Source organism: Molossus molossus, unplaced genomic scaffold (genome assembly GCF_014108415.1).
Source record: "Molossus molossus isolate mMolMol1 unplaced genomic scaffold, mMolMol1.p scaffold_m16_p_21, whole genome shotgun sequence".
NCBI classification, from domain to species: domain Eukaryota; kingdom Metazoa; phylum Chordata; class Mammalia; order Chiroptera; family Molossidae; genus Molossus; species Molossus molossus.
Genome location: NW_023425357.1, coordinates 16,718,698 through 17,004,756, shown reverse-complemented (window position 1 = coordinate 17,004,756; position 286,059 = coordinate 16,718,698). Strand labels below are relative to the sequence as shown.

At 52.7% G+C, this 286,059-nt stretch overlaps 3 protein-coding genes across 4 annotated transcripts; 1 reads left to right on the top strand and 2 right to left on the bottom strand.

Annotated features, from left to right (window-relative positions):
* Nucleotides 1-35,296: 35,296 nt before the first annotated feature.
* CEBPA (CCAAT enhancer binding protein alpha) lies at nt 35,297-37,870 on the bottom strand. Its single transcript, XM_036275055.1, has one exon. It carries the CDS (start codon nt 37,758-37,760, stop codon nt 36,672-36,674), a length of 1,089 nt encoding a protein of 362 aa, XP_036130948.1. The 5' UTR covers nt 37,761-37,870; the 3' UTR covers nt 35,297-36,671.
* Nucleotides 37,871-94,190: 56,320 nt separating this feature from the next.
* On the top strand, nt 94,191-106,875 carry CEBPG (CCAAT enhancer binding protein gamma). Its single transcript, XM_036275823.1, has 2 exons — nt 94,191-94,327; nt 103,313-106,875. Exon 2 carries the CDS (start codon nt 103,409-103,411, stop codon nt 103,856-103,858), a length of 450 nt encoding a protein of 149 aa, XP_036131716.1. The 5' UTR covers nt 94,191-94,327; nt 103,313-103,408; the 3' UTR covers nt 103,859-106,875.
* Nucleotides 106,876-111,214: 4,339 nt separating this feature from the next.
* On the bottom strand, nt 111,215-220,901 carry PEPD (peptidase D). Of its 2 annotated transcripts, XM_036275460.1 has the most exons (15): nt 220,786-220,901; nt 210,976-211,159; nt 208,998-209,125; nt 202,708-202,771; nt 195,905-195,952; nt 193,938-193,999; nt 181,244-181,288; nt 172,418-172,493; nt 172,191-172,237; nt 133,903-133,971; nt 132,769-132,846; nt 123,582-123,730; nt 115,410-115,594; nt 112,108-112,299; nt 111,215-111,702 (listed from the first exon to the last, which is right to left on the bottom strand). In XM_036275460.1, the coding sequence occupies exons 1-15, from the start codon at nt 220,800-220,802 to the stop codon at nt 111,565-111,567; spliced, it is 1,482 nt and encodes a 493-aa protein (XP_036131353.1). In that variant the 5' UTR covers nt 220,803-220,901; the 3' UTR covers nt 111,215-111,564. The 2 variants fall into 2 exon arrangements, with proteins under 2 accessions (XP_036131353.1, XP_036131355.1); XM_036275462.1 differs by lacking the exons at nt 210,976-211,159; nt 220,786-220,901 and adding an exon at nt 172,692-172,833 and having other exon boundaries at nt 208,998-209,122.
* Nucleotides 220,902-286,059: the final 65,158 nt, after the last annotated feature.

Here is a 286,059-nt window from a genome sequence, read left to right as displayed (position 1 = left end):
GGTGTATTTTCCAGTTTTGTAATCCCCTTACACCACAACTAATTTGCTATACAATCCATTCAATAAACTTATTTTATACTGCAATGACTTTTTTATTTCCTTTGAAACCTGTCCTTTATTTTCAAGTAATACTTTTTATTATGCCTTCTACTCCTTCTTCTATGTCCTTCCTAATTTTATTATTTATTTATTTTTTATTTTTTTATTTTTTTTATCCACACCTGAGGACATTTTTCTATTTTTTGTTCAGGTAGAGTGGGAGGGAGAGAGAGGAACAGAGAGAGAAACATCGATGTGAAAGGGACACATTGAGTGGCTGCCACCCGCATGACCAACCAGGGCCGGGGACAAACTGCAACCGAGGTACATGCCCTTAGCGGGAACCGAACCCGGGTCTCTCGGGACCGCAGGCCAACGCTCTAACCACTGAGCCAAACTGGCCAGGGCATGTCCTTCCTAATTTTAAATACACGTATTATGTAGTCTTTTCCAAATTTTTCTAATATTTCTAGATCTAAGATCTCCTGCTGATGTAGTGGTTTGCTTTTTTAGGTCATTAATAATTTCTGTTTACCTTGTGTTCATTTGTATCAGGGATTTTTTTTTCTCTGTGGTAATTGTCTTGGGCTGTCGAAGTGTCCATACAAAGTGAGTAGGAGTAAGTTTCTTTCATAGTTCTGGAACAGTTTTTATGTTATTTTCTAGACTTGGGGACCTAGAACCCCTGCATTGCATTCATTTGAATCCCACACCGATTCATGGCTCCAGCTAGAGTTTTGCTTCTCAAAGGAGACTTGTCACTCCCACCACTAGAGGATGGGAAGCTTCATTGTATTTCTTGGGTCAGCTTTATAAGTTGCCTTTGTAAGGGGCCGTCCTTTCCAGCCCTGGGCTTTGCGTACCACGGTCAGTTCCAAATCACCACCTCAAGGAGTCCAGCACACATATCCTGCTCCTGTATTTTGTCCTAATTCCGAAGCCTGTCTCAGTCTCTCTGGCCTGTGACCCTGACTGAGTGCCTCCATGGCCCCAAGTGACTCGATTCGCAGAGTATCTCCTGGACTTTCCCTCAGTGGAAACCTCCCAGCTTCACCATATCCCTTCAATCCCAGCTTCCCTTTCTTGCCCCAGGTTCTGTGACACAGTTATACCCCCAACCCCAAAGGAGGCCTACAGCACAGACCCCTCAGACAGACAAGCATACCCTACAGCTCCCAAGAATCCCCGATTCTGACCAGTTATCGTCTCTTCAGTCCATGACCTTCTAGCCCCCAAACCATAAAACAGGTTGGTTGAACCCTGACACTTTCTAGCCATGGGAGCCAAGGCCTTCTGATCCACCTAGATCAGGGGTCTTTGACCTGGAACAATGGTGCCTTCCCAGGGGCTATTTGGCCATGTCTGGAGATATTTTTGGTTGTTGTGACGGGTGGTGGTGGTGATAAAATGCCACTGGCATTTAGTAGACGGAGGCCAGGGATACTGCTAACTGTTCTACAATGCACAGGACGGCCCCCAATCACAGATGAAATGTCTTTCTAGCTGCTGTTGAGAAAATCCGATGACTGCTTCTTCCTCGTCTCAAAGTGCGCCCCGACGCCTCAGGGGCTGAGCCCTGTTTCTGTGACGGGCTGGAGAAACAGAGGGGCCCTAGGACCTGCCGCAGGCTGAGGGTGGGTATATCTGGAGGAAGGGTGGATCTCACGGGACACAACGAGCACCAGATGCCCCACCGCGCCCAGCTTCCCCCGGAGCCCGGCTGCGTCCAGGGGCCGGGACGTGTTCTGTATCTGCCCTACCTGCCCGGGCCTCCTGCGCAGCTCCCTCCCCTGTGCAGGCCGCACGCACGCGCCGGCAGCACAGTCCTGTGTGATGTGGGGAGCAGGCGTGTGGTCGTTGGAGCAAGCCAGGCCCTCCTGGGGGTGGTGAGGACATATCTCTGGTGCCATCTTTCCTGTTCTGATAAATAACTGATCTGTGGTTGAGGCAAGAAGGTCACCTCTGCCCAGGGAAGCTCAGGAGCAAACCACTTGTGACCGGTGGGAAGAGCCCGGGTGGGGGCAGCGGGAAGTCTGCCTTCCCTGGCCACCGGGCTGCTGGCGACAGATTTCAGAAAAGGGAAGTGCTGCGCTGGGGCAGCGTTTCCTGTGGTCGAGGCAGTCAGGGCATCAGGACTGGCGGGGCAAATCAGAGGGCGGTTGCTCTAAGCCAGGAGGGGGCGAGGTGAGCCTCCCCTGGTCAGAAGGCCTGGGCCAGGGGGACCCTGGCCGGGCACAGTCTGCCGCGGTCCTTCATGGGTCAGGTCTGGGGGATGGAAGGGCTTAGTACAATGTCCATGGGACACTGAGTCCCCTGTCTGGGAGCCTCTGGGGCTCCACTCTGCCCTTGGCGTGCAATCCACCGGGCCTGGTGATTCGCTCCTGGCCTCTCCCTGTCCCCTGACGCTGCCTGTCCGGCGCCTGCACAGGCGGGCCCTTCTGCCAGAGCCCTGCTCCTCCCACCCTCCAGGTGCTGAGAGGAGGTCTGAGCCCCTTCCCCTTGGGAAGCCCTCAGCCCCTGGCCTGGGTGCTCGGGAGAACCCCCGTCCCCCCTGCAGGAAGGCCGGAGCCCCATCGCCTGTGTGAGCCTGCCCAGCTCCTGATGCGCCTCAAGTGGGCAGCTTCCTGCTCCCTTTTCTCTTGTGAGGGAGGATGCTGGAGCAGAGGCGTAGGACTTAGGGAGTGGTCGGGCCTGCGCAGCTCCTGGGGCCCAGCTTCCCTCCTGCAGCATCACAGAGCATGAGCCAGAGTCTAACCCCAGAGGAGAGCCCAGCCTGGGAGGAGAACGGAAGGAAGGGCTGGACTCCCTGCTCTCCTGGTTCCTGCCACCGCCCTCCGTGTGGAGTCCTGCCTGCATCCCCGACTGTCCAGCCTCACTCCAGCCCCACCAGACCCCATCTGGACACGAAGAAACCCAGGGGGACTACTCTGTCCCTTTTGCCTTGGCCGAGCCCCCCCTTCTGGTGAGGCCTGTGGACAGGGGGCTTGGCTCAGTCGCCCCCACTGTGCAGTCCACAGTCCCCGCGTGCTCCCCCGGAGGCTGAGGGCCAGGACTCCCTGGGTGGGTGTGTGGCGGTGGGGCTGGAACGGCTGCTTCTGCCTCTCTGGTCTCAGCTGGGCCTGGGCCTGGCAGAGGAATCAGCAAGACCAGCACCCTGCCCGGACACACTGTGTTCAGGCCACGTGAGCAGTGCCCAGAGAGGGCCAGGTCATCCCTCCTCTCCCCACCCCCGTGCTTTCCCCTCTCTCTTGACCCGGGGTCACCTCTTCTCTCTCTCTGTCTCTTACTCAGTCTCTTCTATTTCTGTTCCCTCCAGCCCCCTGGCCCCCAGTCCCGCTCTGTATATATTTGTACATCTGTCAGTCTGTCTCTCTGCTGCTCTCCGCTTTTCCCCTCTCCTTATCATTCCCATCACCCCACCCTGACCCTGGCTCCTCTCTGTCTGTCTCTGTTTCCCTGTCTCCATGCTCCATCCCTCCCTCCCTCCTTCCCCTCTCTTTCTCTCCCTCCACGCACACCCCCAACTCTGATCATCTTTATTTTTTCATTGATTTTTTTTTTAGATAGAGTGGAAGGGAGGGAGAGAGAGAGAGAAAATCAACGTGAGAGAGAGAGACGTCGATTGGTTGCCTCCCTCATGACCCCGACAGAGGCCGGGATTGAACCTGCAACCCTTTGGTTCACAGGCCGACACCCTAACCTCTGAGTCGAACTGGCCAGGGCCCCTGATCACCTTCAGCCCCCCTGTCCCTTGGCTGCGGCCTTGGCAGCACCTGCCGGGCATTTCTTAGTTGCCCACGGGTCCTCCTCCTGTTATCAGTTGGAAATGAATCAGATTAGGAAACGGGGGAGTGGGGTGTTATCGCCGGGTGCACACGGGGCTCTCAGCTAATCTCTGGTGGCCCTGGGTTCGAGAGGAAATGCAGTTGCGACACTGAGCCCTTCTTACCGTCATTGTCATGTCCCTGGCCAGGCGGTGGGGGACATGGGCGTGAGGTAGAACAGGGGAGAGGGCAAGGACGGAGGGCCAGGCCCCAGCCACTCCCAGGTGGGTGCATATCCCACCCACATGTGCACACTCACACTTGTGTACACACCCTGGAGCCTCCTGGACCCTTGCACACCTCCCCCATCACCAGGCCTGGCGCCTCGCCCTTGCATTGCCTTCACATGCCCACCCCCATGCCCCGGCCACGCTCTGGACGAGATGGCTTCTCAGGCCTTGTCCCAGGCACCCTGCCATCCGTTCTGCTTTCAGCAGACGCAGTAGCCCTGCGTCTAAACAGCTGACTGACCAGCCACGCTCCTGCCCAAGCCCTCCCGTAGCTTTCGGGATCCGCTGTCCAGTCCCCACCTTCACGGGACCCTTCAGCTCCTGCCCCACATCTGCCCTCGCCTCCCTTTGCCCTCCAGCTCCCTTCCCTCCTGCCACGCTGGCCCTGTCACCCCTCCTCCATGCCCCGCTGTGCAAATGCTGTTCCCTCCGCCCAGAGAACTCTCCTCCACCAACCCACCATCCGGCGACCCTCCTAGCGTTGCTCAGAGCATCGAGGGTCCCCTGCAGTCCCTGGTCGCAGCAGCTCCGGCCCCCTGTGCTGTGCCCTCACACAAGGGTTCTTCTGTCCCCACGGGGAGTGATTTCCTGTTTACTGCCCACCTCTACCAGCTGTGGGCGTGAGGAGGAGACCGAGTTCTCCATGGTTCAGTGCCTGGCCTGGGACCTGGTCACTGTAGACAGTGGTTGAGGTATAAACACACCCAGAGACACTGACACCTGAGTACACACTGAGAAACACACAAACACATCCACAGACACTGCATGGAAACCCCCACGGAGGTGGACACAGCCAGATTCACACACATGGCCCCGAAAACCTGCGTGTGCAGAGGGACAAAAGGCTGAGACACACATGTGCCTACTGTTTCCTATGGGCTCCCTGCATCTCATTAGCTGATGGGTGCCCCAGTGACACGGCTCCTGTGCACCCCCGACCTGGCTCCTCAGGTGGGGTCCTCTGTCTGTGTGGGCCTCCTGCATCCTGTTGTCATGGCCTTGGCTTCGAGACCCTCTTCCCGGGTCACAGGCTCCCCAGGCAGGATCCGTGGGGCCCTGGATGTGGTCTCGAAGGATTAGTACTTACAACAAGTAGCTTCGGGCCCGATGCGTAGGATTACAGCCAGGATCAGCTAGCCCCTCTGGTTAGCACAGGCATTTTAAAGAAAACTTACAGTTTAGGGAAAGGATTGGATGAGCACACGCAAAACTAAAGCGTGGTATTGTTCTCAGTAATGTTTTACTTTCGGAATCACTGCTAAAGCTAATCCAGGTCAGGGTTCCAGCTGGAAATAGGCAGGCGTGGAGGCGGACGGAGGTGAGGAGCCGGGCCGGGGAGAGGGACAGTGGGCCCTGGAGGGGGTGGAGCGGGTGGTTGGGCAGAAGGCAGGGGGACAGCAAGCACGGCCTGGACACGGAGAGGCCTTACCTGGCTTCATCTGGGGGCAGGAGTGGGTGGGGCGTCTGGCCAGAGGAAGCCAGAGAGCTGGGGTGCAGAGACAGGCCTGCATGCCCTGCACAGGAAATGGGGCTCTGAGGCGTCGGGCAGCTCGTTCAAAACACCTACAGGCAGCTTCTTTCTTTCTGAGATGGCTTTTCACCACCATCACTACCCAGCTGAGAAAGCGGTGGAGCCTCCTCTGGGGCTGCCTGTCTCCGCGGGTCCCTGTTCCGGTCCTTGCCTGGTGAGAGCCTGCTTTTCTGCTGTCACCAGCCCCTGGCGAGGGAGAACCAGAGCCACGCACACGATGCACCAGGCAGGGGGGATGACATGAGGGAACATCTCCCTGGCTACCCACAGTCTGACCCTCCACCAGCCAGACACACTCTCCCCCAAGAAGGGTGTTGTGGAATTCTCCTTCCGAGGCGGCCCTAGCAGCTTCTAGGTCCCTCGGTCCTGTTTTCCAGTTCCGTGATCAGACCTCGCCTTTCCCCAACTTTGCCACCGCACCGGCGGGACCCGTGTGCTTGGGGCAAAGGCCTCTGCAGCACCCAGGTCTCCGTGCACTGTGTCCTCGTCCCCCGGGGGCTGGTGGCTGGCCTGGCGTCTCTCGGATGGAAATACTGAAGACTCCTTGGCTGATCTGAGAAACGTGAGAACAGGGCTGGGAAAATCGGCCGTTTTTGTGGTTTGGGGGTTTGAGCAAGTTTCACAACTGATCTCCCAAGAACATGGTCCAGTCAGATGCGCTCCCGCCCGGGGGCCCAGCTCCCTGCTGGCAGTGGTGCTGACCCACCGCCTGACTGGGTCGCCGTGGGGGGGCGGCGAGGCCGGGGCGGGGGCTTCACGGCCTGCCCTCCTACGCTCCCCACGTTCCTCCTTTGGGACCTGAACACAAGGAGCTGAGAAGATGGAGCCTTTTGGGTATTCTTGTGGTTTCTACCTCATCCTTCAGGGTGGGGAGAAGCGTCCACTCGACACCCACACTCCCATCCTGCAAATCTTTCTCAGATGTCTCTGAGGCAGCTGTACCCTTAAGCGTGCATTTGCAGGGACATAAAGTCCAAGAACTTCCTTTGTTGCCATAATCTGGGGCTGGGGCTGGCCAACGGGAGGTTCTAGAGGGACCTGCTCTGGGGGCGCGGGGAGAGAGAGAGGACCCCGGGAAGCCACACCCAGCCTACCCCGGGTCCCCAGTCCTCCTCGACAGAGAGCATCCAGCTGGGGTGGGGAAGGGGTCCTCAAGGCCCAGCCCTGGCCCCAAGTGGCCTGGTTCCCCAGCCTGTCCTTCCACTCTGGGAAGTCCCAAGCTGCCTTTGGCCAACCAGGGGCAGAACTGAAATTGGTGACATCTGCCTCTCTGGCCCCTTGGCTCTCCCCTCCCGCCCACTCGCCCCAGACTCTTCCTGCGGGAGCCTGCAGGCCTCGCTGCCCGAGTGAGCGCGGCTCCCCTGTGCCCTTCACACCTCCCACCCAGCCCGGCCCTGCGTGAGCCACACTCTCCATTCCTGGTGGTTGTGTGTGACTCTGCACCCTACGTCCTGTGCTCCGGGCCACGAGGCCTAGGGCCCTGCACATCTCAGGCATCCGTCTCTCAAGGACCAGGCGGGGTCATTCCTGCCCACGGACGTGGTGTGAGGCCGTGATGGGCACCAGACGGAGCCCTGGCTTTCGAGACAAGTGGGGGCTGGGGAACTTCCACATCCCACAGGGCAGCTGGGAAAATAGAGCTGGGGCTGGGAGTCACCAGACTCACAGCCAGGGAGATGGCCAGTCAGGCACTCAGTCACGGGAGTGGTCGGGTGGTCACTCAGACATGGTGGGTCAAGGAGAGGCGGGCCAGCCCTGCAGAGTCCTGCGTAGCAACCGTCAAGGGCCAGACAGAGGCTCTGAGCAGAGCCACGGAACCCTGTCATGAGAACCAGATGAGCCTGGACAACTGAACACATCCAGGCGGACAGTTAGCCAGGATGTGAGAAACCCTCAGGCATCCACCCTTTGGGTCAGTGTGGCTGGGCAATGAGGCTGCCCATGTCGGGGTCAGGCAGAGATGCCCAGACAGGGCTGTTGGGCTGGGCCCAGGAAGCTGGGTGTTCTGGGTGCATGTGCTGGGTGCTCGTGTCCCCCTTCCCGTTCCCTATCCATATACCCCCCTCCCAGCTTCCTGTTTCTGTTTTGGGGCCACAGGAACTTCCTCTTCTCATCACAGTTCAAAATGGCTTGCTGGTCTCAGTAGGAGGCCCAGTATGGGGAGAGTCATCCCGGCCCAAGGGACACCCGCAGAGGGAAGAACAGGGGGCTCTGTGTCCCTGGGAGGTGGCAGGGCCCACCGAGGTGTGAACGTGGCACTTCCCACAGCGCTCCTGCTGGCGGTCCTGACGTGCCCCTCCGGTGCCCTGGGTGGAGCGTCCGGTGTGAGCACCGCTCAGGGCCAAGGGGGCTGGTCCTGCTGGAGTGATCTCGAGTTGTCACTCTGTCCTCTTCCTGCCTCAGACAGAGGGCACAGAGGACCTCTTGCCCTCCCTTTCTTCCTTGGTCCATGGTGCACGCACGCACACTTACACGCGGGCACACATTCACGGGCACACACACTGGCAGTGAAGGCCGGGCCTGGCCTGGGCATGCCCTTGTGTGTGCATACCTTGATGAGCGTGTGCGGGGTCACGTGGGATGTACACACGTATGTGTGAGTGTGCAGGTCTCTGGGTGAGCGTGCATCTGTGTGTGTTTGGGGGAACCATCTCTCTCCTCCCAAGCACATCCTGCGCCTGAGCAGGACTTCTCCCTCACATGAAGCTGAGCGGTGTCCTGTGAGTACCTGAGCTCATTCTCAGGGTGCGGCTGGGTGAGTGGGCTCCCCTTAGCCCAGTGACTCCTTGGGAAGCATGGTCATGCACAGGGCCCAGGGCATGGGAGGCAGCCATGAGGTGGGCTGCCAGGTAGGGTGCACTGGGCAGCTTGGTTGCCACCTTGATCCTCTGGGATGTAAGGCCCATAAGAGGGGCACCCTGAGAGCACCCTGGGCCTGGGGTGGGGCACAGAGGTGAGGCGAGTATGGGCAGAGCTGCTGAGAGGCCGAACTCATGCCCACCTCCCACCTTACCCAGCTGGCCCCAGATGGAGCTGAGGATCCAAATGCTTCCTCGCAGGGCCTGGGGCCGGGGACAAGGTCAGGATCCCGCCGAAGCTTCTGTCCAGCATTTCCCAAGCACTGCTCTGAGCAGGGTGTCTGCTTTGAGGTCGGAGGACCACCACGGTCACTTACGGGATGAGCAGCCGGAGGCCGTGTGGTCCGGAGGCTGTGGTGTCAGGACCCAGAGCTGGGGGGCCGCAGGGGCTCACACCAGACTCGGGGCCTGGCTGCCTCCCTCCCTGGAGATGGCCCCACAGAAGACAGCGTGGGGAACCCGGGAGCCGGGGTCACGCGGTCACACTCACCTGACTTGTGCTCCCCATTAGCTGGAGGGAGGTAGCAGAACAAACCCTCACAGACTGTTTACACTGAGGTCTGGGGGTATAATTAAGTCTTCACAAATCAGGCCTGTATCAGCCTCCAAAAGGGAAACATCCTGGAGCATCTAACGAAGGAAAGTTGGACGCGTTTTAAGACTTTTTAAACCCTAAAGAATAGGCCTTTGTTGCCAGCTCCCCTCCTGTGGCAGCCTGCCTGGTCCCTGGACTCCAGTGGCTGCCCCGGGCCAGGGGCAGGAATGGGCAGCTCCAGCCCCACTCGCCCCCACCCTGCTGGGCTGAGCCCCCAGTCCCGTCCACTACCCGGCTCGTCCAATCCCAACGACGCCACTGGCTGTGAGCAGAGCCCCAAGAATGGGTCCTTAGGATGCCCTCTCTTCTACCCTCAACGCCCCACCACACTCACATCTGCCCTTGGAGAGCCAAACCCAGGTGCAGTTGGGGTGGGGCTGGCAATGAGGGGCCATTTTTGATTGCCCAAGGCACCCCATTTTCTGTTCCACACCACCCCTCTTAGGTCTTAGGTCTGGGCCTGCCACCCTCTCTCAACCTCTGCACCTTCGCTATAAGGCTGTTCCTCCACCTATAATGCTTGTCCCTGCTCCCTTGCCCCTAGCAAAGGTCTACTTATATTTTCTGGACCGCAGGCTGATGCTCTAACCACTGAGCCAAACCGGCCAGGGCACTACTTATATTTTCAAACGCAGCCTGGGTATCACCCCGTGGAAGGCTGCAATGCACTCCAGGCTAGGTTCCCGCCCCTCCTCAGTACCCCCAGTTAAGTGGTCTTCGGGCTCCTGGGTGTGTGTCCCTTGAGGGCAGGTGTTCGGCGTCAGGCCAGCCTGAGCCTGGCCCAGAACGGGTACGTCAAGGAAGAGTGTCCGACTGTGAACCCTGGAATCCTCGCTGCTCGTCTCTGAGGGGGTGCTGTCCACCCACTTTACAGATGGGGAGATAGTGCTGGCAGCAGAGACGGCGTTCCCACCGCCAGGCCGGTGGCAGGTGGGGAGTCCAGGGCAGCACCCCTTTTCTGTAAAGAGCCAGATGGAGACGACTTTAGGCTCTGTGGGCCATTCCGTCACCACTGCAACTATTCAGCAGCCATTCGGGACAAAGGCAGCCGTAGACAATGCGTAAACCAGTGTGGTTGTGTTCCAATAAAACTTTATTTACAGATTTTGTGTCATTTTCGTGTGTCACTAGATAGGGTTCTTCTGATTTTTTCCCCCTAACCATTGAAAACTTAAACAGAATTCCCAGCTCACAGGCTGTACAAAACCCGTGAGAAGCCCGGCTTGGTACGGGGCCTGTGGGTGGCTGGTCCCTGGTCCAGGGTGAGAACCAAGTATGCTTTCCCTACCCTGGTCAGTCCTCCCTTGGGGCCCCCAGCTCAAACATGGGGTGTGCTCCACAAACGAATGAAGCAAATAAATGAAAGAGCTCACCAGTTCTTTAAGCCTTTATCTCTTGGGTTCAGAGTTGCCCCCTTCCCATCTCTGGGCTTCTTTAAACCTGACTGACCCCTTGCCCGCTGACCTATCTCATTGACCTCTTGCCCAACCCCCACTGTTCTGCCCCCTGGCCAGGCCTCTCGTCGCGTGGGCACTCATGACGCCAGGCGAAGGGTGCGGCCTGGTGGCAGGGCTCTGCTGTGGGGGGGGGGCTTAGGACCCAGGAGGGTGTCTGGCTGCACCCCAGGGCGGGGGGAGGATTGTCAGGGCAGACAAGGGACACGTTCCAAGCGTCAGAATGTCCTAGACAGAGGTGTGGAGGTAGGCAGAGTGCAGGACCACGTAAATCCAGGAGAGCAGATACATACGTTTCTCTCTGTATGGGGTCGGGGAGCGGTCAGGGCACAGCCTAATCCCATCAGGAGCAAAGGGTGTGGGGCCACATCTGGCCCTAGCTCTCACCCACTCAGCTGGGCCTCCCCGTATGACACGAGTGAGCCAGGAGGCCCCGGGAGACCCCAGCTTACCCCCTCTCGGCCCGCCCCACACCTGACACACCGCCACTCCTATCTCAGATGTGTGTTTGGGTTCAGCAATGCCCCGTCTCCATCATTCATTCACTCAACAGACATCGGTGAGCACCCCCTACCTGCCAGACAGGCCCCTTCAGGATGTGAAGGATAAAGAAATGGTCCTCCCTCTGTGGAACTGACCATCCTGCAGGGAAGACAGGCGATGGAGGAGCGAGCCAGGCCAGGAGCGGCCACATCTCAGAGCGCGGGGACAAGGAATGCTACCCCCCCCACCCCCGGCAATGGCATCGGGCAGCCCCTGGCAGCTGCTTCAGGCGGGTCTCCCTGGGGAGGGGGCTGTAGAGCCCAAACCTGGATGAGGAAAAGAGCCAGCCAAGCAAAGACCCAGAGGGAGCCACGGTGTACGTCCGGGAGCAGAAGCCAGCTGCCCGAGGGACAGCTCTAGGAGGGGCCGAGTGCTGAGCACAGAGGTGGGGGGGGGGGGCAAGGCCACACAGGCCCTTGCAGGACTGAGGGGCAGGCAGGCCACAGATACCAGGGCCTGGGATGTGGTCTGATGGATGTGTGTGAAGATCCCTGGCTGCTGCTGCCGTTGTGTGAGGAGCTGAGGGTGGGAACTGCAGGACAAGGTGCCTGTCCCCCAGTGTGCTGGGACGGGGACATGTGCACAGGAGTCGGTCCTGCCAGGGAGTCAAGGGCTGGGTCTCTAGCTGGAGCAGGCGCAGAAGGCTGGGCAGGATGTGGGCGGTGGGCAGGCCCCGAGACTGCTGCTCTTGGCCTGACTCTGGCATTGGCTTTGTGTGTGGCTGCTGGGGAGCCGTGTGTGGGCATGTCCCGGGGCAGCCCGCCTGCCTCCCCAGAAATAGGAGCCACAGGTAGGCTGGCTCGCGTGGGCCCAGCTGTCAGTGCTGTGGAGGTGAGGTGGGTTAAAGGGTGGCGGGACCTCCCTGGCCCTGAAGACAGCGCAGGGAACAGACAGCCCCTCCCCCCTTGCCAGGCTTTTCCTTGCTGCTCCAGCCTCTCCAGATGGCAGTCCCATGTATGCCAGCCCAGCCCCCGTCCCCGGGTCTGTCTACTGGGCATCTGCATCTGGGACCACTCCTGGGAGGTGCGCCCCCTCCCACAGCAGGGCCACGGGCACCCCCAGCCCCAGCCCAGTCCTGGCTAAGAAATGTCAGATGCTTCCTCTCCTCCTCTCAGTCCCCATTTCCCAGTGGTGCCAGGACATTGTGTCAGGTTCAAGTACTCAGTCCTGGTCTCAAACTCCCTGGGGTGCCCGGAGGAGACTCCTGGGTGCCACGTGGCTGGTGTCTGCAAGGGAGGGCACCAAACAACGTGAAGGCCACTGGGCAAGCAGAGCAAGGGTCTGTGGTGGGGTCTGTGTCTGGATGAATGTGTGGGCACGTGGCTCATGCAGGCTGCACTTTGTGGTGGTCCCAGGGGTAGGAAGGCCTGCGTGTGCCTGTGTGCCTGTGAGTATATGTGTGTGTACATGTGTGTGCACTGTGACAGTGCATGTGTGCTTAAGTGTGTGCATGTGTGTGTGTGCATATCAGTGTGTGACTATGAGTGGCGTGGGAGTCTGTGAGTGGGTGTGTGTGTGCATGGCATCTGTGTGAACGTGTGCCTGTAAGCGCGTGATGAGTGTCTGTGTGAGTGCACCTGTGTGCATATCTGTGTGTGTGGCCTGTGCTCCTGGGGATGGTGTGGCCCAGGCCAACCCCATGGCCTGTTTTCCTGCTGCCCCGCCCTGCCTCTCGGTGAGTGTTGACTCAGGGAGGGACGGGCAGCCTTCGTTCAGGATTTCCTGGTTGGGCAGAAGTGGCGCCTTGAAAAGGGAACAATTGTGTCCTGAAGTGGACACTGAAGGGTCTGGGTCGTGCAGTGCTCCATGGTGCCCGAGGCCATGAGACCACGTGCTGTCTGCCCAGGTGGGTTTGCCCCTGGGAGGACCCTAAGAAATGCCCTAAAGCCTTTCCCAAATGCTTGGAAGCACCACACAGGCTGGGGCTCTGAGCCTGGAAGCCCCTTTACAGCCACCGAGGGGAGACGGGAACAGTGTAAGGGAAGGGGGACTTTCAATGCCCCAGGCACTGGCTGTCCCCAAGTTCCCCACCAGGCTGGGCCAGAATATCTGGTCCCCCGACCCCACCACCAGGAAGCTTTACCTCTCCATGGGCCCAATCTCCGAAAGCCTGAACTGAGTCTAAGTAAGAGTGGGTGAGAAGTCCCAGGACAGCTCTGCCTCGTGGGGCCTGTCAGGAGAGCTGTGTCTCTCAGGGGGTCCAGGAACATTGGCCCTGCCGGACACTCCAGAGAAATGCAGAGTCCTGGGCTGTGCAGAACTGCTGAGTCAGCACCTGTGCTTCAGTAAGTTCCCCTCCTGGAGCTGCTGTCACTTTCCAAGAGACATTGGGTGACCAGAGCCCTGGGGAGGCCTGAGTCTTGCTGGGTCAGGCTGCGGGTGAGGCTGCCCCAGGACCAAGAGGCTGGGGGGTGGGGCTCGGGGGCTGACTCTGCAGAGTGGGGGCAGCCAGCCTTGCCAGTGAGGGCCTAATCTGCAGGACAAAGTGAGGATTTGCAGCCTAAAGGCTGCTAATACGGCTACAGCTCCTCTGTCAGCACCCACTCCCTGGAGAGGGAAGAAGCTGTCCCCAGGGCACAGGGAGCCGCCTGTCCTGGCTCACTCAGGGAAGTGGTGGGGACACAGCCAATGACGAGGAACTCAGCTGTTTCTGAGCAGGTTCAGCACAAGTAATGTCCCTCCTGGGGGTCTCCAGAGATCCTCCAGTCCAGACCCCATGAGCTCCGGCCTAAGGTGCCTGTCCCCCACAGACACTAGCCCTACCCCTGTGCCCTGCACCGAATCTGTCTCTTGCCAAAAACACAGGCAAGTCCCCTGCACCCACTATGACCCTTTTCCTTCTGGACAAGGGCTCCTCTGTCCTGTCTTCATCTCGCCCTGTGTGATGCCTCAAAGCTAGGCTGTGGGAGCCTTGGGCCCCACTTATGCCCACTTTGGTGCCCCCAGGCCCTGGCACGAGCCTGCCCTGAGTTGGGGAAGAGGGTGTCAGAGTCCTTGGCAGCTGCAGAGAGCCAGTGCCTTTTGAAGCGAAGGGGAGGGGAGCACTCCATGGCCCCCCTGTGCAGGGTGCCAGCAGGGGGTGGTGCCGGGCCCTGGTCTCCAGCCCACACCACACAGGGCAGCCACGAGCTAGGCAGCCGTTAATAATTAACCCAGGGACTGGGCCTTGACCTCGTGGGCCTCTGAGTAAACAGGCCTTTCTGGCCAAGCGTCCTCAGCCTGCTGGGGCCCACTGGGCCCCTCATGGCCTCTCTGTCCCTTGACCTCTACTGGCCTTGTGGTACGGGCCTCCCTCCCCCTTCTGAGTTGTTGAGCTGGAACCGTGGCCAGTGGTCTGGGCGCCTGGACGTCTCTGACCCCCACCCTGGATCGGCCCACCCCCTACTCCTGCCCTGGCATCGGTTCTCACCCCACTCCTCTCCTCAGCCCCCTGGCCTGGGGTGGGCATGACTTCTTTCTTTAAAAATTCTTTTTTTTCTTTATTGATTTTTAGAGAGAGAGGAAGGGAGAGGGAGAGAGCAATAGATACATTGATGAGAGAGAACATTGTTTGGCCGCCTCCTGCATGCCCCCACTGGGGATCGGGCCCACAACTTGGGCATGTGGCCTGACCGGGAATTGAACCGGCGACCTCTTGGTGCATGGGTCCATGCTTAACCACTGAGCCACACCAGCCAGGCGGGCATGGCTTTTTGAACTGGGGGTTGCTGACAGGGTGTCTCAGCCCTGGCCTCAGTCTTGCTGTGGGTTATTGACCCAGGAGTCCTCAGTGTAGCCTGAAGCCTCAACGCTAGACTTCTGTGGCCACAGCCGGGGTTCCGTGTGATTCCTCCGGACACGGCCTTTCGGGACCTGGATCCCAGGCCAGCCTCCCGGGGGCAGGCGCTGTGCGGCTTGGGCTGCACTGCATGTCCCAGTGCAGACGGTCGGCATTGGCTGTCCAAAGTCCCATGTCCCAGCTCTCGCTCGGTCCTGATGGCTGTGTGACTCTCTGGGCCTCAGTGTCCTCATCTTACAATGAGAAACGGCACAGAAGTCCCTGGGCTTGCCAGTTCCAGGGTTCTAGACCCCATTCCAGCTTGGAGCGAGACAAGGATGAGAACTGCGCATGTCCCGCCCTGGCCCTGGAATCGGCAAGGACAGAGTCCTTGGGCCCGTGTTCCCGGCTGCCCAGCATCCCCTCTCCCTTCCTTCAGGGCAGCCCCGTGGGGAAACAGCTCTTTCCCTTCTCAGACCACGTGGTGCGGCAGGGCCACGCTCGGAGCTCCAGGGTGGGTCCTGGGCCCTGGACCTGGCAACTGGGTGGCAACTCTGAGACTCGCTGGAAACCCTGGAAATTCTGTGTTCTTTCCCTGGGCGGCAAAGCAGGGCATGGGAGCCTGGGGCCGTCTTGCGGAGATACTGTGGAAAGCAGAGCTCGGGGATAGACGTGGATTCCCATGGTGGAGGTCCAGCTGCGCCCGAAGCCGGCTCCACCCCCGGCTTTTCCATGGCAAGAGTGGATACGTTCCTTTTTTTTGCTCCAATCAGTGTGAATTGAGTTTCTTCCTTGATTCCCAGTCTCACCCCTGACCCAGACCATGCTGCGAAGATGCCACAAAGGCACAATAGACACAGGTGTACACGCTGCTAAGCATCTGCACAGAGAATGTGAAGGAACAGGGCCCGGGAGGAAGTCTGGCTGCAGTGAGGGCCAAGGGGAGGCTGGGCCAGCCAGGTGGTGACAGGCAGAGAACTTGGTGCCTGGGCCCTTGAGGGCCCTTGAGGGTGCTGGCTGAGAGGGGAGGATGGGCAAATGGGTGAGGCTGACAGGCTGGAGTTCACCGACAGGTGATGGAGGTGAATGTTTGTGCCTGCATGCACACCGTGCACACCCCCACACACGCACTGCGCCTTGCAGGCAGCGAGCCCTCTGTGCTCCGCTCTGTGAGCTCCTTGAGTCCTTGTCCACTGCAGAGGCCTGGAGCTGGTTCTGCACGGGAGTGGGTCAGAGGCCGCCGGGCAGTCCGGCCCCCTCCCCTGGGAGCCCAACAACCACCAGGGTGAAGCTGCCTCCTCTGCTCCACTAGTGGGAGGGACACTCGGGCTTCTGGAGGAGCAGAGCCTCAGCCGCAGTAGGTCTCCCCAGGGCCCCCAAGCAGGATGGCCTCATGGACCTCACGGGGCTGGGCTCACTAACCCTGGTGCCCAGGCTGCCTCTGTGACTCTGAGAAGTCAAGAGTCCTGGAGCCAGAGGGCCTCAGACATGTGGTTCACACAACACACACACGCAGACACGCACGTACACGGTAGATACGGCGCACGGGTGACACACTCAGAGAGCCATCTCGTGCACCCTGGGGTGGAGAAGGTGGGGGCCTCTGTGTGGGCAGTGAGCAGGGGCAGTAAACAGGGCACCCCACCTCCCAGGCTCCTGCCTGACTCAGGATGAGGCCTAGGGACTGGCAGTGGGGCCAGCTGCATGGGGGTCCTCCCCAGGCCCCACTGCTGCGGTCTCCTCTGTCCCTTTTCCTTTACCTGCTTGGCTTTGGCCTGTTTCAGCCCCTTCCCAGTTTCTGACTCCTGGCTCCCTCCGCTCGCTATTATTCTCATTTTCTGTCTGCTGGAGGGGTCCTCCAGGAGAGAGGCCAAGCCAGGCGCTCAGGCTCAGGGCCCTTGGTCGCTCGGCACGACGGTCACTTTTACACTGCTCCCTGGCCTGCTTCCCCTCTCTGGCCAAAGACATCTTGCCCTTTGCCCTGGAACTGCCAGCACCCTAGAGGGCCCTCTGACCTCGCCTCCTCCCCCAACCTCTGCAGCCCCTGCTCCTCCCCCCGGGCCAGCCAGCTGAGCGGTAGGGAGGCCACAGAGCCAGGACACGTGTCCTGGCCCCAGGCAGAACCCTTGCCCTGGTCGCAGAGCCACACTGGCCAGGCCCAGCTCTGTCCCTTAAAGTCCCTGGAGACCTAGGCAAGGCTCCTCCACTGGACATCTTGACTCTTATCCACCTCCAGGTTGGGGATCTGACCCCAGTTAGGAGCAGGAGTTCGCTCTGAGGGGGCCCTACGGAGGTCCAACCAGCAATGAAGTGGGAAGAAGGACCCTGCACCTTGTCATCTCTCTCAATGGGGCCTCAGGGAAGAGCCTGCCCTGGAAGGGGGCGTAAGAAACAAGGGCTATTTCACAGCTGTGGGTCTTGCCAGGCTGGGAGCAGACACAGGGCCGTTCCCCGGGGGCACGGGGAGGAGTGCCTTCCAGTCTGGGCAGTCACTGTCCCAGGGGCTTTTATCCCGCTCACTGCTGCCATCCAGGCCAGACCCTGCTGGTGTCCACCTCCTGGAAGCCTGCCTGGGTTGGACTAGAAGTGGGAACAGCTCAAAGCAGTGGCCTTCATCCTCATCAAGCACCTAGACTAGGACTTGTCCCATCAAACTTGTTAGGCTGCAAGTTGCAGTGACAGGGCTGTGCCCTCCACTGTTGGAAGACAGCATCCGCCACCCAGCCTGCCTGGGCCTCGGGGCTGGGCTAGACCATGGGAGCCAGGGGTGCATTGGATATTCGCAGCATTATTTGTCGGAATTCAGGGCAAGGCCCCAACTTCTGATCACTGATGGGCTAGTATTCGAGCCTGGTCCCTGGAGAGAAGCTGCTAGCCCTCACTGGGCCCAGGGCTGCCAGCCGCTGTGGCAGGCGAGCCTGGGCAGTGTCAGGAGATGCCAGGAACTGGAGAAAGAGCAGGTGGGGGCAGCAATCAGCGTCCGCAGTGGTGTCCAGCTGCCTGGGTTCGCATCTGGCTGAGTGTCTGATGGGTGCTTTTTCCCTCTTAGAGTCTCAGCTGACATCTGGAGTGGGACCCACCTCCCAGGGTTGTGAGGTAATGTGAGGAAGTGCCCAGCCTGCTGCCTGGCACACACTTAGCCCTCAATCAGTGTAGCTATTAGCCCCGGTCAGGCCAACAGGCTCAGAGGGCTGGAGAATCCAGGTCATTTCTGCAGACCCGGGCAAGGCCTGCCACTGGGCAAAGGGAAACGTCCTGACTAAATCTCCCCTTCCTGGGCCCCAGCGTCCTCAAAGCACCAATGCACACTTGTGCATGGGCACATGGGTACACACACACACACACACACACACACGCACACACCTGGCTTCGCTCCCCAGGACCCAGCCACCTGCTGGAAAACCAAGAGCTGCCTTTTCAGAATAATGATTAAGAATCAGCATTGACTATTCAAATCGAAACTCCCCAAACCCTCTGTGGGGTACCCAGCTCCTCTGGAACCTGCCGGTAAAAATCTCTTACCATAGTGGAAAAAGTAGTCTGCTAGAACGGAAACCTTCCTCAATTTAGCTGAGTAATTTTCTTGTGGTTAAAAAGTCCAGGTCACCTCTGGCCTTTCCCCTGATGCCCATGGCCCAGCCAGCCTGGGGGACCCCCATCTATACCCCCTTCATGTCTGCCTCCAGCTCACCCCAGGGTTCTCCCAGCAGAGCCCTGACAGTGAGACTCCCTCCCACCCCCAGCTTCCAGAAGCAGGTAGGAGTCCAAACCCCTGGAGAACCAGGGCCAGGGGCACAGCGCAGATGAACTGTGGGTTATAGTGGAGAAGCAGACAGTCCCATGGCCTGGGCTGTTCCAGGGATGCTGTGCTTGGGGTGCCCACAGGCCCACCATCTTTGGGGTTCTTTGCAGCTGGGGATAGGGACTCGGACTCATCCTGGACCTGCGGAGCCCGATCCTGTCTGCTGAGACCCCTGGCCCGAGAGGGCAGGTTTCTGCTCAGCCTTGGCTCCCGCGAGATGGAAGATGTTAGTGTTCTCATCCGGCTGCAGGCCGCCGCCCCTCCCTTAGGAAGCTTCCGGGGGCCATCCTCTGGGAAGACGGAGGCATGGGGCGGGTCACCTGGGCGCTGTGTGGAGAGCCATGCCTGCACCAGGCTGCAGCGGTACCTGGCAGGGAGGGGAGGCGGCTCTAGGGGCTGTGCATACTTCAGGTGTGTCGGTGCTACGTGCCAGAAATCAGGGGTCTCCTGGGACGGGCCTCCAGCAGAACGCTGGCCTTCCGGCCTGGGGACTCTCCCCGGGCTGTCCGGAAGCAGCAGGAACCGTGAGGCTACCCAGCTGTCTGCACTCTGGCTTCCCTCGGCGGTCATGTGCTGTCCGGTGCTTCGTGTCCTGCTTGAGAAATGGGGATGCTGGTACCTGTGGCCCAGACAGTGGGGACATCAGAGGAGCAGCAGAGTCAGGGGGAGACAGGAGGCCACATCCCCAGGTGGGTGGGGAGTTATCAAAAGCCCTGATGTATTTGGGGGATAAGAGCTAATATTAGACCCTTATGCTTCAATAGTGGGGTACCACGGCTCCATGGGGAGCACCACTTCACAGACTGTGAGGATGCAGAGAGACCAGCCCGGCCTCACTTGTGTCCCAGAGCTGTGTGTGGAGAGGAACCTGGGCCTGGGGGCAAGTGGTGGAGCTGTTGGGGCCCACAGGGGACCCCAAATGAGAAGGATCAGGGTCACTGCAGCAGATGCCAGGGAGGCCCACCTTCCTGGAGGGCCCTTAGCCCTACTCAGTGCCCAGCAGGCGACCCCTGGCCTGGCCCAGCCCTGGGGGCTGTCCCCCAGAGTCATCCCACACCCACTTGGACTGGGTCCTCCCCAGGCTCCGGCAGCCAGTGTTTGGGAAATTAGGTGAGGGGGGCCTGGGACGAGGGTGAGGAAGGGAACTATTTATGTCTAAAAGTCATCTTGAAATTTTCAACATATTTTTTATTTTTCAAAACAAAAGCTCTACACGTTGGGGGGTAGAGGGTGGGTGAACCTAGCTTTGTGGGAAATGAGTCAGACAGCCATAAAATGTGTTTTTCTGAGCCGAGGGGATTATTTTACATCTTGTGGCATGAAGGCCCCGAGGAAGCCTCCTCCTGGTCCCTGGCGGGCCTCCCTGCTTGCCAGCCAGGGCCTCCGCATGTCCGGGTCCCTGAGCTGGGGCTCTCACCCTCCCAGGGGACAGCAGGGCCGCTGTGCTTCCCCGGGCCTTGCGTCTCACCTCCCCGGCCTCTCCCCTCTTCCTTCCTGACCTCACCTTCCACTCGTTTGGCAACAGCGAGGCTGTGAGGGGTGGGGGCCTCATGGTGGGTCCTGGCCTCACCATGTACAGTCTGCGAATCCGGGTCAAGTCCAGGGGGCTTCGGGGAGCTCCCTACCCCTAATGATGGACAGGTAGGTGGGGGGACCACCCCTCGAGCAGCTGACAGGCTGCGATGGGAGACTTGCCGGTGTGGCTCGGTGCTCAGAGCGTTGGCTTGCAAACCTAAGGGTCGTGGGTTTGATTCCCGGTCAAAGGCATGTGTCTGGCTTGCAGGTTTCATCCCTGGCCCTGGTCGGGGTGCGTGCAGGTGGCAATCAAGCGATGTGTCTCTCTCACATCGATGTCTTTCTCCTTCCCTCTCTCTTCCCTTCCACTCTCTCTAAAAATCAGTGGAAAAAATATCCTCAGGTGAGGATTAACAAAACAAAACAAAAAGAAAGAAAGCACCTGCAGGTCGGTGGTGCCCAGTTGAGGGTTTCCTTCCTCACTGTCACGCAGCGTCCGTGGGCGTAGATGAGTAAGGGGCACGAGGGGCATCCTTTCCTTTGCGGCCTCCCCAAGGCCAGGCGGCGGGCGTCCTCACCTCGCTTCCTGTAGCCAGCACCCCTCCCCTGAGCTGCTTGCTCCCAGCTCTGGTCCCAGGGAACAGGAAGCCAAATCCCCATCCCAGTGGCTGGGGGCCCTCAGAAGGGGTAGAGTTTCAGGGGCCCGCAGGGGGCAGGACCCGGTGGCTTTGCAGCCTCAGGAGATGAGAGGCCTCTACCCCTTCATCCCCCTCCATGCAAGGGCTCTGCCCAGAGCTTCTCGAAAATCTGTCCATTGCTCTGTGTCTCCCCTGCCACCCGCCTCCACGGGCTCGAGTCACAGACCCCCATGGAGAGGCTAGTGCCTGTGGGGAGAGATGGTGGTAGCCTGAGGTGGGGCAGAGGTCAGGAATGAATGCGGGGCCCAAATCACATGAGCTGACTCCAGAAACTCATCATCCTCCTCTGCTGTGATCATGGACTCACCTTGTCCTTGGAGGCAAGGGCAAAGGATTTAGCAAGTCCTCCCTCTCTGTGAGCTCCCAGTCTTCCTGGGACCAAGAGCAGGGACAGGGCTCCCAGCTGTTTTGCCTGCCTTAGCCTCATTTCTGTCCTTCTAACCACAACACCAGGACTTTCCTCGAAGAATCTCCCATCTCCCACTTTCATTCCACGCAGTGTGAATGGGGCTGACTCCCTCCCCATCCCCCAAAGTGTTTGTGCAGATGGGGGGGGATAGGGACATGGCTCAGGATTGGTCAGTTAGTACCCTCTACCCTCCTGGACACAGTGGCTGGCTCAGTGATGAGCTTATGGTCCAAAAGAATCCAACTCTGGGACTTTTGATGAAACTCTTCAAACACTGAAGTTTTATTCTGAGTTGCTGGGTGTCTGTCTGGAGGCCTTGGGTTACTGGGAACCCCTAACAGGAAACTGCAGCCAGCACAATGGGTGGCAAAACCAAGAGATGCAGTGAGAGAGGACTCTTGACAACATCGTCTGGCTGCTGGATCCAGCCATACCTGAAGACATGTCCCATTGTGTTTTGTTTTCCTCATTGCACTCGGCTCTCTGTGTGAGTCACCAACACAGAGGCAGGTACCAGTGTTATATGCTCTTTTGGGTCCAGGCCTTTCAAACGCGAGACTTTGTAAGTCAGTTCCCTAGAGCTAAGGACCATCCTGGAGTGAGGGCCCAGTGAGAGCAACCAGCATGCAGTTAGGGGCGCCAGCCACAGAAGCCTGGGCCTGTGGCTGAGAGGGGAGGCGGGGCGACCCATGTGGCCGTGACTCCCCACAGAGACCTCCCTCACGGGTGAATTTGGGAGCCGACTTCATGGGAAGTAGCAGGGTGTTCTTTTACCTTCGTCTTTCTTTTGGTCCAGCGGGCACTTCTGCTTGCTGAGGTCACTGAAAGCGGTGCAGAAAGAGTTAATGTTGTTAGATGCTTGTCAGCATCTCTACCGCTAGAATGTAAGCTCCCCGAGGGCTGGCTGGTCGCTGTGCCCTGGAGATGGGCAGCCTGGCACTGCGTCAACACTCGGAGAATGGAGGAAAAGACTTGGCGGTGTGACTTCCCGGCTCAAAATCCTCTGCTGGCTTCCCCTGGCAGTTAAAATATGTAAAATCTACATTTCTTCTGCTGCTTTACAAGTCGGGTGACTGGTGTTTATTGGACAAGCAGGGACGCAACAGACAATTACTCTGGAACAGTGGGAAGAAACCAGGACTCTCCCCAGCAAACCGGGATGCGCGGCTCGCGACCCCAGGGCCCCCGGGGAGCTGGTCTCTGCCCCCATCTCTGGCCTCCTTTTCTGAGCCTCCCCCTGCTCTGGCCACACGGGCCTTCCATTAGAACTTTGCTCCGTCCGTTTTTCTGCCTGGAGAAATCCTTTGAGCCTGGATCTTTCTGGTCACTTTGGTTTTCACGGGACACTCCCACCCCCACCCAAGCAACCTCTGCCATCGGTCCAGTTCCCTTTCCCTCCTTCCTTGCCCTCGGCTCTGAGCCCCCAGCACGGGCGCAGGTGGGGAGTGAGCCCACACGGTTTTGGAACACAATCCTCAAGTATCTGTCGCCTCTCAGTAGATGCTCGTTCCCAGCTCTCATCTCCAAAGTGAAAGTGAAGGGAGGTACCCGTCAGCTCCGGAGGGACATGGGACGTGGGGAAGAGACAGGCAGAGGAGATGGAGGACACAGGGTGGGCGGCGGGCAAGCCAAACTGGGATTCTTCCCAGCGATGCCCAGCCCTGGGCCCGCTGCACCCACCCCTGAGATCAGATGCACTTTGACCTCAGTCACCAGAAGCCCTCTTTTAGGGACCTGGATGTGCGGGCGGGTTGGGAAGCAGCTCCCTCAGGGCGGCGCCCCCAGCAGACACAGGCGCGGATTGCACGGCCAGACAGAAGACACCAGATATGTTCCTGGCTTTCCTAATTACCTCTGTCCTCTCTGATACTGGGGCTCTATAAAGCTGTCGCAGCCGTGGCTGTCATTTGGCTCTGTGGGGCTGAGCACGCACGCGGGTGTTTGTTTACAGAACGCAGCCGGCGTGTGGCTCCGACCCACCCCTTTGGCTGCCACGAAGGGCTGGCCCCCCTCCAGGATTCCCAGACAGATTTGCTTCTCCAGATTCTTTAAAGCAAAAAAACCTGAGTATTAGTGATCACTCAGGGTCCTGGCAGAAAACCAAACTCAGCCCTAATGGTTCCAGTAAAGGGATGTTAACAAAGGGACTATGTGTGGGGTGTGACCGGGGTTGAGGGAATCAAGAAGGGATGTTGAGGCCCTGGCAGCAGCCCCAGGGGCGAGGTGAGACATGAGCCCAGAGAGAACAGGCCCCCTGGAGGGCAGAGGACAGGCCACCTGACAGCAGCTATAGTCTTGGGGACATGCAGAGGGGGTGCTGAAGCAGGCGGAGAGCAGAGAAGAAACACCCCAACTTCCATCTTCTTCATTCCTCTGATCTCCTGCTGGTACCTACCATTATCCAAACCCCGCAGGAAGCCAGAGGCATGGGAGGCCCCCACAGGCCGGGCTCTTGGGCCGGAAGAGGAATGGACTGGATCTGAGTGCCAACAAAGGATGACCAGCGTGATCAGGTACGGCATTTGGGGACTATTCTGTGGCCAAGCTTGGTGGAAACCTTTCTCTTACCCACTAAACCTCCCTTGATCTGCCTACCTCAGCCACCAGGGTGGTGCCCACTATGATGCATGCTCCCCTCTCCCGTGCTCTCCACGACTCCTGTTGCTCTTGGCACATTGACCAGAGTCTGAGCCCCTGCTTGTGGGGGTGTGATAGTGTGACCCAGCTAACCCAGCCCCATCTCTGTCCTCCACCCCTGCCCTGCTCCACATTGGACACTTCAGCACCTGGACTGTCAGGCTCCTTCCCACTGCTGGGTTCTGTATACACTGTTCCTCTGCCTGAATTCTCTCGGTCCAACCCCCAGCTACTTATAAATCCCACCAACCCTTCAGATCTCAGCTTCATAAAGCACATCCTTGAGAACAACTTCCCCGAGTCCACAAAGCGGGCCAAGGTTCCTTATCATCCCTGAATTTCCTTACTTCACAATACACATCATGACTGTCATTAACTGATCAGGTGAGTCACTCTCTGTTTATTATCTGTCTCCAGGTGATCACCACACGAGCCTGCTCTGTCTGTCTGGTTGGCCCCTCTGCCCAGCACAGTGCCTGGTGCTTAGTAGGTAGTATGCAAATACTTGCGGAGTGACTGAAGGGAGAACTTCCAGCCCCAGTCATGGCAGGCTAATTATTTGGGCTCATCCTTGCACTGAAAATAACTAAACATGCTGAACGAATGGAAGAGTCGGCAGTGTAAATGGGACTTGCCAGGCCAAAACTGAGGAGAGAAAAATCCAGACAGGTAAGCAAGAAGAGAAGCCACTTTTTCACTGAGGTATTTTCTGACCCCCTAACATGTTAATTTTATTTTGACACCCTCATGGAATGAGAGAGACAGAATTCAAATCCCAGGGTTCACCCAGGTCAGGCCATATAATAAGACATCATCCCCCATTGATGTGGAACTCCAGAGAACTACACCCTCAGGATAAGGATGAGCCAGATGTAGACCAGCTCTCATATGCTCTTGCCATCTAAGTTCTCATCTCCTGGGTGGGCTAGGGGACCTCAAGTCTTATGGTTGATAAAGGTGATCCTAGACTAGCAGTCTTCCTCTATGTTTAGCAGGAGCAAATAAAAATGCTCCCTAGTGAAAGGTACCTTTGTCCTGAGTCTAAAATTTTTCTAAAACAATGACCAGTACAGAGTAAAAGATGATCAGACACACAAGAAAATAAAATGCTATGAGGGGAAACTAGGAGAATCAACAGAAAACAGAAATAGACCCTTCAGCTTGAAAATTGTTGACCATAAAAGAACGGTGCACATGATGTTTAAAGAAATAGGACATGCTTAAAGGTAACTGTAGGGAATGAGTATCTATAAAAAGTGACACTGTAGATCTAAGAAAAGGTTCAATTTGCATCTCTAGAAATAGAAACTACAATAACCCATATCAAGAACTCAATGCATAGGTTTAACTACTGTGTAACACAGCTGAGGAGAAAATTAGGAAATCGGAAAAGAAGTCAGAAGAAATTATCGCCACGTACAACACAGAGACAAAAAGAAAATATGGAAGAGATGGTATGAGATAGAGAGAAAAAGAAGGTCTAACATATGTTTATATTGTCCCTGAAGGAGAGGAGACAGGAAATGGAGCAGAGGCAATGTTTAATTCTTATTTTTATTTATTTAAATCCTCACCCAAGGATATTTTTTTTTTCCCATTTATCTTCAGACAAAGTGGGAGGGGGAGAGAGAGAAGCATCAGTGTGAGAGAGACACATTGACCAATTGCCTCCCACATGACCCCGACCAGGGCTGGGGACCAAACCACAACCGAGCTACAAGCCCTTGACCAGAATCAATCCTGTGACTCCTTGGTCTGCGGGCTGATGCTCTAACTGCTGAGCTAAACCGGCCAGGGTGCAGAGGCAATGTTTTAAGGATTAATATGTAAGAATTCTCTGGAACCAATCAAAGAATGAATGAAAGCATGCACTGAACCATTTAATGGTTAGTTTTCCTTTGGTGGTGTAGCTCCATGTTTCAGACAACCTGGAGCTCAAAAAATATGGACAGAAGACTCTGGACCCAATCTGCTATTGGCCAACAGCCATGATGTTGTACAATGTCAAGTTCAATGTAGCAAACAAAGGACACAAGCAAATGATGGAAAATCAACTCTTGCCTGTTTCCTGCCTCAGCAGAACCACTTGGGTAGTCCTGAGATGACCACAGCTGCCTCTTCCTGTTTCTTCTTCCTTCCCCGTGACCTGTCACCTAGAGGTAGCAGAATCCATTCTCCAGGGTCCCTCCGTAGTCACCTGGGGTGCAGTGGCATGGGTGGGTGGAGTGAGAAAGCCCTCTGTTCCATCCTGATGTAGTACTAACGGGATATTCTCCTTCTACATACTGTGTCCCTTCTCTCCTCTGACCTGAGTCTCCCTGTGACTAGACTCTAGTCTGGGCTCTCAGGGGTGCTTGGTGGAAACTTATTGACCAGCTGGCTATATGGTCTGGTTATGGCTGGGGTGGGGGATCTGAAAGAGGAGGCGATGTTAGAGTGTCCCTTTGCCATATATAACCAAAGCAGGTTTGATGACGCCAAAACCACCCTAGGGTCCTCCAATCCTAGGCCTCAATATGGGTCAAGAAGCTCTGATGTCTCTAATGGCAAGAATCTAGAAGCTGGACTCCAGAGACAGTAGGGGAATCATGCAACCCTTGTTTCTGCAGCCCTCTGGCTCGCGACCTTGAGTTCTCTTGGGCAGGAGAGTGCCCTGCTGGTAGACGGGCGGTTCGTTTCTGACTCACACTCCCCTCTTGGGTGCCAGGTGACCTAGTCCTGGTCCTCCTCAGTGTGACTCGTCCCGGGATCAGGTTCTTGTGGTTGTTCTGTTCTGGAGGGACACCCATTCATCATCTTGCCTCTGGGAATCCTGGCACACCTTTCAGACATGCTCAAACAGAGAGGCTGCCAAACCTGTGCCTGGTCACACAGCAGGTGTGTGGTGAGGTGAGGACATACATGGTCTCACACCCCCCGTGGGTGGAAATGCAGGCCCAGCCCTATGTAATCAATATTGCGCCTGGGTGCTGTGAGTAGCTCCACATTGGAGCCTCATGGAGGTCGGATCCCAACCCGGCCCTCCAGCCTGTGCCAGATTTCCCAGCCCCAGCAGCAGGCCCTCCACACCGCTGTGCTGTGTGGGTATCGGTCTCTGTGTCTCGTCTCGTGGGAAGAGCAGAAAGGGATGGCCGATGGCACTTGACCTCCCAGCCCGTGATGAGTAAAGATGGTGGGGTATGTGGGCTCCCCAGCTGGTCTCTGCAACGTCTCTGACATGCCATTCCAACTTCTAAGATTCTCAAAGATGTGCCAAATAGCATGCAGTTGACCTAATTTTGAACATTACAAACTAAAGTAAATTAAGTGGAGGAATCTTGGGTGGAAGTGGGGGAGAGGGAGGGTGTCATGGAATAGCGCCAATAATGAGAGTCTTAGCATTTCACTCTCCGGTGTGGATTTGGGGGCGGAGAGAGTTCAACTCCCGCACTGCACGCAGAGTGGTGGTCCATGCTGATCCTGTCCCCACCTGGTCTAATCACTGGCGAGCGGAGGGGCCTCTGGTGAGCCTGGGTGCCACGCAGTGGGTAGAGGACCCGGACGGGTTGCTCTTCTTTCTAGTGTGGCTCACACACACCCCGGGCAGCGCTGTCCCACATAATTATACGAAGGGCACATCACTCAAGATGCTCATCTCACCTCTGACACATTTTGGGCTGAGAGCCACCGTCCCCACCTCCCCGGGCTCAGGGGCCCGGCCCATGACTCACATGCCTCCACCTCTCCCCAACGAGACTGCTTCTCAAACAGAAGTTGATCGGGACTTGGTGAACTTGGGAATTGCTCGAGAGGACCCTTCGCCGCTCTTGGGCCTGGAAGCTCCTCCAGCCTCGGGCTCAGAATGAGCCCCAAGTGCGTACACTCACGGCACGCTCCTGCACCTGGCCTGGGCCCACACAGTGCCAGTCCCCCCTTGGGGTCGCCATGGCCCGGGCTGCTCTCTCTCCTTTCTGCTGCCCTGCACCAGCCCAGCTGGCTTGGCTGGGGAGGGGCCAGTGATTTAAGGCCTCCTGGCCCCTCTCCATACCTGCTGCCCTCCCTTGACAAGTGGCATCCAACCGTTTCCTGTGCTTGAGCAGCGAGGTGGGGGTGTCCACCAGCTGCCTTCCTTCCTTGCCTGAGGGGTTTGCTCATTAACTCGAGTAACTCTCGAGGTGGCACTCCTGGTAGCGAAGGGAAACGCAGGCTAGGTTTCTGGAGCAATTTCCTGCTGGTGACCCCAGCTCTGGGGAAGCTTGGCCAAGGCCTCTTCCCACCTGACTCTAAGGAGGGGCCCCTCCTTACCCCTCCAGAACCCCAGGAGCTGCCCTGGTTGTGGGAGTCCAGTCAGACCTCCCCACAGGGCAGAGGGCAGCCTCCCTCCTTACTTCCTGGGCTCGAGTAGGTCAGGCAAATGGAAACCAGCTGTTTGGCTACGTACTGAGATGACTGCGGGAAGGAAGGGGGCAGGAGGTGTCTCCGGACACACAAGGCGTATCCTTCTGCTCCCCTGTCACCAGCAAGGGGAGGGCAGGGCGGTCCTGTGCACTGAGGTCCCAGCTTCCCAAACAGAGAAGAGTTATTGGAGGGGCCCAGGAGTCGGGAAAGAGGGGTGCCAGAATCTGGGGAGGCTGATGCCCCAGTGAGAATACTTGTTCTCACTGAACAGGCGTCATCACCTAGAAGGCTGCGCTCGTGTGAAGAGTCTTTTCCTGCAGCAGGTACACGGGGCACCTTTGCTTGCTCGGCCCAGAGCCATGGAGGAGGGTTTGACCTCGGACTCAGCCTTCAAGGTCAATGGCAAGAGGACTCTGCACCCAGGAGGAGCTCATTAAATGCTTTTTAAGCCAATGAAAGGCATCCTGGAAAAAAAAAAATTCTAAGCAACGTTAAAATGAATTCAGCGACTTGATTATTCTGGGTACTGGATTTTGCCTTAAGTTATTCAGATGACCGATTCCTTCCAGGGGTGTTCGCAGGAACCGAGGGTGTGCAGAGGTCACTCTGCCTTCTGTTCTCACACACAGCTATGGCCATCTCATTAGCTCAAGTGTCTCACAAGCTTTGCCTGTTTACCTTTCACAACTCGATGACATGTACTCGTTTTGCATACATTTTGCATAAAAGGAAACGGAAGCTCGGAAGCAATGAAGAGACATGGTGAGAGCCACAGAGTTAGTAAGAGGCACAGCTACGAGTCAGCCGGTATCAGGGTTTCACGGGTCCCGGGGAGGTGGGCCCTCCTGATCCTAGCAGGGGAAACAGAGGAAACTTCCGTTTGTCACCTGTGAGCAAGTTGTCCCCTCTCAGAACCCAGCTCAGGGCACATCTCAAGCAGGTACCATGCCAAGGCATCTGAGCTCCACGCATCTGCTGAACTACCATGGCCAGCCTCCTGCTTGCGGGCCCTGCAGGAGAGCGGCCTTCAGCCGGGCTCCGTTACCGGCCCCAGGCAAGTGGCGCTCGCTCTGCTGAATTAGACATAGTCTCAAGCATTCCAGATACCAGTGCCTTCAAATTGTTCTGGAATAAGTCCTTCGTCCTGTGGACTCCTGGGTTAAGGCCAATTAAACTGCTGCCAGGTAGGGCTTATTCCCTATAAATCAGTGGGGATGTGGTCACATGAATTTTAAATATCAGATTAAAATCAAATTAGTGGGAAAATTTAGAACAAATTGCCTTCAAGTACAGTGAATGAGTCTATTTTTAAAATGTTACTGCACCAGGCAAAATAGTGAAGCAAACACATTTCCTAACAGCGCAGAGACACTGTGTTGGGAGCGATTTGTCATGCTTAGTCACTGTAATTGCTCCAGCAAAACTGAGGAATCAAATAAAACGTGTTTGCAAATTGTAAATCATCAAGCCCACTTCGACGGGTCCTAACCTGATGCTGAAGGTCACAGCGGCTCCCTCTGGGGCAGGTGCCCCATCCCTGGTATTCCTTTGCTCCCATTCATGGGCAGGGGCGATGCTGCCGTGTCCAACTGAGACCACTGCCCAAAGCATGAAGAAAAGGCCGTGCAATCAGCCAGGTTTCTTCGCCAGCTAGAGCAGCATGGATTCCTGGGGGACCACAGGGGGAGCGCTCTGGTGGTTTGAGGAGGAGGTAGGGGGCTCTGAGAGGCCTCCGTGGCTGGGCAGGAAGGGCCAGTGGTCCTAGGGAAGGAGAGGCTTTCTTTCTGGGGAAAGATCGGCTGCCACTTGCCAAGGAGCAGAAATGTGTTTGGCTCTAGAGGGCTCGGGACAGGCCATGATGGTTCCCTTTAAGACCTGTCTGAGCCTGGCTGGTGTGGCTCAGTGGTTGAGCATCGAGCCATGCACCAAGAGGTTGCTGGTTCAATTCCCGGTCAGGGCACATGCCCAGGTTGTGGGCCTGATCCCCAGTGGAGGGTGTGCAGGAGGCGGCCAATCGATGTTCTCGCTCATCAATGTTTCTACCTCTCTCTCCCTCTCCCTTCTTTTCTCTCTAAAATCAATAAAGGGGAAAAAAAGACCTGTCTGAGTCCCTGAGTGACAATGTCCTGGTGCCAGGCCACCACATTTGGCCACTGGTGTTCCCACCCATGGGCCATAGTCCCTCAATAAAGACCTGGTCAGTCATCCTGGAAAAACACAAATCCTGAGAGATCTTTACAGAAGAAATGCGTGATCCCAGCCACCCCGTGTCTCAGGGCAACCCCAGCAGCTTCAGGGTGCAGTGCACTGCCTCTCCCCACCCTCTCCCCTCTTCTCGAAATCCCACCTCCTTCTCATACACTCTCCCCCAGAGCACGACCATCTCACTGGGACCTGGCTGGACCCTGGATCTGGTGGCAAACAAATCATGCAGAGATGTTGAGGATTATATAAAACTATATTGGTTACCTTTCTTAGGATTCTTGCATTAAAAAATTAAATGCATAGCCCGGCTGGTGTGGCTCAGTGGTTGAGCGTCGACCCATGCACCAAGAGGTCACCGGTTCGATTCCTGGTCAGGGCACATGCCCAGGTTGTGGGCCTGATCCCCAGTAGGGGGCAGGCAGGAGGCAGTCAGTCGATGTTCTCTCTCATCGATGTTTCTATCTCTCTCTCTCCCCCTTCCTCTCTCTCTAAAATCAATAAAGAAAAAAATAATTAAATTCATAGAAGCCATGACTCATGTAGAATGAGCCTTATTTTGGGTGCCCTGGTGTTGCCTCCCACAGTGGTGACCCGGGTCCCTCAAGCCCCTGCTTGGTGCACCTCAGGCCAATCCAATGAGCCCTTGAATGGAAAGAAGAGGATGTGGGTGTTCTGGATTTTTTTTTGTTTGTTTTTGGTTGTCACCTGAGGATATTTTTTTCCATTGATTTTTTTTTTTTTTTTTTTTTTTAGAGAGAGTGGCAGGTAGGGAGGGAGAGGGAGGGAGAGAGAGGGGGGAAAAGAGAGAGAGAAACATCAATGTGAGAGAGACACACATCGATCGGTTGCCTCCTGCACACAAGCCCTAACCAGGGCTGGGGATCAAACCTGCAACTCAGGTATGTGCCCTTGACTGGGAATCACACCTGAGACCTTAAGGTGGGAGGGCCGGCGCTCTAACCACTGAGCCACACCAGCCCGGGCAAGGATGTTTTTTACAGGAGAGAGATGAGTTGCAGAGAGATCCACGCATTCACACACATGCTGAAGACCAGCTGTGGGCCAGACACTGAACACCCACTGGGGACAAATTCAGCAAGAGGCCAAGGCAAGCAGGATCCCAGGTGAGTTGATGTGATCCAGTTCCAGGAGCTCGTGGTGACCTTGGGGAAAACAGTTTCCAGGGAGGCCGAGGGTGAGTGTGAAAAGTGGGGACAAAGAGAGAGGAAGACTGAAGGTCAGAAAATGACTCTCTTGGTAGGGAAGGATCACAAAGGATGTTTTAACAGCAACCCAATTCCTGTCCCAACTTGTTGGGTATAAGAAAACGACATCTTTACGTCCATCTCAGGTGGGCCTTTAGACCACAGTCTGAAAAATGGGGCTATGGAGGAATCTGGCTTCTTGGCTCTGCTTCAAAAAAAGCTTCTGAACAGCAAGAGATTCTGCAGCCAGGCCGTGTGGACCCCTGTGCCTGCTCCGCTAGCAACCACGCCGGCTTCTGCGAGCTCGTCTGGTCTGGCCGCAAGTGCCCATCACTCTGAAATGTAATGGGAACCTCCGGGCGCAGGCCCCATGGGGTCCCCAGTACCATCTTCTGCTGTTCTCAGGTATGGCTTGGGCACAGTGATGTTAGCATCTGTGGAAGCTAACACCAGGGAGGTGGGGCTAGAAGGCTAGAAAAATAATAAATAAAAACAAAGTAAAGGAAAGCAGAGCTCTTGGGTGCCAGAACGGGGCTGGCCAAGGCTGCGGCTGCCTGAGTAATGGGTTCCACATTTGTTTGGCTCTGTCTGCAGCGACCAGGATCCAGGATGCACAGAGGGCCTTGCAGGGGCTGGAGGGGAAAGCCCAGATGAGGACAGACCGAGGCAAACCCTTGCGATGGCCTCGTGTCCCCAGGCTGACCACAGCACAGCCAGCTCCCGCTCCAGCACCTCTGCCTCCTCCCTGCCCCCGCCCGAGGCTCCTGGGTCCCTGCCGGCCTGCACAGATTGTTCGTGTTATTAATGCCGATTTCCCAGAGATTCCATCTGGCTTTTTAATTGCTCTGGGATGGGGCTAGGATGCTTTGATAGTGAATTGGTATCTTTCCTATGTCTCTGCTTACGTCAAATGCTCCATCCACGGAGAGGGGTATGGAGGAGGGGGAGAAGGTGGGGGCTGAGAGATGGGAGATAGCACAAGTCTTTTACAGAGACAAGAAAGAGCTGTCAAAGGTGCTGGTGGTTTAGTTTAATTTCCAGCATAGGAAAGAACCGGATGGGATTTCCCCTCTGTCCAGGCAAGGACCCTGCCCTCTGTCTGCGGAAGGCCTGTGGGTGCCTGGAAGGAGGCCTCTGGCTGAGCAAGGCAGGGTCCTGCCCCCTCTTGGCCTGCACCAGGAGTGGCTTCCCTCTTCCTCTCCCCACTGCGCCATCTCCTCCCATGAAATCAGCTGCTCACGGAGGAGGCCTGGCAGGTTTCTGCCTGGGAAGGAGGGGGCGGGAGCCCTGGGAGGGGCAGACACTCCCACCAGTCCCAATGGCTCATCACAGGTGTCAGGGCCCAATGCCATGTTCACAGATTCCCAGGAGATCCAAGAGATAAGGGCGACATTCGTGACAACTCTAAACCATCAGGAAGCATCTGGCGGCAAAGGAGTGCCTCCCTTTCTCCCTTCTGCCCTTGCTCCTTCCCTGGTGGCTGGCTCCCTTGAACAGGGCTCTCAGGGGACACTGGGCTCTGGTGGCCCACCCAGGGGGTGAGGTCCCTACTAACTCTCATGGGAGAGAGCAAGGCAGAGGCATCCAGACCTGTTGGACTGGGTCCATGCCTGCATCGGGTCAAAGCTGTTGCCTCCAGGAAGCCTTCCTTGGTGGCCTCTATTCACACTTTGAGCTCCCCCTTATTGCACTTGTCACTCTTAAAGCACATCTGCGTGTCACAAGACTATGAGATCTCCAAGAGTAGGAGCTGAGTCTTCTTGTTCCCAGCTGAGTGCCCACCCTAGGCACAGGCCCTGGCATACAGTAGGCATCCAATAAATACTTGGGGTGTGTTTGGTGCCCGGCTCTTGGAGTAGTTCTTCATGAAGGCTGAAGTCAGGGTGGGCACTGTGGGGGGCCCTGCAGGAAGCAGTGGGTGCTGGAGTGGCTCTCCCCAGGGGCCTCTCTGGCTGGGCACAGAGCATGAGCTGGGCAGGTTCACCCTGTGCTGCCCCTGCCCCTAGCAGGCTGCTCTATTGGGGGCCACACAGGGGGGCCCCAAGCCCACTCCTTTCCTGGGGTTGGCTGTGGTTGGATCCACCTTGTCCTCAACAAAGCCTGCTGTGGACCTAAGGATCTGCAGTAGGAGGGCTGCCCTTTCAAGAGCTGTCAGCTTTGAAAGAGGAGATCCCTGGAGATGGGACTGTGGGAGGGGTGGGGGAGGAGTGAGGGCAGGAGGGGTGCCCCTCCCCCACTCGTCCTGGGATCTGTTCTGGGGGCAAAGGGGGAAGCCAAGGCTTGGCCCCCTCAAACAAGAAAAACTGGAATCAGCACTGAACTCAGAGAGGGTTTGCTGGGGCCTAGCAAGCTGTGGCCTGCCCCAGGCCTCTAGGCAGGCGGTGGGGCTCTGCCTCCTTGGTTCCCAGGCAGCAGGGCAGGCTGCCGCCTCCTCAATGGGCTCATGGCCTTTCCTGTGCCAAGGGCGGCCATGGGTGAGGAGGCGGCAAGACACAAGACAGAAAGTGGGGAGCAGGAAGGGGGGCCGGTCACCTCCATTAACCACACAGTCAGGTGAAGTTAAAGCTTTCAGAGTTGAAGAAGAATGTGTAATTTCTTGAAACTGTCCCAGCCCACAATGCCATATACTATTAGCTGTTCAAGTGAACACTCTGGGAGGTAGTGGGGGGGGGGGGGGCAGGAAAGAGGAGATAAAAAGTGTTTTGACTTTTGCCCTCAGAAAGAGTAAACTCTGAAAGTCCCACTAGCCCCCTGGCTTACTCCCTCGGCCGCCCCGCTCTTTCGGGCATGAAGGTGCCCCCTCCCTTGATCAGCTATCACGGCTGCTAAGAGGGTGCCGGGTGCTCGCCCTCACAGGACAATAGTCCAAGTGGGGTGCTTGCTGCGGGGTGGACACAGTGGACAGCATGGAATTTGGGCCGGCTCCTTGACAGGTGGTGTGTGGGGAAAGGCCAGACACCCACTTCAGGCCTGCGGTGGCCCCCTTTCTGGGTGGGCTGGGCAGGGAAGGTGTGGAAGGTCCGTGGAGGGGCGCTCGATCTTCAGACTGCCTTCTAGGGCCCTGCTGGGGTAGGCTGCAGCCACAGGGCCCAGAGCAGGAGGGAAGGAGCTGGGGGTCCTACAGCTGGAGGCCTGTCCCTGTCCACCCAGAGCCCTGCCGAGGCAAAGCAGGTGTGAACGAGGCTGCTCCAGAGCTGAAGCTGTGAGTGTTTGAAGTGTGTGGCCGAAGGACAGGGCCTGCCTGAGTCCCAAAGAGGCCAAGACCTGCCTGAGTCCCAAAGAGGCCATGGCAACTTCAGGCAGGGGGCTCCCTCTCCGAATCCCTCTTCTCTCAAAGGGCCATGAGAGGCCACATCAAGGTCCCATGACCCTCTGTCTCCCAAAACAGTCTCCAGCCAGGAGACTCTCTTCAGGCTTTGGCATTCTTAGCTTGGAGCCTTGTCCTCCTTCTGCCATTTATTTGCCTTGGTTGGGAGAAGTCACCCCTTTAATGTTAAAGAGGGGCTCATGATGGGTGGAGAGTGAATGAAAGTCAGGATCTCAGCCAGAAAGTATGCTGTGATTATTTACAAATGTGACCTGGCCCACAGAAAACCATGGAAAATAGCTTTTCTGCTTTTAAAAAAACACCAACATTTACTTTGATATGTTTATATTATAGATATAATACATAAAACATCTAGCATGAAACTCGACGTTCTCCCCAAAAGAAGAGAACCAAGCCGTCCTTCCCTGCTCCCAAGCCCAGCGATCTGCGTGTGTTGATTGGAGGCTGCCTCCCTTCCAGACCGGGAGCCAGGACCTTGGTGGGGGACAAGCCTGTGGGCAGCTTGGGGCTGCAGGGGACCAAGGCCCCCAGTCACCCCCAGGGGAAGCCCATCTTGCCTCTTTGGTTCCCCTGGGAGCAAAAGCGATCCCAAAACCAAAGGAAAGAGAGCCGCAGACCCTCCCTGCAGCTGCTGACGAAGAGTCTCATTTTGGCAAGTATCTGAGCAAAACCAAAACAAAACAAAAACCAAAGAAAATGGTGGTTTAGCATAGACATGCACATTCACATTGCACAAGGCACCACTGGGACACAGAGAGGCCAGATACAAATGTTGATATAGGCTGATGAAGCAAAATATTTGGAAAGCTTCTCATAACTTGGGTCCCTTTGGGATGGACTGACTGTGCTTCATGTTTGTATGGCAATGTTGGCGACAAACAGTATAGACATGGCTGATGGTCCCAGTGTCCCGTCAACCCTTCCCCAACCCCCAGACCAGACCTCTAGGTTCCCCTCTTGCACCGGGCCACCATTCCCATATGTCCTTATAGCTAATCCACACCTAGCTTTCTGGTCTGACTGGGGGTGAGGTCTCCCACTGGTCACATGGTGACTCAGATCTCAGGGAGTTCTGCCCTGGAAGCCCAGTCCGTTGTAGGCTGGGAAGTTAGAGGCAAGGCACTAGGGACCCTCTACCTTCATGAAGAACTAGAACGATCTTAGGTTCAAAGCCCCAGATCCCTGTGTTTCCTCCCCTCCAAGGACAAGTAGCTGAGGAGCAGCTGGGGCTGGCTTGTAGGATCTCTGCTCCATCCGGAAGCCTGCACCCCTCCTTCTCTTACGGGGTCCTGCTGCAGGAACCCTCCAAATAAAATGACAAGGCACATATTTGCTCCCCCTACTTGGTAGGAATCAGAGCGGTGAGTTTGCATGTCCAAGGCACAAGGTTATTCCTTAATACTAGAGTTGCCAGGCTCCCGGCTTGGCCCCGCGGCGCTTCTCTCTTACAGGGATAAACTACTGCCTGACCCCTTATCTTAGACGCACCGTGTCGCACGCAGAAGAAGGCAAGGGGCACGCGCGACAGTCCAGGCTTTCAGTTGGCATCGGAAACTCCTAGTCCTGGCACGCGCGGCTCGGGCAGTCTTGAGATCCGGAGACCCAAAAGCACTCCCTGGGTCCCAGCCAGGGGCCGGCCCAGGGCGGTCCCGCCGCGGGGCGCCTCACGCGCAGTTGCCCATGGCCTTGACCAGGGAGCTCTCGGGCAGCTGGCGGAAGATGCCCCGCAGCGTGTCGAGTTCGCGGCTCAGCTGTTCCACCCGCTTGCGCAGGCGGTCATTGTCACTGGTCAGCTCCAGCACCTTCTGCTGCGTCTCCACGTTGCGCTGCTTGGCCTTGTCCCGGCTCTTGCGCACGGCGATGTTGTTGCGCTCGCGCCGCACCCGGTACTCGTTGCTGTTCTTGTCCACCGACTTCTTGGCTTTACCCGCGCCGCCGCCTCCGCCTGTGCGGAGGTCGGGGTGCGCAGCGGCCAGCCCCTTGAGCGCGCCGCCAGGGCCCGGCAAGCCAGCGGCGCCGAGCGCGGGTGCTGGGTGCGGGCTGGGCACGGGCGTGGGCGGCGGCGTGGGGTGGCCGGGCTGCAGGTGCATGGTGGTCTGGCCGCAATGCGCGATCTGGAACTGCAGGTGCGGGGCAGCCAGGGGCGCGGGCGGTGGGTGCGGATGCGGGTGCGGGTGCGGGTGCGGGTGCGGTGGCGGTGGCGGCGGCGGTTGGTAGGGGAAGAGGCCGGCCAACGCCAGCTGCTTCGCCTCGTCCTCCTCACGCGGCTCCTGCTTGATTACTAGCGGCCGCAGCGCTGGCGCCCCGACGCGCTCGTACAGGGGCTCCAGCCTGCCGTCCAGGTAGCCGGGCGCCGCGCAGCCATAGCTGGGAGGTGGGCCGTGCGCCCCCCCGGGCATAACAGCGCCTCCTGGGCCCACCGGGGCTCCCGGGTAGTCAAAGTCGCCGCTGCCGCCTCCCACGGGGGCCGCGGCCGCCTTGGCCTTCTCCTGCTGCCGACTGTGCTGGAACAGGTCGGCCAGGAACTCGTCGTTGAAGGCGGCCGGGTCGATGTAGGCGCTGATATCGATGGACGTCTCGTGTTCGCAGATGCCGCCCAGCGGTTCCGGGGCGGCAGGTGGGGCGAGGGGCTGCGCGGGGCCCGCGCCCCGGGGAAAGCCAAAGGCGGCGCTGCTGGGCGCGTGCTGGGGGCTTTGAAGGTGGCTGCTCATCGGGGTCCGCGGCTCCGCCTCGTAGAAGTCGGCCGACTCCATGGGGGAGCTAGAGTCCTCCCGGCATGGCGAGCCTCGGCGGCCTCCAGGCTGCGCGGGGCACCGATGCTGCCACCGCCCACCGGGAGCCCCTACTTGCTTGCGCCCGCGCAGCTCCGGGTCGCGAATGGCCAGGCCCGCGCGGGCCCCGCATTTATACCGGGACAGCTGTCGCCCTCTAGTGTCTTACCATCGGCGACGGCGTGTGGCGCCTCCTGGGTCTTAGGGCCCGCCTTCAGGAGAAAACGGTATGTGGGGCTGGAGAGGCCGCGACGCAACGCCCACTGGCCCCTGAGCCTCCAGCAGATCGGTGATCCGCGCGCGGTGCTCCACCCTCCGCCTAATTGTCGCCCCCACGCACACGTGGTTAGTGGCGGACCCCTCTTCTCTGGCCTCCCCGAGACACCCACTTCCAACCAAAGCCCAGGGAGCCCGGGAGCACCCAGGCGCCGCGCAGGGGGTTGGTGTAGTGCAAGTCTTGGTCTCCGAGCTACTGTGGCGCCGGCTCGCTTTAAAAGCTAGAACCAGTCTTGTCCGGGATCGGGGTTTCTGGAAGGTGGCGACGTGGAGAAGGAGTGGGGGTGGGGGCAGAGAACAGTTTTGGAAGTACAGCCCAGCGCACACAGGCCCGGAGCGCAGAGATTTTGCTTCTTTATCTCTGACGTCCGGACGACCCCACCGATATTCTGCAGAAGTACTTCTGCGCCGTTCGCAGTACTTCGGGGTTCCAGGGACTCCGCAGCGCCGGGCGCTAGGACCCCGCAGGGAGCAGAGGGAAGGGCAAGCGGCCGCGGCCAGGGAACCGGGTGGACTCGTCGGGTTTGACCGCCTGGGCTGGAAAACTTTTTCTTTCTAATTACTTCTCTTAGCCGGAGCTCCATGGTTGCTCAGTGCGCGTGGCTGGCGCGGCTACCCCGCGCGGGGCAGCCAGTTTTTTCCTGTGCGACGGGCCGAGCTGGATGCCGGGGCTGGGGTGCCGGGACGAAGGGGAGCGCACGGAAGGAGGAGGCGAACTTGCCTCCGGAACGGGGATCCTGAAGCGGGCTGGCTGTCAGCGGGGTTGGAAACTGCTGCCTTCTCCCCTACTCCCTATTCAGGTGGGCTCCGAGGTGGGAGCAGGGGGGTCGAGGAAGCCCGGGCCTCTGAGTCTCGGAGGCAGGGGGTCTGAGCACCTAATGGGGGAACCCTGCTGGGTGGTTTCCAGGGCGCTCAGTCACCCGAGATCCTGGGGGGCAAGGCGGCCAGGCCCAGTGCCCCCTGGGCGCCGCGCCGCGTCACACTCACTGCTGTCGGGGGAAGGGGTTTATGGCAGCACGTCTCGCAGCCACGTGGAGTCTCGCACATTCTATGTGGGGATCAGGGGGACAGCAGGTCTCACAGGGGGCCTCATGGGGCCGAAAGTCGCTCCTGCTACTATCCTCCGCCCCTACCGCCCTTTCGACTTCGTGCTCTGAAGTCGGGTGCTGCCTGGCTGTTGGTTGGAGGTGTGCCTGGCTGCGCTTTTAAGACCCTCTCGCAGAAAGCAGCCTTCCCAGCCTTGGCCAAGCTCCACAACCCGCCCAGGAGCCCTCCAGGCCAGAGCAAAACACACGGCCTGGTTGCCACTGTGGTCACAGTATAGAAGCAATTTGTGCTTTAATCAAGTTACTAGTCAACATATTTTCAGCGATTAATGACTCAACTGCTTCAGTTTTTAGTCCAGACCTCAGACAAAATATTTTTAGCTTGCTGTTTTTGAACTGAGAGTAAAAGTAGATATATTAAATAAATAACCTACGTGAGCCGAGGCGCAGCTCCTTCGGCCAGATGCAGGACCCGTTTCGACACCAGCACCTTTGGAGCCTCAAGGAAAACTCCGAGTGGGATTTGCAGTTTTTCTGCAGTGCTGGGAATAATGGCAGACCCAGTGTAGGAACAATCAAAAGGCTACTGGAAGTGTCCTGTTCGTAGGCTCTACCCCTGCCAGGGCTACAGCAGGAGTATCTCCTCTTAGGATGAGGGGAAATCTCAGAAGCTCCCAGGGCTGGGGGAGCTGTTGGAATCAGGCTTTGTCAATAGGGTGAGTGGGGGCGAGAGAGGCACCCAAGGGGGCACACACCCCGGGTCACAGGTCCTTCCACAGCAGAACCAGAATTCTCCCCACAAGGCCAGCTCTGTGCAAGGTGCTTAGTGCCCAGAGATAAGGCAGAAGTGGCCTCTGCCCTCTTGGAGCTCTGGGCACAGTTAGAAAGACAGATAGGTCACCACACAGTCTGCTGGGAGACAGAGGCCTCCTCACAGAGCAGGACCCCGAAAAAGCAGGGGTGGAGGGACGGCATCCATTCATTCATCAAAGATCTGTTAGGAGACACAAATGGGCATGAAGGATTGATGTGCTATGGGACACCCTGCCCTGGCGAATATGAGGCTCTGGGGGAGGTATCAACAAATTTTGTTTGGGGAGATGCTATGGACTAAATAGTGTACCCTCACCTCCCACCCACCATTAATATATTGAAGCCCTAACCCCCAATGCAACAGTATCTGGAGATGGTTATTTTTTAGGAGGTAATTAAGTTTAAAGGTCATAAGGGTGGTGTCCTAATCTGATAGGATTGGTGACTTTGTAAGGAGAAGAGAGGGAGAACTCTCCCCCACCCGCCACCCCCAGCACCATGTGAGGGCAGAGGGAGAAGGCTGTGTCCGAAAGTCAGAGACCAGAGCCCTCACCAAAACCTAACCACGCTGGCACTCTGATCTCACACTTCCAGCCTCCAGAGCTGTGAGAAAATCCATTTCTCTTATTTAAGCCACCCGATCTGTGATGTTTGGTTATGGCAGCCTGAGCTGACTAAGACAGGGGGTCAGAGGCGGCTTCATGTGGGAGTGGACCTTTGAGCTGCACTTTGAAGGATGAGCAGGAATGAACTAGAAGGATAGGGGGACAGAACGGCAGGTGCAAAGGTGGAGAGGCTGTGAGCGCATGGCGTGTTCTGGTAACAAAGGACAAGATGTTTGCCGGGCTGGAGTGCAGGGATTGCCAGGGAGGGGCCTAGATAAGGCTGATGGAGCTGGGTTTATAGCCAAGGCCACACCAGGTGAAGGAGAGAGCTTGTCTCACAGGCTTTTGCCAACCAACTTTTAGCAGGGGAGCACTGTGATCCACCCCTTGGGCTAGCCCTCACCAGAAGGTTCCTTAGTCAGGTGGGTGGAGATTCCCAGCACAGGGATCCAATACTAACCATACTGGAAATTGCCCCCCTCCCATCACCTCTTGGACTAGGAGTGTGCACACCGCCAAGTGCCTGGTAACACGGCCCATGTAGGCCTAGGCAGCTGCTTCTGAGTTGTTTGAGCAGGAAATTCCTTGGCCTGGTAAGCTCCTCACTCCGAGGGAAGAGAGGAACCAGAGGAGGACATGAGAGGGGCCCTCTAACGTGGGGGTCCTAATCAGGGGCCCTAGTACCTGAGTCTAAGGGTGGTATGGGGGTCTGCCGGGCAGGGTCTCAGCTGCCATTCAGTGCAAGCAGGAGAAGAGGAACACAATTGCTTCGGCCTTGTCTGGAGGCCCCTGTCCCTGCTCCTGTTGGAAGTGTCAGCAATACCCCCAAACCTGTATCCCCAATTCATCCCTTCTGTCCATCTCTCCACCGACACCTTGATTCCAGCCGCCATGCTCTCTCACCTGGACCATCGCAGTAGCCTCCAGTCTCCCTGCTGCCCTCCTGGCCTCATTGCCGCCCCCACCCCCCAGCAGTCTGCACAAAGCACCCCGAGTTACCCGTTAAACATGTGCTGGGATCATGCCTCTCACCCGCTTCCACTTCCCATGACCTCCCATTGCGTGTGGAAGAAGACAGGTGATGTCTCAGCCTGGTGCAAGGTCTGCATAATTTGGCCCTCACCTCTTCTCACTCCTCAGACTCTTCTTGGCGCCCAACTCTGCCACGCCGAGTGTCCCCCAGCCTCAGGGCGCTTCACTGTGCTCTGCTGGCTCCCTGGAATGCTCTGAAATGCTGGCATGACTCTCTCTTCCTGTCATTTGAGTCTCACCTTCTCAAAGCGGTTCCTCTCAGGTATGAATTGCACACTAGCCACCCCTCCCCCACCACTCCTTGGGCCATTGTGTGTTTTATTTTCCTCCTAGCGCTCTCTGGAAAATGGCCTTGTTTACTTATTTCACTTGTTCCCTGTCAAGAATGCCAACTCCACAAAGGCGGGATCTTGTCGGTCCTGTTCTGCCGATTTCCAGAGCTAGCATGGGCCCTGGCATATGGTAGAGGCTCAAATATTTGTTGACTGGACAAGCATGGATTCCATTGAAGACAACTGCTACCCAGCCATCCTCCCAGAACTCAGTGTGTTCCCAAGCCTAGGAGGGGTACTCAACGGTGGCCCAAAGGGTACTGGGGAAGACCCGGCCCCCTGGGTCACGGCTCCCCAGGGCAGACCCATCAGGAGCCTCCTGCAGCCGTGCCTGGCAACTGTGCCAGGCCCTGGAGTCTACACAGTGCCTTTGGACTAACTCAAAAGAAGCCCCCTCAGGCAGATGCAGACCCCTGGGTTTGGCTGAACAGAAAGCGCTTTTGCCAGGAGGAAAGGGGCCTCTTTCTCTGGAGAGGTGTAGCCCAGCCAGGACACAGGCTTGGTGAGTGGGGGCCTCCGGAACCGTGCTTGCTTGTGCAGTGACAATTTCTCAGCTGGACAGGACAGCCCTGAACCCTGCCCCCACCTTGGCTCCAGAGCATCCCCGTCTGTAGGGCACGGCTGGGAGGGTGCCCGGAAGAGCAAGGCTTAGTCCTTGGACGTGAGGACATCAATCCACCTGGGAGAACAGGCCTGCCTTCTGCAGGGCACGTGGGAGGCAGCCGCTGTCCAGCATGTAGGCCTGACAACCCCACTGCTCGAGAGATGGGGCCAGGCCTGGAGCCCCGTCCGGGCACCCACCGTTTTGGTCCCATTCCTTCTCTTTACGGATTCCAAGGATGTTTGCCTCAAGGTGCATCTCACAAAACAACAAATAAATACAACTTCAAAGTGACAAACCAAATCTTTGGAAAATCAAACCAGAGTCTTTAGGTGCTGGCTCATAAAGGCCTCAATTCTAAACCTCTTTCCTTGTGGTTTCCCGAGTCTTATGCCCACCACACTGTGCCAAACGTCCCCTGGGTGCTGACGTTGGAGCTAACGGAGAAATAAGCTGCCCACGGTGGGCTGCCTGATGTTTCCAGAGTCTCTATCAGTTCCGATCCTTAGATTCCTCCCATTACGAGGTCCGGGAATTGCTACTGTTTCCACTGACTTCCAGGGTGAAGCCTGAATGGGGGAAAAGCAACTTGCGGAATAGCATGTAGCTCCCGCTTTTTGAGGGAACAGTTCTTAAATATATAGTATGCTTATATAGAAAGAAGTTAGGAGGAATACACACCAAACTGCGAACAATGGTGCTGTCCTGGTAGGAAGGCAGAAAGTTTGTACTTTAAAATATATACAGTTATGTGTATTGACTTTAAATATATACAGTTATGTGTATTCTTTTTAACTTTTTTTTTCTTTATTGATTTTTAGAGAGAGAAAGGGAGAGGGAGAGAGAGGTACAAACATCGATGAGAGAGAACATTGATTGGCCGCCTCCTGCATGCCCCCACTGGGGATCGGGCCCACAACCTGGGCATGTGCCCTGATTGGGAATTGAACCAGCGACCTCTTGGTGCATGGGTCCATGCTCAACCACTGAGCCACACCGGCCAGACTGGACTTTTCTTTTTTTTTTATCCTTACTCGAGGATATTTTTCCATTTTTTTTTTTTTGTACAGATAGAGTGGGAGGGAGAGAGAGGAAGGGAGAGAGAGAGAGAGAAACATCGACGTGAAGGAACACATCGAGTGGCTGCCACCCGCACGACCAACCAGGGCCGGGGACAAACTGCAACCGAAGTACGTGCCCTTAGCGGGAACCGAACCCGGGTCTCTCCGGACCGCAGGCCGACGCTCTAACCGCTGAGCCAAACTGGCCAGGGCTGGACTTTTCTTTTTAATCCTCACCTGAGGATATGTTTTTATTGATTTGAGAGAGAGAGAGAGAGAGAGAGAGAAAGAGAGAGAGAGAGAGGCATCAATGTGAGAGAGAAACATCGATTGGTTGCCTCTCATATGTGTCCCAACCAGGAATCAAACCCGCAACCTAGGTATGTACCCTGGTGGGAAATTGAACCCACAACCTTTTGGTGTATAGGATGACACTCTAACTAACTAAGCCACCCAGCCAGGGTGTATATAGGACTTTTTAAACAGACAAGTATGTATTTATTACTTTTATAGCTTTATAAACTATAAAAATATTTTAAATCACCTTAAATTTATAGTTTTATAATTTTTATAGTTTTATAAACTATAAAATGTTTTAAAGTCACCTTAATGCAGTTAAAGCACTCTACAAATATGTAATGCCATAATGGAATCCATTGATTTGTAAATAACTTCAAAATGCTTTTTAATGACCATATTTTTTAAATTAAAAAAATCTGAAAACATGGTCTAAGAATGAATTGTTTTCTGATTTGTGAATTTGAATTTGCTCATATGGGAACCATACCTAGTTCTACATGTAACAAGTCATCTTTATTTTGAATGAGAAAAGCTCACTTATTTATACATAAAGAACTTCTACCAATCATTATGAAAAGGAATCACAGTCCAAAAGAAAATGGATATACAGAGAGTGTACTTTTTAACATAGTAAATGCAAGTGATTTTAAACATGTTTAAAAGTGCGAATACTCAGAATAAGAGATATACAAATTTAAACTGGTTCAAGCGGTCAAGATGCAAACTTTCGATAATGTGCTGTCCTGATAAATGGGTACAGCAAATAGGTAGGAATATATATATATTGATACAACCTCTTTGGAGGACATTTTAGCAATACCTGTCTAATTTGAAAGTATCATTTGCTTTTCCCCAGGAATTCCATTTATAGGAAGTTAATTTTTCATAAGCTCTTATATGTATACGAAGGGGTCCACATGTGGATATTGACCAATGTCATTCTGTGAACAGAAGACTGGTTCAATAACCATGAGATAGCTGGTTACTAATCCTCTGTGTCTCTGTTAAAAAGGAGAAGGAAAATCTCTATGAACCATATGAAAAGAGCTCTGAGATTACATATATATATGATACACACGCCTACATGTGTATATGAAGATACGCACACATATATACACAGTGCACAAATGTGTAGAGTACGCTTTCGTTTGTGTACAAAGAAGGGGGAGAGTCTCCATACATGCTTATCTCTGCCTAGGGCATCTCAGGAAGGACACACAAACAGGGAAACTAGAGGACTTGCAAATGGATCAGAATGCTTTATTATAGCCCTGGCCATGTGCCTTAGTTGATTGGAGTGTTGTCCTGATACACCAAGGTTCCAGGTTCGATCCCCGGTCACGGCACATGCAGGAACCAACCAATGGATACATGGATGAATGGGGCAACACATGATGTTTCTCTCTCTCTCACTCCCTTCCTCTCTAAAATCAATCAATAAATACCATTTTATTTTATTTTTTTATCCTCACCTGAGGACATTTTTGCATTTACCTTCAGATAGAGCGGGAGGGAGAGAGGGAGGAAGAGAGAGAGAGACACACTGAGTGGTTGCCACCCACACGACCGTAACCGGGGCCAGGGACAAACCACAACTGAGGTACATGCCCTTAGCAGCAACCGAACCCAGGACTCTCTGGTCCGCAGGCCAACACTCTAACCACTGTGCAAAACTGGCCAGGGCATTAAATACCATTTAAAAAAATAATTTGTTGCCCTGGCCGGTTTGGCTCAGCGGTTAGAGCGTAGGCCTGCGGTCCTGAGAGACCCGGGTTCGGTTCCCGCTAGGGGCGCGTGCCTCGGCTGCAGTTTGTCCCCGGCCCTGGTTGGTCGTGCGGGTGGCAGCCACTCGATGTGTTCCTTTCACATCGATGTTTCTCTCTCTCTCTCTGTTCCTCTCTCTCCCTCCCACTCTACCTGAACAAAAAATGGAAAAATGTCCTCTGGTGAGGATAAAAAAAAAAAAAAAGAATTTGTTATTATACATTAAGATATATTTAAAGAATTAAACAACAGTTAAATAAGAAATTGGAATTGCTCCAAAAATTCCATTACATATGTTTGCTCAACATACCCTGAAAACACTAGCCTCAGGATAGTGAGAAAGGAGTTTAGTTTTTATATAATGGAACAGCATTAAATAATTATGGAAGCCCAAACAGTACTTTCTTTTCATTGTTGTCCCCAAGGAAATCCATAAGCCAGTCAGTTACAGTGAAACTCTTATACAACATGAGCCCATTTCCCTCAAATACAGAATTGAGTTTCCTGTCCATATTGACTTAGCAGTTCAGGGACTTTGGGCAGGGCAGGGTTGTCCCCTTTCACATCCCTCCAGTTGGTTCCGTCTCTACCATTTTCAGTCAAAATTCCAAAGGTCACTTGGAAAGCACAGAACCCACTAAGCTGCCAGACACTCCCTTTTGGCTAGATAACCCCCCACGGCCCAGATCCCGAGGCCGAGTCCTGGGAACCGGGCTCCGGAGCGCTCTTATACACCCTCGTCTCCTGGGCCGGTAATTGGAGGTGACGCTGAACAAATGGAGAGTTTCAACAAGTATACCTTGAGAATCCAATTTTTATTGTAATTGATGAGAAAATCTTGCTGGCATTTCACACGCAGCCATTTAATCATCGCCAAGGTGCAATAACAGTTAAACGAAAACCAGCGTGAGTCACGCTCCTATAAAACTGTCTGCTGACAGAGTTTGGCTTTGCTCTGGACGAGGGAAACTTGAAGTCAGGCAGCATAGGAAGGGGTTGTTCTGGCCTCTTGCTGGGAGAAAAGCAGGTCACACGGGATCTGCCCAGTGGCTCACTGACATGGAATGTGCACATTGATTGGAGTCTTTGGTTGCCCGGCACCATCTGAACACCCTTCTAAGGTCCGGGGGTGTCCCACCAGAAACACTGTCTCGCAGCCTCCCTCCCAGCTGGGGTGAGGCATGGGCGAGGGACGTGACAACCCACTGGTGAGAGCAGTCAGAGCACGTGGATGAGAGAGATGAAGGAGCAGGTGCCGCTGGATTCCACTCTGGGGTGGGCAGACCCGTCTGCGGCGCTGTGGGCATTGCAGGTGGCCATGCAGCCTCCATGTCTGGCTCTTCTAGAAATGTTGCCAGCTTCCTAAGATCCTCGTGAACTCTTCCTTGACTTGATCCTCTTCAGTTAGAGTGGGTTTTGTCGGTTATGCCTAGCTGGGATAGGCCTCGGACTTGGATGACTCATGAGAACTGAGCCAAGATAAAAGTCACAGATGACTCCTTCCACCTTCTCCCTGCAGCTATGGCCTTGGTCCTGCTACCTTGCCCTCTTTGCAAGCCGGGGCTCACAGGCAGATTAAGAAAGAAAACAGGCTGAGGAGTGAGCTGCCCATTTGAATTCATGTAAAATGGGAATAATAAAGCTGTCTTCCCTAGGGAGGAGTTGTGAGAATTAAATAAAATAGCCCATTAACAGCATTTAGATAAATGTTGAGGATGAGCTCTCACAGAAAGGAAACAAAATAAGAGTAATGTGGGAAGTTAGAAAATTCCTTATTATATGGGATAAAAAATCCCTTTAACAACAAGATTAAAGATCCTAGCCATTTTTTTTTTCTTCTGGCCATAGACGTCTTTAGAATAAATCCACAAATATCTAATGAGATATCCAACCATAAACTCTAGACAAAAATCTTAAAATCCGCTGTAGAATGAAAAACAAGCAGGCAGATGCTGGAGGGAAGTTGACATTTGGAAGAAAAGGACATCACAGAGTGAATGTCTTTCTTCTTAAGTAGCATTTTGCCGGAAGGCAGGCCCCGGTCTGTGCATGTAAGGTAGCTAAAATTCTGGCAGAAAAATCTGCAATATTATTGGCTTGGTGAACCAGAGGGGACAGCTCAGGACAACTACAGTCTCTGGAAAGTAGGGAGGGGAATCCAAGAAAGGAGATGGAAAGTCCAAATGCTGGGCATAAACTCTGCCCAAATCTCTGGTTAACCTCTACAACTGCACATGCATGGGACAAACACCAAGCAGTCAACTGAGGCCGAAAGAACTGAACTTAAATTTCAGTTGTCACCCACCGCAGGGGGGACGAAGTTAACAGCAAACTAAAATCCAAATACGTTTTCTTCAGAGGAACCTAACAGAATTCAGAGACTCTACAATGTAGGGTTCATAACGTCCGGCATACATCAAAATTCCCTGACTTACAAAAACAAGAAAACATTGCCCATTCTAAGAAAAACGACAGCCCATGGAGACCAACCCCAACATGATTCAGATGTTAGTTAGAATCAAAGCTGACAAGGATTTTAAAGTCTTGTAACTATTCCCAAGGATGTAAAGGAAATACGTTTACCATAAATAAAATAATTAAAAAGTATCGACAGAACTGAAATTATGAAAAAGAATCAGACAGACATTCTAAAAATGGAAAAGTCAATGTTAAAAATGAAAAATTCAATAACAGAAAATTGGAAGATTCGCTGGCTGGACTTAATTGCAGGAGATGAGAGAAGAAAGATTTAAGGACATTAAAGACAGATAAATAGAAAGGACACACATTTTTTAAAAGACTGGGGAAAAAACAAAACAAAACAAAACCCAGAAGTGCCTCAAGGACCGGTTACACGCTAGCAAAAGGTTTAGCATGCATGTCATTGAAGTTCTAGAAGGAGAGGAGAAAGAGAGGACAGAAAATGTCTGAAGAAACAGTCCGAAGAAATGGTTAAATGTGATAAAGGCACATCACAAAAGCTCAGGAAGCTCTCCAGCAAGATTTTGAGAACAACAACATATCTCTGGACATTGCAGTCAAATAGCTGCAAAGTAGATAAAAATAAAATCTTGAAAAGAATCAGAACAAAGATTCAAATGACCTGGGATTTCTAAAGACTGGGAGAAAAACAAACAAACAAAAACAAAACAACGCTGTCAACCCAGAATTCTCTGTCGAATGAATATATCCTTCAAGGATAAAGGTAGGAAAAAAAAAGACACTTTTAGATTAAAGAAAAGCGAGGAGAATTTGTCAGCATTGAAACTCCACGGTGAGAAATGTTAGAGGAAGTTCTTTAGACAGAAGGAAAACGAAACCAGATGGAAACTCAGATCTACAGGATGGAATGAAGATCATCTGGGTTCCTATAAAAATTATTGTTGTCCTCTTGATTTCTTTAAAAGACCGATAATTGTTTAAAGCAGAAAATTACAGCATGGCGGTATGGGGTTTATAATGTGTGGCATAAGGACAGGCAATATAAATGAACCTATGTGGTTGAAAGCTTTCTATATTTTATCTGCGGCAGCACAACACAAGCTTAGAGGGATGAAAAATTGCAGATGCATATTGTAATCGTGGGGCAATAAAAAATAAGGCAAAGGGATAGAACTGCAAAACCGATAGAAAAGTTAACATTGAGTCATGAAACATTCAGCCAATTAAAAGAAAGGAGGAGAAACAGAAGAAAAAACTGAAGGCAAAAACAAATAGTAATACTATAGGCTTAAATCGAACTATATAAATAATTCTATTAAATAAAAAGGACCAACATTCTAATTAAAGGCAGAGATTGTCAGAATGGATAAAAATGCAAGGCCCAGCCCTGGCTGATGTGGTTCAGTTGGTTGGAGCATCATCCCAGACACAGGAAGGTTGTGGGTTCAATTTCCAGTCAGGGCACATACAGGAAGGCAACCAGTTGATGTTTCTCTCTCACATTGATGTTTCTCTCTCTCTCTTTCCCCTCGTCTCTCTCTTAAATCAATAAGCATGTCCTTGGGTGAGAATTAAGGGAAAAAAAGCAAAGCCCAATTATATGCTGTCTATAAGCAATGTTTTTTAAATATAAAGACTCAAGTAGGTTGAAATCAATGGATGATAAAAGATACATCATGTAGCCCTGGCCGGTTTGCTCAGTGGTTAGAGCGTCGGCCTGCGATCCAAGAGACCTGGGTTCGGTTCCCTTGGTTGCAGTTTGTCCCCAGCCCTGGTTGGTCCTGGGGGTGGCAGCCACTCGATGTGTCCCTTTCACGTTGATGTTTCTCTCTCTCTCTCTTCCTCTCTCTTCCTCCCACTCTATCTGAACAAAAAATGGAAAAATGTCCTTGGGTGAGGATAAAAAAAAAAAAAGATACATCATGTAAACCTTAAGCATAAGAAGGCTAGAGGGGTGATAAAGGTATCAATAAAATAGCCCTGGCTGGTTTGGCTCAGCGGTTAGAGCATCGGCTCAAAGACCAAAGAGTCCTAGGTTTGACTCCGGCCAAGGGTACTTACCTTGGTTGCGGTTTGTCCCGACCCTAGTTGGGGTCATGCGGGTGGCAACAAATTGATGTGTCTCTCTCACATCAGTGTTTTTCTCTCTCTCTCCCCCACTGTATCTGAAGATAAATGTAAAAATATCCTCGTGTGAGGATAAAAAAAAATCAATAAAATACTATTCAAGGCAAAGAATATAACCAGAAAAGAAGATGTTTCATGATAAAAAGGGACAATACATTATGAAGATAGACTAATCAAAATGTGCATGCACCTAATAATAGAGCCTCAAAATACATAAAATAAAAACTGTTAGAACAAAAAGGTGTGACTGGAGGTTGAGAGTGTGAGATTCCTTTTTATTTTAATTTTATATACTTCTGACAATTTAAATTTTAATCCAATGCCTGTTCTATCATCATCACATCAACAAAACAATGGAAATGATGTTTGAGCCAAGTCTTCAGAGATGAATCAGAGTTTCCAGAGAGATGAGAGAGGAAGACATTCCAGACAAAGGTCACACGTGTGCCAGTGCAGAGAGGCACGCAGGCGCTTGGTATGTGCTGGACTGTAGATTGTTGGTATGCCTGAAACATCGGGTTGGGTAGGCACCACTGAGGAGGGATAGGAGATAGCAGGTGAGCAGAAGCCAGACTTAACAGAGCCTTCTGAGTTTGCTAAGAAATTTTAACTTGATCATGATGGACATGAATAGTTACTGAAATGTTTTTCAAACGGAGGAGATAAGATCATGTTTGGGCTTTTGAGAGACGATCCTGACTTCAAGTTGGAGACGGTGTAGAAGAGACCAGAGTGACTTCTGGAAGATGCTTCTGGAATGCAGATTAGAAATGCTGGAGGTCTGAACTGGAAGAGGAGAACAGAGATGGAGAAAGACGCACGGTTTTAAAAGGTTCCATCGGAAGCAACGTAGTGAGAAATTGACAATTCTGGATCCAGATGATGATCCACCTATTAACTGACATCTATTAACTCCCAGAGTTGAGTGCTATGAAACCACTTGGTGAATGCTACTTTATTATCGTTTCCCACAAAATAATAATAGAGCATAATAATATCTACCATTTTAAGAGTTCATTTTATTCAATGCTATCCCTATCAGAAACTCAGCTGGCTTCTTTGTAGAAATCATCATGCTGATCCTAAAATTTATATGAAACTCAAGGAACCCAGAAGAGCCAAAATATGTTCTTGCAAAGAACAATACTTAGAGGACTTACACTTTCTGATTTCAAAACGTACTGTGAATCACCCAGCCGGTGTGGTTCAGTGGAGTGAGCATCGTCTCATGGACTGAGAAGTTCTGGTTTGATTCCCAGTCAGAACATATGCCCAGGCTGCGGGCTAGATCCCCTGTAAGGGGCGTGCAGAAGGCAGCCAATCAATGTATCTTTCTTACATGAATGTTTCTCTCTCTCTCTCCCTTAAAAAAATCAATAAACACATTTTAAAAAAAACTTACTATGAATGAACAGTGATGAGGACAGTGTGATACTGGTATAGGATAGACATATCGATCAATAGAGTCAAATTGAGAGCCCAGAAACAAACCCTTATATCTATGGCAAATTGATTTTTTGACAAAGGCACTAAGACTATTCAGTGGGTGAAAAAATAGTCTCTTCAACAAATGGTTCTGGGACAAGTGGCTATCTACATGCAAAAAAATGAAGTTGAGGTAGACCCAGAGAGGTGGAAGTAGGGTACAGTCTGACAATCTCAGAAGAGGGGGTGGGGAGAGGGAAGAGATAAACCACAGAACTTATATGCATGTACGCACACCCGATGGACATGGATGACAAAGCTGGAGATGGGACAGGGTGGGGGGTGGGGTGGGGAGGAGGGTGTCAATGGGGAAAAAAGGAGAAACATCTGTAATAAAAATAAATTAATAATAAAATAAGAAGTACATTTTTAAAGTTCAAATAAAGGGAAATGCTAAGTAAAAAAAAAAAAAAAGTGAAGTTGGACCTCTACTTCATACCATATACAAATATTAACTCAAAATGGACCAAAGACTTAAATGTAAAGCTTGAAACCACAAAACCCCTAGAAGAAAACACAAACAGTAAACTCTTTGACATCGCTCTTAGCAATGACTTTTTGGGATGTGTCCCCTCAGGCAAGAGCAACAAAAGCAAAAATAAACAAACGGGACTATATCAAACTAAAAAGCTTTAGAACAGTGAAGGAAACCACCAACAAAATGAAAAGGCAACCTACAGAATGAGATAATATATTTGGAAATGATATATCTGAGAGAGGGTAATATCCAAAATATACAAAGAACTCATACAATTCAATATCAAAAAACCAAACATTCCATTTTGTCTGTTTTAAACGCCATAGGTAAGTGAAATCAGATGGTATTTGTCTTTCTCTGTCTGACTTCTGTTACTTAGCATGTTATCCCTGGGATGTAAGCACAGGGAATATGGTCAACATCTTAATTACTTTGTATGGTGGCAGATGATTACAAGATTTATTGTAGTGATCACATTGTAAGGTGTGTAAGTGTTGAATCACTATGTTGTACACCTAAAACTAATATAAAATTGTATGTTGAATATACTTTAATAAAATAAATAAAAACAAAAAAATGGATTGAATACTTAAATGTTAGAGCAGAAACTATAAAAATCTTGGAAGACAACATATGGGTTAATCTTTGTGACCTTTAATTAGGCAATGGTTTCTTTCTTTTTTTTTAAAACCTCACCCGTGGACATTTTTGCATTTATCTTTAGATAGAGTGGGAGGGAGAGAGGGAATAAAAGAGAGAGAGAAACATTGATGTGAGCGAGACACATCGAGTGGTTGTCACCCACCTGACCCCAACCAGGGCCGGAGACAAACTGCAATGGAGGTACGTGCCCTTAGAGGGAACCAAGCCCAGGACTCTCTGGTCCACAGGCTGATGCTCTAACTGCTGAGCCAAAATGGCCAGAGGTAGGCAATGATTTCTTAAATAAGATACCAAAAGCACAAGCAACAAAAGAAAAAAGAAAAAAATGATAACTTTGATTTTATCAAAATTAAAAAGTTTTGTTCTTCAAGTGACACTATTAAGAAAGTGAAAATACAACCTACGAAATGGGAGAAAATATTTGCAAGTCATAAATCGTATCTAGAATATATTTAAAAAAATTCTTGCAACTCAATAATAAAACTAATCCTGTTAAAATGGGCTAAGGATCTGAATAAACATTTCTCCAAAGAGGATATACAAATGGCCAGTAAGTACATGAAAAGATGCTCAACATCATTAATTATCAGAGAAATACAGAACAAAACCACAGTGAGATACCACATCACACCCACGAAAATGGCTATAATAAAAAAGAGATATAACAAGTGTTGTGAGGATGTTGAGCAATTGGAACACTCATACACTGCTGGTGGGAATGTAATATGGTACAGCCACTTTGGAAAACAGTCTGGCAATTCCTCAAGAAATCAAACATAGGACTACCATTTAATTCAACAATTTCACACTTTGGTATATACGTAAGAGAAATGAAAACATACATCCACACAAAAACTTGTACACGAAGGTTTACAGTAGCATTATTTATGGTAACCAAAAGGGGGCACCAACCTAAATGCCTGCCACATGCAGAATGGATAAACAAAATGTGGTATGTCCATAAATGGAATATTATTTGGTCATAAAAAGGAACAAAGTACTGATGCATGTTACAATACTGATGAAGCTTGCAAACATGCCAAATGAAAGAAGCCAGTTACAAAAAAGATGACATATTATATGATTCCACTTATATGAAGTGTCTGAATAGGCAAATCTATGGAGACAGAAAGTGGATAAATGGTTGACTAAGACTGGAGGGATGGAGGATGAGGGGTAGTTAATGGGTACATGGTTTTTTTGAAAGTAAAGAAAATGTTCTAAAATTTATTGTGATGATGGCTGTACAACAGTGAATATATTAAAAATCAGCATATTGTACACTTTAAATGGGTAAATTGTATGATATGGAAATTATATCTCAATAAAGCAGTTACCAATAAAATTGCAAAACAAGAAAAAAAGTTCACTTTATTTTTAAAATTATACAGTTAATATATGCACATTTTGCTCTTAAGAAATCCAAACTATAGAGGGTGTAGAGGGAAAAAGTTTAAATTACCATCTTATCCCAAACTTCTAATTCTACTGCAGTCCTGAAGGGAAGTCACTATTATCAGTTCAATGCAACTGCACATTTTTCTTTGTATTTGCATATGTATGAACATAAACAAGATGTAGATATATAATTTAGTTCTGTAGTTTAAAAAATAAGAGGGTTGTCCAGCTGGTGTGGCTCACTGGTTGAGCATTGACCCATGCACCAAGAAGTCACCAGTTTGATTCCTGGTTATGACACATCAATGTTCTATCTCTCCCTCTCACTTATTCTCTCTCTCAAATCAATAAATGACAAGAAAAAATTTTTAAAAATAAGAGAGTTTCATGCTGTATGGATTGTTCTCCTGCTTCCTTTTTTCACTTAACATTGTGTTTTGAAAATCCTTCTATATCATTATATAGAAATCTTCCTATAAAAAATACTGCATAGTATTCACATAGTAATGTGTTAGTAAAGATGTATGCAGGTTGAATACTCCTAGTGGAACTGTTGGGCCAAAGGGTGTGGGTTTAACATTGGACAGATACTGCAAGTAGTTCTGTATAAGGCTGCACAGTTGCACATGCACACAAACAGGGAAAGCATATTTCCTTCTACACCCATGCAAATAACGGGCATCCTTAGCACTTTTAAATCTTGTTCGTGTGATATCTCATTTTTTTCACTTCTATTTCCCTGATTACCTATAAGGTTAGTGAATTTGAAATGCCCCAATTTTTGCTGCTACCGTTGTTAATCCTCACCCGAGGACATTTTTTCCAGTGATTTTTAGATAGAGTAGAGGGGAGGGGGCAGAGAGAGAGAGAAACATCGATGTGAGAGAGACACATCAATTGGTTGCCTCTGAATAACCCTGACCGGGGCTGGGGATTGAACCTGCAACCCAGATAAGTGCCCTTCAATATCTGGGCCGACATTCTAACAACTGAGCCAAACCATTCAGGGCTGCCCCAGTGTTTTTATCCTGAGTTATTTTTCTTAGGCTATCTGGTACATAGATACATGTTTTACATCCCTTTTGGCTCAGCAGTTCAGTGTCAGCCTGCAGAACCAGAGAGTCCTGGGTTCGGTTCCCGCTAAGGGCACATACCTCGGTTGCAGTTTGTCCCCGGCCTCGGTTGGGGCCATGTGGGTGTCAACCAGTTGATGTGTCTCTCTCACATCGATGTTTCTCTCTCTTCTTCCCTCTCTCCCTCCCACTCTATCTGAAGATAAATGCAAAAATGTCCTCTTGTGAGTATAAAAATAAATAAATAAATAAAACCTTTTTATCCTTTGGTTTGGTTTTGTTCATATCTTTTGTAAACAACAAATAGCTACTTTCTTGGTGTAGTACTGAGATCTACCTGATGTGAGAGCTAGAAAAAAGGAAACTTGCAAAATGTAACCAAGAGTCGATTTACAACAAATCGCAGAAGACTGATATCGTTACAAAGTCTCTCTGCCGATTATCTTTGTTTAGTATATCGTCATGTTTTGCTGTAGAATTCAAGTTTTAATTTTATTGTAAAGATTTCCACTCGGTTATGATGATGTCTTTAAAATACATCCACAAACTCTTTGACCCTTCTCTCCCAAAAGGTGGAGCTCAATTCTCTTCCCCTGGAATATGAGCTGGACTTCGTGACTCACCTCTAACAGAATAAAGTGATGCTGTGTTGACTTCCAGCTTCTACTTGGCTCTTTTTCTGTTGGGATGCTTCCCTTGGAACCCAGCCACCATGTTGTGAGGAAGCCCAGTCCACATGGAGAGAAAAGGAGGCCCCCAGTCAGCAGCCAGCTCCAACTGCCAGACATGTGAGGGAGCCAGCTTTTGAGTCTTCCAACCCAGGCCCCAAACATCAGGAGCAAAGACAGACCTTCTCCACTGTACTCTGTCCCAGTTCCTCCTCCACAGAATCCATGAGCAAAGTAAGCGGTTGTTTTATGCCACTGACTTTGTGGTAATTGATTATGCAATCATAGCAACTAGTCTGTTTATTAATGAAGATAGTTTTAGAGGTGTTTCTTAACACTTTCCTACTGGGGTGGAAAAGAGATGACAGCTTTACTCGGATATCTTATTATGTTTTTCTAGTAATTCATTCATCCACTTTCCTCAGTGAGATGTGTTTACAGCAATGTATCATCTCCTTTTGGGTTTCCTATTTCTTTTTTACTTTTTTATTTGTTTTTCTTCCAATTTTTATTAACTTATTTTTGTTACAGATGTTTCTCCTTTCCCCCCCGAGACACCCTCCTCCCCATCCTATCCCCTACCCCACCCCCCTAGCATTGTTGTCTATGTCCATTGGTTATGCACACATGTATATAAGTTCTTTGGCTCATTTCATCCATCCCCCCGCCCCCCGCCGCTGAGGTTTGTCAGTCTGAACCATACTCCTTTCTATGTCTCTGGGTCTATTTTGTTCATCAGCTCACCTTGTTCATCATGTTCCACACATAAGTGAGATCATGTGGTATTTGTCTTTCTCTGACTGGTTTATTTCACTTAGCATAATACTCTCGAGGTCCCTCCATGTTGTCTCAAAGGAGAAGAGATCTTTCTTTCCTACAGCTGCATAGTATTCTATTGTATATATGTACCACAACTTTTTATCTACTCATCTACTGATGGACACTTGGGCTGTTTCCAGATCTTAGCTATTGTAAATAGTGCTGCTATGAACATAGGGGTACATATATTCTTTCTGAATGGTGTTTCAGGCATCTTAGGATATATTCCTAGAAGTGGGATCACTGGATCAAATGGCAATTCAATTTGTAATTTTTTCAGGAAACACCATACTGTATTCCACAGTGGCGGCACCAGTCTGCATTCCCACCGGCAGTGTACTAGAGTCCCCTTTCCTCCACACCCTCGCCAGCACTTGTTTGGGTTTTCTATTTCTAAGTGGAGTTATTTCTTTTTTTCTCTCTTTTTTTAAAATATATTTTACTTTGAGTTAATAGGTTTTCATTTTCCCATTCTTATCCCTCTGGGAATTAAAATATATAGAATTTATACATCATCTATTCTTCTAGGATTATGCTTTTTTTTTTTTCTTTATTGATTTTAGAGAGAGAGGAAAGGAGAGAGAGAGATAGCAATATCAATAAGAGAGAACATCGATTGGCCGCCTCCTGCATGCCCCCACTAGGGATCGAGCCCACAACCCGGGCACGTGCCGTGACCGGGAATCGAACCAGCGACCTCTTGGTGCATGGGTTGAGGCTCAACCACTGAGCCACACTAGCCAGGCATAGGATTATGCTTATCTTTTTTAACACCCATTTTTCTGTTAATATCTACAGGTAATTGGTATCTATTTCAGTAGTCACTCCCCTGAACCAGAAGAACTTACTGGGCTTTCATTTCCCTCCTCTCTCTTTTCTCCTCCATCTCTCATGTTTACATCATTTGAACTTGAGTTTCAGAATACCTTAAAGAAACAGCCGGCAATTATTTACACTTAATTATAAGTGCACACTCTGACCCCTTTTCTTTGCTTGTCATTGTTTTTAGTATCACATATCTTTCTTATGGACTCATTTTTTGAATTGCTGGAATTCATGTTCTAGTAAATTTTTCAGGGATGTCTATAGTGTAAACTTTATAAGTCTTTGGATGACTGAAAAATGTCTTTATTTTATGCTTTCCATTTGAATGATACATATACACACACATATATATTAATATAAATATGTACATAAAATTTGTTTGTTAATTCTCACCTGAGGATATTTTTTCCACTGATTTTCAGAGAGAATAGGAAGGGGGGGGGATAGAGGGAGGGAGAGAGGGATGGAGGGAGGAGGAGAGAGAGAGAAACATCGATGTAAGAGAGCCACATCGATTGGTTGCCTCCCGTGTGCACCCCTACCAGGCTGGGATGGAACCTGCAACCTAGCTTCGTGCCCTTGATGGGGAATTGAACCAGCGACGTTCGGTGCAAGGGCCAACGCTCTAACCATTTAGCATACAAACCAAAGCTTGGATGCTAATTTGACTGGGTATATATTTCCAGGTTCAAAAATTACATTTCTTTCAGAATTATTTATATGGCATTCCATTGTCTTCTAGCACTCAGTGTGCCAACGAGGGAGATAAGATGTGATGTGACTGTCATTCCTTCATCGGGAATCTGTTTCTCTCTCTCTGAAGATTTTCTTTTTATATTTGGGATTCTGAAATTTCACGAGATGTGCGTTTTCATCACTCCTCTTAACCATCTAAGGGTCACTTTCTTCCACTTTGTGAATGTTTCTTTCTCAATCTTTTCCCCTCTGCTGCTTCCCATTCTGCCTCTTAACTTTCCCAGCACCCCTAATTCTACTGCTCCTGGACAGGACCCTTCTCACCGTCTACCACCTAACCTGCAGGTGTCCCACCTCCGCACCATCTTCTCCATGTCTCCCTCTATCGTGCAAGGAGGGTGATCCTTCTCCTGCCCCAGTCTAGCCCTGTTCTCGTGCTCTGAGCCCATTCTTGGCACCTCCTCAGGGCCCCGCCCCATCAGCATTCCACGTGGCTCTGGTATCTCCTACTTAATAAAACAAAGCACCTCTCCCGACCCCATACCCTTCCTACCCACCTCCCTATGTCTCAACGCTTTATTCTCAACTAAGTGAATCCGTTTTAAAAAATAGGTTTTTATTGATTTTAGAAGGAGAGGAAGGGAGTGGGAGAGAGAAACATTGATCAGCGATTGAGCCCACAACCAGTTAGGTACCCGGAATAGGAATCGAACCGGCGACCTCTCGGTGCATCGGACGACACTGAACCAACTGAGCCACGCTGCCCAGGGGCACAACTGTTTCTTGACAGTTGACGGTTGTGCCTCCATGTGCTGTCGCCACTTCCTCACCTTTCATTCATCTTCTAACTCAGTCCGATCTGCTCCCCACACCCGGGGCACCTGACTCAGCCGGCTCCTGGGGGGTGCCTTCCGGGCCCCCAGATTCAATAGCCGGCCGTCTGTCCTCGCCTCACTTTCCTCTGGGAGCCATTTCACGCTTTCTCCTTGTTCAAATACTTCATTCTCCGGGCCTCTGCCCGCGGTCTCCTTCATCAGTCCCTCCTCTCTCAGGCCTGGGCCTCAGACACCTTCTTTCCTCCTTACACTGTTCTCCTGGGGACCCTGTCTTCTCCCCGGGCTTTAAATACCACCCTTTTAATGTTATTTCCAAATCCGCGTCTCCAGCCCAGAGGCCAGGCCCGAGCTCCGTCCTCTACTGCCTCACGTCCGCTGCCTGTATCACAGGTAACCCAGAGCTGACCAGTCTAAGGCTGCGTCTCCTTTCCCCTCCGAAGCCTCCTCCCAGTGGGCTCTCCTCTCCAGCTGTTAAAGCAGAATCCCAGGGGTGCATCTCCACATGCAGTCTCTTACATAACCCACTGGCTGCATTAACCCTTCATTCTGACTGAAGAGTATCTAGCAACCCCTTCTTATGCCCATGCCAGTGCCTGGGTTCAAACCATCTCTGTTTCTCAGCTGGACCACAGTATCCATGATGTCGTGTGAAGAGGCAAAGACACATAAGCCTCGCTGCATTTTGGAGAGAAATAGCTGGTTGAGGAGCTGGACAATGGGGCCAGGGGTCCGATGAGACAGCAAATTGGAAGCACTCCCCTGTGACATGACTAAGGATTTTTAGTTTTCTGACTCAGGGCTCTGAGAGATCTATCTTGGGAAAGTGTAACACACGGCAGAGGATAGGCTAAACCCGCCATCCACAAAATTCTCATCGTGGGAAGAAAAACACAACCCATCTAATGGAAAATGGAAAAGGGATTTGATGGGCTTTTCACAGGAAGAGAAATTCAGAGAGCCAAGAAACATGAAGAAATGGAGGTATCTTTCTTCTTTTTAAAAAACTCATCAGATTGGCAAAAACGAGAGTGGCTGAGAATCCATGAAAGCAGACACTCTTGTACCTTGGTAGAAATATAAATTGCAACAAAGGTTTGGGGAAATAATTAGCAATAACCTATTAAAATTAAAGGGCATGTTCCCGTTGACCTAAAAACGAGACTATGGAGAATCTATCTTGTAGATATAAACTGACCAACCCATCAGTATATATATATATACACATATATATACATATATATATATATATATATATATATGCATAAGAAGGGGTTGCTAGATACTCTTCAGTCAGAATGAAGGGTTAATGCAGCCAGTGGGTTATGTAAGAGACTGCACGTGGAGATGGACTCCTGGGATTCTGCTTTAATCCTCACCAGAGGACATTTTTGTATCCATCCTCAGATAGAGTGGGAGGGAGAGAGAGAGAGAGAAACATTGATCTGAGAGAGACACATCGACTGATTGCCACCCACACAACCCCAATCCACTGGGCCAGGGACAAACTGCTATCTAGGTACGTGCCCTTAGCAGGAACCAAGCCCGGGTCTCTCTGGTCCATGGGCTGACACTCTAACCGCTGAGCCCAATCAGCCAGGGCCCTATCAGTATATTTTTTTTACCCCAGGATGGCATTTTTGCATTGTTTGCAATGGCAAAAGTCAGAGGGGAGATTAGAAAAAGATTGTGAGAGTATGGGGAATTGTTCACGATGTCACATTAAGACAGGAAGATTCCAAATTCTGCCAGTATTACTAGGGCAACTCTGTACACGTGAACTGAGCAGGTGGGTGAGGACCATGGATACACAATGACAGAAATAGCTGATGGAATTGTGGGGAACTGTTCCCGCTACTTTAACATTGGTTTACCAATAATGTAACTTTTAAAAAGCATAAATGGTCCAGCCAGTGTGGCTCAGTGTTTGAGCGTCGACCCATGCACCAAGAGGTCGCTGGTTCGATTCCCAGTCAGGACACATGCCCAGGTTGTGGGTCCGGTCCCCAGTGGGGGGCATGCAGAAGGTGGCCAGTCGGTGTTCTCTCTCATCGATGTTTCTCTCTCTCTCCCTCTCACTTCCTCTCTCTCTAAAACCAATAAAGGGGGAAAAAAAATTAAATGCATGAATGGTGAGTCCTGGAAGGGGTGGTCGTTTGTGGGGTGGAGGTTAATTCACCTTGAAGGCCACTTCAAGGTTTTCGGGCTACTCTTTGGGAAACCAGAAGTGGGTTTGGGGCTTGATTAGCTGTGGAGCAGTGAGTGGGGTGGTCTTGGGGCTCGGGAGTGCTGGAGATGGGAGCGGGGAGACTAGAGGGGAGTCTCCTGGGTGAGGAAGTTGCTGCCACACTGTAGACAAGGCTGGGCGAGGAGCAGGTCGGAGGCAGCTGAGAGCGAAGGGAAAAGCGGTTCCCAAGAAAGCACCCAATGGGTAAGTGAAGAGGAGGAGGAGGGAAGGTGACTGGGGAGGCCTGGGGGCAGCACGGCAGCCACCACCTGGACAGGGACAGCCACGGAGGTCAGGGCAGTTTTTTAAAGGGGTGGCACTGAAGAGTATGAGTGTGAGTTCAGACATGCTGGATTTGAAAGTCGGAAGTTTTCTGAATCCATTGGGAAATGTTCACGATGAATGACAGAGTTTAAAAAAATTTAAAGAAGCCAGCGACTGAACATTCTTCTCTTACTTGATTGATCTGCAGAAAGGCTGAGTTTTCCCTCCAATAAGACCAACTACTTTCAGCAGAGGGAATTCTAAAAATAGTACTTCCTCCCTTTCTGGTAAAACTATTCCTCATTTTGTATCGCTGTATCTTAATATTTGTGTCTAATGTTGAACCCAGATTCTCCTTTACCTCTTTGCACTATTGCTAGCCTGTCTTCCCTACTTAACACAGCTCCTTTGTTCAAAAAAGAATCCTCTGGCTGGTTTTGCTCATCATCTATTTGTAACCAGTGGATGCAGATGACCTGAACTACCCCTTGGGGCTTTCATCTTTGCGATGGACCAATTCCTCCATTCTTTTAATAACTTTGCTTCCTCTTTGCACTCTGCCAGCCTTTTCGCTACATACTTGTGGTAGAAAGTAGCCCTCGCTGAGCACAGTTGTCTGGGTGTGGCCCTCCTGTACTTCCCTCATCTGGGCAGCGTGGCTCTCACTGGCTTTTTCGGGTTCTCTGGCACCCCCCGGTCTGAGACCTTCTCCTGCAGGGACCTCTGCTATTCCACCAACGGCGGCGAGTTTCAGTACCCTCGGCCACAGGGCATAGCTTTACCTTTTCCAAATCAGCGCTCGGTGTTAGAGCACCCAGGCTTACCCTGAGAGGACGACTATAATCACTTTAGAAAAGGAAAATAACGGGTGCTGTCAAGGATGTGGAGAAATCGGCACACTCACACTTCGCAGATGGGAATGTGAAGTGGTGCAGCTGCTGTGAAAACTGTGGAGGTTCCTCAAAATCTTAAAAATAGAATAACCATGTGATCCAGCAATTCCACTGTAGTACACAGGACCGAGAGAATTGCAAGCAGGGTTTCAAAGAGATCATTTCTACACCACGTCCACAGCAGCATTACTCACAATAGCCAAAAGGTAGAAGCAACCCCAGTGTCCATTGATGGGTAATTGGATAAATAAGTGTGGTCTGTCTATGAATACTTCAGCCTTAAAAGGGAAGGAAATTCTGACACATGCTACAACCTGGATGAACCTGGAGGACACTGTACTAAGTGAAATGAGTCAGTCACAAAAAGACAAGTGATATATGACTACACTTATATGAGGCACCTAGAATCATCAAATTTATGGAGACAAAGTAGAACGGTGACTGCCAGGGGCTGGGAGGAGGAGGGAGTGAGGAGTTGTTTAATGGATACAGAGTTTCAGTTTTGCAAGATGAAAAGAATCCTGGAGATTGGTTGCACAACCATGTGAATGTACTAACACTACTGAACTGTATGAAAGTGGTAGGTTCCGTGTTATGTATAATTTACCACCATCAAAACTTTTTGGAAAACTTAGGAAAGATGGAATTGGGATTCAGATCTAGGTCATTCAATGACAGTGCCCGCCCTTAATGTAAGCTACACTAGAAGGCAGATTCGATGATCTGTCACCTACTCTTGCCAGAGCATGTCCCTTAAAGGTCTCATTCCCCAACCCAAGCAGCTTATCAATGGATTCCTTATATGTACACTCAGAGCATGTACCCCTGCGCCACCCTTTCCACCCTGCTCAGAGGTGTTCTGGTAAGCCCACTGATCTGTCTTCATTGTCCTCCTCTGATTGGTGTCCCAGCTGGCTGAGCCATACTCAATCAGATGAACAAAAGAACCATGTCCTCCGACATGTATTAAAGTAAGAGCCTTGTGAATGGTTGTGAATATGCAGCCCTGGTACCCACCCCACGGAATGCACTCCTCTTTATATGAGTGCTCGTTGGGCTCCCTCATGCCAGGTTAAGTTCCTTCGAAGTTTTCATCCCTATTTGAGGCACCCTTGTTCCACGCCTGTGTTCATAAAAGCTTTTCTGCGCAGACCGAGTCCTGGGTCTTCTTTTACCTTCTACCCTCCTTGAAGTAGGACCTTGTCTTATATACAATATTGCCACCATGTTCTACACATGACTGGCATTTAAAAAGAACAACCTACAGAAATGTTCCAACTTCCCAAAAGTAGAGAAGAGAGTACAATGAAGTCCCTGTATTCATCCCTCTGTGGCAGCATTTTGCCATTCTTGTTATCCGATAAGCATTTAATAAATCTGAAATGAGATAATAGCATTAAATGGATATAGTCCCCAAATTGAGAATTTTACATTAGAATTCTTGGGAGAAGTTCTTGGTAGGTACATTCAGTTTCTTAGTAGGTGACACTGTAACATACACTATTTTTGCATAGCTAGGCCAGTTTTGCCTTCCTGAACTCATTCATATCTAATTCTGCCTAATATAATCTAGAGATGGGCGAAAGGACCTCTTAATGTGTTTCCCCGTTGTGTAAATCCAGAATGCATTGAGGTCTTTGTTTACAAGTAACAGAAACTGAGTCTGGTTAACTTCAATCAAATAATCTATTGAAAAGATTTGGAGAAGTTCACAGAATCCAAGGATAAAATGAACAATCCAAGGATTAACAAAAAAGGACAATCCAAGGATAAAAAGGACAGCAATGTGGGCAACTCCAGGGCTCCAGAGAGCAGGAATTAGTTGACAATCTATTTAGGGGGCTGCTGCCTTAAGATGAATCAGCTCCAACTGTTCTCTGTCCTCCTGTTATCACTCCTATTCCCAAGAGAGCATGTCAGTTGCACTAGCCTGGGTCATGTGTCCATGAGCATGTTCAGCCAATCACGGTGACTCTGTTTGGCCAGGCTAGGCTGGTTCCCCAAAGAAGGATCTTGTGCTATTTTAGCAAAAGAACAAATGAGGATGACAAGGGCGAGCAGAGTCCACCCTAAAGACCCATTAGCATGTCACATTGGCAGTATCTCCCAGCTTAGCGGCTTGTGAACATAATTCATCTTATGTAGCTGAAGATACGGCTTTAATCTTTTAATTCCTAAAATACTATCAGCCTCATGTTCACCTGTGTCCTCTGTCCACCCAGACCTTTGGGAAAATGAACAGCAGCTAGAAGAGTAAGAATCCACCCATCCATTTCACCCCAATTTAGTTTACTTCACTTGATGTAATTGATCATTGTTTGGACTCCATACGCAAGTACCTTCCTTTTGGCAAATTAAGTTATAATTTCCTTTTAACGTACTTATATCAGAGTTTGTCATCTTCATGTTTAACTGTTCTTTAGTAAGTGGTGGTCATGACAATGGGTGTCTCTTATGAGTGATGAGAGGTTCTATTCAATGACCATTCTTTTTTTTTTTTTTTTCTTTATTCTCACCTGAGGACATTTTTCCATTTTTTGTTCAGACAGACTGGGAGGGAGAGAGAGGAAGAGAGGGAGAGAGAGAAACATCGACGTGAAAGGGACACATGGAGTGGCTGCCACCTGTACAACCCAACCAGGGCCGGGGACAAACTATAACTGAGGTCCGCGCCCTTAGTGGGAACTGAACCTGGGTCTCTCTGGACCTCAGGCTGATGCTCTAACCAGTGAGCAAAACCGGCCAGGGCATATTCAATGACCATTCTGTGTGAGCTCTTAACATGAATACTTAGTAAGGCCAAGTTCTACTGCAAAGTGAGGCATTCTTCTCACTCTTTTCCAAGAAAACTATCGGTTTGAGCTTTGTGCATTTTTTAAAAGAACACTTATAAATAAATATTTTAGGGGAAGACTGTAGAAGAAAGTGAATCAGTAGAAATAAATATAAAAATTTCCATTTTTTCCCAAGTCATTGCTACATTTGATTTGAGTTCTTCAGGTTTCAGAACGTAAACAGTCTTTAAGCCCTGGTAGGATTGGCTCAGCAGGACCAAAGGGTCTCAGGTTACATTCCCAGTAAAGGGCACGTACCTTGGTTGCAGGTTCGATTCCCAGCCCTGGTCAGGATTGTACGGGAGGCAACCAATTGATGTGTTTCTCTCTCTCTCCTACTCCCCTCCCTTCCACTCTTTCTAAAAATCAATGGAAAAAATATCCTCAGGTGAGGATTAACAAGATAAATAAATCATCTTTAAGTCAAGCTGTTATGAAGTGGATTAAACGCACACTTCCAATTATGTTAGGAATGCATTTACCCCATCAATTTGGGATTATCCCAAAGAAGAGTCTAAGTTGGTAGAATCTATTCTTCAGAACCTTACTCTGTTGTTTCTTTTCTTTTTTCCTCTTTTTCCCCTTTGCTTATAGGTATTCACTTTCAAAGTTTACTTACTATGCTTCACATGTCCAGGGTGGCCTAGAATTCACCCATCACACAAAGGGGAATACATAGCATTGTGGTGTTAGTTCCATGAACAATAAGAGTGCTATGCCACTGGAGAGAAAAATAGATTTGGAGGGGATGGGGTAAAGAGTTCCTTATTTGCCCTGGCCGGTTTGGCTCAGCGGTTAGAGTGTTGGCCTGTGGTCCAGAGAGACCCGGGTTCGGTTCCCGCTAAGGGCACGTACCTCGGTTGCAGTTTGTCCCCAGCCCTGGTTGGGTCGTGCGGGTGGCAGCCACTCGATGTGTCCCTTTCACGTCGATGTTTCTCTCTCTCTCTGTCCCTCCCACTCTATCTGAACAAAATATCCAAAAATGTCCTCGGGTGAGGATAAAAAAAAAAAAGAGTTTCTTATTCACCTGAGAATCTCTAGACAAGTAGATAAAGTTCATTAATCCATTATTTTATTCTTTACAACATTTTTCCTGAGCTACTTCACCTATTGTGCCACCCATACCATGCCTGATAGAACTCGATTTCTTTGGCAGCTGGATGCATTTAGGAACACAGGCCTGGGCCACTCTAGACCTGTTACATAAAAATAGAACATGAAGTACATATATAACCTAACATTTTTGGATAGCTACCTTTAAAATGTAAAAAGGAGCAATTAAAATTCATTTTAATTTAAACAAATATATAAAAATATTTCAACATGTAATCATATAAAAATTATTACTGAGCTATTTTACAGTCCTTCCCCCTCAGTTTTATTGAGCTAGAATCGACACATAACGTTGTATAAGTTTAAGGTGTACAATATGATGATTTGGTATGTGTATATTGCCAAATTTTACAGTTCTTTTTTGTGCCAAGTATTCAAAATCTGGTGTGTGTTTTACACTTAAAACACATCATAACTTGGACACTAAATTTTATTGGAAATAACTAATCTGTATTTAAATTTCAAAAAATTGACAGTTGAAAAGTAGATTCACATACTATTTAAAAGTTTTCCAATGGACCCTGGCTCTGCAGTTAGAGCATCAGCCCACGGACCAGAGAGTCACGGGTTTGATTCCAGTCAAGGGCACATACCTCAGTTGTGGCTTGGTCCCCGGCCCTGGTGTCTCTCACATCGATGTTTCTCTCTCTCCCACCCTATTTGAAGATAAATGAAAAAATATCCTGGGGTGAGGATTAAAAAAAAAAGAATGAAAATTTAGGAAGGGTTAAACAGCAGCAGAGAGAGGAATTGTGTTGTATACATCTAAGTGAATACTGGCTGCATAAAACAAAAGTAATAGTAACTTATGAGTTTTATATACACATAGAATCAAAATATATGACCATATCACAAAAGGTGGGAGGGAAGTTTACCAGAGAAGACCCTGAAGATCTGCGTTCAAACAACTTATCTGGGAAGTTAAGCCAGGTAACATAAGGACGGGACTGGGAAAGGGAGGTAGGGGAGAGAAGGGAAACAGTGAGGTGTACATAATTCAGCAAATTGTCACTATGGGTAATTGGAGCTTAATCCTGTTTATAAACTCTGGGATGAAAGAATATTCACAGCAGACTTAATCCCACCTCAGGCGCAAAGAAACTGAGAGATTTACCCACCAACTCTGGTCAGCAATTAATTGGTTGACGGCTACCCAAGGAGGTTTTGATTTCCCAGTACGTCTAGCCTGCTGGAGTCACAGGTGCTGGGAGTTGTCAACTGAGCCAAAGTGCATGGACAGGGTGGGTGTGCCAGGAGGGTATAGGTGGGGCATCAGACACATTTACATCAGAAAGAAAGGGGGTTAAAACCACTCAAAATTTATTTTTAATCATCCAAGAAGAAATCAATGCACTAATTTTTTAGACTCCAATGAATAGAAGACACATATTGTAATCTCCACATTTGAAAAGTTAAAATAATATGCACTTGACAACTTATGAGGGGGAAAATAGATGGATAAAAACAACATTACTAATCAAAAAGAAGGGAAAATATTTTTTCAATGAACATAGAAGAATGAAATGAATGGAAAACAAATACTAAGAGGGTAGATTTTAATCCTGATGTCTCACTAATTACATAAATGGAAAAGGATGTCATTAAAACACAAAGGTATCAGATTGAATAATAAAACACATTGCAACTAAATGCTGCTTGCAAGAGTCACGCTTTCAATATAAAGATATGGAAACAATGAAAATAAAAAGACGGGAAATTATAGATCATGCAAACATCAGCCAAAACGAAGTGGGTGCAGTTATATTAATACCAGAGAAAATCAAAGTTAAAATAGGAGTGTTACTAGGGCTAAAGAGGGATAATGATAAGATAGTCAATCACCAAGAACATATGACAATTTAAATTTGTGTGCATTTACTAACATAAGCTCAGTATGTATAAAGTAAATGGACAGAACTAAAGGAAAACAGACAAAATCACATTACAGTAAGAAAATTTTAGCATATCTCTCTCAGAATCTGATAGGACACACAGAACCAAGAAGGATATATAAGATATAAACAACAAGATTAACAACTTTAATCTGATTAAATATAAAATATTGCTTCTGACATCTGCAGAATACACATTCATTTCGAGAGTGTGCCATTTACCAAAATTGGCCATATCTTGGGCCATAATGCAAGACTAAATAAATTTTAAAGGACTAACATCATACAAAATATGTTTTCTTCTGAAATTAAGCTAGAAATCAGTAATAAAAAATAACCAAAAAGAAATCTCCAAATGTTGGAAATTAAGAAACACATTTTTAAAATCTAATGAGTCAAAAAAGTAATTGCAATAAAAATTGAAAAATATTTTGAACTGAATGATAAAACAAATATGACATAATGAAATTACTGACTGCAGATAAAGCTGCTTTTTTTTATTCCTCACCTGAGGATATTTTTCTACTTATTATCAGATAGAGTGGGAAGGAAGGAGAGAGAGAGATAGAGAGAAACATCTATGTGATAGAGCCACATCAACTGGTTGCCTCCCACATGACCCGACCAGGCCCGGGGATGAACTGCAATCGAGGTACGTGCCCTTGACCAGACTAGAACTCGCAACTCTTTGGTCCATGGACCCACGCTCTAACTGCTGAGCGCCAGTGGTTCTCCACCTTCCTAATGCCACGACCCTTTAATACAGTTCCTCATGTTGTAGTGACCCCCAAGTATAAACTTATTTGTGTTGCTACTTCATAACTGTAATTTTGCTACTGTCATGAATTGCCATTGGAAATGTGTGTTTTCTGATGGTCTGAGGCGGCCCCTGTGAAAGGGTCGCTCGGCCCCCAAAGGGGTCGCGACCCACAGGTCGAAAACCACTGGCCAAGCCAACCCGGCCAAGGCTAAAGCTGCTTTTTATGGCCTTCAATGTTGATGGTAGAAAAGAAGGCTGAGGACTTCCGGTCAGGATGGTGGGTAGGTAAACGCAGTATTGCCTCCTCCCACAACCACATCAAAGTTACAACTAAACTACAGAACAACCATCATTCAGAACTGCCTGACATCGAGCTGAATGGAAGTCCTACAACTACGGAATTAAAGCAGCAGCCACATGGAGACTGGTAGGATGGGTGGAGGCAGAGGGGCTGGTCCCACACCCACGGGTGGCTGATAAAAATCAGGAGGACACCTCGGCTGGGAAGGTCCTCCCTGAGGACTGAGGGGTCCCCGTCCCACACCAGGTGCCCAGCTCAGGGTTCCAGTGCCAGGAGAGAATCCCCATAACTTCTGGCTGGAAAAACCAGCGGGAACTGAGGCTGAGGGAGGCTGAGGCTTCTGGAGCCCCAGGCGGCTCCTCTTAAAGGGCCCGCGTATGAACTTACTTGGACTCACACTCTCCAGTCTCCAGCTCAGAGGAGGCATCTTGAAAGGCACTAGAGACATAGGAGGAACTGAGTTGTTTGGTATCAGGGTGAGAGCTGGAGAGGCAGCTTTCTCCCAGACATAGGTGCTGGTGGAGGCCATTGTTCCTTTGCTGAGCCCTTCTCCAACAGGGCAGTCAGACATGCACCATATGTGGGACTATAACAACCTGGCTCCCACTGTTTGCCCCACCTTGGTGATTCCCTGAGGCCCTGCCCCACCCAACTGTCAGGCCCACCCAACCTGTTTCCAGGGGCTTTACCATAGGAATGGCCTGTCTTGGCTCTTGCTCCAGATTTTCCTAAATTCTCTCAAACAAGCAGCATCTGGCCTCAGGGAGCCCTATCCTTCTCTCTAAGTAGCCCCAGGCCCAGCACGAGAAGCAACCAGCCTTGGTTCACAGCTTGGCTGTGCCTGGGCTCTTCCAAAACCAGCACAAGAAGCAGCCATCAGCAAATTGCTTTGTAGCTTATGCCTGGTGGTCCCAGAGAGATCACAGGCAGTAGCTGACCTTGCCCCAGAGCCAGCACACTTGGTGGACAGCTTCAGACCACGTTGAAGCACCACCACCCAACCTCCTCCACAAGTGACACACTCAAGGAGTGGACTCAGTGAGTATCAGAGCCCTGCTGAAGTGAGTCTTGCTCTGTGTGGTGGGTCCCTGCACAGCTGATCCTCCAAGGTAGTCAGAGGTCAATGGTCAGTGGGCACAACCAGTCCTTGCAGCTCATCACCCTGAGTAAATCCCTCCCATTGATGTGCCAACAGCAATCAAGACTCAATTACAACAGAAAAGTGGACAGTCTACACCAGAGGTGCACCTAGAGGGCCCAGCTGGAGTGATTAGGGAGGCTATGCCACTGAACCCTACAGGACACCTACAACAATAGGCCACCCTATGAAGCCTAGGAGACATAGCAACTCTACCTAATACATAGAAACAAATACTGGGAGGTAGCCAAAATGAGGAGACAAAGAAACATGTTCTAAATGACATAACAAAACAAAACTTCAGGAAAAGAACTAAAGGAAACAGAGATAAGCAGTCTAACAGATGCAGAGTTCAAAACACTGGTGATAAGGATGCTCAATGAACTTAGTGAGAATGTCAAGGAACTTAGTGAGAACTTCAAGTGCATAAAAAAGGACCAGTCAGAAATGAAGGATGCACTAACTGAAATAAAAAATAACGTACAGGGAATCAACAGTAGAGTGGGTGAAGCTAAGAAGGAAACCATCAATTTGGAATATAAGGAAGCAAAAAACACCCAATCAGAACAAATAAACCAAAAATGTGAGGATAGTGTAAGGAGCCTCTGGGACAACTTCAGGTGTATCAACACTCACATCATGGGGGTGCCAGAAGGAGAAGAGAGAGAGCAAGAAATTAAAAACCTACTTGAAAAAATAATGCCAGAATACTTCCCTAACTTGGTGAAGGAAACAGACATAACAAGTCTGGGAAGCACAGAGAGTTCCAAACATGATAAACTCAAAGAGGCCCACACCAAGACACATCGTCATCAAAATGCCAAAGGTTAAAGACAAAGAGAGAATCTTAAAAGTAGCAGAAAGAAAAAAAGCAGTCAGTTACCTACAAAAGAGCTCCCATAAGACTGTCAGCTGGTTTCTGAAAAGAACCTTTGCAGGCCAGAGGGAGTGGCAACAGATATTCAAAGTGATGAAAAGCAAGAACCTACAACCAAGATTACTCTATCCTGCAAAGCTGTCATTTAGAATCGATGGACCTATAATTTCCAGACAAGAAAAAGCTAAAGGAGTTCATCACCACCAAACCAGTATTATATGAAATGTTGACGTGTCTTCTTGAAGAAGAATGAAAATATGAACAATAAAATGGCAATAAATACATATCTATCAACAATTGAATCTACAAACAAAATGAGCAAGCAGAACAGAAACAGACTCATAAATACAGAGAACTTTTCGTTTGTTGCCAGATGGGAGCGGGTGGGGGGAGATGAGTGAAAAAGGTGAGGGATTAAGAAGTACAAATTGGTTGTTACACTGATGAACCTCAAAGGGAAGGAGGGAGGGAGAGCAGGAAGAGGGAAACAAAAGAACTTATATGCATATATGCATAACCAATGGACACAGACAACAGTGTGGGGAAGGTGGGGGAGAGGGTAGTGGGAGCAGGGAGGAGGGGATCAATGGGGGCAAAAAGGGGGACATCTCTAATATGTTCAGCAACAAAGATAAGTTTAAAAGGAAAAGAAGCCTGAAAATCAACGATATAAATATTTATTTCAAGTTGGGGAAAAAGAACAGCAAGTAAACAGCAAGTAAAAAAGAAAGAAAGTAGAGGAAGAAAATAATAAAGGTTAGAATAGAAAACAATGAAATTAAAAACAAATGCACACTTAAAAACAGAAACAAAAATTAGTTATTTGAAAAGAATATTTAAGTCTATAAACTCGTGTCAAGATGAACCAAGAAAGAGGAGAAAAATAACAAATTATCAGCATATGATTGAGAAGGCAGAGACCATGGCCAATCTCCGGACATTAGAAAGATAAGATCAACAATGAATTCTTTTTTTTTTTTTTTTATCCTCACCCGAGGACATTTTCCATTTTTTGTTCAGGTAGAGTGGGAGGGAGAGAGAGAGAAGAGAGAGAGAGAAACATCGACATGAAAGGGACACATCGAGTGGCTGCCACCCACATGACTAACCAGGGCCGGGGGACAAACTGCAACCGAGGTACGTGCCCCTAGCGGGAGCCAAACCCAGATCTCTCTGGACCGCAGGCTGACGCTCTAACCACTGAGCCAAACCAGCCAGGGCAACAATGAATTCTTGATGCCAATATATTTGGAAATATAAATGAAATTGAGAAAAATACCATAACCAACCAAAAATAACAAAGGAGAGAATTTTAAAAATCTATCTAATAAATTGAATCCATGATTAAACACCTTCCCACAAAGAAAAAACACTCCAAGCCCAGACAGCTTTACTAGTGAATTTGACTAAACATTCAAGGAGAATACGTGTTTATTTTCAGGACTACTTAAAGAGGGAGCACTTTCCCAACTTGTTTTATCAGGACCCAATAACCTGGATTTCAAAAATGACAAGGATATTATAAGAAAAGCATAAGCCAATCTTTTCCACAAATTTAGGTGTAAAAATCCTAAAACAAAATATTAATGAACTAAGCAATATAGAAAAAGGATAATCTATAGGGACCAAGGAATAAAAGGACGGTTTAACCTATTGATATAATTTCACACAGTCACAAAATATAGGATAAAATCAGGGGATCAAATAAAAAGATGCAGAAGAATCATAGAATAAGATTCAACACCTATTCATTATAAAAATTCTTAGCAAACTATAAATAAATGGAAACCTCCCTTTGCAGGGTATCTAAAAATACCTACAGAAAGTGGGCAAAATACTGAACCTCTATCAGAAACTGGTAATGAGACAAATATATAGGCTATCACCACTTCTAGTTGACATTGTACTTGAAGGTCTAGGCAATGTGACAAGGCAAGGGGAAAAAACTAAGGTATAAGGATTGAAAAGAAGAAATATTTATAAATATTTCAAATAACATGTTATTTTGTTGTTGTTGTTATATTTACAAATAACATGCTTGTATATGCAGGAAACCCAAATAATAACAGACCAACTGAACAATGAAACAAAGGATTTAGAATAGTTCATAAACTTGGTTTGTTAAAGCGGCAGCATGGTTTGGAAAGAAGTTCTACTGTGGGTAAAATGATGTAAAACTACAGAGAAATCACTGGTGAAAGGAAGTCAATTGATGGGGCAGAACTCCATTGCTGTCTTATTTTAAGACTTGCCACAGTCACCCCAAACTTCAGCAACCCTTACCCTGATCAGTCAGCAAACACCATCCTGGTCAGTCAGCAGCCAACAACATCGGGGCAAGACAGTCCACCGCAAAAATATTATGATGATCTGAAGGCTAGGATGATGGTTAGCATTTTTAGCAATACAGTATTTTAAAATTAAGGTATATACATTGTGCATTATTCCCAAGGTAAATCTGTACTTAATTGTTTAAAATATGTTTTTATTGATTTGTTATTATTATTATTTATTTACTTATTTTATCCTCACCCTAGGACATTTTTGCATTTATCTTCAGATAGAGCAGGAGGGAGAGAAGGGGGGAAGAGAGAGAGAGAAACATCGATGTGAGAGAGACACATCAACTGGTTGTCACCACATGACCCCAACCGGGGCTGGGGACAAACTGCAACCGAGGTACGTGCCCTTAGTGGGAACCGAACCCGGGACTTTCTGGTCCGCAGGCCGATGCTCTCACTGCTGAGCCAAACCAGCCAGGGCTTTATTGATTTTTTAGAGAGTAAGCAAGGGAGAGAGATAGAAACATCGATGTGAGAGAAACATCCATCAGCTGCCTCCTGCATTCCCCCCACCAGGGATCAAGTCCAAAACCCGGGCATGTGTCGTGACCGGGAATCGAACCGTGACCCCTCAGTCCACGGGACCATGCTCAATCCACTCAGCCACACTAGCTGGGCTGTACTTAATTTGATAATGCTGACAAATGCAGAGCAGTAAGGGAAGAATGGCTTTTTCCATAAACGGTGTTAGCTCAGTTAGATATCTTCATGGGGGGAACATGAATGGTGACCACTCCCTCAGCTCATACAGAAGAGTGGATTCTTGTCCTCACAGTGCTCACAGTTTTCTGTGGAAGTGAGCACAGCAATGCTTCTGGAGGAAGAGGTAGGAGAAGATCTACATCACCACGAGGCAAGCAAAGCTTTCTTACTAGCACACAAAACGTAAAAAAAAAGACTGAAAATCGGTATGAACTTCTCTGCCCATGAACAGACATGGTTAAAAGAGCAGGAAGTCAAGCCACAGAATGGGAGAAGGTACTTGCTGACATATGCCTGGAGAAGGACTTACAGACAGAATATATAGAGAACTCTTACGAATCAAGAAAGATATCCAATAGAAAAAAAATCGAATTGCTAGTTCACCAAAGAGGATCTTCAAATGGTCAATAAACATAAAAAAGTTGTTCTCTTTCACTGAGTATCAGGGAAATGCAAATTAATAGAACAATGAACTATCACTGCACCCCACCCCCACCAGAATGGCTAAAATTAGAACGAATGACAATCCCAGATGTTGGGAAAGATGTGGAGTGGCTGTGTATCAGTTTGCTGGGGCTGCCATAACAAAGTATCACCGGCTAGGTGGCTTAAACAACAGAAATGTATTTCCTCACATTCCGGAAGTTAGAAGTCCAACATCAAAGTGTCGCTGGGATGGCATCTTCTGAGAGCCCCCTGCATGGCTTGTAGAAGGCCTTCTCCCTGTGTCTTCACATGGTCTTCCCTCTGTTTGTGTTTGTGTCCTAATTTCCTCCTTTTTAAACAAATGTGTCTTTATTGATTTTTTTTTTCTTAGAGAGAGAGGAAGGGAGAGAGAGAGAGAGAGAGAGAGAGAGAGAAAAGCATCTATCGGCTGCCTCCTGCACGCCCCCTACTGGGAATCGAGCCTGCAACCTGGGCATGTGCCCTGACTGGGAATCGAACCCGGACCTCTCACTCTTCAGGAGGACACTCAATCCACTGAGCCTCACTGGCTGGGCCTAATTTCCTGTTCTTATGTTTTTTTTTTCTTTCGATATTTTGTTCAGATAGAGTGAGAGAGGGAGAGAGAGAGAGAAACATCGACGTGAAAGTGACACATCGAGTGGTTGCCACCCACACGACCCAACCAGGGCTGGGGACAAACTGCAACCGAGGTACGTGCCCTTAGCGGAACCGAACCCGGGTCTCTCCAGACCGCAGGCCGACGCTCTAACCACTGAGCCAAACCGGCCAGGGCATAATTTCCTGTTCTTATAAGGGCAGTCATATTGTATTACAGGCCACCCTAATGGCCTCATTTAATCGCCTCTTTAAAGATCATATTTACAAATATAGTCACATTCTGAAATACTGGGGGTTAGGACCTTAACATATGAATTTTAGGAGGATGGAGTTCAGCCCACAACCTGGAGCTACTGGACTTCTATGCAGGCATGTAAATTGATGTAACTGGTTTGGCAACGGCTACCAAAGCTGGAGAGACTCACATCCTGTGACTTACAGAGGGTTCCCATTTCTAGGTGTATGTGAAACAGAAATGCAGATGTGTGCGAATCCAAAGACATTTAAAGAATAGCCCAGTCGGTGTGGCTCAGTGGTTGAGCATCGACCCATGCACCAAGAGGTCACCGGTTGGCTTCCCAGTCAGGGCACATGCCCAGGTTGTGAGCCTGATCCCCAGTGGGGGGCATGCAGGAGGTGGCCAATCGATGTTCTCTCTCATCAATGTTTCTATCTCCCTTGCCCTTCCTCTCTCTCTAAAATCAATAAAGAAAAAAAATTTTAAAGAATACTCACAGAGGTATTCATAATAGCCCCAAACTGGAAGTGAACCAAATCCATAGTAGCTAAATGGATAGAAACATTTTGGTATCTTCATACAATAAAACTCTATAAAATAATAAAAATGAATGACCTGTGGTTACTCCCGACATAGGTGAGTCTCACGAACATAATGTCGAGTGAAGGGAGCCTGATATGAAAGCGAGCATGCTGTACATTCTACAGATTTGCGTTGACATCAAATTCAAAGCTAGGCAGAACACCAGGGTGTTGGAGGAGGAAGGACAAGATGGCTGGGAAACACGAGGTGCTTCTGGTCCTTCATCTGGGTGCTCACCTTGTGCAATTTCATTGAGTCCTGCTCTTAGACTTTGTGCTGTTTTTCTCAGTAGATCAGTCCATTAAAAAAGGTACAGCGCCTCAGCCCAGCCCACTAGTCTGCAGCTGCTTTTTAAAAACCACCTTTGTCAGGACGATCTCGCAAAGTCCCTGTTCTCAGCCCGTGCCAGGTAGGAGGCCCTGAAGTCAAATCTGGGTTACTCCCTCCGAGCTGCTGTCGGCGCTTGTCAATCATCTCCTTAGCAACGGTTTGAAAAATTTCCCCCCAAAGACTCTACTCCCTATGGTCAAAGGAACATTAAATGGACTATCCTTAGAAAGAGGGGCCCAAGGAGCTGCTTTTTTATTATGGGATCGAGAAAAAAGGAAGCAGGACAGAAAACAGCTTGAGTAAACAAGACAAAAAAAGAGCCCGACAGGTTTACCCAGACAGTGTCTTGATCCCAGAGGAATCTAAAACTCATTTTCCGCACAGATTCCTCTTAAGGACGGGGTTGCTTGATTCCCGACTGATTAGTTAGCTGAATCAGGGTGTTAGGTGTCCTGAAGCCAGCTGAGTTTGCAGGTACCATTCCCAAACCTCTCTCTTCCCGATACCTTGGAGGTGGGTAATCAGAGCGCAGGATCCCCGGGGACAGAGTTGAGCGCTCAGATCTGCGGCCTTGGGTTTCTCTAGTTTGATGTCACAGGAAAAAAAAAAAATGGAGCTAGCTAGAGAGTTACCCTTGGAACTCTTAAGATTTGGCATCTGTGTACCTCATGTGATTCTGGGGAAATCCTGTATCAAAACCAGGGTTTTTTCCATGACAAATCTCGGTTTCGTGAATATCCCAGTAATTGCAGGTGAGGATTTCCTCCTACGCTGGTCCCTTCTTGGCCCACTGCCATGACTCTTTTGCTCTCTCAGGCTAATGAGAGCAAAATGCTGGCAGGTCTCAAGGGAGCTTTTGGAGCTAGGTGTGGTGGTTACTAAACCTATATACAAGAGAACACATTCTAGTCCCAGGTTTATCCCACTCACTCTTGTTTGGACATGTTTTGAATCAATAAGCCCCTTTAAAAAAATAATTCACTAAGTATGCCATTTGGGTGGGTTTTGCTTAAATTTACAATTTCAAAAAAAAAAAAATCTTCCTGCAGGAACAAATTTCTTGTTCAGAGGAAGGAGCTTACCTTTTCCCTTCGTATGTCTGGCTGCTTCTCTGAGCACGGATCCTTGAAAAGAAGGGCAGGGAGGAAGGGAGGAGACCAGTCCCGAAAGAATGGCTGTAATGATGCCTACAATAACACATCCTAAGAGAAAAGGTGAGCCCGGCAGTTTTCTGAGTAATGAGACACCTGTAGAGAGCCATTCCAGACCATTTTTGTTCTCATGGAACATTTCGGGGCTTTGACTTTCTCCATTGGACCTATAAGTCTTTGCTCCCATGTGGCCTTCCCACGGAGGCCCAGCCTGAGCATCCTGTTTCAATGCACTCAGTCCCACACCCAGTCCGCCTTAGACTCCTCTGCTTCCCCCCACAATGTTTACCACTTTTTAACACAGTGTTCCGTTTGTCTTTGTTTTTCTGTTTCTTTTTGGTGATCTGTCTCCCCTGCTAAAACGTGACCCCAAGAAAGCGGGGACCTCCCTTTGGTTTGTTCCCTGGTGCATACTAAATGCCCAGGACCTTGCCTTGTACATAGTGAACACACAATAAATACTTGCTGACACTTGAAAATTCGGTACCGTAATTAACCAAGTGCCAAGCTTTTCAATCTCCTGGCTCAAATCAAACTAAAAACTTTGATTAAAAAGTCTTTGCTCTTACCTCGAAGGATGTTGTAACATATTTTCCAGGCACGGGGTCAGGTTACACTATTCCTTTTCATAATACTTTTTAAAACAAAGTATTAATAAATATTCATCTTTGAATATCAAGGTATCAAAGTCTGGAAATTTTAAACATTATGTACATAATACATACATATTCTATGATAGAAAGCAAATTGGGGTTATTCAAAGATTCTTTAAAGGCAAACAAACACACAACACATTTGTCTTTAATAACGGCATGAAGTGTCTGAGGAACTCCATATGAAAAAGTCTATGTCCAATTGTAATCGTTAAAACTGTGTTTTGGCTGCCTGGTGGGTGCCAGATACTTTGCCTGCATTACCTCCGATTCTCCCAACAACCTTTAAGGTAGGTATTGTTTTCCACATCTATAGATGAGGAAACTGAGGCCCAGAAAGGAGAAATAACTGGCCCAAGGTTATACAGATCTCAGATGAGAACAAGGGTTTGCTCAGCCCGGGGGTTTGTCCCCAGACACCGCGCTCATTCTCCAGAAAATAGTGCAATGCTATTTCACGTGATATTCACATATGTCATTGGTTTCATATTCTCAGTGAACACATATGTTTTGAGTAAGTGTTATGTTCATAGCACTGTGTTGGCTTCCTTGGAGATCACTTTAAGAAGCTTGCCATCTCTCTGGGAGGTACTCATGAACGCCAGGCGGACTATGTGACTTGACAAGTGAGTGGGACCCATGGAGGTGCTGTGAGAGTCCTGAAGAGGGTGCAGCCCCCAGGGGCCAGGCTCCTGGAGCCCAGCCACAGGTGTGCCGCTGCCGTCTCAGGCCGGCAGGGGCCACTGGCCGCGTTTGGCTGCCCAGCTTCTATCTCCCCTTACAGGGTGCCTCAATGCTCATGAGAACCGACCTTTCCCCCACTGCAGAGTCTCAGCACAGGGGTAACTCCAGGTCTTTGTCACCCACTGTCCCTCCCCCACCCTCTGAGGAAGCTAAGAAGGCAGCTCCTTCCTCTCTTGGATGCTGACAGGACTCAGTCAGTTGCAGGCCCACTGCCAGGACCTTGGATCTCGGGTGAATTGCACCAAGATGCTGGACCACCTGCTGGTGGCAATGACCCTGGTGAGAAGAGGTTGAACTGGAGCAGCCGCATCTTGATTGGGTGGCTCCTGGGATGAGGCAGGGACCCAGAGACCAGTGAGTCTGGGGGACCTTTCCAGAAACCTCTTGGCAGTTGATACAACCCTTAATTTATTGTCTAATCTTTACCGGAAAAGTATCACTTTTCCTTTACCCTTTATCCTGAAGTTAACAGCGATGGATCTGGTTCATGGAAAATCATCCTGGGGACGATCCTCACTGAGTCAGAAGGTGAAGTCTGCTTTCTGGAAATCGTTTGCCCGCTCTGATGCTCTCTCCACCGGCTGGACGAAGAGTGTCTGCTTCTTACTTAATAAAGTTGAGAAAGTTCAGTGTTTTCTTCATTCCTCTGAAGTTACCTGACGCTTGATAACCAGACAAGAAGCCAGCAGGAGTCATGGAGTCATGGGAAACCTCAGGCCCTCCGGGTTGAACAGGGTCTGGCTGAGGCCTCCAGGATGTGAGGCCAGGGCCTTGGGTGACCTACTGGTTTTGCTCTGTGGGATGATGCAGGGAGAGGCTTGCCTATATTTTGGCTCAGAGCATAAGATCTTATCTGCAAAATCACAGCACTGTGCCTGGTTGGAAAACCATGACAGAATTAAGCCTGGGATGATCCATTCACTGGGTGAGCCCTGTGGTATCTCCAGCTCCAGCCCTGGCAGTATCTTCCCCAGAGTGCTATGCTCATTCACAGAGTCTGTTTTCAGAGTGCATCTGCTCCTTTAAATTCTCTGCGCCCATAGTGAGTGTGCAACTGTAACTTGAATTAATCAGAGCTGATCATTCCAGTTGCTTTCCCCCCCACCCCCCCAACTCGGAGTTTTTTTAGTTTAAGTTGTCATGGGGAAAAAAACTTATTAACTCCCTTGACTCACAGGGAACTAGGGCAATTACTGACATTTTAAGAATTATTGAGATGTCTTAAAGTTTGTGATTTATGTGCTAAAGGACATCAGCCGTCCTGTTTTCTTTGTCTTATGTTTTTCTTTTTGGAAGGGCTTCAGTTAATCTCAAGGGCAGACGTTGAGCACCCAGACTGTTCAAGTCTAATTAATTGTCCGGCTTTGCCCACACAGTCACACCTTCAAAACACTGAGGTTGCAGCTAATCATCTGAAATTCTCCCACACTGGAATAATTGCACACGCCCTTTCGAGCCATGACAGATATACGCACAGGGTGAGTTACAAGAAGGGAAGGCGCACTCCCAGAGGGAAATCAAGTTTTGTTTGTTTGTTAGTGACTCATCAGTGTAGCCACGAGTTAAATATTCAATACCTGCTGTAAATCATTTAAAATCCTGAGGTCGTACCTTGAAGCAAAAATACGTGTGTTGGCTTAACCAATTTCATTAGTAATATTTTTGGTACCATAAATTAGATCAGAAATCCCACAGCTGGGAAAAGCAACGGTGGGAAGGTCCCAGGGACCTTGGCTGAGCAAACCTAGTGAGGCTAAGGTATGTGGTTTCTTTCAGTTTACGATCAACAGGAAGTTGAAGGCTAGTCAGCCTCTGGTGCTGGAGAGGTCCCCCCATGCCGAATGGCATTCACCTGAATTTACTGCATTAGAATGTACGTCCAAAACTGTGCACGGTTTATGAGTCATACTTGCATTTAATTTTTAAGAACACTTTATTTTTCCATGCATTGGAGAGAAAAATACTTTCCCTTGAAGCCTCTCATGGAAAAGCTACTTAGGTTACTCGTGACAAGGCAAGAGATAGCATGTGGCCGTCACCCGTCAATCATTGTTGGGAGCCAAACCCCTTCTATTTACCCCACACATGGACACATTACACCAGGTTTTTAAGCCTTATCAGAGTCACAGTTGAGTAGTGGTATGTAGGTCTGGAGAACAAATACAAAAATAAGTGTTAGAACAGGCTGTGACATGTCACACGCACCATCAGATGCGTCTTTTCTTTGGCACAGAAGTTTGGAATTCACTGCTCCAAGGGAAAAAACTGCTTGTTGATCCAAACCCTGGACACTGATACCAACAGCAAACTCAGGGATAATTTCATGCGTGTCTCAGGTGGCTTGCAAAAGGCAGAGAACCTTCCCTGGGAGGCTCGGGTACAGTGACCAATGGTGTACCTTCCAGCCCTGTTTCCTGTGGGTATCAGCTGTCATCAAGAGAAACTGGCTTCTTTGGAGGATGCCCTGTGTGAGGTAAGAGAGGGGAACAGCAGAAGTGAGGCCTCACTTTGCATAGAAGCTGGACAGTGCAGACCAGAAGCGTGACTTCCATTTGATGATCGTTGATGATCATTCAAGGAAAATCAAGTGTTTGGCTTTGCATGTGTGAGACTAACTACAGTATTGTCAATCTGTGACTGTCTAGGGCTGATCTTCCATTTTCCAGTGCACGGTGGGCCAGGCAAACTGCGTTGACAGTGTGCGCCCTACTCAGAGGACCCCACCAGCACCAAGCCCTTCAGATCAGGGGCCACGGCAGCAGCTAATTCCGTCTTTGAGTTTCCGCAAGTGCAAAAAAGTCTGCCTCCGGACTTCTGCCTTCACCTTTTCAGTGATCAGAAAAAGAAATTCACACTAAGGAACCAATTGCTGATGCAAGGTTAATGTGTGGGAGGTCCTCATTGTCCTAAGATAAACAGTAGCAAATAAATAAAGGAATTGGAGTGAATCTACTTAAAACAGGAACCCAGATTTTATAGTATAGTGAAATAAAGTGTGATGGGGACTTTGCCTTGAAAATTAAATAAACATTATAAAAAGTCAATTTTACACTTCAGACAACTTGGGTTATAAATGCAATTAAAATGAACAAAAAATTGAGTCAGATGCTGATGGAGAAGGTTCTGTTTACAGTGTGTGATGATATTCTATAGATTTCCCTCTGGACGGTCACAGTGTGATGACAAAGAGGGCCACTTTATTAATTTTCCCAAGGACCTCCCCTTGCTATTTAATTCCTCTTTCGTATCAGCTCCTTTATCCAGTGACTTCCTTTCTTCAGTTGTTAACTGTTTGAATCTTGCCCCGTCTGCCTCTGTCAATGGCTTTACTTGTGATACAAGAAATCAGTATGACTTTTACAGACTGTGAAATCTGGCCTTTTTTTGCAATTTCACTTCATGGTAGATCTATTGTAGGTGTATCTCACCCCATTCCAAAGAAAAGACTGACCCGCCCTGGCCGGTTTGGCTCAGCGGTTAGAGCATCGGCCTGCGGTCCTGAGAGACCCGGGTTCGGTTCCCGCTAAGGGCGCGTACCTCGGTTGCAGTTTGTCCCCGGCCCTGGTCGGATGTGTGGGTGGCAGCCACTCGATGTGTTCCTTTCACATCGATGTTTCTCTCTCTCTCTCTCTCTGTTCCTCTCTCTCCCTCCCACTCTACCTGAACAAAAAATGGAAAAATGTCCTCGGGTGAGGATAAAAAAAAAAAAAGAAAAGACTGACCCCTCAAAGTGGTCACATGAAAGGCAAGATGACTTCCCTATTGAGTCAGGAGATGTGTAAGTGGGGGTTAATTTTCATTAACCATAGCCATTCATATTTTCATATTAGATTACCTTGTATTAACTTTGTAATTAGCAGGCTTCAGAATATTTTCAAAATTTCCTTTTATTTCTAGGAATGGTTTGATTGCCCTTTTATTCTGTTCCTATAATACAAGCCTTTAAAAGTATACATTTTGGGGGTAACAAAAGCTTTGACTATAGCCTCAAAATTTAATATACACTGCTCTCATAATTATTTTTTAACATAACTGAAATTGCCATTATTATTATATTCAAAATTTAGTATACCCAAAAGATTTTTTATTGCAGTAATATTGGTTAATAACATTATATATTTCAAGTGTACAACATTACAGTTTGATATCTGTATACACTCTAGTGTGCTCACCATCAAAAACTTAATTTGCATTCCTCACCATATATTTGATTCCCTTTACCCATTTTTTCCTTCCACCACCTCCTTTCCCCTCTGGTAACCACCAATGTGTTGTCTGTATCTATGAGTTTGTTTGTTTTTATTTTGTTTGTGTGAGGTTTTTTGTTTGTTTGTTTGTTTTATACTCCACATGAGTGAAATCATACAGTGTTTTTTCTTTTCCATATGACTGATTTCACTTAGCATAATATCATCAAGATCCATCCATGTTGGCTCAAATGGCGATATTCCATCCTTTTTTATGGCTGAGTTGTGTTGTGTCTGTCTGTCTGTCTATCTATCTATCTATCTATCTATCTCACATCACCTTTTTTCATTCATCCATTGATGGATACTTAGGGTGTTTCCATATGTTGGCTATTGTAAATAATGTTGCAATGAACATAGGGGTACATATATTTTTTAAAATTATTGTTTTAATATTTTTTGGATAAATATCCAGAAGAAGAATTGCTATATCATATGATAGTTCTTTTCTAAATTCAAAAAGATTTTTACAAAACTTTTTCTTTTTATTTATAAGTTATTTTATTATTTAGTTGATCTTTATTATTTAATATCTAGTTTTATTGCGTTGTGGACAATAGAAGTTCTACTTTGGGGAATATATTCACATTTCCTTTATTGTCTAATGTAATTTTTTTGTGTGTGAATGTCCCATGGACATTTGAAAAGAATGAATGTTCTTTAATCAATACATGATTGATATATTTTATCTATTAAGTCACAGTTATGTGCTGCTATTCAGATCTTTCATATCTTTTAAAAATAATATATTGGTAAGATATAATTCATATACTATCAACTCACTGATTTAAGGTATATAATTCAATGTTTCAATTTTTGGTATATTTACATGGCTGTACAACAATCATCATATTCTAATTTTAGGTAAGTTTATCAAAATCTACTTCAGATTTATAATGACTTAGTTCCAATGAAACATAGAAATTTACTCCTAAATAGCTCCATTTGATCTCCTCTTTATGCTATCATTGTTATAAATATAATGTCTGTATATGCTTGAAAGCTAACAATACCTTGTTATAATTAACACATTATATAGTCTCATGTATAACAAAGAAGAAAGGAAATCAGCTATATATTTATATAGTTATTACATTACCTTCTTACTTACCCTTTCTGATTCTCTTCATTTATTACTGTAGATTTGGGTTATCATCTTGTATCCTTTTCTTATTACATTTAGCTTTTTTCTAACCTTCCTTTTACATAATACTATTGTCAAATACATTGTATCTCTATATATTACAATTATATACACATTGTTTTAAATTTAGTTTGGGGAATATAGAAGAAATATACAATTATGTACTGTCTTTGCAATTACTACATAATTACCATTACCAGTGGTGTGTGTGTGCGTGTGTGCACGCGTGCATGTATGCACACATTCAAATTACTGTTTGGGGTCACTTCCACTCTGCATGAATATTTCTCATCAGGCAGGTGTGTAATCAACAAATTCTCTCAGGTTCTGTTTATCTGGGAATGTCTTTAATTTGCCTTTATTTTTAAAAGCTAATTTTACTGGATGTAAGATTCTTGTTTGATAATATTCTACTTCGAATACTTTGAATATACCATCTTTGTGGCTTCTGACCTTTATTATTTCCGATGAAAAGTCTGCTGTTAATCTTACTGAGGATTTCTTGTATGTGATGAGTTGTTTTCTTTTGCTGCTTTCATGATTTTATCTTTGTCTTTAACCTGCAACATTTTTACTATGATATGTCTGGGTGTGGACCTATTTGTTTATCATTCTTAAAGTTAGTGGGCTTCTTTTGGTTATATAGATCAATGTTTTCTATTAACCTCAGAACATTTCAGCCATTTTTGCTCCAAATACTTTTTAGTGCTCCTTTCTCTCCTCTATTTCTGCTAATTCCATTTTGTATATTTTAGTGCATATAATGGTGTTTCACATTTTTCTGAGGCTCAGTTAATTTCTTTTCTTTTCTTTTTTTGATCCACTTTCAATTTCACTAAATTTACTTCTCCAATTCTAAAACTTGTTGAGCCTCTCTAGTAAAGATTTTATTTTAGTTTGTATTTTTCAACTCCAGAATTTCTATGTGTTGCTGTTTATATAATTTTACCTCTCTTTTAAAAACATGTTTTTATCGATTTTTTTAGAGAGAGAGGAAGGGAGAGAGAGAGAGATACATTGATGTGAGAGAAATATTAATCGGCTGCCTCCTGCACGCCCCCTACTAGGGATTGAGTCTGCAACCTGGGCATGTGCCCTGACCAGGAATGGAACTGGGACCTCTCAGTCCATGGAACGTTGCTCAATCCACTGAGCCACACCGGCTGGGCAGTACTTTTATCTCTTTATTCATGTTCTCTATTTGATGTAACATTGTTATCATACTTTAATTCTTTTTTAAAAAAATTTGTTTTCTTATTTATTTATTTATTTATTTTTATCCTCACCCGAGGACATTTTTCCATTTTTTTTGTTCAGATAGAGCGGGAGGGAGAGAGAGGAAGAGAGAGAGAGAGAGAAACATCGACGTAAAGGGGACACATCGAGTGGCTGCCACCCGCACGACCGACCAGGGCCGGGGACAAACTGCAACCAAGGTACATGCTCTTAGCGGGAACCAAACCCGGGTCTCTCTGGACCACAGGCCAACGCTCTAACCGCTGAGCCAAACCGGCCAGGGCAAAAATGTGTTTTCTTTATTGATTTTAGAGAGAGAGGAAAGGAGAGAGAGAGAGAAATATCAATAAGAGAGAACATTGATTGGCCACCTCCTGCATGCCCCCACTAGATCGAGCCCACAACCCGGGCATGTGCCTCGACTGGGAATCAAACCAGCGACCTCTTGGTGCATTGGTCTACGCTCAACCACTGAGTCATACCAGCCGGGTGTTTTCTTTAATTCTTTAAGCATAGTTTTCTTTAGTTCATTGAACACATTTATAATAGCTGTTTTGAAGTTTTTGTCTGCTCTTTCACCATATGGGCTCCTTCAATTCCATGTCTTATAAAATATTTATCTCTTTGACTTGTCAAAGAATAAGAAGTATATTAAAGTAGTTCATTAAAAATTTACCTTTATAAATTTTGATGCTGTTATTAGGCACATAAAGGTTTTTTACTATTATTATGTTGTTAAATATTGAGCAGCTATAAGTTAATATTTATAAAATATGAGTTATAAATAACAAATATTAGAGTATATACCTATCAAATTTAAGAAAAAGGACACTATCACTAATTTTTTTACTTTTCATTTAGAAAAATGAATTTGAAGAATTTATACTACCTGATATAAAGACATTCTTATGTTACCATATTATGTTACCATCAGTGTGGTATTAGCACAATGGTAGACAAACAGACAAATGGAACAGAACGCAGAGTCTAGGAATAAACTCACATGTATATAGACACTTAATTTATGATAAAAGTGACAAATACAGACCAGTAGATTTGATTTGTAGAAGCTCATATATTATAGTAAACCTGCGTGTTATATATGTTATAAATATTTTCTCCCAGTTTGTAGCTTATCCTTTAATCCTTTAGCTAAAACTCTTTCTTCTGGAAATTTTTTGTTTTGTTTGTTTTTAATTTGTAGGTAGCCAAGTCTGTTGGTATTTTCTTTTTGGAATTTTAGATTTCACGAGTTATGTAGGTAGGTCTTCCCCAATTCAAGTTTATAAAAAAAATTTTCCTCTAATGATTTAAAAAGTTTGTTTTATACTTAGATCCATCATTCATATAGAACTTATATTCATGAATAATGTGTGGTAGGCATCTAACAAACAGCAATTGTCACATTTATTAACTGATCCTTTCTTTTCCCATGTAATATAAAGGGCCACATTTTTTGTATTCAAAAGTCCCAAATATAACTATCTCTGCTTTGGGGGTTTCTATTCTGTTCTCTTAGTTTAATTATCTAAACTTGGGCTGATATCACATTGTTTTAATAACTATAACTTAATAGTATATTTTGATTTCAGGAAGGACAAGTGTCTCCACTATTTTTTCCCAAGCTTGTAGTAAATTCAGAGGGCGATCTTTAAGTATTCTGAGACTAGATGTAGTGGTCTAGGGATGCACAGGCTGAGGCCGAGGAAGAACATCTAGATCAGATTCTAAAGAAATGTCTTTTGAGCTAAGCTCCATAGAAACAACCACAAAAACACACTGGACAGAATTATTATTATTTTTATTCCTCACCTGAGGATATTTTTTTTACTTATTATCTGATAGAGTGGGAGGGGGAGAGAGAGAGAGACAGAAAGAAACATCGATGTGATAAAGCCACATCACCTGGTTGCCTCCCTCATGACCCGACAAGGGTCAAGGATGAACCGCAACCAAGGTACGTGCACTTGACAGGAATAGAACCTGTGATTCTTTAGTCCGTGGGCAGATGCTCTATCCACTGAGCCAAACCAGCCAGGACCACGCTGGACAGAATTATAATTTCCAGCTTCTACTGGGCCCCATGGTTCTCTGAAGTTTCACTTTCCCAGAGTCATTTCTCTTTTCTAATTGTCTTAGCTTCAATTTCACACTTAAACATCTCTGTAAACCACCATCTCCTCATTCAATTCTCTAGAATGAACTTCCTTTCTACTTTGCAGAGTAAAAACAAACCATAATATGGAAACTTCTCAAGTTTCTAGTGACTAAGCTACAAACTGACATCTAAATCCATCCTTTCCTTTACCCTCCTGTTAAAATGGAAGTAGAGTCCTCTTCTTGAGTTCTATTAAGTGGGATCTAGTCCTTTCCTCTTAGGGAATGGTTCCTTTTTTTTTTTTTTTACACTTATTTTTATTGTTGAAAGTATTACAGATGTCCTCTCTTTTTCCCCCCATTGACCTCCTCCTCCCTGCTCCCGTCCCCCTCCTGCCTTCCTCACACTATTGTCTGTGTCCATTGGTTATGCATATATGCAGAGAAGTTCTTTGGTTTATCTCTTTCTGTCCCCCTCCCCACTTCCCTCTGAGGTTCATCAGTCTAACAACAGATTTGTACTTCTTAATCCCTCAACTTTTTACCTGTATCTCCAACCTCCCTCCCATCTGGCAACCAACAAAAAGTTCTCTGTATCTATGAGTTTGTTTCTGTTCTGCTTGTATGTTTTGTTTGTAGATTCAATTGTTATATATATATTTATTGCCATTTTCTCCTCTTCCCCCTCCCTTCCCCTCCCATCCCCCTCTTCTTTCCTCCTCCTCCTCCTCCTCCTCCTCCTCCTCCTCCTCCTCCTCCTCCTTTTTCTTCTCCTTCAAGAAGACCTTTCAACATTGCAAATAATACTGGTTTGGTGGTGATGAACTCCTTTAGCTTCTTCTTGTCTGGGAAACTCTTGATGTGTCCATCAATTCTAAATGATAGCTTTGCAGGATAGAGTAATCTTGGTTGTAGGTCCATGCTTTTCATCACTTTTAATATTTCTTGCCATTTCCTTCTGGCCTACAAAGTTTCTTTGGAGAAATCAGCTGACAGTCTTATGAGAGCTCCATTGTAGGTAACTAACTGCTTTTATCTTGCTGCTCTTAAGATTCTCTCTTTGTCTTTAACCTTTTGCATTTTGATTATTATGTGTCTTGGTGTGGACCTCTTTAGGTTTCTCTTCTTTGGGACTCTCTGTGCTTCCCAGACTTGTATGTCTGTTTCCTTCACCAAATAAGGAAAGTTTCTGTCATTATTTTTTCAAATAGGTTTTCAATTTCTTGCTCTCTCTCTCTCTTCCTTCTGGCACCCCCATGATGCGAATGTTGGTATGCTTGAAATTGTCCCAGAGGCTCCTTACACTATCCTCATTTTTTATTTTTTTATTTTTCTGATTGGGTTATTCTGATTGAGTGGTTTTTGTTTTTGCTTCCTTCTGTTCCAAATTGTTTGCTTCTTGGCTTCAGTACTCTACTATTTATTCCCTGTAAATTATTCTTTATTTCAGTTAGTGTATCTTTAATTTCTGACTGGTCTTTTTTTATGCTCTTGAGGTTCTTACTAAGTTCCTTGAAGTTCTTTGAAGTTCTCATTAAGTTCTTTGAGCATCCTTACAACCAGTGTTTTGAACTCTGCATCTATTAGATGGCTTATCTCCATTTCATTTAGTTCTTTTTCTGGAATTTTGTTGTTCTTTCATTTGGGACATGTTTTTTTGTCTCCTCATTTTGGCTGCTTCTCTGTGTTTGTTTCTATGTATTGGGTAGAGTTGCTATGTCTCCTAGGCTTCCTAGGGTGGCCTATTGTAGTAGGTGTCCTGTAGGTCCAGGGGCACAGCCTCCCTGATCACTCCAGCTGGGCCCTCAAGGTGCACCCCTCATATGGACTGTCCATCTTTCTGTTGTAATTGAGTCTTGATTGCTGTTGGCACACCAGTGGGATGGATTTACTCAGGCTGATCAGCTGCAAGGACTGGCTGTGTCCACTGACCATTGACTTCTGACTACCTTGGAGAATCAGCTGTGCAGGGGCCCAACTCATAGAGCAAGACTCACTTCAGCAGGACTCTGGTACCCACTGAGTCCATTCCTTGAGTGTGTCACTTGTGGAGGTGGTTGAGTGGTGATACTTCAACATGGTCTGAAGCTGTTCACTGGGTGTGCTGGCTCTGGGGCAAGGTCGGCTACTGCCTGTGTTCGATCCAGGGCCACCAGGCATAAGCTACAGTGTGATCTACAGATGGCTGCTTCTTGTGCTGGGCTTGGAGTTGCCCAGGCAAAGCCAAGCTGTGAACCAAGGTTGGCTGCTTCTAGTGCCAGGCTTGGTGCCATTTAGAGAGAGGGATAGGGCTCCCTGAAGCCAGATGCTGCCTGTTTGAGAGAACTTAGGAAAATATGAAGCAGGAGCCAAGACAGGCCATTCCTATGGTAAAGCCGCGGGAAACAGCCTGGGTGGGGCTGAAAGATGGGTGGAGCAGGGCTTCAGGGAATCACCAGGGTAAGGCAAAGAGTGTGAGCCAGGTTTCTGGAGCCCAAGATATGGTGCCCCTCTGCCTGCCCCATGGGGGAAGGGCTCACTAAAGGAATGATGGTCTCTACCAGCACGTCTGTCCAGGATAAAGCTGCCTCTCCAGCTCTCTCCCCGATGCCAAATGATTCTTCCCCGTATGTCTCTGGTGCCTTTCAAGCTGTCTCTCCCACACTGAAGCCTGGAGGGAGCGAGTCTGAGTAAGTCTGTGCATGGGCCCTTTAAGAAGAACTGCCTGGAACTCCTGCAGCCTCAGAGTCCCTCAGGCTCAATTCCTGCTGGTTTTTACAGCCAGAAGTTATGAGGACTTTTGTTCTTGGCACTGGAACCCTGAGCTGGTGGACCTGGCATGGGACCCCTTGCTCCTTTGGGAGGACCTTCACAGCTGAGATATCCCTGCTGATTCTTATCCACCACATATGGTTGTGGGACCAGCTCATCTGTGCCTCCTCCCCTCCTACCAGTCTCCGGACCGCAGGCCGACGCTCTAACCGCTGAGCCAAACCGGCCAGGGCCTACTAGTCTCAATGTAGCTGCTTCTTTAATTTTGTAGTTGTAGGACTTTCATTCAACTCAATTTCAGGTAGTTCTGAATAATGGTTGTTCTGTAGTTTACTTGTCATTTTGATGTGGTTGTGGGAGGAGGCGAGCACTGCATTTACCTACACTGCCATCTTGACCAAAGTCCCTTCGGGAATAGTTCCTTTTGTCCTGTGTTTGAACATGCCTATCCCTCTAACCTTAACACACACACACACACACACACACACACACACACACGGACATGAAGACACTTGAGCATTTGAGTTCTTGGTTCTGATACATCTGGGTATTTCATGAAGAGTGTCCTAAAATCTTTGACCAAGTCCTTCTTTATGCTAAGTGCAGTCAGGGATGGTTTTCAGTTACTCCAATCGAAAGTGCTCTAATCAACGACTGACAATCACTGTCATATTATTGCTAATATACCATAATAAATACCTACTGAGATTCAAACCTGATAGATATCTCAATTCTCAAAATAGTGTAGATATGTTTCCGATCTCCTGCAAAAAGTGGTTAATTTGGTATATTATTTTTCTGAAATTTTCCAAATACATATTTATGCTAAATACTTAAGACACACTGAAGATAAATAGATTTGTATAATAAATTTCTATTGATCTGGCTTTGAAACAAGAGATTTTAAATTACAAAATTTTTCCTCCACTCCATATGGAAATAAATGAAATAAGATGTGGCAACTAAGGGAACTATTCTAACTCCTTTGGGATATACTGCAGGGTCCATATCAACACCTTCAATATTATGTATATTTCAGTGCCTGACTCATCAAAGCAGTATTAAGAATAGCTTGACCTTGTTTTGCAGTGTATTTCAGTCTACTATAATTCTATGGGTATAACTTATTTATAATTCATGTACGAGCATCATGGTAATAATAGCTAATACTTTTAAGCCCCTACCATGTAGTAGGCAGACACTCTTGTATAGTCTGACATTAACTCCTTCAACCCTCACAACAATTTTATCCGGTAGATCCTGTTGTTATCCCCATTTACAGATATCAGAGAGGTCAAGTAATTTGTCTCAGGTCACACAACCAGTAAGAGGTGAAGCTATGGACAGAATAGGGCAGAGTCCATATCTTTTAGGTAACTAAGGTAATTTATCATAGTAGCTCTCAGGTAACTAGCATATTCAATTAACAGGACATTCCACTTCTCAAGTCCTTTGGAGGGGATTTTATTGAACTACTTATTTACAAATTGTTTGGATTTGTAAAATATGTACAGTATTGGGTATCAGTGAGACAGAGATCTATGCCGGAAAATTTCCTTTTATTATGATAGCTTGGGTCCCCAAGCAAGCAACATGGTGTATCTCCTCATTCCGGAGACAGAGCCTCTACCAGGCTGTGCTCATTTCCTTATAGTGAGAGCAAGTCTTTCAGAGGCCTTCCATCTCTCATAGGGAAAAATCAGAAACCTTCTTGGGTCACAGGCCCCGCCCATCTCACCACTCTCCACTGGGGCCTTAAATTTGCTTCAGCCACTCTGGCCTTACATTTCTCTCATTGCAAAGACCTTTAGATAACACACTCTCTCTGGCTGGTACATCCACTTACTTCATCTGTGTCACCTAGCCAAACATCTCTCCCTGACACACAGACCAGGTTTGATTCCCTTCTTAAAATTTCTCATAGCATCTTGTACTTCTTTCTTATAGTATGGTAACAGAAAAATTGTGTAATGTCTGTCTTGCTGGCTCTAAGTGTAAACTCCATGTGGGCAGCGACTGTGTTTATCTTGTTTGTTGCTAAATCCCCACAGCTTAGCACATACTTGGCACCAAAAAAATATTTGTAAACTGAGAGGAAGAAAGAATGACCAGCTAAAGAGGACATAAATACTCCAGTCTCCGTGGCATTGACTAGACCTGCTGAGTGGGGAAGAAGGCCCGCCCAGGCAGAGAGAGAATGCTGGGCCTGCTTGACAGAGTGATTAGCAACCAAAGGATAAATGAATATATCCATGTAATTTTTTTCCTTTACAATCTTTAAGTGATTAGGAAATGGTTGGGGTAAAATTATGATTCTGTGAGTAACAAAATATAGTCCAACTTTAATAGTGCTAAACTCTTGGTCAAAGAAATGTCAACTCAGAACACTGAGAGCCAAAGCGAAAGAAGCATATTGGTGTTGACGATGAGTCATTCTACCAAGTGTGCTTCTATGATTATCGTTGTTCACCTTTAGTTGCAACCCTTTTATTTTTATTTTTTTATCTTTATTTTTGCAACTGTTTTATCATCTCTTTCCTGATTCCTCGAAACAATCTTATGCAGAGATCTGGTCCCCACGGCCTGGGCAATGAAGAAATGTTTCCTCTTTCAAAGACTCTATTTTTTTTGGACGATAAGAATTGCTAAAGAGGAAGCAATCAAACCTATCGGGAGGGCACTGTCCTCCACCCAGAACGCTGCTTCCTGGTTTTAAGACGCTTTCAGATCCTCCGGTGAATTGACTTCAATAACACTGGACTGTCATTCATTTTTTGAGATCACGTCTCTCCATCTGTTCACTTTAAGACACCACACTAAAATCGATCGTGGGAAGTCAGTTCGTTCCTCCCAACAAGGAACCACAGTCTGCAGTGTTCACCAAGGTGACATCAACACTAATCCCACGTTGGGACAATTTCGCTTCATTCATTTTCCAACAAATCCGCAGTGGCCTTTACTGCCGGGGTCCAGGACTTCTCTCCAGGCTCCCTCCGAGGGGCGCGGGTCAGGCGTTGGCAGGGCGCCCCACGTCCCGGGATAGGAGTCTGGTGGGTCGTCTGGGAAAACTGTCGGGGTGAGGGACTCCTAGAGGGGGCTGCGGAGGACGTGGTGAAACCAAAACAGAACTCTGTGTTCCAGTCACCTCAGGACACTGCGCTTTCCAGAGACAATGCTGCCTTCACAAAGCTACGCTTCTCCAACTTCCACGGAACCTTTCTCACGGCGACGGACCTACAGCTCCTGGCCGCCGCCCCGCGGGAGCTCCCGAGGGGCGGCGCCCTCGGCGACCGTCTGCTCCCACCACGCCCGCCAGGCCCTCCGCGCCGGGGCCAACTCCTCCGCCACGTGCCCGCCTCCCGCAGCCAGGCCGCTCGCGATTGGCTGGTAGTGCTGCCCGTTGCGAGGGGAGGGCGCGTCACCCGCAGGTCGGCGCTCCCATTGGTCGTGCGGCGGCGGTAGCGCGCGTGGCCGGGCGAGGACGGGAAGCCGGTGGCTGCGGAACGGGCGGAGGCTGCGGGTTTCGTAACCGTCGCTCCTCCTCGCTGCGAGGCCTGGGCTGAGTCGGGCCGCGCCGCGCGGGGCCGCTCGGAGTGGAGGCCGCCTGGGGGCAGGCGGGCTGGAGGCGCAGGTAAGGAGGCCGCGGACGGGCTGGAGGAGAAGGAGGAGGCCGCAGAGGAGCCGGCCGCTCGCGTGGGCGCGGGCCCAGCCGGAGGAGACCAGGCGCGGCCCGCGGCGGCGGGCTGGCCGGGAAGGCCCCGCGCAGCCGGCGTCGCGGGCGGCGGCCCCGCGCGGCGTCTGATGCAACCTGTCGGCAACACCCGGCGGGGCCGCTGAGCTCATCCTGGCCGCCGCCCAGCCGCCCGGCGCCACCCGCCGACCCCCGCGCTCTCCCGGGCGTCCCTCGCCGCCGGCCCGGGACGGAGGACCAGATGCGCCCCCTCCAGAACCCAGCTCTCTGCGAAATGTGCGATGGTGACAAGCCTGGCTCGTATTGGCCCCTGGGGATAAAGGGTGTTCCCAGGATAGCAGGCGGCGGACTGTGTGTTATTTTAGTGCCACATAGGATATTTCCTGCTCCTCCAACACTGCTCCGTGGGGGCTCGTCGAGAATTCTGTTCGGAAGTCAATAGAGTGGTCAAGTAGCCTGGGAAAGCGGTCGATCTGTACGTCGTGACTTTACAGAAACATGATTGTGGAGCTATAGCCTGAATACCTTGCAGTTGGCTGTGGAACGAAAGTGCAGCCACCACGAGTTGAATAGAAAAGGGCAAGAAATGAAGCGCTTCGTTGGCACCGGGGAGGGAGCACAGTGGGAAGCCGGCTGGCAGGGGGGGTCTCAGATGGAGAGGATGGGATTGCAGACTTGAGGGGAAGGATGATCCGCTCCTCTGAGTAAGCTTGTGTGTGTTTCTTCAGAAGGTTGAAGTGTTTGGTTTTCCTCTTGTCTGAGGTTTACCTTGAATCTGGCATCTTAAAATGTGTCCATTTCAGAAAGGTTTTAACATTAGGGGCAGCTGCTAAAATGGGTCGTTTTGTCTCTGAGCCTACACTCAGTTGAATCCTCACACGAAGAGCTTGTCCCTTAATTCAGATAGGATATGCGGCTCCCCAACAAGGTTTTGGAATAAGATACTCTAAGGGCTTGCTTTCCTAAGAAAGTCTGCATCCAAGTTTTTTGGTAGTTAAAAGTTAAAATCTGGTCAGCTATTACCACTTGAGTGGTATTTGGGATAAGCTATTTCTTAAAGTTGATTTCCTTGTTTCTGGAAGAACTTAACTGTAAATGAGGTTAAATAATTACAGGATGCTAATGAGATGGAGAATTTTTCAATTTCTTGATTTTCGGCTTCTGGTGGGCATACTTGGCTGATGCAGCCATTTGTAATACCTGCCTTAAAAAAAAGCATGGAAACAAAACTTCACCTCTCCTCCCCCCTAATATCTTTTAAATTCACAAGAGCACATTAGCAAGGTTATCTGATCCTGGAGAGGTGGTTCCTCCCTGGGGATTTAAACAGCATAGGGTGCTTGGTAAAGACAAGTAGGACCTCATGGGGGCTGGATTTGGATTTATGGTCTAAGATTGCCTCATCTGGTCACAGTGATGATAAATGCAGGTAGCCACAATTCCAGATTTGTTGCATATTCTTGAGAGAGGATGCCTTCATGGGTTCTTGTACTGATATCTTGTACTAGTAGGTAATATACATTGATAATATACAAGATAATATACATTTTTCAGGCTTTCCAGCCCTATCAATAAAAAAAAAACAAAAACATTGCGCATGATCTCCTAATAGATGTGTATTTATCAACAATGTGTGTATACCGTTTTTTGTGTGTCAGACCAAAAGTGGATTTTAAAATTACATTTAAAAAAGACTAATGAACATAAATTTTCTTCTCATATTTATGTACTCCCTGAAGGGACGTGCCCTCCTCATGGACCCCTGTTTTGGGTCATGAAGCAAGCAGTACAACTAAATAGAAATAACTGCTTATTTGGGTGTCTGTTGACTTTGACTGCTTACTGTCACTTCATCTGAAGTACAGAGTTGTCACACTCTGGCAACACTTGCCTAAAAACTTGAGGTTATTAATTGGAAAACAGTGAGACTAAGTAGAAAATAAAAGTACTTAAATGAAGCGAAGACCAGACAAGAGGTCACTGTATAGACTGGGGATTTGAATAGACTGGGCATTTGAGGTAGCAAACAAGATCAAATCCAAGGTATTAACCTTACACTTTTATTTATTTATTTTATTTTTAAATCCTCACCCAAGGATATTTTTCTTTTTATCTTCAGATAGAGCGGGAAAGGGAGGGAGAGAGAGAGAGGAAGAAAGAGAAACATTGATGTGAGAGACACATTGATTGGCTGCCTCCTGCACAGTCCTAACCAGGGCTGAGGATCAAACCACAACCGAGGTACGTGCCCTTGACCAGAATTGAACCTACAACTCTGGTCCGCAGGTTGACGCTCTAATCACTGAACCAAACTGGCCAGGGCATTAATCCTACACTTTTTGTTGTTGTTGTTGTTGTTAATCCTCGTCTGAGGACATTTTTGCGTTTATCTTCAGATAGAGCGGGAGGGAGGGAGAGAGAGAGAGAGAGAGAGAGAGAGAAACATGGACGTGAGAGAGACACATCAACTGGTTGCTACCCACACGACCCCAACCGGGGCTGAGGACAAACTGCATCCGAAGTACATGCCCTTAGCACGAACCAAACCCAGGACTCTCTGGTCCTTGTGTCGATACTCTAACCACTGAGCCAAACTGGCCAGGGCAACCCTACACTTTTAAGAAAGGTCCTGAACTTTTGGTAGTAAGACCATGGTATCTTAGTAATATTCCTGATTTAATCGCGGTTGTTTTAAGAGATTTTAATGCTAGAGTGTCTCATTTTTATATGTTTATAAAAATGTTTTCCCTTAGTCTTTTGAGCCTGTATTCAACAAGTATTTCTTGAGCACCACCACTATCTATGCTGGACTATATGCTGGACATGGGGAGGTGAAGACAGAGTCCTGCCTCTAGGTCTCTGAGTTAGTCTATAGCAGTGGTTCTCAACCTTCCTAATGCCACGACCCTTTAATACAGTTCCTCATGTTGTGGTGACCCCCAACCATAAAATTATTTTTGTTGCCACTTCATAACTGTAATTTTGCTACTGTTATGAATCACCATTGGAAATATGTGTTTTCCGATGGTTTTAGGCGACCCCTGTGAAAGGGTAGTTCGACCCCCAAAGGGGTCGTGACCCACAGGCTGAGAACCGCTGGTCTATAGGGAGACACACTGTAGAGCTGGGTGGGGAACAAATTGGACAGAAGCACGAGGAAAAGGGAAGGCACCAACTGATTAGAAGGCTGATGGTGGTTTGGTATTGCTGAGGTGGGAAGTGTAAGGGAGCAGGAGCTAGCGGGAGGGTTTATACCTTGGATTTGATCCTGTTTGGGGAGCCACAGAAGAATTTTCAACAAGAGGGTGTGACACGCGCACACTCATGTTTGAGTGTCAGATTGCTCTGGAGACAGTGGTTGGAGGGAACACTGCTAAACCAGAGGAGACTAGTACCCCTGAGAGATGATGTCAGCCTGAGATGATGTCAGCCCGAGGTAATTCTGTGGCATTGGGATGGAGAGAGATGGTGGATATAAAGTTTTTTCCAGGTTGAGTGTAGGATTGTCACATATCCGTGATCGAACAGATTTGGAGCAAGGGAGAAACATCTGTAAATATTTTGGAGTGTAGACCTTCACTGAGGAAATTTGAGTGAAAAATTTATTTTGGGGGCCCTGGCTGGTTTGGCTCAGTGGTTAGAGCGTCGGCCTGCGGTCCAGAGAGACCCTGGTTTGGTTCCCGCCGAGGGCATGTACCTCGGTTGCAGTTTGTCCCCGGCCCTGGTTGGGTCATGTGGGTGGCAACCACACTATGTGTCCCTTTCACGTCGATGTTTCTCTCTCTCTCTTCCTCTATCTGAACAAAAAAAAAGAAAAAATGTCCTCAGGTGAGGATTAAAAAAAGAAGTTATTTTGGGGACCAGGGAGGAAAATCTTGTTGTACATTTGTGGGGGGAAAATGACAGAGTTAGGAAAATTCTTTATTTCCCCAAATGAAAAAATTGGGTTTTTGTTCTACTCATTCTAACATTCTGAGTTTTTAGTGTGTTACTGATTTGAATGACCATTATTTGAATTAAGAAATTTGAATTTAAAAGTTGCCCACTGAGCCCGGCCAGTATGGCTCAGTGGTTGAGCGTTGACCCATGCACCAGGAGGTTGCTGGTTCGATCCGCGGTCAGGGCACATGCCTAGGTTATTTGCCTGATCCCCAGTGGGGGGTGTGCAGGAGGCGTCTAATTGATGTTCTTTCTCATCGATATTTCTATCTCTCCCTCTTCCTCTCTCTAAAAATCAATAAAGAAAAAAAAGTTACCCACTCAGTCTGTTTTTTTAAAGATTGTTTTTTGCAGTAGTGGCTTTCACACTTCAGTGTCATCAGAATCGCTTGACGGTCTATTAAAACAAGACTGCTCAGCCTTATTTCTAGAGCTCCCGATTCCTAGATCTGGGGCAGCCTGAGAATTTGTAATTATAACATGTTCCCAGATGATGATGTCGCTGGTCCAAGGACCACACTTTGAGTGCTACTGCTCTTCAGTTTTTCTACTGCTTCTTGCTTGAATGATTCACATCAAGGAAACAAGGCGCCACCCTGCTTCCTGGAGACTGAACTTTGGAATAGTGTTTGTCCACAGAGGAGCCAGGATTTCATTTAGGGTTGAATATCCAGATTTGAAATAAACTTATTTTTTCGGCCATTATAGGTGCTCAAATATTTGTGGAACAAAAGCACAGATGACAGTGTAAACTGTAAAATGTGTAAATTTCAGAGTGAGCTATTTGCTCAGTATAAAAATAAAATCGACAATCTGCTGAGAGTTAAGTCTTTAAGACCATTTGGCTCTTTGACTTCCTTTACTTGGTTAATTTTCCTTAACAGATATCTCTTCACTTTATTTATTTATTTACTTGATTGGTTGATTATTTATTTATTTATTTATTTTGTGGTACGTGCCCCTAGCGGGAACCAAACCCAGGGCTCTCTGGTCCGCAGGCTGATGCTCAACCGCTAAGCCAAACTGGCCAGGGCAATATCTCTTTACTTTAAGAGTTTCTTCTTTTTTGTTGTTGTTTTTTTTTGTTGTTGTTGTTAATTCTCACCATAGGATATTTTTTCCACTGATTTTTAGAGAGAGTGGAGGGGGGGGTGAGGGAGGGAGAGGGAGAGAAACATTGATGTGAGAGACACAGTAATTGGTTGCCTCCCACACGACCCTGACTGGGGCGAAGGATCAAACCTGCAACCCAGGTATGTGCCCTTGACTGGGGATAGAACCCAGTGCTTTAACCACTGAGCTACACTGGTCAGGGCTAAGAACTACTTTCTTGGCTTGTCTTTGGCTGAAGGACTTAAAAAAATTTTTTTTTTGGAGTTCTTTTTATTATCTCCAAGTTTCCCTTTCTTACAGTTTCACCAGTTTGTTTTTCAAGCCAAAGGACTCATTTTCAAAACCTCACCTACTAGGTTCAGCCTAGTACTATGCTTGGCAAGATAAGTCAGACTCAGGTCAAAGAGCCCTTCGCTATCTTTGGGTACAGAGATGGGCATGAATATCATTGAGTTTGGAGCCTTTAAATAGAGTTTTTAGTAACTGCAGTTCATAGTGTATTGACAGTTGGAAGCCATTCTGCATCCTCCATTGTTATTGCTGAGTTGACTGTAGAGATTAGCCTTAAATACTAAAAATATAAGTGGTATATGAAAAATAAAAAAGAAGATAAGATGAACATGATTGTAATTGTTGAGAGAATCCCCGGAGAGGTGTTAAATGAGTTCTTAAAAATTGAGTAAAACACTTATGTTCACTTTCTACCAAATAGATAATTATCTGGGGAAATTGTGAAGTGTCCATTACAGAAGGTAGACTTGTAGTAGATATCCATCATGGTTTGGAAGGGAGCTTTCTATCTTGCTGTAGTACTGGAGCGAAATAGATGACCCACTAGCTCAAGGCTGCCTGTGTGGCTTTAAAAACAGTCAAAAGTGATGATCTATGGACTTTAAAAATGTTTTGGTTATAAAATGATCTTTTTTTTTTTTATCCTCACCCGAGGACATTTTTCCATTTTTTGTTCAGATAGAGTGGGAGGGTGGGAGGGAGGGAGGGAGGGTAGAAGGGAGGGAGGGAGGGAGGGAGGGAGAGAGAGAGAGAGAGAGAGAGAGAGAGAGAGAAAGAAACATCGACGTGAAAGGGACACATCGAGTGGCTGCACCCACACAATCCAACCAGGGCTGGGGACAAACTGCAACCGAGGTATGTGCCCTTAGCGGGAACTGAACCCGGGTCTCTCTGGACTGCAGGCCGATGCTCTAACCACTGAGCAAAACTGGCCAGGGCATAAAATGATCTTTAATTGAAATGTTTTCCTTTGTAGTTCTTTATTTTATTAATTTGAGAGAGAGAGAGGGAGGAGGAGGCAACAGAGAGAAACGTTGATTCATTGTTCCACTTATTTATGCATTCATTGGTTGATTCTTGTATGTGCCTGGACTGGGGTTGGAACCCGCAACCTTGATGTATCAGGATGACGCTCATCCTGGCCAGGGCCTTCCTTTGTGGTTCTTAACTAGCTGGGCATTCCACTGCACCACTGTCGATGTCACCTGTGATGTCATGAGGGTGTCAGCCATCAACTTTGCAGCCTACAGACTGGGCAGTCCCCAGGATCTCTAATGGTTCTGCAGAGTTCTCTATCTACAGACTGGTGCTGTATCTGTCAGGCAGTGTTGACAGTCTCATCAAAAGTGGTATTTCCACTGTGTTTAATGTTTATTTGGTTCTTTTTGTCTCTTGGTGGTTCTCTGAGGGCTCTGATGATCAGGGCAGATGCAGAAGGTACTACTCTGGGCCTCTGTTCTGAATGGTCTGTTTCATTGTAATCCTCAGACCCTTCCAATCACTGTTTGCTTTGACATGCTATCACCAACCTATTTTGTAGATAGACACAGGAAGTCGATTTTGGGGGCCAGGGCAGACATGGCACTGACTTCTCCACCTGTGCAACTCAAGTATAGGACTGATCTTGGGGTAGAACTTCAGCGGCATAGGGGAGGTGGCTGGTGTTGGATGAATCCCTGTTTGGAATGACTAAAGAAAGTTGTGCTTAGGCCTCCTCCGAGCCGAAAATTGAAAGGGTATATGGACTTTCTAAAAGCAAAATTTTAGCCCTGGCTGGTTTGACTCAGCGGTTAGAGCGTTGACCCGCGGATCAATGAGTTGCGGGTTCAATTCTGGCCAAGGGCACGTACCTTGGTTACAGTTTGTCCCCCCTCCCCCCCTTCTTTCCCTCCCATCTGTCTGACGATAAATGGAAAAATATCCTCAGGTGAGAATAAATAAAATAAAAGCAAAATTGTAAAAAGCAGACATGTAAACAATGTTTTTATACAGAAATGCTTGGCTAAAGATTTGGGTGAAGCTACTGGTGTTTACTAACTCAGCTTTTCTGAAGAACTGTGAGATATACTCATTTGAAACATTTCTTAATTCTGGCTCCAGATTTTTTCGACGATACAGTTTTAGCAGTTTTGTGAAGAGAACAGCATAGTTTTATGGTTCATAACACTAAATTTTTAAGAATGCCCTGACTTGGTGGACATGGCTCACTCAGCTTAGCCAGTTTGTGTTGGAGTGGCTTTATGGTGATGGATAGGTATGTGTTTGACACATCTTGAGGCAGTTACAGCGACCTAGTTTAGTTTATAGTAATCCAAATATGACTGGTTTTGAAGCCATGACTTTGTTTGTGCAGGCAGCACTGCAGTTGTCTCGGAACCGGGGTGTCCTCTGAGCCCCTGCCCTGCGGCCGTGCAGGGGCTGCAGGCCCTGCAGCTGCTCCGGCTCCATCTCCCCGAGTCCCAGTACTTGCACTTCCTGGATGCATCATTAGGGCTTTTGTTTCTTTTCTTGCGGTTTTAGTTTGACTATGTTTAGATGTGTTTTTTAATTATGTCAAGAAGAAAATAAAACTGTTAGAAGCATGGTGGAATGAGGAAACGTATTGGGAGTCTCAGCCCTCCTAAATCTGATTCAAGAAACTAATTTAGAAAGTCTCTGCAAACTATTTTTTTTTGTTAATCCTCACCAGAGGATATTTTTTTCCATTGATTTTTTTTTTTTTAGAAAGAGTAGAAGGGAGGGAGTGGGTAGAGAGAAAGAGAAAGAGAAAGAAAAGAAACATCGATGAGAGACAGAGAGAGACACATCGATTGGTTGCCTCCTGCACTCGAACCTGACTAGGGCTGGGGATGGAACCTGCAACCCAAGTAAGTGCCCTTGACCAGAAATCAAACCCGAGACCTATTGGTGCTCAGGCTGACGCTTTAATCACTAAGCAACACTGGCCAGGGCTGTAAACTACTAATATTTGAGGTCATTCAAAAAATAAAAACAAGCCAAAAAAACACCCTTTCAAAATAGCCCATAAAACATCCTCTGGGAGAAAAGTCAAGTCCTTGATGACTCACTCTGCATGTTGGAATGAGAAACGTAGCGACCATAGGACAGTGTCCCTGATGAGTACTGGAGGGGCATTCTGCTGCAGCGTTCTGCTCTGGCTTCAGCCAACAGTTGATGACCCCCCCCCCCCCAGTACAGGTGTCTTTTCTATCATAATTAAACTCAGCTCTTCCTTGTTTAAACCAAACAGCTCAAATTTCTCTGGCAGATTGCCAAGTACTGTTAGTTCATATGTACTGCTTAATTAATGGTATTCTTGTGTTTTTCCTCTCATTTTTGAAAACAATCACAGATGGGCAGTGCCCTCAGGGATTCAGGTGCCTGAAGTTGGCCTCACGGTGCTCTGTACTGACTTCCTTTCTCAAGTAAAGGGGTTAGACTTCTGAAGCACTGGAACAGTTGGCAGTTGCTGTGGACTTTCCTCAGCATAATCAATGTTGGCCTGCTGGTTAGGTACATGCAAGTTAATCTCATTTGATCTTGTCATTTCAAATATTTTAATGCAATTTATTCTTTAACTAGGTACATGTGAAGATTTCTTGGCAGTGTAGAGTGGAAACCACTGATCACCGTGCCCTCAGTTCTGTCTTTTCGGTGTTGGCAAGGGAGAGTGCCCAAATGAGCAAGATATCGCAGCAGAATAGTACTCCAGCAGTGAACGGAATAAGTGTTATCCATACTCCGGCTCATGCCAGCGGCTTACAGCAGGTTCCTCAGCTGGTGCCCGCTGGCCCTGGAGGAGGAGGTAAGGCTGTGCCTCCAAGCAAGCAAAGCAAAAAGAGTTCACCCATGGATCGGAACAGTGATGAGTATCGTCAGCGCAGAGAGAGGAACAACATGGCAGTGAAAAAGAGCCGGTTGAAAAGCAAGCAGAAAGCACAGGATACCCTGCAGAGAGTGAATCAGCTCAAAGAAGAGAATGAACGCTTGGAAGCAAAAATTAAATTGCTGACTAAGGAATTGAGTGTACTGAAGGATTTGTTTCTTGAGCATGCACACAACCTTGCAGACAACGTGCAACCCAGTAGCACTGAAAATATGACAAATTCTGATAATGCAGGACAGTAGACCGCACCCCTTCCAGACTTCACAGCTTGAGGCTTGAACATTAAAGGTGTGACGACCTACACCACTCATCAATGGCTGAACATTGTCTTGTTCCATTATTCAAAGATTCATTGAAGGTTCTCTAGGATCAGCACTGAAGAGTTGATTAACTAAAAATGTTAGCCATGTAATTTGAATTTCTGGTTTTAAATGATACTGGGATAAAGAAACAAGTTCTTAAGGTATATGGTAAAACAAAAAAGGTCCCAGATCTGGATGTTAATAAATCCTGATTTCTCAAGAAATGTTTAGTTTTTGGTTGACAAGAGGAATGAGGAACTGGCAGGTCATACAGAGGTTCTGGATTTTAATGGGAATTGTTGATTGGATTAAGAAAAGTTGAATGCTGTTTGTGTTCATCTTTGTGATTTTATTCTAAATTATGTATTAAAAACCCTTAGGGCTATAGAAACCAATCACTTTGTAATTTGGAGTGATGTTATGTATGGCATAAACCTTGGTTTAGCATAATTAGTACTGTTTCCCCAACATGTACTAGTTTTGAGTAGTGGTGTCAGGTTAAGGAAAGAAACCCCATTGTATTTTAAAGGCAGTATGCAGCCATTGGTTTAAAAACATAAACAACACTTAGAAAGCAAATGGATTTTTAAAAAATGAAAGTAAAGCATATTAGAATTATGCTTTTGGGATACCTTTGGGTTATTGGATTGGCATTTTTTAATCTTTAAAAACAAATAAACAAACAACTGAGTAGTTTAGAGCAACTTTTGTACCAAAATTTTAGTTTCTGCAGATACTAGCAAAGTAAGCATTAAAAAACAACAACAAAAAAAAACCCCACCAACTTGACAGCCAAATTAGTAAACAAAATGTCATAAGCTACTGATTAGGATTTGGAATATCAATTCAGCAGGTAGTTTCACCTGTGTTGAAATATCTGCCATGGGGCCATGAGTTTTAAAGGCAAAAACTTCTTATGAAGGATTATGTGGATTAATTACTTTAACCAAGTAATTATTAGAAAAATTCATCATCAGCTCCCAAAATAATAGTCTTAAGAAAACTTGAAAGTGTAAGACTTAACCTTTAATTTATTTCACTTATACATCTTTTTATATTTTTGTGATATTTCTTTTTCCTAGTTAGCTGTTCTTCCAGCCTTTTTGTACCACTGCTTCTGTTTAGTTATTTGTATGCTTTTATAGCCCATAAATTATTTTAGAAAATACTGATAAAACTCAGGATATCAACATTTTTATTGAGACTAAAAAAATGGCAATCATTAAAGTCAGGAATCTCTAGTCTGGTTTATATTAATGTTGGTAGTTTTGATTGTCCTTGTTGACTTTTTCTTTTTTTTAAGGCAGCACCATTCTAGCTAAAATTTGTTGGCTTTGTGGTTTTTTTCTTCTCTCTCTCTGTCTCTCTCTCTCTCTCTCTCTCTCTCTGTCTCTGTCTCTGTCTCTGTCTTGTGTGTGTGTGTGTGTGTGTGTGTGTGTATCCCTGGGCTGGTGATGAGACTGAGTCATGTCTGATTAAAATGTTTGTGTTACCAAGTATCTCATTTGAGCTTGGTTATTTTTGGCCACATTGCTGTTTCATACTAGGACCTGGGACAATGTAACCAGCATTATTGTACCCTTGGGTTGGTGAAAGAGTGCTTTGTGTGCTCCCCTCCTGGGCAGAGGACATCACGGTGCCCTGAAACTCAGCAAAGCCATTATGAAGGCCTTGAGCCCCTTCTGCAAGTTACAGGAGCCCACTTTCGTTCCATGAGAGCCACTGTCCCAGGAGGGTTAACTCCCTATAGAGCCAGGAGACAGAATATGGGGTTTCTGTTAGGGTCCAACACTAGTTTACCTTGATTGGAGTATTGATCTACTGGTAATAGGTGTTTTGGAGAATGAACTAGGAGATACCCACATGTCCTACTGAATCTTAATAGCTGATCAATATTAAATAATTAACCTAATTGGAGATGCAGTTAGGTCACTTGAATCTTTAAGCACCTATAATAGGTGTTACAGACATTTTAATCTCTTATTAAAAAAAAATCTTTCAGAAATTGATATCTCCATGGAATTAATGGTTACAAGTTATGTGAATTGACCTAACTCTCTTAGAAAAGAAGCTTTAGGGAAATCACCAGGAGTGTGTACTCAATATTTCAAATCAGAACATAAAATCGGAAATTTGGAAAAATGGATTCAAGCTTGTTACCTATGCAAAGTAAAACGTTAGCACAAGCGGTCCTTTGTACATAGGACACACATGGTAACCATTGTCTTGACTCTTACTGAAGTGTTTGGGAATGAGAGTTTCTAGTTTGATAGATTCATCAGTGGGAAATTGAGTATGGGGGATGGGCACTTTTAGAGCTTCGGAAACTCTACAGTGACGTTTGTAACTTGTTCTGTAGGTTACTTGTGACCGTCAGGCTCGCTCTGCCTTTGCTGGCAGGTACGGTTGTCTAGGAATTAGGCTTCAGTATGTAAATCTGTATAACTTTGTAGCGATGTCAGTCTCCCAGGATGGGTGCTTTCTGACCAAGAGCAGCTCTTCCTGGCGTCTGGCCCCTTTCAGTTTTAGGGGTGTGAGCGCAGATACTTTGGACATTCTTATTCAGAAGTAGTAAGATTTTAATAAAAGATGACCAGAACACGGTCACATGACCAGTCATGAGTGTGAAATTCTCAAGTTCACATAAAAAAGATGTACAGTTTAATATTTGATAATAAAGAACATTGTAGCAGTTTTTGATACTTCTTAATCCCCATTAGAGGGCTTGAAACTATGTACCTGAACAACCCAGTGAGCACTCAAGAGTGCTTTTTGATGCCTTAGAAATAGGACAGAGTCTTTTTGTTTGACAAAAGCTAGGAAGGAGAAAGTCCATTCTACAGCTGGTAGACCCACCTCTCAGGAAAAAGTCCTTAACTTGTTCTTTTTGTTTCTGGCTTTCCTCAGTGTGTGAGATTCTCTATTTTTTTAAATATAATTTTATTTCTTTCAGTGGATTTGAAATAAATAAAACCTTTGGAATAATGACTATTCCCTTGTGGTCTTCTTTATGTTAGATACAAGCAAGTGTCCAAATGTCAAACAACCGGGAAGAGCAGGCAGATGCCCTGCTGTCTCCTGTCGGTGCCTGGGGCGGGGGTGGGGCGGGGGCGGGGCTCAGGTGGGGGAGGGAGGGACAAGCCCGGTTGTCTGTCCCAAGTCTAGATTTCCCTCAATGGATAGGGACGTGATTTTTGTGAATATAAAGTGCTTCTTTAGTTGCATTCTTTATCACCTGGTCTAATCTAAAAGTGTGTATTAGAACAGAGAGCAATAACTGGGGTTCCTGCTTAGACACACTGTGTGGTTTGCATTTTTACAAAGTGGTAGGACATTTGTTCATTATATAGGACAGTGTCAAAGTGAAGCTTTTCCCTCAATGGTACAATTTATGGTGCATACATGGTCTTGATTTACATGTGCCATGGAGTGAATAGAAACAAATTCATAAATATTGAGTCCAAGAAGCTGGCTAGAGTGTTTCAAGGGGAAGATACATTTAGATCCTTTTTTTCTATGGTGCTTCAGTTATTTATGTCTTGGGAAATACCTACTTATTGCATCTCACTGAAAATAGTGCAGTAATGATTTCTATGGTTAGTATGTCCCATTTCATTTTTTCTTTTTATCCTCACCTGAGGACATTTTTCCATTTTTGTTCAGATAGAGTGGAAGGGAGAGAGGGAGAGAAACATCGACGTGAAAGGGACACATCGAGTGGCTGCCACCCGCACAACCCCAGCCGAGGCGGGGACAAACTGCAATCGAGGTACGTGCCCTTAGCGGGAACCGAACCCGGGTCTCTCTGGACCACAGGTCAACGCTCTAACCACTGAGCCAAACCAGCCAGGGCTGTCGCATTTCATTTTTATGAACTAGTTGTAATTTAGAATCCAGTATCTTGTCTTGGGGAATTTTATAGACATAATTTGAGAAGGCGCCAGCTCTTTATTGCTGAAAGCACTTCCAGAACTACTGCTCTCACTGCCGAGTAGCTGAAGAGTTCATAGGCATTTTACATACACTCAGAACACCAACCCTGAATATCCTTTTACCAGCAGCGTGCCCACTCCTCGCGGGCTCTAGGCCTCGACATCATGCAGACCTAGAGAATGTGAGGTGTAGATGATTTGAGAATGGAGTTGTTAGGGAGACAATCACGTTTCAACTTTTGCAACCTGAATACCCGTCTTGCCACTCCCTTCGGAGTAGCTGTCAGAGCCAGATGCCCTTCCACGCATCACCTTGCAGTTCTACCTCCTCTCGTGCACCTGTCTGCTTCCTCTCCCCTCCCCCACCTTCCACAGAGCCACCCTGCCCCCTGCCTAGACTGGTCTCCCTGGACCACTGCATGCTCTCCAGACCTCCGTTCCGCACTGCACACAGGGTGAGGCCCCACCTCCTGTGGTGCTGACTTGTTGCTTCCGTTCGTTCGCTGTCTCACATCCCTTGGCTCCGACGCAGGGCTTTCCCAAGCTCATTGTCCCAGGGCCACCGTAGGACAGCTTCCCTTCCGTCTGGCTACCCTCATCTCTTGCTTTTCACTCCACCCCTTCCTGTCCCAGCCCCCTGTGCTTTCCAGACAAGGTGAATCTCGTCACCTTCCTTCATGGGCCTTCGGACAGTTTATTTGTGCATGTGTGTTTAAGGTGACCACTGGCTCTGAGAGCAGGGAGCATTGTTTTTAAACTTTACTGATTTTATTGAGAGGGAGAAAGAAACATGGATCTGTTGTTCCACTTATTTATGCACTCATCGGTTGCTTCAGGGATCGAACCCACAACCATGGCATATTGGGATGCCAATTTAGCCAAATGACCTACCCGACCAGGGCCAGAAAGCATGCTTTCATCACACACTGGTGCATAGGAGATAGGCTACTATTTCTTTCTTTTTTTTTTTTTTTATCCTCACCCGAGGACATTTTTTCCACTTTTTGTTCAGGCAGAGTGGGAGAGAGAGGAACAGAGAGAGAGAGAGAAACATCGATGTGAAAGGAACACATCGAGTGGCTGCCACCCGCACAACCGACCAGGGCCGGGGACAAACTGCAACCGAGGTACGCGCCCTTAGCGGGAACCGAACCCGGGTCTCTCAGGACTGCAGGCCGACGCTCTAACCACTGAGCCAAACCGGCCAGGGCATATTTCTTGAATGAATATACCCTTCCATGATTGGGGAAGGCATTTAGTGCAGTACGACTTTCTGGAAGGGTCTGTAGTGTATTTCTTAAGTTGTACATATTTCTGCAGTGATTGCAGGAGGCGTGGGAATTGGCTTACCCACTTCAGAATGTGGGGTAGAGCAGGTGGCTACTGCTGGCCATGAAAACAGCACCTTCACAGAACACCCTCTGACTCACCAGCCTGGGCCAACCCAGGGCCACGTCCCTGTTCCCCGTGTCTCTCCTGCACAAAGCACTGAGTTTCTGCGATTTCTCCTTGTTCTCTTTTGACTACTTGCTTACTAAGAGAGAAAACATTTATATGAAGTGAGCAGTTTTGGTATTATGTCTAAAGGAGAAAGATGTATGAATCTCTCAGCTATGTGTTTTTTATTAAAAAAATTTTTTTTTTCTTTGTTGATTTTAGAGAGAGAGGAAGGGAGAGGGAGAGATAGAAACATCAATGAGAGAGAACATCAACTGCCGCCTCCCACACGCCCCCCACTGGCGATCGGGCCCACAACCTGGGCACGTGCCCTGACCAGGAATCGAACTGGTGACCTCTTGGTGCTCAACCACTGAACCACACCTGCCAGGCTCATCTGTTTTTTAATTAACAAAATTAGAGTTTTAACCTAACTTCAATTGGTTTTATCCTGGGGGTGGGGAAAATGAAACCCTACACACCAGAATGTGTCTGTCGTAGGCACGGCTGGGGTAGAGAAACACGGGGCACACTCAAACTCCTGACGCTCAGAAAGGCAATTGCTACTGAACCTGCTCAGTGTCACGAGTAACTTATGGAATATATCTATGGACTGGCAGAACACCTGAAGAATTGGATGTTATAAATTTTTTTTTTAATTGATTTTAGAGAGAGGAAAGGAGAGAGAGAGATAGAAACATCGATGAGATAGAACATCAACTGGCCGCCTCCTGCATGCCCCCCATTGGGGATCGGGCCCACAACCTGGGCATGTGCCCTGACCGGGAATCGAACTGTCAACCTCTTGGTTCATGGGTCGACGCTCAACCACTGAGCCACACCGGCTGGGCTGGATGTTACAATTATAAGGAACAAGATAAGTGGTTTCCTGGCACTGAGACTGGCCACTTCACAGGCACTTCTGTGTCACTGCCACCAGAAGAAATGTATTTGTATTCAACTCTTCAGTGACTTCTCAAAACGTCTCTAGCTTGGGCTACACTTTCCCACTGCATCACGGTTCCATCGCTGATGTCTTTTCTCACTTGCCCTTCACTTGGCTTGGAAACTCCTGGACAACAGCCCTGAGCAGACAAACCTGGAATGGTGCACAGAGCTCTCGAAGCTGGCTCCAGGGGGTGGGCAGCTCTGTGGGACCATGGGAGAACTGGGCAAGCGGAGGCAGGGACAGGGACTCTGCCACTGGCAGGGACCATGCCCAGCGGGCCTCGGATGGCTCACAGCCTCACGGTAGCATCTGGTCCATGAGCTCCCACTTATGGAACACAGATCATTTCAGCAAAGACGGAAGGAACGAGAAAGCTCACCTTGGCCATGGTGGCAGCCTTTGTCCCCTGTCCCCTGTCAGAGGCTGGCTTTGCTAGATGTCCCGCATGAAAGGGACATCAAGGACAGGAATCTCTGCAAGTCTTATGTTTTATTTTATTTATTATCCTCACCCAGGACTTTTTTCCATTCTTTATTCAGACAGAGCGGGAGGGAGAGAGAGGAAGAGAGAGAGAGAAACATTGACGTGAAAGGGACACATCGAGTGGCTGCCACCCGCACGACCCAACCAGGGTCGGGGACAAACTGCAACCAGAGTACATGCCCTTAGCGGGAACTGAACCCGGGTCTCTCTGAACCGCAGGCCAATGCTCTAACTGCTGAGCCAAACCAGCCAGGGCAAGTCTTATGTTTTAAATAACTGTGCCTTACTGCTCCATAATTCTGCCGCTTCGGAAATCTAGTTTTGCAGCAGTAACCATATCAAAAAAAGCTTCTTATGCTATGGTTCACCTTTCGGCGTGTGCAAAGGTGCGGTGTGGGACAGCTCTGTGTGTGCCTGACTTGACCCCAGGGTTTCTGTGCCCGGGCCTAAGTGTGAAGGGATAAAGGACAGAGAGAGACGTGCTCAGGAGACTGTTTTAGCAAAATTTTAATTGCAAATTCCGTTCTATGCATTGATTTTTTGAGAAAAAACATTGGAAATCTACCTTTCCTGAACATAAGAACACAAATGACAGCAAGACACATTTTAGTGGCTACTGAGGAACAAGATTTTTTTGCAATTAGTGTTTTAAAAGCCATTGTCATTTAAGCAAAAAGTATTAATAGATTAGGGTGTGATCTTATAAAAAGTTAATAAAAGTCCCCCCAGGACACAGCACTATTTGGTGTGATCAGACTTCGACGCCGGCACGTGATTTCTGAGCTCCACTTCCTGGGGCTGGACGGCCAGTCGGCAGGCTGCCCACAGGGCGCTCCCAGCTGCCTCTACGTGGGGCCCGGGAAGGAAGTAAAGGCCTTGTCACAGCCTGCCATGCATGCTTCTATGTCCTCCACCGTGCGGGGCACACAGGTCAGCAGCTCGGTGCCACTGTCGGTCACCACGACGTCCTCCTCGATGCGGACCTGGGTCAGACCAGTGGAGTCAGTATCTGAGCTGGCCTCATCCTCACCATTAGACGGCCAGACTTGACAGACAGCTCCAGGCTGACCCCGAGTGGGGCAGGCCTCTGGGCGACTGCTGGGAGGAGGGCTCGTCCCATGGGGCCGTGTGCTCAAGCCACCTGCCACCCTGCAGGTGGACGGGACCCTCTGGAGTGGGCTGGGGTTTTGTGGAATTTGTTTCTTCTGTGGAGGCGTGAGGGACCTGTCCGGTGACAGGCCATTTGGAAGGGCAGGCCAGGTCCTTCTCAAGTGAGCAGTCAAGACTGTCCCTCCCCACTAGGGCTCCTGTCCTGGGACAAAGAGGGGACACACAGCAGAGGGGGCATTCTGGGAGCAAGGACACGGGGCCCATTGATCGGTACTCACCCCGCCAAACCCACGAAAGCGCTGCAGGACCTCGAGGTTGAAGAAACAGGCACGCGCCGGGTCGGCCAGGGCCTCGTCCAGGAGGTGGTCGATGAAGTAGATGCCCGGCTCCACGGTGAGCACCATGCCCGGCTCCAGGTGCCGCGCGGTGCGCAGGCTCCGCAGGCCCGGCTCGTCAATGCGCTCCACGCCCTGTGGTTGGAGGGAAGGCGAGGACCCGACTGCAGGCTCGCACAAAGGCACACCCCGGCGAGGTCTCCCCTGCCCACGCAGGCGTCCTGGAAGGGCTGGTCCCGCCCTGTGGCGTCACTGCAGCTGCAGGCAGGAGTGTGACCAGGAGGCTCTGCAGCCCGGACCCAGCCTTGCTGTGCTACGCCCCGGGCACTTCAAGACCCAGTGTTCTCTGCACACAGCCCGGGTCTTAGTGTCCCTGCTCGTGACCCTCAGGACCGCCGGCAGGAGCCCTGTGGACACCACATGCGTGCACACAGGGCAGGCAGCCCTCACCTGGGCCTTCTCCTTGCCAGGGGAGCAGAAGCCAAAGCCATGAAGCCAAAAAAGCTCTTAAGGAGGCTGTGAGGCCGCCTGGGCTGCATTTCCTCCAGCAGCTCACGTGGAAACCAGCCCCAGAAGTGCCGGGCCTGGCTCCCCCAGGCCGACGTCCCAGCTCTTCCATGTGGCTTCCGGGAGGGGGGACAGGTGCCGTCATCAGGACGGCCCTGCCAGCACCAGCTCCGGTGTGGATTTGCACGAGTGCACGTGTACTCCTTGTACACGGCCCTTCCCCGTGCTCTGGGCAGCGGCTCCCCGCCCTCAAGGAGTGAGCAGTGGCAGAGCCCCCTGTGTGCACCGGTCTGGGCCTGTCTCTCCACACAGGCACGGCTGCCAGGGCTGCCGGGCTGAGGGCAGGTGTGCCCAGGGCACTGGCAGAGGCATCCCTGTCTTCTCGGGGCCCCTGTGGCCCTCAGCCAAGGCCTGCGAGTGTGGGCAGCAAGCAGGCTTTCTGGTCGGGCTCTGCGCTGGCCCTGCCCTGCTCACAGCATCCCCGGGAAGCCCAGCTGCTGGAGACGGAACTGTCATTTCTGACTGTTTGGGGGCCAAAAACATCAGACTTCAATTAGTGGTTCATGTAAGGTAACCAGAAACAGGCTGGCTCGGCCTCGCTGGCTGGCACAGTGGGGAAGGCTGTGACCAGGATTCCACAGGGGCGGGGACACCACTCGGACCTGGCACGAGCCTCGCTGGATGGAGGTGATGGGCACCGAGGCACCGTGTCTGCTGTGGTCACGCTCTGGACACAAACACCTGTCCGGGGTGGACCCAGCCCACCACACTTTCTGCCTGGAGGGGGTGAGGCAGGAAGGTGGGGGACCCGGAAAGGTCCGTCTGGAATGGCAATGCCTGTGTTTGGACGCCAGGTGATTATGGGTGAGGTGGGACGGGACCATCTCCTGCCCAGAAGCTGCTTGTCAGAGCTGGGAGTTGGGGTCTCTGCTGCAGGCTTTCCTGCTCCTGCCATCCTGCCCAGGGCTCCCCTACATCTGTCCCTTACCTTCATGCTACCCCTAAGTGCCTGTCCCCTTTTGTCTCTCCAAGATTGCCACAGCCAGGGGCCTGGCAGAAGCAGAGACCGGACGAGGTCACGTCCCCAGTTCCCTCGGTCGCTGTGGGCCCATCTGAGCTGTTCTGTGGGGGTGCGCGTAGGGGAGGGGGTGACTTGCTCAAGTTTGCGGAGACGGGCTTCCCTCCCGAAACTCCAGGTAAGGAGAGGGAGGCAAGGCAGGGATCCTTGCAGGGCACAGGAGGCTCTGGCTGCCCAGCCCACCAACCACTGCCCCTTCAGAGTGTTCTGCTGGGTTGTCTGCCCCCAGGGGGCCGTGAAGGGCCAGCACAGGGCTGGGAGGACAAGGCCGGGCCTCCAGCGCCCCTGGCCCAGGGACTCCGGCCGTGGGGGTGGGCGCCAGCCCTGCCTGCTTCACACCAGCTTCTGCCCAGGCAGAGGGCTTGACAGGGCCGTAACGTTTACTGGGCTCCGAGCAGAGGAGACCCAGATGCGCCTGTAGGCCTGAAATAAAACAAATGACTTTTATAGGAAAAGCCATGTTTTTTCCACAGTGTTTATCTGTCAGAAGAATAGACAGAGCACAAAGGGCTGCTTACTGGAAAAGATGAGAACGGTTTGCTGCCAGTGTTCTCTGGTGGAAAAAAAGTGCTTTGGCGACTAATGAATAACGAACCTCAGTTAACAATGTCTGGAAGGGCCCGCTCTTGGCTCCCTGCACACAATGTGATGGATAGAAATTAGGAAATTAAAGCTGATTTTGTTTCTCCAAATTTAACTGTTTACACTTGAGGAAAAAATAATTGAATAATAATGCTTCTCTTGAGCAATCCCCCCCCCCCCCCCCAAATCGTTCTTAGTGCTTTCAAAATACCCTGCAGCCAGCAGGCCAAGCCTAGTCTTGGCTAACTGGCTGGTGGGCCCCAGGGCGTGCACGGATTGCACAACCAGCCCCTGCACCGTGGGCACTGAGCCAGGTGGCAGAGTGGGTTCACCCCCACCCACCGGCCCGGAGAGGCTGCAGCCACCTGCCGGGCAGGGCCTCCAAGGCCCTCTGGGTGGTCCTTTCAAGGATCAGTCGGCAGGAGGTGGAGAAGAAAGCCTAGCAGGAGACGCCCATACGAGCCTCCCTCCCCAGCCAGGGAGAGGATGCCACGCTGGCCCAGGGATCTGGAGGGGTGGGCAGAGGGTGCTCCAGGGAGGGCGGGGGTCTGCTGCTGGGTTGTGAGGGCGCTGGGCTCAGCTTGTCCCAGGAGGGACCAGGGCCAGCCACCAGCTGGTGGAGCCTTATTATCCCTGTCTGAATAAAGCCAGAGGCAGGACGACCTGAGGGGTCCCGAGCCAGCCCCATCACTAAGACCCAGCTTTGGGGCTCCCACGGCCCTGCGGCACACTGACTAGCTACAGCGTTCAGGAAAGACCCCACGCAGGGACTGCCCAGGGCTCTCAGAGCACACCCACCGCGCACCAGGTCCCGCGGCGGCCGCTGGAGGGAGCAAGCTCCCCGGGACTCCCCGGCCTCCATCAGGCCCTGGGGGCGGGGGCACTGTGGCAGCGGCCTGGGCCAGGACCAACCAATAGGCGGAAAGGGAGGAGGGGCGGTGGGCCTGCCGGGACCCCATCCTTATCCTGCCTGCCTCACTGCCCTCCAGCGTGTCCCGGAGCCCTAACCCACCTGGGGAGCTCCAGGCTCAGCGACAGCCCACAGGCAGGCCACTGGGGCCGACGTGTCCACACTGACCTCTGGGTAGCCTCCCACGTCGTGCACATCGATGCCCAGGAAGTGGCCGAGCCCGTGAGGCATGAACACGGCTCCCAGGTGGGCCTGCACCATGGCGTCGACGCTGCCGCTCAGGATGCCGATGCGGGCCAGCCCCTCCAGGTGGACGCGGTCCGCCAGCCGGTGCAGGTCTGGCCACCAGACACCTGCGGCACAGTCTGCAGTGAGTTGTGGGACCGGCAGCCCCCCAGTGCACAGTTCAGGGGACACAAAGCCTCACCCTGGCTGAGGCGGGTCGCCCCGAGGTGAGGGGCAAGGGTGATGAGGCCCAGGGTGGCCTCCATGCAGCCACAGCTCTGGGCCTGAGCCCCTTCCCCTCCACTGGGTCCTCAGAGGCAGGGACCCAGCCAGGTCTGCTCCCCAGCCCACGCTGTGTCTGGCCAGTGTGTGCTTCTGGGGCCACAGGATCTCAGCCAGATCCCTGGGCAACAGAGGGAGAGGTGAATGTCCCCGCCAGTGATGTGGGGTGGCCTCAGGGAACCCCGGACAAGGATCAGGCCCAAATGCTGCCTAAGAGCCTCAGGCTGTGGGGCCAGGGGAAGCCCGTGGCTGGGGAGAGGGGCACTCCTACACCCCTGGAATGGGGCTGAATCACCCTGGGGGCCACTGCAGGGGAGCAAAGGTTTCTGGGGTGAAGGCGCGGCTGGCACTGTGTCACGGGCTGGCTGGCAGAGGTCCGTGGCTCCGCCCGCGACACGCTCTGGGCGACCATCTCTGTGGCAGCCCAGACGTCCAGGCCCCAGGCTGCTGATCAAACTCATCTTCGCCCCATGTTTCTGGGGCAAAGGTCACCGTGGAGAGCGTCCCCAGGCACCATTTTGGGGCGAGCAGGCTCTGTGGCTCAGCCCTGCCTGGCCGCCCAGGGGGCTTTGGGGCTCAGCCTGGGACTCTTGGAAAAAGAGCCTTGGCCACCCCCACCCAGGGAACAGCAGCCCTGGCTCCATGGGGTCCCACCTTCGGCCCTGCTCAGGGGCACTGGGCACTCAGCAGCACTAGATGGGGACCTCGGCCAGCGAAGCTCCTTGCCCCACCCCACAAGGCCAGTGCCCCAGGACACCCAGGGCCATGTAGGCAGGATGGGGACCTGCACCCCCATACTGTGCTCTGGACACAGAGGGCGTCAGCATCGGTCCCTGTGGCCCCCTCCATGTGGGTGGCAACCCTGACTCCCAAGGGACCTCTCCGCCACGTCCTGCCCTCCACAGGGCCCATCACTGACGACCTGTGCTGCAGGGCCCTGTGCTCAAGGGGTGAAGGAGATGAGGGCCCCCGGGACACACACCGTCACCTCACTCAAGCTGGGCACCAGACCCCTAGATGGGGGACCCTCCCCTGCCAGAGACACAGGCCCCACAGTTGGGGTCTTGGGTGGGCTGAAGGCACAGGTCCCCAGTTCCAGGCTCTGGGCCGGCAGGTGGGGGGGCACCCTGGCTAGTTCACAGAGCAGTGGCCAGCCCATGGCCCAAGGCGCAAAGACCCCGGGTGGGAGACACAGTCTGTCCGCAGAGACAGCGCCTCCTTGGAGACCAGCCCAGTTCCACCCACCTCAGCCTAAGAGGTGCTGAGGTGGGGGTGGTGTCCTGGGGTCTGGGGTCTGGCTACCACCACAGCAGCGTGGAGGGAGAGCCCAGCCTGCACCCCAGCTGCAGCCAGGGAGGGCAACTTTTTCCTGAGGGTATGACATCCTGGAATGGAGACCGAAACCCAGCTCGGCAGCTCCCTGCTGTGTGGCCAGGGCAAGCCTTCCCCTCCGTGAGCAGAGCCCTGCTGTTCCCAGCGTGGCCACGGTGGCGCCCCACAAGGCTGGCTGCAGAGCACCTACCAGGGACCTGGATCAGTGTCCCTGAAAACTGTCATAAGCCACTGTTCACCCACCGCCTGTGGCCAGCCAGACCCCGGCTCCTTTCTGTGCACTGCACTCGCGGGCCACAGGCTGGGTCTGCCTCCGCCTCGGGCTGCTGCTCTCCTCCCAGGCAGACCCAGCCCATCCCAACCCCCCGGGGCCAGGCCTCCCTGCTCCAGAGGCACACCAGGTCTTCCCACCTCGGACCCTGTGCAGACCCGCCTGCCTGAGACTCATCCTTGGGGACTCAGCATCAAAGTCAGCCCCAGTCACTCTCTCCGCTGTCCCAGTGACCTCTCTCCTTGCACCTAGTCCCCTAGCAGCTCTGCCCCCCTGCTTCTCATGTGTCCCCCAGGAGAGCTATGCCCCCCACCCACCCAGGGCCTAGCAGAGTGGGTGCCAGTTCAAGGCAGAACGCACAGTAAGCTGTTTCCGAGGTCAGCTCCTGCCAGAGACTCTGGGCCTAAAAGGGCCCCCAAATAGCTCTGCAAACTCGACCGGCCGGCCCTGGGGCTAAGGCATCCTAGGTGGTGGCTGATGCCCCAGCCCAGCGCAGCTCTGTCTCTGGCAGGGCCTCTTCCCCACGCCAAAGGAGAGCCCCCAGCAACAGCCCGCCTTCGAGCCTGGCCGGCGTCCACAGTGGGCTGCGGCCTCGGCCTGGCCCGGGCAGAGGGGATCAGGTATAAATCATGCTCATGCCGGCAGCTCGGCTCCTCTCCTGTCCTCGTGGCCCTTGTGGGGCCGGACGTGTGGGCCCAGGGGGTCCCCCCGGCGCCTCCAGTCTCGCTCGCCGGCAGGCCCTCGGGAAAGGCCTTGCACACAGCGCTCTTGGCTGCGTGTGAGTTTCTGCCTGTGTGTGGTTAGGGTTGTGACAGTGACTAAACCTCCAGCAACTTGGCCTGGTGTCTGGCCTGGATGCTGGTCACGACACCCACGGCCAGGGCCAGGGTTCCTGAAGGGAGTGGAGGCTGCTGTCGCTGGGCTGCAGGGTGGGGTGGGCACACAGCGGACGGTGTCCCCGCTGCCCAGGTCCTCGCCCTGGCTCCCCGGCCTCAGCAGTTCCCAGGCCCTTGGAGCCCACACGGCCCAGCCAGAAGCCATCGTGGTCCCCCAAGCCTGCTCACACTGGGATATCACCCTGGGGATCACACCGCAGACGGGGCGCCATCTGCCTGCCCTGCCCCCGACCTCTGGCACACACTAAGCCTTGTCCTGAGCACCTTCTGAACCTGAAGCCTCTGAGGGCCCGTGTCTTTCCCATCCCTGGCAGTGCCGCATCCCCCCCCATCCTGCCTCGGCCCAGACACCAAGGCCACCTTAGAACATGGGTCACACGGGGCCAGTCGTGCCCGAGGACAGAGCCCGAGCTCCTAAGCCTGTCTTCCGTGTCCAGCCTCATCCCTCGTCCACTCCCGGGCCAACGGCGTTGCGAGCTGAGCCCTCCACCTGTTTCCTTAGCGGGGACCCCTCCAAGGGTCTTACGTGCCCGGACTCACTCCCACTCCTCCTGGCGGCCTTCTCCGGGAAGCCCTCCCTGACTGCCCTTTCCTGCACTGTAAGGGCACGGCACACTGGCACAGCTGTGCCCTGCTATAGACTGAGCCCTGGGAGGGACCCCAGACCCCTCGCGGCTCGCCCATAGCCAGTGCTGTTCCCTCGGGGGCCCAGGACTGGGGCGTTCCCCTCCCCCCTCGTCTGTGTGCTCAGACCGCAGGGTGGCAGGGTACCCTCTGGGTCTGTGCCCCATCATCTGCCTGCTGGCTCAGAGGGACCAGAGACCTGGTGCCCAGGCCCCAGGATGTATCCAGAGCAGCCCCTGGTCACCAGCCGGTCTTCTGTGCCCACCTGGTCCCCCTTAGGCCACACCTTGCCCTGCTGGGCCGGGAGCCTGCTGGGCCTTCTGCCTGGGCTGGTTCCCAGAGCCGGGGCGACATCCATCACAGCCGTGGGCCTCCTGCCCAGAGTGTGACAGCTTGGGGGCTCGGGGGCCTCAGCCAAGCCGGGAAGGCAGCGGAGGACCTCCCCCAGCTCCGCACCCCCCACGTCCCCCGACTCCCTCAGCTGCATCCTCACAGTCACTTCCAGACAGAGCTCACTTCATCCTGAGACAATGGCCCTCCAGGGATGTGTGTGCGCCAGGCCCTGGGGGGTGCAGGAGGGAAGGCCCAGGGCCGGGTCCGAGGAAGGCAGGCCCTGTGGGCTGCAGGGAGCCGCCTGGCGGGCGGAGCTGGCCCCGGGCTGAGGGCCTTCAGCCCGCCCCACCTCAGACCCCGTGTGCCGCCAGGGTCTCTGGGGGCCAGGCACCCTGCAGAAGGGCAGGGCAGTGTGTGCCAAGTGTCCTCATGGTCCCTCCCCCACACCCTGGCCGAGAGCCCACAGGAGTAGGTGAGGCAGGGTGGGCAGGAACTCACCCACTGTCCTATAGCCAGCAGGGGGCTTCTTAGGCCAAAGGGGCAACACAGGACCCAAAGACAACCCTCCGGGTCCTGGCTCCTGCCACGTGGGCACCTTGGTCTGCGTGCACCCCTGCACCTCTGTCCTGCCTCTGCCCCGCGGAGGGAAGCAGAGCCCCCCAAGGCACCCGACCGCTGGCCACAGGAGACTCATGCCAGCCCCAGGGGCCGGCGCAGCTCCCAGTGCCCCTCTCCCACCCGGCTGCCACGGCTCGGACAGCATCCTCTCTGGTTGTTGGGCCCACTCTGGGCCAAGGCCCTTCCCACCACTGAGACCCCCAACTTCACATCGGCAGCTCCCCACCAAGAGGCCTGAACGCTGCCCCGGGGGCAGAGGCAGGAGCCGGCGGCTGCACACCAACGCACAGGCTGTGCACAGAGTGCAGGAGGCTGTTCTGAGACACTGCTGCTTCTACAGACCACGAGGGCCCCAGCCCCAGTGCGCAGTCTACACCCCGGGTGGGGGCACAGGGGGCGGGGCTCAGGAGGTGGGGCCTCGCAGCACCAGGCTAGGCAACCAGGGAGGGTGGTGAGCAAGGAGAGAGCGGGAGGCGCACTGTGTGCCTGGGAGTGGGTGAGGCTGCAAGAGACCGGGTGCTCCCAGGTGACCGGAGGACTGTCTGCAGAATGGCCTGTGGTGGGCTGCAGCCAGCTCAGATACCACCTCTGGGCAGCCCCTGCTGGGCTTCCCAGCCCTCCCCACAGTGTCTCCTCCCCTCACAAGGGCCGGGGTCCCATCGGTACACTTCGGTGCCCAAGGAGACCGAGTGGTGCGCGCGGAGTAGGCCTCCTGCCCTGACACAAACGCCACGAAGAGCTTCGACTCCACCCAGCCGGAGGCCAGCGTGGGGCCCGGGGGCCAGAGCGATGCCATTCTCCATCCACGCAGCTGCCTGGCCCACCCCTGCCGGCCCTCGGGGGGCCCCTCTGAGCACGCTCAGCCCTCTCTCCATGGCTGAGGGCAGGTGAAGGACCGAGGGCCAAGGCCTGCCATCCTGTCCCCAGGCTGTACTCCAGGACCTGTGAAAACTGTCATCCCTCCTCTCTGCCTCTGGGCACCTTGCTGGGCTCGGCCCTTTCCTCCTCTCTGGAAGGCCGCGGGAAGTAACTGTGCAGTCTCAGTGGGTATTTGTCTTGGCCTAGGAGCTGAACCCACAAACCAGGGGCATTTCCGCTGGGCCGGGCATGGGTGGACCTGGCCAGCTTCCCCAAGGCTATGGGAAGCAAACGGCCCCCGCCCGAGAGCAGCCCGTGGTTACGGAGCCCTTGCCCGCTGGGCCCGCACTGCACGTGACCTCAGCGGTCAGGCTGGCCCGTGGGAACCGGCAGCGGGTCACCATCTTGCAGTACCTGTGGTGAAGGTGGGGGATCCTGTGGGGAACTGAGGCCCTGGCGCAGGCCAGCCCCATGCTGTGCTGCCGGAGGACTGCCCCACCATCTGCAGAGACCAGCCTGCCTGGGCCCGGACCTTGTGCCTGCCCAGTGACATGCCGAGTGCCCATCAGTAGACGCGTGGATGAAAAAGCTGTGGTACATACACAATGGAGTACTATGCAGCTGGGAGAAAGAAGGGTCTATTATTACCCTTTGAGACGACATAGAGGGACCTGGTGAGTATTATGCTAAGTGAAATAAGCCAGTCAGAGAAAGACAAGTATCACATGATCTCACTTATTTGTGGAATATGATGAACAAAAGAAGCTGATGGACAAAATAGGTCCAGAGACATGGAAGCAGGGATCAGACTGACAAATCTCAGAGGGAAGGGGCTGGGGAGGCAGGAAGAGATAAACCAAAGAACTTACATGCATATATGTACAACCAACACAGACCACAGTGTGGGGAAGGGTCGGGAGAAGGCAGGCGGGAGAGGGGAGGGGGTGTCAATGGGGGAAAAAGGAATCTGCAATACTTTCAACATTAGAGATACAAATAAAGAAAAGAGTGGCATGACCAAGGAGCCCCACCGGTCGGAGCACCAGGCCTTCCTCCGTCCAGGGCAGGGCCTGGCGGCTTGCCTGTTAGCCCGGGCAGACCTGGGGCTGCTCTGTGGGCCGACTGAGCTGCCAGGGCACCAGCTGCAGGGGTGCCACTCAGGCTGGGAGGCCAGCAGGCTCTCGTGTGGGGGTCAGTGGGCAGGTAGGGCTGTCCAGACCTTGGCCACCACCCCCGTCTCAGCACCAGGCAAGGACGAGGCAATGCCAGGGGCTTGAACGCTGTCCTTCCAAGGCCCAGTCTGCCGGACATCCTGCCAACTGCCCTTCCAGCAGCCACCATGCCCCAGCCTCACTCTGCTTGCCCCGCCGTCTCCAGTGTGGAGCTCAGTAAACAGCCTTTGTCCTCTATACTGTGGCCAGCGGCAGGCTCAGGTCCAAGCAGGCCTACCCCCCGCTCCTTGAGGGACCCGTGATGGGGCGTGGGTGCATGCAGTCTTGGAGCTCAGACTTGGCTCTGGTCACCTCCCAGCCCCTAAAGGCAACAGAGCTCAGCTCTTCCAGCCTGGGGCCTGGGCCTCCGGGGCATCTGAACTCAGTGTCCGTGCAGGAGGGGAGTCAGTAAGGAAAGGGGATGTGGTTTGCTCCGCCCACATGGCGACAGTCTACCCTGGGTGCAGCGGCAGATGGGCACAGCGCAGGGAGCGAGAAGAGATGGGGAGAGACCCTGGGCCCTGGGGGCTGTGCCCAGCACAGGGCCCTCCTGGGGGCCATACACCACAACCCACCTGTGGAACCGGCTCAGCCGGCACACTCCCTCCACCCCCGGCCCCACCCCGTCGGGCTGTCCTGTGCCTCCTCCACCGATGTGATGTGAAGGAGTCCCTGTCTCCCTGCACCCCTGTCCTGCACCGGCTTCGCCCAGCAGTCCGCCCGCCGCCCGCCGCCCGCAGGAATCAGCACAAACGACTGCCTAGCGGAGCCGCTGCCTTTTACACGGACAATTAGCACGAGACGCTGTTGGCTTGTGCGGCTGCTAAACCAGGTAGGTCCCGTCAACCCGGCCCCCCCAGAGAAGCTGGCCTTCAGGTTTTCCTTGTCTTCCTCTGGGGCACGGCTGAGCTCTCTGTCCTGGGACTCATCTGATCACCAAGCTCTGTTCTCATTGGACACGTCAGGGTGCAGAGTGGGGCCTGGCATCCCCCCAGCATCCCTCCCTGGCTCCCCAGCCTGAGGGGGCACCCTGCTCAGTGTGCCTCCTCCGCAGATGACAGCTGCTGAGGACCCCTCAAACACAGCACTTGGCTGTAACTCACCCCAACAACTGTCTGAGGGCCACAGGGGCGCGGAGCCCATGCCCAGCCACCGGGCTCTGGGCCTGCAAGAGGCCACAACAGGGGCTTCGACACTCAGAGGCCCAGGATCTTCCACAGCCCCCAGCTCAGCCCGGCCTTCGGGGCCTGTCCCGGCCAAACCGCAGAGGGCCCCGCAGCCGCTGCTTTCCCCCGAACCCTGCAGGGACACTCGGACCCTGCAGACACAGCTGCAGCTGTTGGCCCTCAGCCAGAGGGCCCCCTCCGTCCAGCCAGGTGCCCGTGTCCAGGGCGGACCAAGGCCTGCTGCAGTGCCCTCTGCTCTGGGACAAGGCAGGGACATGCTGACACCCCGGTGGCCAGGGGCATGTGCGGCGACCTTGGGCTCCGCTCCCCGACTCCCAGCTCTGCCCCTGCTCCGCCGCCAGCCCCCTTTTCCAGGAGTGAGCCCGGGGCCTGCCGATGCGAGTCGCACTGGCCGAGCGTGCGAGGTGGGGACAGATGCCAGTCGGCAAGTGTGAGGCCCGACTCTGCAGCCCCGGGCACACGGCCGGCCGGGCGTCCTCCCCACAGGCCCCGGCCGCGCTCACCTGGCTTCATGGCGCTCATGACAGCGCGGGAGCTGCGCAGCACGGCCTCGTAGACGGCCTTCTGGTCTTCGGTGAACTTGCCGTTGGCAGGAAAGGAGCACGTGATGTCTGAAGAGAAGCAGTAATACTCGCCGCCCATGTCAAACAGGCTGTGGGGAGAAGAGGGCATGAGGCCGGGGGGGCGCCTCACTCGGTGACCCCTTCCGGGGGCAGCCGGGGACCGCACCCTAGGCCTGCTCGTGGTGCACTAGCAGCACAGGACCCTGCACCCACCTCTGCCCCCCGGGCCTCTGCTGGCCAGGCCACTGGACACTCGGCTGTGGGGACTCACTTGGAGGAGGGGGGACAAGTCCTCGTGCCCCCTGCAGCACCTGGCCTCCATTCCCGCAGACCCTCCCAGGGCGGGCACGGCCACAGCCACGAGGCACTGGACGTGGGACTGGACAGGGGCCTGAGGGTGGACGCGCCCGCCCAACCCAGGACGTGGGCTGTGCCGCACCCCCCCTTGCAGGCCCGTCTTGGTGGAAACCCAGCTAACGGCTCTGCCCCAGCTCTGGGTCCCCTGGGCCAGGGGAGAGCATCCCTCTCCCCACTGGGACGGGACAGATGTGCTCGCAGGGCCTGAGAGGGGCCGGGAGGACACTGCAAAGGACAGCCTCACGTCCTCACGGGGTTTTCCCAGGGCCTGGCCGCTGCACACCGCCCTGGGGGCTGCCCAGACCCCCACACCCCAGGTGGCAGAGTGGGGACCAGCAGGCCCAGAGGGAGGTAGTGGAGAGCGGGAGGCCAGCCGAGGCCTGCAGCTGGCAGCGGGAGCCGGCAGAGGCAGGTCGGTGCTGGACAGATGGGCAGGCTGCTGAGTCAGGAGGATGGCCCAGCTGCCCTGCCCTCTGGACACCCCATGACAGGGCCCTGGTGCAGCGAGGGCAGGAGTGGGCCACGCCGCGCTCCCACGCCCTTGCTGCCTGACTGTGCACACGGCACCCTCTGCAGTGATGGGACAGGACACACATGGGCTGCCGGGTCCAGGCACGGCTCCCACTGGGTCACCAGGGTGACCAGGGCCCGGGGTGAAGGGAGTGGGGTGTACAAAGCTCCCTCCCTGCCCTGTCCCACCTGAGCACCTCCGCAGGCTGCTCAACAGCAAGCAGAGTGGGGACCTACCAGCCCCTCACCCCTTCACAGGGTCATGACCCAGTCACGATGCTGATGGGGACAAAACCAGCTGAGGGACACTGGTCTAGCCCCAGGCCTGAGACCCTGCTGCGTCTCCCATGCCAGCGGACAGAGCCAGGTGGAGCTGGCACGGGGCTGCCCTCTGCCCGGCTCCCAGCTGCCCACGGGGCTGGTCTGCAGCCGCACGCGTCTAGCAGATCTGAGCCGGGCAGGGCCCGGCCTCCACTGTGAGGGCCTCTCCCCCAAACCCCATTCTAATGGCGAACACAGCCGCTCAGCAAATGTTCGAGGAGCTGCCTGTGCCTTTGGGGGCCCCTGGCCCACAACGGAGCGGGGGACTCCACTCCGCAATGGAGCAGGGAGTCGGGCCACGTGGCGTGACAGGCAGCACCAAAATAGATGTTTAAAGGAAAAGTCTGAATGCTCAGGATCCCCGGATGTTTTGCTGGAATCCAAAGTTCCCAGCTGGGCACTTTATAATCTGCCTTTTTCCGATTGCAAAACACCACGAGCAGTGTCAACAGTGCAGAAGGCACCAGATAACACCTCAGGTGACTCTTGGGGGCGGGGGAAGAGCCCTCAGCAGCACAGTAAGGGTGCTTTGGGTTGGATCAAAGTCACAGAATCAAGGGGACCCTGGGCCTCACTTGAGGTGACCTGCCCAAGCCTGGTGCGGGAGCCTGGGATGCTAAGAGACAGACCCTGAGCCTGAGGCTCCAGAGACAACCGTGTTCGGGCCAACAGCTGCCTGCAGGCTTACTCCTACCTGGAGCACGCCCCCAGAGCTGGCCAGGAGGGTTGGCACATCTTACCTCTAAACTACAGGTAAACTGAGGCTCTGAGCCAGGAGGTCAGCAGCTGAGAGCCCAGACAGAGATGGGTTCTGCGGTCCTGGCTCTGGCACTTGGCCCTCAGAGCCTCAGTTTTCCCACCTTGAAAATGGGGACAGTCACAGTGCTGCAGCTCTGTGTGCCCTCAGGGCCAATGTGGGGGACAGTCACAGTGCTGCAGCTGTGTGCCCTCGGGGCCAGCGTGGGGGCAGGCCTGGGGAGTAGAGCTCTGTGAGGCCATAGCCGGTTTCACCCAGGAGCAGGGCATTTTCATTTGGGCTCCTCGGAACCAACAAAGGAAGATGGTTTGTTGACTTAGAACATCCAGGAATGGCCCGAGCAGACAGGACAGTCAGGGGAGCGGGGGACACAGATGCCGGGGGGCCACCACATCAGAAGATGGCCTGCAGCAGCACCCTCGGACAGAAAGATGTAGTGGATGGTGCCGGTCTCAAAGGAAAACAGAAATCGCACTCTTTGAAAAACTAGAAAGCCCACAGAGCACCCAACGCCAGAAGCATCTAACGCAGAGAAAATGAGACTCTTCCCGGGCGACCAAGTTCTCCAAACTCCTCCACAACCCCAAGCGCACGGGGTGGCGGGTCCTGGGAGCTCCTCGGCCAGCCTGGCTTCTCCCTGAGCTTCTCGAAGACGTCGGCTGTGTTTTCTGTCTCAGAGTCATCCGCTTTCTGCAGAAGGAAGTGTACAGCGGCCGGCAGCTCCATCCTGCCCAGCAGGCACAGGGCTGAAATCTATTTTTGTGCTCTCAGTTCCCTATCTTTCTGCCTTTTTTTTTTTTTTTTTTTTTACTTAGAAAAAAAAAAAAATCCCCCCTCAGAGTTCCTACACACATAAGTTATTCAGATTGAAGCCATTCTGGTGGAATCCAGGGACGAAAGCCATCCCTTGTATAAATCATCTCCCTCCAGCGCCTCGGCGTCCACTCTATCCGTCCTCTGAATGCGAACCGACAATGGAGAATTCAGTCATACTTTGGCTCGACCAAGAGCGCAGGGTCCCTCCTCCCCGGCTGCCTGGGGACACCACCAGGAACCCCACCGTCTTTGGCTGTGTGACTGTGTGTGATAATCTAAGACATCTGGGGAGATATTACACATCTCCGAGCAGTATGCTGGCCCCTCGCTCCTCACATGTGTTCATCTGCTTCTATTTCTGGCCGGGATGAGCGGTTCTGTCTTCCGCTGGCTCCTCTCGGGCAGCTTCATGCCCGGGCTACCTGCCACCATTGGCCCACCCAGGCCCTCCCCAGGCCCCTCGGCTCCCTCGGTCCCACCGCAGGGACCCGTCAGCCCACAGGCAGAAGGCCTACACGACGGTCTGGCCAGGGACATGGCTCGGGAACAGTCCAGGGGAGATGCTTTCTACAGGGCCACTTTGCACTCGGTCTGTAGCTTCATTTTAGTCTCCCGAGCTGGGGCCTAACGCTCGGCTACCTCTCTCCCGAGACCAACACTGCGCACGCATGTGGGCACACACAGACCTCGTCACGATGACAGGAGCCTCTGAGACCTCAGCCTGCAGCCGCCCGGCGTGTGGACCGGGCCAGGCCGGGGGATTTCTGCATAGCAGGAAACCTAGCTTCCCTTCAGGCCCTCAGCATGAGACAGAAAGGAAGGCGTATTGGTCACTTCCAGCTCAGATGCCGCTGTGGGCAGACCTCCAGAGGCCCCGGAACCGGCACCCACTCCTGGCCAGACGCTCTCACTGCCAAGCCCCAGGTGTGACCAGTGGGGCAAAGGGCATCTTTGGGAGTCCTGGAGGTCCCCTCTGGGCCACAGGCTGACCACCAAGAAGACCCCTCCCCAGTGGCTTCCAGGCATTGCTGTTCCCCAACCCAGCCCCACGACAACTGCCCCCCGGGGCTGGACACACAGGGAAGTCAAGCAGCAGCACCCCCTCCAGCACCCCTAGGCTAAGAGCAGGTATATGCTGGGGCCTCCTGTGTGTCCGGAAACTACTGTGACCATTTGACAGGTGACATGGGGAGAAGCAGAGCCGCGGTGTGGGGCCAGGTCCCCAGAGAGGGCACGACAGGGTCCCTGGCCCGATGTGCGGGTGGGACCCAGCGGCTGCCCACCCGAGGGCTTGCTGCCACCACAGCACAGTGAAACCAGGGCTGGTGTCAGGGCAGCGCTTCCACGGGGGGGCGGGGGGGCTGGCGTCACGCACGTAGCACATGCTGCCTCCCAGTGCTGGGTAGGCGGTGTCCCGTGATGTCTGCGAGCACCCAGGCTGTCTGGCCCCGTGGTTTGCAGACTGTGGGTTGTGATGTCAACTGAGTGGGTGTGGGTAAGAAACGTAGATGAAGCGGATGGAAACAAAACACATGGTCAGCGTGTTTGGTTATAAACTGAGCACGTGCTCCTGCGTGAACGGGGCTTCTCACAGGACAGAACGTTGACGGCCACGGTCACAGGACTGGGCGCATGGCTGACCAGGGCCTGTGCCCTCGAGAGCGTTCCTGGGGACTGGGCATGTCCTTGAGACCGAAATGCTCAGGATGGGGCTGGCTGGGGATCTTCAGGTGTTCCTCTGAAGAAACAGCAAGGTGGAGGGGCCTGGGCTGGGCCTGGCACCAGGGAGCAGGCCTGGGGGTGACATCCGTTGCCCTGCCCCCCACACCCCAGCCCAGGGCCAGCTGGGGAGGAGCCCCAGGCACAGGCTGCAGTGTGCAGACACCAGGCCAAGTGGCCACCAGGAGTGAGCAGAATTGTCCCATCGTAGCCTGTGGGAACCAAGAGATGCCAAGGCCGCTGCTGGGGCCCAGGATGAGCGGCGGCACCCACAGCCTACAGGGCGATGGGTGTCTGTGCCGGACACACAGGCTGCTGCCCACAGACAGAGGAGGCAAGATGGCGGTGACCTCCCCACGCAGTTTATACAAATGTTCAGGCCCCATGAAAGCTGTGGAACTAGCAGGGAGCTAACCTGAGAGAAAAGTGGCGGGAAGGAGCCAGCCAGGAATGGCGCTATGACCGGAAAAGGTGGCCAGGTGGGGAGAGAGCCTGCCCTGGCCACGACCCCTCCCCCCAGGCCCGTCTCGTCTGCAAGAGAAAAGGTTGGGCAGCTTGGGGGCAGCTGGGCAGAGACGGGCTCTGATGCCCCTCAGCTCGGGGTGTGGCACGGGCAGCTTGGGGGCGCCAGCACATGCCAGCCAGAGTTCAGGGTCCAGGTGTCTTTAAGGGCTGCCCTGAGAGAACACTGGTTGCCCTTATTCATCTGGGCAAAGAGAAGTGGGGCTGTGGTGGACGTGAGCTGTGTCCCCACCTTGGCTGGTCAGCAGGACAAGGAGACAGATGGGGCCCTCATCCTGTGACAGGGTCGGACAGGGAAAGATGACACCGGCTGGCTGCTGCGTGTGGCGCTGGTCCCCTAACTGGGCTGGCCGCACCCCTCGCATGCCCCAGGACGCCGAGGCCAATGCCAGCAGGGAGAGGCCCAGGCCACACGTCCCGAGACTGTGCTGCCCTCTTCTGGCCAGTGCTGGGAGGTCTGGCTCACGACCCATCAGCCACATCCTGCCTGCAGCTGGGTAACTCGGGCCTGCACCTCCTTAGACTGGCGCTCTGGAAGGCTGAGAGGGCCACAGGGCACCCCACCCAGGAACGCCTCCTCTTGCCACATGATCAGATGGCGGTGGCAGGTGAGGAGGGGTGTCCCAGGCGTTTTCCAAAGCAGAGCCCACCTTCCCATCTCTGCCTCTTGGGGTGTGCCTGCTGACGGGCCCAAAAGGGGGGGTGCCACAAGGCAGGCCTCAGACCCCCAAGGTCTAGCACAAGAGTGGGTCCAACTCCAGGTGCACAGCTTTCCAATGGCTTTAAACCTGGACGCTGGCGCCCCCTAGTGGCTCACAGGAAGCATGCTGGTTCTTGGCACCTCTACCCACTTTGGGGGCTCTAGTTTCGAAAGCCCAGGCTGTTCTGGGAGGACTGGGCATGGGCACGAGGGTGCAGAGGAGATCAGGGTGGGGGAGATAAGGAGCTGGCATGGTGTGAGGAGTGGGCCTTGAAATGCTCTCCTCGGCTGACAAGTCTGATGTTGGGTAGGAACCTACAGGCTTCAATTCATAGGGTGCTGAGGCCGACGGGACCCTGGCCCAGCTCCCTCAGCTCCTGGTATGAAAGGGCAGAGGCAGGAGAGGCGCACCTGGCAGCCTGCGCCTCCACCTGGCACCCACCCGGAGGGCAGTTTGGGGGCTGGAAACAAGCCATGTGACCTGAGAGCTCTCTGTGAATGCACCGGCCTGGAGGTGCTCACCCCCAGCACAGTAGGCAGGGCCCGGCCTGCTGGCTCGGGGCAGCTGGCCACGGTTGCACGCGCACCTGCCCGGGCCACGCCGGGCCAGGCTCACGCTTAGCACGCTGCTCTCTTACCACCTCCAGGGCTCTGTGCTCTCACCCCAGTGACTGGCAGAGACACAGGCTGAGGGCTGGCCACTCGGCTGGGGAAGGCGGGGACTTGAACTGGGGACCTTCCGTGCTCATCATCAGGCTCTGTGTGTGTGTGTGTGGGGGGAGTGTCTAGGACTATGGGAGAGGCAAAAAGGGCTGGCACACGGCACGTACTCCCCACTCCCGCCTTCTCCGGCGGAGTCTGACTGCCCTGGACCCGCTCCGGCCCCAAACAGCCCTACAGACTGAGTGTTAAACTGTCTGGGGCATTTCCAGTGGACATCGAGGGACTGGACACAGAGTGTCACTGCTCCGGGACACTCAGCTTCAGGAAACAGTCTGCACTCGGCTCGTGTTCTGGTTTCATACCTCGTGATGGAGTGCCGTGGCTTTTATGTTGGGATAACAGAATGATTTATTATTTACCAAATGCAGTGGGTGCTCGACAGATCAATTTCAATAAAACAATGGCTTATAAATGCCGCCAGCAATCTGGCAGAAGCAGTAATCAACAAAACATGTTGTTCTCGATGCTTCCTAATGAATTGACTATAATAAACTCATAATTATTCTACTGGCTACATTTCAAAGTTGGCACTAGAAAAATAAAAGCGCCAATTTGGGCTTGGCATTAACATCCAAGGGATTGCTTGGATCACTCTGTCTCTGGAGCTGTGACCGGGAGACACAGGTGCCAGTGCTGCCCAGGAGGGCTGAGGCCATGGCACCGGCAAGGTTGGAGGCCCGGTGTCTGCTGCCAGGCCCACCCCAGCAGGGCCCCCCCAGGAACAGAGCTGGGCCGGCCTCTCACAGGGTGAAGACATTCCCCGGGGCAGTTCAAGACGAGAGTGGAGAAGCGGCCACTTCCTCTGGGTGTGCCAGGCTCAGAGGAGAGACACTCATGGCCACATGGCCTGCACCCGGGCCCTCTAGCTGGCCAGAGCTGCCCCCGAACAGCTGGGACCATTGTGGGTGGGACCATTGTTGTGGCTGGGACCATTGTTGTGGCTGGGACCCAGACCCCGCCTGGGGACTGGCTTCCCACGTCCTGCCCTCCAAGCCAGAATGGGCCACAGGAAAAGAACATCAGGAAACGGTACAGAAGTCGAGCCCTTGAAGAGGCCAGGCGGGCGGTCTCTCCTTGGGGCCAGCTGAGCCACATCTGGGGCAGCCAAGCCTTCCCCAATCCCTCCGGCCCTGCACTTGGACCCGGTACTCTCCTGCATCTCAGTGACCTCGCTTGCCCATGGGGAGGGGAGGGTACCCGCCTCGTGGGGGCAGGGTGAGACAATCTACAACAGATGCCCCTGGTGCCCGGCCCTTGGCCCAGAGGTCGTCGGGCACTCGGAGTCAGCGAGCAGCAGCGCGCCTGGCCAGGCCCCGGGGAGAGGGGACCTGTGTCCCTGCACTGCCCTCCTGCCCCCACGCAGCCTGAGAGGTGTGCGCCACCTCCATTCGCACACGGGTCAGCGGAGGCTCCGAGAGGGAACTCAGTGCCTTAGTTTCCTCCCAGAGGGCTGAGCTGGGCTCCTACCAACCCCGGCCTGAGCCAGAACACCTGTCTTCCCTGGCTGAGTGAAGAGACCAGCGCCAGTCACGAAGCCTGTTACCCTGTGGCAGGGGGACCCTGGGATTGAGTAGGTTCCCCAAAACACTGGGCAGTGACAACTCAGACCGGCTCTTGGCTCACGCCCCGTGACATGGGCTGGGGTCCCCAGCGCAGACCCCTGCTCCCGGCTGCAGGGCTGGGTCACACCTGCACCGGGCAGGGTCCGGCCAGTGCGCAGCCCACAGGAACTCCAGCTCGGGGCCTCAGCACACGAGACCCGAGGGGAGCAGGCTTGAGGGGCCTTGCTCAGGTGCCTCCGCACCAGGAAGGAAAGGCTCCAAGGATCTCGGTGGGACAGTGACACACCCCACCCGCCCTGCTCTGGGGTTCATGATGCAGCAAGATGTCTAAAGGCCAAGAGGGCAGCCCTGTGGAGCTCGTGGCCTCTGGGCAGCTCTCCGTGGCCCTAAGGCAGCCTGGACTGGCCAGCTGGGGAAGAGGATGGGATGGGGGGCCGGTCCAGGTCAGTGAGGCACCCACAGATGCCCCCCCAACGACCAGAGCAGAGGCCCAGCAAGGTGGGGTCTAGGCCTAGCATGGGCCCCCATACCAGGGGCCCACAGGCAGGATCCCAGGGTCTGCCAGCAGAGGAGAGAGCCCCCTTGGGGGGAGCGTGCGCCCTGCCCACAGGGCTCAGTCCCAGCTCTGGGGGAGCCGAGAGCCCAGCAAACCCGCAGGAGGCCTGCAAACAGCCCCGGGGGCGAAGCACCACCTCTGACCTCTGAACCAACGAACAAATAGCCGCTCACGCCCAATGGCCCCGTGGCCAAGGCTGGCAGGTTCCGGGGGGGAGGCTCTGCTCCAGGCCGAGATGCCCACCTTCCTGGCACTGAGACACAGGTGTCGGTGTGGTAGACACTAAGTGCAGAGGGCAGGGGCTGGGGGCAGGTCAGGCCCTCTCAGACAGCCCGCCGTCCCATGGCCCCATGGCCCCTCCTGTGCCTGTCCCCCCCTCGGGGCCCCCTGGAGAGGAGGTACCATGCGGCCAGTGCCTGTGCCACACAAGTGTGGGCCCAGAGCGGGAGCGGGGCCTCGCTGTGGCAGCCCTCTCAGGGTGGCGCCGAGATGCCCCGGTTGGTCACTCTTGAGGTTGGGTCCCACCGTGACCCCGCCATTCACACAGAGAGCCGGGCAGGGGCAGCTGGGCTGGCTTCACTCACCACATGTCTCCGTCCTGGATGGTCCGGTCGTTGGGGGCCCCGGCATGTCCGTAGTGCAGTATGGCCGAGTTCTCACCGCTGCAGAGAGAGGGGAGGTCAACAGCTCGTCACCCCCAGGCCCCAGGGGCGGGCGCCCCCATCCCCTGCCCCGGGGCACTGCTGTACCCTGATGCAGTGAGGCCTAGGGGTGGCTGCATCAGGCCCACAGCCCAAGGTGGGCACGAGGGCACGGTGGCCCTGTCACCCAGTCACACACTGTGGGCAGCCTCTCGGACCTGGGGCTCCTAGAGGGCTCCCCTGGCTGATGCTACTCAGGCAGGTGTCCCCGGGCTGGGGGTGTGGGTCTGATGTGGGCAGCACATGGGAAGAACAGAACGGGGAGCGAGGATCTGTGGGCCTGGGGAGGGAGTCTGGGGGAGCCCTCCTTTCCCGGTGTCCGAAGGGAGAGGGGAGACCCCTGGGCGGGGCCCGGGCTGCTGGGACAGACAGCACCCATGGCCTCTCGTGCCTCTGCTGAGGAGTCTCCTCGTGAGCAACGCCTTTAAGAAAAAAAAGGGCTCTTAAGTCTGTCCAAAGGAAAAAAACTCACCTGGGTGTAATATTTATGGCCCTGTTCGGGAGTCTCAGGAATCATAAAAGTAAAAATAATGATTTTTCTCTCTACCGGAGAACATTTCCAAGGACTGAGATGTTCACATGTATTATTCATGGGCCGACGACTGGCACCACCTGCTCCGTCCTGGCTGAGCAGGGGCCAGGCGGTCTGACCGGAGGGGCCGGGGACAAGGGGGCCACCACAGCCAGGATGTGCCCCTCAAAGACGTACCTACAGTCTCACACACACACCTGCCCTGCACACAGGAGCCATCAGCCTGGTCCCCAACGTGCCGGGTGTGCGGCTGTGTGGGGGGTGAGGAAGGCCAGCGGCGGCCAGGCTCCCTCCTGCACACGACCCTCCCGGAGCAGGCAGGGGACCCTCAGCTCCTGGGGCCCCAGGAGGAGAAGTAACTTCCAAGCTCAAGTGGGCACTGGTGTGGGCATGGGAGTGAGCAGGTGCGTCGAAGCTGGGGCACACGGGGACCCCTCACTTTCCCGCACCCCCCCATCACCCCACGCGGCCCGGACGCCCCCTACCTGCCGCAGATGCAGGTGTAGGAGCTGTGGCGCATGCCGCCGCGGGAGTAGCAGTAGTGTTCGAAGAGGCTGCAGAGAGGGGAGCTGTGTCAGGGGGTCACCAGCCTGCAGGCGCCCTGCGAGGCCCGCGCTCACCTGAGCTCCTGGGAGGCTTGTAGCTGACATCTGGGGTCAGCCGCAGGCCACAGAAGCACAGAAGGAACAAGGCCAGAGGACCTTGCAACACTGTGGTACGGCCCAGCCTGCCAGGCCCATCAGAGGACGGCCCTGGCCCGGTGGGGAGATGGGCTAAGGTAGTGGCCACAGTTTCTGCAGGGCGGGAGGGAGTGTCTCCTGGTGACTCCCACGTCCAGTGGCCAACGCCACCCCAGTAGGAGGAGCTGATCACACCACCACGGAGGAACACTAAACTCTCCCAGCTCCTGCACTGGACTCGCCTGGAGCCCTGGGCCCAGCCCCAGGGAGGGGTGCGTGGAAGAGACAGCGGGAGCTGCTGGGCACTGGCCTGGAGGGTGGGGGTGGGGACAGGCCCTGCTTCTCCCTACCTGGAACAAGCCCCCCACCACATCAGCAGAGCGGAGCCCTTGGAAGCCACGAAGCCAAGGGGCGAGGACGCCACCCCTCCCCCTACCAGAAGCCTTAGGACCTGGGAGTGGGGCTTATCTCTTCGTGGGACTCTGAGCGCCAAGGGCCCAGCCTCTGCAGAACCCAGCAGAGAGGGGTTGATGGTGGGGACTGCCCTCACCCCTCCTGAGGCCCGGGCGACAGCTCAGGCTCTGCCCTCCAGGTGGCCCTGCCTTGCCACCCACCACCAAGGCAGGGCCCCATCTTCAGAACCGCAGGGCCCGCGAGCACTCAGTGGTGATTCTGCTCGGCACGTTCCGGGCCTGCTGCAGGGACCGTCTGTGCGGAGTCTAATCTTCCCGGCACGGTGAGCACAGAGTATGTGTGATTGTCACGACTGCGCGCGGGTAGCTGTTCCTCAGGAATGGTTCGACCCGCGTGTAGACTTGCCCCGGGAACCTCACACCCACTGGATGTCTGTGGGTGAGTATCTGCTCAACAGATACTCACCCACAGACATCCAGTGGGTGAGTATCTGCTCAACAGACAGGATGTCAAGAGCACTCGGGCGGCAGCCTCAGTCCCAGAGGCCGTGGCGACACACAGCCGCCTGGCACGCGGCCTCTGCTCCTGCCTGGACGAGACTCCGAGCCAGACTCGCCGCCGGAGCCCTGGTGCCCCCTCAGCTTGGAGAGATGCTCAGACAGAGCAGGTCTCAGGGCGCACGGCTGCTCTCCAGGTGACGGGCACCGCGGGGCTCGGCCGAAGCGGCGGACAGGCAGAGGGCAAGAAGGAACAGACCAGAGTGTTCTCCAGCAGCCCGAGGAGACGGAGGGGTCGGCTCCCTCCTGCAGCCAGTCTCAGCAGCGGGCACTGCTCTGCTGTGTAATCTACTCGGCGGAAACGGCCCTCATCACTTTCTTTTAAGAAAAAACGCAATTGAGAGTAAGAGGCTCAGCTTATAGAAGCTCCAAGCTAAGGACTGGCTGGCCCAGCCTCCGCCCGCGAGGCTCCAGTGCGCCGGCCGCCTTGGCCCGCCAGGGGACAGGACACTTCCACACACCCACGGGGGAGGACAGACAGGGAGAAACGCCACGTGCTGCACGTTCACCAGCCTGAAAGGGTCTGACGCTCAACTTGGACTTCAGCACCTAATTTTGTTCTATTTAAAAAAATTTGTTTTTTCTTTATTGGTTTCTTAGAGAGAGGAAGGGAGAGGGAGAGACAGAAACATCGATGAGAGAGAACGTCGACTGGCTGCCTCCTGCATGCCCCCCACTGGGGATCGGGCCCACAACCTGGGCATGTGTCCTGACCGGGAATCAAACCGGTGACCTCTTGGTGCATGGGTCGATGCTCAACCACTGAGCCACACTGACTGGACCCTAATATTGTTTTAAAATGAACTTTTCTGACGTGATGTGAGGACGCCCTGGTGCTCTGTTGGCAAGAATGAGACGGAACGGGCCACGCTTTCCTGCTCGCTCGCCTCAGCAGACCCTCTGTCCGGGGCCTCGGCCTGGCCGTGGGCACACGAAGGTGCCCCAGCTCTGGGGCAGGTGCCGTGGCTCAGGGACCCTGTGGAAAGGTGCGAGGCTGACGTATTTCTGATCTTCAAGGGGTGGGGGGAGAGGAGTGGATACTCTAAACTGGACCCACGCACAGCTTGGTCAGGGTTGGGGTGCGCAGTCACGGGGACACACTGCAGTACCACGGCCGCCGGTTTCCACAGGAAGGCAACAGAAAGACCCCTCTCGACTTCTACAGAACTGATGGTAACACACTGAGCCAGAGAGGACTAACCGCTGACTGGCAGTCCACGGCCAGATCCCCCACAATGGCATGCCGGCACAGCGAGTGACCGAAAGCCCCCACGCCCAGCACTCAGAGGTGCCCCGTGAAATACAATAAGCAGAGTTCCCAGGACAGGAGGCGTGGGGACGGCGAGGAAGGGGGAGCTGGCAGTCTTGGGGACCTGAAGGCCTTGGCTTTCACTGCTATGTGGGGACAGCAGCAAGACCTCGGCACACGAGAAGTAGGGGACGAGAACTGAGTCCCAACCCCACATAAAGCTGGGGCACGGGCAGGGATGCACCCTTAGCGACAGTGTCGATTTGGGAGAAAATTCACGAGCATCAAAGGAGGCAACGAGGAAGCTTGCCTGAGCTCTGGGGAAAAAAATAACATTCCTCAGACTTCATAGCGTGGGTCTGTCCTCCGTGGGGTTCAGGTTCAAGTGTGAACGACCCACATGGTTTGGAAACCCCCAAGCCAGGAATTTAACAAAAACTTGATCCCTGACAGGTGACACCAGGAACACCTGGCAGGAGCAGACACAGAGCCAGACTGGGCAGCCACTCCCTAGACCCAGGCCAGCCAGGATCTGCGTACGTGCACGCGTGCACACACTCATGCACACAGACATGCATACATGTACACATGTGCATACACATACGTGTGTACGCACACATGCATATACACATACATTGAAGATGCACTCACAATCCGACAACAGTTCCCGAGAGTTGTCAGGCACACCCAGCAGCAGGCTGAGACCCCCGAGAACTTCCGCTAACAGACTCCCGAGGCAGATTATCCACACACAGAACGTAATTAACACCCGAAAGGACGGTGTGAGCAGGCAGATTTGATGCAGAACCAGCAGCAGAAGGGAAGGGCGGCGTTCTTTCCACATCCCTGCCACCAGCCTCCCAGACACCCTGCTGCTCTGTGGTCCCTGAAGCTTCCCTCCACATGGCTATTCTTCTCACATCCCTGCCTATAAATTTCTCACAAGCAAGACACGGGTAGAAAATGCTTTGCACCCAGGCATAAATGAGAACCGTTAAGTAACCCAGCAGAGTCTGTGCTGTGAATAAGGAGGAGCGTGTGGCTACTGCTGCGGCAGAGGGGCAGGCCCATTCATCAGCGTCTGGAGATGACTAATGGGGCAGGGACAGCTGATTCCGGCCCGGATCTCCTGGAACTGCACCTCCAGGGACAGCACCACTGGGCCTCCCCCTGGGCCCGCAAATTCAGCGCACGGAGCCTTCCTGGGCACCTGGCCCAGCTCCCGGCCCCTGAGGTCGACCATCTGATGAGATGTCACAGCCCTGTAAAATCGCATCGGCTGCCTGGCAGCACGTGTTCTGGTCTATCAGCACAAGTGTGGGTGGGGCTGCATGGGCCACATCACCCCCTCCTGGGCCAGGCCTGGACCCCAGAACAGAAGCATGGAGGGGGGATGGGCAGGGTGTGGAAGCCACTCGGCTGAGCAGAGGGACTAGCAGAGTGGACAGTTAGGACACAGGGTTATGAAACTGGCTGGGGGCCCGAGCGTGAGGGCTCAGGTGTTAGAAGCTAAATGCAGTGTCTTCTTGGGCCCGGCGGGCAGCCCTTCCCACTGTTATTGCGGTCTCTTCAGGGATGCCCTCAGTCCTGTGGGTCCCCCACTTCCCTGCCACGTAGTCCGTCCTGGGCCCCACACCCAACCTCCTGGGGCACCACTCAACAGCATCGCCAAAGCCAAATTCCAGCTCCACCCCTTGCTTGCCTCAGTTTCCTCGTCTGTAAAATGGGAAGATAGTACCTCACACAGGTACTATTCACGAGCGGATCCTCGGCCCAGACACCCAGGCTGGCCGGTTCCAGCACAGCCAGGCTCTCCACGGGCATCCTGCAGGCTAAGCCGAGCGTGCACACGGGCTTCCCTGGACACGGGGCGCTCAGCACAGGCTCCTTCCCCGCTGCCTCGGCCCCACTCCCACGCCGAGGGCTCTGCTCAAATCCCCAGAGTCCCAGCTCCTTCACCAGAGTTCTCTGTGGGCCTTCTGAGGAACGGTGAACCCACGGGGGTGGGAGACCACCCAGCCCCTCCGCTTCCACAGGCCCCTGGGTGAGGAAAGACAGAGAGCACCAGGGAGCCACCACCGAGGCTCCGAGCATGTTTTAAATAAGCTAGTAGCAATCACATGGTCTGTTGCCAAGAAGGGACTGATTTAAAGCCTTGGACGAAACCCAGAAATGCATTATTAATAAACCAATGCTCACAGCACAGCTTCGCGGCCCAACCGGCACCACTGCGGCACCACCGGGCAGCCAGGCCGTCTGCAAGGGCTGCGGTCTCCCCCAGCAGCCTCCTCCATGTTCCCTGAGTGTCCTTGTGCCCCCTGCACGGCCCCCACCCCAGTCCTGGGCCAGGACCAACATCACCTTCCGACCCGGGACTTCCCTCAGTGGGGTCTGGGGGGCACGTGGCACTGGGCATCCTGGGCCTGCATGGACAGCTGGATGGACACGGACTCCGTGAGCCCCACCCCTGCCCAGGCCACTCTCCTGACTCCTTAGCCGCTGCCAGGGTGCCATCTACACCACCCCGATGGAAGGGTCTGCCACAGATGGGGGGGAGCACAGGGCTTGGGGTCATGCAGAACTGAGCCTCCTTGGTCTGAGACTTGGGGCGGGTGACACAGCCCCTCCAATCAGAAAAACCCAACGGCCACCTGCAGCATTAGGCATTGACAGCGATCCCTCCAGGAGAGGAGCCCTTTCCTAGTTCTCAGACAAGGAAACTCCCACTCGGAGCGGCAGTGTGCGGGGTCAGGGAACCCACCTCCTGTGTGGGAGCCTGCGGTCCACGCACCGTTTCTGACTGTAACGTCTCCACAGCTCCAGGCCTGCAGGGTAGGGGCCTGGAACAGCACCGGTCAGCAGGACAAGGCTTCATGCTCTGCAAACACCGGGGTGGCTGATGCTCGGTTATGCCGTCCAGAGCCCTGGCCTCACATCTAAGCCGGAAACAACCCCAGGACGCTGGTACCTTCGGCGGGCTGGTGGAAAGGGGTGGGGCTGGTGCCCCGGGAGAGGCCTGGGGATGCAGAAGCCCCAGAAGGGGAGACTCCACCAACCAGGGCCAGGACAGCGGAAAGACGGTGGTGGTCACAGTCGGAAGATGAGGAGCACAGGATAAGTCCCCGAGGGCGGCTTATCAAGGTATAGGATAATTAACATTTTAATTGGATGACTGGGAATTCTAAATTGCCTATCTTGTATTACGCATAACTGAGGACAGCATATAACATTCAATGGACAAATATTCCCTTTCATTCGTGACATGCTTGATTAGGTGGAGGTTCTGAGCTCCGTGGTGTCAGTTCCTGGACAGTGTCGAAGCCCCGGCGGCACCAGACTGCTAGCAAATGATACATGTGTGTGCGTGTGTATGCACACACCAACACACACGCACACGCACGATGGAAGAGACCCTGTAGAGCCGCTACACAAAGAAAATAGTGAAAAGGAAATAAAAATCACCTATAATCTTATTCTCCAGGGATAACTTCAATTAAATTTTTGTTGACCATTCTTCCAAGTTTTTTTTTTAATCCTCACCCAAGGACATTATTCCATTGATCTTCAAATAAAGCAGGAGGGACGAAGAGAGAGAGAGAGAAACAGCAATGTGAGAAAGACACACCGATTGGTTGCTTTCCACCCAACCCCAAGCAGGACCGGGGATCAAACTGCAACCGAGGTACATGCCCTTGACTGGAATTGAACCCGTGACCCTTTGGTCCGCGGGCCGACGCTCTAACCTCTCAGCCAAATCGACCAGAGCCTTCCAAGCTTTTTTTTATGCATAAGCACAGACTTTAAAAGTTGTAAACTTTTTTTTTTTTAAAAAGTCACCTTTTAACTGAATCTGGCATATATACACCAAGGGACTGAAATCGTAAGGACAGTGACCTGTCACAAACTGCGCCCAGAAGCCGTCCAAGTCTGTCCTCCCTTCCACGGACAGCCTGACTCCTCCGGCCACAGGTTAGTTTCACCTACTCCGAACTTCACGTAAACGTAACCAAACGCCATGTCCTCTGTCTGGCTTCTTCCGCGGGTCCACATCGTGTGCGGGGAGCCCGGGGGGTGGGCCGCTGTGGCTTTCTCATGCTCCTGGCGTGCCCCTGGGGGGCTGTGCCCCAGGGGGCTTCTTCAGTCTTCCGCTGGTGAACCTCTGGCTTCCAGGCTGCAGCTACCACAGTCGTGGCCGCTCCTGCCCGTCTTTGGGGGCACGTAGCCAGGACAGGAAGCCTGTGTCCCGGGACTTTGTGCAGGTCTGCAAAGCCAGTATTTCCAGGTGGTTGCATCCATTCCTCCATTGGCTTATAACTTCTACGTCACACCTGTGCCCGGGGCCCACCCGGGCCACCAAGAATCGGCCGGGACAAACGGCCCCGCCCAGTCCTGGATGTCCCAGGGAAGGCTGCTGCTGACTCCTGGACGCAATGGCTAGGAGGCTATCCTGTTCTTCTTTGGAACCTTCTCACTATGTCTAGAATCAGCCTACCTCTCCCCACTAACACTGCTTGTCCCTGTGCAGGCCGCCACCTGCTCTCGTCTGGTCAATGGTGACAGTGGTCTAGCTGGTCCCGCTGTTTCAGCTCTTGACCCCTACAGAGCACGCTCCACAGAGAGGTCGTTTCACAACTGAAGGGACGCCTCTGTCCAAACCCCAGAGGTCCACAGCTTGCTCTCCCTCCTCCAGGTCTGAGCCCCTGGACGAAGAGGACACCCTCCCCCTTTAGCCCTCACCCCTGCCCAGCATACTACCACCCATCAGTCTGTCCATCTGTCCGCCCGCCCTCTCTCACCTCCCATTGGGCCGGGTTTTCATCTATTTTCTTCGCTGTGGGAGCCGCAGAGCCCGGAGTAGAGCCTGGTCTTCAGTGCATTTCCGCCGAGTGGCCAACAGGTAATGGTTGGTGGGCAGCGCGCAGCCTGGAGCTGACCGCAGCGACTTCACACCGCTGGGTACGCGGCTGCCCCCACCTCCGTGTGACGATGGACACCCAAGGCCGTAAACCTCCCCGTCTCCGGGTTACCAGCGCAATTACTGAGCACGTGCACGGTTTTCAGTCTCGGGGCATGCTCCGCCAAACGGACCCCAGAAAACCCTAAGGCTCTCCAGGGCCCGGAGCAGTGCCCCGAGGGGCCTGCTTGCCCACAGGACTGCCAAGCTGGGGGGGCAAACACAACACTTGCCTTCGTTCACGCCGCCAAGTGTGAACTCGCTTTGTGTTTATTTCCTCCTCCAGCTTCCTTTCTGAACGGCCTGTTTCTTTCTGAGAAAATGGGATGTTTGCATTTCCTACGGACCCCTAAGGGACTCCCACGTGAAGATACCAGCGGTTCTGACGAACCGACACCCTGAGCGCCCAGGAGCCACTGAGCCCCGGCGAAGGCGAAGCCAAAGTGACGGCGGCGGGAGGCCCAGGCACCGTGCGGGGCCAGGCCCTCCCCGGAGTGTGGCCGCGTCTCCCGGCAGCACCTCGGTGCTTGGGGAGCTGCCGAAGACCCCCCACTCTGCCCTCGGCTGAAGGAGTAACAGGAATGCCCTTCATCACTTTGGAAGACTTTACCCACTTACAATGCTAAATGGGGTTCACATTCACGCTGCCACGAGAGAAAGAGCAGCCCTGAAATGGGGTGCCCCTGGCATGGGTGGGGATGGGGAGAGCACCGGGGCAGGGCTTGGTCTGGCCGGTGGCCCCTCCAGCACTGTGGGGGCTGCCTCATGTCCCCCGAGAACTCAGTGGGGCCTCACCACCGTTCCGTAGGGTGAGGACACACTCAAGGCCGCATACCCTCTGCCACCCCCGAGGTAGAAGGTGGGGAGGTGGGAGACCGCCGGTGCCCCCCGCACCCCCCCGCTGTGGCAGGAGGTCCACACTGGGTCCATGAGGATGAAGGGAGAGGGGACGAGAACTAACTCACGAGCTCCGAATGTCTCCCTTGCCAACATCCCCGAGACGCAGGGCAGGTCCCTAAAAATATCTTCCCCAACCCCCACGAATTCACATTTTTGGTAACTTAAACCTATTTATCAATAGCATATTAACAAGTTCTAAGTCCTGTGATGACAGGGTGATTAAATTGTTTTTGAAATAATCCATTTTTAATTAAAATGCTATCCTCTCTTGGTTTTTGGATAGCTTCAAAAGAGAGCCTTACCAGATGTCTTGCTTTTAAATACACATTATATAAAGCCAATCATTGGGAGAATTCATGCTTTTAATTATATTTTCATTATTCTTTGCCTACTGATGCAAAGTTAATATTCCTTCTCGATGGTACTGAAACTGCTAACCAAAGCCAGCAGACAACTCGCGGGAGTTCTTCCGCGGGTGGAAGCCCGTCTCAGAGAGTGGGCGGCGGCAGAGGTTCGCGGGGGGCCATCTGCCCGGTGTCCGCAGGTGCGGACTCGCCTGGTCCCGGCCTGTGAGCCGTGCTCCGAGGTGGAGCACGGGGGTGTGAAGAGGGTCCGGTTTCCCCTCCCCTCCTGCACACTCCCTGAGACATCTCACCCCCTAAACCACCCACTGAAACTCACAAAGCTCACAGAATGCAATGGAGGGTGAGGAGGGGCCACACTGAGCAGGGCGCCACCCAGCTGCCTGGCTGGGCCACTGTAGGGGGTCTGGGCATCCACATACCACCCAGCGTGCCCTAAGCCTCCCCCGGGCTCTACCCCTACACCACCCGAGACCACCCACTGCCAGCACCTGTCAGGTGCAGGATTACCGCAGCCCCTCACAGCTCCCCCAGTCCACCTGGCTGCCCCGATAGCCTTTCACCAGGCTCCCTCGTGGCCCACCTGCCTACCCAGGAGGGAGTGGATGGAGGGCCTCTCGCCATCAAAAGCCCTTCCAGGTAAGGCCTCTCCCGCCCCCTCCCCACCCCCTCTCTCACACACACACACCCCTTATGGCTTTTAGTGTTGCACACGGCTGTGCCACAGAGCCTGACCCTTCGCCTACAGGCCTCAAAGGGAACTCCTAGAGGCAGGCCCAAGTCGTCCAGGGCCCAGCTGGCCACAGGGATGCGCACACAGTAGGTCCTGAGTGAACATCAAGGAAAGGGTCACAGATGGCAGCGGTGGTTGGCCTGAACACGTCTAACCACCAAAACAGAACATGTGCACGCACACGTGTATACGTGCACATGTATGTGCGCGCACACATGCATACACACAGCCCTAACCCCCAAGAGAAGCCCTCGTGGAGGCTGGCCGTGGGCTCGCCTCTCCACTTCCTTTTCCTGGGCATACTTCTCAGCCAGCCTGCAGGCAGCTGACTGCTGCCAACAGGGGTGTGAGGGGACGTGGTGTGTGCCACTGCCAGGCAAGGCTTTCAAGAGGGGATGTAAGATCTCTGTGCTCTCTCTCTTGCTTCTCGAAGGGCACAGAGCCAGGCAGCCCCGACACTGCTGGAGGAGAGCCTTGGGGCCGCCTCCGACAGCCGCACGAGCAAGGAATGAACAGTCACCGTACTGAGCCACGGAGATTTGGGCTTTTGTTACTGCAGCAAAGACTATCCCATGCTGACTAACACAAACTGGACTTTAGAACATGGTAAAGGTGGAGTTGTACGTCAACAGGGCAAGAGTATTGTTCCAAAGATAGTAGGTCAGAGGTTCGTTTTGAGGGGGCAAAAAAGCTAGATTCCTTGCTTACTCATCACTCGTAAGTGCATTTTAGATAAAGAGTTAACATAAAAAGTGAAACCATGTGGATACATGGATATGTTATACTATACATACCAGCGTTTGAAATATTTCATAATTGTACAGAAAACATTTTCAAAAAGAAATTCATAAAATTATAAAGATAGCGCCCTGGCTGGTTTGTCTCAGCGGTTAGAGCGTCAGCCCGCGGACCAAAGAGTTCCAGGTTCGATTCCGGCCAAGGGCATGTACCTTGGTTGCGGTTCCTCCCCATCCCTCCCACTCTATCTGGAGATAAATGTAAAAATATCCTCTGGTGAGGATTAAAAAAAATTATAAAGATAGAATAAAACATAGATTTAAAAATATGCAAACAGTTCAACTGTACTGAGGTAGTGGGAAAGGCCTCTGTAATGATGCAGAAGACACAAACCCTATCGGAAAGAAATAATTTGACTGCATTTAAAATCTCTGTGTATCCGGTTGGGAAAGACCTCTTCATAACCAGAACCATAACGGGAAGATCCCTACTAGAAAGTGCTCTTGTAGATCAGTAAGTCGCCAGAAATGTCCCCACAGCAAATGGCACCACAGACAGACAGGAGAGGTTTAACCTCACCAGTAGTCAAAGAGGTGCAAATAAAGGTGGGATATTACTTTTCCTTTATCAGATTGGTAAAGGTGAACGATAAAAACAATACAATGAACGTCGAGGCCCAAGTGGGCACACAGGCCCTCACGGGTGTGTGTGTGTGTGTGTGTGCACGTGTGCATGTTGTCCAGCTCCGTGGCTGAGTGTGTGGCTTCTGCAGAGAGCCCTGGACTCCTCTGAGACCCATCCAGCTGCTGTGGGATCTTGGGCCCGTCCTTCCGGCCCCCCTGACTCTGTCCTCTCCAGTGGAAAGCCTGTCACTCCCACCGCGTGGGACTGAATGAGACCCCTCCCCCCCCCCCGGGAGCATGCAGCACACGCACACCAGACCTGAACACTGTCCGCAGCTGTGCCGGAGAACCTCCAGAGGGCAGTTTGGTTTCCTGCAGTGAAACCCACCCCCACCAAGCAATTCCATTTGTAGGAATTGACCCCAACGAGGTGACGGGACAAGGTTGATTGTCACGGTGGTGAGTGGGAAACCACCTCTCGGCTGTCCCCAGTGGAGAACTGGCTAAGTGGATTATGCTGGAGCTGCACCAAGGCAGGGTGCCCACTTCACTGCCGGAAAGGGATTTCCACTTCACACGGGAGGAGGAACAGACTCCGGCTACTTCTGAGCCTGGCGGATCAAAGCCTCTCTGTGCCCCTGGAGAGACCCAGAAAGTTTGTTTGCTAAAGCAACAGGCGTTAGTGACCTCCTGCATCACAGGGTGTTTTTCTTATCTTATTTAGAGTGCTCTGTATGGACTGGATTTCCTACTGGCATAGGCGATATCTTTTCATCATTGTAAAGTTATTTTCACTTTGAAAATAGTTTTTGGAAGAAATGAAAGCTGTCTTTTAAAGACTGGCTCCCCCTGGCCCCACCAGGCCTCCGATGTCCCAAGTGGGCACACAGCTGTAATCCTGGACGGCTCCTCGAAGCTGCCACAAGGGGTCGCAAGTGCACACCGCCTGCCCACCACACAGAGCACCTCAAGAACCTGCAGCGCGGCCCCAGGGACCACAATTCAGAAACAAACTGCAGGCAAGGCTATCCGGTATGAGGTGCGGAGAGTCCCACCCGTAAGAATGTTGGCTCAGCTCTGCTTCAAAAGCCCGCTTATCTCCCTTCTTTGGCATCAGATTTGGTGGCAAAACCACCATCTGCACAAGGAAGTAGTGTGAGTGGGGATGTCAGATGTCAGAAAAGGGTTGGTCGCCTTCTTCCTCTGGCCACCAACACCACCCAGGATGCCCTCTGCGGACCACCCTCCCCCAGAGAAACATGACCGACTCGGGCTCCTGCTGGAGTGGAGGGAGCCAGAGACAGGACGGCGCCCCCTGAGAAGCACAGTTGCCTCTGGTCTGTGGCTGGGGAGACCCCAGCTCTCTATCTGCCCCGGGAGAGAAGGAAGCGTCTCTGCTGGGGAGCCTGCCCCTGTGAGCGGATTCGACGGGTCCAGGGCCAGTCACCTGGAATGTATGAAACATGACATTCACTGAACGCCCCGGACAGGAAACTGGGGTGCAGCAGAGAGCTTGGCTCTCAGTGGATTTCCATTCACAGCTTCTAAACCCCTGGGTGAAACGCACTGCTGCACAGCCGAGGTGGGAAATCGGTGCTCCCCGCAGTGCGAGGACATGTTCTGGGGGGAAGTGTCTTAAGGGAACTGCTTCTACCCTACCAGTTCTGGGACAACCCGCGGGTCCCCAGGGCCCCGGAAGATACACAAACACTTCCACGTGGTCCTCCACCAACCCCAAGCCTTGTGAATCCCACGATCTAGCCTAGCCGTCCTCACCCGGGGCACCAGCCTCCCAGAAACGTCAGTGACCAGGGCAGAGGTTTCCTGACGGAATTCCTATAGTCTGGTGGCTGGTTCTCGCCTCGTCCAACGTGAGCGGCGTTTTATCCTCAACGACGGAGCCGGGGCCCTCCCTCCACAAACACGCGGGGCACCCCGAGGCCCTTGAGACGGTCTTAGAATAATGATGCCCGCTTGGTACCTCCAGGGGACTTAACTAATTCATAAGGCAATTTTAATAATAACTATATATTAACTCCACGTTCCCTTTTTACCGATTTTGGTGGCTACGAACTGTTAGGAATTAGGTGATGTATTACAACAGGCTTCAGAGACTTTTTATTAACTAATGCCCCGTGTTTAAAAACCTTCCTGTCAAATGAGAAACATTAAGAAAGGCTGTCCCTTTTATAATTGCTTCTAATAGACTCAGTATTCAGGTCCCGGCCTTCAGACAGCCCAGGCGGCACTTCCCGAAATTGCATTTAACTTCTCATTTTCTTTCTGTCAGCGGCCGGCGGAGGACCTCGGAGCACGCAAGCGGTCATTTCGCCGTGTCAGCCTGCGGCTCCTGAGTTGCCTATAAATGTCGAAGGTCCAAGGACCACTCAGGACGAGAGACATGCAGCAGCCTTTCTGCCCAGAGTGTCCCTGCGGCAGGACGGCTTTGTGGTGGTGTTTTGTTTTTTGCTAAACCTACTTATGAAAATATACATATAAAGTGCACACACAGTTTCCAGACAGATGAAATTTCACAAATGCACCCCCGAGATCAAGACCCAGAACATGTCTAATCCCTTGGCAGGCGCCATTGTCACCCCCATCCTGTCCGCTCCCTCCCCTCGCCACTGTCCGCTGGGGACTTTGCAGAAGTGGAATGACACAGGACCTGCCCCTGAGTCTGGTCCGCTTGCTGACACTGCCCTCATGAGGCATCGTCCATGTTCCTGGGTGCCGGGTACCCTGTTTGTTCTCACTCCTCGAAGGCACTTGTTTGATGAACCCCCAGAGTTTATATACCTCCCTGGGTTGGCTCTGGGTCCCCCAGTTTTAGATCCCCCCCAGCCCACAAACAGAATATCCCTATATGTGTCTGTTCTGTCTTCTGTGGGCCACGGGGAATCTGGCCGCCAGGATGGACTGCCCAGCTTTGGTGGAGGCTGCCTGGTCGTCCCAGCCCCCGTTTTCTCTTTTGTTGGTTTGTTTGCCTTTTTTTTCCCCCTGGCAGGAAAAAAACGTTCAAGGCCATCGCTGTATGAACCAGAGACTTGAACCCGAGCATGAGACTTCAGAGCGCTCACGGGGCCTGGAGCTGCCTGGGACCTCGGCCAGCCTGCAGCCTCCCAGGCAAGCATCTGGCCTTCGTGCAGGAAGGGCCTTCTCGGAATGTCAGACCGACCCCTCGGGACGACCGTGCCTCTGGCCTTCCCTAGGCCCAGGGGCAGGGACAGGATCCGGATGGCCACAGACGGATGCTGATGCTGCCTCAGAGGTAACTGTCTTTGTACAACAGCCTCCGCAGGAAAGGGAACTTGACCAGGGTGAGGTGGGGGGAGGGGCAGTGAAAAACACAAACCCCTTCGACCAGGGGGGAAAACTGCCAGCTGGGGGTGTCCAGACGTGGCTGGCAAAGGTCATGGGGCGGTTGCTGAGACTCGGGAACAGGTCAGGAGGGGCCGGGTGTCGCGGTCCGAGGCCCAGCGAGCACAGGTGAGGGCCAGCCCGCCTCAGGCCTGCCCTCCCTGCTCCGAGTGAAGGGCTGAGACAGAGCCCACACTGGCCAGTTACCAGCACATGAGGACAGCCTGCAGGAGCGAGGGGCCCCTTCCAGGGGAGCCCTGCAGGTCCCGGCAGCGTGCAGTGCCGGGAAGATCAGACACGGCTGCAGCCGCAACAGGAAGCGGAGAGCGAGGCGGGACAAAGGGGGAGCTCCAGTGCGGGCGGAGGGGACAGCTCCCTCGTCTGCTGGTCTGCTGGGCACTTCCAGACAGAGCAGAGAGAAGGCCCAGCCTCCCAGGGCTGCCAGAAAGCCACAGAGCTGAGAATCCTTTGTTTTCTCTTCCAAACTCAAAGGGCCCTTGCTGAGCGTCTGATCCTGACTCAAAGCCACAGGGGGACGCCTGGCCAGCCCGACACAGGGGTCTCAGCTGTGACAGCCCAGGGGGCTCGGAAAATTGAGGCCCACCAGCCAGTTTTAGAAGTTTATGAATAATAAATGCAATTAACGTGATGGAAAACAGAATCTGGAAGCCAAGCTGAGGCCCCAGGGCGGCTGACTCACCAGGTCACCTCCCTTGTCGCTTCCAGTGGCCCCATCCCCTCAGCATGGACGGGTGCTCAGGATGTGGGGCCACTGAGCCCTCGCCTGGCCACAGCCCAGGACAGAGAGCAATCAGGGCCTGGGTCCAGCTGGGATCAAGGCCCCCAGAACCCACTCCCCTGTGCAGCTCCGGGCAGGCCTCACCCCGGTGGCAGGCCTCCGGCCCCGAGCATGCCTGTCTGGCCTCAGTGTCCTCAGCTGAGAAATGGGCATGATGGTGCCCTCTGACCCTCACAGCAGCATGCTGGGGGTCAGAATCCGCAAGGCTGCAGGCAGAGGCTGCCCGGCCCCCTCACGCCACCTCCCAGAGTCCCGGCTTGGTCTCCGACACCAGCCCGCTGAGGTGCTCATGTGCGAGTCTAAGGCCGGCCGGCACGCGGCATCCCCCCGGGCTCTCGGCAGGTCCTCCGCCAGCCCGGTGTCTGGCACTGAACATGCACTCAAATGTCGGAGGAGCGAGCAGGTCTGGAGGAAGGGGGCTGGCCTCCAGACAGCAGTGAGGAAGGACGGTGTTCGAGCTGGGGGAGAGGGGAAACGTCCGGGGTGAAACCGGCCCGGAGCTCCCTCTGACCTGCAGGCTTCCAGTTGGGAGCCAGGTGCTACCTCTGGCCTGGAGGAGCAGGGGAGGGGAGAGGAGGTACAGGGAGAAGAGGAGGAGGTGGAGAATGAGGCTCAGAGAGGTGAGGGGGTGCTCCCAGCACCTCACCTGGAGGCAAGCATGAGCCTCCTCTAAGCATCTCCCGCTGGCCCAGGACCGTGGTCCTGCCTGACCACGGTGGGCACCGTCCCGGGCCCCAGTCCTCCCGAGGCTGAAATGACACTGCCTCGCCCGGGGCCATGGGAACCAGGGAGGCCTCCGCGGCTGCCACAGATGAAGTCCCCAGAGATACCCTCCCTTCTCCCGGAGGGGGTGCAAGGGCCTGTCAGTGGGATGGGTGAGATATCACCAGGAAGGTTCTCTCCCCTCCTACGAATTGCACCTTCCTGGGAAAATCGATGCTCTGCCTCTCGATCTTCCACACTTGTTGGCCACGGCAGATTCTTCTGCAGCCCGACAAGCCGGAGCTGGGCTGACGTGCCCGAGAGCACCTGCTCTGCGTCCTGGGGTTGGGGGCCGGGAGGAGATGTGGGCGCTCAGGAGGCCCCCGGGGTTCGTTCGTCAGGTCTGTGGGCAATACCATCGCACACACACTGTGCGCCAGCTGTGGAGGGGTGAGCAGGCAGACCCTGGGCCTCCAGTCCTCGGGAGAGCGATCCAGGTGAACCATGACAGTGAGAAGTGGGACAAGGCAGAAGCGACGCGCCGGGAGAGCACAGCCACAGGGAAGGGACTCAGGGAAGACTTCCTGGAGGAGGGGGTCTGCAGCAAAAGGCAGAGCGAGTGGGCGATCCAGAGGCAGAGAGAAGCAGGACGTTGGAGAAGAGAAGCAACGAGGCCCGAGGAGGCCGCCGGGGTGCGGAGCAGCTGGGAAAGCGAAACAAGGACTCTGAGGCTGGAGAAGGGACCTCCCGCCTGCTCCTGGCACAGCCCCTCTGAATATGAACTTCTCAGCCTGTCTACCTTTTTTCTTCCAAGATTCTTTTAAATGACAGCTTGTTTAACTACCACATCAATGGGCCAGCGATTCCATGAACAAATGGTTCCCTGCCTGTCTCTGAGTTTAGCCACTTTTATTTGTCCCCAAGTAACTGGCAGGAACCAGTTACATCAATAAAGGAACATCAATTTTTAACAGCCACCCGAGATGCAAAAGCTTCAGATGGGTTTTCCGTCGGCGAACAGGGAGCCCGGAGGAGCTGTTATTAATAGCCATCAGACACACAGGCAGGCCTGGGAGCCGGCGCTGCAGGACCCGACTGGATGGAGGAGAGACGGCCGGCACTGGACCTCCAGACGTCATAAATAAGGCGGAAATTTTAGACTGTGGTTGAATCTCTGTTGTCACCACCGTTTAGGTCACAGCGTGTTTGATGTTGTATAGCGAAATGACAAATATCTTTCTCCACGGCTAAGTGCAGAGCCCACCGGAATAAATCCAGCGAAACTGCCCACGACGGGGCAGCAGCGGGCGGTGGTGTCAGAAGTGACGTGGACAGTGATTTCCGGAGGTGCGCGGGCTGTGCCGTGCGGGGCCCGTTTTCCCATGGACCCTCGCCACTTCCTGTCATGTGATCTCATCGTTGGAAGAGGTGGGGTTCCAAACCCTCGATAACACATGGGGTGTCAACCCAGTCCCTCCCCAACAACGACCAAGTCCCAGAAGAGCCGATGAAAGGAGCAGAAAAGCGAACGCAGGAGAAACGACACAGTGAAGCGTCTCACCACGGACCGGGAGAGAAGTGCGCTCACGCAGCTGGGGGGCCTCCCGGCAGCTGGAAATAACCCTCGAAGTCCGTGGCTGGCCCACTACCCAGACGCAAGCCCCAAGGATGCGGCCAACAGACTTTGGGGATTGTCTGGGAACCAGACTCTCAGGGGCCACTCTTGGGACACTGGGTGTCTGGCACACCCGTGGGGCAGAGGGCACACAGCCATCTGCTCCCTGGGCCTGGAGCACCGGCCAAGAGGCAGGGACGCCACACCCAACAGTGCCAGGGCCCACTCTGTGCCCATGCAGCGGGACAAACCACACCAACAGTGCCAGGGCCCACTCTGTGCCCCTGCAGCGGGACAAACCACACCCAACAGTGCCAGGGCCCACTCTGTGCCCATGCAGTGGGACAAACCACACCCAACAGTGCCAGGGCCCACTCTGTGCCCATGCGGCGGGACAAACCACACCCAACAGTGCCAGGGCCCACTCTGTGCCCATGCAGCGGGACAAACCACGCCCAACAGTGCCAGGGCCCACGCTGTGCCCATGCAGTGGGACAAACCACACCCAACAGTGCCAGGGCCCACTCTGTGTCCATGCAGTGGGACAAACCACACCCAACAGTGCCAGGGCCCACTCTGTGCCCATGCGGCGGGACAAACCACACCCAACAGTGCCAGGGCCCACTCTGTGCCCATGCAGCGGGACAAACCACGCCAACAGTGCCAGGGCCCACTCTGTGCCCATGCAGCGGGACAAACCACGCCAACAGTGCCAGGGCCCACGCTGTGCCCATGCAGCGGGACAAACCACGCCGCCTTCAGTCCCGCCCTAGCTCAGAGCTTGACAGCACGCGGGCGGCTGCCTCTCTGGGCCAGACTGGCCTGGCTCGGCGGCTGCCGGAAAACGGAGATGACAGGGCGTCAAGAGAAGCAGGTCAAGGGCTCCACCGGCCCATTAGCCCTATTACACACTAGGCCAAGACCTACGCCAGGGCCCCCAGGCCCCCAGCCCTGCCTGAGGGCCAGCCTCCCACTGTCCAGCCAGCCAGGCCAGGACCCGAGTGGCCCCGAGGTAATGGTGGTGGACGCAGTGTCCCGCCCACAGCTGACGGCCCGGAGACAGCACAGCTGTCTGGGAGGAACATGTCCTCTGCAAGCTGGGTGCCCTCCTGGAGCCCAGCCGTGGAGCCCAGCCAGGGGCAGCTCCGGAACCGAGGGTGGGCCCTCCCCACTGTCACAGGGGCACAGGGGAGGGTGGGCCCTCCCCACTGTCACAGGGCACAGGGGAGGGTGGGCCCTCCCCACTGTCACAGGGCACAGGGGAGGGTGGGCCCTCCCCACTGTCACAGGAGCGCAGGAAACAAGCCGGAGCTTTCTGCTGAAGACGGGCCTGTCCGCCAGGGCAGGCTGGGGCCACCGTCCTCGCTGCGGCGCACAGTGGGGTGGAGGGTGGAGGGGCTGCCCCAGACTGGTCACGGCGTGCAGCTCCCACACCCTGGGCACCTCCCACATGTCCCACAGCCCCCTCAACACACCAGGCTCCAGCACCTCCTGGCCCCTACCACTCTGGCTGGGCACCTAAGCCCAGGGGCTGCCCCCGCACCAGACCCTCAAAATCCTCAGGTACAGGCAGCTCACCTTTTACCCCCGCCCACATGGGTGTGTGGGCATGCGGGGCCGGGCACGGGCAGGCTGGCCTCTGGGTGGGCTGGCTGGAATGCCCATCGAGCCTCCCCCAGCATCTGGGTCCACCAGGGCTGCGCGGCAAAGCCCCTGGGGCCCAGCCATTGGTTTTAGCTCCCTGCTGGCTCTCAGCAACGACAACTCCCCGGATAAGAAAATCCGACCCCAGGTGAGCACAACGGCTGGTTGCCCGGGTGTGCGCGGGTCGGCGCCCAGCACCATCCTTGGGAAGGGTGGCTGGCGTCCCCAACTGCCAGCTGCCCATGACGAAATCAGACCAGCACTCTGACGGGCTGCCACTCGGGTCCTGATGAATGGCCTTCACAAACTCCCCAGAGCTGATGCCAAACTGTGCAAGACGGGGTTCCGAGAAATGTTCGTGATTTCGGCTGCCTTTTCCTCAAGCAGAGCCACAGTCTGTTTATAAATGTTCCCAGTGACAATCGGCGGGACCTGGCCCGGAAGGCTGGACACCTGGAAGGGACCCTGGCTAGAAACGAATCTTTCCCCGAAGGTTTCTTTGTCCTCCCTCTGCTGCCTCGAGCCTGGGCACAGGTGGGCCTGTCTTCTGCACCTCATGTAACAGCAACTCCAGCCCCCACATGCTCACGCTGAAAACACTGGAGTCACCCCTGATCTGACAGTGAATCCTGCAGACTCCGCCTTCGAAATCAGGGCAGACCAGATTCCTCGGTCACTGGGGCTCCCCCGTGTTCACCCAGAACCTGCCTACTTCTCACCTGAACACAGCCTGTCACCTCTCACACTGCAGGGCCTCCCCGCGGGGCTCCCTCCCAGCGGCTGCCCTCGCCCCTGCAGTGTCTCCTCCGCCACCAGCGGGGACCCTCCTCTGCTCCACCATGCCAGGCCCCGGGGAACCTGCCCCTCACCTCTCGGACCTCAGCCCATCCCCGTTCCTGTCCTCCCTGCCTCTCAGCTGTTACTCTCCTCGGACACCCTGCGGCCCGGCCCGGGCCCCTGCAGAACTTACCCCTCTCCTCTCCTAAGAGGCCTGGGCACCACCCTATTCAAAATGTAAATCACTTCCGAGACTCCCTCTGTTCTAGTCCTTGGTTTTATTTTTTCTGTATCTGCCACCATCAAACATGCTGTACGTTCTACTAATTTCTTTCTCTCTCCCCCACAGCTGCCTAGACAGGTGTTTCCCTGTTTTGTCCCCTCTCCTGGAACAGTGCCGGGCGCCTGCAGTTACCCAGTAAACGTGATGCAGCGGAACAGCCCGGGAGACTGGGAATGGGCGGACTGGCCAGAAGGCAGGCCCACGGGCAGCCTGCTGGCAAGGACAGCAGTGCACGGGGGCCGCCAGTCAGCCCGCTCAGCCCCAGCAGTGCACGGGGGCCGCCAGTCAGCCCGCTCAGCCCCAGCAGTGCACGGGGGCCGCCAGTCAGCCCGCTCAGCCCCAGCAGTGCACAGGGGACAGCAGTGCACAAGAGACAGCAGTGCACAGGGGACAGCAGTGCATGGGGAACAGCAGTGCACGGGGGACAGCAGTGCACGGGGGCCGCCAGTCAGCCTGCTCAGCCCCAGCAGTGCACAGGGGACAGCAGTGCACAAGAGACAGCAGTGCACGGGGGACAGCAGTGCACGGAGGACAGCAGTGCACGGGGGACAGCAGTCAGCCTGCTCAGCCCCAGCAGTGCACGGGGGCCGCCAGTCAGCCTGCTCAGCCCCAGCAGTGCACAGGGGACAGCAGTGCACAAGAGACAGCAGTGCACGGGGGACAGCAGTGCACGGAGGACAGCAGTGCACGGGGGACAGCAGTGCACAAGAGACAGCAGTGCACGGGGGACAGCAGTGCACGGGGGACAGCAGTGCACGGGGGCCGCCAGTCAGCCTGCTCAGCCCCAGCAGTGCACGGGGGACAGCAGTGCACGGGGGACAGCAGTGCACGGGGGCCGCCAGTCAGCCTGCTCAGCCCCAGCAGCGAGGGGGGCAAGAGGGCGTCTGCTGTGCCCGGGTCGACTCGGAGCTCCCAGAATCAACTGCCACTGGCTGGACCACTGCACCTGGGACCGAGGCAGGAAAGGCCGGGTCCGGAGGAGACGGCGCTGGCTTCTGCAGGCCGCCTCGGGCCCAGAGAGATCAGCCCTCCACAGAGCCCCAGAGCCTGTCTTCAGAAACGCCCTGCCTTTTAACACCCCTCTGGGGAAGGGCCTTTGTCTGGCCCTGGGGCCACCTGTGAACGATGCCCGCACGCTCCACATTGCGACACCAACATGTGCCCCTTATCTGCCAGCCCAGGGCACAAGCCTGATTCCCCGATAACCACTGGGCCGCAGGGGTCGCCAGGGCCGGTGACCACATCCACAGGAAGTGAGGCCACCTGGAAAAGCCTGCAGCCCTGGGGTGGGGGTGGGGGTGCACAAGACCCTGCTCTGATGCGCACAACTTTGGCCACGGCCAGGCTGGATGCTCCTTGGACCCCGAACCCTCCAAGTGCTAAGTGAGGAGCCTGCCGAGTCCTCCTTCCCCACCACCTGACGAGGACCAGCCCTGTTCCTCCCCTTTCTCGGGGACGGTCACTGAGGGCCTGCCGAGCTGCCCTGGCCCTGCGCGCCTCTCTGGCGGTGACCTCTGCCCACCCCGGCCCCTCCGCATCTCCACCCTCCTCTCCTCTGCCCAGCCTGTCCCTTTGCTCTGACCCTGTGGCCTCTGAAGGTGATGGCCCAGGGCTTCCTGGCACAGGCTAACCTTGACCATTGGCGGGGGGCTGTCGACTGAGCCTCCTGCCCTTCTCAGGCAGTCTCCCCGCTTCAGGAGGTAGAATCTCCCCCCTTGCCTGGAGCGCCCGGATTCTGCCCTGACGGTGGCAATAGGTTACGTGTCCCCGTAATTCACCGCGTGATGGGTATTTGTCCTTTACAGGTATTTTTAAAACCAGAACTTCCCCCAAAGACAGCATGGCTTCTGGTTCCCTACATGTATGAGAACTGCGAGGCGGAAGGAGGTGGGCCTCTGTCCGTCCGGTGGGGTCGCCAGGACAGAGAGGTGAAGATCGGGGGCTGGGGGCTGCTGGCCAGGGCTCAAGTCCTGGCTCCCTCACTTGCCAATGGTGTGACTCTGGCCGAGTTATGTAGCCGTTTGCTCCCTCACCTTCCTGCCTATGAAAGAATCTTACCATCAGTCCCTAGGCCAGAGGGTCGCTGTGAGGCTGAACTGGTGGTACCCTCATTTGGTCACAGCTGTGGACAGGCCCAGATCTCCCGGTGTGGGTCCAACCTCAGGAAGAGCCAGCGGGGCCGCTCCTGCTGTGGGTTGATGCCTGTTGCCTCCCCCCAAACTGCGTTCCCTGGGAGCCGGGCCCCTCCGACATCACTGCATCCCCAGAGCTCAGCACCGGGTCTGGCACACATTCGAAACTTCCTAAATGCTTGCTGAACAGACACATGGGCTGACAGAGGAGCGGTCTGACCCAGAGAACTTGCCCTGGCCTCGGGGGTTGGGTGTCTTACATGCGGGGTCAAGAACTGCTCAGCCCCCGCCACCCCCGTGCACCCCCTTTGGAAACCACTTCCGTCTGCACTACTGGTGCGTCATTTCCCAGACCCCAGAACCACCGCCCGGCTCCTCCTCACGCCTCTATCTGGATGGAGATCGCAGGTTTCGCCCTGTCCCTCTGCAGATGAGTCTGAGTGTGTGGTAAGACCACTCCACCTCCTGGCCTGGCTCCCCTGCTGCCTGCTCAGGGCAGAGGGGGCTGCCAGGGCGGGGCCTGTGCACTCTCGGGGGGCAGGAGAGGGCCTGCTTACTGAGGGTGCACACCACATACACACACACCATGTGCCCCCAGGCAGAGTGAGGGGCCTGCTTCCCAAGTGTGCACACACACACACACTCAGGGCAGAACATGAAATGCATCCAGCCCCGAGTGCAGTGCCAGGCGTTGGGGGGCTCTCCCCATTCTCATTAAAGCCCAGCCCAAGGGCAGTGCCTCTGCCTCTGCCTCTGGTTTTAGGCAGGAAACACAATGAGTGGGAGGTGGAGGCAGCAGAGAAAGAAGTAAGCAACATGGGAGTATGGTGCCCCGACACCGGAGCGCGGTGCCCCGACACGGGAGCGCGGTGCACTGTGGCTGACCACACTCACCTACACGGGGACGTCAGGGGAAGAGAGACCCGGTCTGCAGAGCATGACCCGGCACCACCAGGTGGCCGAGTCAGGAGCCTGGAATTCATGGCCATACCTCCTGTTCCCTCACTCCCAACATCCAACCCATCAGCAAGTCCTCAGCTCCAGCTCCAAACTCATCCTCTCCTCCCACAGCCCCGCTGCCCAGCCGGGTCCCACAACAGCCTCCTCGCTGCCCTCCTGCGGCCACCTCCATCCACGCGCCACGCAGAGCCACAGCCTCAACTCTCAGCACCTGAGGGTCTTATGACACAGGCCCTGCCACCCACCCCTCTTTTACCCACCGGGTCCTACTTACTCTGTCATCTGCCACGGGAGACCTGGGCCCTCTTGGCAGAAGAGAGGCAGACCCGCCCCCTAGACCTCCCTGGCTGAGGTTCTAGCCCCCCGGCCCCCGCGCTGGCCCCAGGGCTGCCAGTCTGAGGCATCCAGACGGCAGCCTCTTGGAGATTCATTTCTGTCCTCTCCGAAGGATTATAGATTGATTGCCAAGTCTTGCTGTAAATAAAAAGAAAGTCACTACTCATTACCTACTTAGAACTGCCTGAGTTCTTCCTGGGAAGCCATTTCTCAGCTGTTTGATCCCTGAGCCGCCAGCACTATCTCCCATCGCAACGGCCACCAGACACGTGCCTTCCGGGCTCCTTTCTCAGCACCTAGGTGCATTTTCACCTTTCTCCTGTTTTAAGATGTGCTGCCGAGATGAATGCCTCAAAGCCTCTAGCTCGTGCTGAAACGTACAGACCGCATGGAGCCTGTTCCTAATAACCCCAAGCCGGGGAGCAACGCTGGCAGCCAGGGCCCCAGACTCACTCAGACGCCTGGGCACGCCTTCCTGGGTCTTTTCCCCGGTGGGGTGGTGACACTTTCCCAGCTCCAGCCAGCACCAGTTGCCCATGCCACGGCCTCCTACCTCTCAGCAGAATGTTGCTGAGGGCCCCAGGGACACATGCCAGCTGTCTATGCCTTGTGGGAACAAGGAGATGCCCCATTTGCAAACTCTGCGTCCAGAAGGAACCCCTTTCCCAATCCTGCAGCTGGTACCATGTTTCTAAAGGCCCCATGGCCCCAAAAAGCCCACTCAACACCCAAGGGCCAAGGGCCCGGAGGACATCAGCCCCCACCATGTCCACAGCCACCAGCTCGGCTCCAGGAAGAGGAGTTAAACCTCGCTTCTCCCGCTGGGATGAACAGCAAGACAAAGTGAAACAGAAAATACAAAGCCCACCAGGCCCTGACCCTAGTGGCCACAGGGCATCTACTGTGTGTGGGGCAGGTGGGCAGGGCCCTCCATCCAGCCCCGGTCACTCCAGGCTGGAGGGAGGTCACTGTGCACCTGGCCTTTGCCAGGATGCCCAGGAGAGCCCCCTGAGCTGGCCGCAGTGCTGCTCCTTGAAGGTGGGGACATGGCCCAGGCCCGTCCCAAACCCGACACAGAGAACAGGTCGGCAACCACCACTCACAAACGCGGGGCCCAAAGCGCTGTCCCAGCGCAGGCCACTGGGCTGGCTCTGTGTGTGGCACGTCACAGAGGGCAGCTGCAGGGGGCACTACCGCACACACAGGGGCGAGGGCGATGAGCAGGTGGCCCTGTGCTCTGCGGCCACAGCACTGGCTTTCCTGACAAAATGATGGGATCACCGTGAACACGGCGAGGTCTCTGAGCAGCAGTAGCCACGACCCCAGACCCACGGGGACGGGCCTGGGCCATGTTGCCACCTTCAAGGAGCAGCACTGCAGTCAGCTCAGGGGGCTCTCCTGGGCATCCCAGCAAAGGCCAGGTGCACGATGACCATCCCGCCAGCCTGGAGTGACTGGGACTTGGTGGAGGGCCCTGCCCTCTGCCCTCCTGCCAGGTTCCTGCAGGTGCTGGAGCAGCGAGGCCAGCCCAGTGGCCAGAGCCTCGCCAAGGGCAGAGGCCATCTCATTCTGCTCAGAGAAGCAGGGGACAGGAGGAGACCCTGGGGCACAGCAGTGCCGGGGACCCAGAAGGATCCCAGGATTCTGCACGGTGACAACAGGCTCATCCAGACCCCAGCCGGGGGCTGGTAACCAATGCCGGGCGTGCCCACAGCCATCAGCAGCCTGGCTCCCTGGGCAGCCTTGTCTCTTCTGAACCTCAAGCAGAGCGCGTGGACAGTCCCATTTCCACGTGAGAGCCAAGTGGGGCGGAGCGGCCAGGGCGTCTCCTGGCCGGCCACCCACAGCCTGCACCCTTCCTCACCCTGCTCTGGGGCGGCATGGGGGAGGCCTGGCTGGGGCTGGGGCATGCCTTCGACAACCGCTGGAGAAGCTCAAAGGCCCATGCCACCCGCTCCACACCAGGGGCCGGCGGGGCCCGAGCGCAGGGCAGAGGCTGGCCTGGCCAGGAGGCTGGTGTGCGGCCCGAGCCAGGCTTCACCGCAGCCCCAGAAGAGCCGGTGTCAGGGCCCCTGAGCGGGGAACGCCTCTCTGTGGTTTCATCATCAGTTACCTCCGGGTTCCCAGAGCAGACATGCCTGCTGGCAGCTATGGAGACGGGCTTTCAGAGTTCCTGGATTAAACCCTTCCCGACATCGACAGAATTCAGAGTTAGGAGGGAAAACTCCCAGCCCAAAATAATTGCTCCCACAGGGAACATTCTTCTGCACTGGAATGTAACAGGTTTGAAGGAGAATTTTCTAAAAATCGGCACCAAACCTCGAAGCGTAATCACAACTGTCTGCCTGCTCTGGGAGTCAAACCGAAGTAACGGCTCCCACAGAATTCCCCGCTGGACGCTGCAGGGATGGAGCCTGCTGGGGGTCAGAGCCACACTGGACAGGTTCCCCTCTGAGATGGCGTCTGGCCCCGCCCTCCACCCCATGCCCGCCCGTCCGCCGTGGGCGCCTTCGAGAGTGCAAGGAGACACGGAGCGGCTGCTTGGGCGTGGGGGTGAGGGCCGGGACCAGCTCAGGGCCGAGGGCACCGGGCACGGGGAGCAGCCTTTGTCCATCGCTCTCCCATTTTCCTTGAACTACGTGACCCTTAAACCATCTTTTATCCTCCTCTCTTGCTAAAGACACTGGTATGAGGAGTCGGTCTCAGCTGGAAATGGCAAGAGAGTGACACGGGGCCGTGAGAGGCTCTGCCTCGGTGCTGGGGGAGGCGGCAGGGAGGGCGCCGCCTGCGCCTGGCGCCCCCGAAGCCCCCTCAGCTCCCAAGACGACCAGCTATTCCACTTTCTGGGGAAAGCCAGAAAAGTCTCTTGATGTTTCATGGTTGACTCAAAACAAACCTAAACCCCCCAGTGCATGGCCCAAAAAGCTCCATCGCCTGTACACTGGGACCAGCCCGGGGGCTGCCAGCTTACAACCTCTGGCCTTTGACTTGCTGGAAAATTCCTCCTGGGGAGTAAGAAGTGGGCACACACACCAAGTCCTTACCTTGACAGAAGCTTCTGGGGGCCCACAGGGACCCCAGGGGAAGGCAGACTGTCCAGTGGGCTGTGACCAAGGCCAACTGCGGGCACCAAGCCCATTTTGGGGAAGCTTCCCCCACCCCTACAGAGAGGAGACTGGGCACTGGACCCCCAGATGTGGCTCACACCCCCACTTCCTCAGATCCTCCGGGTGGCTCACCTTGCACAGTGAACCCGCAGAGAGTCCAAACCTTCCTCCCCCTTTCTTCTGGGTCTGAGCTATTTCAACAGCACCCCGCATCTCGGGGTTGACCAGATAGCTCTGGTTCGGTGTGCGGGAGGAGCCAGAACAGCCCCCCTGTTGGAAATGGGAGGGAACTTAAGCCCGCGTTTTTACAGGGGCCACGAGGACGGGCAGCCGGGGAGAGGGGCTGAGATGGGCGAGGGCCCTCTAAGATGAGCGGTGTGGTGGCCAGGTTACAAAATGGGCGTGACGAGTGGGCAGCAGTAAGGGAGCTACGGGAAGTGAACGGAAGACAGCGTGAGAACTTTCCGCTGATGTACAAGTAGAAATTATGAAAGAGAAAGAGCCTGGAGCAGGCGCCCGGGGGACCCAATGCATATGGAATAGGAATTTAAAAGGCAGCTCTGGGGTGAAGTAAGGTGTCATTGTTCTGATTAAAGAGCCAGTCCCCAGAACATGAGGGAGCTCGCAGGGACAACCCCAAGCCTGTCTGCACAGCTTCTGCCCCCAATGAGTCCCCACAGCAGCTCCTGTCACTGAGAGGAAGCCACAGAGAGACGGGGAGTGAAATCTGTCAGGGTGACATGATAAATAATTATATCACAGGTCTCAGATAACAGGACCCAAGGGGATAAATGCCTGCCCCCAGGGAGTGGCCCGTGGGATAACAGGACACACACAGCGTGTGACACTCCCATTCGGGTGCACAAGTGGCCACTGTCGCTGGCCTGTCCTCTGTGGGCAGACGAGCTTTGCCGGTGGCCAAGGAGTTCCTGACTCCTCAGAGCTGTTGCTGACATCACTGGACCTGTTCCCTGGATCACAGGCTGTGTCCTCTTCCACCTCGTCTCGTCTTTGTCAGGGGTGACTGCTCTGCTCACTGACCCAAGTCAGAATACACCTGATCTGAGTCTTCCACTTGAGATGCATGGCCCTCCGCCCACACCGACTACCGGCTAAAGAACTCGGAGTTACCGCAGACCAGCTCACACCTGTTCTCCAAGGCTGTCTCCCCGGGGCCTCTAACCCAGCTGTGAGGCTGGTGGCACGTTGACGCCAAAGGCTGAGAGAGATCCTCAGAAAATACTGTTACTCTCAAGAATAAAGAAAGAATCCTCTAAACATCAAGACAGGAAACTAAACAAGCACCCTAGAAACACGAACGAAGAGAATTTGCCTAGGATCGCCAGCAGCAATTAAGGGAATGGTTTCACGGGACAAAGACGCGACACCCAGGGCAGCCGTCCTCCACGTGGGCACCGGCATGAGGACTCTCGGTGTCCAAGGTCAAAGCAGAGCATCAGAACAGCAGTTGTCAACCATGTGCTGCGGCTGGTGTACCCTGCGCTGTAAGAATGTTTAAAACGCCCTGGCCGGTTTGGCTCAGCGGTTAGAGCGTCGGCCCACAGACCAGAGAGACCCGGGTTCAGTTCCCACTAAGGGCGCGTGCCTCGGTTGCGGTTCGTCCCGGCCCTGGTTGGGGTCGTGTGGGTGGCAGCCAGTCAATGTGTCTCTCTCACATCGATGTTTCTCTCCCTATTTCCCTCCCGCTCTAAAATGAAAGATAAAATGAAAAAATGTCCTCGGGTGAAGATGAAAAAAAAAAAAGGAATGTTTAAAACAACCACACCTGACTATTTAGTCAGAGGCACTGACCTCTTTTCCCTTAGACTGTCAACAGCCAACACAGCAATAGCCATCTGGAGTGAAAGAATCAATATTATACCTATTTTGTTTCTGTCAGATCAGCAAAAACTATGTTTTTTGGTGTGCCGCAGAACTTTAGTAATTAGTTTGTGTGCCGCGAGAGGGAAAAGGCTGAGCGGGCAGACCTGGAGGAAGGGGAAACACCACCAAACGGTCTGCACTGGCTCCCGGGAGACGGCCCTACCTCCAAGTCACTGTCAGGAAAGTGATCGTGAAACAAAGCAAACACTGACACTGACCGATGGAGAGAGAAGCCACACAGTAAAAACCTGGAAGACGGGGGAAAGAGATGAAGACTAAACCCATGCGAAATTTCTCACTTTTCAAAGTGAGAAATCAATAGTCTTTAACTTTTTTCTTTATTAATGTTAGAGAGAGAGGGAAGGAGAAAGAGATAGAAACATCGATGAGAGAGCACATCATTGATTGGCCGCCTCCTGCACGCCCCCCACTGGGGATCAGGCCCACAACCTGGGCATGTGCCCTGACTGGGAATCGAACCCGCGACCTCTTGGTGCATGGGTCGACACTCAACCACTGAGCCACACTGGCCGGGCAACGGTCTTTAACTTTTTAACAAAGGTAGAGAACATAGAGAAATACAGTTCATTTTCTTCTTAATTTAAAAGTAATTCTGCAACAAAAGTGGAACATATATAAAAGAGAACAGAGGGAACTTCACCAACTTTCCAACAACAGGAAAACGTAAAAGCCAGAAAGGCAGAACAGAAACCAGAAAGCACCAAGTGAAACTCCGGACGAGAGGCCAACATCACAGTCACCAGGACAATGCCGGTGGCTCTCCCAGCGCCAGGCGGCTGGAACAAGGACACCGCCACCGGTAAACAGAGTTAAAAACAAAGGAGTACGCAAAGGTACACCAGGAAAATGCAACAAAAAGAAAACACTTAATAGCAATACCAATGCCAGATAAAGTCAGAGTCATGACACGAGGATTGATCAGGTCAAAAGGGATTCTGTCAGCTGTAAAAAAGACTAAATACATAATAAAGATGTCACAATCATCAACCTGAATGCTTGGTATGGAAATGAATAAAACAAAAATCTATTAAGAACCACAAAGAGACACCCGGTCAGTGTGGCTCAGCGGTTGAGCGTCGACCCCATGCACCAGGAGGTCGCCGGTTCGATTCCCGATCAGGGCACATGCCCAGGTTGTGGGCCCAATCCCCAGTGGGGGGCATGCAGGAGGCGGCCAATTGATGTTCTCTCTCATCGATGTTTCTGTCTCTCTCTCCCTCTCCCTTCCTCTCTCTATAAAAAAAGAAAGAAAAGAAAAAAAGAATCACAAAAAAGGAATTCATAAAACCACCTCTCCCAATACTAGAGTAAATGTACAAAAAAAAGAGAGGAGGCAGATGACTGGAATAAGATAAGGAACCTGATTTAAGGTACACTAAAGTATGTGTTCTATAAATAAATAGTTTCCAATAAATGTTTAATTTTATTTCATAAAATACTGGCAAACGTATTTCTAAATAGGTTACAATTTTTTTTTAAATCTCAAAATTAAAAAAAATAAAATTTACATACACTACATTCTCTCATTATAATGGTGATAAAACCAGAAACTAACAAAAAAATCTATCTGGAAATTAGAAGAAATGCACTTAGTTCATTTCTTAGGTCAAAATTAAATCAAAGATCTCTTACCCTTTGAGATGACATGGAGGGACCTGGAGAGTATATGCTAAGCAAAATAAGCCAGTCAGAGAAAGACAAGTATCACATGATCTCACTTATTTATGGACTATAATGAATAAAATAAGCTGATGATCAAAATAGATCCAGAGACATGGAAGTAGGGAACAGACTGACAAATCTCAGAGGGAAGGAGGGTGGGGAGGCCAGGAAGAGATAAAGCAAAGAACTTATATGCATATATGCATAACCAACGGACACAGACAATACTGTGTGAAAGGCAGGAGGGGGGTGGGTGTGGGGAGGAGGGGGTCAATGGAGGAAAAAAGGGGGGACATCTGTAATATATTAAAGAAAAAAGATTTTTAAAAACAAATCAATCCAAAGTTCTTAGGATGTGATCAAGGCGATATTCAAAAATGAATTAGCAAAATTTATCTCTTACTAAAGAAGAATGAAAATAAGCAAAGATTCAATTAAGTAAAAGACGGATGTTCAAAACAAGGTCAGGAAAGGAGCAGAAATAATTAATAAAACTGGGAATCTATGAATGAGACAAGCAGCAAAGCTGATAAACACTTACTTAAAAGCTGATTTTATGAAAAGACCAATAAAACTGATACAATTCTGGCAATGCTAACCCATAATGAAAGAACACAAACACAGAATACTAAGAATGAGACAGAAAATACCGAGAGGGTGGAGGTATTTTTCAAACTGAAAGAAATAAAATAGCTCCACTTTAATAAGTTTAAAATTCTTGACGAAAACAAAAACTTTCAGGAAAATGTACTGTATTGACTCTGCGAAGGACAGAGTCAAGGTTACAACAACCCCCTAGGAAAATCTGGAACGTTATCAGAGAAATTCTCCCCACAGACACAATTTCTGATCGTATCAAAGGGTTCCTTTAGCTCTTCAAGGGACAGACAGCCCCTACGCTTTTCTAAATTGTTCTAGAAAACATAAAAATGTGGAGAGCTCCCCATGATGACCTCAACAATCTTGATCTCAACATATGGCTAAAAGCTTAAGAAAAAATGTATAGCTCAATCCCCTTTGTTGAGTCTAGTAAAGAAAAAACAAAGCAATCGTTATAATGCTTACTAGATGTCATCAGGCCTGATCTATATACTGCCCATACATTAATTCACCATATCCTCCTAACCATTTCTGAAATACTATTATCAGCTTTTTTTCCAGAGAGGAAACTCAGGCACAGTAAATGGCAGAACTGGGATTCGAATGCACGACACCAGTCTCTAATAGAGACCATGCTCTAACCACTACGGTATACTGCCTCTCCATTCCCGTCCCGCAGCTTATTACAATAGCAATCCACCAAGGCAAAGGAGAGTGTGTGCCATGGATGCCATGCCGGCCATACATCAAAAAGTCTGGTCAGGAAATGCATCTAAGGTACACCAGGACCCGATCTTAGGGTTCAAACCATTCTCCAAGAACAAGGCACCAGGGCTCCTTGGAGAAATGCTGGTTCTAGGGCTGGAGTGGGTATACACAAGATGAGCCTGGAGCACCTGTTGGTGGCGGAAAGTAAGAAAGTGCCCAAAAGGCAAACTGATGGAGGGAGGGGGGATGTCAGAGGGACACAGGAGCCAAATGCAAGAGTCCCCAGTGACCAAAGTGGGGAGGATTTGAGCAGCAAAATAAATAGCATAATATCACATTATAACCTAAAGTATAAAATATATGTCCATATAAATATAAGTCAATCAATGGCTGACTAGATGAATGAATGGGAAGAAGAGACACCTGTCCCGTGCAGAAGAACTGCCACAGCGCACGCAGCTGCCCCTCCCTCGGGGAGACAGCATAATCCCACTCCTTACGTGCCGGCTGGGTGGCGACTTCCTTCTCAGGATGCCAGTACGGAAAAGGGGGGACCTAAGGAGTGTTACGTGGAGAAACCTGACCAACACGACCTCAGCCGGGGGATCAGGGTCAACACCAGCGATGAGCACCTTGTGAAGAAAGTGGCACTTCCCCTGTGCTCTTCCTCCCAGGAACCCGTCCAACCGTAAGAAAAACACTGGAAACACTGAAACTGAAGGACATTCCACACGATACATGCCCAGTGCTCCCGGAAACTGTCAAGGTCAGCGAGGAAAGCAAGAAATGGTCACAGCCAAGAGGAGCCTAAGAGACAGGACCACTACATGGAACACATGGTGTCCTGGGACAGAAAGAAGGGTGTTAAGTAAAAGCGAAGGAAAGTGGGGGAAGTGTGCACTTTAGAGAATAATAATGTATCGATATTGTTCATGAGTTGTGACAAATGTATCATAATCATGTTAATGACAGGGCAATATGGGAGCAGGGTATGTGGGAATTGTCTAGTGTTCTTGTAACCTTTCTGTGATCTAAAACTATTCTAAAACACAAAGTTTATTCATTGTTTCACACACGCGCCTGCGCCAAAAAGGCAGCTGATACAATTCAACATCCTTTCCTAATAAAATCTAGCAAGCCAGGAAACAAACAAACAAAACTACTTCCTTACACTAGTGATACACATGTGTTGGAAATCAAGAGGCAGACTCAGGTTCAAAGGTGAAACACTGGAGTCAAATCATAAAGGTGCTGGTGGGCACCACTGCCACTTAACAGGACTATCTCGGAGGCCGATTCCCCTGGCATTTGAGAAGAAAGTTCCCACTGGCTTTGTCCTCTACAGCTCTACTTAGGGCCGCATGGACCCAGCGACATATTTGCAGGAAGCCTCTCCCTCTGGCTCGTTGCTCACTCTCTGGCTGGATACGAGGCCGGTGTGCACCCTGAATGCGTAAACCATTTCTCAATTACTCAAGAGGCAAAATGAGCCAGCCCCGCTCTAAGCCAGAGTCCCAGTTCCTCCACCACCAAGGCCCAGCCCCACGCTCCAACGCCGGGCTCTGCCGAACTTCACGGACAGCTGCTGCCTGCCCTCGTGCCAGCGGTGTGGACACAGCAGGCTGGGTGGGCACAGGGGGCTGTTCTGCAGGACAGGGCAGGTAGGCCGCCTGCAAACTCCAAGAAGCTGTCCACCCAAGGTGACCCTGGCTCTTGAAAAGGGCTCAGCTCACTGAGGGGTGGCTGGGCGAGTGCAGGACTCAGGGCTGCCTGCCTGAAGGGCGCCAGACCTGGGGTTTCCTGAGCCCTCTCGGGTGGGCTCCGTGGGCCCGTCTCCAACAGCCGAGGAAGTGCTGGCAGGAAACCTGCACCAGCCTCACGACACAAAGCAGAGAGCGGGTTTCACCACACCCAGACCTGGGCTCTCAGGGCCCTTTTTGTTTATTTATTTTTTTAAAGATTTTTTAAATTGATTTTTAGAGAGAGAAGAAGGGGGAGAGAGAGAGAGAAACATGGATGTGAGAGTGAAACCTGAATCGGCTGCCTCCTGCACGCCCCCTACTGGGGATGGAGCCTGCAACCCAGGCATGTGCCCTGACTGGGAATCAAACCGACTACCTTTGGCGCCTGGGAAGATGCCCAACCCACTGAACCTCATCAGACAGGGCACTGGGGCCCTTTTGAACGAGCCATACCACCACTGGTCCCTCAGGGTGGCCAGCGGAGCTAGGCAGTGTCTGCGGTGGAGGGCACGGGGCCTTGATTAACAAGAACACAGAGGGTTCTGCACCCTGCTCCCTGGGGAACGTGAACTGAGAGACCAACCACCTGACCCAGCACCTCGTGGCTCGGGCGGACTGTGTGTGTGCTTGCGTGTGTGGTGTGTGGGTGTGGTGTGAGTATGGGGCTCATGTGTGTGGGGGAATGTGTGGTGTGTTGCATGTGGTGGGTACTGTTTGTGGCCAGTGTGCTGTGAGTTGTGCGTGTGAATGTGTGTGTACTGTGTGATATGTATGTGTGTGGCGTGCATGTGTCTGTGTGGAGAAGGTTTATAAACGTGTGGTGTAGGTGAGAAGTGTGGTGTGTGCGGTGTGTGTATGGTGGTGTGTGCATGCATGGTTATGTGTGTACTTGCAAGGTGGGGAGAACAAACCCCTCAGGCCGGGTCCCCATCCCCCACCCCCAGCTCAGGCTGGGGGCACAGTGAACACACAGAATCATGACTCGCTCCATCTGACCCAAGGGCAGGAAGAAGCGGGGAGATGCTCACCCCGCAGAAGCCCGCTGGGCAGTCCTTCACTAACAAAGGACAACAGAAAACCCAGGCCCTACTGAGGGGCTGCAGACGGGGTTGGAGCATTTGCCAAGAAAGATCCCAGCCCAGGGAGGACATGCTGACCCCTGGCACACCTCACCGTCCCTCTGCTTTGCACATGGCTCGCACAGTCCCCCAGGAGCTGTCGGGGAAGGGCCCCAAACGCCCCATTCGCAGCTCGGAGAGAAAGAGCGCAATTTCAATTAAGGTCCCAGGCTGTCAAAAACATCAAGTTATTAATCTCCTTGTGGCAAATGTGAACCGGGACCTGCTTACACAGCCAATTGAGCATGCTCTAAATTAGTGTTTGCAGGTAATTGATTCAGCTGCCAACCCCATGCCAGCCGGCTACAAGCTGGTTACGCCACTAACATTAAATAATACGAGCGCTAAAATGGTCTGCCTGATTGGGCCTGCAGTCAGATGCTGTTAGCACCCGATTTACCCAAACATTAATGTCTTATTGGTTTAACACAATTTACTACACCTCAACTGCAGAAAATGATTTTCATTTCCTCTGAAACCCCGCTCACAGGCACAGCACAAAGGAGGAGGTGTCTTTATAAATGCCATCAGCTCACTTACAAAAAAAAAAAAAAAAAAAAATGCCCTTAAGGCTTTATAACAAACTTTTGATAATACAATTTAAAAAGCCTCAGTCTGAGAACTGGGTCTCCTGGCCAGCAGCATCTCCGGTCCGAGACGCCCGTGGGCGCTGGGCGTGGTGTGCCCTTCTGGGAGAAAAGCGGCCCATCTCCGGCCGGCCAGCCCCTAACCCTCCCTCCAGTCCTGGCACGCAGGAGTCCCTGCCCTTCTCGCCCTGTGTCCCTCTGTGGGGCTGGGGGTGGCCACGCCCTCAGGCGGATGCCCAGCGTGTTCTAGGGACACTCTTCTAACTCAGGAGGCAGCGGCCAGTCCAGGGATCAGTCCAGCCTGTGCTTCAAGGGCCGCCCCCGTGGGGGACTAACGCTTCGATGAGGTTGTATCTCCTCCACTTAGTTAAGAAAAGAAGGCTTAGGTTCACAGTGGCACAGACGACCGCAGAACAATAGGACGTTTTCTTTTTTCTCTCGTCCATCCATCTAGCCCAACCACACATATGTCCTGATACCCACCGTGGGACAGGCACAGCTGATAAACGAGACGGAGCCTCCAGGCTCCCTAGGATGCAGACCACGGAACCCTCCCCCAGCTACCTGGCAGTGACCGGGAACTGTGCCCACAGGGAGGGAGCTCGAGGCAGAGCGGTCACCCCACCTCACGGCTGCAGGTGCCCCAGGGCCCAGGCTGGCACTGGCCGTCGAGGGTGCCCTCCTCAAATCTGGCCAGGACACCCCAAGGTGTGCAATGTCCTAGCACAACCATCTTTCTACCATCTTTGGGGGGTGACACCCTCTGCCTGAAAGGGCCGCCCCACTCGCCTGTCCTTCAGGAACAGTCTCCATCTCTCACTCTTTCATCTCTGCTTCAGCTTTTCCTGGGAGCGGTCCCCAAACCTACCCGCCCCCTACCCCACGAACCCTCTGCTCTCAGCTCTCAGGGACCCGCAGACCGATGGCTCGGAGGGTAGGCCCTGCTCCCCTCTGTGTCTCCTAGGGCCCGCAGGTGCGCATCTGTGCACACGCCTGGCACATCGAGCAGAATTAATGCCAGTCAGCACCCCCAGGGCAGCTGCTTTTGGCCATGACCTTCAGGCTGGTTTCTCTGAGAGCTGCTTCTGATCCAGAGGTGGCCCCAGCGCGCTGAACCCAGAAACTGGGGCGGCGGGGCAGGGCAGGGGCAGGGCGGGGCCGGGCGGAGCAGCGTGAAGCAAAGGAGACTTCGCCCAGGGTTCCGGTTAAGGAGACCCTCCCTCCAACAACAGCCAGATGCGACTCATGGACTTTGGATCCCGACTTGAACAAACCAACTCTAAAAAGACAGTTTTAGACCAATATGGACTAGATATTGATCATATTGAAGAGCTCTTGCTAATTTGGTTAGATGTGATGACAGGGTGGTTATGTAAATGAAAACCGACATCAAAAAATCATCAACTGAGACCCCTGCTGATGTATGCAGAGGAGAAGTGACATTTGTGGGATTTGGGCTGAAATACTGCAACAAAACCAAACCGAACAAAAACGCCTGATGGGACGTTTGAGGTTCATGACACTATTCTTTGGGGGGGGGGGTTTGCAATGTCCTATTAAAAGGTAAAAAAGGCCGCCATTGCCTCGGGGGTGGGGGGTAAGGAGCTGGAAGTTCTCCGACCACAGGCCTGTCTGGCTGCAGCAGGGCTGGGCTCTAGGACGTGCGGGAGAACAGCTCAGGCCGCTCCGGGACACCCTCCGAGCCCAGCTCCCTGCAGCAGAGGGCGCAGGCTCCACACTGGGGCAAGCTAGTCCTGCTCCAATTACTGGGTTATTTTTATTTGCAGCACCAGCTTTGGGTCACTATAGGCCAATTCAGACGAGAACAGACTTCTGGGATGGTGCCAAACTCAGGGACCACGGCCCGGCCCACCTCCCTGGTCACACGGTGGACATCTTCCTGTCTCAGACCCTTGGGGGTCAGATACTGCACAGCCGCCGACCATGTGCAGGTGAAGTGTGGGCGCTCTGGGTGTGCCTTCCCCATCCTCCTGGGTCCCTGACGAAGCATCTGTTCCGTGCCCCCTCCTGGAACGCCACAGCAACCCGGCCTTCAAGGCCATGTTAACCTTTTACCACCCCGAGTAAGAGGAGAGAAACCCAAAGGTTCTCTGTTCAGGACCCCTTTCGGGTTAGACTTTGAAAGAGACATTTACCCCCAAGCCGTGGGATGGTGAACATTAATGGCCATGCTGCCCACCGCTGACTCCATCTGCCCCTCGCCCTCACCCAGAACTGACAAAGCGGACAGGCCAGAAAGGCTGTAGGAGGGGCCATGGAGGCAGAGCAGACCCTGAGGGTGCCCCAGGCGCACGCGGACCCTGCAAGGTGGGCATGCGGAGGCCAGGTAAGAAAGAACAGTCCAGGATCGGGAAGGTGGGGGGCAGGGGTAAAGGTAAAACTCTATTTTTTTTCTGTGCCCACACTTCTGACACCAAATGTGTGACTTTTCCACACCACCCATTCTCTCATTCTCTGTGGGCACCAACCGGGTGTCCTACAATTTACTTCTGACACTGACTGCCAGAGTGACCACGGACCACGTAGGTTAAGGGCTCAGCCCCACAAGACTGTGTACTTGAAACATAATAAGCCCAGGCCTCCCCTACTTCTGACTTATAGGCTATAAATCGGGGGTTCCAATGACCCCCTCTTTGGGTTTGATAATTTGCCAAAACTCAGGGAAGTGCTTCATTTACTATTACCACCTTATTATAAAGACTACGAGGCCGGGAGAGCCAGACGGAGAGATGTACAGGGCAAGCTGGGGGGGGCTTCAATGTCCTCCAGGGGTGCCCCTCCCAGCACCTCCACTGCAGTCACCAACCTGAAGCTCCCCAAACCCTGTGGACTGAAGTTTTGGTTGAGGTTCCATTATGAAAGTGCAATTGATTAAATCAGTGGTCAGAACTCAGTCTCTAGCCCCTCTCTCCCAGGGGGCTGGGGTCGGGCTCAACGTTCCAACCCTCCCATCACAGGATGGTCCCTGGCTACCAGCCCCATCCTCACGAGACACTTCATTGGCACGGATGCAGTATGAGCTAGACCAAGGGTTCCTCACACCATGGGCAGCAGCATGCTGACCCCCCACCCTGGAGCGGGTCTGAGAACTGGCCAGGCCTCACCCACGGTGGCTGGGCAGCCCCGGGCAGCCCCGGCACCGGCTCTCTGCAGGCCCGAGGGGGGCCCTGCAGAACGCTTTAGGAGCCGCTGGACCACCCCGAGACCCAACTGTCCACGCACAGCAGACAATGAGTGTTTACACACAGATGGCGAGCTGTCTCACTGGTGCCTTGCGGAGTCACAGCTCTGCAGTCAAGTTCCTGCACACTGCACAGAGTCCAAAGAATGAAATGATGGGGCGCTAAAGCAGCCCCAAAAGCAATCACAGCCCATCACGGTGCCCACGGTGCGCATAAACCCCATTCATCTGTGCGCATCACCGAGACACCTCATCTGCCACTTGCTCGGGGAACATAAGTGTCAGCACGGGGTAAGCTTTGCCCAGAGAAACACAGCGGCTTACCTTTCCAGCTCATATTCCTTCATGCCCACTTTCACGGCCTTCATGACCTGCAGGACGGAGATGAAGAGAGCCGATTGTGTTAAGCAGGTCAGCGGCACTGACTGATAAATGAGGTGCAGAGCTTTTTCAAAAGACCCTCTTCGTAGGGCTGCCCTCCTGCCCCACACAGAGCCATGCAGCTTGCCCAGCCCGGCCCGACAGCGTTCCAGCAGCCGGGCCCTGCTTACCTCCCGGTGGGCCTCGCTGGAGATCCTGTTGGTGTAGCGCAAAACCTCCAGCTCCATGTCCGTCTTAAAGACTCGGCTTTGGGGAGGAGAAAACAAAAGGACAAGTCAGTGACTTCCAGCAGGAGGAGGCTGGACCCCTCCGGGGACTGCTACACGGCACAGCCCGGCAGGGTCACAGGCAGGGCAGGCCGGCGATGAGCCTGGGCCTGGGGGAGGGAGGCAGGGAGTACACGCTACCGGAGTGAACGCCACACCGAGCACTGCCTACCCTCACCTAATGCAGCCTCCGGTGTGCAGGCTGCTTCCAGTCACAAGGTCTGGAAGCTGCGGTGGCTGGTGGAAGAAGCCCAGAGACTCAGTTTCCTCATCCAGAAAAATGCGGAAACATCTACATGGTGAGGCTGTTAGACCTGAATCTTTTTTTTTTTTTTTAATATGTTTTTATTTATTTATGTTTTTTAGAGAGAGAGGAAGGGAGAGAGAGAGAGAAGCATGGATGTGAGTAACACTGATCAGCTGCCTCCTGCACGCCCCCTACTGGGAGTCAAACCCACAACGCCGGCATGTGCCCTGACCGGGAATCGAACTGGGACCTCTTAGTCCGTGGGACGAGACTCAACCCACTGAGCCATACCGGCCGGACTAGACCTGATTCTTAAGTGTGCTTCCTCCCAGGGCTCTGCCCAGTTGGCTGAAGAGGTCCCCCCTTTCCTCCCCACACCCACCCACTGTCCACGGGCAGCCCAGAAACACCACTGACTCAGGCCCCGACCTGAGAAGGGGTGGGGGTGGGAGCAGGGAGGGTGGTGTGGGGCAGCCACCCCCAGCCTGAGTGCAGGGGGGACTGGGAAGAGCCAGCCGCAGAGAGAAGCAGGGCGGAGGAGCACACGGGGGAACAGCAGGGGGGAAGGGTTCAGGAGACCCTGCTGACCAGCGGAGACCCCCTCTACTTCCCGCCACCGGGTTCCAGGGGGCCTCACAATGAACTCATATTTACGTGCCCAAATATGGTTAGCTCTCTGGTCTTTGCAATCAATCTCATCCTCAAGTAAGACTCACGCAGAGAAACGAAATAAATGTTCGCTTTCTACCCCCACAACGTCAAATACGCAACTCCAGGTCATGGGCACATAAGTGGCAGCGGTGACCAGTCCTTAAGAGCAGAGTCCTCAGCCATCCCTCATGGTAAGAGCAGCAAAGCCGGAGAGGAGGGGAGCAAAGGCGAACCCCCAGTCCACAGGGACTCCTTCCAAATGAACACGCTTCCTTCCTTGAGGGGCAGACACGGGACTAACAGTCTGCTCTTCGCCATCACACGGTGCCTTCGACTCCGCGCCAGGCTAAGTGGCTCTGTCCGTTCCCTGTCTGGCTACAGGCAGCCCAAGGCCAGGGCAGTGCCTGGCCCAGAGCAGACACACAGTGGCTGCGGATTAGAAACAACATCTGTCCATTGCACCAAAGCTGGACACACCTTACTTTCAACATGGAGAGATAATGGCCTCATTTCAAAAGAAAAGGTGGCCTCCCCCCACCCCGGGGGAATTCACAAGGTCAGTGTGGGGGGCCACTCACCCCGGCATGCCCCGAGCGGCCAAATTCCCAGCACCACTGCCTCACCCCCGGCCAGAGGTGGGAAGCAGCAGCCCCAGGATTTGACCCCCAAGGAGCCCACCTCACAGGCTCTGCTCCCCGCCTCCTCCCGCAGCCAGAGCCTCCTCCTTCTGGAGATGGACAGGGGACAGCCCAGAATCAGCCCAAGGAGAAAAGGGATAAGGAGCCCGAACCACGCTCTCTGCCCCTCAGAGATGTCCCGCATTTTTAGCCATCGAGGAACAAAGTCCCGCTCTCTTCTCCAATTTTACTTCGGGGAAGGTGACAAATGAGGCCTCTAGCTGATTTCCTCAGGACTTATTTTTTAGTCACGTTAAAAAAAAAAAAAAAATCAAACTGAACCAGGGCAAATTATTCCACAAAGGCAGTTCTCGGAGAAACCGGCCGGGCTGAGCACTGGCCTGGCCCAATTTAATCTGAGCTTCAAAGGGCCTGAAAATAGCCGTCTGCTGTGCACAGGCTTCCCCAATTATCCACGGGGTGCAGGGGCCTGCTGTCCCTCCCGGGTGCCGGCACACCAGCCTGGCCCGGTTATCTCCACGACACCAGCGCCGGAGACTCTCAAGATTACTGCAGCGAATAACAGGGCTTCCCAGCACTGCGGTCGGCGCCCGTCTTCAGGGAGAGGACCCTGCCCGAATCTGGGGAGGCTATTTCCCTTCTGCCTGCACACGAAAAAGGCAAGGAAAGGGGACTCCGCCGTGGTCCCGCCCTGCAGGCCCAATGGCTCTGGAGTGAGGGAAGCTGTCACACGCGGCCCAGCCTCACCTGGCCCCAGGAGTATGGGGTCATGGTTAGGAATGCGATCTGCAAGGTTTCTGTCCCCAAGAGAGGATGAAGGCCCCCTCCTCCATGAAGCTAGAGGACCAAGGCTCCAGAAGAGACCACATGGATGCTACCTAAGAAGTCTGGACAGCCCGGCCGGTGTGGCTCAGTGGTTGAGCGTCGACCCATGCGCCAAGAGGTCACCGGTTCAATTCCCGGTCAGAGCACATGCCCAGGTTGTGGGCCTGATCCCCAGTGGGGGGCATGCAGGAGGCGGCCAATCGATGTTCTCTCTCACCGATGTTTCTGTCTCTCTCTTCCTCTCCCATCCTCTCTCTCTAAAATCAATCAAGAAAAAACAACAACAAATTGGAAAAATAAAAGAAGTATGGACAGCCATGGCTGATTTGGCTCAGTGGTTAGAGCATATCGGCCCGAGGACTAGAGTCACAGGTTCGATTCCGGTCAAGGGCACGTGCCTCGGTTCAGTCCGGGCCTGGTCGGGGTTGTGCGGGAGGCAACCAATCGATGTGTCTCTCTCATGTCAATGTTTCTCTCTCTCCCTCCCATTCTAAAGATAAATGGAGAAAATATCCTTGGGTGAGGATTTAAAAAAAAAAAGAAGGCTGGACAGAGGCAGTTCGAGCTCTTCCCCCAGAAAGAGGAGGTACCTGGCGTGAGTGGGAGATGGGCACTCATGCGGAGTCCCATGCCAGTGAGCGTCAGCACTCCTGGGGGCTGCTCAAGTACAAAGGCAGCACGTGAGTGGGGGAGGGGCAGGGGCAAGGCTCAACGTCCCCTGCCACGGGCCTGAAACAGGAACAACTGGACTAGGCGGAGATTCATTCCTGCAATTTTCCCCCCTTAAATATTCACAGGTCACAACACTGCCTCTGGGCATTAAACCCAGGATGAAGACATCAATTCACTGAGGTCTGAATGCGCCACTGAAGAACACAGGAGCAAGACAGGAAGAAGTGTTTCCGAAATCAGTCTCTAAGCATCAAAGTGCACAGTGTTCAACCAAAACCATCGGAAAGGACAGGCGGCCCATCTTTCCTGGAGGTGAGTATGTGGGTGATGGTTCTGTGGGAGAGGCGGGTGGGACTCCTACGACCGTCCTGTCACTCAGTGGACCAGCCATGCAAAAGGGAAGATCCAAGGACAGCAGCAGAGATGGGCAGACAGAGCTGGTTGGGGTTCCGTACCTTCAAGAGGCTCAACCGGTCGGTCCCGTCAGAGAAACGAGAGCCATGAAGTAGCGATGGCTTAGTGCACTGTGAGCCCAGTGTGCCTAAGACCTGATGGGCCAGGCGGCCGTGGGCCACGTGGGGGCACGCGTGGGAGTGCCCGGGGCCAGGGCACTGGACCGGGCATCGTGTCAGTTCTCACTGGGCTTAGCATCCCACTTTCCACTTGGGCTTCTCAACTTAGGGTTAAATGCCTATCCGTTGGGAGACAAAAACAGCAAAAAGTATTCCTACTGGGACACTTTTCCCATACACACCAAGAATCTAGGTCATCACCTCTGTACCTTTTCTAATTTGGGACATACCGCCAGGACATCAGGTCCTGGTGTGCTTCAGCCTCTGAACCATCCACACCTCATCATCTCCGGAGCATAGAAAGGGGTAGAAATAGATCTGTTACCCCACTGCCTGATTAATACACGCAAGACACCTCTGCTCAGCGTAATTAACAGTTCTAAAACCGGCCTATGATTCAATGTCACCGTCTCACTTAAAACTCAAGAAGGCGCATGGCACTCGGTGACAGGCTGGCTCTCCGGGGATGCTTCCGGAGGCCCTTAACTCCAATCCAAGTCGGCGTGCTATTCAACAGTCCAACAGCATCTCCTTTTATTTCCCACCCTACTTGCGGATCAATTTAATCATCTGCAGAACAAGAAAAGAGAATCACAGCCTAAATTATGGGAGTGAGACGCCTGCTCTTATTAAGTTTCAACTTTTGACCTCCGCATTCCAATGGTAATACCCAGCGCCCGAAGAGAAATGATCAGTTATGATCGCGTGTTTGTGGGGAAGCGTATGATTACAGGGGAATTGACAGGAAATCAAAGAGGCACTGCTCGAGAGGACGCAAAACAATAAAGCAGTCACCAGAAGGAAATGAATGGCACCCAAACAAAACAAGAAGGGAAGCTGGAGAGCGCCGGCAGAGGCCACCCCTGCCTCCCAATCAGATGAGCTCCGGGGGGCATCCCAAATCCCCAGCCCAGTCGCTCCGCTCGGGCGCTGGGGCGCATGTCGGTGGCAGGAGGCGTGGTGCTGAAGGAAGCTTCGCTGCACATCCTGACCTCACACAAGATCCATCCTGGGGGCTCTGAGCACCCGAGTGGCCAGTGGCCAGAGTGCACTGAGAGAAAGGCTGACACTCAGCCAGGCAGCCCACCCTGCAGGGCGCTCCTCACAGCTGCAAGGGGCCGCCCAAGCCCCGGGACCATCAGCCTGGGCTCGGCTCCCGGCTTTTTCTTGGGCAAATCACCTCAGTCTTCTCATCTGTAGCATTGGGCTAACCAGGGTCTCTACCTCATAACATACATAGAAAATAGCTCTTTAAATAAAGTGGCAGGTGTCAAGTGCTGAGCGGAATACCTTGCACACAGGAAGTCTCACAGTGCCCGTCACTACTATTCAGATGTGTTACCTCTCACTGACTTCTTCAGCCGGCCCCGAGGAAGACCACTTCGACTTTGCAGGAGAGGAAAATGAGACTATTTATGTCCGTCCAAAATTCAGGCTGAAATCTAGTCTCCAATGTGTTGGTATTTGGAAGGGGGATCTTTGGGAAGGGGTCGGGTCATTAGCACAGAACCCCCATGGCTGGGATTGGTGCCTTCATAAAAGAGGACCTGGCGAGAAGACAGCCTTCTGGGAGCCAGGAAGTGGGTTCTCCCCAGACATCAATCTGTCGGCACCTTCATCTTGGATTTCCAGCCTGCAGAAGCATACGAAATAGTTGCCTGCGGTCCATAAGGCGCCCCGTCTGGGGACCTTAGTGAAGGCCGTCCTCGTACTCTAAGACACTCGGTGAATCTTCACATCCACACTGTGAGGAGGGACGACTCTGCTAACATGTTACAGGGGAAGAAGCTGGGGCTCTGCAAAGTGAGGTGACTTTCCAAGCGGAGCGAGCTGGGGTCGGAATGTGGATTTGCCCGGGTGGATGGTTTACCCATTACCGCAGGCTGCCTCTCTCGGTGGGGCGTAGAGACAGATGATGGTAAAAGCATTCAGGATACAGGGGCCCAGAGATGCATCAAGGTGTCATAATTTAAGGTTATAAAAAGCCCCCTCTCTCCTGTCACTGAGGGACCTGCCCCATCCTGCCCAGTTCCTTCTCCGATGACGAGAGGCGGGCAATGGTCACGGCGGCCATGCTCGCCCTGAGAATGACTGCAGTCTCCGCAGATGGCAGCATCGACACTATTAACACACACCCCTGAGGCAGTGAGGACAATGTGACATTTCTAAAATAGTTCTACTGCCATCAAATGCCAAATAAGTCCTTTCTGCTGCTGGCTTTAATAACGTTGGGAAGTATTCTTATGAACACAGAATCCACTTCAGAGCCCTGGAAATGTCACTAGAATTAAAGCGTGCTTGTTCCAGAGTGACGAACTAATGACTTATCCCCGAGGAGAGGCTGGGGCGCAAACCGAGCCCACGTCTGCAGAGCCTCCGACTGTCAGCAGCCACGAGGGGCGGCCACGTGGGGGGCGACAGTGAACTCGGCCCATTCCTGAGTATCCGGGATTTTTTTCTTCCGTCAACAGGGGGCTAGAGACGGGGCAGTCATTTGTTACTTTATAGGAACAAGGGGCAGCCATGTACTTGGAGGACACAGGCCGCATCCTCAGAGTGTGTGGCCGTGATGGGCACCGGGCCGGGGATGCTGACAGAGCTGGGCTGGCAGGCCCGCCCTCCAGCTCCCGAAAGTGTCAGTACTGACGCCTGTCGACTGACAGCCCTCGGATCCTCACCTCCGCCCAGTCACTCGCCCGTGACTCAAAATCAACACACGCCCGTCGGGGGCAGGAGTGGGGAGGAGGGGGTCAATAAGGGTAGAAAAGGAGGGACATCTGTAATATTTTCAACAATAAAGATAAAGTTTAAAAAAACAAAAAACAGAGCCCTGGCCAGTATGGCTCAGCAGTTAGAGGGTCGGCCCGCAGACCAATGAGTCTCGGGTTCGATTCCGGTCAAGGGCACGTGGCTCAGTTGGCATTCATCCCCAGCCCTGGTCGGGTTGTACGGGAGGCAACCAGTCGATGTGTCTCCTTCTCTGTCCCTCTCGCTCCCCCTCCCACTCTATCAGATGATAAACAGAAAACTATCCTCGGTGAGGAATAAAACAAACAAACAAAAAACCAGAATAAAAGGACACAAATAAATGGTGACGGAAGATGATTTGACTTCGGGTGGTGGGCTTACAATGCAATATACAGTAGATCATGTACCATAGAACTGTACACTCGAAACCTATATGATCTTATTAACCAATGTCACCCCAATAAATTTTAAAAATAAATTAAAATAAGAGGATATACTTAGAAAAATAAATGATTCTTTTATAAACCAAAAAAAAAAAAAATCAACACACACCAAACAAGTCTGCCACAGAGCCTGCCCCTCCCAGCCACCCCATCGTTTGTCCCCAGCTGTTCAGGACAAAAACTCAGAGTCACTTCCAACTCCACGCTTCCCTCAGCTGTCACAGCAGGCTCCTCTCAGGAGCACCGCCCTGACGTGTGCTTTGCCTCTCACTCTGTCGGGCCACCCCCCACGGCCACCGAGACCCCACAGCCTCCCACCCGGCAGCCCAGCCCTACGACTGAGTCTCCAGCCTGAAGCCAACGTGATGCTGTAGAGTGCAAACCTGATCCTGCCCTTCTGCTTAGATAACTCAAAGGTTTCCCTTGGCTCCCATTTCTCTCAAGACGCAGTCTAAGTGGACACCATGGCCGACCCAGCCCCTGCCCAACGCGCCAACCACCCTCCAGAGCCACTTCCCCAGTGTGTGGCCCTACGCTGGCCCCACGGGGTGACTCCCCTTCTCTTGTCTCCAGCCTTTGAACGAGCAGTCCCTCGGACTGCACCATTCCTGCCTTCTCCCTGCCCCGCGTTTCCCCTGACCTCGGCGCCGACTCCTACTCATCCTGCAGGCGACAATGTTCCCGAGACCGAGTGAGCAAGCTTCCCAAACAGACGAGCAAACATGACCAGACGGCCTGAGGGTCAGACACTAGGAGACGTTACACCTCCCAATCAGGTGAGAATGTGGCAAAGGCCCTGTCTTACCTCTCTCCTACATCCCACTAAATGCAGCCATATAGCAAATAAAAACATTTGGGTAGCCCTGGCTGGTTTGGCTCAGCAGTTAGAGCACTGGCCTGCGGTCCAGAGAGACCGGGGTTCGGTTCCTGCTAAGGGCACGTACCTCAGTTGCAGTTTGTCCCCGGCCCTGGTTGGGTTGTGCGGGTGGCAGCCACTCGATGTGTCCCTTTCACGTCGATGTTTCTCTCTCTCTCTTCCTCTCCCTCCCTCCCACTCTGTCTGAACAAAAAATGGAAAAATATCCTCAGGTAAGAATTTAAAAAATTAAAAAAAAAACATGTGGGTAGCCCGGCCAGTGTGGCTCAGTGGTTAAGCATCACCCATGCACCAAGAGGTCACCGGTTCGATTCCCAGTCAGGGCACATGCCCAGGTTGTGGGCCTGATCCCCCAGTGGGGGACATGCAGGAGGCGGCCAATCAATGTTCTCTCTCATCGATGTTTCTATCTCTCTCCCTCTCCCTTCCTCTCTCTCCAAAATCAACAAAGAAAAAAAAAGTTTTTAAAACACATTTTGGTGCAATCGAAGAGTAACTTGGTGGTCAGGAAGAGCGTGGAGGGCACAGCAGAGTTGGGGGGCCTCTGGATGGCACAGCAGAGTTGGGGGGCCTCTTCCAGGGTCCACAAAGGCCCAACCTGGAAAAGCTTGTCCTGCTTCCACCTACCGGAGACCAGCTGGGCTGCACGGAGGGGCTGCCGACATCACCATGGGAAGAAAACAGGCACCACGAGAACATGGGTAACAGGGTGCCGACAGACAGATGCATGACGAGAAAACATGTTTATCTTTCTGGTAACAGGATGATGTATGATATTTATTTCTACTCTTTCCACTACTTTAACTGAGCTACACAAGGTTGGCTTATTTACAGTAAGGCACTTCAAAAGACTGAAAATAAAGAGAAAGATATGAGAAATCTAATTGACATTTAAATGACTCATGCTCTTTAGGAAAAAACAAACTGACAAACAAAAAAGGAGAGGTTGTGGGAAACGGCGTGCCTGATGGGCTGAGATGGAGTAGACAGAACAGCAGGGTCTTTTGCCTTCCTCAGTCGAGCACAATGAACAGCCAGCGTTGCCACAGGTACTTACCATTCCACAATCTCCGGATGAAGAATGGTGTTGTTGACATTGAACCTGTAGAGGAAAAACAAATCAAGCTCCTTAGTTCAGTGGTCTATCATCTCTCAGCAAGAAGTACCTTATTCAAGACATACACACCATGACCAAGAGGGGGCCCCAGACTTTAACGGAAGACTTGCTGGTCCATATAAAGCCTGCTGTTTATTCCTGCAGCAGACGTGGCAGCCCGATTCGGGTCCTCTAAGTGCAATAAGTTGGGGGACAAGCTGCCATCCTCCACCCTCGCTAGGCACTGTATAGCTTCTTCCACCAAGTATACCAACACATGCATAATGGGAGTCTCAGAAGGAAAGGAGAAAGGAGCAGGAAAATACTTGAATAAATAATGACCTAAAATGTTGCCAATTCAATGGAAAACATTAACGTATACATTCATAAAGTTAAATGAACTCCAAATAGTGTAAATTCAAAGGGAGCCACACCTAGACACATCATAGTCAAACTGTCAAAAGACAAAGAGAGAATCTTCAAAGTAGCAAGAGAAGAGTAATTCATCACATACAGGGAATCCTCAATAAGACTGATGCTGCTTTCTTATCGGAAACTATGGAGGCCGAAAGGCAGTGGGATGACATATTCAAAGTGCTGAAAGAAAAACAGTCAACCAAGATTGCATAATTCAGCAAAGCTGTGCTTCAAAAATGAAGCAGAAATAAAAACAGTCTCAGATGAACAAAAACCAAGAGAATGCGTTGCTGGAGACCTATCCTACAAGAAATACTAAAGGAAACCTTCAAACTGGAATGAAAGGACACGAGAGAGTAATTCAAATCAGCATGAAGGAAAAAAGAACACTGGTCAAGTTTGTTACATGAGCAAGTATAAAGACAGTGCAAAATGTATTTTTTTTTGTTTATTACACTTTCTTCCCTCCTATCTAACTTAAAAGACAACTACATAAAACAGTAACTGTAAATTTGTGTTGATAAGCACAAAATATACAGAGATGTGATCTGTACGCAGTAACAGCACTGAGGAGGAGAGGAATGGAGTTATATGGAGGCAAAGTTTTCGCACACTAATGAGATTAAGTTGACATGAATGCAAACTAGATTGTTAGAAGTTTAAGAGGTCATTTGTAATCCCCTGGGAGACAACTAAAAATAACTAAAGCACACAGAAAAGGAGATGAGGAAGAAATCAAAACCATATACTACCAAAAAATCAACTCAATACAAAAGAAGGTAGCAATGGAGAAGCTGAGGAGTAAAAACAACACATGACATACAGAAATTACTAACAAAATAGCAGAAGAAAGTCCTTGCTCATCAGTAATTACTTTAGATGTAAATGGATTCGATTATCCAATTAAAAGGCAGGGACTGGCAGAATGAATTAAAAAAATAAGAACCAGCTAGATGCTCTAAAGCAGCGGTTCTCAACCTGTGGGTCGCCTAAGACCATCGGAAAACACATATTTCCGATGGTCTCAGAAACCGAGACACGGCTCCTCTATCCGTCTCCAGGCGGGTCCGCCCACATGCAGATACACCCACATACTACATGAGGACCTGTATTAAAGGGTCGCGGCATTAGGAAGGTTGAGAACCACTGCTCTAAAGAGACACACTCTATTATTGTTTTTCCAAATCAATACATGGCTTTTACTGCATCTTTAAAATATCACAAATAAGTCCGAGGAATCACCCACCTTGCTGTTTCTATAGCTCAACAACTTGGATCTTATTCATTAGCCTGCTGAGCAGTTCCTTTTCCAGAAATGTAGATACCATCCCCAAATTTTCTATTCTTCTTCTTTTTTTTTTTTTAATGGTGGCTTGCTGAATCAAAGCAGCTGAATTTGATACAACTTCAATGTTGCTGGCTTCAAGAATTCTGGGTTTAAGATGAACAAACAACACCTGACCTCATTCAAATCCTACAGATGTATTTTTTGCCCAAGAAGTTTCTGATTTCAACAAGAGAATCATTCTCCTGAATAATGACATTAACGGGGGAGTGTACACAGACCTCATCTTGTAACGGAAGCCCAGTGTAACACCACTGATAATCTTCTGTCCATGACTAGTGTGAACAGTAGCCAATTCCCTCCATGGGGTGCCTCTGGGCCCTGCGTAACAACTGTGTGTCCTTTAAGAGTGACGTTGACGATTTCTGGAATGTCGACAGTCTGACTGCTGAGAATGATCGTCATTGTTACAGTACGGTGGCAAAGAGCTAAAGAGACTTTAGATTCAGCCCTGGCCAGTTGCTCTGTGGTTAGAGTGCTGGCCTGCAGACCAGAGAGTCCCAAGTTTGGTTCCTGCTAAGGGCACGTACCTTGGTTGCAGTTTGTCCCTGGCCCTAGTTGGGGTTGTGTGGGTGGCAGCCAGTCAATGTGTCTCTCTCACATCAATGTTTTCCTCTCTCTCTCCGCCCCTCTCTCCCTCCCGCTCTGTCTGAAGATAAATGCAAAAATGTCCTCAGGGGAGGATAAAAAAAAAGAGAGAGAGACTTTAGATTCAAAGACAAATAGGTCAAAAGTGAAAGGATGGTAAAAAATATAAGATGACTGCTTAGCTGTTGTGGCTCATTGGTTGAGCACTGACTCGTGCACTAAAAGGTTGCTGGTTTGATTCCCGGTCAGGGCACATGCTCAGATTGTGGGCCAAATCCCCAGTGTGGAGCATGCAGGAGGCAACCAATCGATGTTCTCTCTCATGGATGTTTCTATCCCTCTCTCCCTCTCCTTTCCTCTCTAAAATCAATAAAGAAAAAATACATATATAAGATGATCCCCAGTTTTCGACAGGTTGACTTACAATTTTTTGACTTTATGATAGTGTGAAAGCAATAAGCATTCAGTAGGAACTGTATTTCAAATTTTGAATTTTGATCTTTTCCAAGGCTACTGATATGCAGTACAGTATTCTCTCATGATGCTGGGCATTGGTAGTGAGTCACAGCTTCTAGTCAGCCACATGATCACAAGGGTAAACAACTGATATTCAACAGTGTACCGTGTTACCAGTGGTTTTTGGGTACTGTGTTTTGTGGTTTTGCATCCTATCGTGTCTACAAAATGCCCATCTGTGTATCATGCTTCTCAGTGAAAAGAAAAGGAGAAAGGCAATTACTTTTGAGATAAAACTCAAGATAATTGTCCAACTTCAGGCTAATGTAAATGTTCTGAGCACATTTAAGGTAGGCTAGGCTGTAAGTTATGATGTTCAATAGGTTAGGTGTATTAGATACATTTTCAACTTACAATGGATTTATTGGGACATAACCCCATTGTAAGTCAAGTTGGATCTGTATCATGCAAACAGAAACCAAAATGAACATCACACAAAATAAGCCTAAGACAAAAAGTTTTATTAAACATAATAAAAGGACATTTTATATTGATAAATGGGTCAATGCATGAAGTAGATTTAATAATTATAAATATATGTGCACCTAACAACATTGCCCCATGATACAGGAATTAAAACCTGACAGAATTGAAGGGGAAATGAACAATTTAACAATAGTTGGAGACTTCAATACTTTGCAGTAATGACTAGAACAACTAGACAGAAGATCAACAAGGAAACAGAAGACTTGAACAATATTAGACCTAACAGACTCTATCCAACAGCATAATCCATTTTCTTAAGTGCACATGGAACATTTTCCAGAATAGATCATATGTTAGGCCATATAACGCCCAACAAATTTTAAAGGATTGAAAACATATTAAGTATCTCCTCCAACCACACTGGAATGAAATTAGAAATTAATAACAGAAAAAAAATTCACAAGTATGTGGGAATTAAAGTATACACTCCTAAATAAGGACCAATAAATAGGTCAATGAAGAAATCACAAGGGAAACTAAAAATACTATGAAACAAATGGAAACAAAAACACAACATACCAAAATGCAGAGGAGGTAGCTAAAGCAGTGATTAGAGGAAAATGTATAGCTGTAAATGCCTATATTAAAAAGGGAGAAAGTTATCTCAAATCAATGGCCTAGTCTTCTACCTAAAGAAACTAAAAAAGAGCAAACTAAATCCAAAACAAGATGAAGGAACAAAATAATAAAGATTAAAGCAGAGCTCTGGTCAGTGTTGCTCAGTGGTTAGAGTGTCAGCCCATGCACTGAAGGGTTACTGGTTCCATCACTGGCCCTGGTTGGGGGCGCATGCGAGAGGCAATCAGTTGATGTGCCTCTCTCACATCAATGCCTATCTACCCCCTTCCTTCCCTCCCTTCCACTCTCTCCTCCTTCCTTTCTCCCCAGCTTCTTCTTTCTCTAAAAATCAATGGAAAAAATATCCTTGGGTGAGAATTAAAAAGACAAAACAAAAAAGATTAGAACAGAAGTAAGTAAACTAGAAGACTGAAAAACAACAGAGAAAATAAAGAGCTGAGGCCTGGCCTGTGTGGCTCAGTGGTTGAGCATCGACCCATGCACCAAGAGGTGGCTGGTTCGATTCCCAGGCAGAGCAAATCCCCAAGTTGTGGGCTAAGGCGGCCAATCAATGTTCTCTCTCATTGATGTTTCTATCTCTTTTCCTCTCCCTTCCTCTCTCTCTAAAATCAATTAAAAAAAAAAAAAAGTTGGTTCTTTGCAAAGATCAACAAAACGGACAAAGCTTTAGCCAGGCTGACCAAGAAACAAAGAGAAGGCTCAAAATATGAAAATCATAAGGGAATATGATGAATAATTGCATGGCAATAAATTGAACAACTGAAATGAAAGGACAAATTTCTAAAGACACAAACTACCAAGACTGACAAAGAATAATTAAAAAAATCTATATAGACCTATAATAAGTAAAAAGAATAAATTAGTAATCAACAAGTCCCACAAAAAGTCCAGGATCAAATGCCTTCACTCATGAATTCTAACAAACATTTAAAGAAGAATTAACACTAATTCTTTATAAAGTCTTACAAAAACTAGAAGAGGAAGGAACACTTTCAACTCATTCTATGAGGTCAGTAATACCCTAATACCAAAACCAGACAAAAACATCACAAGAAAACTGTAGATAAAAATCCTTTACAAAGACAGGCACAAAAAATATCCAACATAATACTAGCAAACAGAATCCATCAACATATAAAATGGATAGAAACTATGACTCAGTGGGATTTATCCCAAAAATATAAGCTTATCTCAGCATACAAAAATAATCAGTGTCATCAATATTAATAGAATATGGGACAAAACCACATAGATGTAAAAAGAGCATCTTACAAAATCCAACACCTTTTCATAATTTAAAAAACCAACCTCAATGAACTGGGAAGAGAAGGGAACTTCCACAATCTGATAAAAGTGTATCTACAAAAACTCATAGCTGCCCTGGCCGGTTTGGCTCAGCAGTTGGAGGGTCAGCCTGCAGACCAGAGAGTCCCGGGTTCAGTTCCCGCTAGGGGCACGCACACAAAAAAAAGCTCATAGCTAACCTCATACTTGATGATCAAAGACTAAAAGCTCTGAGAGGAGGACCATGACAAGGGTGTCCTCTCTTGTTCTATTAAACATTTTACTGGGTGTTCTAACCAGGGCAATCAGGCAAGAAAAAGAAATAAAGGGCATTAAGACTAGATAGAAAGCCCGGCCAGTGTGGCTTAGTGGTTGAGCGTCGACCCATGCACCAAGAGGTCACCGGTTTGATTCCCGGTCAGGGCACATGCCCAGGTTGTGGACCTGACCCCCAGTGGGGGGCGTGCAGGAGGTGGCCAATTGATCTCTCTCTCATCCATGTTTCCATCTCTCTCTTTCTCCTTTCTTCTCTCTCTGAAAATCAATAAAGAAAAAAAAATTATATATATATACAATAAAATTGAGAATCCAAAAATAAATCCATACATTTATGGTCAATTGATTTTTTTATTGTGGTATAAAATACACATAACATGAAATGTACCATTTAAGCCATTTTTAAATTTTATAGTCAATTTGGAAAACAGTGATAATTCCTCAACAACTTTAACACAGTTACCACGAGACTCAGAAGTGCCATTCCTAGGTGTATATACACACGGGAATTGAAGGCATATGTTCACACAAGAACTTGTACATCAATGTCCACGGCAGCACTATTCTTACTCAACATTCAAACATAAGACAGCATATAGCTTTAGACTGGGATATTTTTTCAGCCATAAAAATGAGCATAACTGATTCATGCTACAACATGGATGAACTCTGAAAACATGCTGAATGAAAGAAGCCAGGCATAAAAGGCCACACATCACATGATTCCATTTATATCAAATGCTAGAGCAAATCCATGGAGACCGATAGATTAGTGGTTGCCAGGGGAGTGGGGAATGACTTCCTAATAGATATAGAGTTTCTTTTTGGACAATGAAAATATTCTAAAACTGATTGTGATTGATAACTGCACAAATCCATACATATACAGAAGCCATGTAATTATACATTTTAATAGGTCAGCTGTAATGTATGTAAATTATATCCCAATAAAGCTGTTTTTTAAAAACTTACCGAATTATACACACACAATGAATCTTATTGTATGTAAATTTTATTTCAATAAAGTCCATTTATAAAACTGACAGTATGAGAGAAGAAATAAATTCACAAAGCAGTTTGAGATTTGCTCATACGTCTTGTGATAATAGAACAAGCGGAGAAAGCAAGAAAGACGCAGAAGATATGAACAATTACACTTAATCAACCTGACTTAATTGATGTATACAGAGCACTACAGCTGACAACTGCAGAATACATGCTCTCTTCAAGTGCCCAAGAAACATGTATCTTAGTGCTGGTAGTTTTAACAGATTTCAAAGTGTTGAAATACAAAGCACATTTACCAATTACAGTAGAATTAAACTAGAAATCAGTATCAGAAAAAATATAAAATCCCAAATTGTTTGGAAATTAAGACTTCTAAAATGCCACTGTTCAAAGAAGAAATAGAAAATAAAATACGTAAAATATAACCAGTGAAATGCAGCTATAACAGTGCTTTGAGGAAAATATATAGCTCTAAATGTATACAGTAGAGAAAAAGAACACTGAAAACCATGATCTAAGTTCTCGTCACAAGAATGTCCTTTTCTTCTTTCTCAAGAAGCTAAATAAAGAACACATGACCTAACGAAATTAGAAGGAAATTAAAAACAGCAGAAGTTAATGAAATAAAAAGTAAATGTACAATAAGAATCTATAAAGCCAAGAGTTGTTCTTTGCTCAGAAGAACATAATTGAAAAGGGGACCCCAGGAGATAAAAGGATCAGATCAGGGCACACCCCTGACACTGTCACGTGCAATCCACAGCTCAAGCTATCAGTGAGGAAGTTGGGGGACACTTGACATGGCCGAGCACAGAAGACAGGCCTCAGCAGAGAAAGCTTGGCAAGCCCTGGACCCTGTGCATTCTCAGCCCTGTGACACCTCAGGTCAGGACATCACACACAGGGCATGCAGGCCTGTGACCAACCGGGACTCTCCATGGCCTCGTTACTGGTGTTTGAAAACAGCTACCTGCTGCATGGCTGTGAGGCTGGGCCCCACTCCGGCTGGGCCCAGTGAGGACAGCCAGCGACAGGGGAGAAAAGAGAGAAGGGGGTGTGGATAGGTAGATGGCTAAAGTGTTTGGATACCTAATACGCAAAGACGACTACTTAATTCCAAGTCAAGCAAAATGTTGAATCAAAGCCCTACTTGTGAAACATCAGAGACCGCAGGCAGCCAACGTGGTTCAGCGTGAAGAATAGAGCAGTAGATGACATAAATCCAGGCGACAACAAAGACTGCCTCCCATTTCGCCAAATGTCACTTGGACGTTAGGGAAAGCAATGGCCTGTCTCAACAGTCAAACGCACTCGTAACATTTCACTTTACAAAATGTACGTGCGTACACACACGTGCGCCCATGCACACAAACACAAACACACAGATAACACGAACAGACAAGATGAATTCACACACAGGCAGCATACAGAGAAAAGAGGCGCACACAGACACATAGATGTGTGTACAACAGACACGCGCACTCAAGAGACATGTAGACACACCTCGATGCACACACCCAGACAGGTATACTCTCAGACTATTACACAAAGATCCACACCCAAATATATACACGAACAGAAACACATACACTCACACAAATGCTCACTCAGACACAAAACACCCAGACAGAGGCATATACTCAGACACACACAGAAGAGTCCAAAAAACATGCACCACAGTAGTGACAGGCCTTAACAGGGGGCTATGACATTCGGATATCCCTTGCTTTTGCCACTGTGCTAGTTAGCATCTTCTATGATGAGCATGTAATTGTTTAAAAACAACAAATCCATCAGTGCCTGAGGGTGGAGGTGTCCTAGAAGCACAGGCTAATTCCTTGGTGGGCTCCACCTGGGGGCCCAGCCACCCCTGTCCCTGCGCCAGCCTCCCTGCAGTCTGCAACCCAAAGAGGAACAACTGGAAAGCAGGCCCAGGAAGAGCCCCCCACGCCCCACCCCTCCTAGGGGCCGAGGCGGTTCTTGTCCCTGTAGAACCCATCTCCTCATGGAGATTCCATGGGCCATAATCGGGAGCCCCATCCTACATATTAACTTGATACACAAGTTAACAGTAACCAGAAAGCCAAGGTCCCCACGCCACAGACTAGCATTTTGCTGTAATTGTCAAGTTTTCGCAATGTCCCTCTGCTTCCTGGTTTTTAAAATTCACATCCTTGCATATTAATGTTCCTGCATTAACACAACCCCCAAATTTAGCAGTTGCATATTTAACTGCTTACTTTAATGGAATTAATTTGTAACCAATGGTCTTCATATATGCAAGGCAATTTAAGTAAATGCCAAAAGATAAGAAATAGGTAGATCCTGACTGAGTAAGCTGCTGATGTCTCGGAGGAGAGCCCGAGACAGAGCCCTCAGTAACTCATCACCCGCCAGCCCCGGCTCCGGGCACAGGGCCAGCCTGGTGTGGAAGGGTCTCACGTCAGGAAGGTTTCCCATTAACTATACAAACTTGCCGGATGGGTGACCCTCGGCTCAGGCCACTGAGTCTCCACAGGCCACCTCTTCCCCTTCACAGCCAGCATCTCTCAGAAGAATCGGCTCTAAAGTCCACTTCCTCGGGTGCTAACCAAGACCTAGCACATCTGACTTTGCTCCCAAGAAGCTGTGGTGGCCGCAGCCCACAGGGAGGGAGAAGCCCTACGTCCTCCTGACTGCAGAGCTGTCCCTCCACCTCGGCTGTGCCCAGCCCAGCCTGGTCCAGCCCGGCCCAGCCCGGCCACGCTCTCACCAGGACCTGGTCAGCCCAGCCCAGCCCAGCCACACTCTCACCAGGACCTGGCCAGCCCAGCCCAGCACAGCCACACTCTCACCAGGACCTGGCCAGCCCAGCCCAGCCCAGCCACACTCTCGCCAGGACCTGGCCAGCCCAGCCCGGCCGGCCATGCTCTCACCAGGACCTGGCCAGCCCAGCCCAGCCCAGCCACACTCTCGCCAGGACCTGGTTGGCCATGAGCCTGACTCCAGCCTCTGGCCAGAGCCCATGGAGGGGCCGCTCCTTCCACAGGCCCCTGTGGGAGCTGTCCCTGCTCCAATCCAGCCATCCATGGGAGCCATGGCCAGACTGTCCCCACCTCTCCCTTCACCCCGGCTCCCCAGGGAGGGCAAAGCCACACCCCTGGAGTCCAGGGAGCCCAGAGAGCCCAGGCCAAGGGGAGATTCAGTGCATCCCCACCCCGCCTCTGGCTCCGTTCCCTCTGCCCCTGGTCCTCTACCAACCCCACCACGGCCAGACCTGGCACACTCTCGGCTGCAGGTGGCAGGCCCAGCCCTGATCTGAAGGCGGAGGGAGGTCTGAGGTCTCCTAGGACCAAACCCACATCCCCACAAAGGCTGAGCCCAGGAGTGACAGAGCCCAGCAGCCACACTTAGAGGGGTCGCGGGTTGCTCGCCCGCTGGACCAGGCCCCAGAGCACCTGGCACAAGTGGATGGTGAGACTGCTGTTCTGCCACAAGCTGCCTCCTCTCCCCAGGCCGAGGGATGAGGGCGGCCTGGGCTGGTCCATCAGCACAGACCGAGGGCAAGCCTCAACTTCTGCTAAAGCAGGTCAAGGGAGGATCCCAGGCGGAAGGTGTTGCAGAAACGCGCGAAAGGGCCAAAGCCCCAGATCCCGGGGAGAAGGCCGTCACGAGGGCAGTGAGAAGTGACGGGTGACAGAAGCCGCAGAGCACTAGAAAGTAGGACGACAGCAAGATTCATCTTGCTTAGGATACAGGCTATTAATATCCCCACCAAACAGCTGCACTGCTCACACCGGCAGATGAGCACGGTCGCTGAGCCACAGTGGCCCTCAAGGACAGCTCCCCCCCCGCAGGCACAGAGGCCAGGAGGTGGTGGAGTGGAGGTGCTGGCAGCTGGCGCGGGTGGAAGGCAGGGGCTGGGCTGCACCTAGGTCCCAGGGACACATCCCTGGCTGCATGGAGAGCTTGGTGTGCGGAGCGAGGGTGAAGCTGCGCTACCACAGTGCAGGGGAGGCCCGGGGGGGGGGGGGCAGGGGACAAGCCCCCAGGGGATGCGACAGGAGACAGTACCACAAGCAAGCCAGGGCACCCCAAAGCACAGAGACACACAGGAAGGCTCTCACATGCAATACGTCAGCCAAGCCAGAAAACTGAGCCCCCATGGGTGGGGGAAGGAATCCCGGTTCCGCAGTGAGGGGCCTAGGGAGTACCCCGTAGTCAGCCCTCCTCTGGACCGGACCATGGGTTGGAGAGGGACCAGCCCAGTGCCTGGGGAGAACGGGCAAAGTTAGAGCATTCCCTGGTTCTCTGAAAAGCCTCCCAAACGCTGCCCCGGTGGGTGGGTCTGACCAAGCACAGGGTCCTCCAGGGCTACGGAGACAGAGCGCAGCAGGAAACAGGCTGGGGTCTGCTCGTGGAGGGAGAGGCTGGGTTCACGCGGCACTGCTCCCAGGGGCGTGGGGACGACAGTGATGGGGGCCCCCACCCCCACCTCTCTAGGGACCTCAGGGAGCAGCCAGCCCCACTCTGCTCTCAGGGGCTACATCCTGAGCCCCCCCAGAACCAGGCCGGCCACACCGCCCACCAGACCTGCTCTCAGGGTGCTGAGCGGGCATCTCTGCAGCAGAAACCTCGGGGGGCAAGCAAGGACCCACCACCTGAGGCCCCACAGCTCACGCACACCTGGAGCCTTGCCATCGGCCATCCTCGAGTCCACCTGGCCCACTGCACAAACAGGGAGACTGAGGCTCAGAGGGGCCACAGGACTTGAGCAAACGTTTACTGGACGCCAGCTCCACACCAGGCTCTGGGAGAGTGGGATCCCCTTTGATCCCCACGACTGATCCAAGCTGCTACTCACAGGGCACGGAGGCTCTGAGGCAATTCCTGCTAAGGTCACAGAGCTGGTCAGCAAGGGGCCATGAGGGACCCTCCTAGCTCAGGGCCCTCCCCGCGAGGCAGAGAACAGAGCAGAGGCTGGAGGGGCCACAGAGCGATCCCTGGTGTTGGTGGAGGCAGGAGCACCGGCACCTGGCAGTGCTGGGCTTGACCCAGGACAGGTGCCAGCAGGTTATGCCCCGCACACACAGGGCCTAGGGAAAGACGGCATCTCGACAGCCGGCATTTCAATGAGCTGAGCTCATTGCGGCCATTGTGGGAGGTATGGCCGCTCTGGGAAACTCCCAGGAGGACGCGGAGATTTGAGCGATGAAGAAAAGCAAACCCAACACCTGCTCCCCCTGCCCCATCACTCTTATCCCGGGGGGGGGGGGATACATATTTATGAGCTCATAATCCTTCCTAATCACCCTTACATTGCACATACACACAAATTCCCGTTGCTCAGGCTCATACATAATTATAAGGCGCTTCCTGTCACTGCCTCGGTCCACCAAAGGACGACAGAGGACACAGTGGTGCAGAGTACGTGTGGTGGGGGAGGGGCTGCGAGCAAGGTCCAGGAGCTGGTTGGGAGCTGTCCAGCTCAGCAGCCTAGAGGAACAGGCGACCCCCTGCACCCAAGGGCTAGTCTGCTGTAGCCTCGGGTGAGCAACAGACCTCCAGACCCCCAGGGCCAGCCAGCCCCAGCCCAGAGACCCAGCACCCTCCGGGGGACCCTGGGTGAGGGTGGTGAGGAGGGTGAGGTGCTGCCCTCTGTGTGCCCAAAGTCTGCCCTCCTGCCTGGAGAGACCTAGAAGGGAAAACAGGGTTTGGGGCTAGTCCTGGAGTTTGGAGGGGTGAGGGCAGGTAAGGGGGTCCCTACCTGGGGCCAGGGCAGCAGAGGACCGGGGGCGTTGTTGCAAGCAGGGCTGAGAGAGGTCAGGGGCCAGCAGTAAGGAAAGAGGGCTGACAGGAACCACGACCCCCGAGCTCAGAGCCGGCCCTGGAGGGAAGGGGCGCGGGGCGGGTGAGCGCGCAGCAGCCCGGGCTCCCCACGCACTCGGGGGCCTCACGTTCATGACGGGGCTCCCTCCACAGACAAGTGGCATCTGTTCCTCCAAGTAAACGCTGACGTGATTTGAGGCAAATCATGTTTCTAAGCATTTCCTCAAGTGCCCAGTCGACCCCTCTCAGCATCCTCCTGCCTGTATTTCGGGTCTGGCTGGTGGACCGGGAAAGGCCTGCTGGCGAAGCGTGAAGGGTGGACGGGCAGGCCCGGGGCCCCGGACTCACTTGCTGATGCCCTCAAAGGAGGCCTCCCTGCAGACACTGCCGCTGTCGGTGTTGATGCCGCGCTGGGGAGAGAGGAGTAGAAGGTACAGGCGTGTCACACGGGGCCGCGTGGCGTCCCCACAGTCCCCACAGTCAGCACTGGAGGCCCGGCCTCCTCCAGCCGGGCTCTGAGCGGGGAGGAACCTGGAGCCCGCACCCCAGCCTGGCGGAGCCATTCCCCTGCGTTGCAGGCAGCGCCAGGCCCTGACCAACACAAAGGCAGGTCCTCCTGCGGCGTCTTGAAAAGCAGAGAAAAGAGGCCTCCTCCGTCGGTGCACTTTGCAGACACCAGCTCAGGCCGTGCAGGCATGGGGTGGGGGCTGCGCGAGAAGAGCTGGGACTGGGACACCCCTACCCCCCTCTGCTCTCCCACGCTGGCCGCAGCTCGTGCACACGCGTACATGCATGCTCCCCACGGACTGTCCCGGAGAGCCCTGTCAAATGCAGCCCTTCCAGAGGGGCTGTTCCAGTCCTCTCTCCCTAATAGTAAGGAGGCTCCAAGTGGACCTTGGACCGGAGTGAAGACAGAAGACTGAGAGAAAGACGTGCCATCCCTGGAGAGGCAAGGCGTGTTATTTATTTGTTTTGTTTTTTGTTTTTTTGAGGCAAGGCATTTTAAACTGCCACTTCTACCCCAGTGTCTGCAGGTCAACGCCCGGGGGGTCCCTCCAATGAAACACACTGACGGTCCGTGACCACAGTCGTCCCACACGACCTTCCTTCTCGGCCATCGGAACCGCAGAGCAGGAAGGAGACAATATGAGCACTAACAAAAGTAACCAAGAGCTCGGCCGGTGAGCCTCAGTGGATTGGGCATCGTCCACTGAGCATGGACTGAGAGGTCCCAGTTCGATTCCCTGTCAGGGCACAGGCCGGGGTTTCAGGCTCCATGCCCAGTAGGGGGCGTGCAGGAGGCAGCCGATCTATGTTTCTCACATCTATGTTCTCTCCCTCCCTCTCTCTCTAAAAAAATCAATAAAAACATATTTAAAAGATCTAAACCTCTGGAAGGGCAGCAATAGCTTCATTTTAAAAAGAAAAATGCCCGGCTGGTGTGGCTCAGTGGTTGAGCGTTGAGCCTCATGCACCAAGAGGTCACCAGTTTTAATCCTGGTCAGGGCACATGCCCAGATTGTGGGCCAAATCCCACGTGGGGGGTGTACAGGAGGCAGCCAATCAATGTTCTCTCTCATAGAGGTTTCTATCTCTCTCTCCCTCTCCCTCGTACATCAATAAAAAGAAATAAAAGGAGGTTAAAAAAAATAACCAAGAAAAGTTATCTCTGTAAAAATCAATTAACAAAGAGGAAGAGTCCCTTTGGGAGGAAAGAACTGTACACTCTGCATGCCTGAAGCCCCCGAGGTCAAAGAAGTATCCGAAAGCTTCCTCTCTGTGCCCGTCCACAGCCCGAGTGCCCCACAGGCTGCGAGGGCTCCAGGGGTCACTGTGCAGCCGGCCCCGCCCCAGGCTGCGGCAGGCCATCAGTCATTCAGGGCTGGGTTTAAAATCCGATGGCACACAGCCCAACACCTTCATGGCGGATGCTAAGGGTGTTTTTCAAATTCTATTAACAATGGACGAGACAAAGGATGGAAGTAAACTGATGTTCCACAGCCACATGTCCCACGAGCTCAGCCTGACATGAACACGTCCCCTGGCAGGCTGTAACCCTCGGAGTGGGTACAGTGTCTTGTCCACAGTGTACTCTGGACAGAACACAGCACAGCACAGCGAGACAGGAGATCGAGGATGTGGTCCTGGATATGTCCAGTTGTTCAGACTGAGAAGGTGTCACCATGTGTTACCAATGACCGTTCCTCTCCATTTCTCAACCCACCCCTACAGCCCTGACCTCTGCAGGGCAGGTGGCTCCTAAAACCCCTCCCCATGCCCAAACACCACCCGGTCCCTGGACACCTGCCACTTACCAAAGTGAGGAGGACAGAGGGGCTCTGTGAGGCCAGGACACGGGCGATCTGAAAAGTCAGAAAGAAAGATCCACTTTAGAGCAACCACAGGAAGTCGGATGGAGAGGACATACCATTACCCAATGACAGCGCATGTTTACCGAGCGGACCCTTACAACGGGCAGTGCTGTTGTTGTCCCCATCCAGCAGATGAGGCCACTGAGGCTCACAGAGAAAAGGGGACTTCTGAAAGCCACACAGCAGTCAAGTGGTGGAGAGGAATTCAAACCTAGGGGCCCACTTCCCCACCTGCTGCCCTGCCTTCAGGATTCAGGGCTCCAAACAGCCAGACCAGCCCACCCTCCAAGGCCAGCTCCTCTGCTCATCTGACAAGTCCCTCCTGAAAGACCTGTTCTGGCAACCTCTCAGGCACTGCCCCCGAGCCCAGGACAGACGCTTTCCTCCCTGCCCCCATGAATCTCCTAGGTCGCCCCATCCTCAATCCTTCCAACCCCCAGCCTGCCTCCCTGCTCTCCACCCTCCTGCCTCCCGCCACGGACCCTCAGGCGTCGCGCCGCTCTGCGCTGCTAGCTTTCTGCCCCAACCCCTTGAACGAACGCACCACGCAAACACCTCTCCATGCTTAGCCCAGGTTCTCTGCCTACGATGCCTTCTCCCCATCAATTCATACTCAGGAACGAGGCCCCTGCCCACCGCCTGAGGCAGGTCATCCATTCCCTCCTCACCACCCCACTGACCGTCATCCACATACGTGCCCATCAAGCTGCATCGGCCATGACATCTGCAGCCCAAGGCTCCGAGCACCTTGCTGGGAGCACCTCCTCCCTCTCCCGGCCCTGCCCCTCACGCTGCTCCACACCTTGGCTACTGTGGCCCCTACAGTATTTGAGCCCTCAGGGCAGAAAACAACCTCCTCTCCGCAGCCCTCCCCCTCCCGACGCACCCACCCAACCCTCTTCAGTACTCAGACTGGGGCGGGAGGGAGGATGAGCTGGTGTTTGTTGTTTTCACAGCTTTATTGAGCTGTCGCTGACATATTCTACGCGGCACATATTTAAAGTGCACATTTTGATAGATTTGACATGTGTCTGTGTATGCTTTTCAAGACTGAGAGGCTCACAGAGAAAACCTGGAAGACACTGCACACTATAAAAAGATAAAATACACCTACAATCCCATCCCCAGAGACCTTTCATCTCTGCACATAAAAACAGAGATCTGTAATGACATTTGGATCAGACAGAGTCTCACGCTTCACTTACTCCCTGTCGTTAAATAGTCTTCAGATCCATGATTTTTGCCAGTGACTGCCCCTGGGGATGGTGACCGCGCAGTGAGCCCTTGGTTAGCCTGTGCCGGGCACTTCACACATCATCTCATTTAACGGCCCAGACTTCAGAGATGAGAAAGGCTTCTGGGCTCAGTCATCTGCCCAGGTTTATAGCTAAGAGACAGCAGAGCCCAGAGTTGAACCTATGGCTGCCCTCAGCATAACTTCATTCCTTCCTCTGCTGGACACACACTGTCACTAAAGATTAACTATGACAAATAATGCCCGGTGAACATCCTTGTCCCTGAGCCTTTATTTCCTGAAGATAAATTCCTTAACATTTTTATTTCCTTGAAACAAACAAATCCGACCCAGTGACACTTCTGGGTGAATAGCCGTATAGTCTGTCAAGGTTCCCGATGCTCAGGGCCAGATGCCTTCCCAGACTGAACCAACCACCCTCCCGCCCGCGGTGCCTGAGGCTCCGTCTCCCCGGCATCCTCTCACTGACTCAGTCACTGCTCAGAGAGCCACTAAGTCCCTCTGCGGCACCAGCGATCGGCTTGGCTGAGACCTTGCTACTCCCCAGGCCCCCTGGAGGGGGGGGCTCATTAAAAAGAAAGAGAGCCCCGGGTGTGTTGCCGCGTCGGCGAAGGATCTCCATTCATCAGCACAGAACACGCCGTCAATTACAGCAGCAGAACCCGAGAGCGAGCGCGCGCTTGGGGACTGCCTGTGCTCCTGTCCTTGGGAGAAAGGAGCAGGATAACGAACGTGGGGGCTGATGGCCTTTCTCTCCGCAACGACTCGGCATGTGTTGCTTAGCAATGGAGGAGAAAGCAGTGCTCTCGGCGCCACCTGACGTGCAGACGCGCCGGGCCCGACACAGAGGAGGCTAGGTGTCTGCCAGTCCTGGCAGGGCCACACCTTGTATGGGTCACAATCGCCTGAGTGGGTCCTGGTTACCTCTGTGGCTGCCAAACCTCCCCCCGCCTCGCGGTTGCACCAGCCTTTCCCCTTCCCCGTGGAGACCTATTAGTGCTACACTCTCATCAACACAGCCTGGTTCCATGCCTCAAAAATTAAGGGGACACGACACAGCTGTGTTAGCAGCTTGACATGCAGCTCGGGCACACAGGACGGCATGCCTCTGCCAAGCCAGGGCCTCGTTTCCATGCGGTGTGGTCACCGGAGACCCATCAGTTCTCACAGGCCGGCGCTGCATTGATCTCCCGAGCAGCCCGGCTCCGGCAGGTCGAGGTGAACAGCACACAGATCCCATCGGAGCCCTGCGGACAAGGGTCCTCCCCTGGTGACAATCACAGGCTCCCTGTGGACACCCACATGCCCTCAAGGACAGAGCCCCAACCAGGCCTGCAGGCCACTCTTCACAGGGGAGATAGAGAAAGGGGCTGGACAACTATGAAGACCTGCATGGCTCCGGGCTCAGGGCACCAATATGCAAGAACCTAAGCTCTTGAATGAACTGTTCCCTAATTATTTTTTAAAATATATTTTTATTGATTTTCTCGAGAGAGACAGAAACATCGATGTCAGAGAGAAACATCCATCAGCTGCCCCCTGCACGCCTCCTGCTGGGGATTGGGCCTGCCACCTGGGCCTGTGCCCTGACCAGGAATTGAACCAGGACCTCTCAACCATGGGATGGCGCTCAATCCACTGAGCCACACCGGCGGGGCCTGAGTGAACTGTTTTCCATGGCAGAGTGTGAAACAATGGGTGCACGCTGGTGGCTGGCAAGGCATTTAAGTTTGAATTTGTTTCTAAGATCTAAACATCGGGAAGGATCACAAACAATACGGATTCGCAGCTACTCTTGAACAGTCAGAGTATCTAGCAACCCTGCGCCAGCAGGTCCACAAAGCAGCTGCCTCTTCAGAGTTCCCACCCCAGACCCCCCCGATGCCTCTCCACAGCGCGGCAGAGCGGCAGGTGGCATCCATCACTGAGCTGCCACAGTGGTTTCCCTTACATCCATCCCGCCTGCATCGGAGCCTGTGCCCCCGGTGCCTCCCGACATCTGCCTGGGACCATTAAGGAGGGCGCCCTGGCCCGTCTGGCTCAGCGGTTAGAGCATCAGCCCGTGGACCAGAGAGTCCCGGGTTCGGTTCCCGCTAAGGGCACGTACCTCGGTTGTGGTTTGTCCCCGGCCCCAGCTGGGGTTGTGATGTGTCTCTTTCACATCAATGTTTCTCTCTCTCTACCTCCTTCTCTCCCTCCTGCTCTATCTGAAAATAAATGCAAAAATGTCCTCAGGGAGGTTTCAAAAAAAAAAAGGAGAGCGAGGGCACACCATGGGCCCTCTGCCCTGCCTGCCCCCAGCCCATGATGAGTCCAGCCTTTGCCTCCTTTCTAAAAGGAACCACCATTCACTCCGCCTGCTCAGTGATTAAACTCAGGGCCATCTGTGGGGAGCAAGGGAACTAGACAGTCAGGTCTACTACCCCAGACGCCTGCGTTTTATACTTGACACCGGGTGACCAGTCATGGCCTGGGGGTGGAGCCTTCCTGTCTTCTTTCAGAGAGGACAAGTGTCAGCTGCTTCCATGTGTGACTGGTCACAGATGACCAAGGCTGCAGCACTCGCCCCTCCCCCGCCGAGGGCTTCCGGTCACGTCCCCATGGAGCAGGCCCGGTTGCCTCGGTGCCTCGGGCCCAGGCGTCTCCGTCCACAGTCGGCATTGCTGTCAGGCTCGATTTGGAGCCACAGAGAATCAAAGGCACCTGACAGCCTAAGTCCCCTCCACAGGCGTGTCCTGCAGCACCCGCTCATTTCTGACAGGGCAGATGCAGAGATGAAGGGCCGGGCCTGTGGAGTCCAAAGTCCTGGGGCCGTACCCCTGCTGCTCCTGGGCTGTGGGGCTGCGGACCGGCCCCTTCATGTCCCTGAGCCTCAGCCTCCTCCTCTTAACAGGGTGAGAGCTGACCCCACCACGGGGCAGGCTGGGGTGGGGGTGGCAGGAGGGGATCCACAGGAGCTGGCAACATTGCTGAGGCCCACAGGTGCCACCCCAAAGGACCCGTCTCACTACCAGCATGAGGCCTCGTCGGCAGTGGGAACCACAGCAGCCACAGTCATGACCAAACCGATCACCGATGACAATGACGACGGGGCGCGCAGGAAGCCCTGAGCCTGAAAGAGAGTCCGGCCCCCGAACTCCACTGGAGCCTGTGTGAGACTCCGCGTCACAAACAGACTCAGAGGAGCCGGGCTGCGGGTGTACTCCACACCCTCCTGGAGGGCTTTCCGTGCTGACACCCAAGACCTCCTCTGTCTCACTGCATCTGGAGGCCAGTTCTCCTTCTGCTCCCCAGAAATCACAGTATAAATGAGGCTCCGCTGCCCCCAGCATAAAGGCAAAAATGCCCGACAGCAGCTGGAAACGCTGCGGGAGACGCTCCGACTCGGTGGGCTGGGTCCCGGGACCCACCCCAGGCTGCCCTCTGGGAAACCTGGAAGGTCAGGCTCCCAAAAGGCAGTAACGTGAAGATGCAGTTTATGGAGGCAGGAGGGGCACGCCTGCCGAAGGAGAGGGTCAGGAACAAAATCAGCACTGAGGGTGAGCAGGTCCCTCCCTCTCTCGCACTTAGACATACAAGGAAGAAGCCATGACCTTGTCAGGGGCACAGATAAATGTGCAGACTACTTTAGATCCCAGATCCAAAGAGATCGATGCCACAGGCCACGGGTGTGTTCACAGACTCGAGATGCTAGGAGTCGTTCCCTGATAACGTGGCATCGAAATCACATGCCATAAAATAAAGATGAGTCAAAAGCCCCTTCTCTCGTCCGGCTGGTGTGGCTCAGCGGCTGAGCATCGACCCATGCACCAAGAGGTCACCGGTCCGATTCCCAGTCAGGGCACATGCCCAGGTTGTGGGCCAAATCCCCAGTGAGGGGCATGCAGGAGGCGGCCAATCGATGTTCTCTCTCAGTGAGGTTTCTATCTCTTTCTCTCTCTCCCTAAAATCAATAAAGGGGAAAAAAATTTAAAAAAAAAAAGCCCCCCCTCTCCACAATCCAGCCAGACAGAAAGTGCTGCAGGAACCGGCGCCCAGGGTCCCGGGGGTCAAGCTGCACTCCCTCACCGAGGCCTCCCGGGCGGGCACCTTCACGCTGTGGGCTGCTCGCCTGCAGTCACTTCTTCACCAGCCCCTGCCCCTGGCTGCTGACTTCAGCCCTGGGTCCCAACCAGCTCTCCTGCCCACATGTCCCTGGGACCGGGTAGGCGGAAGCGTGGCAGTCAAGTCTGGGGAAAAGAACTGGGCCTTGGGGATACATACAAGACAGTCAAGGGCAGAGTATGGACCAGAGCACCGCCGGAGTCCACCAGGCCAGGGGAGGGTGCCAGGGTGGCTGAGTCAGCAGGAGATGGGGGGGTGCACAGGACTTGGAGGATGGGTAGGGTCGGACAGAGAAGTGGGCCTGGCATTCCAGGACAGAACTGGAGCAGGACGCCCGGGAACAGGCACCAGCGTTTATCCGGATGAGCTGTCTGTGCCTGAGTAGGCTGGGCTGGGCCCGACACCAGGCTGAGACACACTGGTTTCTCACGGCCTTGTGGGTCTGGCCAGGCTCCCCTGGAACCTTCTCGCCCAGCGCTGCATTCCCTGACACAGCCTGTGTCCTGCCCAAGGGAAGGGGGAGCTGCTTGGCCTCCAGCCTGCTGGCTCCTGTGGCCGCCTCCACACTCTACCCCCAGCTCTTCGTGCATGTCTACCTGCAACCTCTGTCTGGGGCGGTATGGCATGGAGGGCCCTGTCCAGCTGACCCTGCCAGGCTGGGGCTGGACCTCGAGCACCGGGCACTGACCGCTTGGTGTCTATGTTCTACCCAGCAAAACCTGCATGGAGCATGGGAGTTATAACAGCATCCAGACAGAGAGGCCCCCACGTGCCTGGCAGTGGCTGCAGGGGCAGGAGGCCTTGGTCCACCAAGGACACGAGGGCAGAGCTGCAGGGCTCCTCTGCTGCGGCCCTGCCCCATCAGCAGGGGGCGCCAGGGACAGCCTCGCGTCACTGCCCGGGGAAGAACAGACTCGCAGCCCCAGGGTGGCAGTCACACCCTGGCCTAGGCCACGCAGGCCACACGACGCCCCTGGGCAACCACACCGAGAAGCGGATTAAAGCCAGGGACCTCCAGCTCCACCCTGCAGGCCTCTGATTCGGGAGCTTTCCTGACATGGATCGGCCACAGGCGAGGGCCTGGGGGGGGCCTCCCAGCACTCGACGGCCCAGGCCGAGCCTGGGGGGCACTCAGATATCCTCCCCGTGCAGCTCAGCCGCCCCAATCCAGGTACCAGACATTTCCAGCCACTGAGTCAGGGGCGCTGCCCCGGCAAAGGAGGGGCCAGTCTCCGGGAGAACTGAGCCATGTTTCCCCTCTGTTCTCTCCGAACGAGGGCACTGCTGAGGGGCTGGCGGGCCAGGGCGGGGGGGGGGGGGGGTCCAAAGCAAAGGGGTCACTGAAAGCCCTGAGCTGCTCGGACAGGAGGCGGCGGCTGCTACTGACCTCGTCTGCGTACTGGACCACGTCCACGGCGTACTTCTCCCTGAAGTGCTCCTTGGAGTGGATCCTTGGAGGGAAAAACAGGGAACACCAGGGTCAGGGTCGGCTGCCTCCTCGCCCCCAAGCCCACGTTATGAGGCCCCAGGCCCGCCCCTTGCCTGCGGCACCGGACACTGAGTGGGTCTGCCCAACACAGATTCGCGGGCAAAGTGACCGCAGAACCACACCTGCCCCCTCGCCCTTACCCGGTCGACATCTGCTCCTCCTTCCAGTCTGGGCCCCTGGCCCCTGGGGCAAGTAGCCACAGACAAACCTTTTCGTCCACCACCAGTGGGCCCACCAGGCAGCCAGCACACCCCGCCCTTTGGGGCCTGAAAGAAGCTGCCTCCCAGGCCCCACAGAGCCCCTTTATTGATTTACTTGTTTTAATCCTCACCCAAGGCCATTCCTGCATTTATCTTCAGATAGAGGGGGAGGGAGAGAGGGAGGAAGAGAGAGAAAGAGAAACATCGATGCAAGAGAGACACATCGACCAGTTGCCACCCACACGACCCCAACCGGGGCCAAGGACAAACTGCAACCGAGGTACGTGCCCTATGCGGGAACCGAACCCGGGTCTCTGGTCCACGGGCTGACGCTCTAATCACGGAGCCAAACCGGCCAGGACCCACAGAGCCCCTTTAAAGGAACCTTAAAGATTTAACATTGTAAAGAAGTCAGTACCAGCATCACTCACTGTGATGAGAAACGTTCAAGCTTACTCATCCGCCCTGAGAAATCAGCCATTGAGGAGACAGCGGCACAGGGCCCAGGGGGTTGGGCAGCCCTTGCCCACCGCTCGAAGGGCTCCTGGTCATGCTGCTCTGGGCAAACACCACCCTCACACTAGCCTCGTGGTCAGGGGATGAGTCAACGCCCCTGCCTGTGACAAGGCTCTCACGAGAAGCAGCACTGGCCACACGGGGGCAGGGGTGCTGAAAGCCAAGGGTAACAGCGCACACATCCCGTCCTATACCGGCCCACGCCCTGGTCACCGACCCCGCCCGGCCTATGAGCGCATGGCATTCCAGTCACCAAGTGTCGGAGCCGAAAGAGGCCTCGGGGAAACAGCGACGGTTTTCAGACTGTGCTTCCTGGGCTCTCGAGGGTGAGCAGATGACAAGGGGTGGGGGTGCCGGACAGTGTGCTGGGGAGGCTCTGAGGGCACAGGGCGGGAAGAGCACTTCGGGACCTGGAGATGACCTCGAAGAGGGAGGGCCGCGTGCCTGAGACACCAGACTCGCTGAGACACATCAGACACACCGCCCAGGAGGCAGAATCCCTGTCTCTGAGCCATGCTTCCCTCTCTGCCCAAAGGAGCGTCCCAGCCCAGACTGTGGCCTCGAAGCACGGAGCAGGGACCTGAGACAGACGGCGGGCCTCAGGGGACCAGCAGCAGGGAGCTCACAGCCGCATGCAGCCAGCCAGCCAAGGAGACCATGTTCTCACTGCAGCGGGCTGCTCAGGGCCCTGAAACTATTTGCTTTATCTCCCTTTCGGATTCTCTGAAGTGTGCAATGCATGTCAGGTTCCTACTGTTAATTAAATTTGCACAAGCCAGTCTCACCAGCTTTTGGAGTTGAGACAGGACGCAAAGTGGCCAAAGTCTGGTGCTTTCGTGAGCAGTGCCTGAAGCAGCCAGAGCAAAAACTGATGATGAGCCTGGACGCGGGGGGCCCCGGGTCCGGGCTTACTGCAGAGAGCTCGCTGACCCTTTGCTACCCAGGGGTGAACGACACCCTCAGCAGAGTTGTACAAAAGCACATGCCAGCCCTGGCCGGTTTGGCTCAGCGGTCAGAGCGTCAGCCTGCGGACCAATGAGTCCCAGGTTCGATTCCGGTCAAGGGCATGTGCCTGGGTTGCGGTTCATCCCGGCCTTGGTCAGGTAGTGGGGAGGCAGTCAGTCCATGTGTCTCTCTCTCATCGATGTTTCTCCCTCACTCTCCTCCTGCCTCTCGCTCCCTCCCACTCTATCTGATAGTAAACAGAAAAATATCCTCAGGTAAGGATTGAAAAAAACAAAACAAAGTACATGAGGCACGAGAGGCAGCACCATCGGCTCACCACCAAGCACCCACCTGACTGCCTGGCTCCAGGCTCAGCCCCAGACAAACATCCTGTGTTCTCAGCAAGCCCCCAAATCGCCTCTGGTCCCCACTTGATCACCTCCAGCTGTGACAGGGATCAAACACAAACTCCCGAAAGATTCGGGGAGTGCCAGGAGCAGCCTCCGTGCCCCCTGCAGACAGGCGCCTTGGCCGTCAACCTGGGCACTGGCTTTCTCAACTCCAATCCCAGCGGGGACCCTCATCCTCCCCGTCCATCCAAGCCACCCTGCCAGGGAGGCCCAGGATCTGTCCCTGCCTGCCCTGCCTGCGAGTCTTCTCAGCGGGGACCTAGGAGACCTGAAACCTAGAAACATTTCTGGGCGCTCATCCTGAGGTCAAGGTCATAATAACGTGAAGCCAGAGGAACTGGGGGAGGTGGGGGCAAACAGAAGGTGAGCACATGGCAGCTGTGATCTGTAGGTGGCCCCAGGGCTGTGCCCGCAACAGGCCACCCTTCACCCACCAGCGCCAAGCATTCCACATGCCACAAGAGCCAAGGAACACAAGGGCCAGCCAGCCCGTGGGACAGCCTGCCGCGGCCACCCTGATGTCCGGGGGGAAGTGCGTGCAGGCGCCACACCACCCAAGGCCCTTTGTCCTTCTCTCGAGCTCGATGACACGGTCCAGAGCGCACACTGGGCTTCAGGGGACAAAATCACCCAGCTGGCGACAGGCCAACCTGCTTCTCGACAGGAGCACCCCCTTGACAAACACAACCCAAAGAGCTGTGCACATCTTTCTGGCACTCTGCACGTCATTTTTTTCTAAAGGGCAAAGATAATTAAGTTTGAACAGTACTTATTTTTCATATTTTAGAGCTAATTATAGTAAGAACCACTTAAATATCACAGGAATCAGTGTACCAGGCCACCGTGTCAGTGGCGGGAGGCTCGGCAGCCAAGGCTCGGTGGGGTTGTTGGGGGGAGCGGTACGCCCACGCGAGCCCGGCAGAGTGGGCTGGAGAGGTCACGGGGCAGCTGTGAACCTGCCGAGGGCCAGGCTGGCGGTGGCCACACAGAGGGCCTGCACCCTGCCCCATCTGGAGTCCGGGTCCAGAAGGCAGCGCACGCCAGGCCCTGTCAGATGGGAGGTCCGAACAGAAGCAGCTGCACTAGAAAAGGGTGGCTGGGCGGGAACGCTGACCCCACCCTAGAAACTCTGCCTGCAAATGGAAAGGGTCATGCGGGCAGGAGCGAGGAGGGCATGCCCCCTCAGAGGAGGTCGTGTGGTCCAGATGGAGCCAGCGTCCAGGGACCCGGCCCCCGCAGGCCCTCACAGGTGAGAGGAGGCCTTTCCCCGAACCTGGGGTCAGGGCGGATGCAGCGAGCACGCAGCGCCAGCACCTGTGCGGACCGCCCGCGGGAAGGGGGCCTCCCAGGGCTGCCCGCGGCTCAATTTCTAGAGAATTCAAACTTCCAAGCGCAGGTCTGGCCAGCTCGCTGACCACCTGCCTGAGGTTAATGAACAAGTAACAGTGAAATTACAGCAGTCACCATCAATTCCCGGCAGCCGGAGCCTGCCTTCAGCTACAAGCAACGCGGCTGCCTTTCACTCCGTCGCGCGCGCAGCCCGGCACGCGCCCTGGAACGGCAGTCAGCCACCTGTCCACGGTCCCGTCGGTAGTCAGCCACCTGTCCCAGGTCCCGTGGCGTGGCAGAGAAAAGCGGGTGTCTCCAGCGCCACGCAGGCACTGCTCCGGGGACCACGGGCAGCAATCCTCAGAGAGGCCAAGAAGGAGAGCTGATCCAAAGGAGCCCTATGTGCCCTGGCTGGTTTGGTTCAGCGGTTAGAGGGTCGGCCCGCGGACCAGAGCGTCCTGGGTTCGGTTCCCACTAAGGGCATGTACCTCGGTTGCACTTCGTCCCTGGCCCTGGTTGGGGTCGTGTGGGTGGCGGCCACTCGATGTGTCTCTCTCACATCGATGTTTCTCTCTCTCTCTTCCTCTCTCTCTCCCTCCCAGTCTATCTGAAGATAAATGCAAACATGTCCTCAGGTGAAGATAAAAAAGTAAATTAAAAAATTATTCAAAAGGAGGCCTGTGGTCAGCAGAGCCCTGGGAGAGGCTCCCGTCTGAGGATCCTGGCAAATCCCTAGCCAGGCCTCAGGCTGCCCGGGACCAGGCTCCCCAAACCGCGGGGGGTAAGAGCCGAAGGACTTCCCTCGGCCCTCCTCATGGGCACCTGCACCCCTTCAGTGCCCGCACGCTCCACTGAAGACAGAGGAGACAGAGTGAGGCACCAGAGGGGCTGAGGCAGCCTTGATCCTCATGACCCGGGTGTGTCCTCATGACCCGGGTGTGTGTGTATGGGGGGGGCAGTGGCTGTGAAAACCCACATACAACACCCCACACACATCATACACACCCAACCACATCCTACACCATACACATATACCACCCACACACCACCCCCATGCACACACACCCATCTCCACACACACACACACACACACCCTACACCATACACATATACCACCCACACACCACCCCCATGCACACACACCCATCTCCACACACACACCCTACACCATACACATATACCACCCACACACCACTCCCATGCACACACACCCATCTCCACACACACACCCTACACCATACACATATACCACCCACACACCACCCCCATGCACACACACCCATCTCCACACACACACACACACACCCTACACCATACACATATACCACCCACACACCACCCCCATGCACACACACCCATCTCCACACACACACACACGCACACCCCAGTTCCCATCTCTAAACAAGCGGCACCCGGGGCCGCAAGCCTGGAGAAGTCCACTCCCATCACTCCTGGCGGTGCCCGCAGTGAGGTGACAGCCTCCGCCCCATACACCAAGCCAGGCTCACGGTCTCAGCCAGGGACAGGAGCAGAGCACAACCACGTTGCAAAGGCTCTAAGAGGGCCCCCCAACTTGGCCCGAAGTCGCTCACCCTCTGCGGCGCTGCCGCTGCCCGGAGCGTTTCCTGCTCGGAGAACCCAGCACCGGCCGTCAGAGCGGCCATCGGCCAAGCCCGACTCCGACAACAACGGGGGGACACTCTCGCGTCAGAAAGGTGCCGGGCTTTTGTAAGCAAAGACTCCAAATCCAAACAAATTTAAAACTACCACATGCCTGTCCCAAAAAAGGCCTGGGGTGAGGAACGGGCCCGGTGCCAGGCTGCCCACGGGCCTCTCTGCGTCTCTGTCCCTGACATCAGGACAGGCTGTTCACCCAGGAAGTGGCAGATCTGCAGATGGGGATGCTGTTTCCCTGGGCAACTTGATCTGCCAGATGGATTTGCAAAAGCCATCAGAGACTCAAAAGGAAGCTGAGGAGCTGAAGGTCAAATGCTCCGTCTGGTGGGTTTTGATCGAAGGCCAGGTAATCCCATCAGCCTCCCCTCTCCTGTAGCTACTGTCCTGCTACAGCCAAGCCCTTAGCTACTGCCCTGCTACAACCAACCTTCTCTCCCCGAGGCTCAGGACAGTAGGACTAGGAGGTGGTCACGCTGGAGCAGAGGAAGAATAAGGCCGCAGTATGGAGCCGGCCTGCAGGAGACAAAGGCTGAACTCTGCCCTGGAGCCAAACACCCCTGGGACCACCGTGCTCGGTCTGGCCGCCCAGTGTGCACATGGAGCCATTGTGACAGAGGACCCACCCTGCGGACCTTTTGTACCCTCAAAGGTCAGCCTAGCCTGTATCTGCACTAGACCATCCGCTGGCTTGGCAGAGCAGGAGCAGACAGAGAATTGGTAGCAGTGGTGTGACAGTCGGCTGTGGCACAAAACAGAACACTCTTCCTGTGTGACCGAAGATGACCCTTCTGAACAGCCGTCCCATGACCAATCAGGTCCTGGGTATAAACCCTCAGGCATTTTAACAAAGCCGGGAATCATAATTCCAAGATTAATAAACAGTACCTCGAAAAAAACATGACCACAGTGTGTGGCTCCGGCTGATACCCCTTCCCCACCAATGGTACAGGGCTCCGGCCCAGAGCAGGCAGTCAATGGATCTGACCACTGACCCCACCCCCCGCTTTTGCTACTCTCTCCGTTTATGCAATCCACAAGAGGGCCCTGCACCCCCATCCCTGGCCAGCCAGCCGTCAGCAGGCACGGTCACAACACCCACACTGCTCCTTACTTTCCCATCCAGGTGGCATGGCTGGCAGGAAGCCTGGGCACAAACAGGGTCGACTTCCCGGTGTCCACGTCAATCACGCCGTAGCAGCTTGGCTCTGTGACTCCGAATGCCCAGTGAAAGAAAGACTCCTGCGGCGGGAACGAGGACCACGGTTACTCGGTCAGCAGGACAGAAACAGGAGGCACAAGGGGGGAGTTGGGGCGGCAGACTGAACACCTGCCTTCAGGCCCACCGCCCTCGAAGGCACCCCCAGCCTCACACAGCCCTCCACCCCAGCACTCTGCCCCCACTTGGGCTTTGGGCTGCCTATCTCTTCCTCCCAGGGTTTGGCAGGGAGCAGCCTGGCAGGCTCCTCTGGCATCGTGTTGAACCTTTGCACGCACATGCCCCAGCTCTACTTGCACCCCCACCTCACTGGCCACACCCCGTGGGCCCTGGATAGGGTACATAGGACATGGATACCCACAAGCACCACGGGTCCAGCTAGCCCTGCTCACGCCTCCCTGCTACCTGAATCTCCGCAGCCTCAATTACCAGCAAGATGCCACCTTGACTTAGACAGCAGCCTGGACATCTGCACAGAAGTGGATTCCTCCAGTTAGGGCTTCTTCCCTCCTCTCCCACCCCCGGGCTGCTGCTGACTCGTGTTTAGCCATAAACACTGAGCTGAAATATCATTAGAAAGGTGTGCCTCGTGGAGGAGGAACTCTTCTGAAATTAACCTTGCACAACATCAGTGAGGGAGACCGCAGCTGCATTTAGATCAGATTTAAGCCACGGAATACGTTAACCTCCAGAGGCATCAAGACAAGTCGGAAAAAACTTTCCACCTCCGCGTCTCTAGCAACCAGGGGACTGCAGGGGCAGGCTTGTGACGGCAGGAGCAACGAGGCAGAGGGCAGCCTCGCAGCAGGAGGCACTTTCGGTAAAAGCACCGCAATGGCTCTCAGCAGCGGATCTCAGCCAGTCTGTGCCCTGTGGTGTGGGCGGTCCAGCTGGGGAGGCCGCGCCTCGCCGCCTCCTCTCCACACTTAGCTCCCCTTCGGGTTCCCTGCCTGCTCCCCGACCCGAATGCTGGATGGTCATGCTCTGCCTGCCCCCAGAGAGGCTCTAGACCTCCCAGTGTTGGACCCCGGCTCTGGGCATGGCAGGGAGGAGAAGAAAGCACGAGACCTAGAGTCCGACATGGGGTTTTTAATTCATCCCAGCTCCACCCTAGGAGCCTCGATTTCCTCATCTGTAAAGCGGGTGCAATGCTAGGACCAGTGAGAGTGGGGCCAGCTCAGGGCCTCCCTGGCTTTCTCAGGGAGCTCCTCCGTCGCGTGTCCTTGCTCCTATTCCCGGGAACTGAGTGATGCCAGCGATTCTTGGCCAACGCCGCCACATCCCGACTGGCTTCCTGCAGCGAGGCCACCTGCCACCCTACAGGTTTCCAGAACCTCAAGGAGCCCCTGGACCACTTCCCAGGTAAGGCTTACAGGGCCAGCACTGGCCCAGCTGGGAAGAATGCCCAGGCCCCCGGCTGCTGCTCAGCACCCTGCCACGCGCCTCCTCCCGACTCTGCAGGCCGCGTCCTCCCTGCTGCAGGCAGAAGGAACTGGGCCCTCCCCATCGGCACCTCTGGCCGTGGAAAGCTGTCAGCCCACCTTCTGCCACCCACACCTGTGGATACCACAGCCCCCACCCGGAACACCCATTCCCAACACCACCTGTCAGAATTCACCCTGACCTTCAGGGACCACACCAAGTGCTGCCTCCTCCGTGAAGCTTTGCCTGCTTGCTCCCCCGGGAATAGTATCCTTCGTACTCTGACCTGAGCGCTGAGACTGGCTGGTAACAGCTTTGCCCCCAGGAATGCGGGCTTCCTTGGCGCCCAGGCCTGCCTTCAGAGAGCGTCTCAGAATCCCCCAGGCTGGATGCTGGAGGAGGGCAGGCAGCCACGGGAGGCCTGGAGGTGCGGGAAGGGCAGGGGGCTCACCTGGCGGAAGAGGACCCCGGTGTCGGTGCAGTAGCGCTGCGTCTCCTCCCCGCCCTGCAGCAGCACCACAGAGCCAGCCTGCACGGCCGGGTTCTTTCGCAGACGCTCACACAGGCGTCGCCTGTTCAGGGCAAACAGTGCCAGGGGCACCTTCAGGGTTTCGTTCCCCAGCCAAAACCAAGGTCTGCAAAGACAAGAGCACACACCGCCACACAGGCCTCTGTCAGCACAGCCGAGCACACCCACCACCGTGGTCGGAGGCGACCAGAGGGCCCAGCCTGCCATGGGACCCCCATTAGCAGGAAGCTCCTCACCGGGCCTCCCAAGGACCACAGGGGCTTGTCAACCACAGCCTCCCCTGCTGACCCTGAGCCCTGGACCACAAGGGGGGTGGCGCTGAGGGACAGCTGGGTCTGTCGCCAGGACAGGTGATGCACGCGGAGGGAAAGCCTGGAATGATTTGGAGACACACTCGATCCCTGCCCTCAAGGATCTTCCATCCCTGCCAGCAGCACATGCTCTGGCCCAGAGGACACCGGTCCCTGCCCAGACACCTGCATGCTGCCATCTGCTCCGCAAGTCAGACCGCAGCAGGGCTGGCTGTCCTCACCTGCCAGGACACCCACAGCCCCCCCACACCCCAGGACACCCTCCGCCCCCCCCACACACCCCAGGACACCCAGAGCCAGGCCCAGGAGTCCGTGCTGAGTGACCAAGAGGAACCACAGCAAGATGGGCCTGGGAGTGGCAGCCCTAGGGGTGCTAACCTTGAGGAGAGTGGCCAGTAAGGGATGAGGTGCTGAGACCTCACTGGAGGTGGAAGGAGCCAGCTTGGCAGAGCAGGTGGGTGTATGCCCCCAACCCAGCCCACCCCCACCACGGCTTCCCTTTCTTTTTTTTTTTCTTTTTTTTATCCTCACCCGAGGACATTTTTCCATTTTTTGTTCAGGTAGAGTGGGAGGGAGAGAGAGAGAGAGAGAGAGAAACATTGACGTGAAGGGACACATCGAGTGGCTGCCACCTGCACAACCAACCAGGGCCGGGGACAAACTGCAACCGAGGTACGCGCCCTTAGCGGGAACCGAACCCGGGTCTCTCTGGACCGCAGGCCGACGCTCTAACCGCTGAGCCAAACCGGCCAGGGCCACGGCTTCCCTTTCACTGAGAAACGCGGCTCATCCCCTCAGTACCCGTTCCCCAAACCCCACTGCCTCTGGACCCTCCCCACAGCTGCTCCCACGGAGGCTTCTCCTCCATCAGGGTGTGGCTGCCCCACCCCCATGCCTGTTCCCAGTGTTGCTCCAGCATCAATTTTCCCCTCAGGAGCAATCTCAGCATCCAGACATCCACGAACCTCACCTGCCTTTTAAAAAAATACAAACACGTCCCTGGACCCCCCTGCTCCCCAGCAGTCCAGCGCTCTCTCCCCTTCGCAGTAAGAATCCTCTGAAGGGTCACCTAAGCCCTGCATCCCCATGTCCTGGACTCCAGGCTGTCCTCAGTCCACTCCATCAGGCTCAGCCCGGCCCCTCCTTGCACTGTAGCCCGTACCAGGCCTCTGGTGCCCAGGACACCGAGGCCACCCCCTGCGGAAACCCTGCCCAGCACCAGCCACTCAGGTCCCCTCCACCCTCGGCTCACCCTCCTTGCTGGAGCCCCCCCAGCTGGCTCAGCCCCATCTTCCACTGGACAGCCCAGGGAGCTCACCTGCTCCGACCCAGAGCGCCTCACCCCCAGAGGCCCTCCAGACATGCAGACCCAGCAGGCACCCCCTGTTCGAGCCCTCCGCCTTCCAGAGCATTCAGAACACAGGCCAGCTCACAGCCTGGGGGAGCTGAGACCCGCCCCACATGCTGTTCCCAGTGAGGAAAGCCCTCCTCCCAGTGCCCGCGTCCTGGATCTTCCCAGGCCTCTGCGAGATGCCCCGGAAGCTTTTCCAATAACCCACCCAAACCTTGTCCCCGACTCGCGTCCTTCCCCTCTGAGCACGTGCCACTGCCTGACACCACACGTGTGCTCGACTGTTGTCTCCCCGGAAAATGTAAGCTCCGGCCCAGCAGAGACCAGCAGAGACCTCGCCTCCTTCCTAGCACCGGAGCGCTGATGCCTAAGTGCAGTTAAAGGGGCAGCGCCAGCAGGTGGGTGGGCCCAGAGCAGGGGGAGGGTGGGCACGGAGGCTGAGGAAGACGGGGACTGCCCAGAGCTGGTGTGAGAGAGAGGGCTGAGCCTGGGCCTGCAGTGACAGAGCCCAGCCAGGCACACGGGACCTTCCCTCCAAAAGGCCTCGGCACCGCCTGAACTCACCTGGTGGTGGTGAGGTGGGCCACTAAGCCAGGACAAGTGGGATGGGGAAACTGAGGCAAGCAGCTGAATGAACTGGCTAATTTACAGCAGATACAGAAGGCCACCTCCCCAGAGAAAACATCAAGGCCTCAGGTGCATTTCGGCTCCAGGCCCAGAAAAGCAGCCACACCGGGTGGGTGATGCAGGACCAGCTACAGTGACTGATGACCCCTGCCCTGACACCGACCAGTCCGTGGAGAACAGGACCCTGCAAGGAGACACCTGGAAAAGCTGATGGATGTCCTATTGAGAGCCTCCCCTAGCGCCGCCCCTACACTTCCAGCCTTTAAAAGCCCTCAAAACGAAGGTCCCAGGGCACCCTCTCCTTCCAAGGAACAGGCCTCCACCTTCCCCTTCCCTCTCGTCTTCCCCACAGGTGAGCATCTCCTAACCTCTAAGGGTCCCCCGAGACTTGCAACCAGGGGAGCAGAGGGCGGCGGCAGGCCGCAGCCCCTCCCGGCTAACCCCTCAAGCCCAAGGCCCCTCTTCTCTGACTGCGGTGGGCTGGTAGCAGCCCTGCCCAGGCTCTGCTGCGGCTTCTTCCATCCTCAGCCCTTCCTTGCGGGGGGGGGGGGTGCCCCAGCTTTAAGAAACGTGCTCTCAAAATCACCTGGACTCGAGCTGTGAGGCCTGCCCTGCCCGAAGGCGAGAACACTACCTGCTCAGGGCCAGGCCCCTCCAGGTAACAGTGGGAGCCTCAGGGGAGGACACGCCTGCCTTCTGTGGCTGCACTGCCACCGTCTCAGGATGGTCTCTCCTGCCCGTCCTCTCACTTGGCACCGGGCTGGGTTTCCTCCACTGCCCCGGCTGTGCCCGGGGGAAGCCTCCGGACGTCCTCAGCAAGCTTCTCCAGCCTCTGGCACCCAGGTGGGTCGAGCCAGGGGGAGGCACCGCAGGAGGCAGGAAGGGGAGACTAGAGGAGATGAGGAAAGGGGTAAACACAGCCCCCGCTCCTCGGCTCGCTCCCGGATGGAATCTAGAACTAGGATGGCTGGTAGTCCCTTCACACAGGGCCAAGTTCTGCCAGGCTGCCCTTCCTACAGCACGGCCCTTGATGGTTCCTGACCAGCGCCCCTCCTCTTCCCCCGATTCCCTTAACCTGCCCACAGCTCTGCCAAGCGACCCTGCACTGTAGTCTATTCAGCAGCCACCCTGAGTCCGGCTCCGCCAGGTCCTGCCAACACAGCCCACCTGTACTGGGGCTCGGCGGCGAGGTCCCTTCCACCCGCCGCAAACCCTGTGCGAACAGAGACCGGGTCTGGTCTGCTCACTGCGGTGCCCAGAGCCTGGCACCCTGCCTGGCACACAGCAGGGGCTCGGTAAATATGTGCTGAGTGAACAACTGTCACCACGGGCCACACACGTACACAAGCACAGCTGGGCAGCTCAGAAGTTGCCATGTCAGCCCCAGCAGGGCAGGAAGCAGAGCCCGCAGGCCCCAGCCAGGCCCAGATGGGTGGAGGGCCAGCTCACTGCAGAGTCAGAGAACAGGGGGCCTCGGAGACAGGTTTGAGGGGTTAGGAGGAGCTGTGGCCTGCAAGCCTCAGGGGGCCCTTAGAGTTGAGATGCTCACCTGTGGGGAAGAAGAGAGGGAAGGGGAAGGCACAGCCTACACATGCTGACAGGGTTGGAGCCGCCCTGCCCTGCCCTGCCCCCTCCCCAACATGGGCCCTCACTCACCCTCCCAGAGGGGTGGACACAAGGGGTTAGGGCTCCCTATAAGTCGGGCCGTTTCCTGTGAGGCTCAGCCACAAGGATGAAAGGGCAGAGGTAGCAGCTGCATCCCAGCTGGCCACGCGGCCAGGAACTGAAAGTGCAGCACCCGGCACCCCTGCACAGTGTCCCCCACGGCCCCCACTCTTCTTCCCCTCTCAGCAAAGCCCATGGAGTTGGGTGGGCGCAGGAAAGAACCTCATCTTTGCAGACTCCCCCAACAGCACAGAAGGCATGACCCCGAGGTACTGCTACAGGAGCCCCGGCCACAGGGCCCCAGATCCGAGGCCTCAACAGTCCAGCTGGCTGGAAATGCCCAACCTCAGCCTGCAGGGCCCAGTGCCACCCACCTCGTCCTTCACCACGCCTGGCCCCTCTGGCCCAGCCTCTCCGGGAAGGGCTGGGCTTCCCCTAGTCCAGAACCTTTGGAGAGGCCTGCATCCCTCAGGGCATCCAGACTGTGGCCTGAAGGCCTCAAGGCCCAGCAGCCCAGATCAAGACAGGACGCTTGATAAGGCACCTCTGTGTGAGCTTCTGCTACGACTGTGAGGAAAATCTGCCCCACTGCCCAGTCCTGTGGGCAGAAAAGGCGGCCCAGCCTGAGCCATCAGGCAGCTGCTGAGCCGCCGTCACTACTGCAGGACACCCCCAGAATCACGGTTTATAGAGACATGGCCTTTGATTTCTCATGGCATAAACCCAACCACCAGAGAGAATGCTGGGCCCAGAGCCAAAGTCACTTCTCCCTGCAAGTTCAGCAAAAGCAGCACTAATAAAACATCTCCAACCGGTTTCTGCTGGAACTTTTCACAGGCGCTCAGAATTTAAAAGGCAGAAGCCAGGTCATCCCCAAGTCCCAGCACAGGCCTGCTTTCCTGCAGGCGGCCGAGGGCACGGGCGATGCCCAGGGAACACGGCAGGGGCTGGTAGGCAGTAGCTCCTGGGCATCAAGCCCCGCAGCATAAGCCCCGGCCCCCACAGGCCAGCCCACAGCCTGCTGACCGACCACCAGGGCCCAGGGCAGCCAGGGTCCAGGAGTGGGGTGGTCTCCAGGAAAGGGGTGATCCTGCTGCCCCTGCAACCCATTCCCCTCCCCCCAAATTGCCCCCAAAATTGGTACTGAGCCACCTCCTCCTTTGCCCTCAATGGCTACCTGCCTGCGGGGTTCTCACCCAAGACCCATGAACCCCTGGGGATTCATGCATAGAATTTAGGGGCTGCATTTACTTGGATGGGGAAAAAATTATATGTTTATTCTCTCTAACCTCTCATTCAAATTTTCTTCAATTAGTAACGTAAGCTACTGACCACAACAGTATCAGCAGTGTGTGACTGTCACCAACAACAATCACAGGTATTTTCATAGCCTATCACTGATGCCACAGTAACTCTAAATATCGCTTTTGCTCTCACCACTTCAAAATTAAGGTGGTTATTAGACCTGTGGCTTTTATTACTTAACGTGTTGATAAATAAGTATATATTGCTATACCATAAATTTATTTGTTAACATTCTGACAACTGTATTTCAATCTAACTGGTTTTCCTTGTAACCCTCTGCATTTTACTTCCTGCATTAAAAACATCATGCTGAGCCCTGGCTGGTTTGGCTCAGCAGTTAGAGCGCCGGCCTGCGGTCCAGAGAGACCCGGGTTCGGTTCCTGCTAAGGGCATGTACCTCGGTTGCAGTTTGTCCCCGGCCCTGGTTGGTCGTGCAGGTGGCAGCCACTCGATGTGTCCCTTTCACGTCAATGTTTCTCTCTCTCTCTCTCTCCCTCCCTCCCACTCTACCTGAACAAAAAATGGAAAAATGTCCTCGGGTTTAAAAAAAACAAACATCATGCTGAGGAGGGTGCAAAGGTCTCACTGATGCCCACGCACTCCAAGGCACAGGTAAGGACAAGACTCCTGACCTAGAATGTGACACCACTCTGGACAGGGCCACACTGCCAAGGGCCGGTCTGCTGCCTCACCTGCAGCCTCCAGCCCAGGCCTGGCACCAAGTGCGACTCTCAGCAAGGCCAGCCTGCTCACCCTGGTCAGAGGGGCCTCTCGGCAGCTGGTCAATAGCTCCCAGCCTGTCTCCCTCTCTAGAGGAGGGCCAGGGGGTCTAAGCACAAACAAGGATAAGAGAGGGCTGTGTGGGCTGGGCAGGGCAAAGGGGCACTAAGTGGCCGGCACACCTCCCACAGACCCACCCCTACCCCACCCCCAGGGTCAGCCTGATGCGTCTTCTCCAGGAGCACAAGGTTCATAAAAAGGGTGGGAACGAGCTTTGAACCGCAACCTGACTCCTCCAGATACTTTCTCTCCAGAAGAATGCTGACTCCCGTGTGACCTATGACCCAACAGGTGTACGCCCAGGGCAGCTCACATGCTACTTCTCTCTGGACAAAGGCTCTCTGGGCAGCAGCTCCCTGGGGGCCACTCAGTCAAAGAAGTAAAGCTATGTCTTCATTCGACGAACAACTGTGTCCCCCTCCCACCCACCGCTGCTTTCCTCCATTACTGACAGCCTCCCAGAGTGAATCCCTCTTTTCTTCATTCAGCATCATGTCCCCCAGCACCAATCACATGGCCGCATGGCCCTGCAGATACAAAACGAAGCGTCCCTGGGCTCCAAGGATGCCCGCAGAGGCATGGAGGGCGGCAAACGCTCACCCCACCACGAGGGGCAGGCGTGCAGACATGCTAAACGGGGACACTCTGGAGCTCTGAGCAGGAAGGCTATGTTTTTTAATCCTCACCTGAAGATACTTTTCTATTTATCTTCAGACAGAGTGGGGAGAAGGAGAGAGAAACATCGATGTCAGAGGGACACATCGACTGGCTGCCTCCCACATGACCCAACCAGGGCCAGGGACAAACTGCAACTGAGGTACATGCCCTTGACTGGAACTGAACCCGCGACTCATTGGTCCGCGGGTTGACGCTCCAACCGCGGAGCCAAACCGGCCAGGGCAGGAAGTCTTTACGGGAGGTCAGGGCCAGAGGGTGGGAGTGGGAGCGGATCAGGAAAGGCTTCTAGGACAAGAATCAGCTGAGCTGGACCTGCAGGCATATAAACAACTATGTCACAGGAAAGGACACTTCAGGGCCCGCAGGTGGGCAGGCAAAGGGAAGCGGAAAAAGAAAGGAGCCGTGTGGGGGAGCAGATGCAGGCAGGTTTGGCTGCAGGGGAGAAGGCTCAACTCTGTCCATGGAAAGCTCGAGACATGGCTTAAGGCGAAGGCAGGGCTCCCTCCCATCAAGTGCCATAGGATGGGGTGGGGGTGACCTCAGAGCAGGGCCTCTTGGGGCTGTGGGGCCCACTGTCTAGACTTGAAGTCCCTGCCCAGACAGAACAGGATCGGCCCTGACACACTCCCCAGAAGAGCACTTTAAGTTTCTGCTAGCTCAGGGGTTGCACTGCTCCCCAAATCACACAGAACACACCCGTCACCCAGGACTCTCACAGCCTCCCCTGGCCCAGGCTCTGGTAGGACTCTAGAGGCCACCAAATCCGACTCCCAGGGAGCCCGTGGCCATGACTTGATGGTGTGGTGTCGCATTACGTCCAACAATCTGATCTACTCCATGTGTGTAGCTGGGCACCAACCTTGCTGGAAACACACTTACAACTTCCTTCCCTTAAGAAAGATGCTGGGGCCCGGCCGGTGTGGTTCAGTGGTTGAGCATCGACCCCTGCACCAAGAGGTCACCAGCTCAATTCCCAGTCAGGGCACATGCCCAGGTTGTGGGCCCGATCCCCAGTGGGGGGGCGTGCAGGAGGCAGCAAATCGATGTTCTCTCTCATTGATGTTTCTCTCTCTCTCTCTTCCTCTCTCTTCTTCTCTCTCTAAAAATCAATGAAGAAAAAAAATAAAGAATAAAAAAAAAAGAAAGATGCTGGGGCTTGTCCTCAGACTCCAGGTCCAGCAGGGCAGCCCCATACCAGCCTGGGATGCTTTTGCCAACAAGGCCCTGTCAAGCTCTGAAAGCCCCTTGCACCTGTCAGGTTCAGGTCTCCCTCCAAAAGCACAGCTCTCCTAGACCTCTGTCACTGTTTTACCCCCTTCCCCCCTTCCATCCCATGGCCCAGAGTATCAGCTTTGCTGTAAACTCCCTCCATCCAGGACTCAGCCAGTTCCAGGCTCACCACCATCCAATCACCAGCCTGGCTCCTCTGCACCTTCAGGAAAGCAGCAAGCCTCAGCCCAGCACGAACCCCTGAACCCAAATGCAGCCTCTGGAACTCCCTGTGACCGCCTGGCCCACTCAGATATCGGGGTAACAGACCCACATCCAGGCACTGGCCTACACCTACTGTACACTCTGCTCTTAAGACTGGGTCATGGGCTGGGTTCAAGAATCTAACCCTGGGTTCCTGGACACTCGTCTGGGACTTTGCATGCATGGTTCTCTGCCTGAGGGGAGAAGCCTACCCCCACTCTCCCCTGAGCTCAGAACCCATGCCCCTCCATGACACACACCAAAACCAGAGGCAGATGGATGGGATGACAGAGTCCCATGTGTCCATCTGCCCCAGTGGCCTGTGAACACCTAAGGGTAGGCTCAGTACTATTCCTAGAATACAGCAGACACCCACTAAATGTCTGATCTGAATGTCCTAAGCTCTTCCAACCTTGGGGGCCAATAGAGGGGGCCACTTTCTATTACCATTCTCCTCACCTCCCCAAGAGAAAGATGCATTCAGTCTACCAGCTCCCCAATCTGATCTCCATTCCCAGCCTTGCACCCGGGGCAGTTCTCCTTCTACCATGACCCCTCTTGGCCCCAGCACCACCAGGCCCACAGAAATGCTGTCCCCAGTACTTCTTCTCTCCCTGAACTCACACACAGCGCAAGACAGTGCTCATAAGAAACAGTCTGGGCAGATTAAAACCCTCGAAGGGCTCCAGGCCCTCAGGACAAAGTCTGGAGAAGCCATCTGGGACACCACACCCTCTGGAACGAAGACACACACCCCTCTCTCCTGTCCCCAGTATACTCTGAACTCTCAACCTTTGTCTCTCAACCTTTGCTCAAATGTTCCCTTATCTGGGACACTATCTCCAATGCTCCGGTGACTCCCATCCATCTCCACTCTCTCCCACTAGGACCACTCACTTTGTATGCCCCAGAATGTATGAAGCACCTACTGTGTGCAAGGCACCGTACTAGTGAGGCCCAGGAGTGAACCAGGGAAAGTCGAGACCTTACATTCTAAATGGGAAGATAGGAACAAGTAAAACTATATGTTCTCCTACCATGTATATAGTATATAGTATAAAACCATACTATATGCTTTATCAGGTGGTGAGAAGGGCTACAAAGAGTAGCACTGGCGCTTAGGGAAGGTTCTCGAAGGAGGTGACATCTGGCCAGAAGGAAGTGGGGAAGTGCCGGCGGGGAAGGAGATTCCAAGCCCTCCTCAAACACCGCCTCCTCCCCGGAGCGCCCCGGGCCCTGGCAACGCGCCGCCTTCCCATCCGAGGGTCGTGGCCGTGAACGCGCGTGTCGACCCCGACCCCAACCTCAGCCGCACACCGGGGACGAATGGGGCCCCGGGGACCAATGGATGCGCGGAGGGGAGCAGCGGGCACAGCGCGGCCCCTGACTCGGAGGGCGCAGCCAGGCGCCCGGAGCGAACACGCGCGCTGCGCGCGGCCACCCAGGGCGCCCGGCGGGGGCTGCCACCCTCGAGCCAGCCAGGGGGCCCAGGCCCCGTCCCCGCGCCGCCGGGCGCAGGCCAGGGGCTGGAGCAGCACTCACCCGGTGGCCGTCGCCATGATCGCCCGGATCCAGAGTCACGTGAAGGGCAGCATCCACTGCGTCTCGTCCGGTCCCGCTGCGGGGGCGGGGCCTGGGCGGGGCTTAGGGGGGCGGGGTTCTCCGACCCGCCCCCTCCTGCTCCAGGCCCGCAGAACCCGGAGAGGCGGAGCCCTGGGGGTGGGGAAAAGAATCAACCTATTCAATGGCTCTGGCTGCGGGCGGGGGCGGGGGCGGGGGCGGGGCCGGGTGGGGCCACAGAGGCCTCACCAAAGTGGAGGATACCTTGATTCAGCAGCCCCTGACTTGAACCTGGCACCTCAGCCCGCCCTGGAAAGGACACCGTGGAAGAGGGCGCCCCTGACCCAAGCAAGGGGTGGGCCAGAGGTGACAGCTGTTACTTAAGAAGGAAATGGCTTGAGCAAAGGCCAGGGCAGTTGGAGTAACAGAAAAATTCAGTGTCTAGGACAGAGGGTGTGGAGTGAGAGATGTGGCCTTAGAGGTCAAAGCAAGGGTCAGATCCTGCAGGGCCTGGAATATGGGGCTGGGGCATTATGTCTGCTAGGACCTTTCCACGCTGCAGGATGAAAGAGGACCTGGAGGCAGGAAGGCCAATGCCGATGTCTGGGGAGAGCAGGCACGTAGAGGGTACCTTTTATTGTGGCGCGAGAGAACCAAGATTAAAGCCCAATAGATTGCAAAGCCGGCCGGCGACTGATCCCAAGTTCTCGGAGACCAGCCCTGGGGCCTCCAAATGTTGTGGCGAGACAGAGTCAAAGAAAGACCACTAGAGAATTGAAGTCCAAGTAAGAGCCGTTTATTAGCTGGCCGGCGTCTGATTCCTAACACCCCTGTGACAGCGTCTTCAGAATCAGCCCTGATATGCTTTATTACATGCCTTTTATACCTTACAGAAAATAGGATCTTCTTGATATAAGGCCAGGGCCACAGCAATGCTGTATAGAATTAGTTTGCCTTAAGGATAACAGGAACACCCAGGTATTTCAGGTATTTCAAGGTACATCGGGTCACGCTTAGCCTGAGCTGCACAAGCACAATGCAAGCCCATTCCTTGAGATTGTGGGGGAGGTCGAGTCTCTGACTCCAGACCTCCAGACTTCGTGGACTCTGTCAGACACGTAGCCGGCTCCCAACAATTTCTTGGTTCAGGGGGTATTCCAATTTACTGAGATTATTTTGACTAAACAGGTTCAGCTAGAGGGCACACAGTGACTTTCCCAATCATCAATTATGGAGCAGCACAATAATTTACCAATCATCAATCATGGGGTTATAAACATGCCAGCACACTTTCAGAAGGGAGAAGCTACCGGAGGGCAGGCATCCCCTGTCAGCTCTGCTGGGCATTGGTGTTAGGTGCAGGGGTGCCAGGGAGAAGGTTGGGAAGTAGATGTTCCAGGAGAGCAACCTGAGCTGCAGGTGCCTTAGAATAATAGTAATATTAACAATTATTGTTAATATTGTCAACTTACCTACCGTGCCCCAATCCTTTGCGAATGTTAGCTCGTGAATCCTCACAACAGCCCTGTGAGGTAGGCTCTGTCCTGAAAACCATTTTACTGAGGCCCAGAGAGGTTGGTAACTAGCCTGAGATCACACAGGGGCGGAGTTCATGAAGTTAGTCACACCCCTGAGTAGTGACCACACTGGTTCTGTGAAGGAAAGGGGCCCAGTGCTGGGGGATGGGTACCCCTGGGGCTCCTGATCCCAGCTCCAAACTGTTTCAAAGCTGAAAGTAGCTTCTAATTGAAGGGCTTGAGTTTGAGGTGCCTCTTGTTTCTTTATCAAGGCCAGAATGGCCCTGGCCGGTTTGGCCTAGCGGTTGGAGCGTCGGCCTGCAGACCAGAGAGTCCTGGGTTCGGTTCCCACTAGGGGCACGTACCAAAAACATAAAAAAGAAAGAAAGGCAAGAATGTAGGTCACCATGGCTGGGCTGGGAGATGGAGGGCACCAGGGGCTATGAGATGGAGAAGCAGCTGCTACCTGTGCCCACAAAGCTGGGAAGAGAGCAGACCCCTTAAACAGGAGGAGGAATCCAGCCAGACCATAAGCAGAGTGGGTGGCACCACATGGCCGCTTCAGATCACAGCACCATCCCTGGCGTCCTTGTCGGTCAGGTGGAAGCTGATGGTACCACCTCAGGGCCCTGCTGGAGAGTTTCCCGAGCAAACATCTGGGCACCTTTAGCCCAGAGGCACAGCCCAAAGGCCGAAGCTGTGAGGAGGAAGATGCCATGTCCGACAGACCCAGATAAGATCAAGGAGCGCGATGGGAGAAGGGACCTCCCACCTTCACCCCCTTTCCACTATATATAGCAGGGGGTCTCTCAGGGGTCTCTGGTCTCCAGGCAGGACCCCAGAGAGGGTCTATCAACCCTCTTGCCAGTGTCCGTGGAGGAGACCAGAAGAACAAGGCCCTACACCCCACTACCAGCCCTGGGTCCCCAAGAACTTGAGCCGACCCCCTCCATTAAGCAGTTCCTCTACCTTGACCTAAAGAGACTTGATTCCCTAACAAGGGACACTTTTTTAAAAATAACCAGGAGTGAACAGAATGCATTTTTCATGCTCCTTTATAGAAGGAAAACCTGCTCCCAAGCTCATCACAGCCCTGCTACCATTTTTCTGACATAAAATATGTCAAAATTAAGCTAACGGCTTAATTTCATTTATTAATATGAAAAAGAAGTAATTATTCTAAACATCCACAAAAGAATAGAGGGAGGGCCCCTACCAACTAAGCGGAGCATTCTTGTTTGTGAGCAGTATTAGGAAGGTCCTGCCCGTGACCCCTGCCCACCCAGGCCCGTCTGGACCGTGGGCCTGTCCCGCCAGTGTTACACGAGCCTGGCACAGAGGGCTGCCCCCCACTCCTCCCCCCTCCCCCAGAGCCCTGGCAGGGGTTCCAGGCGAAGTGACCCTGGGAGTAGGAGAAGATTGCATAGTTACTCATGCAGGGCAGACCCCGGACACTGCTGGGAGCCAGCAGGCAATTGGGGAAAGATTGATTTTAGAGAGTTGGAGTGGGAGTGTGTAAATCAGCGAGAGCAGCAGGCAGCACACTCAGGCTTCCCGCGGCAATACCTCCGAGGTCACGGCCCCTCGGCTGAAACACTTTCCCCTCTGGTGACCTACAAGTGGCTGAGACGTGTCTGTGCTCAGTGGACCCAGCAGCCAGCGTATCGTCACTTTCCAGAAGTGCCCTGCCCCGGTCAGTAGCTCACTAGAGATGCGGCTCCGTTTGTCCCTGAGATACCGTGTCCTGCCAGGTTTCCCGGCTCTGCCTACCCACTCAATCAAGCCACAGGCTCTTGCAGCTCCCTGGACACGGCTGACAGCTGGCTGCGTGGAGATGGCAGGCCCAGAGGTGGCAACCAGCCAGACTCTGACTCATGAGCCACCCTCGGGGCCTTTCAGGGGTGTCCCCAGAAGAGGCATGACATGGACCCCATCCATCTTCTGCTGCACACCAAGTACACGGGTCTGCTGGGAGGCTCTGTGGGACCGCACTGGAGGTGACCTGGATGCTTGCTCCGCCCCCGGCTGCCGAGCTGTTGTCCAAGAAGCCACTCTGTGACTGGCCACACTGTGAGGGCTCAGGGCCTCGACCCTGCCCTAGGGATCTGGGGACAGAAGAAGAAGAAGAGCCCTCAGTGTTGTCCCCAAGGAGCCCCCATCTGGTAGGACCGACAGCAGGGGTGCGTGCTGCTGTTTCCCACTGTGATGAATGGGGAGTTACTGAGAGGTTCTGGGCAAGAAAGCACGGGGTCCAGGCCCATGTCTGGAAGGGAGCTCAGGAGGGTTGAAAGAGAGATCTGGAAAGAGCCAGCAAGACTCTGCACCAACCAGATGGGGGCCCCCGGCCTCAGGTGGTGGAACCCCACAGGGAGTGTCCTTCGGGGTTTGGGGAATTGCTTGTTTGCTGTTGCTGGGAACAGAAGGCTGGGCTCAGAAACCCAGCGCCAAATCGACTGAACAGAAAGACAGAGGGGTGTGGGGGTGTGGGGTGGAAGATGGGGGTGGGGTGGCATATTCTAGGCTGGCCTCCTCCTGAGTGGGGAAGGAAGGCGCATAGTGCCCAGGAGGCTGCCTCTCCATCACCATTCTGGCAGATCCCAGCCTTCGGCCTTTGCAATGTCAGCGGCGGCGGCCCCGGCTCCCCCTCCGGAGGCCAGCGTGGCCTGCTCCTTCCTCCAGGACCTCATCACAGCTGTCACCACCATCCGTCAGGCCCCCGGAGGAGCCCCCATCATTCTCCTGCCCTTGTCCCCCTGGTCCCGCGCCCGAGTCTCCATCTTCCTGCAGGAAGGAGGCGGCAGCCGCGGAGGGGCCTTCTCTGGGAAGCCCCCGTCACCGCCTCAGATGAAGTGGTCCCCGCTGAGTGCTTCGCCAGGGTCTGCGAGGCAATTCCAGATGAGAAGTGGAACGGGGCTTCGGAAAGGCAAATCATTGCCACGGCACCTTCAAAACACCAACGGAAACAGGCTGTGCGTGCGTGTGTGTGTGTGTGTGTGAAACGGGGAATATATTGCTTTTCACTGTTTGGAAGACTGTTTTCTCATCTTGAAATCACAAGCTGCTTTCTTCCAGAGAGACTTATAAATACATCCACTTATTGACATTCAATATAGGAAATAAAGTTCTGAAATGGTTTTCTCCCCGCACACCCGGAGTGGGCTGGCCAGGTTGGGCAGGTGATAATTACTTTTATTTCTACAAGTCGTGGTGGTACTGGGGCAGAGTGGCTCGTCTCCCCACCTTTTCCCGCTTCCCCCTTAATTACATTTCCCACGTTGCGCAGGGCTATTCATCGGTGGAACTTTATTACCACATTTCAAGATCTTGATGAAAAGAAAAAGAAAGAAATTCCTAATATCAAAAGTGTGAGTGCAAAGGCCCAGGGCAGGGGATCTGGTTCTGTGGCTCATGTCCTGGAAAGAGCCTCCCCTGGAGAGGGGCCTTCTGCCCAGCGTCCAGTTACTGAGCATCTCTGAGGTTCCTGCTGACATTCGCAACTGCCCCTCTGGTGAGCTCGGGTCAGGGTAGCATCTTAAGGAGGATGCGTTCAGCCCTTCATGAAATCACCCCCAGATGTGTTGAGGAGATTAGATGGGGTCTCTCATGAGATGCTCAGCACAGCCCCTGCCTCTTGATGACCGTCATCCTTACTTCAGTGGTCACATGAGAAGTAGGGCATCAGGCCCTGGCCAGTTTGGCTCAGCAGTTAGAGCATCTGCCCACGGACCAGAAGGTCCTGGGTTCGGTTCCCGCTAAGGGCACGTACCTCGGTTGCAGTTTGTCCTCAGCCCTGGTTGGGGTTGAGTGGGTGGCGACCAGTCGATGTGTCTCTCTCACGTCGATGTTCCTCTCTCTCTCTTCCTCCCTCTCTCCCTCCCGCTCTATCTGAAGATAAATGCAAAAAATGCCCTCAGGTGAGGATTAAAAAAGAGAGAGAGAGAGAGAGAGAACTGGGGCATCAGGAAAGGACCAAGCCCCTTATCCCCAAGGTATGGGGATGATCGACATGCACTGTGAGCTCATTCTCAGCTCTGCCTTCCTAAAAGCAATGTCAACACAAAGTGGGGGGTCCATAACCCCAAGCCAAAGTGGTCAGTGCCCACTCCCTTCCAGAGGACTGGCTGGGTCTGTGGGCTGCCCGGCCACCTGGAGCCAGCCCTGGGATCCCTGCACTGGGCTGACCTTCCAGGCGAAGGAAGAGAAATGAGAGTGAGGGGCAGGCTGCTCCTGGCTCCGCCCAGTGCTCCCAGCCCAGCCTGGGGCTTCTGCCCACAGGGCTCTGCTTGTGGTGTGCAACTGCATGCAGGGAAGAGGGCGCGAGGAGGTTAGGGACATGCAATAGATCTCAAATTGGACTTCAAATCCTTGTCCTTGCTGTGTTCACGTCCTTGCTTTGTGATGCTGCAGTCCCTGTTGTCCAGAAACGGGTCTTTCTCACCGCTGAATCTGGGTGGCCACGGGACTTACTTTGGATAGTGGGACATTAGCAAAAGCAGAGATCCAGGAAGGTGTTCGTCCCCTGGGGCTGACCCTCTGGCCACGTGAAGATGCCCTAGACTGCCATCCATCACACACAGGCGAGACTGACCTAGAATATCAGACTCCAGCCAGCCTGGGTCCAGCAGAGACCAGCTGAGTTGGCTCAGAATCCTGAGCTACAGAAATGGCTGTTGGGAGTCATCACATTGAGTGGTTGGTTGTGCAGAGCAGAGGGGGGGAGTCTCCTCCCCAGAGAGGAGGCTGGTGCAGCGCCATAGTGGCTGTGACTGGGTTCGGCACCGGCCTCCCCGACATGTGCCACGTTGACATGTGAATTATTTTGAGCTGCAGGAAATGGAGACCCTGCAGGCTCACCAGAAACTTTTATCTTTCCCTTAAAGAATTTAATTAGGGACCTTGCCCATAAAAAGAGTTATTACCAGAAATAACATTTTATGACCTGTCTATAGGACAGGACGAGTTTCTAATTACCGAACATCTGCTCTTCTTATCGTCCTGCGAATGACCTTCCTTCCCTCTGACGCCCCAAGGTGGCTTACCTCATCCTCAGCTAAGAATGCCACACATACGTCATGTTCCCTGTCTGTCTCTGAACCTCTCCGTATGTGGGGTTCCTGTAAGTATGGCTATAATTAAGTGTGGTTATTTTCTCTTGTTGATCTGTGTCATGTCGATTTCATCCTTAGACTAGCAGAAAGTACCCAGGAGAGCAGAGGAAAGTTTCTCCCTCCCCCATGGCTGTTTTCACAAGGGATTCGGGGAGATGCAGGGTGCCAGCTGCCGTGGGACCCTGGGGAGCAGGTGTGAACTCCACCTCACCTCTGCCTGGAGCATCCTGACTTCAGCTCGGAGAAGGCTGCAGGGACCTCAGTGGTGTCTCGGCGCTGTGTGGGTGCACTGCCTGGGTGCCCCACAGCCCCAGCACACACCCTGCAGGCAGCGGTGCAGACAGGCAGGGCCCGGGAGAGCTCTCTGGGCAGCACACTTGTAGCACAGGGAGTGGGAGGACTCTGAGGTTCCGCGAGAATCACTCTGGGGAGCCCCAGGAGTAGTTGAAAGAGACGTTCAAGGTCCCTGTAATACAGATGGGACTGGAGCCAATTAAATCCAAATGATCCCGCCCTGACCAGTTTGGCTCAGCGGTTAGAGCGTTGGCCCCCAGACCAGAGAGTCCGGGGTTCGGTTTCCACTAAGGGCACGTACCTCGGTTGCGTTGCGGTTTGTCCCCAGCCCCAGTTGGGGTCGTGTGGGTGACAGCTGCTCAATGTGTCTCTCTCCCATCGATGTTTCTCTCTCCCTCTCCCTCCTGCTCTACCTGAAGATAAATGCAAAAAAATAAAAATTAAAAAATTAAATAAAATAAATCCAAATGATCCCCTTGGTAGAATCTTGTATCCACTGAAAGCAGGGGAGCCTGGCCTGGGGAACTGGCCTGCAGTCTCACACCCCAAAGCATGAGTTTGCACTGGGTGGCTTGGGAGGGTAACTGAGAGGCGACAGTCAGTAGGGGGTTCGCCCCTCGGCTAGCCTTGCTGGAACAGACCCAAACAGAGCTTAGCTCAAGGGTAGAGCGCTACTCCTTCCAAAGCAAAACACCTTCTCATCGAGTTGCTCACTCAGTCCAAGGCTGGAACCGTCCACGCTGAGCCCCCACCCCACTTCCAAGAGCCGGCCATCACATCCGAAGCATCTTTGTAGAAGTAATAGGTACCCAAGAAGCTGCCACCGCTGTGCTTAGTCCACATAGTAGCAGCATGGTCTCTGAATCAGACACCAAGTTCTCTGAGAGCACGGTGAGCCGGCAGGGGGCTCCCTCCCTCCCTCCCTCCCTCCACTTTTCTGGACATTCAGTTCAGTCTTTGGAAAAATCAAAATTTTATTTCCAGACCCCAGAGACTGACATTTAGGGCTCAAGGGAGAATTTACTGGACTTCATTTGGCGGTGGAGATGCCAGTGGTGGGAGCTTCCGCACAGGGACCCTCCGAGAGGCAGCTCATCCGGTTCCCAGACCACGGATTCGCCCGCAGGCCAGGTGTCCAGCACGAGGCCTCTCCCAGCTTCCTCCTGGTGCGGCCGGCAGCTGAAGGGGCTGCCCAGAGCCTCAGGGCCAGGGCCGGTGGGGGTGGGCACCAGGCCTTTGCAGGGCTCTGGGAGGAGAAGAGACCTCAGACCTCCACCAGCACCTCCTCTGCTTGAGGCCGAAACTGGGTCGAGAAGAGCACGTGGAATCTGTGAATGTCCCCTCAACTCCAGGCTGCAGAATTGGCTGCTCAGAAAACCCTTTTTCGCTTTGGGTCTGGAACCAAGGGTTTACTTGGTCCCTCTGTCACCAGGAGAGACTTGTCAAGTGAAGGGTTGTTGGAGGCCGCAGGGGAAGGCCCACCCAGCAGAGGAACAGGATCCAAGTCTTCGGTGTGGTTTTCGGGGATGGGCACATGCAACCCGGCCCTCAGAGATCCTGGTCTGATGGGCTGGGGTGTGGCTCAGACAAACGGATTTGTTGTTGTTAATCTTCACTCGAGGATATTTTTCCATTGAATTTGAGGCAGAGTGGGAGGGAGAGAGGAGATAGGAGAGAGAGAGAAACATTGATGTGAGGGAGACCCATGATTTACTTGCCTCTTGCACAACCCCGGCCAGGGCTGGGGAAACCTGCAACCCAGGTACGTGCCCTTGACCAGAATCAACCCGAGACCCTTGGGTCCGTGGGCTGACGCTCTAACCTGAGCCACACCAGCAGGGTGGGCATTCAGATTTGCAACCAGCACTCCAGCTACATGTGGCGTGGAGCCAGGTTCTGGGTTCATTGTGGGGACAGCCACCCATGGCCGCTCAACCTTCTAGCACCTTCAGTTTACCCCCACTACGAGGGCAGACCCTGCTACTGCCTCTCCAGGGATGAAATGTGGGCTCTGAGCATCAGTCCTGAGTGTATCAACCCCCCACCACACCCTCCCTTCTCCTCAGTGAGGGTCCCTCATGCCCCCACTTCCCTGTGAGGCCAACTCCTTCTGCCCTCCTCCCCGTCCAGTCAGCAAAGCTCGCTGGCCTGGCCAGGGGACCCGCGGTGCCCACAGAGCTTGCTGCTACCACATGGCATAAGGCTTTGGAGAGCCCTTTGGAAATAGCTATAAAACCAAAGTATGTAAAACGAAGCCTCTGACCGGTCATTGTAGTTCTCCTCCCCTGCGCGGAAGGTCGGCCTGGAGCACAGGAGCCGCTGGAAGCAGGAAGCCAGCTGCACACTCACGGAGAAGTGACCGCTCATCGGCTCACGGGCTCCGAGACCAGTTAGAAGGAAGGTCCCAGACCAACAGGTACCGGCCCGGAGAGCCCGCGGGGTTGGCTGGTTTGTGTTTTGCAGGAAAAGGCCTGGTCACTGTTCACGAGGCTCACAGACAGAGCACAGTCGGGTAGTTGGGGTTTGGGTGGGGGGACGACCCTAGTTCATGGGAACCCAGAGCCTGTTGCAGGCAAGCCCACCCTCCATCTCTGCCCTCACCCCCAACTCCCCAGTCCCTGACTCCTGCCTCTCAAACGCCACCTCTTTCCACGACTAAGCCCCTCTCCCCACCTCCCGGACCCAGAGCCCCTCAACTCCGGCTCTGCCAACATGCGCTCTTGACCCCTGACCTCGAACGCCCACCTTCACACACCAACCACTACCTGACTTGCAGTCCCCACACCCCCAGGTCTCTGCCTCCCTTCCCCCTACCCTGACCCTTGCCCCCCACTCCAAGGCCTGCTAGTCCCTCCCAGAGAAAACGATCCTCCCTCATTTCTGCAGCCCTGGAGAGACATGGAAGCGAACCCTTTGGCGGAGAGGCTGCTGGGGAGAAGGGAAATGGTGTTTTAGGCTTTTACTCTCAAAGAGGAGACTATCCCTCTCCCCTCTCCAGGATTTGCAAGAAGATACTCAGCCGCCTCCTTTCTCTGGATTCGCAGCTTCCTCTGTGGTTTCCATGGATTCTGCGATTGCTCCCAGCACCTGAGCTCCAGTGAGGGGAAGGGAGGTGGCCCAGTCAGCTGGGGGAGGGGGAAGGGAAGCTGCTCCCCAGCAGCTCCCCACAGGCCCACCTGCTGGCCCCCCTGCTCCTGGAGACCTCAGAGCTCCCAGGGGGCTTGCTGGGGGCCTGACAAGTCTCATTCTCCTTCTGGTTGGTCCTGGGGCCTCTAGAAGCTGGGTTCTACCCAGAAAGACCTCAACGCTTGAGAGACTGACATCCCCAGCGAGAAAATGCCAACAGTGACCAGGGCAAGAAGGGACATTGTCCAAACTGTTGGTGAGAAGAGCAGAACACATTAGGAAAGGGACCGAGGGCATTGCTGGTCACTCTCTGATCTGCCGGACCCAGGGGGCCTGGGCAAGCGCTAACTTGGGTCCCCTGTTCCTGGTGCTCCCGTGCTGGCTGCAGACTCTGGGCCAATGGAGAGAAGGCAAGGAAGGGTGTGGTAGGGACTCCCTGATCACCAAACCACTTTGGGGGTGTCCCTCCTTCCCAGTTTAGCCCCTTCTAGAACAGGTGCAGGGTATTTCCCACCCTATCACTGTGGCTTCCCTGAGCCCCCAAACCCTTTCCCTTTTGAGGGCTGCTGGGTGTGTAGGCCCCAAGCATGGCTAGACCAGTGCTCTGCCCAGGGTCCAGCTCAGCCAGAAAAGATTCACGATGGCTGCAGGAGGGCTGCTTTTAGAGATGGGCAGACAGCCGAGCAGCCTGCTAAGGGCCATGCTGCCCTCCTGGGTTTCTCCCGGCCCCGTCTCAGCAGGTTCTGAGAGCTGCTTCCCACCCTCCCAGGGAGATCCTTCTTCAATGTTCCGTGGCTCAAGTCCACTTTTGCTGTTTGCAACCAAGAGCCCAGCTTGACACAGTGTTCCCAGTGGGTGTGTGTCTTCACTGGGCAGTTAGACTCTTGGGGACCAACTGTGATCTCGGGGACCACTACTACACGAGGCCCAGTGGCCCTCTGCCTAGCTTCCTGTGGAATTTCCTGGAGGGTCATTAAAAGCCACTAGTGTCTGAGCTTCATTCCAGACCAACTGAGTCAGAATCCACAGCATGAAGATGGGACCCAGTTCCCCACTGAGTCCCTATCCCTCAACTCTGCCCCTGCCTCCCGAAAGCTGCCCCCTCATCTTCTTTGTCCCTTCACCATTCGCCCCAGATCGTGTGTCGGAGCTTCACAGTCAGCCTGGATGGCTCATGACACCTGGAAAAGAAGCCATTCGTATGCGACCTTCAAACGGAGTGCTCACCTCTGACCCCGCAGCCCTACCCCTGGGTGTGCACCCAGCAGCAATGCAAGCATCTGTCCACCAGCAGACATGGGCAAGGCTGCTTAGAGCTACACCGTTCAGAAAAGTCCCGAGCTGGAGCTGCCCCAATGCCCACCTGCGGTGGATTGGTTAAGCAAAGTGGCGTTCTCACACAATGGAATCCACACCACCAGGAGAATGAATCTCAGAAGCGCAGTGTTGCGTGAGACCAGCCAGACGCAGAAGAGCACAGGCGTCTGATTCTGTGGCTGCTGTTGCACCACAGTAGAGATTGAGTAATTTGAAGGGGTTCAGAACAGGCCTCCCCAAGACGTGCCACTTTGGCATGAGGGTTATTTTGAGTCGAAGGCAATCGGGACCCCATAGGCTAAAGTAGTGAGGTCTCAAGCAGGGATGCATCTTAGAATCACCTGGAGTGCTCTTAACATACCACATCCGATCCCACCCCAGCCCCCGCTGAGCCGGGCCTCAGGGCACGGGCCAAGCATTGGTACAATGCCACCTGCCCCCTGTTGTCAGCTCCCGGCCCACCTTCCACTGTGGGTGCTGCCCCTCCACTTCCACATTCCTGACACCGGCTTTTGGGCTTGCTTTCCCCAGGCAACCCTCCCGCCACCTGCTCCTCCACCACCTTCAGGTACAGCGTGGGCTCCCTCCTTCCCCACTGGCCCCCACCTCCTGTCTGCTTAGGTGGCCCCTCTGTGTGCTCACTGCACCTGCGGGTTCCTCATTACCCCCCACTCGCCTTGAGGCCCTGGGCTTGTCCATCTTCCCCACCAGAACCGCACCCTAGGAGTACGGAGTTCCAATCTGCCTCCTTCTCCTTGCCAGACACTCTCTCTGACCAAACTCAGGCTCCGCTGAGCCCGCTTTTCAACTGGCCTCAGACACGACCTGTGTTAGCGCTGACTCAGCACAATTTCACGCCCCGCACTGCACGGGGAGATTGAACGTACTCTAGCATGGCTCCTGACAGCTCGAGGCGGCAAGGGCCCGAACTCCAAATGCTGTCCAGTCCTGAGGTTCCGGGTGAACATGTTTTGGGGGGACCACCATTCAGCCCACACTGCTCCAGGGCTCGGTAGGCGCTTACGTCTCTTTCTGGCCCTCATGTTGGCATCACCAGGATGATAAGACAGACCCATGGGCAAAGGCAGGGCGGGAAGGTCTCAAAAGTGTGGAAGGGCCTGGGATGGGGAATCTGAGACTCACAGTCTGGCAGACACACCCTCCTGGCCTCTGTCTACTCCTCCTCAGCGATGAGCTCTGGGCTTAGAATCAGGAGACCTAGTCAAGGCCTAGTTCTGCCCCTCGGCTCGCTGTGTGATCTCTGGCAAGCAGGTGCCCTCTTGGGGCAGAGATGAGCCCCAGCCCCTCTGCAGCCCTAGCTCTGGGGCTCAGTGTGAGCTGCAGCACCTCCTGTTCATGGCTCAGGATCCTGGCGTGCCGTGCCCGTCCCTGCACAGGACGGGGTGGAATGAGTGGCCGGGTGTCCTGGGCGTGGGAGGTGTCTCCCGGGTACATGCAGATTTGAGAAGTCCCTGAACTTCCCAGATGGTCAGGCCCTCACTGTGGCTGTATGCAAATCGCCTCTTCTCCCATCCATCTAGTTCCCTGCAAACAGTAAGGATGACATATGGTGGCCAGGCACAGAGAAGGATGCACTGGGACACCAGGGGAATGCAGTTCCTCTGGTGACAAGTGTGGGGCTGTGAGCCTCCATAGCAAGGACTCCTGAAAAGTGTATGATGTCCATCAGGGGACTTGCCTTCAAAGGATCCTATGGGGCAGGGACAACGTGGGAGGGAACAGGGGACTTATGCCCAAGATACTAGTGTTGACCCCAGACCCATCCTGGTGTACAGAGAGCACACACGTGTCCACCCCCACCCCCACACCAAGACTTGCAGTCTTTCCTATGTGGAGGTGTCTCCCCCGCCCGATACATCATTGGTGGCTCAGGGTCTTGCTGCAGGATTCAGGACATGGAGGTAGCCAGGATCGGGGGCGTGTGGCTGGGCTTCTGCAGTGGCTAAGGCAACAGGGTGAGGAAAGGACCAGTATTTGCTCAGCTCTATCTCATTTCAGTCTCACAATGTACCAGTGAAATAGTGATTCCCATTTTATAGATGAACAAACTGAGGCTAAGTGGATTGTCCAGGATCACATAGTCCTTAAAGGAACAGGGCAGACTCCAGCCTGGTTCGTCTGGTTTCAGGGTGAGCTGAGAATGAAATAATGAAGACATCCCACAGGCTCAGCAACTACACCAAGGACTCTGCCATTATAGTCCCCCAATACTTTCAACAATGGTTGTAGGAGGGGTGTGGGATTATAGGAACATTCTTCTATTTTCCAAGTGTCCCTTTATTATCTTTATCATTTAAAAAGATAAACATTTAAAAATGATCTACTAAGTTGCTTTTGTCTTAGCACAGCGCGGATCATTGTCATTCAGGGGAGGGTGCTCGGGGACCAGCCAAGCATTCACAGACACCCCAGCCCCATTTCCCTGGGGTCACCTCTAACTGCCCGCAGGTCCCTCACAGCCTGCATGTCCCTGCTTTCACACGGAGCTGTTTCTGCCCAACGGCGTCTTAACGCTCGGCCCTCAGTTTCTGCTGAGGATCGATAGACAAAATGCACACGTGTCGATTGTCTCTGCATTTTCCATAAAACGCCTCTCATGGACACCATCTGCTGTGCTGTTCACATCCTCGCAGAGATCCGATGGCCAGACTCCTGTTGGAGTCAGAGAGGAGGGAAACACTCTCTCGATCCACCTGCGCGATCCCAAAGAGCTCAGCCGTGTCTGAGTTCCCTCCCGTTGTTGTTTTCACGGTGCCAGGTACCGCCCTGGGCACTGACTGAGTGCTCAAGTATTATTTGTTGGAAGAAAAAAAAAAGAGGAATGTATTGCCTTGCACCGCTGAGAAGTCCAAAGGGGTATGTTGTTTCAGGTCCAGCTGGATCCAGGCGGGCAGACAGTATCGCCAGGAGTCTGCCTCCCGCTTCTGGCCCGGCTGTCTTCTGTGATTGGCTTCAGTCTCTGGCTGACTCCTTATGGCAGCCAAGACAGCCACACTGCTTTCATGTACCAGTTTGTAATCCCAGAGCAAGAGAGGACATCAGCCCGGCCGGTGTGGCTCAGGGGTTGAGCATCAACCCATGCACCAAGAGGTCGCTGGTTCAATTCCTGGTCAGGGCACATGTCCAGGTTGTGGGCCAAGTCCCCAGTGAGGGGCATGTGGGAGGCGGCCAATCGATGTTCTCTCTCATTGATGTTTCTATCTCTCTCTCCCTCTCCTTCCCTCTCTCTCTCAAATCAATAACAAAAAAATATTTGTTTTTAAAAAAGAGAGGGCTTCATCCCACAAAGCCCCAGGAAAGACTTTGGTCAGCAGGCTTGGGTCACATGCCCATCACTGAACCAACCAGGGTGGCTCAGGGAATGAGGTCCTTTCATTGGTCAGATCTGGGTCATGTCCCATCCCTGAAGCAAGGGGGCGGAGTCAGCTGCCTTTCCACAGACCCGAGGCAGAAGGAAGCAGGCTGAGCAGACAGACCCCCAGGCTGCCCCAGTCCCTAGCATGTCCGGCCCTGGATTTCAGAGTTTGCCTTCTCAAACCTATGCTTCCCTATCCTGATAGATGCTACAACCACCACCTCTCCAGTTTCTAGAGCCGGAAAGTTGCAGATTCTTCTTTCTGTATTTTATTCTTCTTTGTTGTCTTTCTCTCCCCTGAAGGCTGATGGAAACTGGAGGTGTGTGGCTGAACCAACCACCCAGCAGTCCCTTCCCAGCTCTCACCACAGCTCTGACAACCCTGGAACAGAGATAGTACGATGCCCATTTTATGGATAAACACACTGAGGCCAAGCTGAGCTCACGATGTCTCCCCTAAGGACACACAGGGAGCTGGTGGCAGAAGCAGGGCAGAGTCCAGGTCTGAGACCTGGTTGAGAGAGACACCTGCTCCCATTCTACCCCGTGGCCTGTGGTCTCATGCACAACACCTCACCAATACCAACAAGCCAGACACCCCCATCCAGGGGCCCCCCGCCAAGCTAGCCAGGTCCCCAGGTCCATGGTTTGGGGGCACTGGGCTCCACTAATGGGGAAAGGGAGGAGGCAAGGCTTCTGTGTGGACGGAGACCTGTGGCCACTGCTGGGACAGCACGGAGGACATGTTTCCTTGGGAGTTTCTGGACATTGGGTGGCTGGATGCCAGGCAGATGCAGGTGAGTCCTACACCTCACGCCAGGACCAGTTGCTGCTGGGGACACACCTGCCTTGGCTCACGGGCTCCCTGGCACTGGGACACTGTGGTCTCTGACCAAGGAGAAAGGAAGTGCTGCGACTCAGAGCCCAGCTCGGCTTGCCTCCCTGGAGACCCACAGGGCATCCGGCGGGTGCGAGGTCCTGCGCAGGCACGGCTGCTCTCTCTCGGTGGACGGCACCCCAAGAGCTGTGCATCCTGGCCCCACACCCCCATTTACGTTACCTCATTCCTTCCTCCTTGCAGCTCCGTAAAGAAGACATCTTGTCATGTGCGCCAGTTGGGTCCTGCAGGCAGTAGATGCTGGCATGGAGTTAGGGGTACGGCAGGTTTATTGGGGTAATGTATGCTAACGATAACAGGGGAGAAAGCCATTGGGCAGGGAGTGCCTCCGACCCCATGAAGATGCGACAAAGTTTCAGTCAACCTAATGCGGAGCTCCGAAGTGAAGACGGCCTCTCCCCAGGAGTCCTGCAGTGGGCAGCCAGGTCCTACTCCCCTGCCAAGCTCAGCCACTGGCTGAGGGGTGCCTAGGAGGAGCCTGATTGCGGCTCGAAAGCTTCCTGCAGCTCAACAGCAACTCCTGAAGGGAGACAGAGGCCTTGCATGGCCGCCGTGTGACAGTTCACAGATCCAGACGCCAGTGTCAGGATGGGTTAGTGCCCCCCTCCCCAGGCACACCCCTGCACAAGGCAGAGCTCCCAGCAAGCTCTGGCAGCACCTGGCTTTCGGCTGCTGCGATGTCGTTTTCTGACGACTGTCAGGACCCTGGGACAGGTCCCCCTCTCCTCCAGGGAGAGCGACCAGTGCAGCTGACCAGGATGCTGGCCTGGCAGAGGACCTGGATCCCTGCCGGGCCCCGGCCAAAGCGCCCGTCCCTGAGAAACATGAGCAGGGCTCGCTGGGGGGCTCTCTGTCATCACGGATCTCATGAAACTCCTGCTGTGTTGAGAAGCCACTTGATGTGGTGGTTCTGATTCTACCAGGGATCCGTCAGGAGAGCTGTGGGCTCTCCACTCTTTTCGGGCCCTACGTCTGTCCAGGGTCATCCAGGGCTCCCTGCCTGTCACCACAGAGGTTCTTCCTCATTTCCACCTGTCCTCTTGCGCTGACACAACATCAAGAGGCAATTTGGTGCCCCGGCTCAGTTGGTTGGGTGCCACCCCGTGCACCAAAAGGCTGCAGTGTGATTCCTGGTCAGGGCACATGCCTGTGGGGGCTGTGCAGGAGGTAGCTGATCTGATTGATGTTTCATTCTCACATGGATGTTTCTCTCGCTCTCCCCCTCTCCCTTTCTTTCTCTATAAATTCAATTAAAAAACTTTTGGGTTTTTTATATTTATTTATTTATTTTTCTTTATTGATTTGAGGGGGGGTAGAGGGAGAGAGAGATAGAAACATCAATTGGCCACCTCCTGCATGCCCCCCACTGGGGATTGGGCCCACAACCTGGACATGTACCCTGACCAGGAATCGAACTGGCAACCTCTTGGTGCATGGGTCGTTGCTCAACCACCGAGCCACACCAGCCGGGGTGTTGTTTTTTTTTAAAGAAGCAACATGGTGGTTGCTTTTTCAACCCCTTTTTATCTGTCAGCTCCTTTATTGTCCAGGAAAGGTTCCAGTTTGGTTTTTAAGAACTGAGGAAGCCAAAGCTTTTGATCCCAACTTGTGTCCTGCACATGGAAGATTAACTCCTCTAAAGGAGAAGCTCGGGCACCTGGTGACATGATTCCTCCACCCCCAGACTCTCCTCTCCCTCCATCCCCCTCCGGCTTTCCCTGCTCAGCAAACGGGCCCACTCTCCACCCACAGCTCAGCCCTGAGCCCCGAAGATCAGTCCTGATTCCTCTCCTCAGCCCCTCCCAGGTCCCATGGAACAGCCAGTGAACCCTGGGGTTTTAGTGCCCCCAGGGCACCCCAGCTGCAGCAGCTGCTGGTTGGTCTGCCTCCTTCAACTAGAGGGGCCTGATTAGATTTTACGTCATCTTCCCATTCCTCTGGTGGCTTCCTCAACACTCAGTAACAGCAGACCGGAACCCTGGTTCTCAACCCTGGTTGCACATTTTAAAAATCATGATGCCACGTATGAGTAACCAATGGACACAGACAACCATGCTGGGGAGGGGGGCAGGGCAGGATTGGGAGGAGGGTGTCTGGGGGGGAAAAGGAGAAACATCTGCAACAAAAATAAATAAATTAATTTTTTAAAAATAAGGGATATTAAAAAGAAAAATAGTACTAAAATAATACTCATAAATAATACTCAGAATACTCATAAAAAGAAAAAATAATACATCATTTAAAAAAAATCATAATGCCAGGATCTCACCCCCAAACTTGGTCTGAAGTGGGGCCCAGAAATGTACAAAGGCCTCCAGGGAGTGCTAGCCTTTAGGGGTGTTTGACTAGGACAGTCGCAAAGCCACCCCCATCCCCAACCCCCATGCAGAACAGGACCCCATGCTTGGGATTTAATTTCTGGGGCTGTCATCTTGAAATTCTTAATAATTTGCATCTTTGAGCCTGTGTTTTGTAGGGGACAATGGAAGGCGGGCTGGGGCTGTGGTGCGGGCCTATCGGCACCTCCCCCTTCTCAGGATGGGCTCCCAGCCACTACGCCCCACCCCTTGCTGCCACCCTCCCTGCAGGAGGGGGGCGGAGGAGGGGCTGACACAGGACGCGGGAGCTCTGGGTTGAGCCTGGGTTGTAGGGTGGGGCCCTGGGTGTCTGTGAGGGTTGCATTCAACCCACAAGGATCCCCCATGCCCAAGGGAGGGCGGCATTAAAAATCAAATAAAAAACACCATGACCGGAGGAGGGAGAGACTGTGGACGGAAGGAGGAAGTTTTCCCTTGCTCTTTGAACAAGCAGCCCTGCGCTTTCACTTTGTACTGGGCCCTGCCATGCTGTAGCTGCCCCGCCTCCAGGGGGCGCTGATGGTGCTGATGCGCACCCCTGAGCTCATACACAGGGCGCTCTACTGACAACACCGCCACCCCAGTCCCAGCCCCAGCCCCAGCCCCAAGGGTTTTCTCTGGGAGAAGACGTGGGCTGCTCTCCTGGGGCAGCCTAACCCATGCTTCAGGGGAGTTGAGTAAGCTGAGTAAGATCCCCTCCACCCATCACCATTGTCAGCCTCTGAACACAGTCCTCCACTTTCCCATCATTCCCTGCCCACTGCCTCCGTCCCATCCTCCCACCCTCTCGGCCTCCCCTTGCTTGCACACTTCTTCCAGCTGGCTCCCTGGGCCCTCGCTTCCACTGTCAGCTTTCAGAGGGGCCCGTTGAGCCCTGTTGCGTTTTCTTGGAAACATGTGTCTCTCTCTGAAGTTCCTTTTCTGTCAACTTGACTGTGTGTCTGTGGAGCGATGCCCTCCACACTCCCTGAGGGCAGGGCTCTTTTTGTTTGGTTCATGGACGTGTTCCCAGAACTGTGCTGGACACGCAGTAGGATCCCAGTAAACACTTGGTGGAGGCATGAGCAGAAATCTGACTCAGCATTTGGGCTGTGAGTGTTGGTCTGAGGGGTGACTTACCAAGTACTGGGCCGACACCGAGCTGAGCAGATGCCCATCGGGCGGCCACAGAGGGTGCTGTGTGGAGTTGACATGACTCATTGCAATGCCCGTCTCGTCCATAACCCACTCTTGGCAAGGTGGCACCAGGGAAGACCACGGTGGCTTCAGCTTGAGCGACAAGGGAGGAGGTGAGGTGTTGGATACACTCAGTTATCACCCCAAACCCTATCATTGCTCATAACCGGCCTGAGATAAATCACAGGCAGGTAATTATTATGTCAGGCCAGGCACAGAGAGAAGTTTTAAAATAACAATCAAAGAACTTCCTGATTCATTCAAATCCATCCTAACTCCCTCCGGGGGACAATAGTGCTTTGGCCGTGGAGCTAACCAGGTGTAGAGAAGCGCCATCGCCCCACGCAAAATGGGGACTCCCGGACTTAACGTTTCTCCCCGTCAGGTTTCAGAATCGCACACCTGCCAGGAGTCCGAACCAACGATCGCGTATCTGGAGCACATCATAGTGGAATGACGCCCTGTTTCCTGGGCGTGAACCCAAACTACCCAGCCGGCTCCCCAGACTGCGCTGGCCTCTCCACTTAGTCCTACCCCGGGCCTTGAACCCCCTCACCCAGGTCCTCCCGAGGTTCATCCCTGGATCTGCCTCAGGAGCGTCCTTCCTCCTGCGGTCCCTGCTCTCAGAGGACGATGCCTGGTTTATCTGACGTGCATGCGCTGGTCAGAACCCCAGCCTGTGGCAGGTTCCCCGGGCTCTTCCAGAGCTGAGTCGCCCCGTTCTTGTCCGCTTGAGCAAAACTGCCCTCTGGGGCCAGCTCCTCTGCCCAGCAGCAGAAACCGCTGTGGACTACCTGAAGTCAGAAGGGGGGGGGCGGATACTGGAGGGGAGCTGGGAATGAGATCTCTTGAGTGGCAAGGGACAGAACACCCCACCGCTCTCGGCTGAGCAGTCCCTGTCCAGGGCGGGCTGGCTTCAGGCGTGCCTGGGTTCAGCTCCTATCCTGGGCCCTGGGCCCTGGCTGACTGTGTCGGTGGCAATCCTGAACTCCACGTGGTGGCAGGTTGTTCACACCTGTCCAGGAGCAGGTCCACTAGGGCATGGCCTGGGGTTAGTTCTAAGGGGGCTTCACCGTGTGGCCAGAGTCCTGTGTATGTCACAGAAGAGCCATGTCCCGGTGGGTTTGGACTCTGGGTCACTTCTGGCCCCACCTGGGGCGCAGTACCATCTCACCGCACACAGGATGAAAACAGGGTAGGACTGAGTGCCCTGGGGGAATCAGGCCGCCCAAAAGAGGACATGGGTGCTGGGCAGCCCCAAACCAACGGACACCCTGGAGGTAGCTCTCTGGACCAAAGAGAGACCGCTGAGCAAAATCAGAGTGGCTCAAAGGACTGGGGGCTGGAGTTGTGGGGTCTGTCCCTTCCTGAGGCTGGCCATGAACGAGGCACTCGGTTGCACCCGTGTCTGCTTCCCAGGAGAAAAACCGCTTGGCCAGGCCTGAGTCTCAGCTGAGTCCCGGGCCTTGCCAGAGAGGGGGAGGGCTTGGAGAGCAGAGACATCCTGCCGGCAGCTGCTAGAACGTGGGCGCTGCCACCACTGCGACCGGGCCACCTTTCCCCCCAAATTAAAAATTGTACAATTTCTGCCCTGGCTGGTTTGGCTCAGCAGTTAGAGTGCTGGCCTGCGGATCAGAGAGTCCCGGGTTCGGTACCTCGGTAGCAGTTTGTCTCGGGCCCCGGTTGGGATTGTGCGGGTGGCAACCAGTTGACGTGTCTGTCTCACATTGTTGCTTCTCTCTCTCTCTTCCTCCCTCTCTCCCTCCCGCTCTATCCGAAGATAAATGTAAAAAAAAAAAAAAAAAATTGTACAATTTCCTTCAATTCACTAGTATGTGATGCAATTCCAAGATGATTTATCTGAGTGGAAAATTGCCCTCGGAGTGTGCTCTCCCTGGCCTGGAGGCCTGACCAAAACCACTGCAAGGAGCCATTGTCATTTGCTCGCTTCTCTTGGGTGGGGAGGAACCAAATCGCCTGGCTTTAGCTCAGATTCCTAACTGGTTGAATGAAAATGCCGCTACTTTAGGGGCGCGGAGAAGCCCACGGGTACGCCTGAGCCCCTCACCTTCAGCCTGAGGCCCTCCAGATGAAGTCGGAGCCCCTTTGCGTGGGCCTCCCTGCCCCAACCCCATCTGTCTGCAGGCTTGTGTCCTCTCTCGTCCAGCCTCACATCCTGCCGTGGCCGGACCCCGCACTTGGGTGGTCAGTGCTCCTCTCGCACCTCTGGGCTGCCATTGGAGCCCAGCAGCCCTTGTCCCCATCCTAAACCATGTGTGCAGGTGGACCTCACTGCGTTGTGGATGTCCCTGCCCCCTCCACCTCTGGTCTTCCCTGGACCTGGGTCGCCACGCTGGTGGGGGGCCCGGTCTGGGCGCTGCTTGTTAACACAAGCTGAATGGAGGGTGGGACCGTGGTTCTATGGCTGAGACCCAGCATCGTGGGGCTGCCCAGCCTGCCAGCCAGAGATGCCCAGAGAGGTCTTGAGTCAGGAAATGGGTTCATCAGTGCTGCAGCACCCAGGGGCTGGAGACCCTCAAGAAGGGACACGTGGGGACAAAGCCAGGAAAACATCCCTGGAGCCCCCAGCACACGGAGCCCCTCAGAGCAGGCAGGATTGACTGCCATCACCCCCAGCCTGGCCCTGGAGGCTCCTGAGAGGGAAGAGAGAACCCCGGGATATGCAAGGCATTTGGGGTGGTGGGTGTGCTAAGGCTGGGGCATCGGCGCTGCTGGGCACTGCCCCGGGGGTCCTGGCAGGCGACGTGGTCTCTGGGCTCCCGGGGCTCTGTCTCTGGGGCTTCGCGGAGAAGCTGGAGGCGGCTCCTCTAGCCACAAGTTTTAAACAAGGTACTTGGCCAGCACAGTAAGACTGGAAATAAACAAATGGGGAAAAAAAAAAGCAGTACAGACGTTAGAAAAGGGACAATATTATTGTGCTTGGCAGATTCGTGTTTATGTTTACCCAGAAAATCCAAATGCTAAACGCAGGTGGCGTGAGAGCGGCTGGAAGCACTCGGAGGGGAGGCTGGTGGGAGAGGGCGGGAGGGGGCCAGAGGGCACCGGCAGGAGCCGCGGGAAGGTGAAATGACAGAGGGCCTCGTTCCCGGCACCAGCAAAGCCGCAAACTCCAAACGGAACCCGAAACACATAAGACCTGGATGAAGAAAACTCTCACACCCTGAAAAGGACCCAGAGACATGTCTGGTTAGTAAGACATGTTTGTCTCCAAGTGTATCCTTTTTTCTTGCAATTCTGCTTTTGAAAATCCCCCAAACTTTTTCATTGGCATTTGAGAGAAAAATGCTCGAGTTCATCAGGAAAGCCAGGAATGGGTGGGCTGAGGGGCACTGCAGTCCCCCACCCCCACCCCCACCGGACATGTTCCGGCCCTGCTCTGGCCCAGCGATGGGACCCATGGTGGGGCTCAGCTCAGAGTCTGGACCTGTGAGGATGGCTGCCTGGGAGGTCTCTGCCCTGCAGGGACAGAGGGGATGGGGTGGGCTCTCAGGTGCCCTGGGGAGGAGGACCGGGGAGGGCGGGGCAGGGAAGCTGGTTAGGGCCTTCCCCCACATAGGAATGGCCACATTCCCTCTGTCCGGACCCTCTCCTATGGCTTCCTGCAACTGGGAGGCAGGGCCTAGTGTCCCCTCTGGTGTGCCGCATCTATTGTTGTGTGACCCTGGGCCATCCTGCCCCTTGATTTCTCAGTTTCCCCATCTGTAACTTGGGGGGGCTTGGCTGGGTCTCTCAACAGGGCTGCCTTTCTTGAGGGGAACACAGCCCTCTTCTAAAGAGGGACCTGGATGGCTGGCTGGCTGGGAGGGTAGCGTGGGTGGGCCAGACCGGAGCTGAAGGCCCCAGAGAGCCTGGGGGAGAGGACCAGAGTGGGGTTCTTCCAGGCCCTGGAGGTCTCGGTGGACAGACAGACAGGCTGTAGGGAGGGGTGTGGACCCGTCAGCGTCCTCGACCCTTCCTCCAGCCTCCCTGGGGGCCACCCCTCGCCCCAGCAGGCCCGGGTCCAGCTGCTGGAGTTGGGACCTTGCACTAGCACCTCAGGGAGCACCCTTCCCTCCTCCAGCCTGCGGGCCCACGCTGGCACTGGGGGTGTTTTGCCACAGGGTTCGTGGCAGAACTGGATGGGAGCTGCAGGCTTTTCTACCTCCGAACCAAGGTTGCTCTTAGATTCATGGGAACTATAAACCCATGTCCTATTTCTGCTCTAATTGAAGCTATTTGTATTGTGACTAAAATAATCAGAGACAATTTTATTGGTATATCTAAACAATAATTGCATTCATATATTTCAGTTGTGTGAGAGCAGAGGCAGTCCAGGGGGGCTCCCCAGGGCCCCAGCTCTGCGGGCCTGTGCAGAGGACCCCCCTCCCGGCTCCAGCACCCTGCACCTCCTCAGAACTGTGAGCAGGGTGATGCTGACAGGAACAGGTCCCCAAGGCCTGGACCACAGTCAGGGGCCTTCCGGGTGGCATGCAGTGAGGTTTGGGGTCACGCATGCCAGCCCAGTGCCCAGAGCACTGTAGGGAGCACAGAGGAGGGGCTACCTGGAGTCTGGTCTTTGTGGTGGGGGGCGGAGCATTGCCTCCCAACAAGGAGTCATCTGCCTTGTACTCACCCCATTTTTCTCGGGGGACCCCTCACTCTTTGTCCTCCTGCTTCTGGATCAGCTGATTGCCCCCCTGGGCCCATCAGAGTACCATATTTCCCAGCCATGGTGGCTGGTTCAGGGCTAGGCATGTGACCCAAAAATAACACCTGCCCCGATCTTCAGGTATTTTGGGGAACACAAACAGGCGCATCCCATTTTTGCTTACGTCTGTTTGAGCGAGGCTTTTGTCCTTGTGACCAAAAGTGTTCTAAGAGATATCGCTCCTGTAAAGAGACCACGACAGCTCCCACCTTGTGGGTTTGTTACAAGGATGCACGGAGGTGAGCCGTGGGCGACACGGAGCTCAGGACCCCTGTAAGTAGTCGCCGCGGCTGTTGTCAGGGGCATCGTGGAGCATGGATGCTTGTCACTTGTATTAGGAGACAGGGAGACACTTTGAGAGGGCAGCCCAGCAGGACGTTGGTCCACAAGCTCACAGGTGGCAGGAGCAATTTATCCGCTGGCTTGGCAGTGCCCCGATGCCTTCTCCATCAGAGCTCTCTGTGCTCAGCCGGGGCCGCGGGTCACTGAAGATACCCGGCCTGGCTCTCTTCCCCCTCAGCCTCTCCCGCTCTCCGTGGGCCTGGGGAGGCCTCAGCATTCCCCCACGCCGTGAGGCCCCTGGGCCCTGCGTTTGGCGCTGAGCAGGATCTGGGCCTTTGCACCCACCAGCCCCGCAGCATTGCCAGGCACCACCGGCCAGAAGTAAAGCTAAGCTCCCACCCACTTGGGCGGGTTTCCACCCCCGCAGCAGCCTTTCACCCTGCGGAAGCCGCAGCTGTCAGAGTTGTTGACAGGTGGCCGGAGCCTGGTCTCCCTTCCCCAAGAAACCTTCGTGGTTGCACTCAAACCATCTTGATCTTAAATAGCAGTGAGAGCCGCAAGGAAAGCCCCCACTGTCTACCTGGTGGGGTGACACCCTCCACTCCCAGCAGCTTATCTGGAGGGCCCCTGCTTGGAGAAGGGCCAGAGAAGCACTGGGGCCACCCAGCTGGCTCTGGAGGTCTCGGCCCTCCTGTCTGCACCATTCATTGGATACGTGCACACACACATGCACATGCACACACATGCTCCCACGTGCTTGGTTTTCCTGCCTGTCCCAGGGCAGAGGAAGCCTAGCAGGTGCCCCTCTGTGGGGCTCCTTCCCAGACTCCCCTGGCACCCCCACATCCTGGCACTGTGAGCATCCTTGTCCTCCCCAGCCCTCAGGGTCCCCAGCCTAACAGGTAGATTGTATCCAGCATCCTAGGTCCTTGTGAACACGGGCCACACCTGCCCCATGGGACATTCCCCCACCTGGCCTCAGGGGCCTCACCAAGATCCCCGATTCCAGTCTTTCCTGTTGTCAGCCCTTCTGTGCCACACAGATGTCTGTGAAAATCCAGCCACCCTCCCAGGCTCAGACATGCAGGTGCAGAGGACCCCAGACCCCACACGACACAGAATCCTCACAGTCACAGGGTGGCAGAGCCGAGCTCCGGGGCTCAGGCTGCATGGGCCGAGGCACCCTCTGCCTCTGGGTCTAGCTTACAGGCCTCCCCTCCTTGAGTAGAGCAGGGGACAAGTCTTTGTCTGCTGACAGTCGGGGGTGGCACAGACGACCTGGAAATGCATAGAAGAAAGGGAGGGGAAGGGAGTGTGGGAGGGAGCCAAGGGCGGGGGGAGAGAGACCCTGCGAGGTGTCCAGAGAAGCTGTCATCAGACTGGGGGTGCCAGGGGAGTCTGGGAAGGGCTGCTAGTGGGACACACAGGCAACAGACTGGGACACTGCCTGGCTCCCCATCTGGGCTCCACAGGAGATAAACAGGTCCACCCCAGAAAGTACCCCAGGAAGGTTCTGCTCCCTGGACATCTGTTCTGACAGCCCTAAAGCCCCCACCCACATGACCCCCACTCCTTGTTCAGAAGAAAAAAAACTAAGGCCCAGAAGTAGCTAACGCTGCTCCAGGTTACACTGTGGGCTGAGGGGGTCCGGAACCCAGATCTCTGAACCCCAGTCAGCACTGGGCTCTGGCCCAATGACTGACTCTAACCACAGTGCCTCTCCACCCCTCAGTTGTCCTCATCTGCAAAATAGGGATATTGGGCCAGAGGTTACAGATGGCCCTTCTGGCTTAGATATCTAGATATTTAGGACTCCTCCACACCCCTCCTCCTCAGCCTTTGGGAGTCTCCCAGGGGCATTCAGCACCAGTCCCTTTTTGTAAGTTAGTTCCATCAGTTACATAAATAAATAAATAAATAAATAAATAAATAAATAATAACACCTGCTGGCTTTTTTTTTCTTTCTTTTTTTGATATTTTGTTCAGATAGAGTGGGAGAGAGAGAGAGAGAAACATCGATGTGAAAGGGACACATCGAGTGGTTGCCACCCTCACAACCCAACCAGGGCCGGGGACAAACTGCAATGGAGGTACGCGCCCTTAGCGGGAACCGAACCCAGGTCTCTCTGGACCACAGGCCGACGCTCTAACCGCTGAGCCAAACCGGCCAGGGCAACACCTGCTGGCTTGTTAGGCTATTTCAAACAACACAGAAGGGACAAGGTAAAAGTGTCTTCCAGCCCAGCCCATCTCCACCAGGTGCCATGTGGACCATGCAGATATGACCAAACCCGCCCTGGTCTCTCTAAGCTCCTCCACCCGAAGAATTAAGGCAGGCAGTCCGGAGTGGGTCATCAGGGACAGCCCTGAGCCCAGGCCCAGCCGTCCTACTACACACATGACAGCCCTGCCCACACCGGGCCCTCCCTGCGCCAGCCCCCTCCTGCTGCGCCAGCCCCCTGCACGGAGCCCAGGGACAGGGGCTCGTTATCCCATCCCGTTATCCCATCCCGTCTGCCTGGGATGCCGCAGAGTGACAGCTGTTCCGCGTTTAATTACTGATGGGCTGCGGCTCTGCCAGCCCATGAATAAAATTACAGTTGTTCTGCAATGCAAACACTGCAGCCTTGGTCGGGTCGGAGGGTCTGTGAGGCGCCTATTTTGATTGGCTGGCTTTTTTAATGAGAAAAGTTTTATTACGTTTTAAAGCACATTAGTAATGATGAAACTCACGCACCTAAAGATTTATCTAGCCCTGCAAACAGTCTCACAGAGCAAGGACGTTATTTATAACTTCAAATGTGTTCCTGCCGTCTGATTGCATTGTTTCAGGGAGCAGGGCATTTTTAGCTGATAATTGCTTTAATGAAAAATGTGGAAAGTCAAGAACCACAGTATCTGAAGTGTCTTGAAAAGGCAAAAGCCTCAGCTGAGGCCTGGTTGATATGGCTCAGTGGTTAGAGTGTTGGACCGCAGACTGAAGGGTTGAGGGTTTAATTCCCAGTCAATGACATGTACCTGGGTTGTGGGTTTGGTCCCCGGCCCCCATCAGAGTTGTACAGAAGGCAACTAATCAATGTATCTCTCTCCCATCAATGTTTCTCTCTCTCCCTTCCTCCCTCTCTTCCACTCTCTCTAAACGATCAATGGAAAAATTCCTCGGATGAGAATTAACAACAACCACAAAAAACATCCGCTAAGACTGGGATGCGTTGATCTGATTTCGGGGAGGAAGGGTAGGAAAAGGGGAGCTTGATCTCAGCAGGGCACAGGGAATAAGAATGAATTGGGACATTTGACATTGCCGGGTGACCGCTGAACACAGGTTCAGCCTGTGGGAATGTCAAAGCCACCTCTGGGGGACTTAATTCTTCTCTGTCACCTGGAATGAATGTTTCCCTTCAGAGTGACCTCTCTGTGCTCCGGGTGACTAGCGAGCTCCCCTGAGCCACAGCGGGATGAGAATACAAAGTCTGGGTGCAGTGACCCGTACGCCATAGATGGGTTTGACTCTAAGGCATCTGGAAACGGGTTTTGCCCAGGAGGCGGCATTTGATGGCTTGTCCCTCACTAGGGGTTCTCTGCAGCTCCTTCTCTCTGGGGACACAGCTGAACTCAAGAACTGTCTAGCTGAGAGGGAGCGTTCTCCTGCTCACCCCGGTCCTCGTCTCCACACAACACACAGAACGGAGCTGACTTGGACTCAGCACCACTGTGACTCATCTGTGGCTCCTCCCGCCAGCATCTATGTATCGAGGGATTCCTGCGAGCCCGGCTCCTGGCACGTGCCTCCTGGAGTGACTTAACGAGAATGGCAGAGACACTGAGCCCCGCTGAAGACAGTGTGACAAGGACGACGGACAGCCGGCTCATGGACAGCAGAGGACAGGCTGGCTCTGCCTGGCCAGGGGAGGGAACATCAGTGAAGGGGTCACTCAAGTCAGCCTGGAAGGGCGTGTAGGAGTTGGAAGCAGGCACCCGCCACCTCGGGGTCTGTAGGAGGAAGAGAGACGCGGAGTGACTGGAACACAGGCTGTTGTCTACGAGGACAGCAACTGGGGTGGGGTGGAGCGTCAAGCCATTGCAATCACCCCCGAGGGTACCTCTGCAGCTCCGAGCTAGGGTGCGGTGTGACCTGGAGGCAGCTCCGATGGGGTCAGAGAGAGAGCCTGGAGAGAGGGAGCTGGCCAGCGGGAAGGCACGGGAACACGGAAGGTGGAATCAGTGTTTTCTGCTTCCCCTCTGTCGGAGGTCAGCCAAGCCGAGTGCCTCCTCTTCATTCAGCCACGGGCCCCATCCCGGGACGAGGAAGCCAAAGAAGATGGGACAGGAATCACAAGGCAGCTGCAGGAGTCTCTCCAGTCCGGCCCACCATAGCCTGTGCGCACGTGGGCTTCTTTCTGTGCGTGGGTTGATCAGCGCATGTCTCTGTACAGTAAGTCCCCACTTACTGTCATCGATAGGTTCTTGGAACTGCGGTGGAACGACATATAACAAACCAATTTTACCCTGGGCTGATTGATAGCAACAAGGGTCAAGTTCCCACAGCACCTCATCAATGTTACAACGAGACGACGTTCAGCAAAATGCTGTTTGAAGACTTCCTGTATGTGTTTGTGTGTGTACCTGTGTCTACTTGGTGTGTGCTTCCGTGTGCGTGTGCACAACCATACATACAGTGTGTGCTTGTGCTGTGTATACGTGTGTCTGGGAAAATGTGCATGACATGCTTATGTCTGTGTGAGCGTGTACACATGTGTCGATGGATGTATCTCTTGTGTGTGAGCGTGCATGCTTGTGTGAATGTGTGCTCATGCATACATTTGAGGACGTGTGTGTGTGCACACACTCACCAGAGGATCCATGCCCAGACTGGACACTGGGTTTTTAAGTAAAGTCTGGCACTCTGTGACAGCCCAACACAACCTCCAGAGCTTCTCCAATGAGTCCCGGACAGCAGCGCGCACAGCCCAGACCCTTGGGTGGCTCAGGTTGCTGAGGTCTCCTTGGTGAGGGGAAAAAAACAAAAAACTCAATGACAGCATTGCCTCCTGGGGCAGCCGGGCCAGGTTTGGAGGGCTCTGGGGGACCAGGGAGAGGGCATCTAAGGATAGCCAGATGGATTGCACCCCTGGGCTTCCCCAGAGACCATAGGAAGGGCCCAGCCAGGTTCAGGAGCCCTGTAGACAGAAGAGGTGCCCCAATGCCTGCGTGTCTGTGTAGGTCTGTATGGTTCATGAGTGTACATTTATGTACATATGCATGTGTGTATCTGTGTGGGGGCACGTACACAAGTATGTGCATGATGCTAGTGTTTGTATATATGTGTGCACAGGACCTGTTTCCTGATCCAGGAACAACTGTCTTTGTTGAGCACAGAGTTACCCAAAGTCGCATTCAAGGAGGCTGAGGAAAAGGGGGGGGGCGGGGCACATGTCTGCACCTGCCTTCCCGGATGCTGGCCCTCTGACCCCGCAGTGTCAGTGCTGTTCAGGAAACAGACCGCGCTGAGGGCTGGAGAGATGGCCCCCTAGGCAGAGGACAGGGCCCAGGCACTCTGCAGGGACAGGAACGCACTGTCCACGCTGGAGACCTGTGCCATCTTGAATGGCTTGTTGGAATGTGGCTGAGGGCAGGGCCTGCAGTGACAGGGTCATTGTTGGGTTTAGGGAATCTTTCTTGGGCATCCAAGTCATGAAGCTCTGTCTCCTCTTCCTCCTCAATGCTGTAGGAGGTGGAGGGGCTGGGAGTCGGACGGTAGCGGAGGGACTTGGTAACAAGGTGAGTGGAACCCGCCCATCGTGGTGAGAACCGCGGGGCTGCGGCTGTGACGCAGCAGCCTGAGTGGCCAAGGCGTGTTTGGGAGGGGAGTGAGTGAGGACACGCGTGATAGCACGTGAGGCAGCTTGGCCAGAGGCAAAGGGGGAGGTGACCCACTGGGCAGGACTAACCGAGTCGGTCCGTCTGCGGAGCACTTCTCCCCGCAGACGCCCTTTGCCCGGGAGCCGAATCCACGGGCCAGGAGCCGAGCTCGGGTGCACAGCTGCCTGCGGTCCCTCCGCAGGCCTGATCACAGCTGTGGCTGGCACCCACGGAGACATGAGTACCAGGGGCATTCGATTTTTCTCCCTGCGTCCCTATCGTCCTGCCCTCCTGGGCGGAGTCTTATCCAGCATGTCAGTCTCTGTCTCTGCCTTCTTGGTTACCCCTCCCTGTCCCTGCTCTGGGCCACTGGTCAATCTCGGGTGAGATCTACACGCCCTCGGGCTGCGCAGCTGCCCCAGGTGGTAGGATAGTCCTCAGGGACCAGAGGCTGGCAGAGCCCATAGCTGAGTCTCAGCCACTCAGTCCCTAGAAGGGTTCCCTTCCTGCAAGTGGGATTTGGATAGACAAGGGCAGAGACCCATCCTTCTGCAAATGCAGGACAATCATCGAGACAAACCCTGAACAGCAGGCGCCATGTAACTGTTGGCTCACATTTTTTCTTCTTTATTTTCTTTATTTATTTTTTTATCCTCACCCGAGGACATTTTTCCATTTTTTACTCAGATAGAGCGGGAAGGAGAGAAAGGAAGAGAGAGAAACATCGATGTGAAAGGGACACATCGAGTGGCCGCCACCCACACGACCCAACCAGGGCCGGGTACAAACTGCAGCCAAGGTACATGCCCTTAGCGGGAACCGAACCCGGGTCTCTGTGGACCGCAGACTGACGCTCTAACCGCTGAGCCAAACCTGCCAGGGCTTTTTTTTTCTTTATTGATATTAGAGAGAGAGGAAGTGAGAAGGAGAGAGAGAGAGAAACATTGATGAGAGAGAACATCAATTGGCTGCCTCCTGCATGCTCCCCTCTGGGGATTGAGCCCACAACCTGGGCATGTGCCCTGACTGGGAATTGAACCGGCCACCTCTTGGTGCATGGGTCGATGCTCAACCACTGAGCCACACCAGCCAGACTGTTGGCTCACATTTTAGAATCAGTGGGTCACTTGCTCTCCTGAGCTGGCAACCCCCTGGCAGGTGTGCCCAGTCCCTGACCACTCACCTAGCCTATGCTCCAGGGAGAGAAATCGCCTGCCAGCCAGTGTTCTCTGCAGCGACTGTCGCCCAGAAGGACGAGAAACATAATCAAAAGCTCAGGTACCTTTTCCCAAGGGTCACTCCAGCTGCAGAGCCTAAATATCACACGGCGTGTGGATGCGCTGCATTTATTATTTTCACCATGGAGACGTCCAAGAAAACTGACCTTTTCAGCTTCAATAAAAGCGGATTTTCCTGTAGGTCCTCTGACAGCAGCTGCACTCATGAGCTGAGCTGAAACTCAATATTAAACACCAAAGAACAGGAAAAGGAGATCCTTTCCCGCCGCTTGTGAGTGTTATTGACACCCATTTGTAATTAGACACGGGGACGCGTGTGGGGGCCTGAGCCCTGCTCCGAGGGGAGGCCCACCTTGAACCCTGATGGCTCAGGCCCTCGCCCGGCTTCGAGGTGTCTGTCACGCATGCGTTCAGTCCAGGGCAGGTTGGACTCAGAGGAGAGGCGCGGCGGCAGGCTGCTCTGTAATTCAGCAGGCAAGCGTTAGGGAAGGCTCAGAGCTGACTCAGTGTTCCTTCCTGGGCCCAGGAGCCCCCAGCATCCCACTCTGACTCATCTTCCCCTCGGTTCAGCCCAGGGCTGGCCATTACTGAGCCGCATTGCTGGGGAAAACCTTGTAGGTTTTCCGCCCCATCCTTTCTCCTGACCATGGTAACCAACACACAGGGGAGCAGCACCACGGCCAAACGGTAACAGCTTCCTTGCACGGAAACACGATGCTTAGCAGCAGCAAGACCAGGGGTTCTGTTAAACACCGGTGGCTTGACCTCAGGCATTTTCTCTTCCCCATCCCAACCCTGTGAACGGGAAGCAATTTCAAGAGGTATGAACTGCCCGGCCCATGTGGCTCAGCGGACTGAGCGTCGTCCTGTGGACTGAGCGCTCCTGGTTCGATTCCTGGTCAGGGCACATGCCAGGGTTGCAGGCTCGATCCCTAGTGAGGGGTGTGTAGGAGGCAGCTGATCAATGTTTCTCTCTCACATTGATGTTTCTCTCTCTCCTTTTCTCTCTCTCTAAAAAAAATCAATAGAAAGTATTGAAAACAAAAAAAGAGGTATGAATCAACAATGATAAACGAGGGGATAATGGCAGTGAAGAATTTCAGTGAAGCCCTGGCCGGTTTGGCTCAGCGGTTAGAGTGTCAGCCTGCAGTCCAGAGAGACCCGGGTTCGGTTCCTGCTAAGGGCACGTACCTTGGTTGCAGTTTGTCCCCGGCCCTTATTGGTCGTGCTGGTGACAGCCACTCCATGTGTCTCTTTCACACCGATGTCTCTCTCTCTCTCTCTCTCTCTCTCTCTCTCTCTCTCTCTCTTCCTCTCTCTCCCTCCTACTCTACCTGAACAAAAAATGGAAAAATGTCCTCGAGTGAGGATAAAAAAAAAAAAAAAGAATTTCAGTGAATCCCGGAAGGCACAAAGCAGAGGGAAGAGAGCAGTCTGACCGAGCAGAGCATGGGGAGTAGCACCTGGTGCCTTGTAGGGAGACACCACTGAGCACGGATCCCCTGAGCACAGACTTTCCGGGCTCAGGAGTAGCCAGGGCTGGGGGCAGGGACAGAGCAGAATTAAAAACAGGGATCCTGCGTGATCCCTGCAGAACAGAAAGCTACAGAAATCTGTCCCTCAAACTACCATCGAGCTGACAGGAGCTGTCTGAGGCGATTATCTTAGAACTCTGGAGTTTAGCTAGGAACTTGCAGGTCCAGGGAAGAGCTTGATGAAGAGGCTGATCCGTTTTGGTAAACTCTCATGTTTTGCACAGTGGCTACCATCCTCCAGCCCCTGGCAGGCGGTCATGGGGATGGCAGCCACGTCCCTGGCAGGGCTTGCTGGTGCCAGGGTAGGAACAGAGACCTTGCATTCCAAACACCAAGGTTGTGTGTTTTCATTGCTGATCACTGTTTTGGATCACTGAGGGGCAGGCACAGAGGCCAGTCACTGCTTGAAATCCCATGAGCTGAAGCTGCTTCCCCAGCATGAGGACATTTAAAGAGACAGTACTCCCCTCCCCCAGACAGTTAAGGAAATCTTTTCTTTCTTTCTTCTTTTTATTTTTATTATCACCCAAGGACATTTTTCCATTTTTGTTTAGATAAAGTGGGAGGGAGAGAGACAGAGAGCGAGAGCGAGAGCGAGAGCGAGAGAGAGAGAGAGAGAGAGAAACATTGATGTGAAAGGGAGACAAGTGGCCGCCCTGCCTCCCGACCCCAACCAGGGCGGGGGTTGAATTGCAACCAAGGTATGTGCCCTTGACCAAAATCAAACCCGTGACTCATTGGTCCTCAGGCTGACTCTCTAACCATTGAGCCAAACCAGCCAGGGCTTATTTTTTTAAAATATGTTTTTATTGATTTCTTTTTTAGAGAGAAAGGAAGGGAGAGACAGAAACATCAATGTGAAAGAGAAACATCGATTGGGTTCCTCCTGCATGCCCTCCATTGGGGATCGAGCCTGCAACCCATGTGCCCTGATCAGAAATCGAACCGGGACCTCTCAGTCTATGGGATGATGCTCAATACACTGAGCCACATGGACCAGGCTTAAAGGAATCTTTTTAAGGTCACTGACTGGCCACAGAGACAAAGAAACAGATGCCGCAGTAACCACATGCAACAAGGAATACACACTTTGAAGAAATAGTTTGGAAAAGTCACAAATAGGCAATCCCCTCCCTCAACAAGCAAAAATAACAGTACCGGAAAAGTGGGAGAAATAAGAGGTCCGCTGTCATCACAACATGATACTCAGAAGATCCAGTGCTCAAGAAAAATACAAAAAAAAAAACAGGAAAGTATGGCCTATTTAAAGAAAAATAATTTGCCAGAAGCCATCCATGAGGAAGAGCAGACAATCATTTATCAGAGACCATAAACTGACTGACTTTAATATAATCAATGCACCAAAGGAACCATGGGAAAGAGTTAAAGAAAAGCAGGAAAATGATGTCTAAACCATTAGAATACCAATAATGAAAAATTATAAAAAGAAACCAAAGAAAAATTTGAAGCTGGAAAACACAACTGAAATAAAAACTCACAGGAGGATCAACAGCAGATCTAAGTAGGCAGAAAAAAGGATCAGTGACCTTGAGAGATAAGACAATTGACATTATCTAGTCTGAGAAGCAAAAGGAAAAAGAAAAGAAAGAAAAAAAAAAAAGAAAGAAAATGAATAGAACCTGAGGGACCTATGGGACACCATCAATATAACAACATATGCATTTCAGAAATCACAAAATAACACTAAAAAGAAGAAATATCTGAAGAAATAATAGTGAAAATGTCCAAATTTGATGAAAGGCATAATACAAACATCCAGGGAACACAACTGATTCTAAGCAGGGTAAATGCAAAGAGAGCCACACTGAGGCACACTCAAACGGTGGAAACCCAAGGACTAAGAGAAAACTTTGAAAGCAGCAAGAGGAAAGCAACTGGTCACCTATCACTGTTTCCCTCAAATATTTAAAATACCCCACACCTCTTCCATGTGTTTTCTACAATGCCCTGGAGTGCCTTGGTGCAGTTTGGGAATTGTGAAAGTAGGGTTTATCAAAAAATATGATTGCCCTGGCTGGTGTGGCTCAATTGGTTGGAGCATCGTCCTGTGCACCAAAAAGTTTTAGTTTTGAGGCCTGGTCAGGGCACATACCTAGGTTTTGGGTTTGATCCCCAATGGGGGCATGTACGGAAGCAACCATTGATGTTCTTTCTCACATTAATGTCTCTCTCTCTCTCTATCTATCTATCTTTAAAAAATAATTTTTTTATCCTCACCCAAAGACATTTTTGCATTTATCTTCGGATAGAGCAGGAGGGAGAGAGGGAAGACGAGAGAGAAAGAGAAACATTGATGTGAGAGAGACACATCAAGTGGTTGCCACCCATACAACCCCAACTGGGGCCGGGGACAAACTGCAACCAAGGTACAAGGTACATACCCTTAGCAGGAACCGAACCTGGGACTCTCTGGTCTGCAGGCTGACTCTCTAACCGCTGAGCCAAACCGGCCAGGGCTATCTATCTATCTTTAACAAATTTGCGGTTGAGATTTCAAAACACTTGGAAAAAAATTAATGAAAGGAATATTGAAAACCAGGCAAAGAAATAAATGAAGTGATTACTAACTTAAGAGGGGACACAACGAGGCTGGACAAGAAAGAAGATGAGAGATGTTATGCTTCTTGACTCAACAATGAACGTTTTCATAGTCATAACAACATAGACACTGACCGTGCACACACGCGGAGGGTCAGCCGTCATGGAACAAAGCAGACCCTCCGAGAAGAGCTACGAGACCCTGGAATGATCACCGTTCCTCCTCCAGGTTCCATCCTCCTGGAAGTGTGGTGGGGGATGGTAGGAAGAAGCAGTCAAGGGGTGTCCTAGGAAAGCCAGGAAGTCATTTCGCGGGGTGTACTCTGAGTATCGCATGACAGGAGTGACGGACGAAGACGGGGCGGGTGTGGATGTGGACTGGAAACTTGGAAGTCGGGATGTGGAACTGTTGTTCCTTATTCAAAATCTTTTGGTAACCCTTGACCTTTTGAACTATGTGCATGCATTGCTTTGATAACATTTAAAAATGAAGCAAAGCAATATATATACATTTTTTTTTATCCTCACCCAAGGACATTTTTCCATTTTTTTGTTCAGATAGAGTGGGAGGGAGAGAGAGGAAGAGAGAGAGAGAGAGAAACATCGACGTGAAAGGTACACATCGAGTAGCTGCCTCCCACACAACCCAACTAAGGCCGGGGACAAACTGCAACCGAGATACATGCCCTTAGTGGGAACCGAGCCCTGGTCTCTCTGGACCGCAGGTCGACATTCTAAGTGCTGAGCCAAACCGGCCAGGGCAAAGCAAAGCAATATTAAAACCTAACAAATGTAGCCCAGATGCTCCTTATGATCTAGATGATATCTCACATTCAACAGCAGGTCTAATAACTCTCCCAAGATTTCTGCAAACAGGAGCCTGAGAGAGGAGGGGCGTGAGTTATATTCTCACGGGGCCTCAGACTCTGGCTGCTGCCTCTGCTGCATTCCTGTGCCCTGCTCTCCAACACGCCACCGTGATTTACTCATCGGAGCCCACCTTCCCAGCCTCTCCACGTCATCTGAGACAACAAGGTCAAAGCCTGAGCGTTTGTGGACCTTTGAGGAGGGGGCTGCTTATTAGACGCCCTTTTCTTCACATCAGGCCTGGTCCCCTGGTCCCTGCCCCTGTCCAGAGGTGGATGCCCCTAGGAGTCCTAGCTCTTACTCCCAGGGCTGGTTCCTGGTCCTTCCTGGGTGTGTGTGTGTGTGTGTGTGCGCGCGTGCGTGTTGCCTGTGTAGGTATGCGTGCATGTGCGTGTGTGTGCGCACATATACGCTCTCGGGAAGGTCAGCTGAAGCAGAACAAAGCAGACCCTCTGAGAAAAAAAGACAAGGACCCTGGAATGATCATCTTTTCTTCAGGAGGCTCCATCTTCCCAGAAGGGAGCCAAGGTTGGAAGGAGCATTGTCCCTTCTACTGTACGTCACTCCGCTGACACTGACAAGCACAAGAATCACAGCGCCTGCGCACTAAGACTCGGGGTGGCCCGAGGATGATGACAGCAGAGCTCTGTCCCGACGGCAGGCTGCCCCCAGGCTCTGCGTGTCTGTACACCCACCGGGAGCCGTGCAGGGTGGCCTGGCCGCCACCCACCTTTGCGGGACACTGAGATCGATGGTTAGTGCATGAGTGTGACGACTTACATCTCCACAATCCCAAATAGCTCACTCAGTGGGCTCCTGGACGAAGCCCATGGTCAAAGTTTTAGGGGTAGGAAGTTGTGCCTCCCTCTGTAGCTGACAAAGGACTTTGGGTCCCCTGGCAGACCCTGAAGAGATTCTCGTTCCCACGTGGGCCAAGGATCCTAGTTCGGAGAAGCTTGCTCTGTCCTTGCAGTGTTAGCCTAAGCTCGTGGAGAGAAGCATTTTTGCATTTTTCTCTCATGTCCTCCACAGCATGTACCACAGCCTTGGTGGGCACCTGGGATCTAATCCCTCTTTCTGGGGTGGCCAGGGTCCAGCTCTGGTCCTCCTGGCCTCCCTGAGGCCTCTGTCTACACAGCTGTTCCAGAGACACTGCCCGGATGGTGACCCTCGTGCCTCCCCGCCGGATGGCCCAAGGGCAGAGCAGCCTGCGGGAGAGGCTGGTGCTCCTGGCCAGGCCCCACGTCTCCGGGCGGGGCCGCACATTCCTGGGCCCATGTTGAAGTATCTTCTCCACTCTGCCGGGGGGCGGGGGGGGCGTGGGGGGGGGCCCCCCGCAGGGAGAAGGCAGCGGACAGACGTGGCAGCCGACGTTCCAGGGAAACGCCCAGCCTCCGTGATAAGCACTAACCTGCAGCACTGGTGACGAGGGGAGCGCAGCCCCGAGGCTGCTCCTGGTGACCGCTGGCCTGGCCACACTGGCTCCCGCTCCAACCCAAGTGTGGACACCTGGTCCTTCCCTTAGGACTCCAGAGGATGAAGTCCAGGACAACAAAAGAGGACAAAGGCCAGCACGCACCGACAGCTGGGGCTCCTTCTTGGACCAGGCGGCTTGCTTTTCTCCTGGTTCCCGGCCCACTTGCATCCGAACCATCATCCTGGGCCCGTCCTCTGAGGGGCACATCTCAGGGCTTTGCCTCCCTCCCTCCCTCCCTCCCTCCCTCCCTCCCTCCTTCCTTCCTTCCTTCATTTTTTCTTCTTCTTATTATTTTATCCTCACCTGAGGACATTTTTCCATTTCAGATAGAGTGGGAGGGAGAGAGAAGAAGAGAGAGAAAAATATCGACGTGAAAGGGACACATCGAGTGGCTCTCTCCTGCACAACCCCAACCGGGGCCGGGGACAAACTGCAACCGAGGCACGTGCCCTTAGCAGGAACCGAACCCGGGTCTCTCTGGACCACAGGCCGACGCTCTAACCACTGAGAAAACCGGCCAGGGCAGGGCTTTGCCTTCTTTAGAATCTACCTGCCCCTCTTCCCACCCCCTCCCGCCTGCCACCCGGGGAGACACAGCCTTCTCCACGTGTCCCAGCTCCCTGAATGAAGGCCTGAAGGTCACTGGAAAGAGTTTTCTCTTTAGGCAGAACCTTCGCAGCCCCACCCTGCCCTTGCCTCACCAGGACTCCCTCCCAGAAAACAGCGGCCACCGCTCAGGTGCACGGAGTCACCGAGGAGGGAATGCCAAAGTCCCACCACATCCACATCTTGAATATTCTCCCCTGAGTAAGTCGGTCTTGCAGTTACCACCAGAAACCCAGCCACGGGGCCCTGTCCTCCCACCGAGGCAGGACCCTGCGCTGGGCACAACCCAGCTGGTCACTAGTGCAAGCCCCCTGCCCTGACTCTCAGTCCTCTGTGAAACCCCCTTGTCCTCCAACACGCCGGCTGTGACTGCCGAGCAGCCAGCCCTGTGCCCCAGGGGACGGACAGGGAGTGGGAGCACACACTGTTCCGAGACGCTCTGCGTCACTGAAACTCGCCGCGTTCTCGAGGCAGGAACACTCTCCTTCCTCAAGTGCAGGCTCAGATCAATACCGTGTGAGCAGAGCTCCGCGGTTAGTCGTCCTTCCTGGCTTGGGGCGCACTCCATAATGCTTGGCTCCTGCCGTCCAGCTCCCCTCAGGCTCTGGGGTGCTGAGGAGAGGGATATCCTCTGAGGGTGAGGGCAGCATCCTGGGGGCAGTTCTGAGAGCAACAGGGAGCATGAGGGCTGAGCTGGCTGACAGCTTTCCCAGCAAGGAGCCCAGCTGCACTGATCTGGGGGGTGGCACACGTACCCCTCTGCCCCCAGCACCAGGTGTCTGGACCCTCCCCAAACCTCATGTGGCTAAGCTGCCCACACATCTATCTGCCGATCTTGCTGAGACCAATTTGTTAAGAACTGTCTGCTCAGCTGATGAAGAGGCCCAGCCCTTCTCTCTGGCCCTGATCGGGGGTGTTCCAGAGAAACAGGCTTTCCAGGGATGCTAGGCAGGGCCGTGCTGTATCCTGGCAACCAGACCCAAAGCCACGTCCTCCTGAGACCTAGGCTGCAGCCCAGCGCTGGGCAGAATGGAGAACGGTGGGGCGGCCCTCGCCTCAGCTGGACCCCAGCAGTGCAGGAGCCCAGGCCCTCCCTGGGCAGCCAGGCCCTCCCTGGGCAGCCACGCCCTCCCTGGGCAGCCCCGCCCCGCCTTGCAGGGCTGCTCCCCACCGCCTCTCTGGGCGCCAGGGCTGTCCTCAGCCATAACCACACTGTAACGGGCTGAGGGGTGGCACCATTCCTGTAACTCCCGCCCATGGGCCCATGGCTCCACGGCTACCCACACCCCTCTGTCACTTCTCATTCTCTGGACAATTCGTTTAAAAGCAACAGCAGTTGCCCTGGCTGGGTTGGCTCAGCGGTAGAGCCTCGGCCTGTGGACCAATGAATCGCAGGTTCGATCCAGGCCAAGGGCACGTACCTCAGTTGCGGTTTGTCCCCGGCCCTGGTCAGTTCCTGCGGGAGGCAGCCAGTCGATGTGTCCCTCTCATGTCCATGTTTCTCTCTCTCTTTCTTTCTCTCCCTCCTACTCTGTCTGAAGATAAATAGAAAAATCTCCTTCAGGTGAGGATTAAAAAATAATAATAATAAAAAATAAAACAAGCCCTGGTTTGGCTCAATGGTTAGAGCGTCGGCCTGCGGTCCAGAGACCCGGGTTCGGTGTCCGCGAAGGGCACGTACCTCGCTGCAGTTTGTCCTCGGCTCTGGTTGGGTCGTGCAGATGGTGGCCACTCGATGTGTCCCTTTAACATTGAAGTTCCTCTCTCTCTCTCCCTCCCACTCTATCTGAACAAAATATGGAAAAATGTCCTCGGGTGAGGATAAAAAAAATACATAAATAAAATGAAACAAAAGCAACAGCAGTTGAGGTGACTGGGCTAGGGCTGTGGTGCTGCAGACCCCCTGACAGACCCCCTGCCTCCCAGGCAGCCCCCCTCTCCAAGCCCGGCAGGGCCCAGCCTTCCTGGGAGCCTCTCTCTGCCCTTCTGATCCAGGGGCTGGACAGGGAAGGAGCATGCTGCTGGGCACAGGCCCCCTGCCCTCTGTGGGAACCTTCTCAGGAGGGCAAAGCTGCCTGTGGCCTGCACAGCCTGGAGGGGCCCAGGTCATGACCGAAGTCTGCCTTGCTCAGGCCTGCTGACCGCTCCGTCAGACCACCTCCTCCCACTGCAAAGCTTTGGGGAGACAGGCCACAAAGGGCTTCACTTTTGACCTTTAGTGTTCCCCCTTGCCAGGTTTCTGAGCCTGTCTCCTTCCCTGATATCTCTCCGTAGGCAGATCTGCCAGAAAACACGGCCCCCAGAGCCAGCTGCTGGTCCACCCGTCCCACCCCTTGGAGGGGCCACCGCCCAAGGCCTCAGATCTGTTGCTCCCTGGGCTCACCCTCAGCCTCTCTCCCGGGGTCACAGCAGCCAGGCGTTTTCGGGAGGAGAGACTGCTCCATTCCCTGGGGGAGTGGGCATCATGGCACGCCGCCCGTACCCCCTCTCCTGGGCTGATGCTGCTGTCCCTGAGCTGCTGAGAATGTCACTGTGCACTTTGCCCAGAATGACCTTGGCAGCCAGCAAGCACCTCTGCCAAGGTCATGCACCTCAGGGGTGACGTCACACCCAAAGACTGGCACAAAGGCCCGTTCCTTGCCTCAATACAGGGGCCACTCCGAAGGGTGTCCCAGCTTTGGGGCTCTCTGTGGACTGGCTGAGGCCTCAGTAGTGACCCTGCTCTGAGTTGGCGTCTCTCCTTGCCTACTTCTGTGCTCCTCACCTCCTAACCAGGGTCTCTCCTGAGAGCCCGGAGCATAACCCCCCGCCCCAAACTCTCCACCTGTCTGCTGCTCGGAAACGTGGCCTCAGATGCTTTTGGACTTTGGGGCCAGCTGGCTGTGGGTATGAGGGGCTCCCAGCTTCTTGGAATTTTCACGGCGAACTCTCGAGTTGTAACGTCAAGTCTTAGCCTCCAGCGAAGCACGTCCGGGGCCTGACCCCAGTGCCTCAGCCAGCTGAGCACCTCCGTGTAGGGCTCCGTCTGCGGGGGCACCATGGATTCCTCTCCCACACCTCTGATCCCCGTTGCCACCCCTGCATTTGGGCTCGATTCTGTAAGCGCCACCTACGTCTTCTTAGACGCCTGCCCTGGACTGCGGGAGCTGCTCTGTCCACAGACACGGGGAGTTTGTGTCCCGTGGGCAGCCCTGGGTCAGTGACCGACAGGTACAAGAATATGAAAGCTCAGCTTCTTTGCCTCAAGGTGGGGACAGCTGGGCCTTTGCCTGAGGTGGCGACCTCGCTGGCTTCTTCCCTGCCCCGTGTCCCCACCTTATTGCTGTTCCCTAGGAGTGCATCCTCTTATTTTATTTTTTTATATTTTTTTCTTTATTAAGAGAGCTAGAAACATCGATGAGAGAGAACATTGGCCGCTTCCTGCATGCTCCCCACGGGGGATCAGGCCCACAACCTGGGCATGTGCCCTGACCGGGAATCGAACCGGTGACCTCCTGGTGTGTAGGTCGATGCTCAACCAGTGAGCTACACCAGCTGGGCTAGGAGTGCATCCTTACTAAACCATGGGGATGCTCATTTCAGGCTTTGCACCCGAGACATTCTTCTCTCGTAGGAGAAAGAGTAGAGTCCGGCGAGAACCAACACCCACGCGCTCAAGCCTGTGAGCCTTGCGTTTTGTAGTTTCCGTGTGAAGTCAGGCCTAGAGGACTTTCTCCCACTCAAGGACCCACCACATGAAGATCACTCACCTCCGCCGTCTTCCTTTACGTCTGAGAGCTTTCATTGTTAGAATTAAATCTTTAATCCACTCCTCGGAATTCATTTCGGTGTATGGATAGGGAAGAAAACCAATTTAATATTTTCATGAACAGTTAACCAATTACCGCAGTACTGCTTATTTATGTATTTGGTTTTTAAATTAAAAATGAATTAGTACATGATATAATATCCAAGATACTAAGTAAAAATCAACAAAACAACAAAATGCAGAACTGTGTGTATAATAAGCTCTTATTTGTTTGAAAAACTACACTCAAGTACTTCTATGTCCACGGGCAGTTCTGAAAGGGAGGCCTCTGGAGAGAGGGACAGGGGTCTGGAGCGGGAGGAAGACCTATTTTTCATTACATACCCTTAGATCTATTTGATTTTTTTTATCATATCCAGTTATGACTTTTTCTTTTAATCCTCACCCGAGGACACTGTTGTATTTATCTTCAGATAGAGCAGGAGGGAGAGAGGGGGGAAGCGAGAGAGAGAGAAACGTCGATGTGAGAGAGACACATTGACTGGCTGCCACCCACATGACCCCAGCTGGGGCCGGGGACGAACCACAACCGAGGTACGTGCCCTTAGCGGAAACCAAACCCTGGACTCTCTGGTCCGCAGGCCAACACTCTAACCACTGAGCCAAACTGGCCAGGGCTCCAGTTATGATTTTTTAGTAAAAAATTAATTAATTAAAAAAACTTAAGACTCGCCCTGGCTGGTTTGGCTCAGCGGTTAGAGCGTCGGCCTGCGGTCCTGAGAGACCCGGGTTCGGTTCCCGCTAAGGACATGTACCTCGGTTGCAGTTTGTCCCCGGCCCTGGTCGGTTGTGCGGGTGGCAGCCACTCGATGTGTCCCTTTCACGTTGATGTTTCTCTCTCTCTCTCTGTTCCTCTCTCTCCCTCCCACTCTACCTGAACAAAAAATGGAAAAATGTCCTCGGGTGAGGATAAAAAAAAAACAAAAAAAACTTAAGACTCTATAAGTTGTAAGTAAGAAAATACCACTGATGCTAACTTGAGCACAAGGGAACACATATTTCAAAGGATCCAGGGGACACCATGGAGCCCAGGGCCAGGAGGGCGGCCAGTGTGAAGAGCCCCGAAACTAAGGATGCAAAGCTAACAGGACAGCCCCTTCTGCTTGTCCAACCATCCCCATCCTAGACAAGAGGACTTCCCTTCCAGTGCCAAGTGCCTAGAACCCACTTGCTCCTGCCCACCCACCCCTCAGGCAGCCAGGAGGCTCGAGCTCACCTTTTACAGGGCGTGGGACTCTCAACTACTCCACCTATACCTGGACAGGGTGCCACCTGAAGGCTGAGCTCACACATCCCGTGGACAGTGGTGAGTTTCACCTGAAGAGGGGACCTGTTAAGAACCTGTTAGAATAGAAGTGTGGCCCATTCAGTTGTCCGTACAAAGCAGATACTATTTCTTCCTGTCCCAGAGGACTATGGGAGTGACGGGACAAATGGATTCTTGCCTCCCACAGGTCTTTGCTGTCTTGCTTCCCTGGCCAGCAGCCACCCCACAGTCTGCTGGTCATGGCGGGAATTCCCAGCCCAGGGTTCAATGGGGCACTCCAGAGAGGGGTCCTGGGGAAGATCCCCCTGAGGGGACTGACCTCATCGACAGTTCCCAACTAGAGCCCAAATCAGAACGGTAGATTATTTCCTGAGGGACTGAGGATCCCAAGCCCCTGGGAAAGGGGGAAGGCAACACATTTCATGTGAAAACCTGCGCCATCTAAATTGTAGGGCCCCTTACAGCTTTACTCTCTGTTGGCCCCTGATCCTCGACCCAAGAGCCAACAAGCATCATGATCGCTTCTCTAATGAATAAGCCAGTTGGGAGGCTTCTCGGTTGGATGGACTTCTCACTATTGACTTCCCACCCCAATCCTGCCGCAGTCATTCATTGTCCTTTAAGGGCTTCTACTGGTCGCCCCTCTTCTTGTACCAAGGTGGATATCTGTTAACATTCTTCTAATTATACTGTCCAACTGGAGCAGGCTGAAGCAAAAATGTGCTTTGTTTGGTATCGAAAGACTGTGGAACCTGTGGATGGAACTCAGGAAGGTCCACTGCTCATGAGAAAGCAAGGCAGCCCCTTAGGCACTGCAGAGACCCCTGCCCCTGGCTTTTGTAATTCTCTAACATCCGCCAGCTGCCTAAACTTCAGTGTGACTAGAAAGCTCCCAGGTACCTGGGAGCTTGTCATGTATAAAAGGCAGCTGGAACCCAGGCGCAGGGCTCAGCCCTTGGAGGTGACTCCGCTGGATCAGCGCTGGAGCGCATGAAACATTCATTTTCTAATCCTCCGAGTGTGTGCAGTCTGTCTCTTCCCGCCAACTGAATTTCTGCCTGGCTCTGGTTGCCCCACGGTTGAAAATGTTGCTGCCCACCTGTATAGGTTACAGGTTGCAGCTCAGTCCTGATTTAAGCCTCAGGCTGGGATGGAAGCGGGGTTGGGGGTTGCGGAGCTAACAGGCACATTGTACGTGATGGCTGCTAGACACCCACCAACACTGTCCAGTGAAGGGGCTAGGATTGAAGATTATTTTGAGCAGAGGAGACACCTATGAATAGTGGACATAACATCTAATGGTATAGGAGATCGTTTTTCTATTTCAAGAAAAATATATGTAAATGACAGAAAAGTCATAGCATTCAAGTAAACAGAAAACACCCTTGATTCCACCTGCTCAGGCAATTGCTATTAACACCTTGTTCAACTCTCCTGTCCCCTCCTCCACGTTGTCCTTGGGTGCAAATCGTTTCAGTCTTTTTTTCTAGGTATTTATTGTTAAGTTTTACAGATATGTGGCAGCAGAATATGAATGCTCAGCCTACTTCATTGGCGAATCTAAATTATTTGATCTCCCTTTTTTTCAGTTGCCTTAGAGAGACAGAATGCAAATATTTCATCTCTCCTCTGGGAAGGTTTGCATATGAAGCTCTTCCTGCCCTTGAAAAAGAAAGGGTAACCAGGTTTTTGGTTACTAAATGAGGGGCTTAATGGCTCATCAAATCAGGCCTATTGTGAGAGGATGAGAGAGGATGAGGGGTTTGTTGGCATTTAGGTGAGCAATAAACAATACCTTTCTTTCCCCATCAAGTTCTGAGCCAACTGAAAAATACAATTCAGTAATCAGGCAGATGAGGATGAAATCGTCAGGTTTGAGTTGGATGAGGCTAGTGTGGAGAAGTCACTGGGATTGGCAGCCCCTACTGAGCCTCCTAATATCACACCCCTCAACAAAGCCCCTCCCCACCAGCTGGGACAGTGGCTAGCGACACACCCCGTATGTGCATCTACAAAAATGGATCAGACTTTGTGCACTTTGCTCTGAAATCTGCTTTGTCCCTTATCAACACCCTTTGCTTTATGAATTTCCATTCATTGGCACTGAATTGTTTTATCATAAGGGCTACTATGAACATCCTTCGTCATATGTTGCTTAAACCTGTTTGATGATTTCCTTATGATAAATTCCAGGGTTTGAATCATGTTACAGTTGTGTATGCATACTGCTACATTTGTCTCAGAAAGATGCTAACAGTTCAGAATCTGCCTACCAAGGTACGAAAGTTCCAGTTTTCCACCTGCTCATCAGCATTGGTAATTATCCTTTTTTACTCTTTGCAAATAGAAAAGACCAGAAACATATTGTTTTAATATCTAGTGCTGATGACCATTAACATTGAATGTCTTTTAATGTTTGTTGTGAATCTGCATTTCTTTTGGAATGGCTTGCAGTTGGTTTTTCATCTTGTTCTGATTGATTATTAAGAGCTCTTTATATGTTGAGGACAATAACCTTTTGCTCATCATAATGTGCTGCAAATCATTTCCCCCAAATATACCCCAGTCAAATTTTGTTTTGAGGATGAAATTGTCAGGTTTGAGTTGGATTTTGTTTTCTGGAAATATGCAGATATTTGGGGATCACTTGGAAAATTTTCAGTATACATAAGCTAGCTACATTTATTAAGTATTTCCTATAGACCAGGCACTGTTCTAATTTCTTCACATGTATTAACTCATCCAATCCATGCAATAACCCTATGAGGTATGTGCTGTTATTGTGTCAATTTTACAGATGCAGAGACAAGAACAGAGAAGTGAAGTAACTTGCCCAACGGCACACAGTCAGTAAGTCGGCGTCAAGCCCATTATTGCCTGTCTACACATTCCTTGCTCTAACCATGACCTACTGCCACACGTATTTATTCTAAACCCTGGAGTGTTTCCTTAGGATCTGGCTGGTATAAACATATTGATAAAGCTCCCCAGGCAGTTTTGTCTACCTTCAGGATGAACACCAGTTGTTAGTGGTATTTTATTTGTTTGTGTTTTGCCTTACAGAAGTTTAATATTTTTACACAGTCAAATATGTCTTATTTGCATCAATGTTTTCTTTAGTATGGCATTAAGAAAAAAAGCTTTCCTTAGCCCAAATATATCATTTATTTTTCACTGCACAACACTCCACTCCAATGCATAGTGACTTAAAACATTAAACCACTATTATTTTTTATGGTTCTCTGGGTGGCTTTTGGGTGGTATTTGGCTGGGAAGTCTCTGTTCTCCACCACACACACTTTCATCCTCCAAGAAGCTAGACTGGCCTGCATGGCACGGAGGTCTCGGGCCTAAGAGATGGTCAAGTAGAAGCTACAACATCTCTTATGGCAGAAGCTGCAAAACGGGCTCAGTGTCACTTCCCTATATTGGCCAAAGCAAGTGACAAGGGGCAGGAAGATGGATCCACCTCTTGATGGAAAGAGCACCAGTCACAGGAGGGTGCGATCCATTGGAGGCCATTATTGTAACAATCACAAGATGTTAACATTCCTCTACAGTGTCTTTTAGTCCTTTTTTAAAAAAATGTACAAGCCAATGTCATTTAGTGTATTCACAATGTTGGGAAACCGTCATCTCGATCTAGTTCAAAGACATATTCATAATCGCAAAATGAAAACCCATATCCACTGAGCAGTCACTCCCAAATCTCTCCCTGTTCTCAGCTCTGGAAACAACTGCTTTTCATTTCTATAGGTGTACCTATTCTGGGCACTTCATATAAATGGAATCATTAAACATGTGACCTTTGTGTCTGGCTTCTTTCAGCATAATATCTTCAAGGTTCATCCACATTGCAGCATGTGTCAGGACTGCATTCCTTTCATGGCTGAATAATATTCCATGGTAGGGACACACCACATTTTGTTTATCCATTTATCAGCTGGTGGACATTCGGGTTATTTTCACCTTTTTTTTGACTGTTGTGAATACTGCTGCTATGAGGATTTAGTACTTTTTTTTCTTTTTCTTTTTTTTAAATCCTCAACCGAGGACATTTTTCCACTCTTGTTCAGATAGAGTGGGAGGGAGAGAGAGAGAGAAAGAGAGGGAAATAGAGAGAAACATCAACGTGAAAGGAACACATCGAGTGGCTGCCTCCTGCGCAACCCCAGCTGGGGTCGGGGACAAACTGCAACCAAGGTACGTGCCCCCAGGGGGAACCGAAACTGGGTCTCTCTGGACCGCAGGCAAACCCTCTAACCACTGAACCAAACTGGCCAGGGCTCTTTTTCTTTTTTTTTTAAATCATCTTCATTGTTGAATGTATTACAGATGTACCCTCTTTTCCCCCATTGACCCCCTCCTGCCTTCTCCATACTTTTGTCTGTGTCCATTGGTTATGCATATATGCATACAAGTTCTTCGGTTTATCTCATCCTGCCCTCCCTCCCCACTTCCCTTTGAGGTTCATCAGTCTAACAACAAATTTGTACTTCTTAATTTCTTCATCTTTTTCACCCAATTCCCCAGCCTCCACTCATCTGGCAAGCAACAAAAAGTTCTCTGTATCTATGAGTCTGTTTCTGTTCTGCTTGTTCATTTTGTTTGTAGATTCAATTGTTCATAGATATGTATTTATCACCATTTTATTGTTCATATTTTTGTTCTCCTTCTCCTTCAAGAAGACCCTTCAACATTTCATATAATACTGGTTTGGTGGTGATGAACTCCTTTAGCTTTTTCTTGTCCAGGAAACTCTTGATATGTCCATCGATTCTAAATGATAGCTTTGCAAGATAGAGTAATCTTGGTTGTAGGTTCTTGCTTTTCATCGTCTTGAATATCTCTTGCCACTCCCTTCTGGCCTGCAAAGTTTCTTTTGAGAAATCAGCTGACAGTCTTATGGGAGCTCCCTTGTAGGTAATGAATGGCTTTTCTCTTGCTGCTTTTAAGATTCTCTCTTTGTATTTAACCTTTGGCATTTTGATGATGATGTGTCTTGGTGTGTACCTCTTTGGATTCATCTTGTATGGGACTCTCTGTGCTTCCTGGACTTTTGTCTGTTTCCTTCACCAAGTTAAGGAAGTTTTCTGTCATTATTGTTTCAAATAGGTTTTCTGTTTCTTGTTCTCTCTCTTCTCCTCTGGCACCCCTATGATGTGAATGTTGGCACACTTGAAGTTGTCCCAGAGGCTCCTTACACTAGCCTTATTTTTTTTTGAATCTTTTTTTTTTTTTTTTCCTTTTTTGATTGGGTATTTTTCACTTCCTTATATTCCAAATCAATGGTTTGCTTCTTGGCTTTACCTACTCTACTATCGATTCCCTGTAAATTAGTCTTTAATTCAGTTAGTGCATTCTTCATTTCTGACTAGTGGTTTTTTATGTTGTTAATGGTCTCACTAAGTTTTTTGGAGGTCTCCTTAATTTCTTTGAAGGTCTCACTAAGTACCTTGAATGTCTCACCAAGTTCCTTGAGCAACCTTATAACCAGTGTTTTGAACTCTGCCTAGATTGATTGCTTATCTCCATTTTGTTTAGTTCTTTTATTAGGGACATGTTTCTTTGTGTCCTCATTTTGGCTGCTTCCCTGTGATTGTTTCTATGTAGTAGGTAGAGTTGCTATGTCTCATAGGCTTTGTAGGGTGGCCTATTGTTGTAGGAGTCCTATAGGATCCAGTGGCACAGCCTCCCTGATCACCCCAGATGGGCCCTCGAAATGCACCCCTAGTGTGGACTGTACACTCTTTTGTTGTAATTGTGTGGGGTTGGGGGGGTTGTAAGATGGATGTTTTTTATCCTTGTCTTAAGCACTCTCAACCTTGTGTTAATGCATTTTCAAAATTCTAGCCCAGGGAGAAACCTGGCCTGCCCAGGTGTATTGGGTGCTTTATTTGCATGTAAATAAGGGTTTGTTATCCTTTGGCTTCAAGGTCTCTTCTCATAAAAAGCAAGAGACAAAGCTAAGATGTATGTAGTAATGCCATCTCAAGGAAATAATTTACTTAAATTCACTTGTGACCTGGGGGTACCAATCTGCAAATAAATGGGACTGCATCCAGAGATCTGGAGCATTTGCTACCTTGCAAAAGTTCCCCCTCACTTCAAGCAGTGTGTGCTTGTAGTTACATTGCATTGCACTGATCCCGGCAGGCTGAGAGACGGTATAATTGAGTCTTGATTGCTGTTGCATGTCAATGGGAGCAATTTACTCAGGTTGATCAGCTGCAAGAACTGGCTGTGACCACTGACCACTGGCCTCTGACTCCCTTGGAGGATCAGCTGTGTAGGGGCCCACCACACAGAGCAAGACTTACTTTGGCAGGGCTCTGGTACCCACTAAGTCTGCTCATTGAGTGTGTCACTCGTGGAGGTGGTTGGGTGGTGGTGTTTCTATATGGTCTGAAGCTGTCCACTGGGTGTGCTGGCTCTGGGGCAAGGTCAGCCATTGCCTGTGTTCTATCTGGGGCCACCTGGCATAAGCTACAAAGTGATCTTCAGATGGCTGCTTCTTGTGCTGGGCTTGGAGGTGCTCAGGAAAAGCCGAGTTGTGAACCAAGGCTGGTTGCTTCTAGTGCCAGGCCTGGGGCCACTTAACAAGAGGTATGGGGTTCGCTAAGACCAGATGCTGCTTGTTTGAGAGATTTTAGGAAAACCTGAAGCAGGATCCAAGACAGGCCGATCCTATGGTAAAGCCTTTGGAAACAGCTTGGGTGGGCCCAAAAGTTGGGTGGGACAGGGCCTCGGGGGATCAGCAGGTCAGGGCAAACAGTGTGAGCCAGGTTGCTGGAGTCCCAGATAAGGTGCTCACCAAAGGAACATCAGCCTCCACCAGCACGTCTGTCCAGGAGAAAGCCACCTCTCCAGCCCTCGTCCTAAGGCCAAACAGGTCAGTTCTTCCCCACATGTCTCTGGCGCCCCTCAAGTTGCCTTCCCTCTGAGTTTAGGGAGCAGGTCTGTGCTCAGGCCCTTTAAGAGAAACTGCCTGGGGTTCCAGCAGCCGCAGCCTCCCTCAGCCTCAGTTCTCTCTGGTTTTTCCAGCCAGAAGTGACGGGGACTTCTCTTCCTGGCACTGGAACCCTGAGCTGGGCACCTGGTGTGGGACGGGGACTCCTCACTCCTCAGGGAGGACCTTCCCAGCTGAGGTGTCCCTCCTGATTTTTATCCATCATACGTGGGTGTGTCCGCACCTCTGCCCCTCCTACCAGTCTTGATGTGGCTGATTCTTTAATTTTGTAGTTGTAGGACTTCCATTCAGCTCCATTTCAGGTAGTTCTGAATGATGATTATGTTGTAATTTTGATGTGGTTGTGGGAGGAGGTGAGTACCCCGTCTACCTACACTGCCATCTTGACCACGAGCATCTAATGCTGGTGATTCTTCTTACTTTGAAATCGAAATCTTTTCCGCATCTGGGATTCAATTTTGTGCATGGTTTGAGAAAGGAAATCGAACTCCGTTTTCTTTCTTTTATTCCAATGACATGTATTTATAGACTATTCTTCTTACAGCAAACTTATCTGTCACTCTTTAAGTAATGGTGTTCTGGGATGTTAAGAGTAACCTACCTTACAGGGCTGTTGTCAGGATTAAATGACTTAACATATGTAAAGTGCATGACCAGGGCACTGGCACGTGGGAAGTACTCAGTGAGTATCATTATTGTTCTTAGTAACCCCAAATATCTATATACACAGGACTCCATCGGGGGCTCTTTTCTGTTCTGTTGCTTTATTTGTCTATTTCTGTTTTTAATGAGCATCCTTTATATTCTGTTTTAATCTCCAGTAAACCAAGACTACCTTCATTGTTCTTAATAAAAAAAACAAAACAGTTTTTAGTTCATCTTGGTCATTTGGAATTCTTCCAATTGAATTTTATCAGGTTCTTCTCCCTAAATCCTGCTGGGGTTTTTATTGGAGTTACATTTATAGATTAATTTAGGGAGACTTGAAATATTTTTATTACTATGTCTTCCTATGCCTCAACATGTCTCTTTATTTATTAAGCTCTTATTTTGTATCTCACAGCACAATTTTATAGATTTTTTTTTCCCTTATAAGTATTGCAGATTTCTTTAGGTTTATCCCTGGATATTTTATATTTTTTGTTGCTATGGTAAATGGGATTCTTTTTCATTATATTTAACAAGTTACTGTTTATATATAGGAAAACTAAGGCTCTGAGTTCTCTTGTTGTTGATGGTGTTCTAATGGCTTTTATCTTTTTTTTTTTAAATCCTCACCTGAGGATGTGTTTTTGTTTTAGAGAAAGAGGAAGGGAGAGGGAGAGAGAGAGAAACATCAACGTGAGAGAGAAACATTGATCAGCTGCCTCTCAAATGGGCCCTGACATGGAATCTAACCTGTAGCCTAGGTATGTACCCTGACTGGAATGGAACCCAAACACTTTGGAGTATGTTCCAATCAACTAAGCCACCCAGCCATGGCAGTTTTTATCTTTTTATTTTTATTTTTGCAAAGCATATAATCTTCAAATGATTACCCTTTTCCTCTTTTTCCCATCATTATACATATATTTTTTTCTTGACTTATTGCACAGGCTAACGCTCTCAGAATAATATTGGATAACAAGTGGTAGTAGGTGTGAGAAGGTATTGAAGAACAAAAGGGGAGGCATTTCAACAGAACAGTGTGAAAGGGAGTTTTGCAGGAGGAAATCAGTGATGTGTCCAGAGAATCGTCCACAGGAAGAAAAAGTTGGTCTTTAATGTCATGATGAGGATAACAAACTGGCCTTGGCAAATGGTGGACATCAGACTGGTGTGGTCAGGTTGTGTTTCGGAACCACAGCTCAGACCTCGGTGGAGGATAGAACACAAGGAGGTAAGACCCGGACAGGGTGACTGGTTAAGTCCTTGTGAGTCACCAGTGGGAGGTGATGAGGATAGGAGCTCTGTGGGGGTGTCTGCTGATGCCCCCTGTGATGAGGGACACCAGGTCTTCCACTGAGAAGGGTTAGGTCTTAAAACCCGGGGTCCCTGTGCAGTGTTGGAGGCACACCAGGAACAAAGGCTCATGCTTCTCAAGAGGCTCAAGTGCAGCAGGACCATGATGATGGCTTCCCTGAGGGCAGCCTCGGTGCCCTTCCCGTGGGAGATGGTCTCCACTCTCAGTTACACTTCCGATGGGGCGCAGGGTTTTGTCTAGTGTTACCCATCTGTGGTCTGCACATCCATGGTGGTCACTCAACTTGCTTCTTCTGTGCTCTCGCACCTGCCTCCTCCATCATCTAACCCTCCTTGGCTCAGCCCCTACCTGTCCGGTTCCACAGTTGTCATCTGCAGGTGGGTGGATGGCTGGGCCTTGGGGGTGCGGTGTGAGAATGGGAAGCAGGCCTGGGAGATGGCAACCCAGGACCTCCCACCCTCCACCAGCATCCCCAGGGCAGCCATTTGGAGGTCCTCCTTACCCTCCCTGTCCAGCCATCCTAGCAGCAGAGGAGCACAAGGCAGCCAGAGGTTGAACCCAAATCTAGACACTAGAGAGCAGACGCCCAGAACAGCAGGGACAACGAGGAGTGGGTGGGCAGTGGGCAGTGGGCAGGCCAGGAGAGGAGGGTAAGGAGGGTTAGTACCCCTGTGTGGCAGAGAGGGGAGCAGGTTGATGGGGGTTGGTAAGGGCCCTGTGAGGAGTTTGGGTAGTGGGGTATGGGTTTAAAAATGGGGGTTTAGCCCTGGCCAATGATCAGTGGTTAGAGCATCAGTCCACACATCAAATGGTCACAGGTTCGATTCTCGGTCAAGGGCACATGCCTGGGTTGCAGGTTCGGTCCCCAGCACCAGTGGGGGGCATGTTCGGGAGGCAACCAATTGACGTGTCTCTCTCACATCAATGTTTCTCTCTCTCTCTTCCCCCTCCCTCCCTTCCCCTCTCTCTAAAAATCAATGGAGGAAATATTCTCAGGTGAGAATTAACAACAAAAATGTTGGTTTAACTGGGGAAGCTGGAACACCGCAAAGCCCTCAAGGGAAATCTACACCAGGGGAGGACAGGCCCTGGCAGAGGGCCCCTTGCTTCCGTGACCCCAAACCCCGCCAGGAGCCGGGCCCTAGAGGTGAGCCACCGTTCCTAAGCCCCGCTCTGGTTCTGCTGGGCTTCTGCTGCCCCCGTCGTCTTCATTCACATGAGTGTGGAAGCAACGCAAGTGCCCATAGCTTCTGGGACACCACGGTCCAGGAATCACGGTAGACAGGAGGTTAACCCTGATTTTCTGCCCAAGCTCAGCCCTGGGTTCCTGGTGGGGACTTTGATTTGATAGTTGGCCAAAGGGTATCTGGTGGTACGTAGGTGATGGGCAGGACTGCTCCACCTGAGCAGGGCAGAAACCCAGATTACTTTTTTAAAAATATGTATTGATTGCCCTGGCCAGTTTGGCTCAGCAGTTAGAGCGTCGGCCTGCGGTCCGGAGAGACCCGGGTTCGGTTCCCGCTAAGGGCATGTACCTCGGTTGCAGTTTGTCCCCGGCCCTGGTTGGTCGTGCGGGTGGCAGCCACTCGATGTGTCCCTTCACGTCGATGTTTCTCTCTCTCTCTCCCTTCCTCTCTCTCCCTCCCACTCTATCTGTACAAAAAATGGAAAAATATCCTCGGGTGAGGATAAAAAAAAAATATGTATTGATTGATTTGAGAGAGAGAGAAAAAAAACACCGATTTATTGTTCTGCTTATGTATGCGTTCATCGGCTGCTTCTTGTATGGGGATCAAACCCGCAACCTTGGCGTGTCGGGATGCCACTCTAACCACTGAGATAGCCACCCAGGGCTCAGATCTACTTCTGGTGGTAAAGGCCCAGCATTTACCAAAGCACCCCAGGCGGACCTCAAACACCGAATCCGGTGGGAGACCACTCGCCCGGGCTGGTGGCTCCTTCTGACGGTGGGATCACGAGCCCAGCTTCAGGGAAACGGTGAAGTTGCAGGTTCCTCTCTCCGTGATGGCCCCTGCGTTGTGGGCAGCGCCCCGACCCCGTCTCTGTTTAGCTTCTTGTTCACGGTGGGCATGAAGAAAGAATCCAAGTCTGGCTATTTGTGGGCTCACATCTGCCGGGAGGAGAGCCTAGTGGAAATCTGCGCGGAGCGAGCATTTTAATTAACGGAGCTGGTCTGAAACATTAGGCTGATGCAGCTTTGCTCAGCGTTAAGGATGATCACAGTTTAATGTCGGGAGAAGAGAGCGATGAAGGAAATAGATCAGATGAGGCAATATTGGGAGTTTATGAATCCTGTGCATTTTCTTCCGGCTCCACAGTGGCTGATGTTAAACTGGCTGTCACCCATGCATGAAAAATCACCTCAGCCTGGGAGGAGGGGAGGCCGACAAGACAAACGCTGCGCACAGGACATGGGCACTTGCCGGCTCATAATTCTCTCTTGTGCTGCAGAAGTGGAGAGCACTGTGATAGCGAAGAGAGATGTGACCCTTATGATGTCTCGGAGAAAACAAAACAAAACAAAAAAACAAAAACCAGAAACCCTGAGGGCAGGGGAGAAAAAAGAGAGCTAAGAAATAAATAACAAAGCAGGATGCTATTTACATACCCAGGGAAGGCCTTGGAGACTCTGCTCAGTGCAGTAGATGTCAGTAATAACTCGGTGATGGAAATGAAGAGACTCAGCTGCATCGCCCGAGATGGTATCAGCCCTGCTTTTCCTTTTGTTTCCAGACAAATTCCAGCACAGCCGTGGACAAGACAGGCCTGTCGAAGGGAACAGTGAGGTGGGGGAAGGGGTGAGTCTGGTGGTCCCCATGAAGACTCAGTTATGTTGGTTGTGAAGAGATTAATTAGAATTGAATTTTCCATCGATGTAAAACTGCCTTTTGCACCTGCTGCTGGCATCCCTGTTACTGGGTTTCTACGACAGGGGATTCTGTGATGCCGTGAAATAAAGTTTATGCCTCCTGAGTATAGTCTTCAAATGGGTTGACGGTATTTGAACTGGTGGTAAAAAGGATTACCTGAGATCAATAGGATTTGGTCCATTTTTTCTTTCTCTCTCTCTTTTTTTTAATCCTCACCCGAGGACATTTTTCCACTTTTTGTTCAGCTAGAGTAGAAGAGAGAGAGAGGAAGGGAGAGAGAGAGAAACATCGATGTGAAGGGGACACATCGAGTGGCTGCCACCTGCATGACCAACCAGGGCCGGGGACAAACTGCAACCAAGGTACATGCCTTTAGCGGGAACCGAACCCAGGTCTCTCTCTAACACTCTAACCACTGATCCAAACCAGCCAGGGCATTCTCTCTTTTTTTTTTTTTAATTCCTCACCCAAGGATACTTTTCCATTCATTTTCAGATGGAGTGGGAGGGAGAGGGAGAGAGAGAGAAAGAACCATTGATGTGAGAGACACATCGACAGGTTGCCTCCCGCATGACCCCCACCAGGGTGAGGAACGGAACCGCAACCGAGATACATGCCCTTGACTGGAAACGAACCCAAGACTCATTGGTCTGCAGGTCAACGCTCTAACCGTTGAGCAAAACCAATCAGGGCTCTTTCTCTTTACAGGGAACCTCTACCCACCTTTGTAAATTGCAAGGTGCAGACATTTCCATGTGCACTGGGCAGGTGACACTGTGTGAGGGGACAGCTGGCATGTCTCGCTCGCTCTGCGCCTGACATGGAGGATACGTCGGAGGTCATCCTCAGCAAACGGCACTCTGGGGCAGGCGCAGGGATCCGAGTGCAGGCAACTGGAGGCCTTGGGGATTATGTGACTCGTCTCTTGTGAAGGGGGATGGAGGCGTGTGTGCAGGGCTGGGCAGCCTGGGTGGTGTGAGAAGAGACCGGAAAATGAGTGTTAGTGACAGAAAACTGCCTCTGGTCCCTGACCACCTGCTCCTCCTGCCACAGTCAGCCCGGGAGGTGCGGGGTGGGAGTGCGACCATCTCCGCCCAGGACAGGCTCAGCAAACATTTGTTCAATGAAAACAGAGGCTTCACCCTCAGAACCCTAATCCTCCCCCACTGGATTAATAACTAACCTGTGGCCCCTGCTATCCCAGATGTTCAGTGGGTAGAAACCAGAATGGAGGTGGCCAAGGGAAGCAAATAATTCTCAGCTATTTATGTAAACCTAATTCCATCCAAGTCACCTGAAATGATGCTGTACCCTTCCAAACATGCCCTGAAATTGAGTCTCCAAGGACAAGCGTGGTGCCTCATGCTGGTACGTCGGTGCACCTGGGATCCCCGTGTTCTTGGGGGCCCTGGGAGCTGGAGTTGGGAGCCCGGATGGGAAGCAGAAGCAGCAGCACTGCACACACTGGTATCAGCCCGCCTGGCCTTGCTCTGAGGTTTTCAGGATGAACCCACCTTGAGCCCCAGAGCCCACCGATGCACCTGCTTCTGAGCAGCCATCATGAAGAATCCTCCCCAGGGAAGAGGAACAGGGAGGTGGGTGGAGTCCTGGCTTCCCGGAAGCATCACCAATCTCTGGTTCAAAACGAAGGTCAAAAGACAACCCAGCCCCTCCTCTGCCTGGCCAGTACCTCTCTGCTCTTCCTCTGGAAGCGGCAAATACCCTTCACTGATGTGGTTCACACGAGAGGTTCCCACCGCTGCTCAGTCACCTCCTTCAAAGGGTGGGAGGGGAGGTGCCCAAAGGTGGTCCAGGAGGTGACCTTGGAGATGGAGACCTCTGAGATGACTCAGAAATAGGGAGGAGCCAGGCCTCTGTGGTCTGGTCGCTGAATCTTTTATGCGGCTGATTATTCTATGCATTTCACCCCGACAAAGTGAGCCCTCTCAGTCCAGCCTCTGTCATACATTTGTCCAACAAATATTCACTTAGTACCTGCGACATGTTAGTGCAGTTGGAAATAGAGCCGTGAAATGGTGCTTATATTCCAGTGGGCCAGTGGGTCTTTGTCATTAGACACTCGTTGTCCTCACTCAGGAGCCAGAGCCCTAAGGCATCATGTTGGGAAATCTGTCGCAGCCACGCCATTGCCTCCGAGAAGGAGGATGAAACGAGGGACTGGGAAATGTTTCTAAAGAATTATTTTCATTGTAGAATTAAAAAGACAGAAAAAAATAAGCTGCACAAATGTATAGTTTAGGGAGTTCTAATAACACCCACCAGATTAGGGAATGGGGTGTCCCCAACCCTCCCCATCTCAGTGGCTTTCCTCCCTGCAGAAGTGACCCCTCTCCTGACTTTGATACCCATCTATTCTCTCTTTCCATTTGTATCACCTGCGTGTGCCTTCCTAGACATTTGTTGTAGTGTTTCCATTTTTAAAAAAATCTGATTTATCTTTCGAATCTCTTTTAATTCACAGCTTTCTCCCCTTCATCCCTTTCTTCCCTTTACAATGTATCTGTTAAAGAATCTGAGCCTCTGACCTACAGTTTCCCACTGTCTGGATTCTGCTGATGGATACTCTTGGCGCAGTTCAAGACGGTTGCTCTGAATTTCCTGCAAATTGGTGGCTGGATCCAGAGGCTGGATCAGACTGAGGTCCAGGCCTTTTGGCGAGACTCTAGGGGTGTGTCCCTTCATCAGGAGGGGTGTGATATCTCTCCTTTTGTGAGGCTGACAGCTGTTACTGCCCAATACCCAGCTGTGTTCATTCATTAGGGGTTTAAAAACGGTGATACTCTAATTCTATCCTTTCTTTCTCATACATTAACTTGAGTATGTCTATAAAGAGATTCTTCCTCTGCCTCTTCGCTACCCAGTGGCGCCATTCACATATTAAACCAGGATAAATGTTTGATTCTTTCCCTTTATTTATCCGTTATAGAGAGAATAAATTTGTTCCTTGGCCTCTGAAGGTGACAGTGTTTTAAGTAGTTTCATAAATTAAAAATTTAAATGTATTTGATGAGTTTTAATGTATTACAATTATAGTCTTTATTAAAGCTCAAATGATTCCATATTTGACCACTGGGAGCCTTGCAGATGGTCCTGATGTCCTATTGGCGTAATCTTTTCGTCTCTACTAATGTTCTTGCTGTCTGCAGCTATCTAGACTCCTTGATAGCTACAGATAGACAGGGGAATCCATCTATCTATCTATCTATCTATCTTTAAAAAAAAAACAGTGTCAAGAAAGTGAGAAAACAACCCACTGACTGGGAGAAAATACTGTAAAATATATATCTGATAAAGGACTATTATCTAAAATATACAAAGAAATAAAAAAAATGAGACATTGCTCTAGTCAGTTTGGATCAATGGTTAGAGCTGGCAGCCAGCAGACCAGAGTTGCGGGTTCAATTTGGGTCAAGGGCACGTACTTCGGTTGCAGTTCGATCCCTGGTCAGGGTCATGGGGAAGGCAACCAATTGATGTGCCTCTCTCACATCCATGTTTCTCTCCCTCTCCCTCTCCCTCTCCCTCTCCCTCTCCCTCTCCCTCTCCCTCTCCCTCTCCCTCTCCCTCCCTCTCCCTCTCCCTCTCCCTCTCCCTCTCCCTCTCTCTCCCTCTCCTCTCCCTCTCCCCTCCCTCTCCTCTCCCCCTCCTCTCCCGTCCCTTCCTCCAACTCTATCTGAAAATCTATGGAAAAATATCCTCAGGTGAGGATTAAGAAAAACAAACAAAAAAGAATGCGGCCCTGGCCAGTTTGGCTCAGCGGTTAGAGCATCGGCCCGTGGACCAGAGAGTTCTGGGTTTGGTTCCCACTAAGAGCATGTACCTAGGTTGCAGTTTGTCCCCAGCCCTGGTTGGGGTCGTGTGGGTGGCAACCACTGGATGTGTCTCTCTCACGTCGATGTTTCTCTCTCTCTCTTCCTCCCTCTCTCCCTTCCACTCTACCTGAAGATAAATGTAAATATGTCCTCGAGTGAGGATAAAAAATTAAATAAAAAGAATGCGTGATCAAGCCAAAAAAGACAAAAAGGAACTTAAGTGAAGGAGGCCAATTTGAAAAGGCTACATCTGTGTGATTCTGACTATATGACATCTGGGACAAGGCAAAACTTTGGAGACAGTAAAAGAGATCAGTGGTTGCTAGGGGTGGGGGAAGGGGGAGAGGAAGGGAGGGTGAATGGGTGGAGTACAGGGCACTTTTAGGGCAGTGAAACTATTTTGTATGATATTATAATAGTAAATAAATCCTTTATACATTTGTCAAACCCATAGACTATACAACAAAAAAGACTGAACTCTAACGTAAACAATGGACTTTGGTTGATACATTGATCAACGTTGGTACATTAATCGTTACAAATGTAGCATGTGGACACCAGATGCTGATGGTAGGGGAGGTGTGTGTGTGCTAGGGAAGGGGTATAGGGGAGCTCTACTCTCCACTCATTTATATTATGAGCCTAAAACGGCTTTACAAAATTAATTCTATTAATGCAAAAAACAAAATGCCTCAAGAGTGTATATGTATTTTTCCAATTCAAATTCAGAATTACTAGGTGTTTACTTAAACTCCTATTTCTTATACTTGAATTCCTTTTTCTCACTCAAGAATCCTAGTTTTCCAGGGCACAGATGACAGAGTTAGAATATCCAACACTTACTCATTTACTTGATCCCATATTTCACACACATTAATCTCAGTGTAAAACACTAACACTATCTCAATCAACATCATTATTGAAAAGTTTAAATTTTTTATAGGCTTTCCTCTTTTATCCCTCCCATTTTTAAATAGCTGTAATATGTCTATTTTGTCAGAGTACCTAGCTATTTTGTACTATACTCTTTCATTTTAATCTTCATTTAGTCTTAATTCTATAAACCAAACATTAAAGGTTCACCTGCTTATGTTGATTCCTCCCTAGTCGTTTTGATTCTCTGAAGCTCAGTTCTCTAGGAGATTCCTCAGGAAGGGCTCAATATTTTCTGAATTTGTGGGGAAGAGTGTCCTTTTTTTCCTGGAAAGTTAGTTTCCTAGATCCTTGGTTCCTATTTATTTTTTTGAGCATCGTAAGTATGGTATTCTTTTTTTCTTGTGGCACAAGTGTTGCAATAAAAAAGCTGACGATGATCCAGTTTTCTATCCCTTGCAAATCATGGATTATCTCTGCTTATTCAAAGGATTTTTCTTGCCCTGGCCAGTTTGGCTCAGCAGTAAGAGCGTTGGCCCGCGGTCCAGAGAGTCTCGGGTTCGGTTCCCGCTCAGGGCACATACCTCGGTTGCAGTTTGTCCCCGGCTGGGGCCGTGTGGGTGGCAAACACTCGATGTGTCTCTCTCACATCGAAGTCCCCCCCCCCATCCCGTTCTATCTGAAGATAAATGCAAAAATGTCTTTGGGTGAGGATTAAAAGAAAAAAGGATTTTTCTTTAAAGTCTCATTATTTTCCTAAAATTAAGCCCCAATGTTGGCCATTTTGGGTCAGTATTCTCAGGAATGTGGTGCAACCTTTATTTTATTTTATTTTTTTATCCTCACTCAAGGACATTTTTTCCTTTTTTGTTCAGATAGAGTGGAAGGGAGAGAGAGAGAGAGAGAGAAATGACGTGAAAGGGACACATCGAATGATTGCCACCTGCACATTCGGCCAGGGACAAACTGCAACTAAGGTACGTGCCCTTAGGGGGAACCAAACCCGGGTCTCTCTGGACCGCAGGCTGACGCTCTAACCGCTGAGCCAAACCGGCCAGGGCTGGTGCAACCTTTAAATATGTAGTTTCAACCTTTTCCTATTTCTGAAAGTCTTTCTTGAATTATTCATATTTGTTCTCTTTGCTGCTTTGTTTTTTCCCTTGGGGATGCCTGTTCTGTGTATGCTGGATCTCTCTACCCAACTTTAAGACTTGTCACTTTCTCTTGGATCCTCTGTATCAGGTTCATTTTTTTCTGATTTCTAAACATTTTTACTTTTTCAGTCATCTATTTCTGCTTAAGCATCGTCTGTCATGTTCATTCACTCTTTTTTTAAAAAACATGTTTTTATTGATTTTTTTTTTAGAGAGAGGGAGAGATAGAAACATCAATGTTTCTGATCTGATGCTTCCCATACGCCCCCTACTGGGGATCGAGCCCACAACCCAGGCACGTGCCCTGACCAGGAATCAAACCGGGACCTCTCAGTCCATGGGATGACGCTCAATCCACTGAGCCACACTGGCTGGGCATGTTCATTTACTCTTGTATTCCTTTTGATTTAGCTTTTTACTTTCTGAATTTTTTTCTTTTATATCTAATTATCCCCTGAGTTTGTCATTTCCTTTCTGAGTGTTTCTATTTCTGATTTATGTTGTTTGTTCCTATCTGATATCATTTTCTTAATTTCTTTTAGTTCTTCTTTTTCCTGGAAATAGGTTATAGCTTTTTCTTTGTTTGGTGGGCATGTCTTTCTGGTGTGCTTTTCATTGTGGAGATGGTCTGTTTTTTATTCTCCTTTTTTCTTACTGTGTGCGGGACAGGACTTGACCCTTTTCTGCTGCACATTTTTGTAAAGAGGAAATTAATTTTTCTGAACTTTTAGAGGGAGGTTTAGCTCAAGAATGCTTTTCTAACTTCATACAGCTCCCTGTTTCATGTCACGCAGTTAAAAGATATGACGCTTTGATTTCTAAGATTCTGCCTCTTCTAAACATTTTCCACTTTTATCTGGATCTCTGTTTCTTTCTCCCCTAGTGTTCCTGCTCTGTTCCATGTTTATTCTTTGAGCAGCATCTCCTCCGTGCGGGGCCTGTGGGAGAAGAAAGACTGGTCAGTTTCACCAGCTCAGGGGGCCAGGCAGCTCCCTCCCCTTAGGTCTTCTCCCCAACACCCTTTGCCCAACACGCTTTGCGCTTCCCCGGTGCTGGAGTGGGCAAGATGCCTCCCAGTTTCAGGTCCTCTTCTGAAACGGGATCTCTGTACTTCCCAGTAAACAGCTTTGGCTATTCGAGTGTGCTCCGGTACTCAGCTGTGACAGCACCCTTCCTTCCCTTTTATTTGCATGTTTGGGGCATACATTGTCTACTAGTTTCTTGTGGTGTTTTGGCAGCTTTTTTTTTTCTTTATCGATTTTAGAGAGAGAGGAAGGGAGAGGGAAAGAGAGATAGAAACATCAATGAGAGAGAACATTGGCCACCTCCTGCATGCCCCCCACTGGGGATCGGGCCCACAACCTGGGCATATGTCCTGACCGGGAATCGAACTGGCGACCTCCTGGTGCATGGGTTGACGCTCAACCACTGAGCCACACCGGCCGGGCAGACCACTTGTTTTATTGTGGTTGTCGGTCTTGCTATCTAGCGGACCTATTAGGGGATTCAAAGATACTCGGAATTATACCTCTAACACTGCTGCCATGATCTCAAAAATAGCCCAGGGAGAACTTTTAACGGGAACACTTCACCACCACCAGGAAATGCTTCATGACGACCAAACCGGAGGGGAAAAACTGTGTAAGCAGTCACTTGGGTAGAATGTCTTATACTGACTACGACTTTGTAGCAGACCCTGTGGATTCCCTCAGCCTAGCTGAGCTCAACCTCGGGGACAGGTCCGACCCTCAGCTTCTGCAGCCTTCTGCTCTCCCTAGAGCTTTCTCTCGGGGCAGCAAAGGTCGGTGGCCTGCTTTGTGCTTCTTGGGATCACTCTCAAATGAACTACCCGAACCCAAATACCTGTCCTGGGTCTGCTTTCGGGGGAACACAACCCAAGATAGATACTAAGCAGTGTTCCAGTAACCTATTTCAAACATCTCTCATGTTAGCTTCATGGAATGATGTTAGCTTAATCGCCTTTGGTGAGACATCTTTTGATTATACACAAGTAAAATGGTTGTCTTTCTTTGTCCATACCCTCTGTATTCCCTCAAAAGGCCCTGGTTGATTAGCCGTTTCCCCTAAACATTGTCATTCCTAAATTTAGGCTTGTTTATCAGAACTCAACAAGCCTACCTTGTAATTCTAGAGTCTATCCTTTTCCTAGGCATGGAAATGAGAGTCCTTTATCTGTACCCACCAGAGTATCCTTTGCATTGAACAAAATATGTATTGAATTATTGTCCCCCTGGTTCTTTCTGTGAGTCTTATGAGTAAGAACAGGCCAGGTGAGCCCTGCCGGTGTGGCTCAGTGGTTGAGCATCAACCCAGGCACCAGGAGGTCGCCAGTTCGATTCCTGGTCTGGGCACATGCCCAGGTTGTGGGCCCGATCCCCAGTGAGGGGCATGCAGGAGGCGGCCAATCGATGTTCTCTCTCATCGATGTTTCCATCTCTCCCTCTTCCTTCCTCTCTCTGAAAAAAATCACCAAAGAAAAATTTTTTTTTTATAAAAAATAAAAAAGGAACAAGCCAGATGAGATTAGGTCAAGTCAAATGCCACCCCTTCCATTAAGCGCTCCCTGATCTCCTGGGAAGACACCTTAGCCATCTCTCTTACAGCTGCATTATCATCTGATGTGTATTCTAGTCTGTCTGTCTGTCTGTCTCCCTCCTTTCCCCTTTGCCTCCCCCCATCCTATCCCTAGTAGTCCCTCAACAAAGGTTTGGCCGGGCAGTCTGCCTTAAGGCAGGGGATGTACACACTCCACCCTTGAGCCCGCACCAGCCGGTATAGCACACTTCTAACTGGGCTAAGCAGGGCCCATGCCCCACACTCTCGGCTCTTGGACAAGGCACTGAGGCTGGAACAGGCAGACACAAAGGGTGGACTCATTTGAGCTCAAGACATCAACGCTACAAGCCAGCAGACAGGAAGCTCTGTTTGAGGACAGGGATGGGGGACAGTGTGACAGGCTCCTTGCTGGGAACTGCAGGGTTGACTTAATACCACAGGGACCTTTTTTTGTGGTGTCAAAAGAGGAGATTTGGGTTGTCTTGTTTTTTTAAAGCTAACTTTAAACACTACTGACAGCAAGATGTCTCTGGCACCAAAGCCGAAAGCCGACAGGGAGGCAACGACTCACTGTTTCCATAGCTACCGACAGGACGCCACTGGGCAGCGCTCTGAACACCAGAGCATCCTGGGTGCTGCCTGCAGGATGAAGTTCCTGGGCTCTGGGAGAACTCAGTTTCTGCCAACACTGCCTTCGATTTTCAGAGACGGTGTTTAATTTCTCCCAACGTCCAAGAGTTTCCCTGCAGAACGCTCCTGCACCCAGGAATCCTGGGAAACTGAAGATGTCCCTCTTTTCCAAGCTTTCTGCAGGTCACATCATCTGCTTCCAAAGCCTGGTGACTTCGGCGCCTTCTCAGCACGGGAGGGCGGCTTAGCCAGGCTGGGAGGGGCGTTTCCCGGGGACTGGCTGGCTGTGGGCTATATCCTGGGCGTGGATGGGGTGGGGAGGCTTTAGCATGACCTGCTTCCAACTTGAAAACCTTTGGAAGGTCTGAGGAACCAAGCTCTCTCGGGATTTTCCAGTTTCTCCTTCCCAGGGAATCTGTAGGACGAGGTTTCCCTTCAAGGCTAACCTGGGCGTGTTGTATTGAGGCATCCTCCCCCAGAGGCTGTGGGGGCTGGACCAGGGCAGGCATTCCTCATCTGCTTCCTGATGGATGGGCTCCTCCTGATCCTGTCTCCTCGGACACATCAGCCACCAGGCTCTTGTTTTCAGTCCTGGTGGGGAGAGACTCATACGGCCGGGCCAACGTTGTGTGGGCTCCCGGCACAGTATGGAAATATCACATACTCAGGACCACCCAGGAAGGGCAGCGCCTGCCAGTGTTTCTCCATCTCCACTGTGGCTGCCTGCGTGGTTTACGGCACAACCTGCCTGGGCTAAAGGGCCCTGAGCAAACCTTGAGACCGACCGCCTGCCTGCATTTGGGAGATTTTCAGTCTGTCCTTGGCAAGCAACAATTGCTTATTGACCTCTTTGCTTTCCAGCCCTGAGGCTGCAGAATGAGGCCCTTGCAGCCTGGCTATGAAGTCACCACGTGTGTCCTTTATTTTTGCGTCACATTTCTTAGCTCATCCGATTATAAAGCTCCCCGGTCAGGGAAGTCTCGGGGT

Coding starts and splice junctions, on each gene's coding strand:
- CEBPA (XM_036275055.1), bottom strand. CDS start 37,760: ATGGAGTCGGCCGACTTCTACGAGGCGGAGCCGCGGACCCCGATGAGC.
- CEBPG (XM_036275823.1), top strand. CDS start 103,409: ATGAGCAAGATATCGCAGCAGAATAGTACTCCAGCAGTGAACGGAATA.
- PEPD (XM_036275460.1), bottom strand. Junction 202,772..208,997: donor CATGCCACCTGGATGGGAAA/GTAAGGAGCAGT, acceptor TTTCCCTCCAAG/GATCCACTCCAAGGAGCACT. Junction 132,847..133,902: donor TACACCTGCATCTGCGGCAG/GTAGGGGGCGTC, acceptor CTCTCTCTGCAG/CGGTGAGAACTCGGCCATAC.